General features: G+C 48.4%; 2 protein-coding genes and 2 long non-coding RNA genes across 4 annotated transcripts; 2 read left to right on the top strand and 2 right to left on the bottom strand.

Annotated features, from left to right (window-relative positions):
• Positions 1–22,225: 22,225 nt before the first annotated feature.
• Positions 22,226–30,937, bottom strand: LOC115648649. The gene is made up of 3 exons (XR_003999636.1): positions 30,797–30,937; positions 22,432–22,435; positions 22,226–22,237 (listed from the first exon to the last, which is right to left on the bottom strand). It is a non-coding gene; the product is annotated as an uncharacterized LOC115648649 (long non-coding RNA).
• Positions 30,938–33,590: 2,653 nt separating this feature from the next.
• Positions 33,591–87,236, bottom strand: STARD10 (StAR related lipid transfer domain containing 10). The gene is made up of 6 exons (XM_030556444.1): positions 85,913–87,236; positions 39,994–40,141; positions 39,164–39,267; positions 37,720–37,837; positions 36,374–36,426; positions 33,591–34,922 (listed from the first exon to the last, which is right to left on the bottom strand). Exons 1-6 carry the CDS (start codon positions 86,072–86,074, stop codon positions 34,695–34,697), a joined length of 813 nt encoding a protein of 270 aa, XP_030412304.1. The 5' UTR covers positions 86,075–87,236; the 3' UTR covers positions 33,591–34,694.
• LOC115648610 lies at positions 86,802–88,534 on the top strand. The gene is made up of 2 exons (XR_003999618.1): positions 86,802–86,879; positions 88,243–88,534. It is a non-coding gene; the product is annotated as an uncharacterized LOC115648610 (long non-coding RNA).
• A 16,325-nt stretch (positions 88,535–104,859) lies between these two features.
• On the top strand, positions 104,860–236,581 carry CLPB (ClpB homolog, mitochondrial AAA ATPase chaperonin). Its single transcript, XM_030556433.1, is given in 17 exon segments — positions 104,860–105,694; positions 110,040–110,091; positions 124,932–125,018; positions 138,793–138,896; positions 154,697–154,825; positions 182,330–182,427; positions 198,184–198,298; positions 210,541–210,618; positions 213,026–213,081; positions 216,831–216,875; positions 221,679–221,757; positions 221,760–221,842; positions 225,426–225,582; positions 231,551–231,624; positions 234,254–234,373; positions 234,961–235,065; positions 235,665–236,581. Coding segments are annotated over 17 exon segments (2,454 nt in total). The 5' UTR covers positions 104,860–104,874; the 3' UTR covers positions 235,917–236,581.
• The last annotated feature ends 35,897 nt before the right edge of the window (positions 236,582–272,478 follow it).

The raw sequence follows: 272,478 nt of genomic DNA, 5'->3' as shown, positions 1-272,478 counted from the left end.
GTACTTGAGTGACAACTCCCTTGATGTTCCTCCAAGACAACTAAGGTCAGCCAGACGGTCCTTTCTCTTTGTCCCTATCACAGGGTTCTCGAGTCACCACTGGGGCGCCTCCTTGTGGAGACGTCTGGGGAACAGCGCCACATGCTCTGACGCCCCCTTCTGTCTCTCGTTCGTACTACAACCCTTCTTGTGACTCGGATACTCCCTCTTCATGGCGTGGCCATCCGGCCAGGTCACAACAGTTTTCCCCTTCCAGGATATCGAAGTCACTGGATTGGCTGACTAGGCATCGTTCCCAGCAGTCCTCCAATTCTCCTCCTGCACACCCACCTCCTGCCCCAGCCGAGCCGAGCCCCCTCCCATACCCAAACTCCCTCCCAGAGCCTGCACCCCAAACCTCCTCCTGCACACCCACCTCCTGCTCCAGCCCTGAGCTCCCTCCCACACCCAAACTCCCTCCCAGAGCCCGCATCCTCTCCTGCACTCCGAACCCTCGGGTCCACCCCCAAGCCCTGAGCCCCCCACCCCCACCCCAAATGCCTGCCCCAGCCCTGAGCGCCCTCCTGCACCCAAACTCCCTCCCATACCTCCACCCCCTGCTCCTGCCTCGAGCCCCCTCCTGCACTCCAAATCCTTCATCCCCGGCCCCACAACCCACATCCCCAGCTGGAGGCCTCACTCCCTCTCACACACCAGCCCTAGACCAGAGCCCCCTCCCATACCCTGAACCCCTAATTTCTGGCTCCACTCTGGAGCCCGCACCCCCAGTCGGAGCCCTCACCCCCTCCCACACCTCAACCCCATGCCCTAGCCTGGGGAAAGTGAGTGAGGGTGGGCGGGGGAGAACGAGCGACAGAGTGAGCAGGGCACAGGGCCTCGGAGAAGGGGCGGGGCTGCAGGGAAGGGGGCGGGACAAGGATGTTTGGGTTTGTGCAATTAGAAAATTGGCAACTCTAACTCTAACTCCATCGTTATCAGGCTTCTTTATCCACCACACTTCTGGGTTCACCGTTCCCTCGGGGCCAGGATCCCAGGGCTTCTGCTCTCCCCTGGGTCTCCTCCTTTCCCTCACTAGGCCCAGAGAGCGACTCCAGGCTTCTATCCTGCAGCTCTGTTCTGTTGCAGGCTTCCTGGCTTTTTCCTGGCTTTCACCTGCTCCTGCTCAGCTGGGCGCCATCCTCAATTAGAGACTGTTTATCAAACCTGATTCACCCTCAGGTGCAGCCTGTTAGGTTAACTGGCCCCTTCGAAGCCTCATTAACCCTGTCCAGGCCAGATTGAGGTGAACACCTCAGCACAGTCATAAAATCAGGGCGAGCTCAGGCCCGTGTTAGTTCAGGTACCCCTTGTATGTAACTCCCTCCCTGAAACGTTAGTCCATCTATGGCCATCGTTAGACCTCCTTGTGTTATTCTTTGTTGGCCCAATTTGTATTTGGCAAAGATCGATCTAGGTCTCCCGGGGCCACTGCACCCAGCTGTAGATTTCCAGTGTTGTTTGATCTTAGGAACATAGGAACTGCCAGTCTGAATCACCTCTGCAGCTCATCTCCCCCAGTATCCCGGTCATGCCAGATATGTTAGAAGGTGTCAGAACCTCACAATAACAGGTGGGGGATTATCTGCCCCCCCACCCTGCCCCCGCACACACACACATTAGGTCTCATACTGAACTCTAAGAGTTAAGAGATTGTCTTAAACCCTGAAGCTTGAGGTTTAATATACGATTTCTTCAGTAACATACCCAGCTGTTTTTGACGGGAAATGCCAGAAACACAACAGCAAATCTCCATTCTGTGTCCACAGATCCTAGAGATACAAGGTGCGGGAGGGAGGACTTTTCTGTCCTGAACAAGAGCTTGGTGTAAACTCAAACGCTTCTCTCTCTCACCAACAGAAGTTGGTCTAATAAAAGATATTAACCTCCCCCACCTTGTCTCTCTAATATCCTGGGACCGACACAGCAATAACACTACCGCTTATCACCGGTAGATCCTGTAAGATTGAGAGGCTCAGCAAATAAACACATAAGCTCAGGAACGTTCTGACTGCAAACACCACACAGTAAGGAACCTAACCCCCCCAAGGGCGGAAAGTCCTGCCAAGAAAAGCGAGGCTAAGAGAAGGCACACACGACGAGATCGGCGTCTTCTACATATGCAGGGAAGGCATAGTTATTAACCCACAGCGCAGAGGAAATGAACAGGAGCACCTCACGCAGAGGTGCCAGTTGACCTCTGAGCTCCTCTATGGTGCTACTTCTGCATAACACAGTAGCACCTAAAGGTCCCAACCAAGATCAAGCACTCCCCATGCTAGGCTCTGCACAGACACAGTCACTGCAGCAAAAAACTTAGAGTTTAAACAGACAAGACAGGGTGGTGGAAAAAGGAATTTGGGAAAAGAGCTATCAGAATGATTTCAGACGTGGAAAACCTGCCCCACAGTGAAAGTCTTAAGAAGCTCCATTTATTTAGCTTCCCCAAGAGAAATTAAGAGGTGACTTGATCAGAGTCTAAATGGAGACAATTCCAGGGGTTCCAGCATCTGCAGTTCCAGGGCAGCCAGCCAGGCAGACTGCCTAGGAGTTGCCGACCCCAAGAATTCCCTCTCCCAGAAAATTTCAAAATTTGGGGGTTTCATTCCAAGTCGGAACAAACCCAAATTTCAAACTATCCAAATCCTCCACGAAACAGAACGTCTTTTCTCTGCACAGCTCCAGCTCTTGAAGCTAACAGAAAAAAGGCACGACAAGATCCAGTGAGCAGTCGCTGAAGCTAGTTACATTCTGGCTAGAATAAGGAGCACATTTGTAACAGGATATAATCATTGGAACAACGTGGGATGGGGTGGATTCTTAGGGCTTGAAGCTTTTAAAATCCAGGCTGGATGTCTTTCTAAACATGCTCTCGCTAAAGAGCAAGAAACAATGGGCTTCGTGTGCAGCAAGGGGAGGTTTTGGTTAGATATTAGGAAAAACTTTCTAATTCTAAAGGCAACTCTAAAGCTCTGCAATAGGCTTCCAAGGGAGGTTGTAGAGTCCCCTTCATTGGAGGTTTTTAAGAACAGTTGGACAAACCCCTGTCAGGGCAGGTCTAGGTTCACTTGGTCCTGCTTCAGCCTTGGAAGATGGACTACACGACCTCTCGAGGCCCCTTCCAGCCCCACATTTTTATGATTCTGTGAGTCAACCATAAGACATGGGCTATTACTTGGTCAAATTCTACAGCCTGTGTTTGAGCAGGCAGTCCAGCTGGATGATTCCAATAGTCCTCACCAGCTTTACAACCTATCAATTATTATACCCATTGTACAGATGGGGAACTGAGGCACAGACAGGTTAAGTGACTGGCCCATAGGCACAGCAGAGTCTGTAGTAGAGCCAGGAGCTGAGTTCCAGTCCAGTGCCTTAATCCAAAGACTCTCCTCCCTCTCTAGTGTTAAAGGAGCCCATCGCTGAACACAGCTGATAAGACTTGGACCAGATTCCAGCCTGCACCTAGCAGGAAGACTCATCTGGCATGGAGGGGCAACAGGGCAATTCTGATTCCATTCAATACAAGGCAAGGAATGGCCACTGTCAGGGTCCACTCCCCCAGCTCTGAACTCTGGGGTACAGATGTGGGGACTCACATGAAAGACCCCCTAAGCTTATATTCCACCAGCTTAGGTTAAAAACTTCCCCAAGGCACAAATTCCGTTCCTTGTCCTAGGATGGTATTGCTGCCACCACTAAGTGATTTACATACAAATTCAGGGGAAGGTCACTTGGAATCCCTATGCCCCCAAAATATCCCCCCAAGCCCCTTCACCCCCTTTTCTGGGGAGGCTTGAGAATAATATATCAACTAATTGCCTTAACAATGTGAGTATAGACCAGATCCTTTATCTTTAGGACACTGCAATCAATCAGGTTCTTAAAAGAAGAACTTTATAATAAAGAAAAAAGTAAAAGAATCACACATGCAAAATCAGGATGGAAGGTAACTTTACAGGGTAATAAAAAGATTTAAAACACAGAGGACTCCCCTCTGGACTCAGCTTCACAGTTACAAAAACAGGAATAAAACTACCTTTGTAGCATAGGAAAATTCACAAGCCAAAACAAAAGATAACCTAATGCCTTTCCTTGCCTTCTTACAATTTCTCTGGTTTTAGATGGATCATTCCAGGTATGTTTTCAGGAGATGTTGTACCTGCCTGGTGTCTCTCTCTCTGTCCGGAGAGCGAACAAATAAAGAGAGCCACAAATAAATTCTCCCCCACACACACAGATTTGAAAGTATCTTCTTTCCTCATTGGTCCTTTTGGTCAGCTGCCAACTAGGTGATTTGAGCTACTTAACCCCTTACAGGTAAAGCGACTCAATACAGCTGCCAAGGATGGATTTTATGCTACCCTTCTCTTTATATTTATGACAGCCACCATTCACATTCAGAACTTTCAGGAAGTTTTAAATAGAGAGAAAGTGTGAAAACGCCATCCTGTGTTTTGTTTCCTCTGCAACATCTTTTCATCTAGTCCAGTTTTCAGCCAATGCATGTGTCACGGTTCAGGGCAACTGCACCTGCGTTCCCATGCTGTGGTCCACCAAGAACACCCACTCGTAGGCTTCTGGCTCCCAGCCATTCCCTCTCTTGGGCAGAGACTTGAATCTCTCTCTCTCTTTTAACTGTTTTTTTTCCAACTTGCACAGTTCCCTGCGTATGTTGTGAAAGCCCCAGTAAGCCAGATTGCTGGCATCTGCAATTTGCTTTCTTTGCAGAGGCTAGGAACTGTGTAATTGCCAGCAGCAAATACCAGTTCCCACGCAGTTCCTTCTGAGCAAGCACCTTTATTCTTGAGATAAAAGCATTACAGAGAAAACATATTAAAAACAATAAAATAACCAACACGCCTGCTAACAACCTTACCAAGGTCACCCCAACTCCAACTTCGAGCTTTGGGAGGGGTCAGTCCTTCAAAACCCCAAACTGGGCTTTTTCCAGGGTTACATGTTCATAACTGTCTCAGATTCAGAACACTCAAGAATAGCTCAGTCTTTCTTTTTAAAAGCTTGGGCCTTTGATCTCGGCCTCAAGTCAGAAGTGACCAGCAGCCAATGACTCCCTCTGGAGGGTGCAGTTTCAAAAAGCTGGGTTCTCGCCTAACCAGAGGTGGGAAAATTGCATTCCCCTCCCCCTAGATATGCCCCAGGAAAGCTACTTAACACTTTTGTTCCCAGAGTCCATGCTCATCTGGTACATGAAACAGTATGAACAGTAAGGTTGCTCCCAACAGTGTTTTCAGGCTAAGTACTTATGCTACAAGAAATCATGTTGAACAATAAGAGGGAGATTATGCATGTTTATATATGAGAGACCTAGAACATTAGATTCAAATGACTAATGTAAAAGATCTCCTTTGTAATTTACACAACATATGAGTCACCGGTGGAATTCCCTGCTGCCTGATATTATTGGAGCACAGCACTTGTAAATCTGGGATGTCCTTTTTATGGCAAGTATAACACTGAATGTATTGAAGTGAGTCTTTATTTGCCCAGAGGCTTAGACAATGGGGACACTCCTTTTACATGATTTGTAAAGAGTAAAAACAGACCTGAATATACCAAACAGATTCTGCCACTCTCACCTGTGGCAAGTCAGACATTACTCTGTTCACATTTTTCACAAGACATCAGTAGATTATTGCAGTCTCAGGGCCTGATTTTAATCTCATGCCCCCCACTATCCATCAGGATACTAATCAACAGGGTTACAACAGTGTAAATGCAATGCAAGTGAGATCAGAATCAGGCCCAGTAGGCCAAATTGTGCTTTTCCACTAATGTAAACAGGAGTCATTTCCGTGACATCCCCGGAGTTACTCCTGATTTACACCGGTGCGCCCGAGAGCAGAATTTGACCTGGGGTAACGAGACACATGACGATAATGACAAACACACCCCTAGCCCAGAGTGCAATTAGATCACGTTTGCATACAGCTCTACCTAGCAGCTCTCTAACGTGGCGGCTTCCTTTACTCCACATGTTACATTGATGTGAGCTGTTCTCCCCCTCTCCCCCCCCGCCTGACAGATGTTAACATAAATTAACTCACAATTACAGCCAATGTCAGAGATTGGTCAGCCGAGCTCACTGGCAATCTCCATAAATAATAGGGATTATTCATAGCTCTGCACACTATGTGCAGGCTTGGACTCCAGACAGGGTACAACAGTTTCCCAGTCTTGCGTCCTCTCCTGAAGAAACCTTCTACGGACAAGGCCGGTGCAACCATTTAGGCGACCTAGGCAGTCGCCTAGGGTGCTAGGATTTGGGGGGGGCGGCATTTTCTTCAGCAGTGACTGCGGCAGCCGGATCTTCGGCTGCCCCGGTCGCCGCAGGCATTTAGGCGGATCTGGGGCAGGGGAGTGTGGGGAGGGCCGCCTACAGCAAATGAGGGGGGGCAGCACACAGGGGAACTCCCCGCCGCAGCTCACCCCTGCCCCGCCTCCTCCCTGAGCACGCCGTGCCTGCTTCACTTCTCCCGCCTCCCAGGCTTGCAGCGTCTAAGCTCAGGGCGGGGGGGGCACCTCAGGGCAGAGGGGGGAGCTGCCGCAGGGGGGTGCCTCAGGGTGGGGGCTCGGAGATAGGGGAGGATGCAATGTGGAAGTTTCGCATAGGGTGCGAAACATCCTTGCACCAGCCCTGTCTACGGACAAGCCCCCCTGCCCCTGCCTGATACCAATCTGTGGGTTTCTTATACTGTTACTGTGAACAAGCTGCTTACAGCGGGGAGGAAACTCCTCATTTGCTATAAATAAGCCAGGCTCTGACGTTCTGGCAGCTTTTCGTAACTGCTTGACTCTCAGCCAGTTCTATTTAAATATCACTGACTCTCCAGCTTCCTGCTGCGGAGTGCGTATACAGAGCCAGATAATGATGGGCTTGTTTCAGAGGGCCTTTCCCTATACCCAGAAATGTTCCCTTCCTCCATGAGGAGATTAGCAGCCACTGGAACAAACATCAATAGCATTCCCTCTCAGATCTGAACCTTAGAGTTCTGAAATTGAGATACTAGCACTTGAATCCTCTAAGCTTAACTACCAGCTTAGATCTGATAGCACTGCCACCACCCAAAAATATAGTGTTTTGGGGCACTCTGACCTCCCCAACCTTCCATGTGGACCACAAGAACCCAGATCCCTTGGGTTCTTAAAACAAGGAGAAATAAACCATTCCCCCACCTTTCCCCCTCCCAGAATTTCCCTCCCTGGGCTATCCGGAGAGATACTAATCCAACCTCTTAAATCATCATATAGAGAAGCATCTCCCTTCCCTTCCACAAAGAGGCAAACAGATTCAAGGAAAACAGAGAGAGATTCTCTCTCTTCCCCCTCCCGCCTCCCCCACCCGTCCTGGTGAGTTATCCCAATCCCCTGGAATAAAACAAGGGAAACAAGAAAAAAAAAATCAGTCAGGTTCTCTAAAAAGAAATCTTTAATAAAAGAAAGGAAAAAGCAAAGAATTATCTTTGTAACTTCAAGATGTAAATATTACAGGGTCCTATAGCTTACAGACACCAGAAAGAGACTTTCCCCCCAGTACCAATACAAATCAAAATATTCCCAGCAACTACACATATAAAAGTTAACCAGCCAGATCCACAATTGCAAATAGAGTAAAACAATCAAAAAGCCTAAACTGCCTGTTTTACTTACTATTTGAAAGGAAATTTAGAGAGCCTGTAGTAATGTCTGGTCTCTCTCAGACCCTCCGAGAGAAGAACACACAACGGACAAAGAACACACACACAAGCTTCCCTCCACCCAAATTTAAAAGTATCTTGTCTTCTGATTGGTCTTCTGGTCAGGTGTCCAGTTCCCTGCTTGTAACCCTTTACAGGTAGAAGAGACATTAACCCTTAACAATCCGTTTATGACAGGAACAAAACAGCATCACTTGCTCCAATAGCAATACTTCTTCCTTCTCTGTTCCCTTCTGTCACACTGTCTGCAGCAGCTCGTGACCGGGACTGCCGACCTCAGGGCAGACTGTCAGAACCCAGGGCAGGCACCCCTAACTGGCGGTGTGCTCTGTAATTAGACTTCACCAAGCCAGTAACAAATGTGAACTCCTGGGTCACTCTACCAGGCTTACCAGGGAGTCACAGACAGTCCTCTTAGACCCAAGGCGGGCAAACTATGGCTCGTGGGCCACATCCGGGCAGCGAAACCTTCCTGCCCGGCCCTTGAGCTCCCAGACGGGGCCCAGCCCCCTTCCCTCCTGCCCCTCTTCCCCGGCAGCCTCAGCTCGCCATGCCGGCAGCGCTCTGGGAAGCAGGGCTGAGAGCTCCTGCCGGGCAGCGCTGTGGCATGGCTGGCTCTGGCTGGGCGGGGAGCGGGGACATTGGATAAGGGACAGAAGGCCCTGGGGGGCAGTCAAGGGACAGGGAGCGGTTGGAGGGGGCGGAGGTTCTAGGGAGGGAGGGCAGTCAAGGAACAGGGAACAGGAGGGTTAGATAGGCATGGGAGTCCCAGGGGGGAAGGTTGGGACAGGGGGTCCCAGGAGGGGGCGGTCAGGGAGTGGGAAGGGGTGGATAGGGGGCAGGGGCCAGGCTGTTTGGGGAGGCACAGCCTTCCCTACCCAGCCCTCCATACAGTTTTAGAACCCTGATGTGGCCCTCAGGCCAAAAAGTTTGCCTACCCCTGTCTTAGACTCTCCAGTCTCTCTTGCCACCCAGACACATTGGACTTAGGCCGTGTCTACACTGCTACTTTATAGCGCTGAAACCTTCTCGCTCAGGGGTGTGAAAAAACACACTCACCCCGGCCCCCAAGCACTGCAAGTTTCAGCGCTGTAAAGTGGCAGTGTAGAAAATGCACCTACTCCCCCCCCGGAGATCGCTGGCTTCAGCTTCAGCCCTGTCAGAGTTCAAACAGCCAAAATAGATCGAACATTTCCACGTGGCTTTGTTTTACTTCCTTCATTCACTTCCAAGCCCACAGGACAAGCTTCCTGGCAATAGCATTTCCCAGGTGCCAGAGAGCCATTAACCAACCCTTTGTATTGCCATGTTCCTTGATGGCCCATCTGATTTTGATAGTGGTGCGGGTGGGGAGACAAAGGATCCCCCTGCCTGAGTTCATAAGTTCCAAGCAAACATTTTCAAAGTCATAAAGCAAAACTTACATATCTCGTATAGCCTGGAATGCAGAGATTGCAAGTGAGATTAATTAATGCATGCGGCTCCAACATACTAAATACATTCTAATAAAACTAGTGCCTATCCTCGGCAAAACTGCCTTACAGGCGAACCGGTCTGGTCTCCAGCTAGGAGTCTGTCAGTCCTTAGCGAATGCCTGCAGCCTGGGCAAGCGCGGGCATCTGGCCTGCCAGCGTCACAGCTTCCATCATCTGAAAGCAAGCCTTTCAGTGCCAATTGCTTCATCATGCAAACAGTCCAATTCTGTGTGCAACAGACCGGGCACTGGTGCCGCGGCACAGCGTGGCTCACCTGAGTGCTGGAGTGGCAGGAACAGTTTGTGCACTTTAGACCATTCGAAGCTTCACTAAGTCAGGTCAATGGCTTTTTTGGCACCTTTCTTGAAGATGGAAACTGCTTCCATCATCTATGCCTGGGCAACATCCTCCCAGGGCTTTGGCGGGAGCTCATTTTTGCATTCAATCTCAGAGCATCTAGAGAAACCTTCCATCATCATGGGGTCAGCCCCGGAGCAATGCAACAGCAGGACACAATGACTCAGCAAAGCCCCGCTCCTCAGTAACCTCACACTAAGCAACCTGAATGGCATTTAACAATCTCAGCTGAGCGGCGATGCTGGACGACAAAGGCTACCCTGGCAAGTGCATGATCCCGCAGCGCTCGGGAAAGGCAGAAACTGCTACTTGGGCACGCAGCGCCCTTAATTAGCTACACGCCGGACGTTTTTCTGGTGCGTGCAGCAGTTTTAAATGCCAACAAAAAGGTCAAACGACTACCCTGAGTGACAAGTGATTAAAAAGGGGAACTGCAAATCCGCTGCAGAAGGCTTGGTTACTTTGGAGCCCCGCGCAGTCCCCTGGGGGCACGTCATCGATATTTTTGGTGACCCCAGGGAGAAAACCTGTGTTTGTATTAGGCCAGAGATTCTTCTTGGTTTAATCTGTATCATAATCTTGGCAGTACCAGACTGAATCAAAACAACCGGCCCGTCTAACCCAGTCTCCTGTCTCTGGACTGTGGTTGGCACCAGGTGCTTTAGAAGAAGGTGCAAAAAAACACTGCAGTAGACAGGCATCAGGACTAGGGAGGCGGTTTTCATCACTGATTTCCTTAGGGTGAAATACTCCCACGGCAGCCGGTGCCAAAATTCCTGTGTACTCCAAGGAAAGCAGTGGCTACCTGTTTCCTGTGTCAGATGGGTCAAAATCCTTCCCTCAGTCCCCACTGAAATCCATCGGAATCGTACAGTTGTAACCAGGGGCAGAATAGAAAAATGAATGGCAGCAAGACAGTCATATCACTGCACATTCATTCCACAGGACCAACGTGTCCGAGCCAGATGATTAAGCAACAGAAGCGCAGGTTTTATAGCAAAAGGCTGTTAGGAATCTCTGGCACAAAAGGCGGATGGGAAACATGCTCTCTTCCGACCTCCTCCCGTTCTGGCCAGGGGACCAGACTCTGATTCATCATGATTCATAAGACAACAGATCATCACATTACAAGGGGCAGAGAGGAAGAGCAAGAACAGTTGGTGGGGGAGGAAGGGCCAGTCTGAGCTTGTCGTCAGCCTCTTTCCTTCAGATTCAAGCAGCTCTCAGGCCTAGCCCGGGCGTTTGTGTGTTATCAAGAGCAACCAGTGCTACCCGAGTACCAGGAGAAACAGCTTTTACAGCCCATTCGGAGCCGCAGCAACCTGCTTTTGTTTTCTCAAGCGCTTCAGAAAGCGCTGAGTGACTTGCAGCGAGAAAACAAATTTACTTCCATATCACTTAAGGTCTGTCAGCCAGGAAGCACACAGGGCTAATCCCCCTCAACGAGACCTGATCCTTGGAGCAAGATGAGCCGGCAGTTAGGGCTCTAGTCTAGGACTTGAAAGATCTGGGTTAAATTCCCTGCTCTGCTACTGATTTCCTGTGTGTGACCCTGGGCAAGTCCCTTAGCCTCTCTGTCCCTCAGGTCCCCATCTGTACAATGGGGATAACTCCACTGCTCTGTCTCTGAGGGGCGTGTGAGGATACTGTACATACATTAGAGACTGTAAGGTGCTCAGATACTACAATGACGGGGACCATGTACGTATCTAGGATAGGTTGCCTCTGGAGTCAATTCTCTACTTACAACATCTCTGTAGAGAGGATTCTTTACAAAAATGTTTCCACCTCAACCCTCTTTGGACACAGGGACAAGTGATTTCATAAATAAACCGAGCCTGTTAAACCAGCTCAATAGACTTCACCCTGCAGATCAGACATTACTGATGTAATCCACTTCCCTTGCAATGTACACAAAACATAATTCATCTGTGGAACTCACTGCTGCAGGATATCATTAGGCTAAATGAAACCCAATATCCCTAGACCCTATCAGAAGAAACCCCAGGTCACCAGGTGGACTTCACACCAAGTGCTAAAGGACAGTTCATGTCAGATCAAATAGGGGAAAAAATTCCAGAGACTCCTTTGCTGAGGATGTTTGGGTTCCCAGATGTTTAAGATTAAGGGAGTGGTAGATGGAGTGTACCAGCTGATGTGACAGGCCATGTCTCTCTCAGAAGTCTAGTACTCAAAAACCACGGCACTCACAGGTGAGCTGGAAGTCAACCATTGCCTTCTGGAGCATGGAGATGCTGCATTTATCTCCCAAGAGCTGTTCCAGGGCAACGCCATGTAGGTGAGTTTGCAGTGACTCAGTGGGTGGTGGCAGAGACAGTAACCACAGTGGCAGGGTGCCACAACTAAGAGACACAGACAATCTCTGCACCAGGTGCGAACGGCACCACTGCCTCCTAGGAGGCCAGGAGCAGTCAGGAACAGGGGCTAGCTTCCTCCAGCCAAAAAGCAACACTCAGTCTTCTCTGGACCGAACCCCACCCCAGCCAGCAGGTTCTCCTCTAGTAAGAGCAGACACTGATGAGCCAAAAGGAGCTGAGAACTCTTCAAAAACCAAGGATCTAGTTTCAGGCAAGCGTCCTTCACTACAGAGAGCTGCATAGCCCAGGCCAGGTCTTCAGGAGGCAAGTCACCACAAGCTGTGTTCACACGGTCTGGGAGCCAGGGAGAACCGAAGGGGCTGTCTGCCTCCAGAAGCCTCACTAAAAATGAGTTTTCTCTTCTCTACTATGATGGACAACACAGATACCAAAGCACCAGGCTACTCCAGGGATGAGTGACACCAGTACCTTCGGTTTCAGTAGTAGCCGTGTTGGTCTGTATCAGCAAAAAAAACGAGGAGCCCTCGTGACACCTTAGAGACTAACAAATTTATCTGGGCATAAGCTTTCATGGGCTAGAACCCGCTTCATCAGATGTATGAAGTAAAAAATACAGCAGCACGTATAAATACATGAAAGGCTGGAGGTGCTTTACCAAGTGTTAGGGCAGTCTAATGAGATAGGTAACGGAGTATCATTAGATCCATTAAATAATATGGAAGAGGGAAGGAGAAATACAGACACCACCATGTTTACAGGGAACACTTTCCTGGACAAACTGGTTTCCTCGTAGTTTCCCCACATCAGCTTTTTAAAGAGAAGCATGTGGGAGTCTGTGCTGCCCGTGCAGTGCTAAGAGCAGCTGAGGTAGTGTGAACTAGTGAGTGGAGCAAACAGAAGCGTCAGTGAGGAGCTGAATGCAAGTTTTGTTCACCTGGGGGAATGACATCATGCAGCCATTTCCACACCCGGCCTGCAAGGCTCTGTCTAGTTCACTGTTCCTTCTCTAGGCTCTCTGCAGCATTCACCTCCCTAGTCTACCTTAGCGATATGGGTTCTCCTGCAATGGTTAGTGCCCCTGCAGAGCTGCTAGCCAAAGGTGAACCTCTAGGTACATCTGCAGCAAGAAAGGAGGGCATCAAAATCCATCCAACCACTAGGGTGATCATCTTTTCAAAGGAAAAGCAGGACACATGGAGGAGCCTCGCCTTCCCTGTGGCCACGCCTCCTACTCCTCCTCTTCCCTCTGAGGCCCCGCCCCCTGACCAAGCCAGAGCCAGGCCATGCTGAGAGCCACCCAAGGAGTCCGAGCCACTGTGGGAAGCCCCGGACCCTCCACCTGCCATGGGTGGCATGCCCCAGAGGACAGGGACACAGGCCAGGGGTTGCCCTTGGGCACCCTGGTATCCCTCCCAGGGCAGGTGGAGGGTCTGGAGCTCCCCATAGTGGGCCAGACTCCCTGGCAGCTCTTACCACAACCCAGCTCTGGCTTCCAGCCTGGCCAGGGGATGAATCGAGGGAAATAGGAGAACATAACATAAGAATGACCAGGCTGGGTCAGAACAAAGGTCCATCTAGCCCAGTATCCTGTCTTCTGACAGTGGCCAGTGCCGGATGCCCCAGAGGGAATGAACAGAACAGGGAATCCTCAAGTGATCCATTCCCAGCTTGTGGCAAACAGAGGCTGGGGACACCATCCCTGCCCGTCCTGGCCAATAGCCATTGATGGGCCTATCCTCCCTGAACTTATCTAGTTCTTTTTTGAACCCTGTTACAGTCTTGGCCTTCACAACATCCTCTGGCAAAGAGTTCTGCTGGTCGACTGTGTGTTGTGTGAAGAAATACTTCCTTTGGTTTGCGTTAAACCTGCTGCCTATTCATTTCATTTGGTGACTCCTAGTTCTTGTGTTATGAGGATTAAATCACACTTCCCTATTCACGTTCTCCACACCAGTCGTGATTTTATCGACCTCTATCGTATCCCCCCTCAGCCGTCTCTTTTCCAAGCTGAAAAGCCCCCCGTCTCATTAATCTCTCCTCATATAGCAGTCTTCCAGACCCCTCATCATTTCTGTTGCCCTTTTCTGAACCTTTTCCAAGTCCTTTTTTGAGATAGAGCGACCACATCTGCACACAGTATTCAAGGTGTGGGTGTACTATGGATTTATATAGAGGCAACATGATATTTTCTGTCTTATTATCTATCCCTTTCTTAATGATTCCCAACATTCTGTTTGCTTTTTTGACTGTCACCGCACACGGAGTGGGTATTTTCAGCGAACTATCCACAAGGACTCCAAGATCTCTCTCTTGAGTGGTAACCGCTAAGTTAGACCCCATCATTTTATATGGGACAAGCAGAGGCAGGACCTTGTGGCGAGAGGGGGCTAAGGCCACCTGCTCAGCCCCCCCACATTGGGAAGAGGCTGGCGCCTCCCCGAGCAGACACAGAGCGGTGTCACAGGGAATCCAGTGCAAATGTTGTACGGGAATCATTCAGGCGGTACTGGGACTTGAACTCTGTATTTTGGGACTGTCCTGCCCAATTCAGGATGGGTGGTCACCCTAGCAACCACCCACACTAACCAACTATGCAACTGATAAATGAAGGAACCATCGGATCAGAGGCTCACAGAGGGGAAAACCTTATCAGGTCCTATCTACTCATTATAAAAACTACATAAAATACATAGGGTGAAATCTCCTGGCCCCACTGCAGTCAATGGGCATTTTGTCATCGACTTCCACAGAGCCAGAAGTCCTCCTATAGTGTCTCCAGCAAACAAGAAGGAGAATCCAACAGGCCAGCCAGAAAAGGCAGGTCCAAACAGCTGATGAAGTCAAAGGCAGGCAGCCCACAGGACGGGGTAAATGCAGCAGGACCATTCGAAGGGCTCTGCAATCCCAGCAAAGGAGGCGCTGGTCCAACCCACTCTCCAGTGAACAGGATCTGGAGGCCCTAAACAGAAACAAGCCTCCCCCCAAAACAAACCCACCATAAGCTGTTGCTCTCAAAGACGTCTCCACGTGACCTCTCTGCCTGCAAAATGACATTCCAGGGATACTTCAGCCTAGTCTTACTGTTTCCAGGAGGAAGCTCAGCTCCCCAAAGACAACCCAGAATTAATATGCAATACTTGAAATAGCAGACTCTATAATGTGCATCATGGTGCCCCCTGCAAACAGCCTGGCAATGACTTTGCCATAAAGCACGCAGGGGGATCACGCTAAGGACCCCGGAGTGTGCCTTGCCATTAGATCCCTCGCCTTCCACCTTGCGAGAGGACTTGCCCCTCCTTCTCCCCAATGCCAATGGTTGCTAGGTTTGAAAGGTGCAAACAAGGGACTTTCCAAAGGTGGTGGTAATGGCTATGCACCAGACAATGCTTCATTGATCCTTACTGCCCTGCAGAGCCAGTTTGGGACCATCGACAGATATGGTAGAAATGGAAGCTCTAACTTCCCATAAAGAAAGCCACCAGTTACTCCTTTATTTACAGGAGACCATGCCATTCTGGATTCTTAGCAATACTTATTATTAGATTATTGCCTGAGACCAGAGCCCCACTGTGCCAGGTGCAGTACAAAACCCTAGAATAAGTGACAGATGCTTTAAGAAACAACAGCCACACCCTCCCCAGCCCCATCTGTGGAAAATGAACAAAAAAAATACAAGCAAGAAAGCACCAAATCTCCTAAGACACACCAAGCTCCTAGGCGGGCAGTAAGTGATACTTCCTGTCACTCTTCCTACCAGCGACAAACAAAAGATTAAACCGTTGTAATGCTCATTGGTGATACACATCAGATGACCAGGTAGATATGTAACAAATACATTGCAACCCCTCCCAAGGAGAAGTAAAACACCCACAACCCAGCTGAGATCTCTCTCCATAGGGCCTCATGAAGGCAAATTTCACTTCTGCAGTGGGGAAAACCAGTTCACGGGAGCTGCCCATCTGTGGACATCAGCTACAGCCAGCTGATGTCTTTCCATTGCATGCAGCACGCCTCGAGCTGCGTGCAGCTCACAACTGAGAGTTAAGCTGCTCCATCATCCTCTCCGCTCACCTAGTGCGGCATTTCTGATTATAAACACCCCCCTAATAATCACTTCCACACAAACCATACATAAAAATCTCCCAGCGTTTGCAACAAGACAAAGGATTTTGCGAACCCCAGCAGGGTGTTTTCCATGAGACGCTGGCGGTTTTGGAACCTACTCCCTCTACTTGCTCTGAAATAGCCTCAGTGTGTTGACCTGCCGGGCACCTGCAAGAGTGCAAGTCCTATCTATTTACCCAGGCCCTTGGGGAGAGAGGAGCTGATGCTTGAGCAGGAAAGAGGAGTGTTTGCTAGGCTTGATCTTTACTTGGCTGTGGTTGTGGTGTAGCTGCCAGTTTTCGGTTGAATTTGGTTCTATTTTTAGTTGTGGTAAAAGCACCTAGAACAGGGAAGAGGGGGACTATTTTGGTACAGTATACATCCAAACTATTTAATTCAGTACCAATTAACAGCCAGAGCTAGGCCTCAATTCTATGTGGGCAGACCCCTTTGGGGCTCCATGCCGGGGGATCGGTCCATGTGTTGCTCATTACAGGAGCTGCAGTTTAGCTTTGCTTCAGAGTAGTGTGGCCTCCTGGATCAAGCACGGGACTAGAACTAAAACAACTTGGGTTCTATCCCTAACTCTGCCACTAGCCTGCTGGATGACCACAGGCAAGTCACCTTATTGCCCTGTACCTCAGTTTCCCCATCTGTAAACTGGAGATAATGAGATCCACCTTCAGGAATTAAACTGTTGAAAGTAAATTTAGCGTTTTTTTTTAATTGAAAACTGTGTCTATCACCACTGTCCCTGGAACAGGGAGCATTCTGCTGGCGAAGGGACATTATTTTATGAGTGAATTCTATTCCATGAGATTATATATTAATTCACCGGACACAGCTTGTGCAAGATACAGGAGATCCCCGAGCGGTGCAGTGGCTTCAGTGGGGTTCCGGATAATTTAAGGGGTTCCATGTGCATGCTTCTCATTGCAGGGTCAGTGCCTCTACTTCTAGAGACAGATCCAAAGCATTTGCCCAAACCCCCTCCAAACCCAAGGTGCTCAGCGCAGGAAAAGAACAGGAGTGGATGGGCGAGGTTCTGTGACCTGCAATGTGCAGGAGGTCAGACTAGATGACCATGATGGTCCCTTCTGGCCTTAAAATCTATGAGTCTATCCTACACAGACCAGAAGAGAACCCAGACTCAACCCATCCTCAAGCCCCGATTCTGCCATTGGATTCATGATGGCAGAGCCACCTTGCACCCATTTCAGTAGGGCTCTGTGCTCAGGTGAATCCAGTTTAGGACAGTCCATACCTAGACCTCTTTACCTAGGATGAATTAATGCCCTAAGAAAGCCCCAGATGACACAGAACACGGCAACCCATTTGCTAAAGAATGCAGGTCATTCTGATCATATCACCCCTGAGCAAACAAACCTCATCTCTCCACCTGGGATCCCCATTCACTACATGACCCCGTCCTATGCAAAGCCCTGACCAGCTGAGATCAGCTCTCCCTCTTCAACGGTGCCCTCCCAGGACAGCAACAGTCCCCAGAACGTAGAAACCAGGAGGGGCAGGCGCATGAGAGCGGGGCATGGAACCTTCACAGGAGCCGGACCCAGACTGCGGAACTCACAGCCACAGGGGCCAAGAATGACCCCTTGTGACGAACTGGGAATGTTCTTAATGTTTTCTCTAAATACTGTGTTGGTGCCTCAGTGTCCCCATGGCAGTTCTTAAGTATCTGGCAGAGCAAGGGCCAGTGCACCTAAATGCCTGGCACTCTGTCTCCTAGCAACTGATGGCCTGGGCCCCTCCTCTGCAAAGGTGCCAGCTGAAGGTGTTGGAGACAAAGGGATCAGGTGACCTCCTGGCCCGGGAAAGGGGCTGAGGAGAGAGGAGGGGCTGGGAGCGGTTGTTAGTCTGGAGCTGGCTGGGGTCAAGGGTGGAGGGCAGACCTGGGGGTCTGGCTCACTGCTCCCCAGACTGGACCCAGCCGAGGGGTCCGGTTTGCTGTACCTACAAGCTCTGTTTTAGACCCTGTTCCTGTCATCGAATAAACCTCTATGTTACTGGCTGGCTGAGAGTCACGGCTGACTGCAAAGTGGGGGTGCAGAACCCAATGGCTTCCCCAGGACCCCGCTGAGGTGGACTCGCTGTGGGAAGCGCACGGAGGGGCAGAGGATGCTGAATGCTCCAAGGAGAGACCCAGGAGGTGAAGCTGTGTGAGCTTCTTGCCCTAAACAAGTCTGCTCCAAGGGAGAGGAGGCTCCCCAGAGTCCTGACTGGCTTGGTGGGGAGCAGTTCCAGAGCATCGCCCGGTGACTCCGTGACACCCCTCTATAAACAGCCTCTCCTTTTTTATAACTGACTCGAAAGCTCAACCCCTTGCCTTGGCATCCCCACCTTACACACATTCACAAACTAGACCCGTGAGCAGGGGCTGCTTTACCCCCCGCAGGCTGGGAAGGAAGAGCAAGTGCACCTGTGTTTATTTCTATTCTGAAATATTTGTGGGAGGGGGGGGCACTCAGATGCTGGGGTGGGGATGGCTGGGGATCTCTACAAGCCGACACACAGGCCAGCGTATGTCCTTTCTTAACCCTTGGAAGGTAATACCGCTGCCCAGACTGCCGGCGCAGAACCTGTATTTGTTAGCCTAGAAATGGAATTAAATAACCATAGGCTGGGGCCAAATTCCATTCTGCATGACACAGGGTAACCTGGAAGGCCTCCATCCGTCTCCCTGGCTTCAGTCCAGAATCACAGCATGGGAAGTGAGATCCGAAGCTGGGCACGAACCCTTTCTGCAGGGAGCCCCTTTCCACTTCCAAACTGCTGAGCAAACAACTCCTGCCCAGCCATATATTTTTTAAGCCCTGTTGCGAAACCTGGCTGGAAAGAAAGAAATTGACAAGGGGGGGATCAGGAAAAAAGGAATAATGCCTGCTTTGTTCTTGGGTCTCTCACATCCCAAGGCTGCTGCTGCTGCTGCTTCTGTCCAGGCAGCCCTCCATGGCTGCTGTTTACTCTGTCCTCATTTCTAGCCTGCCTGGCAGGCTTGTACGTTTCTGAAACAAAGTTTTAGCCGAGCTGAAGAGCGTGACGGAGCCATACCCCCCATGGCACGTGGGGAGGGGGCGGAAGGAGGCCTGGGATGGGCTGCAGGAGGGGGTCAACCCACTGCAAAGCCACTGTTTGTGCTCTGCAAACAAGTGCTGCCTTTGCAGATTCATCTCCCCGCCTCTCTCTCTCTCATGCAAACCAAAGGCGGCTCGGCCCCCCGCCCCCAGACAATGCACATCCTCCAGGGCCAGAGAGGAGGTGTTGGGGAAAGCTTTTGGGGGGGAGGGCAGAGGGGTAGAGAAAAGCAGAGCGTAAGGCAGAGAATGGAGAGAGACTGACCTTCCTCGGCAGGCTGCTGCCTCCTTCTCCTCACTGAGGGAGGCTCCGTGCAGGGCACCCCGGAGGAGGAGGAGGTGGAGAAAGCCCTTCCCAGAATTAAATAAATAACCATATTTGCATACGCGCACCAGCAGCCCTTCCCCTCCCCTTGGGAGCTGCTGCAGTAAAGGGCCCTTTGCTCTGCAGTTCCCCCATCTGCCCCATGGCTTTGGGCTCCTGGAGCCGGCTCTGTTCCCGGAACTGCCCCTTTCGCAAACCTGCCCCTCTCCCGCTCGCCTGCTTTCTGGGATGCTCCATGTCTCTGTCCCTCTGCTTGGCCTTATTCCTGTCTTGGTGCCCGCTTTCCCCGCCGCTCCCTCGCGCTAGGGCACTCCTCCAGTCCTGGCTTCCACGCTGCGCGCCTCCTTCCCCCTTTTCTCTAGCGCCTGCTTCCCATCCTGCGCCGTCCCTCTCCTTCACCTCGGGGGACCAGACAGCAAGTGTGAAAAATCAGGACGGAGGTGGGCAGTAATCAGAAAATAGCCTATATAAGTCCCCAAATATCGAGACTGTCCCTATCACATCTGGACATCTGGTCACCCTACCTCCACCCCATCTCTCACGCCGGTCTCTCTCCATTCTGCGTTGTCTGTACAGCATGTCGTCGTGCCATGAGGCCATCTGTCCGGTTCTAAGCCGGATGGGCCTGGGTCTGCAAGGTATGTGCCCCCCTGGGTCCGGCTTGATATAAAACCGGGCCTGGTTCTGTCTGGATTCATCATCCAGAGGCCCTTGTTTTGAGGAGCAAGTGTCCCCGTCCCCGCCAGCATGATCTCGCACGCATTGCAAGGCCACGCCGGCAGGGATGGAAGGGAGCGCTCTCTAAATGGGGGTCCTTTCCGTGCATCACACCCACAGGGACGGGGTCATAAGGGAGGAGGATGTACTATGTTCTGGGGATGCACCCCTGCTCACCCTGCAATACTGTTTAGAAGTCTCCAGCCTGGGCCATTGTGCAAGGTGCTGCCCCCAAGGAGCTTACAATCCAAGTATAAGACAAGAGAGACAGACAGATACGGTCAGAGTGACGCTGGGGAAGTACAAGGAAACAATGTGACAATGGTGGTCAGCATGATTGTCAGTGGACTTATTTCTCTCTCCTGTCCAGGCACTCCACCTATTGTCGCTGCCTTTTTTTTCCTGCAGAATGGGGGGGGAGCGGGTTGTCCCTTTTATTTTCTTTTTACCGGTTGAATTTACATGCCATGTTATTTCTTTCCCTTGTGAATGTGGCATGGTGGGAGCTGCAGCCTGGAATTCACTAGCCCCAGGGGGCACTGCAGGGTTGGCAACTCTTACAACCGTTCTTAAAACCCTGAGTCCTGGATTCATGTGATTATAGTAGAATCTTAGCTTTCTTTTTTAAAAAATAAGTGCCTGGCCCTTCTGGTGGTGGAGAAAAGCTTGAAAATATGACCCCAGATCGACCTAGAGGCTCAGAAGCCAATGGGCAAATAAAACAACCCGAACTTTATTACTTTTTAAAAATCTCATGATTTCTTTTAGGCCTGACTCCAGATTTTTGCCTGATTGGGATGGGTAGTACAGGGCAAGGTTGGGTCTGGACAGAGGTTGAAATCTATTCGGCTCACATATAGAGAAACGCACCCAGGCATACATCTACGAGTGAGGCATGCATTTCCCCTGCTCATGCGCACGGACTTGTGCTAGCTCGAGGAAAGCTAGCACAAGTATAAATAGCAGCGTAGCCACAGCACAGCTGAGCAGTGCCACTGGTTTCAGGTGGGTTTGAACCTGGCCCAGCTCAGCCAGGCCTCCAACAAGGATATCATGACTACACTTCTATTTATAGTCACGCTACCACGGATCTGTGCACGCAAGCAGGGGAATCACAACCCCAGATCGTGATGGAGACATAATGTTATAATGATTTAGTTACTTGAAACCGTGTGTCCATCCAGACCAGTGTAGAGATGTGCCATATGTCCACACAGCTGCCTTCCAACCAATGCATTATGGGTAATGACAATAACACCTCGCTCTTACACAGCTTGACCATTCACAGAGCTCGAACTGCTGGACAAGTATCATTGTTCCAATTGTACAGCTAGGAAACTGAGGCACAGAAAGGTGAAGTGACTTGCCCAAGGTCACCCAACGGGCCAGTGGCAGAGCCAGAAACAAAGCACTGATCTCCAGAGTCCCACTCCAGTGCTCTAGTCCCCTGCTTCTCTGCGCCGGGGTTTGCTGGAGCAGCATTCACACTCAGAGTGAAGGTGTACCAATTTGTTTCCAGTGTGAACTGGACAAATTAGCATTTTTAATGTACAAACTAACAGGTATTTAGCACCCATTCTGTGGCACTGGGTATGGCATTACATAAGCTCTTAAAATTGCACACATTGCCTCTCAGCAAACAGGTGCTTCCTATGCAACAAATTACAGACACTCAAACAAGGCCCTAGGAATTTTTGAAGGGTTCTGCAGTGGAGACATGACCTGAGCCTTTCCTGGATCTCCAGGGTTTGAGGCTGCAGCTTTGGAAAGGTGCAGGAAGCAAACTGCTCTGTTGGAAACCAGCAGCTTCAACTGGCCCTTAACAAAGCTTCTTTGTGGAAATTCCCTTTTATTGTTCAAATGCAGGCTGGTGAGGTTATGCTGCCCTGGCAGCTCCTCCCGAGGGGTGGCGGGAGCAGGGAGTTCTCGCTCCGGGCTCCCTGGCTGTTCTTGGGGCAGGGCGTACGGAGGGTGATTTAGGCTTTTCAAGGTGCTTTACGGGGGGGTACATATCCCAGCCCCTCCTGCCCAGCTCCAGTGTCTCACTTCCCCCAGACCCATAGCTCTGCCCCCCACACTCCCTCCAGCCTCCCACAGATACATACCCACATTCCCCTCCCCTCCTGGTTCCCTTACATAGTTTCCAGTCGTCCCACCTGCCAGCTCCAGCCTTCACAACTCCCAGGCCTCTCACACACAGCTCCAGTCCCCCCACTCCCATCCCCTCAGGCCTCTTCTCCCTCACAGCCCCAGCCCCCACAATGGCTCCACACCTCTGCCTCCCCTCAGGCCCTTCCCCCATCCCTACAGCCAGAAGTTCCCACCACTGGATAGCATGGCTTCCCTGGGCCTTGCCGAGGAAAGGCAGAGCTGGGGCCCAAGCTACCTTAGTGCGCTGGCCAAGTGGGGAAAGGGCAGCGGCCCTCTCCCAGAAGGCTGCAGTCTGCAGGGCCTGACCTAGGGTTGAGAGGTCCATGGTCCTGGCCCCTCAACGATGCCTTGAACAGTAGCACCTACAGAGATTCAGAGACGCCTGCTGGGTGGGGTTATTGGCTAAGCATTCGTCTACACTGCAACATAAGCCCAGGGTTAGGAGAAGTGGAGGTAGCAGACCCCAGGTTTCTTGACGCTCAAACCCTAGGTTTACACACACACGGAACCCCCGATTAGGACTTGTTGCACCTAACCTGGGGCTCCAGCGTCTACATTGCATTATGTGGGCCCAAGTCCAACCACCGATACCCCAGACTTCCTAGGGCCCACCCCCAGTGTGGCCGCTCTCACCCTTTGTTCATGGGGCCGTATGGGAAAACTTGACTTCCCAGGGGACAAAGAAATTCAGTCCATGGGATACTTTTGGCGGATTCCCAGAGCACAAGTCCAAGGGGGCTACATCTACACAGCAAAGCAATAGGGCTTGAAGCCCAGGTCCCAGCTGGACTTAAACACGGACCCTCCAGCCCTGTGGGGTGCCGAAACCCTAGGTTAGCGCGTGTGTGTAGACAGGGGGTTAGGCTTGAGCCTGAGTTTGAACGCTGAGGGGACAGTGCATGGTAGACATTCCCTCAGAGACTTAGAGGAGCTGGGAGGAGAAACGAGCCATGTGAGGAGAAGAGGGACACTGGGAGGGCAGAGCTGCACATGGGACTGGGGGAAGGGAGGGAGCTGTGCTGGGGAGTGTGTGTGGGGCGAGGAATAAAAGGCAGCTCCTTCTTTCAGAACAGGGAGAGGCCAGGGAAGGCCTGTAGTGGGTCCCTCTACAGAGCCAGAGGAGGAAAGTGGCTGGAGCTAAGGGCAGGGCTTGGCAAAGGAGCCAGACAGAGCCAAGGCCCAAGAGGGGGAACCATGGATTGGGCCAAGCAGAGGAGGTGAGGGAAGAGAAGCAGGGAGTGTATGTGGTGGAGCGGGGGGCTGAGGCCTACTTCATGACATAGGGCTCCGAGGCTGGAGCGGAAGGAGGACGTGAGCTCCCACTTGACTCTGAAGGGCGAGCAGGGGGCATTGCTGCTGTACTCCAGAGGGGGAAGATTAATGGGCACACGCATCTCCTGTTGCCCAGGGGCAGAGGCTGTTATACCCCCACTAGGGGAGAAGACTGACCCAGGGAAAAGACTAGGCAACAGTTTGGATTTGTGTTACCCCCGGAGGGGATGAACTTTTGGCTGAGGTGGACAGCTATGCTATCCAACCAGCGAGAGGGAAACTGAGGCAGCAACACCCTGACCACAACACGAGAGAAACCTCTGCCACGAAACAGCTTGTACCAAGCTCACGCGTGCAGCCCTGTGGGGTAGCAGAGGGACCGTTGCATCTGGCCGATGATCCAGTTGCACACGTACTGGGTGCTGGGGGTGCTGCAGGTACTAGATCGACAGCCCCAGACGCTATCGTTGCTCCTACGGGAGCCAGTTTCCTCATGCCAGCCTGCCACATACCTGATCCAGAGTGCCCACCTCTCAGGCTCACTCGTTTTTATCCTGCCTTCAGGCTCCTGCCTGGGACCCCCAGCATGGGGGCCAGGTAGTAGCAAGGAAGTCTGAGACTCTATGCTAGGGCCTGCTGGGAACTAGGTAGAGACACGTGCCCCTTAATGAAAAACAACAAAACTCATTAATATTTCTAGATTAACAACTGCTTATGTTTGAGACTCCTGGGCGCCCTCTGGTGACTAATGCAGCCTCTGACCATCGCTGGCATCCGCTTTGCCCTGCACCTGTAGGTGGATAGAGTGACCCGCTTGCTGGAGAGGGCCACTACTGGGGTCACCTTTGCACACCCATGTAAGATGCCTGCTGCGTTCCCTTTGCCCAGTGCTGCCGCAATCCTCTCCAGAAAGCCGCCAAGCAGGTCCAGCTGGATTTACTTGGCGTCGCTATGGGGAGAAGGGTGAGGTTTCGGTGACGGAAACACGGGCAGGCAGGGAGGTTTGGTTTGGCAGGCAGTGCCAGCTGTGGAACAGGACCAAGGCACCTGGTAGGCTGATGGGGAACAGGGGACACAGGAGGAAGGTTTGGGGCTAGAGCGGGTGGGAGTGGGGGGAAGGGGACAACAAACTTTTTGGCCTAAGGGCTGCATCTGGGTATGAAAATTGTGTGGCAGGTCATGAATGCCAGGTGGGGAAGGGGGACTCTATGGGGCATAGCATGGGGGGCTCTATAAGGCATGTTACTGAGGTAGAGGGAGGGAGGATGCACGAGATGTGGCACAGGGAGGCTATACAGGGCGGTGATGGGGACTCCTAGGGACCCTGCCAGCAGTGACCCCAAGGCAGCCAGACCAGGCATCGCCCCTGGGAGAGGTACCCTAGCTGGAATGGGTGCAGCCCCTGGGTGGTTTCGAGGCAGCCAGGCTGGGGCCAGATTTAAAGGGCTCTGGGCTGCTGCAGCTGTGGTCAGCCCAGAGCCCTTTAAACCCCTTGCCCATGGCTCCAGCAGCCTGGCTGGGGCTGGATTTAAAGGGCTCTGGGCTGCCGCAACTGCGGCAGCCCAAAGCCCTTTGTCTCCAGTGGCCGGGCTGGGGCCGGAGTTAAACAGATGTATTGGAGCATAAGCTTTCGGGGGTGAATACCCACTTTGTCAGACGAATGCATCAGATGTATTCACCCCCGAAAGCTTATGCTCCAATACAGCTGTTAGTCTGTAAGGTGCCACCGGACTCTTTGTTGCTTTTTAAAATCAAAATATATCACACACCTGCTTTTCTCCTATCCACCAGGCCAATAACCCTGTCAAAGAAAAATTAGATGGATTTGGCGTGATTTGTTATTTTCAAATCCATGCTGGCTACTCCTTATAACTGACAGAACAAGGAGTAATGGTCTCAAGTTGTAGTGAGGGAGGTTTAGGTTGGATATTAGGAAACACTATTCCACTAGGAGGGTGGTGAAGCACTGGAATAGGTTCCCTAGGGAGGTGGTGGAATCTCCTTCCTTAGAGACTTTTAAGGTGAGGCTTGGCAAAGCCCTGGCTGGGATGATTTAGTTGGGGATTGGTCCTGCTTTGAGCAGGGGGTTGGATTAGATACCTCCTGAGGTCTCTTCCAATCCTGATATTCTGTTATCTTTTAGATGCTTACAAATTGCTTGTTTAATAATTAGTTCCAGTATCTTTCCAGGTATCAAAGTTAGGCTGACTGTCTATAATTCCAGGAGTCCTTTTTAAAGATGGGCAAACCTAATACCTTTTTCCAACCCTTTGGGACCTCACCCATCCTCCAGGAGTTCTCAAGGATAAATCGCTAACAGTTTTGAGATTGCTTCCACTAGTTCCATAACTACACTAGGATGAATTTCATCAGGTCCTGCTGCCATGAATACATCTAGTGTATCTAAATATTCTTTGATCTGGTCCTTTCCTATTTTGGGTTGGTTCCTTCGTCCTTTTTGTTAATATTAACTGTGCTGAGCATCTGGTCACCATTAACCTAATTGGTGAAAACTGAAGCAAAATATACATTGAACACCAGAGCCATCTTGCGGTCACCAATTATTAGCTCTCCTTCCCTGCTAAGTAGAGGACCTGCACTTTCCTTCATCTTCCTCATGCTCCTAATGTATTTTTAAAAAAGCTCTAATTGCCTTTTACGTCCCTTGCTAAGTATCACTCATTTTTTCCATTACATGCTTGTTCTATTCTGTACTCCTCCTTAGCAATTCATCCACGATTTTATCTTACTAGGAACAAATACCACTTAACCCCCAGCCCTCACTGCTGCCCTATGGGTTCAGGTTGTGCTTTCAATAGCTATCTCGCCTTGTCTTTAGGGTGAAATTCTCCCTCCTTTATGGAGTCCATGACATGGTGTCAATGTCAAAAAATTGTAGGGACCAGAGAGTATTTCCCTATAACTGCTCTAGGACCAGGGAACCCTCTTCAGCCCTACAAGACTCCAAAGCCACGTGTCCAGCTGCCCCTAAGAATGATGTACAGACCTGGTTGAGGAGATGGGGTGAGTCCAGTAGCTTTCAAACCTCTTTGTCATGAGACCCCACTTGGATCAAAGCAGAGAAGCTCAGACCCCACCTTCCTGTGTGTTACAGGTGATATCCATATGTTAGCTACTAATGAAATACGGGTACTTTCAGTGAGAATGGCCAGTACCTGCGCATGGTTCAGCATGGTGGATGAGCTTGGCTCGGTGCATGGTCCTAAACCAGATGGGGAAAGTGAGTCCAGTTTAAATTTGGACAAGTGACAAGGGGAACAGGGCTCATGGGAGAGCACTGGAGGAATGGGGCTCCAAGAGACAACATTTTGGGGTGGGGGATAATAGCAGGACAGGGAGACCCAGTTGGTTATAAGTAGGTGGAACAGATCTCTCACTGTCAGGATGAAATTAAGCTATTTCAGTGTGTGGAATAAACTTCCAAAGAGAAACAACAACAGTACCAGTCCCTGGACATTGAAATCTGGACAGGACAGAGCTTTGGCCTGCCAATTTCCCTAAGGGCACCAGAAACCTTCCCTGTAACTCAGCGCCCCGAGATTTCTCAACACCCTTGGGGCTGCTTCAATGACTTTTCTATCGCCAGGGCTCACGGCCAAGCCAGGCTGCGCTCTGAGAGTCACTGTATCAAAACACTTTACTCCAGTCATCCCGTTGCCTCTCCTGAAAGTCCTCCAGACACTACCTCTCAGGCTCTTGCTTCCTACCTTCATTCCAAACCTTTCTAGGGCCTGCTGGATAATGTCTCATTCTTTGCTGGTGTCTGAGCCACTTCCTTGTTGGTAGGGAAAGGTCTAAAAACAAGAACGATATAGTTACAGAGGGCTAGGTAATAGTAAAGAGGAAAGACACAAATCTGCTCCTAGTACGGTGCATGAAGTATGACACAATGAGCAGAAGGCAATGGCTGTCAGTGAGCTCTAACTGGGTAGGGAATAGTATCTCAAGGGAAAGAATAGAAGCCTCATTATCTGGGACATTTGAAACCAACCTGCAGACATCACAGGACCTAATCACATCAGCCACGCCATCAGGGGCTCGTTCACCTGCACATCTACCAACGTGATATATGCCATCATGTGCCAGCAATGCCCCTCTGCCATGTACATTGGCCAAACCGGACAGTCTCTACGCAAAAGAATAAATGGACACAAATCTGACATCAGGAATTTTAACATTCAAAAACCAGTGGGTGAACACTTCAACCTCTCTAGCCACTCAGTGACAGACTTGACGGTGGCAATTTTATAACAAAAAAAAAAAACTTCAAAAACAGACTTCAAAGAGAGACTTCTGACCTTGAATCTGCAAATTAGATACAATTAACTTAGGTTTGAGAAGAGACTGGGAATGGTTGGGCCATTACACTAATTGAATCTATTTCCCCATGTTAAGTTCTCCTCACACCTTCTATGGGTCATCTCGATTAATCACTTCAAAAGTTTTTTTTCTCCTGCTGATGATAGCTCATCTCAATTGATTGGCCTCTTACAGTTGGCATGGCTACTTCCACCTCTTCATGTTCTCTGTATGTATAAATATCTCCTGTCTGTGTGTTCCAGTCTATGCATCCAATGAAGTGAGCTGTAGCCCACGAAAGCTTATGCTGAAATAAATTTGTTAGTCTCTAAGGTGCCACAAGTGCGCCTGTTCTTTTTGCAGACACAGACTAACACGGCTGCTACTCTAGTACCTAGGGAAGCAATTCTTCTGGGACAGAGGGAAAACAATCCCCTAGTAAAATGAAGCGATTCAGTAGTTAAGAGTCATCAGGGAAGTCCATATTCACGCCTATACCTCATGCACATACGCACATCCACAGTTGGTGGGGTGTTGTTCCAGGGTGGGTGGCCAGACTTGCAGCTGTTCGGGTCGGTGGTGAGAAGTAGGGTCTGCACTAGAGCATTAAGGGATTCTGGGAAAGGGCTGCCCCATTCCAAAATGCTGGGGAGAGAGAGAGAGAGAGTGTCTCTCTCTCTCCCCCTTATGTTGGGCCAGGGAACTCCGACCTATAGGCAGGAGACACTCCCTTGGGCTAAGTTCCCAGCATAGCCTAGCCCAGGTGCGAGCATCCCCTTCGCAAAACCCTGCCACCCATCTGACTGTCTTTACTACATGGCCCATGGCGCTGAGATTCTTTCCCAGGCTGGTGTGGAACCAGTCTCTCCTTGGGGAGGGAATTGTGGGGCGGCATCGGAGGACTGTTGGCACTGAAATGATTTTGCCCACGTCCTTCCTGCAAAGCAGGCAAGTTCCAGCCTGAGTGAAAGCAGCGTCCGGAATCCCCACTCCCACTTGGGTCAGGGCTTCACACACCTCCACGCCCAGCTCAGAGATGCACACATGTGCATGGCAGGGGAAGGCTAAAACCCAGTTCACACGTGAATTGTGCTGTGAATTCAGCCCCCAACAGGGCTAAGGCTTATAGACTAAACTCTCACCACAAGATGGCAGGACTGGAAGGGATCTGCTGGCTCAGAGTCCAGGCCCTACTCTCACAGGTGCCTCTGTCCTATCATCCCCTCCCCAACACACACCCTGCTTCTGTTGGGCGGCTGGTCCCAAACCTCCTTCTCCCTTCCAACCTCCATTCCCTAATGCCCTGTTCATTCTCGGTTATTCTTGTGCCAGCACTGTCCTTTGACTTCAACCGTTTTCCCTCCTGGGTGGAGCCATTAAATCCCCTCTCAGCCTTTGTAGGGCCAGGCTCAGCCAGTCTCCTCTCCCAAGCCAGGCCTGCATGCCCATGATCATCCTCATGACTCTTCTCTGCCCCCGTTCCACTTTGAATTCCTCTCCCTCGAACCCGGTGCCCAGAACTGAACTCTATCCTGGGTGAGGCTTGGCCAGCAGCCTTGCGAAGGGCCTGAAATCCCTTCAATCATCCCACTAAGAGGAGCCTGGTGCACGCTGGGAACCTCATTTGGGCACGTGGGTGCCAGTGATGGGCTTTCAGATCATTCCCGGCTGGTTTGGTAAGCTCCCAGTTTTCCTGCACCTCCTTTGCTTCCCTGTCCAGCTTCTGTTCTAATGGACATGAGGCCTGTTGAACTTCAGCCTCTCTCGGCTCTTATGCAGTGCACCCCGCTGGCTCGTAGGACTGCTCTTTTCTGCCCCACGGAGAGAGAAAGGAGGTTTATCTGGTAACTGGAGCTCACCAGCTGTGTCCTGGAGCTCACCCAGGGCAGCAATGCTGACCGGGCTGAGGAAAGACGGGTTCTTAGCCCCCGCCACCCAGCAGTATCAGCGTGCTGACGCCAGCCTGAAACAGCAGACATCACAAACCCCCAAGCGCCAGCCCATAGATAGGAGCAGCAAGTCTCCCTTCTCCCATTTCCTCCTAGCATTGACTGGGAACCAGCGAGCAGCCTGGAGAGGTGAGAGCTGACTGAGCTGCTTCCAGCCTTTAGGGAGAGCCTTCTACAGAGACAAAACAGGCTCTTCTGACTTGCAAGTTTCCTGTGTGCTCAAGTGAACAGATGTGATGGCTTTACAACAGCGGAGACGGAGGAGTTCCAGCATTAGCCCATTAGTTTCACCGCTTGCCACTGAATGCTCTAGAAGTAGCAATCCGTAACCACGACTGCTCAGTTGTGGGTCAGAGGGCCTCTCCTATGAGCATAACAGCCAGACTGGGTCAGACCAAAGGTCCATCCAGCCCAGCATCCTGTCTGCCGACAGTGTCCAATGCCAGGTGCCCCAGAGGGAATGAACAGAACAGGGAATCATCAAGTGATCCATCCCCTGTCACCCATTCCCAGCTTCTGGCAAACAAACAAAGGGTAGGGACACGATCCCTGCCCATCCTGGCCAATAGCCATTGATAGACCTATCCTCCATGAACTTATCAAGTTGTTTTTTGAACACCGTTATAGTCTTGGCCATCACAACCTCCTCTGGCAACGAATTTCACAGGTTAACTCTGCGTTATGTGAAGAAATAAAAAGAAGTATTTGTTTTAAAGCTGCTGCCGATTAATTTCATTTGGTGACCCCTAGTTCTTGTGTTCTGAGGAGTAAATAACACTTCCTTATTCACTTTCTCTGCACCAGTCATGATTTTATAGACTTTTGCCATAGGTTTCACCCCCACTCTGGACTTTAGAGTACAGATAAGAGGACCTGCATGTGAACCCCTAACCTGAATTACCAGCTTAGATCTGGTTTTGCTGCTACCACTCCCGAGTACTAACTCCCTTCCCTGGGTAGTCTTGAGAGACTTTTTCCACCAATTTCCTGATGAACACCGATCCAACTCCTTGGAGCTTAACACAAGGAGAATTTAACCATCCGCCCTCCTTTCCCCCACCAGTTCCTGGTGAGTCCAGCTCCAATCCCCTTAGATTCTAACACAAGGAAAAAAATTAAGACTTTTTATTAAAAGAAAAGAAAGGTAAAAGAAAAAAAAACCCTCTGGGAGAGATTAGCAGACCAGCTACTCTCTCAGACAGCAGATTCAAAACGCACAGGATGTTCCCCTGGGCAAAAACTTTGTACACAAAAGAATTCCCAATTTGATTATTCCTCTAATTGCACAAAGACAAAGTCACAAAGGAAAATAACCATAAACCTATTTATCCCTTTCTAAAACTTACTACTCTGATAAGAGGCTGCTTCCTTGATCTTTTTCCATTCCGGCTGAAACTGAAAAACAGACTAAACAAAGAAAACTTCCCTCCTTCCTTTTGAAGCATCTTGTTCCCCCCATTGGTTCCTCTGGTCAGGTGTCAGCTAGGCTAGGTGAACTTCTTAACCCTTTACAGGTGAAAGAGGCATTAACCCTTAACTATCTGTTTATGACAATCTCAATCATATTACCCCTTAGTTATCTCCTTTCCAAGCTGGAAAGTCTTATTAACCAGTCTTCATACAGCAGCTGTTCCAAACCCCTCATCATTTTTGTTGCCCTTTTCTGAACCTTTCCCAATTCCAACAGATCTTTTTTGAGATGGGGCGACCACATCTGCACGCAGTATTCAAGATGTGGGCGTATCATGGATTTATATAGAGGCAATATGATATTTTCGGTCTTACTATCTATCCCTTTCTTAATGATTCCCAACATTCTGTTCGCTTTTTTGACTGTCACTGCACGGTGAGTGGATATTTTCAGATAATTATTCACAATGACTCCAAGATCTTTCTTGAGTGGTAACAGCTAATTTAGACCCCATCATTTTGTATGTATAGTGGGAATTATGTTTTCCAGTGTGCATTACTTTGCACTTATCAACATTCAATTTCATCTGCCATTTTGTTGCCCAGTCACCCAGTTTTTAGAGATCCTTTCTAGCTCCTCGCAGTCTGCCTGGGACTTAACTATCCTGAGCAATTGTGTATCATCTTCAAATTTTACCACCTCGCTGTTTACCCCTTTTTCCAGATCATTTATGACTATGTTGAACAGCACCCAGAACAGACCCCTGGGGGACACTGCTATTTACCTCTCTGAGTCTGAAAACTGACCATTTATTCCTACCCTTCGTTTCCCGCCTTTTAACCAGTTACTGATCCACGAGAGGACCTTCTCTCTTATCCCGTGACAGCTTACTTTACGCCTTACTCCTCCTCTCCCTTTGCCTCCCGCTGCTAGGGACCTGCGCATTCAGAGCTGGACAGGTACAGCGGTTGATCACAGGAATACTTCAGTGCACTGAAAAAAAAAAATTTTTGCTTCAAACAACATAGCAGAGTTAGCTGCACTCTAGGTCTGGCTAGATTAGATCACAGCTTCCCCCCTTCCTGGGCATCTGTCCCAGTTGACCAGAGACTTGGCTTTAGCTCCCTACTCCTATCTCCCAAAGAATAATGCCATCCCCCCATGTGTCTAATTACTCACCGATGTTTACCAGCCAGTGCCTGCTGCCTCCTGTTCATTTATGCTTGGTCTGATGCACAGCTGGGGCGTCAGCTGTGACTACAAAGCTGAGATCGGGAACAGCCAAAGCGCCAGGGCAGGTGAAGGTGTTTGCAGTGGAAGAGGGGGCAGGGAACGGGGGGCCCAGCAGACCTCAGTCTGGATTAGCTCTGCGCCGTGTGACTCAGGTTGTAACCACAGCAGGGGAAGGTTTGAATCCCAATGAAACTCAGCAGGGTGGGTGATCTTAGCATCCCCATTTCCAAAGCCAGAACTCTGGGCCAGAGGCAAGTGGATGGGAACCTGGCACCTGTAGGGAACGTGCAACCAAGGGCAGGGAAAGCCTTCAGGTGAGTCATAGCTAATAAAATCCACAGCCAAGGGTGGCACAATCCAGCCTGAGACCAGGAGCAGCGCCAGGGTTTTTGGTGCCCTAGGCGCAGGGCCGGCTCTAGCCATTTTGCCATCCCAAGCACGGCGCTCTGCCGCTCGCCGGTCCCGCGGCTCCGGTGGACTTGCTGCAGGCGTGCCTGCAGATGCTCCACCGGAGCTGCGGGACCAGCGGACTCTCCACAGGAACGCCTGCGGGAGGTCCACCGAAGCTGCCTACCGCCCTCCTGGTCGGAGCCGGCCCTACCTAGGCAGGGGTCCTTCCCGCACTCCCGGTGGGCGGCAATTCTGCGGCACGGGGTCCTTCCGTGCTCCCGGTCTTTGGGTCACTTTGGCAGCAGGTCCCGGAGCGAGTGAAGGACCCGCCACAGAATTGCCGCCGAAGACCCAGAGCGCGGAAAGACCCCCTGCCGCGGAATTGCCGCCGAAGGTGGCAAAATGCCCCCCCCCCCCAAATCCTAGTGCCCTAGGCGACTGCCTAGGTCGCCTAAATGGAAGCGCCGGCCCTGCCTGAGAACTCATTGGAGAGCAGAGTGAAGTCAAGCAGAGGCAGGCAGCTAGAGACTCCCCTTCCATGAGCTTCTTGACCCAGCTGGACAATAATCTGAGCACATCGCCATCCACCGTCACCTCTACCTGGGGCTAGTTGCCAGGTCGGCTGGAGAAGGCAGCGGGTCTGATGATGCAAGGGGCCCGACGGGTGGCAACCAAGCCATAAGGAAAACGCCGAGCCAGCCTGCTTGCCTGATTTATTCATTTTATTCCTAAATAAACTGCTCCAGTACAAGGTACAAAATCTCCTTTTCTCCCCCATGAAACAGAACATGGGGTTTTCAAGGAGTTCTTTCAAGAAACTGGCTTCAAAATCCAGATCCAAGGCCTCTAATTCTAGCGCAGAGAAAATATTCAGATGTCAAGACCTCTGGGTCCCCTCTCACAGGAGAGCCCAGGGGCCCCTAGGGGTCCCACCCTCTCTGGAGAGTCCCAAAGCAGCAGGGGACACCCCTAGGGAGATGGGTCCGTAAACTGGTCCCAATCAGAAAAAGGCAGTTCTAACCGTTACAGGAGAACAAAGAAAACAGAGACGACAGCCATTTAACGACATGGGGAGCATGCGACTTTCCGGGAGAGCCAGTCCCGCTTCAGACATCTTTTTCACCAAAAGATGTTTCCCCAAGCCCTCCTCCCTTGGGGGAACTATGCCTGACAGCCTCCCCTGCCACAGGCTCCATTCCCCGCTCCCTGCAGGGAGTGACTCTCCCTGAATGCTGACGGCGTTGGCACCCGTTGAAAGTCCCCTGCCCTCTGAGAAGGCAGCGCCCAGCCTACAGTGCCAGGCAGACCAGGGAAGGTGGCTCATGCTCCCAGAAGGCCCCACGAGGTTGATTTTGAATATCGCTTGGCCCATGGGGACTTCTGCAGTGCCGCAGATTCCCCCCGCACCCTGCTCTCCTCAGGCAGAAGAGAGAGACAAGCTTCCCCTCAAGCTATGGGGCCATCCATCCTGCTCGGTGCTAGAGCGCTGGTGTTCCCACTGAACCCTGACCCTGAAAGGTATTCGACACCTAAGTCCCAGTGGGAGTTATACCTTTCAGTGTCCAGGCCTAAGGTACTAGCAGGGCTTGACCTTGGGGAAATCCAGATTTCTGGCATCCAAGGCGGGACAGTCCCTCTCCAATCCCTGGCCTGCTTGAGAAATGTCCTAACAGCAGCCGTTAGCCACTGTGGGGAGCAATGGGGTGGGGGAGCGTGTTACACGACCTGCACTGGATACACAGACAAAATAAACCCTGTTGGGCGGGTGCGGAGGGGTGAGGGGCTGGGGTGGGGGAAGCGAGGGCGGCTCAGTTGACGCTGTCCTCGTCGCTGCCCTCGCCCCTGTCGTCTTTGGTCTCGGACAGGCTGCTCTCGTCAATGTTCTCCAGCGAGTCGGCGTGCTGGATGGAGAGCTCCGAGAGCGCCACGGTGGGGAGGGCGCTCTGCTCGGGGAACAGCCAGGGCTTGAAGTGAGGGTTGTGCTTCTGCTTCCAGTCAGGGTACTTCAGGCAGGCTTTGTACATCTTCTTCATGGCCTGGGGGAGCGGGCAGAGAAGGCGGGAGACAGGTCAGAGATCCTTGAGCCATCACCGAATGAGACATCTGCACCTAGGGTGGCAGACTGGGCCACTGGATGCTACTCAAGTGTGGGGTGGCTGCCCCTCCACTGTGATGGAGGGTCTTCCGGGTCCAATCAGCCAGCCTAGGCCTATGGGGAGTGCACTCAAGCTTTGCTGAGGGCTGCGGATTGTCTAGAGTGGCCTCTGGTCAGAGCCAAGGCTAAGAAACAACTAGGGACCAGCACAGGGTCAAGAAGGCTACATCACGGCTGCATCTTCCCAGCTGGATGCTTTCTGCAGCCAGCGTGGGCCTCAACCCTGACTTAGGAGGGGCAGCGTGGCTGACTAAAATCGACCCTGTCGCCTCGAGCCCATCCGCGAGGCACCGCTCTGACCAGCGAGCCTGACGCAGTCCATGACAGACCGCAGGAGGCCCACGCCTGCCTCCGGAGGCCCGTAAGCAACACCGAATGCACCAATACAACTCAAGGGATTTGCAGTCTGTCGCTGGCACGTCAGCGACTCCTCCCCAGCCCAAGTGGGCGGGGATTGAAGCCCATTGGGTGACCTATGTGAACTGGGCAGTGGGGTCTCATCCTAGTTTAGGGAGAAGCATAACCGGACTCTGAAGGCAGCCCTGTCCCATGGGTGTCTATGGCTGGAACTCTGATCAAGTTCCCTTAACCCCCCGCAATCTGCCTTCTACCCCACCCATGTCACCAGAACTGCCCTTACCAAGAACCTGTGGTTGAACTAGACCCTCTTTTAGAAAGTCACCCCACCCCATCGCCACACGATGACTTCACCACTGCCCCAGAGCAGCACTTCCAGTGGTCCGTGACCCTCACTCTTAGAGATCTCCAATTTCCCTCTGGGATTTTTTCTAATCTCAGCTGCCAGCCTCTGGATCTTATCGTGCCTTGGTCTGCTGGGATAAAGACACCCTGACACCTGGCATCTTCTCCCTGGGCTGCTACTTATAGACTATGATGGAATGGCCTCTTCATCTGCTCTTTGGAGAAATGATGGATGGCAGCTACCGCAAAAGGTAGCAAAGTCAGTGAGCCAAGAGGCAGAAATCACTGGGGCTCTAATGAAACTGTGCGTCAGTAGCAGGTATCTCCATTTGCCACCATCCATCACTCTCTGACAACGTTCCAGGCAGAGGCTGGAGGTGACAGATTCCCAAACAGCCGCACCACCTGAGCTAATGCATTAAGTGCTGGGCTGATGGCAAACCAAAGCAACCATGTGATAGCGAAAACCTGAGAGCGTCTTACAGCTGGCCACATTTGCTAGGTCTGTGGATGTGACAACTACAATCCAGAGCCAGAAACTCAGATTATCCCAGGAAAGTGCCCGCTGCCTACAGCGAGAGACGTGAACATGGGCTAGAATCGACAGCCAGGCCAGAGTGGGACGCTTACCTTTGGAGCTAGAAACTGAGATGATTTGTTCACCACCCACTTGGGCAAAGAACCTACAAAACAGAGACAAGAAGAATGAGGCAGAGACCTGGTACCGCAGCTAGTCCTCACAGCACATCCCCAAATGACTTGGAGGAGACCGCCAGTTTGGCCAACACACCGGGGATCGAACCACGAACCTCCGAAGCTAGAAGCATAAGCTGCTACTGCTTGAGCTAATGAACTGAAGCTCTGTAACTGGGGCTGTAGAAGACTCATTTCCTCTGTGGATCAGCACCAAGGGGCACCTGTAACACACCTCACCAGGTAGTGGCAGTGAGCTGCTTCCAGCCCTTAATGCTACTGGGGTCTGAAGAAAGCCATTCTGGGAGAAGTCATTCATAGGAAAGTCTGCTTGAGGGATGGCACAGGTCAAGACCACCTTGAGAGCAAGCAGCAGTGGAGGAAGCATATGGGGAGGTGGACGAGGTCAGGAGACGAAGAGGTCGTAGATGGCAGAGTAAGTCCGAGACGGAGTGAGCATTCCAGAGCATGCAGGAGAGGGGCAGGGGGCTGGGGTCTGCCGATCTCCCTGAGCACTGCTGTAAAGGGAGCCCCTCGCTCTAAACAGAGCCGCAGTCTGCACCTGGCAGGGCCCTGGGATCTCCCACCCACGGCATTTCCTTGACGCTGCTCAAAATCCATTTTTTCCTTGAAAAGATGGCACCGCGCAAGTGATCCACTGGAGGGTGCTACAGCAGGGCCTCAGCGATGCAGTTTATTCCGCAGCTTCCCACAGATAAAGGCCTCTCCTCCCAAAGAGGCGAGACTGCTAAGGAGGGAGCAGAGTCTTCTCAGCTAGCGGCAATTCTACGTACAGCTGAGATTTCTGTCTGAGATCTGCGACCTGGCAGGGTTCTGCTCTCAGCTTCCCTGCACATGTCCCCTAGGCCTTGCAAGGCTTTAGGGTTATTAGGCTGAGTGCAATAGAAGTGTATATTCTGCAGAGCATCTCTCGGCCGCACGGCACCCTGAAAGGGTTGGAGGGAAGTAATCCTAAGAGACCAGGGAAGATTTTCTGACAAGAGGGAGAATTGATTAGAGATACAGGGAGACTTCTGCAGAGGGTGGGAGCTGCACGAGAGATGGCACGACTCCCCCACACACACTGGCGAGGTGTGTGTGAGGGTGTTAGTGACAGACGGAGATCCTGAAATGAATGGGGAGCTCATGGGACGAGGTGATGTGGTTACAGCTCTTTGGACCCACGAGCAATGGAAAGTGATGGGGAAAGGGCTCTGATAGTGTCCCTAGAGAAACAGCCTTGCAGCCCTCGGAGCCTGGAAGGCCCCAGGCCGCGTGATTACCTTTGGGGTCAACCTGGGCCAGGTAGGTAATGGAGCAGCTCTTGACTCCTCTCCCCTGGATCAAGTAGCCCGTCTGGATGGACACTGCTCTCACCAGGTCTTTCCTTGGAGGGTATTTCTGCAGAGAGTGGGGAAGGGGAACAGAAACAGGCTGTTTGTGACAAGGAAGGGACTGGATAACCCACCCTCAGCTGGTTAGCCAGAAGGTCCATTGGTCAGCAGCCCACGCCTAGCCCCCCCACCCCCAGAGCTAGGGGGAGCTGCCTCCCAGTGGGGTCAACTCAAAACAGGGGTGTTCATTCACCACGTGTTGCCCATACTCGAGGGGCCTTAGCTCAACCAGAACCCAAACACTCCAGGCCTAGCAGGTGGTCCTGGGTGTAGTGGAAGAGGACGGGAGCTCTACCACTGAAATCAGGGGGTGCAGGATTAGATCCTGTGTCTTTATAGCATGGGCTGGAGCAAAAGCCCAGAACTCCCAACTTTGGGGTACTCCAGAGACAAATTCCAGTTTTGTGGCTTGACTCCATGTAGAACTCAGAGCGTTGGCTAGCAAGGAAGAGATAGCGCTGCTGGATAGCTGAGCCATGGGGCCTCCGTTTTTACCCACAGCTGCACCGGCTTGGCCTCTCCAAAGCAGTTAGGATCAAGGGGGGCAGATTTCCTGCTGGCTTTATGATCTACAGTAAGATCATAAAGGGCAGTAAGCCGAGAGCAGACCATTAAATCCAGACACGCAGAGATCAAAGCCTACTGCACGACTTAACCCCGTGCCCCACCACAGAGCCTCTCTCTACAGAACAATGGTGCACTGCAAGGCACTGTGGGTAGTGCAAGCACCGCTGCTTACACCTGCATTGTTGTTATGCTAATAGTGAGGTGAACTGATGCGGTGTGTGCATGCCTGTGCAATACTGCCCTCTACTGGACAGGGTAAGAGCACCCAGTTGTGTGTCAGAGGCCATATATATAGGAGCTAACGGAGATTCTCCCTTAAGCCTGTCACTTGAGCCATCCTTTCGTGCAGGAGGACCCGAGCTCTAGCTCTGTTGTGAGGTTCCACATGACCCTAGTGAGTAAGACTTCTTGGCTATGAGAGTCCTGGGTGACCACAGTGTTGCTAGGACAGCTGATGTTTCTGGGATTCCTTTCAGCCCCATATGCAGCCATCTCTAGTGTGCTAAGGCCCCGGCAGCGCTTGGCCTGCTGCACAACAGCAAGGAGGGGACAGGGCACTGTGGGGCAACCCCCTGGCCTTATGGGATCTTTAATGTCTGTGCAGAGTCGCCCTGCCAGGGTTTCAGCCTGTGGTTCTGGGGCACATGTGGAGTTGTGGCCTCCTGTGTCCTACTGAGCCAGTGCTGCAGGTAAGTTACAGTCAGAGCTGATCCCTTCCGATCCCCCAGCTCAGTCTATCCCGCCCCCTGGCGGGCAGGGCACTCACGGGGTGTTTGACTGAGTAGTTCATGATGATGTAATCGGCCCCCATGGGCAGCCAGGACCGCAGGGTGATGACGTCTCTGTTCTTCAGGGGCTTGGGGCACTTCCCTGGGAAGGGAGATGGGGAAGAAGAAAGGGGATTTGGCTCTTGAGTTGGAATAAAAAAAAAAAAAAAAAGACAGACTTCCCCTCCCCACTCCCCAGGAGTGAGGGGAGAGAGCAGGGTGTCCTCTGCATCAGTAAACAGTCCCAGAGCCCCCTCCCCATCAGCCCCATACTAGTATCCATTCCCAGGACCCAGCCCCCCGCCCCATCAGCCTCCCCAGTATCCATTCCCCACCCCCCGCCCCGTCAGCCCCACGCTAGTATCCATTCCCTGCCCCCCTCCCATCACCCCCACTCTAATACATTCCCCAGACCTTCTCTTTATCTAAGCATTTATGCTGGGCTTCTCCTCACGATGCTCGGGTCCCACATCCCCACACCACTAACCCCCCCACATCGTCTGAGATCCCTTGCCGCCACCTCCAGCCTTTCAGCAGAGGACAATGCTGCCCCTTCAGTGTCCCTGGCCCCGCTCCCTCCTTGCTGTGGGCTCTGTTCACACTAAATGCAGTGGATCAGGCCCACTAGAGAGAGAACTGACCCGACGCTGTCCGAACCCTGTGCCCAGCCTGGTGCTCCAGTGCTAGCGCCCACTTCAAGCCCCTCCAGAGCACCCCGCTAACCAGCCCCATCCTCTACAGCAGCCGCTGAGTACAACTGCTGCACCGATTGGGGGGTGGGGCGGCTCTATTCCCCTGGGACTCAGCCCTGCTCCCCCCAGCTCCTCACAGGCGTAGTAGCCCACGTCCGAGTTGACCGTCAGCTTCCCAATGTCGAAGGTCTCGATGACGTTCGTGTCCCACTTTTTCCGGTACTCGATGTCGTGCAGCACGTCATAGAGCGTCTCCGCGGCAATGTCCTTGCACTCCATCCTGCACTGCAGAGACAGACCAAGTGAGAACCTGAAACATGCGAGAAGGGCCACTGGTTGGCGCCTGGAATCCTACAGGATCAGCTTGGCCTGGCCCATGGACCACAAGCTGTTCGGGGCACAGACCTGCGAAGGCAGGGAAATATTAGCAGATCAGAGAGGAAGGACGACCCAGGGGTTAGGCACTAAACGAGGACTCGAACCCAGGTCTCCTATGTCCCCGCCTTGCTCTCCCTCTGTGACAGGGGCAAGTCACTTAGACGCTGCGTGCCTCAGTTTCCCCATCTGTACAGTGCTCTGCCCCATGCACTGAAGATTGTGAAGTGCTCCAGTACAGTGGCAATGGGTGTCGTATACGCACGGCAGATAAACGGCATGAGGAGAGCTGATTTAACCCCCGTTACTCCTTCCAGAAGCTTTCGGAGAGGCACATACATCTCACCCAATGGGTGCTACACAGGGGTGAGCCATCTCATGGGACGGGGGCTGGGAGGCACCTCCAGGCATAGCACCCACTTGCAGAGTACAACTGTCGTTAAGGTAGGTCACTGGCTTAATCAACGTTTTGAATCGAGAACACACTGCACCGCCAAGCGGGCTACCTCAAGGTAAGTGGTTATTTAAACCAGTCTCCCCCACAGATGTCCTGTGTCGATTAGCCCCCTTGAAGCCCAGCCTCCCTTTCCAGGGGTTTTACCAATTTAAATCCCGCCCCCCCTTACAACACTGCAAGATTCAGTCAATCAAGCCAGCAGCAGAACCATTATGTCTCTTGCAGGCACTGACCAGGGCCTCCTGGTTTCAGGCACTGCACAAACGAATAACTGGGTTCGAGGCAACTGTGCGTCTCTCCCGCTGCCTGTAGCTCCCTCTGTGTCATGAGGTTTGTATTGCACTGCCTCCCTCAGGCCCTATTCAACTGCCGTCAGATGCAGCAAAGTCTCTGGCAAAGGAACCGGGAGCTGTTTCGTCCCGAGTCTCACCATAAATGAGAAACATCAACAGGGTCTGACAGGATGAGATTAGATTAAAGAGGTTTGAAGATGGACAGCTGGCTACGGAGCAGCACTACCTCCCAAAGGATGCCCTCCCCCAATCCCCACAGATCAGTGATGTAGCAGCTATGATCAGAGGATATTAAAATGGGCTTCAACGTGGAAACCAATGCCACACGATAACATATAGCTGGAGTCTTTGATTTAAGAGCTGACAGAGAGCGCCATTTCTCAGCATACTAACTGACGGATATAGAACGCCTGTGCCTCACAGCGCTTCATAGGCTGTGCACAGGCAGAGATCTCCTCCTTCACCACTGAAATGCAGCCAGCTCTGGGGAGGAAGGTGACAGCTGTTTAGCAACACAGCGCAGAAGCTACGGAGCCGTTTAGGACAGGAAGCGAAGAATGCTGTACCGCACTGAAGGTGGGGCAAGGGGTAGTTATTGCGAGGTGGGATGCAGTCCCATATCACTAGATAAGATATTCGCCAGGACACTGGAGCCAACATCTCTACTCTTGGAAAAACAACATGAAGTGGGATATTTGAGTCCTTAAGAAGGTCAGCAGGACAGCACCCCCTGCGACAATGCTGGGCCACTATTTTTTACAGATTCTAGTGAAAGAGTGCCACCTACTGAATCCCCAACACTGCACCCTGCAGCACCTGGATTTTCCTGCCCATCTGTTGATCCTGCCTGACTACTTAGTTCGTGAGATCTGATGAAAACCCAGCCTATGGCTGCAGCATCTTAGAAGCCAAGATCCCCGGACAAGTCACATGGTCCGTCAATGGCTCTTCGGCTCAGAGCAATAAAAACATCCTTACCATAGGGTGCCTGGAGTTAAATTTCCTTCACCTTCTCTCTGTCCATCCCATCAGGGGCGGAGGGAGGCAAAAATGCCTTCTAAATCCTCTCCCACTGAACTGCAAAGCTCAATTGCCTGAAGTCAGCAGCCTCTGAGCTGGATGATCAAAGCTGGGATGTGATCCAGACCCAGAGGGGGCACAATGGGATCAGAGGCAGGTTTAATTGATCAAAATACAAAAGCGTCAGCTCCTCTCCGCCTCCCCTTCGCTGTCTGCAGTAACAATCATGCAGACAGTTGCCAGCAGATCCTTGGAACAGGCAGATCTAATTATTCCCATTTCACGGGCAGAGAAGTGGAGACCCTGGGAGGTTCAGTAACATCGCGGACCAGAGGTCAAGGGACAGGGATCAGGACGTGACCTCCCGGCACGATTATGGGAATGTCTACGCTGCAGCTGGAGTGAGCAGTCCAGCTCAGCTTGACAGACTTGTGCTAGGGCACTAAGAATAACTGTGACGTTCCCATACCGGCGGAGGCCCGGGCTGGCCACCTCACCTTGGACCTGGCGAGCAGAGTGGGTCCAACCCTTTGGCCACAGCCCCACCGTTATTTTCAGTGCACTAGCACGAGCCCTGCTAGCTCAAGTCTGCTGGCCCGGGCTGAGAGGCTCAGGCCCAGCTGCGGCGCAGCCATGCCGTAAGAGGGTGAACACGGCCCCGGGGCATATAATCAGAGGAACAGCAAGCCAGAGCACGGCGAAGGTGTCACCTCTGCATACAGCATTAGCATTCTTGGAGTGCTGGGTATGGTTCTGGGGTCTGCGTTTCAAAAAGGAGGTGGAAAAATCAGAAAGGCTTCAGAGAAGAGCTACGAGAATGATTTGAGGTCAGGAAAATCCATCTGCCTGGTATTGAGAGAGTCAAGCAGCTCGAATTAATCATTCAACAGAAGGATCAGAGGTCATGATCACAGAGTCTACGGGCCTACTAGTGGAGATTTGATAGCAGTGGGCTCTTTGATCTAGCAGAAAGAGCCAGTGAGAGCCAATGGCTAGGAGCTGAAGCTAAGTAAAAGTTGTGCCTTATTTCTCATCTGAATTTAACAGAGAGGGGAATTAACAATTGGAACAATTTAGGAAGGGACAGGGTGGATCCTCCATCACCTGGTGTCTTTACATCAAGACAGGTGGTCTAAGAGCTCTGCTCTAGCTCCACCAGAAGCCATGGGCTTGATGTAGGAATTATGGTGGCAAAGTTCTCTTGCCTATGCTATGCAGGAGGTCAGACTAGTTGACCATAATGGTATCTTCTAGCCTTCAAAAATAAATAAATAATATATCAACTCGGGAATCCCTGGCCCCAGGCCTATGTTCTGACCACTCGACCGACCTCCAAGCCGCTCTCCAACTGGTATCCAGAAATGCCCTGCCCTCCTTCCAGCTCCTCACACCACGGGACATGGGTTAGTTCACGTCACACAGGATGTCACAGGGACAGGCAGGGTGCTTTAATTATAGGGTCTGTTTCAGTGACTCTCACTCAAGCAGCTGGGGGAAGTGGACAGGATGCTCTCAGGAAACCCCCATCTCCCCACTGCATTAGCAGTGTCCAATATCAGACACCCCGACAGATTCCTCAGTGCAGAATCCCAGCCAGGCCTCCTCCTCCGAGCCCCCCACCCACTCGCTCCCAACTCAGAGTGCCCAGCCTTCCCTTGCACAGACGCCCCTTTCTGTGCTGAGGCCCTGACCCCACTGCCATTGACAGCAGCAGCAAAACTCTCTCTCGGTGCCCGAGAACAGGCTGTCAGAGGATCAGCCCATTTCTGCAGCACGTTTTCCAGGCTGCGGAGCTCCAGGCATGCAAGTGTGCGCTAGAGGACTCTGCTCCTTGGGGGGCCTGCGCTGAGCGAAGCCACCTGCTCCAGGAACACCGACTGCACAGAATTGCTTTGCCGCTGTGCTTGTCCCCGAGGGAGGCCGGGCAGCAAGGCTGCCTTTGCCAGAACTGCCCAGGCACGTCCACGGGCAACACTCCCCCTTACAGCCATGAGACCCTTCAGCCTCATCTAACCCAGCCTCCAGCGTTACCCCACCACCGAACCCTGCTCAGAGCATGGTGGTTGGAGCACTCGCACCCTGGCTGGCCAATCGGGACCAAACCTGTGACTCTGGGTTCTGAGCACACACTGCTCTACGTAAACTAAGAGAGCTCGGTTAGCTAACGCTGTAGCTCGCTCTATGGCCCAGCCACCACCACAGGGAGACAGTACTGGGTGGGGCAGGTTACTCCAAACATTGACGCCGCAGTGGCGGAAGATCAAGAAAACGCCTGTGTAGACACAGCCAAGTTGTAGCGTCACCCGGCCTGAGGAGATCCCCAGCAGCTGCAGGCAGCAAGGGGAGAGGCTTTCCTAAGAATGAAGAGAACCACACAGGTCTGAACTAGGAGCACCCAACAACTGCACCTGCTCCATTAGCAGACGGATGGGCTCCTATGTAGGACCAGGACATCACTGAGAATGGGTGAACCAAGCCCTGGCTTTACCCCCAAGGATGGTGCAGAGTGGGGAGGCAGAGAGGGTCAGTAGTTAAACACTTTTACATCCGTGGTAAGGCACAGCTTGGGACCCGAGCAGCAGATGATTGCAAAGGAGGCACCCCTCATCAGAGGTTCCTCGTGGGAGGGCTGGGGTAATTACCAGCACTAAGAGGAAGTCTTGCCTAGTGGCTACAGCACTAGAGTGGGACGCAGGAGACCTGGGTTCATTCACGGCTCTGGCAATGGCCTACCAGGTGATGGCCCCTCGGTGCCTCAGTTCCCTATCTGTAAAAAAAGGAGGATGACTTTCTGACTTTCTTTGGAAAACTCTTTGAGGTCTGCTGATGAAAAAAAGCTCTACATAAGAGCCAGATATTACAATTATTATGAATAAAACGCAGGTGAGAACTGGGGTGCCTGGTACGATTGAAGTCTGGTTATCACAATGTGCTGCTCTTGTTTGTATTAATCCTGTTCACTGTTTTCACAAAACTCTCCAGAACACACCATGAAGGGAGGGACAGACAGACGGACTTCCACGGGATAGACATCCTGTGCCATACACAGGCTTATGTCTGGAGCTAGTCACTCAGATTCCCTGGCCCTCCATTGCCAGGGTAACAGATTAGATTAGAGGGCTGGAAATAAAAAGGATGCTCCTAATGAAGTGTGTCCCCTCCTTGCACAGTCAACGAACGCCAAAACCTTTCACCTTCCAGCCCCAGCCGCTATGAAGAGCGGATCCCTGCTGGTGCTCAGGGAGAGGGCGAAGAAGCAAGGTGTGAAATTGCCCCAGGATTACCACCACTGCTATGACTTGCAGTCGGGCTTCGACACTCTGATAAACCTGGGGCAATCCTTTGTGGTCACTCGCTTTGACCCCGCAGGTGATGGCTTCAAACTCATACAGATCAGGAGAAACCCACTGAAATGGGGGCGCGACAGTGACACAGAAAACGGAGCGCTGCATCACTTGATGCACAGCGGTCAGCATGGGAGAGGTGGCGTGGAACTCATGAGATCGGTGAGCTAAGGCAAGGGGGATTTGCTTGGGTCAATACAGAGAGTCACAGTCACACATTCTTCCCATGGAGCTGCCCCATTTATCACACCTGTTCTTTCCCAACTTAATTGCTGCAAAAGAATAGCCAGTGTCTTGAGACAATCCCATGCCGCGTGGGACTGACAACTGCACAGCAAAGCAGAGATAAACATAGCCACCATTGAGAGATGCTCGAGAGGATAAGAGACTCCAGAACACAGACTGAAGGAGCAGAGCACCAAAGGAACGCGGGAGCAAGGTGATTTTACAACCCAGCAGAAACTAACATGCTTTGTGCCAGGATGTGGAATGAAAGCTTTCACATGAGAGGATTAGAACAGCAGGGCCGCATGTGAGCAGAGGCGATTCAGAACTAGGAGTCACATGTCTTTCCTCTGCCTAGACAACAGCCAACATAACCTGCCCCCAGGTCGGTATCTGGAAAGCAAAGAAAACCTAGGACGGAGCAACAGGAGATGGGCAAAATATCAGCTCACAGTGTGGTGCTGCTATGGGAAAGCTGATGGTATTCACACAGGTACAGCACTGGAACAAATCTGCAGTCGGCTAGAACTGCACATGCATCAGGATGCTGCGCACCCCCCTCAGAGCTTCACAGCCACAGAGGGAACGATGTCAGGTCCTCCTGCTTCAGAAGTCATGGGCCCTCACCAGTGATGAGCTGCCAAAATCTTAACCACCGGTTCCCTATAAAAAGTTCCGATTTAAGGGATGTGCCACAGTATGTATCTTTTGTACCAAACAGGGCTACCATACCTCCGTATTTTCCCAGGAGGATCCTCCACCTGCCCTGGGCAGTGGTGCTGGGGGGAAGGAACACTGGGTGGGGGGCTGCTTAGGGAAGGTCCGCCGCAGCTACACACAGCTGCCTGCCCGGCTCTTACTGTGCCTGGGCTGCAGCTCCGAGCCACCATCCTCGTTGGGGGGAGCCGCGCAGGCAGCTGTGGCGTACCCTCCTCCTGCCCTCAGCAGGGGGCCTGAGCAGATCCACAGGTCTCCTCCCCTCTCCCAGCCAGATCAGCATGGAGCCCAGCCAAAGAGCCGTGGCGGTTTGGAAGGTCTGTGACTTCATGCGGCTCCCCACAGCTGCTCACGTAGCTCTCCTCGACCAGGCTCTGGCAGGGGAAGATGCCTCCGCACCTCAGCCCGGCCCCCAGCGTAGAGCCCTGCAACTCTGGGGAGATCTGCATCCATGGATGTGGAGAGGTGTAGATGATTTTTGCGGACAGCACATCAAATGTGAATACTGTCACGGAGTGTGGGGGGACACAAGGCCCTGCACCCCCAGCTTCCTGCGATTCACCAGGACTCTCAGCCAGCTAGTAAAGCAGAAGGTTTATTTAGACGCCAGGAACAGTCCCAGACAGGTCTTGCAGGCACAGAAAACAAGATCCTCCCCAGTTAGGTCCATCTTGGGGTCCCAGGAGCACCACAGCCCCCTTGGGGGGGGGGGGGGAAGGTCAGAGCCCTGTCTGTCCTTCCCTCCATTCCACAGTCACCTCCTGAAAAACTTTTCACTCTCCAGCCTTTTGTCCAGCTTCCCGGGCAGAGGTGTCACCTCACCTCTCCTGCTTCCTGGGTTCTCACATTACATGCTCAGGTATCCTCTCTACAGCCAGTCTCCCATCCCCCAATGCAGATCATCCTCCCTCAGCATTCACAGACCACAGTAAGAACAGTCCCAGTTCGTTACAGATACACATTTGTGTATCCGCACAGGGCTCTGCACATACACACAGAGACTTCAGAGTCTCTCAGGTTCTTAGCAGTATTAGTGCGTTTGCTGGTTTAAAAGTCCCTCTGGATCACACCCACAGCTTGGATGGGGCATTCAGTCCTTTGTTCAGAGCTTCGGCTGTAGTGAAGTCACACCAGAAGCGGGAATGAAGAGAAAATGGAGAAGATGCAGCTGCCCTTTATATTCCTTTTGCCATGTGGCTGGTACTTCCTGTGTCCCAAACACAAGTCCCACAGTGCCGGAAAAGCCTTAGAGCTCCATTCACAGCCAGGCCTCTTACACATCCTGCTGACTCATGGTGCAGTCCCTGGTCTCTCAATGGGTTTATTGTACAGCTGATGGGCCATCAAACAGGCCAAGCAGTGCTGATGCCAGTCGATATGGGGTGTCACCCCAACACAGCACACATTTAGAAACACAGAGATACTGTGTCTACGTATCTATAGCCCACAATACAAAAAGGTGATACAAGACATATCAACAAGATGGTCCTTGTTAGGGAATTATAACTTAGCCGCTGATTGCTGACCCACTAGATGTGGCAAGATTCAGTGCACTTTTACAATATCATGAAGTATCTCCCATATTCCACGCAGCGTGTCACTGCCCCGGCTGTACCAAGTCCTACTCCCCACCGCAGAGCAAGATATTAGACAGGCAAGCTAAGAAGCCACAAGCTGGAGATAAGGAAGGCAAAGATTCGGCTCCATGCACAGAGAAGAGTTCTTCACGGCAAGAGCAGCTGGGAAATGGGACACCGAGTCCCCAGGGAGACCAATAATAGCAAAGACTTGGGAGCAGGTTAGAGGGGAAGTTAAGGCCACATCCTATGGAGTCCACAGTGGCCCAGTGGCTTGTTATTGTCCTCGATTTTGGCTGCGGATCCCTAGCCCGAGTGTCCTGTCTCGAAAGTAGCCACTTCTTCCAGCTCAGCACTGTGTCCCCAGACTCCATCTTCACCCTGCGTCACTTTGGGGCACATGGCTGGTCTAGTCTATGCCCCCAGCACTCATGCCCCCTGTCATAAACAGATAGCTAAGGGTTAATGTCTCTTTCACCTGAAGCACCTGACCAGAGGACCAATCAGGAAACCGGATTTTTTCAACTTTGGGTGGAGGGAATTTTGTGTCTGAGGTCTTTGTTGTCTGTCTGCCTGCTTTCTCTGAGCTTTGGAGAAGTAGTTTCTACTTTTAATCTTCTGTTTCTAAGTGTAAGGACAAAGAGATCAGATAGTAAGTTATATGGTTTCTTTTCTTTGGTATTTGCATGAATATAAGTGCTGGAGTGCTTTGATTTGTATTCTTTTTGAATAAGGCTGTTTATTCAATATTCTTTTAAGCAATTGACCCTGTATTTCGTCACCTTAATACAGAGAGACCATTTGTATGTATTTGTCTTTCTTTTTATATAAAGCTTTCTTTTAAGACCTGTTGGAGTTTTTCTTTACTTCAGGGAAATTGAGTCTGTACTCATCAGGGAATTGGTGGGAGGAAGAAATCAGGGGAGATCTGTGTGTGTTGAATTTGCTAGCCTGATTTTGCATTTCCTCTGGGTAAAGAGGAAAGTGCTTTTTGTTTCCAGGACTGGGAACGGAGAAGGGGAGTCACTCTGTTTGGATTCACAGAGCTTGTGTCTGTGTATCTCTCCAGGAGCACCTGGAGGGGGGAAGGGAAAAAGGATTATTTCCCTTTGTTGTGAGACTCAAGGGATTTGGGTCTTGGGGTCCCCAGGGAAGGTTTTTCAGGGGGACCAGAGTGCCCCAAAACACTCTAATTTTTTGGGTGGTGGCAGCAAGTACCAGGTCCAAGCTGGTAACTAAGCTTGGAGGTTTTCATGCTAACCCCCATATTTTGGACGCTAAGGCCCAAATCTGGGACTAAGGTTATGACACCCCCTCCCACCTCCTGATGTCAGGTGGCACTTTCAGAAAAAGAAAGTCACACTGATTTCATAAGCAGTCAGGCTGCAGGGTCCTGCAGAGCTGCACCAAACCAGGGCCCTTCCTTTGGAGAGCTGCTTTGATGTGAGCGCCTGCTGTCCTCCTCCCGGGCTCCCGCTAATTAAGGAGCCCAGCTCCCCGGAATACATTTCCAGCGATTTCCATTCCGCTATTTGATCTTTCCTGAAGACGACCAGCTTTGATCTGAGCTAAATCAGCTGTCTCCATCTCCACTGCGGCTTCCACTAAACAGACACAAACACGGAGAGCTTTGTTCCTGTTATTAACACCACAAACTATGACTATTAAGTATGCCAGAGAGAGCCGCATTTATTTTTACTGGGGCGACTAGCATTTGGATGAGACGGAAAATGGAGATCAGAGACACCAGTGACAATGCTCCCCTGGCACCTTTTGCCAGATGTTAACCCCAGGGCCCTGGCCAAGTTTCAAATCTGACAATTACATCCCCTGCCTAAATTCCCCTGTCATTTCAATTAGGCACGCTACGTTCACCTCCTCACCCAAGTTAGACTGCAAGTGCCTTGAGGCATAGACCTGGCCTTCTCGGTATTTGGAATGCACCGAGGGCTACAGCACTCAAGAGATCAGTTTCCGACTCTAAAACGTAGTGTGGTGTAGCTGAACAGCTGCTGCGTTCCACCCCAGAAGCAGCTGCATTTCAGTGATCCTTATGGCAAAGGTTTGCAAAGCACTCTGAGATCTTTGTCTACACAGGTTTCAGTCTGAATATTTGCCATTACCTCCTCCCATACCACTGCTTCGATACAGTGAGTTACCCCACAGAGGGTGACCCCCAGGTGAAGAACACCAGGGCTAGTCTAGGTCCCTGGGTTTCTCCACTAACACCGCCCTAACCCACCTCCTTTGGGGTGCCAGCCGATTCTGTTCAAACTGGCCAGAGGGTCACTGTTGAGCACTGCAGAGTACTGAGAACTGAGCATATCACTAACTCTGCACCCATCGCAGGCTTTGCTGGTCCAGGGAGCGAGAGCCTGGGGCACTCTCTCACTCACATCTCCCAGGCCACCACGCACTGATCACCTCATCAGACCTTCCTCCACCGATTACTCCTAGGTCGACCTTCTGAAGAGCCCTCCGGCAGGACGGCTCTGTGAGGTCGCTTTTGTTTGCTTGTCACCCTTTATAGACTAACACACCGTCAGATGCAGAGCAGATAGAAAGCAAGTGACGGCCTCACAGCCCCGAGTATCATCCTGGATCACATGTCAGGCAAAGAAAGGGTTAAAAGGAAAATGGATCCAACATTATCCCCTGCCTGCCACAGGGGACATCAGCCAAGTCTCTGCCTGGGATACCGGATTCTTGTACCAACGGCAAACTAGAGAGGGCAGCTGGCACAGGCAGAGACTGTAGCTGTAGTTGTCTGGCACAACACGCTGGGTTAGCAGAGAAGCACAGATCTCTGTAGGGTGCATCATTCCACTGAAAGAACACAGTGCCGCAGACAAAGGTTTATCCAGCAACAGGCAATGCTAGTGATTGGACTAAAGCAAGAGAAAGGGGCATGTTTTAACCCACTGGGAGCTCTTTTTGGGTGTGCTGGAGTTTCTAACCCATTAACAGAATGCAATGAACTGGTGAGGGTGTATAGACATGGCTGCCCACTGAAAGGAGTTTGACCTGTGTGTCACAGATCCTATACAGATGACTGATACTGGAGATTCTCCATTTACTCAAGTGGCAGAGGGCTGGGCTTTTAGGGCGGGGGGGGGGGTCTGATTTCAATCCCTGCTCTTGCTGGGAAGTTCCCAGTGGCTGCACAACTGTCAGTCTGTTGGTGGTCGTGGATTGTAACCTGTAAACCTAGACAGGAGATTTAACCTGCTGCTAATACAGAGTTCAGATCCCAGAGCTGGTCCCTGGAAGTCCCAGTTCCTGCCCTGCTGGGGCACAGCAGAGGGGCTCACTCCCCAGGAGAGCAGAGAAATGCCCACTCCTGTCATACCAATCTCTTCCCCAAGGGCAGCAAGGCAGCCTGAATGGCCTGGAAAGCCCAGGCGTCTTTGGAGCAGGGGATACAGTGCTCAGACACCCCAGCATGGGACAGATCAACTGGGTAGGAAAGAATCAGCCTGTCACCTCTGAGACGGGAGGCCTCTTTTCACAGCGCAGGGCCAGGCCAGGGCAGTGGCACAGCCAGCTTCCCCCGCCCTGTTCCAGCACGACTGTCTCCAGGACCTTGGCTGCTGCTGCTGCTGCTAGCAAGGAGCTCACGTAGTGGCCAACGGGTTTGTGATTAGACACCCCCTGACTCCTAGGAACGGGGCTGAGAGAATTCACCAGCCTGGTTCACACAGGGGCTGCAAAACAGCTGTTAGTAGACAGTGGCAGCTTGCAGGCAGAGCTAGCCGGAGCTGGATTGAAACTGGCAAGCGACAGGTAAAAAGGCTCCATATCTCATTACCAGCCTGTGCTCTGAAGAGAAGGTTCTCGAGTGCCATTGTCAGGTTTCTAGACATTTTGTATGGAGAGCCTTTGTTTCCAGGTGAGGCCAGGCCCGGTGCCAGCTCTCCACATGGGACCTGGCTTTGTTCGGGTAGAGCTGTTCAAACAGCCTCGTTTCTCCTTCCAAGAACTGGCTTTGCAGAGATTCAGGGCAAGCCATGCAGACCACAGCGATGTACGGATTCCTTCCTCTCAGTGCAGAGGGACTACAAAAGCAGCTTGCAAACACATATCCGAGTATGTTATATTACTCTACATATTCCACACAAATGCAGCCACCTCTGCGGTGGAACGTGGCAGCTGTTTAGCAGGACGTCACCACTCAACAGGTTAGGGCAGGAAGTAGAGTGCCATATGTGGCTGGTGTTGCAAGGGGGTGAGGGAAGGAGAGAATATCACTTGTTAACAAGTTTTGCAAACAAGGACCCACTAAAAATTGTGATGATGTACCTAAAACATGGACATCATTGCAACGGACCAGGGCACAGTCCAACTAGTCCCCTGTCCTGGCTTGGACAGTGGCCAAGGTAGATGGTTCAGAGGAGGATCTAAAACTTTGATAATGCACTTAATTTGGCAGTGAGTCTTGGGCAGAATTCCTTCCTGAGCCCAGCCGGAGTGCAGATCTGACCAAGCCTGGAGCAGTAGCCCTGGCCATTGTCTCCTGGCTAGCACACTCGAGATAATCAAACTACACTACCTAAAAATGAGCAGAGAAGACATCCTTCTCCCATAGGCTGGAGCGAAGAGCCTGGCATTGGCTGGCATGACAGGGCACGAGCGGGCTGACCTGTGATCAGAGCAGGAGTCAGCCTGGGTCAGATACCAGGAGGTCAGAGTCCAAGACAGGCCAGAGGGCAAAACAGAGAGAGTCAGGTGTCAGGAAGCAGTTTAATCAGGAAATCAGCCGGAGCAGGTGTCCCAGGGAAAGGAGTCCTGAGCAGGGAGAACCCAGTTGCATAGACAACATCCTGTTTCTGTACTTTGATTAAATAGAGAGTGGGGACTAATCAGATCCCAGGACGGGAGTCCTCAGAGTTCAGCTGCTATCTGGCAGCTGTTAACATCTTGGGACCAGGTAGCTCCTAAGAGCCCACGGTCCCTGACATCACCCTCTCCCCAAAGGGTGCCCTCAAGGTGACGGGGGCACCAGGCTTTTCGGGGTAATTTCTATGGAATGTTTGCACAAGTGCAGGAGCGGGTGTAACCCGCACACCTCCTGGGCAGATCTCACGCACAGGTGCTGGAACTTGGGGGCCACCACATCCCCTGGCTAGAAATGGTTTCCATCATATCCAGGGTTTACTGTTTGGTTCAATGGTTCTCAGCACCCCCGCTATACAAAATTGTTTCCATGCCCCTGCTCCCACGCAATCCAGCAACTCAGGAATCGGGGTAGCGGGTAACAATTCCTGATCGCTATCTGGTTCAATGCACAGTAATCAACGCAGAGTTGGAGACTGCCATCTTTCTTCTCGATGGAAAGGACTGGTGCACCAGCCAGCGAGGTTGACTTGCAGATAAACCCCCGGGACAGTTTCTTCTGGAAGTTCTCTCGGGAGCGCTGTCAGCTTGGGATCTGACATGGCACAAATGTGCCCAAATGGTATTTTTGCACTAGGCTGCAGCTCCATTGGGCAGGTTAGAGTCCCAGTGTGGAGGTAGTAGTTCTGCATTCTTCTTTTCAAAAACATTGGCATAGTCTTGGTCACCCGAGGGTAGTTCAGAGGTGACGTCCCTGGAAGGCTCTGGGAGTGGGTTGAGTAGGGTCAGCCAGGAAATAGCAAGGATCAGGGGAAAGGAGAGAATGGATCACACCAAATGGTAACATTTCTCCATGCTCCTGAATCACGGCCTCCAGGGGAGCTGTGTCCTCCGTTACTTGACAAGAAGAGAAAGGAGAACTATCAGTAGCCCACGTAAGGTCAGAAGTGGCCTTGTGTCGTAGGGGAATCTGCAGGAACTGGGAGGCCACAGAGTCTATGAAGCAGTCAGCTATGCCGGAGTCAATGAAGGCTGGTAGATGGGATTTTGCAGGGGCACCCCTGGTACATGCAAGCGGGCTGACCCCTGCAAGCGGGGAGATTTCAGGCAGGGATCTGGATGTGTTCCAGTCCAGAGATGACTTTTCCCTGATGCGCTGGAGTTCCTATGAGGCAGGCAGAGATGAAGCGCCCTGACTCGCTGCAGTACAAGCAGAGAAGATGCTGGCGGCGGAGTGGGGGTGAGCCTTCGATGGCCCACATCTGCCTGCATCCACTCAGCAGGAGGCAGAAGAGAAAAGGCCACAGTAGCTGGATGGGAAGGTTGCAAGACCACCCTGGTTTCCACCCTTTGTTCCCATAACCAACTGTCTCTACAAACCCAACCGCTCAGAGTCTTCCACTCTCCTGGAGAGCTCCTCCATACCCTCCTGTTTCCTTTGCTATTCTGCGGATGCTGGGACCGGCTTCCCAGGTTCCTGCTGTGTCATGCACACCCTTGGTCGGACTCTGCTGCAGCCAGTTCACGCTCTCTGTGGGCAGGAGCTGGTCTGTCTCTGATCCAGAGGACGTTTCTCTTCCCCCAGACAGTTAGGGTGACCAGACAGCAGATGTAAAAAGTCGGGACTGGGGATGGGGGGGCAACAGGAGCCTATATAAGAAAAAGGCCCAAAAATCAGGACTGTCCCTATAAAAATCAGGACATCTGGTCACTCTACAGACAGACAGTCTTCCTGAAAGGGTAGCCCCTGGCTGTTGCTGGAGAACCCATGGTACCAGGTCTCACTTGTATCCCGATGTTAGGGATTGTGGGTTTTGAACCCTGGTCCACAGGGCTCTTCAGAGCCAGGAATCAAACCCACGTCGCCCATACCCCAAGCCAGTGCCCTACTCAGTGTACGTCCTGCCTCCCACACTGGGACTGGGTGGTGGGCATTGAAGAGTTCCAAGCACGCCTTGGCACAGACTCTTCCCCACTTGGTGTGCTTACAGCCAGGAAAGGGGCCACAAGGACGCCCCGTTGAGCTGCTGTGTTCAGTGTGGCCAATTCTCACGATTGTCTCTGGAGCTGTGAGATATTTGGTGGCTTTGCTAAAGCCCCAGCTCCCAAAGCCAGGGGTGTAGGCCAGAATCTCACACTACTGTCCAACAAAAGCTAAAGCCCTCCCTGGCCCTTAGGGCTGCAGAGAAGAGCTTAGAAATGTTCGGTTTGGTTTAAAGTCCCATGATTTTAAAGCCACCCTCACAACTTTGGGGGGCCCAACTCATGAATCTGGAGAGCTGGCGTTGGCAGCACCAGGCATTGCATCTCACAGCAACCCCAGGGCCCGCACTCCTTTTCCCCCAACTAAAGAAGTGATTTTTCTAACCGCTAGCACCAATCCTCAACCATCTCTAGGACCTTTCTACATGAACGCCAGCAATGGAAACCTTTCCAGCACAGCTCTGCTGCATGATGCACGACAGACTCCAGCTCGTCATCCCAATAGCAGCCCTGCAGAGCCAGCACTGGGAACAGAAGTGATGAGTCAGCAGACAGAAACCCAAGACCCCCAGGGAGCAGGGGATGCTGAGCCAGAACGGGGCCATTTTTAGAGTCGCTTATCAGATCAGAAATGCACCTTACAGGCCATTATGTGGCTTAAAAATTTCACACGTTTATGCTACTCCTTCCAACCAGCAGAGGGCGATAGTGCTACAGGTAAATCTCCCAGACCAGCTGATCAGACAAACCTCTGCACTCAGGCTACCTCAGCAACCCGCAATCTGCCAGTTGCCAGCCCCCGCAATGGAATATCTGGCTCCTCTAGTCATGGTCCGAGGCTCCCAGATCGTGCTGGGAAGCCGTTTTCAAAGATTGAATCACAGGATATGACTGCTCTTTACTGCTCTCCCCTCAGAGTATCCTGGGTGAATGGAAACAGACCCATGCAGAGCTTTTAGAGTGATTACTAGGCCTGGCAAGATAAGTGGACAGAGGAGGGTATCTTAACATCCCTGTTCCCACCCTGGCCAAACCCTCCCAGCTTGACTCGGAACTACGCAAAAAACAGATTGGGTGGAAAAAAAAATCATAAATACCACCCCACAAACAAAACAAACCCACCCAAACCAACCAACCCACCCAGCATCTCGTTTCATACAGTTTCCTCCCCCTGTGACATCTTGGAGGGTTTCTGGGAAGTTTCAGGAGCTGGGATATTTTCTGTAGTGAAGAAAGTGGGGCAAGAAAGACAAGAATTAAAACAGCCACGTTTGCTCAAAAATTTGCCTTTAGAATTTCTCTCTCTCTCACACACACACAGTATGGGGGAGTTCAGCCCTGCACCCCTCTTCCTGGGACTCCAGAGACTCTCAGCCAGCCAGCAAAACAGAAGGTTTATTGGACAACAGGAATGCAGGTTACAGCAGAGCTTGGAGGCACAACCAGGATCCCTCAATCAAGTCCTTCTGGGGGTTCAGGAAGCTTAGTCCCCAGCTAGGGATTCCCTGAATTCCAACCATCCAGCCCAAAACCAAAACTGAACTAACTGCCTCCAGCAGGCCCCTTCGTTTTGTCCGGCTTCCCGGGCAAAGGTGCTGACCCCCCTCCCCCACTACCTGGCTCAGGTTACAGGCTTAGGTCCTGTCCCTCATCTAAAGTCATCCCCGGCTCTTCCATCCCCCACACAGACAGTCCCTACTGCATCACATCTCTCCCCCCCTTCGAGACTGAACTGAGCGGGGTCACTCTGCCCAGTGACCTGGGGAAGTTCAAGGCCCCCTCTCCGGGACAACGCGTCCGCTATCAGGTTGGCACTTCCCTTCACATGGACCACGTCCATGTCGTAGTCCTGCAGGAGCAGGCTCCACCTCAGGAGCTTGGCGTTGGCTCCTTTCATCTGGTGCAGCCAGGTCAGGGGAGAGTGGTCAGTGTACACGGTGAAGTGTCGCCCAAAGAGATATGGCTCTAGCTTCTTAAGGGCCCACACCATGGCCAGGCATTCCTTCTCAATGGCTGCGTAGTTCTGCTCCCGGGATAGCAGCTTCTTGCTCAGGTACACGATGGGGTGTCTCTCCCCCTTTTCACCCTCCTGCATTAAACACCGCCCCCCCGTCCCGTGTCTGAGGCATCTGTGAACACCATAAAGAGCTTGTTAAAGTCTGGGTTTGCCAGAACTGGGCCACTAACCAGAGCCTCCTTCGGCGCCCGGAGAGCATCCTGGCACTGCTCGGTCCAGACCACCTTGTCCAGCTTCCCCTTCTTGCACAGCTCAGTGATGGGGGCAGCTATGGTGCTAAAGTGGGGCACGAACCTTCGATAGTACCCCGCCATCCCAATAAAGGCCTGGATTGGCTTTTTGATTTGGGGAGCGGGCCAGTCTCTGATCACCTCCACGGCAGCCAGTCCCCACCCGATGGCCCCGGTAAGATACTTCAGCCATCCCCACCTTGCACTTCTCAGCCTTTACGGTTAACCCAGCCTCCTGGAGTCGGTCCAGCACTTGTTTAACCTGGGACACGTGGTCCTCCTAGGTCTGGCTGAAGACGCAGATATCGTCAATATACGCCATGGCAAAACTCTCCATCCCCCGCAGTAGCTGATCCACCAGGCGCTGGAAGGTGGCCGGTGCTCCCTTGAGGCCGAAGGGCAGGGTCAGAAACTCATAGAGCCCCAGAGGGGTGATAAAGGCTGATTTCAGCCTGGCATCTGCGTCCAGCAGCACTTGCCAGTAGCCTTTGGTAAGATCCATAGTGGTGAGGTACCGAGCACCTCCCAGCTTGTCTAGGAGCTCATCAGGCCTGGGCATAGGGTAGGCATCAGATACGGTGATGGCATTGAGCTTTCGATAGTCCACACAGAACCGGATTGTCCCATCCCTTTTGGGGACCAGCACCACTGGCGAGGCCCAAGGGCCGGAAGATGGCTGGATCACCCCCAAAGCCAGCATGTCCCTGACCTCTCTTTCTAGGTCCTGGGCAGTTTTTCTGGCGACTCGAAAAGGGGAGCATCTTATAGGGGGATGTGACCCGGTCTCCACCCCGTGGACAGTCAAATTAGTGCGTCCAGGCTGGTTGGAAAACAGCTGTTGGTATAGATGCAGCACCCCTCTGATCTCAGCGTGCTGGGCCAGGGTCAGCTGATCAGAGAGGGGAATCACCTCCAGGGGGGAACCAGCATTTGTCCCAGGGAATAGATCCACTAAAGGTTCCTCTCCCTGCTCCTCTCCATGTCCACACACGGCCAACACCACATTCCCCCTGTCATAGTATGGCTTCATCATATTCACATGGTACACCCGGCGGTGATGTGTCTGGTTCGACAGCTCCACCACATAGTTTACCTCATTTAGTTGCTTGATAACCTTGAAAGGCCCTTCCTAGGCAGCCTGGAGTTTGTTTCTCCTCACGGGGATGAGAACCATCACCTAATCCCCAGTGGCGAAGGCACGGGCCCGCGCCGTGCGGTCATACCAGACCTTCTGCTTCCTCTGGGCTCAGGCTAGATTTTCCCTGGCCAGGCCCATGAGCTAGGCAAGTCTTTCCAGGAAGGTCAGGACATACTCCACCACTGACTCTCCCTCGGGAGCAGCCTTCCCCTCCCATTCGTCTCTCATCAGGTCTAGGGGCCCCCTCACCCGCCTTCCATACAACAGTTCGAAAGGCAAAAACCCAGTAGATTCCTGCGGTACCTCCCTGTATGTGAACAGCAGGTAAGGTAAGTACTTGTCCCAGTCCTGCGGGTGCTGGTTCATAAACTTTTTAGCATCATCTTTACCGTCCCGTTGAACCTTTCCACCAGCCGTTGGACCAGGGGTGACACATTGAGGCCCAGTTGTGCCAGACCCCACGTTTCTGCCACAAGGACTGGAGCAGGGTCGACATGAAGTTGGATCCCTGGTCTGTTAAGACCCTTAGGGAACCCCATCCGGCTGAAAATGGTCAGCAGCACATCTGCCACGGTGTTTGCTTCGATAGAGGACAAGGCCACAGCCTCGGGGTAGCGAGTGGTGAAATCTACCACCACCAGGATGTATTTCTTCCTTGACCGGGTTGTCTTGCTGAGAGGTCCCACTATGTCCATGGCCACCTTCTGGAAAGGTTCTTCTATTATGGGTAAAGGCCTTAAAGCCGCTTTCTCCTTGTTCCGGGCCTTCCCCACCCTCTGGCAGAGGTCACAGGATTGGCAGTACTGTCGGACACGGGTAAAGACCCCAGGCCAGTACAAGTTCTGTAGCAGCCACTGCCTGGTGTGCCAGATCCCTTGGTGCCCCGCGAGAGGGATGTCATGGGCCAGGTACAGTAGCTTGTATCGCAAAACTTTTGGGGAACCACCAGCTGCCTCCTGATCACCCATGCCTCTGCTTCCCCTGGGGGAGCCCATTCTCGGTACAGGAACCCGTTCTCCCACAGGAACCTCTCCTTGCAACCTCTCCTCATGGTCTGTACCACACTGAGGTCAGCCCGGTCCCTGGGCTTCCGCAAGGAGGGATCTTTCTGCAAATTGGCCTGGAACTCAGCAGCTGGGACAGGGATGGGGACCTGCTCTCTCTCGCTGGCTGGGTCTGAGGCCGCAGCCTCTCTGAGCCGTGTCCCTGGGCGTTCCCTCTCCACCAGGTTAGGGTCCTACGCCTTGGGCAAAGTACCTTCCCCATTGTTGGGGCGCAGTGCTCCTCACCGACTGACTATGGGTCACGACCAAGGCACCCCGGATGTTACTTGGCCAGTCCTCGAGGTCCCCCCCCATTAATACCTCCGTGGGCAAATGTGGGTGTACCCCCACATCCTTGGGGCCCTCCTTGGCCCCCCATTTCAGGTGTAGCCTTGCCACGGACACCTTGAATGGGGTCCTGCCCACGCCCATCAGGGTCAGGTAGGTGTTGAGCACCATCCGATCTGAGGCCACCACCTCAGGCTGGGCCAGCGTCACCTCTACGCCCGTGTCCCAGTACCAGTGACCTTCCTCCCATCTACCTCCAGGGGAACAAGGCACACTCTCTGGAGGGGCAGCCCCACGCCCACCCTGTAAACCAAAAATCCAGAGCCTGGAGCATCCAGCCCCCCAGAGGAGCTGACCTGGGGACCTCTTCCCTCCTTCACAAGTGGTATGCTGCCAGCCCCCCTTTCCTGGGAATGTTGCCCCTCATCTGACTGGGTCTTTACCCAGTCAACCCTCTGCGGATTGGGTCTGCTTGGTCTGTTCCTGAGCTTGGGGCACTGGGCCCGTACATGGCCTCGTTGGCCACAGTGATACCAGCCCATGTCTCGTGGGTCCCCTTGAGTGGGTCGGATGGACCTGACGCTGGATGTTCCCCTTTGGTGGGGGTTCTCCATAGGCCCCTGCTGGGAGGTCCCATGGTGACTTTCTCTCTGCATTGAGGCAGGCCTGCTCTTTCGAGACTCCTCCTTGTTATCCCCTGCCCGACTGTTCAGAAATGGGTCAGCCAGCTGGGCTGTGTGCTGCGGGTTCTCCGGCTTCTGGTCCATCAACCACAGCCTCAGGTTGGATGGGCACTGCTCGTACAGGTGCTCCAGTATGAATAGATCAAGCATGTCCTCTTTAGTTTGGGCCCCAGCTGTCCACTTGCAAGCATTTCCCTTTGCCCGGTTGACCAGTTGTAGGTATGTGACCTCACAGGTTTTACGCTGGCTCCGGAACGTTTTCCGGTACATCTCAGGAGTCAGCCCAAACTCGCGGAGCAGAGCCTGTTTGAACAGTTCGTAGTCCCTTTCCTCCACCCCTTTCATTCGGCTGTACACCTCCATGGCTGTGGAGTTCAGTAAGGGGGTGAGAAACAGGATCCTGTCTGCAAGGTCAACCCTGGGCAGCTCGCAGGCACTCTCAAAGGCCGTCAGGAAGGTATCTATGTCCTCCCCCTCCTTTTGCCGGGCCAGGAAGTACTTATCAAAGCTCTTTGTAGGCTTGGGTCCCCCCTCACTCACCGCAGCCTGGGCCCCGCTGCTTCTCAGCCAGGCCAGTTCCAGCGCATGCTTACGCTGGTTCTCCCGCTCCTTCAGTTCTTGCCTCTTTAACTTGAGCTCTTCCTGTCTCAGCTCCCTGTGATGTTCCATCCGCATCCGTTCCAGGGATGGGGTGTCCTCGGCAGCAGTCTGGCCCCTCCCAGCCATGTCAGGCCCCGGGGCCCACGCTGCGTCCGCTGAGCGGCTTCCCTCAGGGACCAAGCTCAGTTCACCCAAGCAATCCTTCTCCTCCAGCTGGGCAATTAGCTGTTCTTTGGTGGAGCTCCCAGTGCGCAGCCCCCTCTGCTTGCACAGCTCCACCAAGTCTTTCTTAAGGCGCTTAGCACACATCTTCCTGCTGGCCACTCGCCGGCCTGTGCTCTCAGCTTCCCACCGGTTCCAGGGAGACCCCTCGTGCACCAGCCCTTTTTCAGGTCACCCCCTTTCTGCCAGGGTCAAGCTGCAGACTCCTCCGACCCTGGGACTGCTCCTGCAATCTCCCCGGGGGACCCTGTTACTGCAAAGTCCTTTGCTCTGGTCACACACTCCCAGGGGTTAATTGCCTCCTGAAACCGCCACTCTCTGTCTCTTCAGCCCACCTGGTCCCCGTCAATCCCCCTTCGTTTTGCTGCTCCCTTGTCACTTACTGCAGGAAGCGCTGTCCACGGGGTGCAGTAGATCCCGACGCTGCCACCAATTGTCACGGAATATGGGGGAGTCCAGCCCTGCACCCCTCTTCCTGGGACTCATAGTAACTCTCAGCCAGCCAGTAAAACAGAAGGTTTATTGGACAACAGGAATGCAGGTTACAGCAGAGCTTGGAGGCACAGTCAGGACCCCTCAATCAAGTCCTTCTGGGGGTTCAGGAAGCTTAGTCCCCAGCCAGGGATTCCCTGAATTCCAACCACCCAGCCCAAAACTGAAACTGAACTAACTGCCTCCAGCCGGCCCCTTCCTTTTGTCCGGCTTCCTGGGCAAAGGTGCTGACCCCCTCCCCCCCACCTGGCTCAGGTTACAGGCTTAGGTCCTGTCCCTCACCTAAAGACATCCCCGGCTCTCACATCCCCCCCCAGACAGTCCCTACTCCATCACACACACAATAAACTCCCCTAAAGGCAGCCTGTGCTAACAGACTGAGCAGAGGGCTGGCAGGAACAGCTCCACCAACAGGCTACTCTCACTGGGTCTACTCTGAAAAGGGCTTTGTAAAAAGGGCTTGGGGGGGCTCCATTTTACCATCTCCCAAAACAAATCCAATCAGCTCACGAGTCAAGAGATGCAGTTTTCCGTACTGCAATCGCTGCAAACACCTTGGCATCTCTGAGTTAAGTTGGCCTCAGGCCTCCCGGACAACAAAGATGCAGCCACTGGCACTTAGCGCAGGCTTTCCGTTACTAGTGATTAGCGTTCACACAGGTGCAGTTTGCAAAGTCATGTGAGTAAGGAAGCCAGCAATGTCCGAGCACTGAAAACACTGGACGGTAATGGATTGCAAATCCCAGTGATGATTGAACCTGGTCACGTTCTAAATAAAAAGAGCTCTCAACCGCAGTTGGAGCAGTTTCCATTGCTTCACACTGCCTCGGACATTCCTGGCTTCAGAGTGATGTTTGGGGTTATGGTGTGGGGGGGTCATTTGGATTTGTATGGGTAGCAAGTGAAGAGTGAACATTGCAGCGAGGGGCTGTGTGTGTCTGGGGTTATGGTGTGGGCTGGTTGTGTTGATTTGCATCTGAGGGGGTTGTGCACCTCTCCTTGTGTTAATTTGGTCAGGTGGCAGTTGGGCAGTCTCATAACCAATGAAATGGTTGCATTCAAATTAGCTGTAGAGTAAGGGTGAGGATTGGCTGAGTTACATGTGATATCACAACCAGCTCGGTCTCTCAGCCTGGCATAGAGACGTAGCTCACTGGAGCCGCACACCACACGGGGTTAATCCATGAAGTCAAAATGGCAGAGGATGTAAAAACTGGGTGGTAATAGACCATGAGTCCCAGTGACGGGTCAGCCCAGAGATATCCTGAACTGAAGGAGCTCTCAGCCACGCCTGTAGCCGGATCCCTCCTCTCACACCGACTCAGATGTTTCAGGCTTCAGAGCAACACACCGAGCAACATTCCTAGACCCCTCTTACCCAGGTGGGAGCCGCTCCCTCCTCTGGGGCTGCATTGGCTCTGCGGGTGAATACCTTTTTGTCACCACGGCCGTCGCACATGGGACAGCAGGTCTGCCGAGCCAGAAGGTGCCGCTTTCCCCGCAGCAGCACTGGGGCCTTCCAGCAGCCCTCTGTAAGCTGTAGGCAGACTTCTATCGGCAGCTAGCCCAGGCTCACAACAGAAATAAACCGAGGGGTTGGGAAGAGAACCCAGAGCTCAGCGCCCAGGCCAGTGCTGAGTCCAGTGCTCAAGTCAGCTCCTTCCTCTCTGTAGGTCCCAGATCCTGTCTTTCAAATGCAGAGAATGACCCCTGCCCACTGCCTTCCTGACAGGGGCCAGCTGGCTTGGCTTGATGAGTCTCACTGGGCTCCTGGCATTCAGCGTGTCGGGGTATATCAACGATTGCCTTGCAAGGCAACATTACAGTCCTAATGATCTGAGGGATGGAGGCGAGCATCCTCCAGGATCCCCCCCACACCCCCGTTCCTCTTTCCTCTTCCGGCATCATGAGGCAGTTTCACTGGGCCACTTACTCACCAGCTTTGGCACGATAAGAAGAAAGCCTCAAAAGGTCGGGAACTAAGGAAAGGAAATCCAGGCCAGGCCCCTGCTCTGCTCTTAGTCCCCTGCCATTTGCTTTTTCTGACTAGGGTGACTGGGGATCATGCTGGCCGGCCGCAGCTCTTCTCCCAGTGGCTCAGCGAATCCACTGCCCACAGGAGTCCAGAAGGGCTGGCACTGGCCATAAGAAGCTCCACCCCATCTTCCCCTCTCCGCATCAGCATTCACCAGTATCCCCTGCAATCGCCACATGCTGGATCGACACCCTCCACCAAGATGGCTGCAGAGAAACGATTTTTTCATCATGGCCGTACAGCACCGAGCGTAACGGGGCCGCGGTCCGGATCGGGATTCGTGTGATCACAACAGTGCTCACCACCAGCATGAGCACACAGCCAGAAATCGGTTCCTGTCCCCTCCCAAAGCCGGTGCGCGTTTTGACAGCGAATGCTGCACCGGTGTCAGTGAGTTACTGCCCGTTCCTACAGCAGGAATCTCTGGGAGATACACCCACCACAGGGGGTTCAGAGAAACTCACAGTAACCATGACAGCAAAAATATCATCCAAAGAGATTCTGAGGAGGAAAAACCCCCCACCATCTTACCCAAAACAGAGGCTGGCAGCGGTACGCTGCATTAGGGAACTGGCCTTTCTACTGTACAGGCCAGAACTCAAAATTCCAGCTCTGCTCACATGGCAAGAGAACAAGCGGCCTGAGGGTGCCAGGTTTGTATAATTTTTGGTGGTGCCCAGAACGGGTCCAAGCCGAGCCATTGCCCCACAGGATGGACTGGGGCAACTGCCCTGGGGCCCACGCTTCAGGTGGACACAGGGTCCAGGGCGGCCTGGGGGATTGGCAGGGGGCCTGGTGCTGGCAGCAGCAAATGACCTGATGCCAGCCTGCCCCATCGGCTCCTGACGTCTCTTGGGGGAGGGGGTGAAATCCACAAAGAGGTGGTGCCGGGGTACAGCAGGGCGGGGGCAGGGCGAAGCAGGGTGAGAAAGAGGTGGGGCAGAGTGGAGTCACTTGCTGCTGCCACTGCCAGGCCCCCCCACTAACCCCCTAGGCTGCCCTAGGCCCCGTGTCCCCCTGAAGCACAGAGCCCCCTGAAGCACGGGGCCTGAGGCGATTGCCCCGGTCTGTCCTATGGATGGGACGGCTCTGAAAATATAACCCCAAACATTGGTGGAGCCGGGCCCACCTTCCTGAATATTGGTGGAGCACCGGCATCATGGGCCCATATAACTCGCCGCCTATGGTGGCTTCCTCTTAATCCCCAACAGATACTGGTCTTCTGGACAAAGCTGTTTTGCATGATTAGGGCTAGAGTAGCAGGTGTGGGGTGGGCAGGACTACACCAGCCAGGGGGCTGCAAGTCAAGCGCGAGGTGCATCAGCAGAGCATCCGAGAACTGGGCTAGCAGGGACTTTTGCAGAATAGAGTTGAAATACACTGGGAGAACTGGACTGGAGTCATGCCGAGGGGCTTGGATTGTGATAGCAGGGTGGGGAAGTTTGCATGAAGTGGCAAGGAGCAGAGTGGGAAGGAAGCTGTGCACATGCTGGAGACTGGAGAGCAGCAAGATGAAATTCAGAAACAGGAATAGTACGCGATCATGCCACATGCTGTTCTTACACACCGAGGAAACATTTGCATCTTGGGCGCATTCCAACACAGGTAATTGCAGCCTGACTCAACGTGGCACTCTAATGCAGAGACATCTTCCCTTCCTGTTCTTAACTTCCTTGTGCAGTGATGCTGAGTGCTGTTAAAAAAAACAGCTGCTGTGTTCCAGCCCAGAAGTGGCTGCATTTCAGCACGGCTGAAGCAATCCCTGGAACGGTATATAGTTTGCATGAAATGCTTTGTGGGCAGTTACTTTAGGGCATCCATGGTGACATTTTAACACATCTCGAAGGGGGCACACCAGGGAGAGAAACAGTGTGGTATGGGGGAGAGACCCCCTGTGGCCTGAAAGACAGGAGACTGGAGGGAGAGAACGCTGATGAACCGAGATGGCCAAGGGTCGCACTACGCCTAGAATCCTCCTTCCCTGCAGGTGGTGGTAAGTTTCTGAGTCTAAGTAGCCCAGGCTGATCAGAACAGGGACCCTTGTCCCCAAAGGGTCTGCAATCAGTTTCCCCTGAAAATGGGGGTTCAGGTGGACCCCGTTGCACCCCCAAAAGAGGAACCCTAAGGCCTAATCCAACCCACCTCTGCTTTGCATGGACTCCCAGAGAATTTCAGTGCTGCCTGAAGGGCTACTTGGCTCCACTGACATCCATAGGAGCTGGGATTAGGCCCTGAATCAACGGGACACGTAGAACTCCCTCCAGAAGAGGCCAAGAGCGCTGCCAGCCTGACCCTCCAGGGCCGACAGACTCTAGCGCCACTCTTCTGCGCGGCCGTCTGGAGCGCTAACCACTAGGACTTACTGCAGCCCTGGAAATAAATGGGGTTCAGTACAAAGTGCACACAACCCTAACGGAGCAGCCCGGACTGCACCAATGAAGTGGAAAGAGGAGCCAGACTCTGGCCCGGGGCAGGGAGCTGCTCTCAGCTCAGCTCGGCAGCGGGAGCCCAGCCAGCCATTCAAGGGGAGGTGACTCTGGGCCAGGGCAAGCGAAACCAGGGACCATCCAAATCCACTGCTGCTCGCACAGGATGCAACAAGCTAGCAGGGATCTCAGAGTCAGGGCAGTTATTTCCCCACTCAGAGGAGCCTCACAGGCAGCACTCGGGGGGAGGCAAATATTCGGGCAGCATCCCACAGCCCCCAGTATGTGAAAATGGGGCCCTGATCCAGCACATGGTGAGAGAGACTCTGTCCCTACAGCTTACAGCCTGAATAGGCTGGACAGACAGAGAAGTGGCTAACCCCGGGTCAGACACCATGTCAGGGATCCCCTGGCTCCCCGTCCAGGGTCCACTACAGCCCACTAAAGCAGAATTCATTGTTGGGTGTTTGCGCAGCTCCTAGCACAGTGTGCGTGCGAGAGAAAGAGCTGCTGCAATACACAAATGCTAAACCCAAAGTCGTAACAGCCACTTCTGCCTGGAGCGTCACCTACCAATGGGTGCAAAGCAAAGTGACAAGGTCTGCAGCATCGTCAGGCTGGGAGAGGGAAGCGCCAGTCTCCTGGCACACCCGGAACTAGAAGAGGGGGGCTACGTTTCAGGCAGACACACAGGTGATGACGCCCGTTCCCATCTCAGTCCAAGTCTAACAGGTATCAGCTGGCACTCATGGGCTATGCAGCATGTCTGCCAGCCCTGAATTAAACACAGAGCACAGGCTTCAACTGAGCTGCGTGAGCTTTGCTAGGGCAAGGATCCTCGCCTGAAACCCAGCCAGAAGTCAGCAGCAACAACATTTGGCATTTACATCACACGGGGTCAGCCAGTCCACGGGCAGGCGGCATTACCGGCTCTATTTTACAGAGGGAGTAACGAAGGCAAGAAGGATGCTCAGGACACTAGCTGAGTGAGACCTGAGTTCAAGTCCCCGATCTGCCAGACTTGTGTCAGACACTTGGCCGCTCTGTGCCTCAGTTTCCCCATCCCTATAACAGGGATAACAGCCCTGCCCCATAGGGGTGTTGTGACAAGGAATAGAATCAGAGAAGCGTAGAGCTGGAAGAGGTCTTTTACTCCAGCCTCCCCACCGAGGCAGATTCTGAAGAGATCAGATACGACGGTGAGAGGCCAGAGAGGTGAGGTGCCCCAGGACACTCGGAGTCAGCATAAGGAGCAGGACTGGAACACAGGTTGCCTGGCCCAGCGCTGTACGTACGAAATCACACTTGCCTCAGGCTTGTTACCTCAGACTGGCCAAACCAGCTGGGACCCTTGACTTACAAGAGACACGGCGAACCAGGTTCTGCACCGGAACAGAGCACTCCTGGATCGACAGCGTACGGCCCGCGCCAGAACCAAACACGGACGCTGCTGCTGTGAGCGATGAAGCAGCGTTAGTGAGGCAGGAGAAGCCAGCATCACTGAGTACTTATAACGCACTTCCTGGGTCGCTGAGCGAACTCGGTTCCCTTTGGAAGGCTCTTCACTGACTCAGGCCAGTGCTGAGCACTTCCAAAATCTGGCCCCCCCCCCACCACACACACACACACACACACACACACACACACCCCTAGGGTGACCAGATGTCCCGATTTTATAGGGACAGTCCTGGTTTTTGGGTCTTTTTCTTATATAGGCTCGTATCACTGTTAGGCCTGAATAAAGATATAGCAGACAAAACCAGGTATGCCAACCTGACCAAAGTCAGGCTAACAGAGGTTTGTGGATAATCCCTGAGTGGAAAACACTGAGAAGCAGCAGCATGTCTCACAAGCGCTGGGAAAAAGTGAGATAAAAGAGAAGCTGCATTCCTGGCATAGTACCAGATGTGCTGTGTTCGGGCAGCTCCTTCGAAGAACTGATAAGAGCCCTAGTTTCCCAGCCTCCTTGTTTTCACTCCCTGGTTTTGTTCTTTGTTTGTTTTTAACTGCCCTACATTTCTAACTTTAGGCATGCATGTATACTAAAGGTGTCTAGTTTCTAGTTGTTAGAAGAAGGGGGTGGGTTGCTCCAGTGAATAATTTATGACGCGACGGAACTGTCTATATAGGCTTATACTAAGATGTAAAGAGGGGGCTGGTTCTCTCTGGAGACGAGCTGCTCTCTATTGATGCGTGCACTTGTCAATAAAGAGCTTTTGATTGGACCTTGCTGGTGTTGCCTGTCTCTCTTGCGGTCAGACAACGAACTTTGCCGTCGGGGTTAGAGTCCCTGACATCTTCCTCCCCCACCCCCGTCCCAGTTTTTCAGATTTGCTGTCTGGTCACCCCACTGCCACCCCCGGCAGGTTCAGAGTGCCAGCAAATCAGTGGTGTAATGGGAGGAGGGAAGTGTGTGGAACTAACCTGAACTCCACATTCCCCAAAGGAGAAGAGGGTACAAGCTGTTTCATGGGATTGTACATGGGGAACAGCGTGTACAGCTCGCCGCTGGGATGAGCTACACACATGGGAAGGAGGGGCCAATCCTTCAGAAGAAAGCAAGATTCACCCAGTCTGGGGTGTCAGGCTGAGTTTGGGGTTTGGGCCCAGCAGCGTCCTCTCTCTCTCTCTCTCTCCTTTTTCCCGGGGCTCAGCATCCGTTTTCCTTCTGGCTTCCAAGGACAATAACCCTCACACCCCATTCTTCTCTGGGGAGCCAAGAGGAGCTATTAAACCCATTTCACAGACAGGGACACTGAGGCACAACTTGACTGACTAACAGTGGCTTTGGGTAAGTCACTTAGTGTCAGAGCCAGGAACCAGAGCCAGGAACCAAAGCCAGACCTGCCTGACTCCAACCCGCATGTTCGTTCTCCCAGACTGCACTGCCCCCTGGACTTGGGGTTTCATTCACAGGCAGATGCATAGCTCAGGAGGCGTCCAACCTGTGCTCCTTGGGGAAGCTCAGTTGTGCCCTCGAGGGTGACTGTGCCGGAGAGAAGACGTGCATCTGTATTTGATGAGGAACGGAAAAGGCATTTCACCTAGAACGTTACTCAGTAGTGAGCTAGGGACAGAGCTGGGGCCGGGACACGGAGAGAGCAGAGCCCTGGAGCTTTCACAGGCTGGGGAGGGGAGCCTGGGAACAGCACAGCAGCTGGTGCAGGAGGAGCCGGGGTCCCCAGGACAGAGAACAGGAGGAGACAAGCAGCAGCAATTGGGATGTGTGCGTGTGTGGGGGGGGGGAGCAGGGAGGGGAGCTGAATTTGAGCATGGAGCAGGGGAAATAGTTTGAGAAAGGGCCAGCTCAAATGTTCCCTCCCATTTTTTACATCTATATGCAGAATGAATTTTGTTATGCGCACCAATATGGAGGGGATGTGTGTGGGGCCGAGAGGTTCAGAGTGGGGAAGGGGGATCAGGGCTGGGGCAGAGGGTTGGAGTGCAGGGGGTCAGGGCTCTGGCTGGGAGTATGGACTCTGGGGTATAGGCTGCCCCATGGCTGCGGCGGGGAGAGAGGACTCCCCCCAGCCCTCTCTCACTGCAGCAGCACGGGACTGGGGGAGAGGCGCCTCTCCAGTCCAGACCCTGTGGCTGTGTGCCTGTGCGGCCCTTGATAGCCTGCTGTGTGGCCATGCAGCCTAGAGGGAACTTAGGTCAGCTCTGGGGCAAAATGGGTGGGGGGGAGGTCATGGAGGGATACACGGGAAAGCAGGCAGATTTGGAAGCCGCTCCTGGGAATATGGCCTGAGCTCCCAGGGCTGGCTAGGAGGTAGAGGAGCAGGCCAGGCATCCCACGGGATAGAGGAATGTGTGCTCAGTCTTAAGTTGGCATTTCCCCATCTGCAGCTGATCTAACTGCCCAGGACGAGCACAAGGAGAAAATTAAGCAAAAGGCCAGTTTGAGTTAACGATCAGGGACTAGCAGATCTGGCCGCTCTCAGAATCACCTACCCAGCGGGAAAGGCGGAAACCCCATTCCACCAAGTCCTATCAGTCATTCATTACTGGTATCACCATCGTGCCTATTAGCCCCGCTGTCCCAGGCGCTGCACAAACACAGAACAAAGAGGGTCCCTGCCCCAAGCAGCTCGCAGTTGAAGACAATGGCTGGACACAGACAAATCAACAGTGGAGCATTGAGCCTGTACTGCCTGAGCCTGTACTGGTCAGAGGATGGGCAGTTGTGTCAGTGCAACACCTGCAAGTTACGTTGTAGGCTGGAGAACCCAATCCTGTGCTGTCCCGAGGGATAGACAAGCTGGAGCCTCCCCTAATAATGTGATTTTGTACATCTACAGCAGCTCTCATCGGAGGATCTCGGAGCACCTCACTATGCTTATTAGTTACCTGTATTAAGAGAGCACCTGGAGACCCCACTGAGATCAGTGCTGGATGCTTCACAGACGCATGCTCAGACAGACTGTCCCTGCCTTGAAGAGTTTCCAAGCTCAGCAGGCAAGACAAAGGGTTGTGGGGAAACTGAGGCAGGGAATGGGAACATGACTTGCCCAAGTTCACACACAGTCAGGGGCAGAGACAGGTAGAGAACTCAGTTCCCCTGACTCCCAATGCAGCGGTCTAGCCACTAGACCATGTTGCTTTCCATAAACTCCCTCGGAGGTGAATGCTGACAGATTGGTAAACTGAGGCACAGGTTGGCACAGCAAGTTGCCCAAGCTCACACAAGGAGTCTGTGGCAGAGCAGGGGCTAGCACCCAGGATCGATAGCTCCCAGCCCACAGCTCTAGCCACTAGGTAGCACTCCCTCCCAATGATGCACATTAGAGTCCTAGCGTGTAGTGTACTTGGCACAAAGGGATTGGCTGACTCGAAGCGCCTGTGGCTATGCCTACGTGTCACATGCTGGCCAGAACCAGTCCAACTGGAACGGTGGCAGCGAGTGAGTCAGCTCCCTCCAGCGAGAGGGGAGGAAGGAGACTGCCTGGTGAGGACTGTCAGTATCTCCACACCATCAGGCGACCAAGCCGACCAAGCCGGCACCTTGATCCTCAGAAATAGCTGGGCCAGTCCCACATCACCAGGTGGGGACGGCATATGGATCTGGGCTGGGCAGGGGCTGCAATGTCAGCAGGTCCAGGAAGTCTCTCCGTCTTGCTGCATTCTGCAGCCTTGAATCAATATTGACTCTTGGGCTGTGACAGCAGGCAGAGGAGGAGGGGAGAAGGGCAGAGGAGAAGAGCCAGTGAGGTAGGGCAAATTGCCATTGTTATTCTATGTATTACAGTAGCACCCAACAGAGATCAGGGCCTGGGCGTGCTGGGTGCTGTACACCCTGGGTATCTCCACACTGCAGTTGGAGGGGCCGTTGCAGCACATGTCAGCGCACAGAGCTGGCTGTCACCTAGGTAGTGTGAATACCAAGAGTGGTGAGATGATGGCAGCACGGATGGTCCAAGCCCACCCAGCCCTGGGGTACTTAGTTATCGCCCAGCTTTGCTGCTGTTGGTACCTGTGCCAGCTAGATTAAAGCTAGCGCCGGTACTTCTACATGTGCTGCAGTCTCACTTCTGACCACCACTCCGAGGGTACATCTATCCAGCAGTGAGCCCCTGCCCCACAGAGCTCATGTTATAAAGGGATGAGGGTGGTAGGAGGAAACCGAGGCACACAGAAGGGACATGACTGGCCTGATGTCGCCAGCAGCTGAACTGGGAACAGACCCCAGGTCTCCCAATCCCAGGCCAGTAGCCTGACCACTGGAGCATGCCACCCCCTCCCCCCACCACCAGGGACAAAAGTCACAGGCTCTGTTCTCGTGGGTGCAACCAGAACCCTGCAAGACTCCAATTCGTTCCCAGCTCAATAAGCAGTAGATGAAAGGACACGAGGAAGATCTTGGGGTTAAGACAAAGAGCTGGGAGATGAAACAGCTTGGTTCAGTCCCCCAGCTCTGCCACAGACTCCCTGTAGAACCTTGGAAAAGTCATGGGTGCCTTCTGCCTCAGTTTCCCCAGCTGTAAACTGAGGGCACCAAGAGCAGCCGTATCACAGGGTGGTCGCAAGTCTTCAGTTGCTAACATCTGAGATTCTCACATGACTGTGCTAGCGCAGGGCAGAGTCTGAGCGATATTAATGCCACGCCAGCATCGGAATAGCAGCGTGCCACCACTGAAATGTCCAGGGGCCACCGTGCCCCAGTACCACCTCCTGATGCAGTGACCCAGCAGGGATGTTAAGACGAAGCGGGCTCTTCCAGGCAGTTTACACCCGCTGATGAATTAGCCCTCCCAGAAGGAAGGCCTTATTGCCTCGATCTTACAGCTAGAGAAACTGAGGAATGGGGTCGTTAAGTGACTTGCCCAGAGTCACATGGCAACTCAATAACCAGGAACAGAACCTAGGAATCCTGACACCTAGTTTCCCTCTCCAACCACTAAACCTCATTTCCTCCCAGATCTGAAGACAGCCTCCAGGATGGTTTGAGCATTGGCCTGCTAAACCCAGGGCTGTGAGTTCAATCCTTGAGGGGGCCACTTAGGGATCTGGGGCAAAATCAGTACGTGGTCCTGCTAGTGAAGGCAGGGGGCTGGACTCGATGATCCTTTGGGGTCCCTTCCAGTTCTAGGAGATAGGACTCTGGTTTATAAATATAAATAAAATGGAGATATACCTAAGTCTACTTTGACCCACAGCACGTGCTGTCTCCCTATTTTACCCCAAACGGTCAGCCTAGACTGTTAACAGCTGGACTTGGGCCAGGCTGCAGTGGCTAAAGAGCATGTAGGCAACCATGGGCACGGAGAGCAGCTGCCGCCGTGGGTCTGGAAGGAATGAGAGGATTTCCCGACCACATGGAGACATGGGTCAAACACGCAGCCAAGCCACAAGCTTTGGCTGACTCCAGTGAGATGCTCCCGAGCGTGCGTCTACCGTTGTTGCAGCAGCCTAGTGCCCATCAACATCTCCCACTGCCCAGAGCCCACCTAGGCACCTGCAGAGCTTCTGGGAAGCAGCTGGCCAGCTTTCCTGGAGCGAAGTCTCCTGCTGGTTAAGGAGTGACCCAAATATTGGTCCTGCTGCACATTGCCATGGAGCGGTGAGGGACTGGGGGGCGTTTGGGTGATTTAAACCATATCTCAGAGTCTCTCTCTCTCCTCATTGCCTAGATAGATACAGCTAGTAAAATACCTGGCATTGTCTAGTTCAAGGTACCCTGCAAAGGCTAGTGAACTCATTTGCTTTCTTTGAGATGAAGCAGCAAGCGCCTGGAAGCCTTTTCACGTCAATACCATCAGAAACATCCAATCTGCTCTTCCCTGGGGGACCCACCAATGGGCTCGGTCACAGGGTGGCCTTCTGCCTTTAACCAAATCCAGCAATTGCCAGACTGACCCGATCAGAGCATGTGATGAACTGGGAAAGTTCTTAATGTTTTCTCTGAATACTGTATTGGTGCCTCAGTGTCCCCATGGCAGTTCTTAAGTATCTGGCAGAGCAAGGGCCAGTGCACCTAAATGCCTGGCACTCTGTCTCCTAGCAACTGATGGCCTGGGCCCCTCCTCTGCAAAGGTGCCAACTGAAGGTGTTGGAGACAAAGGGATCAGGTGACCTCCTGGCCCGGGGAAAGGAGTGAGGAGAGAGGAAGGGCTGGGAGAGGTTTTTAGTCTGGAGCTGGCTGGGGTCAAGGGTGGAGGGCAGACCTGGGGGTCTGGCTCACTGCCCCCCAGAATGGACCCAGCCGAGGGGTCCGGTTCTCTGTACCTACAAGCTCTGTTTTAGACCCTGTTCCTGTCATCGAATAAACCTCTGTTTACTGGCTGGCTGAGAGTCACGTCTGACTGCAAAGTGGGGGTGCAGGACCCGGTGGCTTCCCCAGGACCCCGCTGGGGTGGACTCGCTGTGGGAAGCGCACGGAGGGGCAGAGGATGCTGAATGCTCCAAGGAGAGACTCAGGAGGTGAAGCTGTGTGAGCTTCTTGCCCTGAACAAGTCTGCTCCAAGGGAAAGGAGGCTCCCCAAAGTCCTGACTGGCTTGGTGGGGAGCAGTTCCAGAGCATCGCCCGGGGACTCCGTGACAGAGCACAGGTCCCAGCAGCCCATCTTGGACAGCGACCAGCACTGGCTGTTCCAGAGAAAGGTGCCAGAAATGCCTCAGTGACCCATTTTGGAATCATCTGTTCCTGGAGGAAGTTTCTTCCTGACAGTGGGTGGCTTGTGCCCTGAAGCATGGAAGTTTATAACCCCAATGTTTATATTTTTAGCCTCTCCTGTAATTCTAGATTAAGACACAAACCACTAATCCTTCCCCACCACCAAGGGGTGGGGGAAAGCTGAAATGTCCATCCCCCAAATGTTTCCCAGGCATTTGAGTTAAAGGTAGAGGATTTTAAAACAGTCTAAGTTCACCATGCAAGGGAAAGCTAGTTGCTCAGATATCATAAGTCTGTCAGGTTCCCAACCAGAGGCAGATTGAGGAAGAAACAGATTAGACAAGACCTGAATTTCTAATGCAAAAACAAATCAGGAAAATGGCTTTAAGAGAGGCTGTTTCTCCTTTAATCACCCTAAAGAACCAAAGAAATGAGGCACAATCCCTTTCCTCAGCCCCGTCCTTCGGCTGGCCACCTTTACGCTGCTAGCCCCGGATGGCTGGACATGGTCATTTCCCCACATCTTTCACCCCACATCACTGCATGCTCGGTGAGAGCTGAACATGCCCCTGCCTTCACCCTCAGGAGCTTTCGGCTTTCCCACAGTGCCGAGCGCGCCAGAGGAGATTCGCATCCTGGAGTGAGGGTGGTGAGTTTGCTTTTGGAGGAGCTGGGGGAAAGGCAGCCAAGTCAGAGGAAAGAGAAAGGAAGCAGCCAAGAAGCAAAAGGAGCAGGGAGTGTGGACACATACACCCCCACCCCCGTGCAGAGCGGATCCTCCAGTGACAGGACACATCCTGCAGCCAACGAGTCAGTAAGGTTTTATAACAGGGCCAACGCTCCCACACGGTGTCCCCACCCTCTAGGCATTTGGCAGGCACAAGGCACCCAAAGCTGCACCCAGCATGCACTGGAACGCCAACCCCTCACAGTTTCTGGCCTCCCCCCGGCCTGGCTGGCCTGCCACCTGCTAGTGCTGAGCAGGCTATGGATGCCAGTTCAGGAGCGGGATCCGTTTCCAGTAAGGTGTGCGGCAGAACCTGTGACAGGAAACTCAGACACACGGGATGTCAACTGTCACCCCGCCATGGAGAGCACCAGGGCTGGATTAGAGATCACGGCCTGCCATGGGCTGCCCCTGGCTGGGAGCTGGTGAAGAGGCCTGGAGAGATTCTCAGCCGGGCTGGAGGGAACTGGGGATGTCACTGGGGCTTGCAGTGGCTGCAGGATGCCCCTCTGCTCCACCCCAATTCCATTCTCCCTTGTTCCTGCTGCAGGGGAGGGGCCATCTCTGAGCGAGCACAGTCCTGGGCCAGAAGGCCCAAGGTCCCTCCCACTCTCCTCCTGCTCTGGCCACCCGAGGGGACCCGTTGAGCTGGAAAGCTGAAAGGTGCTGGCTGGTCAACCTTGGAGCCCATCAGGATAGCGATGGAGCAACCTCTGCCTCCATCGTGACCCGGAGGGGCAGGGAGCTGGGTGACTTTAGCCCGGTCAGCCGATGTAAGGGCCAGTGAGTGCCACCTGCCTGGAGTGCACAAGCACCTAATGGTCCCACTGTCCTAGGCGCTGTCCAGACAGAACATAAAGCCTGTCCCTGCCCCGAAGAGCTAGGCACAGTCTGGCTGTCTTACCATTCCTATCCCCCAATACATACGCGGCCTTTCCCTCCAGGTCACTGCCCCATCCTTGCCCACACGCCAGCCGTTCTGGGAACCAGACTAGACCCCTCTATCAGAGGCCAGGTTTCTAGTCCGCTGCATTCTGGTGCCAGCCCCAGACAGACCCAGCAACAGTCCAAGCCACAAGCACAGGGTTGCCCAGCCCCTCGGTGCAAACACCCTGTGCTCCCCACAAAAGGTGCCACCTTTTCCCCCCTCCCCCCAAAGTTTATTCTGTGTTAGCTCAGCCCCTTTGGAAGTCTCTGTCTCTCTCTCACACACATCCCCCAGCCTCCTCGGAAGTAACCTTTCACGGCTTTTATCACAGATCAGTTTGGCCCAGTGGTTTGCATCCCTCCTGCAGACTGGGCAGCAGAGTCAAGCGAATTGAATTCCCAAGTAGGTTACAAAGGGGTTTAATTATTAACCATGAGGTGCCATTCATATGTTCCAAACGTGTCATTTGAGCCCAAGTCAGCACATCCTATTGTACGATCTCAGGCTGTTTTTCTGCCGGATGGCTAATCATTACAGGCGACAATGCTCCATGACGCAACCAGAATACAAGCAGAGCTCTTCTACCTCCCTCTCATTACACCACAAAACCTTCCGTGCTTGGCACCATTCAGCTCAGCCCCTTGGATAAACAGTCATTTCCATATCGCCCTCGATCCTCCAAGGAGCCGAGAGTGCTTTCCACCTGTGATGAACTAGAAATGTTCTTAATGTTTTCTCTGAATACTGTGTTGGTGCCTCAGTGTCCCCATGGCAGTTCTTAAGTATCTGGCAGAGCAAAGGGCCAGTGCACCTAAATGCCTAACACTCTGTCTCTTAGCAACTGATGGCCTGGGCCCTTCTGCAAAGGTGCCAACTGAAGGTGTTGGAGACAAAGATCTGGTGACCTCATGTCCCGGGAAAGGGGCTGAGCAGAGAGGAGGGGCTGGGGGGGGGTTATTAGTCTGGAGCTGGCTGGGGTCGAGGACTGAAGTGCAGACATGTGGGGTCTGGCTCACTGCCCCCCAGAATGGACCCGGCCGAGGGGTCCGGTTCTCTGTACCTACAAGCTCTGTTTTAGACCCTGTTCCTGTCATCGAATCAACCTCTGTTTTACTGGCTGGCTGAGAGTCATGTCTGACTGCAAAGTGGGGGTGCAGGACCCCGTGGCTTCCCCAGGACCCCAATGAGGCAGGCTCACTGTGGGGAGCACACGGAGGGGCAGAGGATTCTGAATGCTCCAAGGAGAGACCCAGGAGGTGAAACCGTGTGAGCTTCTTGCCCTGAACAAGTCTGCTCCAAGGGAGAGGAGGCTCCCCAAAGTCCTGACTGGCTTTGTGGGTAGCAGTTCCAGAGCATCGCCTGGTGACTCCGTGACACCACGCCCCACAGCCATGGCTTCACTCACTGCTGGAATGTCAGACAGCCCCCTGCTCCATGACCCCAGAGTCCGGGGCACAAAAGGAAGCAGAATGCCATACTGAAATCGCAGACCACCTCATAGGCAGTGGCACTGTTTCACTCCTGGAGATGGGGGTCACTGGGGCATCCTGCAGAGACCTGTGGCCAGCAGCAAGTCCGTTAGCAGTTAAAGCACAGGAATGCAGCTCTCTCAGCTTCCACACAAGTCCTGTCTCAGCCACCGCTTGGCGAGGCGCTTATACAGCTCCCATCTCCAGTGTCCTCGCGCCTGACAAACCTCGGTTCCAGCGAGGGCTCCGCTACATGAAACAAGAGCCATTTCCCATCACAGACCGAGCATCTGCCCATCAGGAAGGTGTCTCTAGAAAAAGGTGGCAACTCTGACCTCTTCCAGGCCGCTGGAGGGCAGGTGGGTGCCAGCAAGACCAGCCCCACCCACTCAGACCTGCTGTGGCACCCAACGCCACAAGCCACTCGCTCAGCGAGTTTCTTTTGATGCACAGGCCTAATCTGGGAAGCTCCTTGTTTTGTGAATCCACGCTCAGGGTCAGAGGTAAGTGATTCCTATTGATCTGAGTGGGAGCTACCCTGTCATAAGACCAGGGGCCTCCCATCCCTCCTGCCCTACAGTCTCCACTGCACGCAGGATCTCAGTGCACTCAAGGGAATGCACTCTTCAGGCCAGGAAGTGGCCGGATGCTCCAGAGCTGCTGTTACTATTCAGCTATAATGAAGGTCTTGAGACTTACAGAAGAAGGATGACTGTGTGGTTAAGGCACTGAGCTGGAACTCAGGAGCCCTCAGGCTCCCAGCGTGAGCTGGGGTAAATCATTAGTCCTTCCGGCCCCCCTGTTGCTGGTCCAGTTAAGCTGTCAGCTCTTTGGGGCAGGGACTGGTTCTCACCATTTGTGTATCTGTACAGCACCCTGCACAATGGAACTCCAATCTCAGCTGGGGCCTCTAAGTGCTCCTGTACCCAACAAGGAAAGCAGGGGTCTACTGTAAGTGTTATTAACACAGCTTAGCAGCAGGCGTCATCACCTCTGCTGGTCTCTCAATCCGTTAGTGCTACGGAAGGGTCGTGAGACAGCTGCCTCCAGCAAAGCTCAGAGACCTCCATTAGGACTGAGAGCTTTTAGAGGCACGTTTCTACCATCATAGATGTGTCAGACTGGAAGGGACTTTGAGAGGTTGTCAAGTGCAGCCCCCTGTGCTGATTCCAGGCCAAGTAAACCTAGACCAGCCCTGGCAGGTGTTCATCCAGCCTGGTCTTACAGCCTCTAGTGACGGGGATTCCTCCCTCAGAAGCCTAGTCCAGAGCTCAACTCCTCCATCATCAGACAGATTTTCCTAATATTGAACCTAAATCTCCCTTGGTGCACATTGAGCCCAGTGCTTCTTGTCCTAGCTTCAGTGGCCATGGAGAATTGATCGATCCTGTTGATAACACACCTTAACAGATTTGAAGGCTGGTATTGGGTCCCCTCTCAGCCTCCTTTTCTTGAGACTAAACAAGCCCAGTGTTTCTAATCTTTCCTCACAGGTCAGTTTCCTAAACCTTTGATCATTTCTCTTCTCTGGACTCTCTTCAATTTGTCCCCATCTTTCCCAAAGTGTGGTGCCCAGAACTGGACACAGTTCTCCACCTGGGCCCTCACCGATGCCAAGCAGAGCAGGACAATGACCTGTCGGGACTTACATACAATGCTCTGCTAATACAGCCCAGAATAGTTGCCTTTTTAGCAGCTGCATCACATTGACGACTGATATTCAACTTGGGAACCACTAGGACCTCGCAGATCCTTTTCAGCCCCCGAGTGTAGCTGTCCATTTGATTTTCCTTCCCATGTGAAGTACTTTGCCCTTGTTGCAATTTAATTTCATTTTGCTGATTTCAGACCAGTTCTGATTTGTCATGGTCATTTTGAACTCTAATCCTATTCTCCAAAGTGCTTGCAACCCCTCCCAGGTTGTCACCTATAAATGTTATAAGCATCCTCGTCACTCCATTATCCAGCTCATTCATGAAAATATTGAATAGTACCAGACCCATGACTGACCCCTGCAGGACCCCACTAGATATGCCCCCTCCCCAGTTTGAGAACAAACCACTGATAACTATTCTTCATGTAGGGTCTTTCAACCAGTTGTGCACCCACCCTATAGTCATTTCATCTAGACCGTATGTCCCTAGTTTGCCCATGTCACATGGGACTGTCTCAAAAGCCTTATTAAAAATCAAATTCTAGCATGTCTACTGCTTCCTTGCCCTTCTCTTCTTTGACAGGGAGTGACTGGCCTAGCGGTTTATAGGGAATGTGCTACCAGCCTCCTGAATCACGGCGCTCTCATACGGCGATGCCTCCAGGGCATGACAGGGATCAGGCTAGTTTCACTGTTACAGCCCCTGGGGCATGCTCAACCGGACATTATGTCCTGGGCTCTCCAGGCCAGAATTTAAGGAGACCTTGAGTGATGAAACTAGGTAGCCCAGCCTCAGTCAGTCTGGGAACCAAAAAGCCACAGGGCCTGTGTGCATCCAGTACCCTCAGTGGCAAAACACAGTCCTGCCCCATCATGATGGTATCTGAATGGGCTAGTGTGTGTGGTTACAGGGACCCCAAAGCAGCGCACAAAGGCAAGAGGCAGAGATGTGCTGACAAACGGGGGCAGGCCCCCAGCCAGCCAGCCAGTCTTGCTAGCTTGCTGGGGTAGCCAGGAGATTGTGCAGTGCACAGAGTGGGCGTAGGCATCGGAAGGCTGCAGCACCCGATGCAATGCACGCTAAATCTCAGCAATGATGAGCATGCCAACCTCTGCGCTTTCGCTACTGCAAGGCCCCAGGCTGGGACATCGCAGAAATTTACCAAGAAGGGAAGCCTGGGAGAATGGGGGCACCCTAAGGCCCTGCCTCCCCAGGTCCCGAGCGCTGCTGTGTAGGTGATTTGCAAGAGTTCTGTGTGCAGACTGCATGGGAGAGGGCCAGGGAAAGAAGGGTCCTTAACTCTTGGGGAGGCAAGGACGGCTGACCTACAAAGCCTACTGCCACAGGATGCCAGAGCGCACACAGATCTGTTTTCCTTTACGTGACTGAGCTGTCCAGACCTCCAGCCAACAGGGAGACTCTCTCCCACTCCTAGCCAGCAGCAGTCTTAGGAGGTAGGTTGCTCAGAGCCGCCAACTCTGTTTGTTTGCTCTGCATCTGCAGTGCAATGTGCTGCCGGGCACACATTGCTCCAAGCATGCTGCCAAGGACAGGCCAGAGCTTTCAGGTTTGTGTTGCAGCCAAGCAAGGTTGCAGTCAGTGCTGGGAGCCGCTGCTTTGCAGGCTCGGGCCTAATGGAGGCAATCCCTGTGCTTCAGGGTAAAACAAAACAAAAAAAACAAAAAAACCCCCTAACACTCTGAGCTAGAGGCCAGATAAAACAGACCCACTAGTAACAAAGCACTCCAAGCTTGACGGGGCAACTACAGACCCAGAGGAGAGACGTATGGTCAACAGGAGCAGCAGCCCTATGGAAGGATGTGGGCTAGTGGCCCGAACACAGGACCAGCAGACAGGATCCCTGCATTCTAGTCCCGACCCTAACAATGACTCTCCCCAGGGCATATCACTCAGGCAGAGACTTTCAATTTTTGAGTGCCCAACATGAGCCCCCTAGGGCCTGCTTCCCGAGAACCCACATCAATGGATGCTGTGGGCGCCTCTGCACAGCCAAGCCTGGAGCATCTCAGGTTGTGGAATCATAGGGTCAGAAGAGATCACAAGGGTCATCTAGTCTAACCCCTGCCAAGATGCAGGCTTTGTGGTGTCTAAATCAGCCAAGAGATGGCTCGAGCCTCCTTCTGAAAACCTCCTGGAAGCAGTTTCCTTGACACCCTGAGGCATATGTTCCATTGTCCTGCTGTTCTTACAGTTAGGAAGTTTTTCCTGAGATTTGTATCTGGTTCGGCACCTAAAAATCAGGGGCCCCTTTGGAAAGCTGTAGCTATATTCTCTTGGTGTGTCAACCCACTGATGAGACGCTGCTTCCATCTCTGACCAGGGCCGCCGGGGGAGGGGGTGGGGCACGAATTGGGCAATTTGCCCCGGGCCCCCCATGCAAGTTTTTTGGGGCCCCTGGAGCAGGGTCCTTCACTCGCTACTGGGGCCCCGGAAAACTCTAGTGGGGCTGGGGTCCCTGGAGCTTCTTCCACTCCGGGTCTTTGGCGGCAGGGGGTCCCTTCCACACTGGAGCAGAAGGACCCCCCGCTGCCGAATTACTGCAGAAGTGGGACCTGCCACCGAAGTGCTGGGTCTTCGGCAGTAATTCCGTGGCGGGGGGGCCCCCGACGCAGGTCTTCGGGGCACTTCGGCAGCAGGTCCCGGAGCGGAAGGACCCTCCACTGCCGAATTACCTCCGAAGCAGGGGCCCCCTGAATCCTCTGGGCGGCCTTGTTCCTGACAGGGGAAGGGGTTGTCAGGTGAATTCATGCTTCATGTGTTAAGGAAAAACTAGATGTTACAGAATTGCACCACTCAGCCAGTGCATTATGAATCTTTCACCTTCTCCTGAAGCATCAGATACTGGCCATTAAGGGACACAGGCAATGTTTTACATACAGACACTCAAGACTGTGAGAGAGTTTTTGTGGATTTCAAGGCCTGCCAGGACCATCACAAGTAATGATGATCTCCTAGTCTGACCTGCTGCATAGCACAGACCAGAGAATTTCAGCCAATCATTCCTGCATGGAACCCAATTACTTCTAAATGTGGAGTGGGTGTTAAATGTCATTTTGACAGCCCAGACTGGCTGAAGTCTTCAATTTTCCCATGGTGAATTTTTCAAGTTCATCTCACCCACTGAAAACCTGGAGAGTGGGAAGCTTTCTATTCAGCATAGCAGACTAAGCCAGTAATTTGTGCAAAATCTGCGCTTTCGGTTTAAAAACAAACAAACATTCAGTTTCTAGGCCTTACCACTGCAAAGAAAACCTTCCAATGTCGCCTTCCTGGCTCTGCCTGCAGGCAGCGCCAGTGCCTCTGTGGCTGATCAGCGTTTGTCAAACAGCAGCCTAGTGAAAGTAATGACATTCTGCTGGAGCATCCACAGGGAAAAATTGGTGGGTGCTCTGCACTGGCAGCTCCCTGCCCTGCCCCCACCACCCCAGCTCACCTCCACTTCCGCTCCACCTCCTCCCCTGAGTGTGCCGAGTCCCGCTTCTCCCCTCTCCTTCCAAGCACTTGGCACAGCAAAAAGCCTGTTTTGCATGGCAAGTCTGGGAGGGAGGGGGAATGCAGCGTGCTTTGGGGAGGAAGCAGGGCCAGGATTTGAGGAGGGATCCAACAGGGGCAGGGAGGGGCAGAGTTGAGGTGGGGACTTTGGGGCAGGGGCATGAGCACCAGCACCCACCAGAGCCAAAAAAAATGTGGCACTTATACTCTGCTGCTGCCTTTCATAACCCGGAAGGCAGCTGAGAAATGGTCAAGAAAGCAGGTGAGTTTGGGGGAAGCGCTGAGCAGCAGCTGCAGAGGCAGGCACAGGAACTGACTGAGGAGGATGAGTATCCAAGGATGAAGGGGAGAAGGGTGAGAGAGATTGCTCCTTCCTTGCCCTGTGCCACTGGGGCCAGGAGGCTCAAAGGGAGAGACAGAAAGCAAAAAGGTGAAGATCCATCTCTGTCTTAGGCCATGTCTACATCTAAAATTTTGCAGCGCTGGTTGTTACAGCTGTATTAGTACAGCTGTATAGGGCCAGCGCTGCAGAGTGGCCACACTTACAGCAACCAGCGCTGCAAGTGGTGTTAGATGTGGCCACACTGCAGCGCTGTTGGGCGGCTTCAAGGGGGGTTCGGGGAACGCGAGAGCAAACCGGGAAAGGAGACCAGCTTCGCCGCGGTTTGCTCTCGCGTTCCCCAAACCACCCTGCAAACCGCAGGGAAGGAGACCTGCTTGCTCGGGGGTTCGGGGAACGCGAGAGCAAACCGGGAAAGGAGACCAGCTTCGCCGCGGTTTGCTCTCGCGTTCCCCGAACCACCCAGCAAACCTCAGGGAAGGAGACCCGCTTGCTCGGGGTTCAGGGAACGCGAGAGCAAGCTGGGGAAGGAGACCAGTTTGATTACCAGAGGCTTCCTCAGGTATGCTGGGATACCTGCTTATTCCACGGAGGTCAAGAAAAGCGCTGGTAAGTGTCTATACTTGATTACCAGCGCTGGATCCTCTACACCCGAGACAAAACGGGAGTACGGCCAGCGCTGCAAACAGGGAGTTGCAGCGCTGGTGGTGCCCTGCAGATGTGTACACCTCCTAAGTTGCAGCGCTGTAACCCCCTCACCAGCGCTGCAACTTTCTGATGTAGACAAGCCCTTAGTTGCTGGTTGGTGGAAGCCGACAGGAGAGGGAGCCCTCCCTTCCACCCACTCAAGCAGAAATCCCAGGATCCTCTTCCTTCCCAAGAGTGGCTTCCTCATTCAGGTGCTGCCTCTGGAACTTGAAAGCTGGAGCTCCCCACCACCTCCTCTACCCCCGGCTACTAGGAGTCAGGCAAGTTTTTCCAAGCCCGGAGCCACATAACAGACCCAGTACAGGTAGCGTTAACGCAGACAGTGCCTCGGTCCTGTCTCAGTGGGGCGTTCAGCCCCCGAGCCCCTTTCAATCTACGGCCACTCTGCTGAGGCTACCAATAAAGGAGCCAACTAGTGCACGTTGGGGCGGAAGGTCTGCAGAAGGGACACTTGTCTGCTTCTGAACTGAGGCCCACAAATGCACCTCACGTCAGGGACACCGGAACAGGGGGCCTTGAGCTAGGAGGGTCTTTCAGATGCTCCTGACGCCTGCTGTGAGCTGGAGTGGCAGGATCAGGAGCCCATTCTCAGCTCCCAGAGCTGGCCAGTCCCACCCTCTCTCGCTCTGTGTTTGTACAACACCTTGCTCTGGTCCTGATCGGGCCCGGGGTGTGCCTGTAACACAGACGATTGCTACCAAAAGCCAGAGTCCTACTCTATTCTAGACAGGCTCTTATATATCCTCTGGTATCTGAGCACCCAGGAAACTCCAGGTAGTAATGGATCCGGGTAGTAATCTATCACACACACTCCCCAAACCCCTCCTTGTGCAAACACTTTTCAGACCTGGCCACGCCAACCTCCCTGAAAATCTTTACAAGACACGGGAGATGGGCAGACCTTGCCCGCAAAGTGAGTCTATGGTACCACGCAGGGATCCCAGCCTGCTCTGGTCCTAACTACCCACACCCAGCAGGGGCTCTGGGGACACGGAGCCTCGGCAGCGGATTCCAAGAGGATCCAAGACGGATCCGGCTACTCCACCTTGTGTTGAGCTTCTAGAGCTTTGCTGAAGCTCCCGCAGGCTGAGAGGGGAGGCCTGTACAGCAGGCGCTCGTGGAGGAGATAGAATGGCATCATGCGTTTGTGGGCACGGGCTGGGTGTGGGACAAGCAGAAGAAGCCCCGCTAATAGGCACGGAGTCCATAATGTTCTAGCCAAAGGCATCTACACGAGAAATGGAGTCACAGCTGCAAGTTCTAGGCACCAAAGGCCCCCAGCGCACACTGCACTGGACTAAGGTGACTGCTGCTTGGGTGCAGAAGACAGAGTAGCTTCTCTCTGCAATTTGGGATCCAGGGCTCAGGCCTATCCTAGATTTTCTCTCTGCTGCTTGAGGTGCTCCAGTTCCCAGTTCATCCCAATCCACTGGTGGAAACGGCCCTGAGAACGGAGGGGTCAGCTCCTGGTCAGGCAACTCTGCTGATCCCTACTTTCTGCCAAGCTACCAAGCAGAGAGCTCCCAGGGTGAGGTGAGCTGGCTGTCCTGCCCCCTGCTGGCTCCGCGGAGCCAGATGTCACCACTAGTAAGGAAGCAGGATGGGAAGGAAGAGACACAAGCCAATTGCAGATCAGCATCATGCACTACAGGCCTTGGAAAGGTACATTTGGGCACTGCCTGTTCACTCCGGCACATTGTCCAAGGAGGAGAAGCCCATGCAAAATTCAAAAGCAACATATTTCAAATGGAGACAAAATGCTGTGTTAAAGAAAGTCATTAACCTGTGGAACTCACTGCCACCAGATATTTAGGCAAATAGCTGAGCAAGATTAAGAGCAGGATTAGTAACATGACGTGCCAGAGCACTGGCTAAAACAGAAGAGTTGTAAGAGATACCCAACAAGAACAGGAGTATGTGTGGCACCTTAGAGACTAACAAATTTGTTTGAGCATAAGTTTTCACCGGCTACAGCTGAAGAAGTGGGCTGTAGCCCGTGAAAGCTTATGCTCAAATAAATTTGTTAGGTCTCTAAGGTGCCACACATACTGCTGTTTGGTTTTTTTTGCAGATACAGATTTTTCACAGCTGCCACTGTGAAAAGAGATACCAAGTCCTTCCGCTCCAGGTAAAAAGCCTAATCTGGGGGGGAGGAAGAAATCTTTCTCTCACACACACACCCTTGTGGTTCAGTATGGCACCATTAGGGGTGTGTGTGTGTGTGTGTATACATCTATATATAGATATAGATAAAATGGGGATTTTATGCCAACATCCTGCCACTGGGAAACAGGATACCAGGCCAGCTAAGCTATCTGTTCCACTAATGTAAGGAGAGAGTACATCATAAATCATTGATCTGATCAGGTGCATGCAGCGGTCCCTGGAAACACTCCCACACAAAGCTCTAGAGTCCCACCAGCTTCCTGCCCTGCACAAGGCACCTAGAAAATGAAGAAATACAGAAGCAGCAAATACACAAGGAGTCTATTGCAGCCCACTTCTGCCGTGTTTTGCAAACAGCCGGCTTAACTCCACAGGGTTCGGGCACAGACAACACCGAGGGCACGTCTAACATTCCCACAGATCCCAACCGGTTTCTTACCTTGATTTTATGCAGGGATCTCTCCACCTCCAAGATCTGAATCCACACAACAATTCCCGATTTGTTATAAGTTTGACTCCAGCCTGCGTCCGAGTTGCATTCTGTCCGGAAATTATTAAAATCCCGATCGTCTGGGATCTGTACGCTCTCCCGGGTGGACATAGTCTTGGAAGGGACACTGACAAATACGAATTTTAAGTTTCCTTAACAGTAGGCTCCGTGGGCCTTCGACGGTGTCTGTCTCTCCCCCCACTCCAAAAAAATGGAAATACTGGTTTTACCCCAGTTAAGAGATTCTGAAACCAGAACAGCTGTTTTTTAAAGGGGGGGGGGAGGAAGATGGTTTCAGAACAGGCAGGAAAAGCAGATTTCAAAATTAAGTTCTCTACAGAGAGAACCAGAAGCTGTCTCCTAAGGATTCCTGGTGGGGAGGGCTCACCAGATAGCTCTCATGCAAACAAACAAAAAAAGCAAAAGAAAATAAATATTTCAGCCCAGGCTGGAGGAAACCCCTTGAAATATCACCGAGCTGCGCTGGAGAAGTGTGTGTGTAGATGGAATCTCTTCTCTCTGGGGGGGAGGCTTCTGCCTTTTCTCTCTGCCTTCTAAACGTTTAATGCCAAGTTGTGCGGCTCCCCGCTGCCTCGAAACAGGCCCCTCCTGCCCAGGTGTGCCACCAATGGAGAACAGGTGAGTGTTATTACCGCGGGGGGCGGGGCGCTTCCTCCTCTAAGGATCTGTCTCCGTGAGCTCCCGCAAGCAACGCAATCTGCCTCCCCGGGAGGTGACGATGGCAGTGACCGAATCCAGACACAGAAAACCGCCCCACCTCGGGGGAAGGGCTCGATTTCCCACGGAAAGCTGCAGCAGCAGGTCGTCCCCTCTCTGGCTCAGCCCAGGCTGGAGCAGCAGCAGCTGGGGCTCTGCAGCAGATGAGCTCGCGGAGGAGACGGAGAGCAGGTCCCTGGTGCGCAGCAGAATCGCGGCTCCCAGGGGAGAGGTTCCACCCAGGTCTCCCCCTACCTTGCGCCGGCTGATCCTGCCCCTCCCCGCAGGCCTGGGGGGCCCCGCTGGGTGCTGAGGGCCGCAGGTGGAAGCCGCCCCCTCCCTCTGCCTTTGGCTGCGCCGGGGTGTCGGTCCAGGAGGTGAAACTGACAAGCCGAAGCAAACCCCAGACACAGCTGCACCTCCCAGGGCGCTGCCGGAGGATCCCGCCGGGTCCTAGTTTCCCTCTCGCGCGGCGCAGCAAAAAAAAAAGATGGGACGAGATAGTGTCGTAATCGGGCCTTGCAGAGCCGCGCCGGTCGGGCAGCCGGGCGCTGGTCCGGGGGGATCCTTCCCAGGGGAGAGGGAGGAGGGCAAGGCGCTGGCCTGGCGTCCAGCAGCTTGGGGTCTAGGTCCTGTCTCCGCGTGCTTGGCCTTGGGCAAGGGAACTCAACGGTCCTGGGGATGTTTTCTTTCTGTTTACAGTGTAAACCCACCCGGGCAAAGCCCAGGGCTCTGATCGTAGTCGGGGTGCTCCTGGGATTTAAATAAATAATGATAATAGCTCTCGGAATCCTGCCCTCCTTCCCCCATGCAGCTGGTAGAAGGTGATTTACACCCTCCCATTAAAGGCAGTAAAGATGCCAATACAGAGCTGTCACGCTGCTTTGCAGTTTACCGTCAATAACTTATCAAGCTCCATGGCTGTAGTGTACACGCACCACTACCTCCTCCTGGAGGGAAATGGAACTGCTTAACTGTGTGTCATAGGTGCCATACTGCCAACCTCTAATGGAGATTCTCCTTTAGCATCAGTGTGGTTTTGGAGCAAGAGAATCTGAGTTCTGTAGTGGTCATTGCCAATAACTGCCATGTATAGTAGCCACCATGGATTTCTAGGGGCCACAGATTTGTTGCAACATTACCTTCCTGTTTTACCAATGGGGAAACTGAGGCACAGAGTAAGAAAGTGACTTGTCTGGGGCCATACACTGAATCAGAGACAATATGAAAACTTGGGTGTTCCCTGTAGTGACCACTAACCAGTGTTGTCTTTAAAATCCTTCCCCATCAGGTGCCACCTGAATCCAGATTAGGGTCTAGTAACACAGTTTCTAAGAGAGACCCATTGACTATATGGATTTTAATTGCTGTCTTAATCCTGTATGATTTTAATTCATTAGTTCCTGTTCCTGCAATCACATCAAGGCAGATGGACCCTTGCTCCCACTGAGAACTAAAGGCTTGCCCACCTAAAGCCAGCTGCAAGTTCAGGATTTTAATCTGTATTTGTTTGATCTGTGGGATCTCGGATTCTAGATGGCCAGTTATGATTTTTATTACAGAAACACCTAGAGCTCCAGCTGCATCGGGCCCTCGTTGTGCTGAGGGATATACAGATGCATAGTTCCTGCCCTGAAGAGCGTGCAATCAAGCAGACACATCAGCAAGAAGGACTGTTACAATTTGACAGATGAGGGAAGTGAAACCAAAGCAAAGTGATTTTTTCCAAGCTCACAAAGCAAATCCATGTCAAAGTTGGGGATCAAACATAGGTCCAATTCAGGCCCTGAAACATAAGACCGTCCCTTGATATGTTATATCAATATTAAAGCTTGATGGTCCTTTCGCACCCACCACTGAACGTGCCTTTGGAAATGATCGAGGCCAGTGGAGATGACCAAAAATGGGGCTGACTATGGCGTGGTGGCGAGTGAAGCAGAGCTGCAGAGGGGATTCCTCTGTATCTGTGCAGAGCAGACAAGCTGGGCTTGCACAGATAAAGGCGCAGCTGTTGCAATATTTATATAGATAGAACAAATAGATCAGCTTGCTTTGCCAGAAAAGGGGAAGAAATTGCCCGTGTCAAGCGGCTGACGGGCGGGAGGTTGTTCAGAAGGTTGGCTCTCATTTCAAAGTGCTGCTGCTTCAGGATTTCTCTCTCAATTAACAGATGACAAAGATGCCCATTTCCAGCCCGAGATGCCCTCCGCTTGCAAAAACAGAACAAGTTGGTTAATGGGAGTGGAGGAAACCCCCAAAAAGCTCAGTTAAGACCTGGCCTTGCCAATCAATCTGGGCAGCAGCGGTGCCTAGACGAGGAGAGAGGCCAAGGGCGGGCACGTAAATACTCTCCTTGTATAAACCGCTGCTCCAAGGTCTCAGAGCAAACCGGGGGGCCAAGCCTCAGCACCTCTGTGAACTGGCTGGTTGGCACTAAGGATGTTTCCAGCATGGTGCCTAATCTGTAACCTCTATGAGGGCCTGCTCCTGCTCCCGCTGAAGTCTGTGGATATTTTGCCTGCAATTTCAATGGAAACAGAATCGGGCCCTGAGGATCTATCCTCAGAAGGGGGGGAAATAAAATTCTGAACAATTTAAACAAAAAAAACCACCCACACAAGCACATCAAGACTGGTTTGTCCAGGGGAGGATGGTGCTGTGGTTAGAGCAGCAGCTGTGAGGCTCCGAAAACCCCACCTCAATTCCCTGCTTTGCTACAACCTCCCTGTAGGCCCTTGATCCAGTAATTTAGCCTCTCTGGGCCTCAGTTCCCCTTCTGTACAATGGGGATAGCAACACTGCCTTGCCACACAGGGGGCTGGGGAATTCATAGACCTGGAAGGGATCTTGAGAGGTCATCTAGTCCTGTCCCCTGCATGAGAGACTGTGAGGTGCTGAGGCACATGTTAGTCTTTTAAATAAATAGATAAAATGCCTTGGTTTTAAACAACCAGTTGCCTACCTGTGTCTTTCTTCAATTAAAACCGACCCAGGGCCAGCCCCATAGCTAGTGTGCAGCAGTGTCACGCCCGTTATACCAGCTAAGGAGCTCTCCCTTCATTTCTGAAAATCCCAATTTATTTTTCAGTTTTGATGCTCCTTGGGGCCAGAGTGGGAGGCCTTACCAATTCCCCTGCACAGTTTGGGGTCCAGAGGGTGCCAGGGGGAGGGGTGGCCCCAGCTGGGCCCCCTTCTTAACAGAAAGTTGGGCATGGAGTTTAAAGATCTGTCTAGATACCTATATCCAACAGACCAAGACCCTCAAATGGTTTTTAGGCTCCTAACTTCTATTGCAATGGTTCCGAAACTTTTGAAGTCATGCCCCCTTTACCCCTATGTAATCTGCCCACGCCTCCTGGGAGCTATGGTCGGGGGCTGGGAGCAGGGCTGCAGTCGGAGCTCAGGGCCGGGGCTGGAGCTGTGGTTAGAACCAGGGAGCAGAACCGTGGCCAGGGCCAGAGGTGTGACTGCAGCTGGGGTCAAGTCACATCCGGGGGACATGGCCAACCTGGGGGCCAGGAGCTGGGGGCAGAGTGGGGCTGGGTGGAACTTCCCCCCCATGGTCTGGCTTTGCCGCCCCCTGAACGTTTCTGCACACTATCCTGGGAGAGGCGTGCCATGCCGTTTGGGGGGCTCTGTTCTATTGAAATGAGCAGTAGGGAGGAGCTGAAATCCCGCTGAGGGCTGAGCTATGAGACCTCCACAAAAAAACCCTCCACGTTACACCAATGACACTGTCACATGGCTAAGCCTTCCAGTGTCAAGCGATGCCCAGTGATGGTAACTTGGTTAACTTTAGCTCTCTCTCTTTGTCTTCCATAGGCAGGACGGTCTGGAATTGCTTGGCAGGTGTTTCAGGTCCAGACCCTAAAAGGGTTTAGGTTCCTAATGTTCATTGATTTCAATGGACTCTAGGTGCCTAAACCCCTTGGAGGATTGGGTCTTAGTTTGTAGCTAAACTAGCTGTGAAAACACATCCACACTCTCAACTTTAGCTGCATATTTTGCAAGATTTCTTCTAGGTCTTTCTGTGACGTAATCGGCTGATTTGCGGCTGGAGGAAGCATTCAAGTGGCTGTCGGTTTCTTAGCCTTTTGCTAAGGGTGACAAGCCAGGCTCGCAGAGCCCTCTCTGTCCTGCTGGGGGCAGCGTGTCTGTCTGTCTGTCTGACTCTTCCCGGATGCTGGGTGCGTGAACGTGGCTGTATCTGGATGCGTTGCAGGTTCCATCAGCATCGGAAAACAGATGGGGAGGGGGAGGGGGAGCACCTCCAGGTTCTTCCTTTGCCTTCCCTTTGGAGCTGTGGCACTCAGCCAGCCCTCTCATGCATCCAGCTCTGCCCTGCTCTGTACTGAAGGGGCCTGTAGTCCCTCAGGGAAAGGGCAGGAACTCAAAGACATCCTCGGGAGCTGAGGGCTGTTGCCATCCTGTTTCATGCAGAGTTAGCCCGGTGGAGGCTGTATGCAGAGTAATCTCTGCTGGCTGCATCTTGATGGTAGTAGTCCAGGCAGCCACGGTGCACACCCCTATATTAAACCGGGGGCCCCCCTCACAGTGAGGAGTGGAGGAGGCCCCCGGACACTGAGCAAGTGCGTATGGCACAGGGCCGGGCTCCTTGCCTGCAGCGTGAGGCGGCCAGCTGGCTGCGTAGGTGTGTGCTCTGCTGATTGTGGTTCTGGTATGGCTGCACCTTCCTTCTGTTCCGCGGGTAGCTCCCTGCGAAGGGTGGAGGGTGCAGGCCCAGCCTTTTCCCTTTTGTCTTGGCTCGCCAGTCCGTTCCAAGCAGCCGAGGTGCCGATCAGCTGTAAGTGGCCCAGAACAGCACCCTAGAAGTAACCCTCTCCTCCAGACTGCCACGGATGCATCACAGAAAAGTGAAAATGGCTTTAAACCCTGATCAGTGGCTCTGCTGGCTGGCAAATATGAACTGAGTCCCATAGTGTGAATGAAGTGTCCTGCTTCCCACAGCCTTGCTGATTCCCTGTCTCAGATAACTTATGAAATGCACCTGTCTGACCCCAGGAAACCTTTGTTCTGAGCTAGACTCTGACCACTGCTCCTTTGTCTGTTTCCTAAACTCCGGCCGCTTAGAAGGAAGGCTCTGGCTGCAGAGAATAGTCCTCTGGGGAAGAGGAAGTGTGTCTTTAAGGGAGAGGAGAGGAATCCCTGCCAGGTTAGGTGTCCATTTGGGCTTAGGAGCAGGTAGGTTAATCACAAGTTGCCTCTTCACCCTGTGCCCTTCTTGGGGGAGGGAGGAAGCCTAGTTTTCAATCTGAGATAAGAATCATGATGCTCTTGAATGATGGATGAATGTATTAAATGGGTCCAAAGGGGTGGCAGAGATTCAGGGTGCCAGCTGGAGGCAGGTGAGTCCAATGCCCCCTTGGACAGGGTGTGCCAGGATCATACAGGGGCTTGGAGCTTTAGAATGACTGTGAGTGTGTCCCTAAGAACTGCATTGCGAGTGTGGATCGTGCTGTGTCCTACAACCAGCTCTCTCCTCCAGGTGGCTAGTCTTAGTGGAGGTGATCGCTGCATCTCATTTGCTGCTTGTACAAGGGGATAGCGTATTACTGGGTCCTTCTCTTTCAGCTAAGCAGCTTCTCCAGCTCAGAGCCAGGGAGACTCAGCAGTGATCTCCACTTTGTCTCCTGGCTTGTTGCCGGGCTCATTTTAAGCTGCGCCTTTCCCCTGCCTGCTGGTGCACCTGCACTGGGTCTCTGTGTGGCTGAACTCTCGCTGGACGTGCCTTTCCAGTGAATCCAATCGATGTAGCTGCAGGCTCCTTGCAGTGCTGCGGTTTCGAGTGGCATGGAAGCAATGCTGCTAGCTTTGGGGCATGGCTGCGTCGGCTCCTATGTGCAACTTTGGATCGAGCATCTCCTAGCAGCAGTGGCTTGCCCCGAGCCAGAGACTCCTAAAAGGTGCTGAGAGAATTCCCATGGCTCCTGGGCTTGTCAGAAGTAGGGACAATAGAGGGCGCAGGCCTGGACTGCTCTCCTGCAGAGAGAGGCTAAGTGCTCCTCTAGAGCTTTCTGTGAAGGAGGTGGGCAGCAGCTGTCCACTCTGATGGGGTCTGGAACAGGATGAAGCGGGTTTTGCCCTCTAGGCTTAAACTGCTGGTTGCTGACAGCTGGTTTGGGGTATTGCGGGTCACTGCAGCACAGTGCGGGCAAGGCAAATGAATATTGGGGGTTTAGTATCTGTCCTGCACAGAACATTAAAATAACCTGCTTAACTAGGTGAATTGGTGCAACTAAAATCCCTTGTGCATAGAAGGACCATAGTAGTTCTAAGCATGGCTGGCCGGCCACCTCCTCAAAGTCTGAAGGTTAACAAGACGGCACTTGCAAATCTTACTCTATATGCAAATCATGTGATTTCCAAAGGCTCATTTTGACTCCATTGAATAAGAATCCATTTCTTCTCCAATGCTCCAGAGCTCTTGCCCTCAGAAAGGAACGTTTTCCTGCTAAATTTCAGCATCCCACCACCAACCATTTCCATGCTACAGCTGTTTAAAAACCCCCAAAGTCATGATATTTTCCTTTTAACTGTGAGGAAATTGTCATTTTCCCCCACTTCCCTCCAACTCAAAAAAGGCCAAATGGATTTTGCTTTTGGGTCGGGACTAAGCCTGGAGAATTTTAGCCAGAAAAGTAGAAGTCTTAGTCCAAGCAATTTAAAACGGGGTTAGAATGGAAAAGCTTATGCACCTCAATTCTAGTTAATCCTTAACTGCACTGGAGTAGTGATTGTGGAAGAACTCGGAATAGAACTCAGGGCAGTAGATGGGGGACTCAAGAGTCTTTTCAGTAAAGCATCCTGAATAGATTGTCATTATAGTCAGGCACTACATTGCCTCTTTAAAACTTTCAGGGAACTGCTCAGGTTCACACTGTGTAGTTGCTGCATTAGCTAGGCTTGGAAGGATTACATTTTTAGTGATAAATGTTGGTAAGCGTCAATTTCACCATACACACAAACCAACCAAAAATATTTGCACAGATAATAATCGACCTTTACAGACAGGTGAAATAAGAAAAATGCTCCTTGAGAACTCATTAGAATCCAAAATCCAGTGATTTAGTCTTTTGAAGTAGGCTTGTTACAAATGGACTAATGAAGGAATAGTAAAAAACAGGTGGGATATATAAAGCTTTAACTTTTTGAATCTTAGTGGCTACAATTGTCTGATGCCCCATAATTTCCTGCAACTGTGAAAATATAAATGGATCAAAATCTTTAAAAGTGCTTAAAAATGAACATTGACATTATCTACCAAAAGAATAGTGCTCACTTTGCAAGGATTAACATCTTATTACAATCCGGGTAGCCTCCCAAAAGGCAGTTAATATGGTTAATACAGCAACACATTTGGTGTTTTGAATCGTAGCTAGACGTATGTGTCAGAGAGACATGAATCTTAAATCAAATCTTCTGTGTATATCTGTTTGTATATTTATTTGCTATTCAGATGTCAGTTCAACTAATAACAGTGTTTATAGGCATAATTGGTTTATCTGATACTCCCGACAATTTTCCCTCTGTCTCATCAACATGCAAAATTGAATCAGTGTGTAAGTGTCATTTCTGAGCTGAATGGGAGGTTGGGGGATGATTCATGCAATGCAAAACGGCTTATACACCAATGATTTTCTACAAATCCCCTGCAGGCACTGAGCTGATTGCAGTTTGTAGGGAATTTCCTGGGCATTTATGATCCTGTATAACCGAAGCTCCACCCCTCTGGTCGTCATTCCCTAGGAAACGCCAGGAGCCAAAGGTTGCTATTACTGCATAAAGCACACATCTGAGAAGAGGCTGTGAAAATTGTCCCCTCCTTCTGCTCCCTGCTGGACGTATTGGAGTCAGAGCGGCTGACTTCAGCCAAGCAGAGCCACCATCTAGTGGTCACCATTAAAGAGTCAGCGTGGAGGAAAGAGCTGGATTCTACTGCGGTTCACGCATCATCAATATCATTGTTAACTAAGGCCCAGAACCTCAAAGAAACCAATGGGAGTTAGGCACCTAAATACATTTGAGGAGCTGGGCCTAGTTTCCAATTGCAGGGCCTGATCCTGTTTACATTACACCCGTGCAGCCAGGGCCGGCTTTAGCAAGTGCAGGGCCCGATTCGTACTCACCTGGTGGCGCTCCGGGTCTTCAGCAGCAGGTCCTTCACTTGCTCCTGGTCTCCAGGTCACCCGCCACCAAAATGCCCCCGAAGACCCGGAGCGCCGCCGGGTGAGTAAAAATTAAAAAGGCACCGGCACGGGGCCCGATTCCGGGGAATCAGGCGAATTGGCCTAAAGCCGGCCCTGCGCACAGCCCCAGTTCAGAGGCAGTAAGGCTCCCTCGGTGTAACGAAGGGCAGATCTGAAGGCCACAGGTGCTGCACTGTTGCCACTAAGGGTACCATTTGCACCACAGAATCTTTATTTCTCAAGCCAGAAAGAGGCCAGCTTGACTCTCAGATCCCAGAGGGAGTTCACAGTGCTGGCACTCTGGAAAAAAAAAGTCTTTCTGCTTGCAATTTGAGCACATTTGATCTGGAGTCTTTGATGGATGATAAATATGGAGCCCCCCCTAAACATGGAACATTAAAGATCCTGAGGCTTGACCCTCTATCTTTGGCTAAAATGTGCCCCTCCTGCCCTATTGGATGCTAGCTGGTTGCTGGCCTCCTCCCCAGAGGTGGGTGCATTTCAGTGATGTTAACTGTTCTGTATTTATTGCTTTCCCTTGCATCTATTTTGCTGGACAGGTCTCCTATCAGGTATGTCCTGCTGCCCATGGAATTACTTTAGGCTCCTTCTGTAAACACAATCACGGTTAGCGTTCCGCACAGCTGCTGCTTGAGGTGGGGCGATACAGAGAAGCAGCATGGACCAGTGAGTAGAGCACTGGCTTGGGATTGAGGAGACCTGGTTCTAGCTTCTGTCCCTGGCGCCGCTAATAACTCTGGGCCAGTCATTTCACCTCTGGTTCTCCTCCCGTCATTTGTCAGCCTGGTGTGTTTCATTTGTGAGCTCTTTAGGGCAGGGAGTGCCTCTTGCTGTGTTTGTACAGCACCTAACACAATAGGACCCTGGTCTCAGGTGAAGTCTCTAGTGTTACTGTCACACACATAGTAACAGGGTTTGCTCCTAAGTCAATGGAAAGTCTCTCTGGATCCCAGCATGAGTGGGAGCGGACACTGGAGTGAGTGTGAGATTCCCCCTCTACCCACTAAGTGGAGCTTGCTGGAGCTGGGGTGAAGGCAACTGCTAAGGAGAACAACCTAGCAAGCAGCCTTGCTCTTTGGATGGGGGTAACCACAACAGGGCCAGAGCCCCAGGCACAGTGGAGCCGTGGGCCAGGCCCTGGTGACAGGTTCTGCAGGAGGGAGTGTTATTTGTTATTCTGTGTATTCCGAGGGTTCTCAGAGACCCCATGTAAATTGGATCCCGCTGCGCCAGGGGCTGCACATGCACAGCGAGAGCCCCAGCCCGGAACTGCTACGCTCCGAATAGACAAGACAGAAAGGCCAGGCAGTTATCCCCATGTTACAAGGTGGGGAAACTGAGGCACAGACCGAACCCTGCGCTGGCCCAGATACCAGTGTGAGGGCAGTTTGCACCTCCCCTGTGCAGAGACTGTGGGGGCCTTTCAACACTGCTCTAATCTCCCCTCCACCCCAAGGTTTTACAGGGGGGGAAACAGGCACCGAGAGCTGGCTTAGCAGCAGATCCAGGGGTTCTCTGTACTGAGGGGATTCCCTAGAGTCTGTACACCTGCCCTGCAATTCCTGTACGCCAGCCCAGCTGGGGGAGGTGAGGTGATGCATGCCATTGCTAAACCGTAGCCCCATGGCAGGGCTGTTGGCCAGCTGCAAGCTACAGCTCTTATCTGCCATGGTGAGAGGCAGACCTAGGTGCCAGGAAAGCCCTGCCACCCCGCCATCCCCCACACACGTGCCGAGTGGCAGCTGTCAGCAGTTGCCCTGATGGGCAGCACTCATGCAGGGTGTATCTGGCCCCCTCTGCTCATGCTGACATGCTGACTCTTTCAGTGGCAGGGCTCAGAATAGGGTGACCAGATGTCCTGATTTTATAGGGACAGTCCTGATATTTGGTGCTTTTTCTTATATAGGCTCCTATTACTCCCCAGCCTCTGTCCCGATTTTTCACACTTGCTGTCTGGTCACCGTAGCTCAGAACCACGCAGGTTTGGGGGCCATGCTGTGCACGGGAGGCAGATGCACTGACCTCTCTACAAGCTCCCTGCGGGCAGAGGTTGGGGCACGGGGGCTGTCAGGCAGACCCAGCTGCTGTCAAGGCAGCTCCTCCACTGCCTGCAGGACCAGAGCCACAGACCATGCCAAGCTTGACTTGAAAGGAGGTGCACTGTCTGACAGACTGGTAGCACTGTCTCCATTTCACAGGGGAGGAAACTGAGGCACAAAGAGGTCGAGTGACTTGCCAAAAGTTCAAGGCCAGAGGGGACCATCAGATTATCTAGTCTGGCCGCCTGTCTAACACAGGCCCTTACATCTCACAGGTTACCCCTGTACTGAGCCCAGTGTCTAGTGTGTTTGCCTATAGCCAGTTGCATAGAACCCACATTCATGCTCCACTTTTCGCTTCACCTAAATTCCCTCTGAAATGTAGTTTCACATTGGATACAGTTTTCTTCCCTTCCTGTTGGGTAGTGTTGCCCTGCGCTGTTAAAGCAGGTGCCGTGTTCCACCTCAGAGGTAGCTGCAGTTCAGTGGCGAGACGGCGATCTTTGGGGCAAAAGATCTTAATAAAATTGCAAGACATTATGAGGCTCTTCATTGCCGGACACATTATCTTTTGGTCCAGTTTGTTTGACGTTGTCCTGCCATCTAGTGGCCAGTTAGTTGAATCAGAGTGCGTGCTATTCTGAGGCCGGGGTGTCTGAACTGGCCCCCATCTACTTCTGACCCTACAGGTACATGAGCAGTGTGCCTGGGGTGGAATCCTGGCCCCACTGAAATCAATGGGAATTTTGTCACTAATAGGGCCAAGATTTCACATCCAAGGAGACGGATAAATAGAAAAGACAAAATAATTCTTGCCAATTTATTTGACGCTCAGGTTCCCCCACTGGAGCCCATTGTAGTTTATATTATCATAAGCTGGCTAAATATGTGTGTGTCACTTCTGCCCTCTCCTGGATGGAATCAGAACTGCTCACATCTGTGTCCTAGGCCCTATACTGCTAACATTTAATGAAGATTCTCCTTTAGTTCAAGTGACAGCTGTCAGGCTTTAAGGCAGGAGGATGTGCATCCAGTCATGAATGGCACTGGTATCTCTGTACAGCGGCAGGCTGTTCCTGGGTTTCAGCTCAGTTAAAACATTTCAATTAAAAATAAATAAATAAATAAACCCTTGTTTGCTGGACAGTCGGGCTGGGAGAGGGGAGTTGATAGTGAGTGTCTATTGCTTCCCTACTGCTTATCATATCTGTTGCCGTGGCAACACAGATGCCCCAGTCAAGATCAGGGCTCCACTACACACACGGAGAGAGATGCCCTGCTCTGCCCCTGACAGCTCACAGGTAAACAGACAGGGACAAAGAACGGGAAGGGAAGCAGAGGGGAAGTGACTTGCCCAAGGTCACACAGCAAGTCAGTAGCAGAGCCAGGTCTGCCGAGTCCCAGTTCTGTGCCCTACTCACTAGATCACACTGCCTTAAGTCAGGGCTCGGCTCCATCTCCCCTTACATTGCTTTGGACAGGTCCGGGGTAATAAGGCTCTTCCGCTCTGCCTCGCGACCAGGCTGCACAGGAGGTCCAGAAGTTAGGGCATTCCAGCACTCTCTCCTCTTTGCCCCTTCATCGGGTCCCCCACCGCACGATCCCTCCGGCCTGTGCCCAAAGCAGCTATTGTGCCACTTCTGAAGGGATGCTAGGGACGCAGGCAGGCCGGCCTTTCTGGGTCGCGGGGCAATGAGGTTACTCAATACCAGCACAGACGCTGCGGAGGCATCGAGCAGCGGGCACGTTGTTGTACATTATTTGTTTAGCTAGCGCGGCCGGGGGTGGGGAAGGCAGAAACAGTCTCTGGATTGTCACACATTCCTGTAAACATAGACAGATGGAGAAAGAAATACCAGACTCGCTCTCCAAGGACTGACTCCCACAGGGAGACGTCTGCCAGAGCGAAAGCTCCTTCGCTAATATCCCCCCTCGCCGGGCAGTGAGCGCAGACATGGAAGTGCAGCTACTGGAAAGTGACCAGCATCGTTCTTGCTTGGTAGACACCTGGCCCGTGTGCCTCTGAGTTGCTTTTAGAGCTGCTGACCTTACGGAGCCCAGGTGGCTATGGGAGAGCTCTCCTGGCTCGCTGAGCGGGGCTAAGTTCCCAGGGCAGGGTCTGTATTACTGCAGTGGTTGGAGAGACAGGGAGAACAGGTTGATTTTCACGTCCCTGAAAAATTGAATCCAGTTTTGCCTTGAATGGATTGAGCAGGGCCCCGCAATGGCTTTGTTGGAGTCACTCTGAGACCTGCTGCAGGCTGTGATAGCTGCAATGAACCTGGCTTGCTGAAATCTTATCACTCCAGGGCAGCGTTGTCTTAATAGCATCCTCTAGTGTGGATTTTTTAAAGGCTGGGGGGTGGAGGGGGCTGTGTATGGACCAGCTTTGCAGCAGATGCACAGCACCTGGGGCCTGTGTGACCACTGTCCAGAACACAGCAGCTCATTCCACCATGCTGAGGATAAGCCAGCACCGTCCCTTTACGGACTGGGGCCCAGGAGGTCGCAGCACTAGATTTCAGAGTCTAACCCACCTTGCAATGGGGAGTGCAGTTTGCAGAGCAGCATCTAGTTATTTGGTGTAACTGCAACCTATACTCTGAAAGGAAAATGAGAGTCACTGGAAAACCAAGCAAATGGCCTGTGGGAGGCATCTCCCTAACCAAATCTGATATCCAGCAAGTTTCAGGATTCATGACAGGTGGGTTCTTCCAGCCCAGGTTTTACCCAGAGCCCGGTGCATGCTGGGACAAGGGAGATGGGAGTCTGATTAGACATGTGGATGCCCCTGCAGTGTAAACGTGATCAATACAGTTCCCAGTTATGGATCTCACTCTCCAGCATCCAAGCCTTGATTTAAGAAGCTCCTGGTGACAGAGGATACAACAAGTGCCAATCCCATTCTCTGCCTGCCTTGCCCAGGTTGGGGAGCAGTGCAGCTTTCACAATACAGCCACACAAATGATTAGCACAGGCACCCCTGTAACCCTGGCATCTGTGTACAGAACTGGTGTGGGTGAGGATCTTCCTTCTCCTGCTGAAGCAGCTGGAGTTACCGAACCCTGATGCAAATTCAATGGGAACACCTTGTTGGCAGGACAGCGGAGGGGTATCCTGACCTATGCCAAGCAGTAGTTTCCTACTGTTAATGAGGTTTTATGGAGTGTCTGCGGCCTCTTGATTGCCGTTTACCATCAAGTTGTTGATCAGAGGGTTGCAAGGGATGTATAAACAGATACTGCATCCTTTTTGCGAGAGGGCTGCAAGGGGTGCTTGCATCTAAGAGGTTTACAAAGGCTGCACTTTTGCAAGAAATAGGACGGTTTTGTAAGCAAAACATTTCTTTCCCCAGGAGATGCAGTTTTCAGGCAGCTCCAATGACTGACACCTGTCAGCTCAAAGAAACTGCCTTCAAGCTGGCAGGCGGCCTGTCCCTTCCATGTAGCTGCTCTGCTCTGACAGATCATTATTATTACACCCACCACATGCAGAATGGTGTGAGCAGCTGAATGACAGCAGCTCCTCCAGCAGGCAGGCAGCTCCTTACCATGTTATGTCACTTCTGAAGATCAGTTACATGGGAAACCCCTGTAAGATGTAATGGGGCACAGAGCAGAAGCTCTCGTGGGTGGATAAGAAACAAGGGACAGCGTCTGAGGGTCTGTAGCACAGGAGAGACACGTTGGCTTGTTCTTTCTGGGAGAGATGCAGGACTGGAGGGCTGTATCTCCTAAACCTAGGAGCTAACTTGGTTGAGGTTAAAAACTATTTCACTAGGAGGGTGGTGAAGCACTGGAATGGGTTACCAAGGGAGGTGGTGGAATCTCCATCCTTAGAGGTTTTTAAGGTCCATCCGGACAAAGCCCTGGCTGGGATGATTTAGTTGGGGTTGGTCCTGCTTTGAGCAGAGAGTTGGACTAGATACCTCCTGAGATCCCTTCCAACCCTGATCTTCTCTGGTTCTATGAAAAGCAATTGACAAATTTAGTAAATTTCAGTAAAGTTTCCTCACTGGATTATTCACATCAGAGAATCTGAGACAATTAGTGGTTACCTCTCAGGAGAAGATGCAGGGCTGGAGGTCTGAATAACCACTACACTCTGAGAGTAGAAGGGGATGGGAATAGCAGAGGGCAATAGAATCATAGACTCATAGGATTGGAAGGGACCTTGAGAGGTCTAATCCAGTCCCTGGCACTCGTGGCAGGACTAAGGATTATCTATTCTAGACCATCCCTGACAGCTGTTTGTCCAACCTGCTCTTAAAAATCTCCAATGATGGAGATTCCACCACCTCCCTAGACAATTTATTCCAGTGCTTAACCACCCTGACAGTTAGGAAGTTTTTCCTAATGTCCAATCTAAACCTCCCTTGCTGCCATTTAAGCCCATTACTTCTTGTCCTATCCTCAGAGGTTAAGAAGAACAATTTTCTCCCTCCTCCTTGTAACAACCTTTTATGTACTTAAAAACTGTTATCATGTCCCCTCTCAGTCTTCTCTTCTCCAGACAGAACAAACCCAATTTTGTCAATCTTCCCTCCTAGGTCATGTTTTCTAGACCTTGAATCATTTTTGTTGCTCTTCTCTGGAGTTTCTGCAGTTTGTCCACATCTTTCCTGAAACGTGGTGCCCAGAACTGGACACAGGATTCCAGCTGAGGCCTAATCAGTGCAGAGCAGAGCGGAAGAATTACTTCTCGTGTCTTGCTTACAACACTCCTGTTAATACATCCTAGAATGATGTTTGCTTTCTTGCAGCAGTGTTCCACTGTTGACTTATATTTAGCTTGTGATCCACTATGACCCCCAGATCTCTTTCCGCAGAACTCCTTCCTAGGCAGTCATTTCCCAGTTTGTATGTGTGCAACTGACTGTTCCTTCCTGAGGGAGTGATAAACCAGGACGGAGGTGCTGTGGCAGAGCTGAGGGGGAGCGGGGGTCAGGACTGGAAAAGCAGGGGGCTGAAGATCAGCATTAAGTTGCATGGGGGGAGGGTTGGACGGCAATTGCAGGGCCTGGCGTCAGCAAGCTGCTGGGGTGCATTTACCCTGCTGAGTGGTGCCCAATGCCCAGCACTGGCTTTGTATTATCACCGTTCAGCGCTCCATGGACAGAGCCTGCCACCCCACACAGCAGCCCAGGGGGGAGATAGTTACCCCCCCGAACACCCCACCCTATGCCCCTCACCCCCCAGGACTTGCTCTATGCTCCCAGGATCCCCCCCCACTTAGTGCCCCTGAGGCCTCCCCAAGCAGTTCACCATCTGGAAGGCACTGGATCTCGCCCCTGCACCAAGCTGCTCTCACAGACACCCACCAGGGAACTGCACATGCTAATGAGAAGTGGGGATAATTATAAACGGGCAGAGGAGGGGAAGGGGGGACCCGACGCAAAACAACATGAAGCGCTGTTGCTGAGGCGCTGGCTGGAACAAGGGGGGGAAGGGGCGGTTAGCTAACAGCTGCCCTTGTTTAAGATTCAGGTGATTCCTCGCTGTCTCCCAACGCCCTGGTTGTCTGGGCTGAGTCACTGCCAGCCTGCGCTGTACATTGCTGGTTGCTCACGACACAGCCCTCAGCATGCAGAGCTCAGCCCCTGTGCTAGGTGGGGGAAATCATAGATGCGTAGGACTGGAAAGGCCCTCGAGAGGTCGTCTAGTTCAGCCCCCTGCACTCAAGGCAGGACTAAGTATTGCCTAGATCAGCGGCTCTCAACCTTTCCAGACAACTATCCTCCTTTCAGGAGTCTGATTTGTCCTGCGTACCCCCAAGTTTCACCTCACTTAAAAATGACTTGCTTACAAAATCAGACATAACAACAGATGCGTCACAGCACAATATTAATGAAAAGTTGCTGACTTTCTCATCATATAACTATAAAATAAATCAATTGGAATGTAAATAATGTACTTACATTTCCGTGTACAGTCTACAGAGCAGCATAAACAAGGCATTGTCTGAAATTTTAGTTTGTACTGACTTCACTAGGGCTTTTTCTGTAGCCTGTTGTAAAACTGGGCAAATATCTAGATGAGTTGATGTACTCCCCAGAAGACTTCTGCATACCTGCAAGGGGAACACCATACCCCTGGTTGTGAGCCACTAGTCTAGACCAGTGGTTCTCAAACAGGGGTGCGTGAACCCCTGGGGGTTCACAAAATGTTATAGGAGGTTCTCGGGAAAAAATTCCCTAATGGCAGACAGAGCTGTCCCTAGGAACTCTGGGCACCACGGGGCCAGCAGCCTGGAGCCCTTAGACTTCCAAAAGCTTAGCAGATCAAAGCAAGCAAATCTATCACACTGAGGAGTAGGGTGACCAGATGTCCCAATTTTATAGGGACGGTCCCGATTTGGGGGGCTTTTTCTTACATAGACACCTATTACCCCCCACCCCCATCCTGATTTTTTATACTTGCTGTCTGGTCACCCTACTGAGGAGATTTAAACTTCAAGACTCCTTATAAAAAATGAAAAGGGAGGTGGATATTTTTTGCTGTTTTTAAAATTAAATAGACAGCTAGGATTGTTTTTTAAATTATTATGAAGAACAAGTTTAAGCTTTGTTGTAACCTGCATTGTTTGCCTGGACTGCTGAAGAGCTGAATGCTTGTGTAGGAGGAACTCTCTGAGTTGGCTTTTTAAATACTTTCATGTTGGTTTCACATGATACTCCTTGATGAAACATAGGAGCCTTGTCTTATAACAGGCTTACTCAAAGCGATACAAGCTATGAAAGTGAGAACTTGGAAGAGAGTTGCCCTTTTCATAATGTAATAAAAATACTGTAATGATAAATAATAAGTGTGTAATAAGCATGTCATAAAAACAAATTTTATATTCCCAAGATCACTGCTTTTATAATTTATACTCTGATAAAGGAGAAAATCCCTGGAAATATTCATTTTTAGGAGGGGGTTTGTGAGACTTGACAGTTTAGTGAAAGGGGTTCACAGGTTGTTAAAGTTTGGAAACCACTGGTCTAGACCATCCCTGACAGGTGAAAGGGATTAGGGGTGTCTGGCAGCAGCTTGGTCTCAGCTAGGGGTAGGGAATCTCACCCCACTCCCTGCTCAGCTCAACTAGTCACCTCAAGAGAAGCAGAAATGTGCCTCCCCACCACTTCTGGCCTGGTGTAGACAATGCTGTGAACATAGGGTGACCAGACAGCAAATGTGTAAAATCAGGACAGGGTGGGCAGTAATAGGAGCCTATATTAAAAAAAAGACCCAAAAATCAGGACTGTCCCTATAAAATCAGGACATCTAGTCACCCTAAGAGAACCCCCTACAACCCTGAGGCACTGCATGGGAATTCAATGGGGTTATTAAACCACAGCAACTAGTGTGGGGTGGGAATTGTTTCACAGACTTAGTTCTTGGCCTACTGGGGGGGGGGGAAATCACAGCCGGGGGGAGGTGGCCAGCCCTGGTCCCACTGAGAGTCAGACTGCACAGCACGCGGGTGTTCTCCAAGTCCCCTTGGGTGGGGGGCTGCACTCAGCTCTAGGTGCCCACCACCCTCATCCCATTGTTGGAGCTCCTGAGACTCCCTGGCTGGATCCTGACCCCAACTCTGTCCATGCCCCGCTCTGGCCCCAGAGCCCCCTTCCTCCCAAGAGGCGGGAGTCCTGCGGGCCAGCCCCATCCCCGGCCTGTGAACGGACCACATGCGTCCTGGCTGCAGCTGAGCGTCACGTGTCAGGAGGGCGGGGACTATTGTTGCGTAGACCCAGGGGCCTCATGGGAGTTGTAGTCCTCAGCCGGACATCCGCGGGGCTCTGCCTACGAGTAGATTACGACTCCCACCAGGCAGTTCGCGCAGACGCAGCGTCTCCGCTGAAGCATTTTCTCGGGGGCCGCCATCTTTGTTGTCCTCCTCCGCCGGCGCCGCGGAGGGGCTCGAGCGAGGCCGGGCCGGGGCAACGATGCTGGTCTCCCTGCTGCGCAGACCTCCGCCTCCGGGCCTCGTCCGGCTCCTGAGGGCCCGGCCGCCGCCCTCCCGCGGCGCCTCGGCGCGGACAGACCGGGCGGGCGAAGGCGGGGCCGCTGGGGGGCGCAGGGAGCCGCAGGACCGGGGAGCGGCCGCTAGGGGGCGCGAGGCGGCACAGCTGCAGTACCAGCGCGCGGCCGGCAGAGCACAGGGGCTGCAGTGCCTGGGGGCAGCCGCGAGGGGGCGCAGGGAGCTGGAGCGGCTGCTAGAGCTGGGCACGGGTACCGGAGGGGGGAGGGTGCCAGGGCTGCAGGAGCTGGGCATGGACATGGGTGAGTTCAGGGTGCCAGGGCTGCAGGAGCTGGGCATGGACATGGGTGAGTTCAGGACGCCAGGGCTGCAGGAGCTGGTCGTGGACATGGGTGAGTTCAGGGTGCCAGGGCTGCAGGAGCTGGGCGTGGACATGGGTGAGTTCAGGACGCCAGGGCTGCAGGAGCTGGGCATGGACATGGGTGAGTTCAGGACGCCAGGGCTGCAGGAGCTGGGCATGGACATGGGTGAGTTCAGGACGCCATGGCTGCAGGAGCTGGGCCCATGCTCCACATTGGCCAGGGCACCAGAGCTGCCGTTCTTAGTTGCACCCGGCCGGGAGCTGGAGCTGCAGTACCCAGGACCGGCTGTGGAGTGGCGCGTTCGTCTCAGACCAGACCCCACGGGGCATCAGAAGAAGAGGGAGAGCTGGACTCGCCGGGCCGTGCTTCCTGCGTTTGCTGCTGCGCTGGTGTATTGCTACAGCAAGAGCCATGCATCCAAGGGTGACTATTGCTGACCCCTCTCTTTGCACTTGTGCTGGGTTAAAGCTCAACACTCCCAATGGAGGATGGTCTTCAAATAGCACAGAGGCATCTGTGTGCCTTCAGTAGAGTCCAGGCTTCATCTGATCTCTGGGGGCAACTCCTCAAATGCAGCTGTCCTAATCTTTTCATAGAGGGGAGCGGCCCTGGGAGCTAGCAGGACCACATGAGCTCTTTGAGTTAGAGCCTGCCCTGTGTTTCTATAGCTGTTAGCACGAAGGGGTGCTGATCTCTGTTGTGGCTCCAGATGATACCATAAAACAAAGAAGAATGAGCCAACCGTCTTCTGTAGAGATACAAATTCCCAGAATGCAACCGTCCATGGTTTGCCTGCCTCAAGGTGGAGCACTGCATAGCTGGCTGTTGTGTGTCTGTGGGCCACCCACCCATGTTAGAGCAGAATGCATCTACAGGCTGTGGTTGGCGGGCTGTGCTGTCCTGGGGGATGTGCCAGTCTTAGCTCTGTATTTATCCATTGTTTTAGTCTGTATGTTGGAAGAATCTATGTTTTCAGATTAGTTTAGGGGCAGTTTTCTGCTAGGGAGGTTTGTCCAAGCTTAGACGAGGGGGTGAAATGGTTCTCCAAGAAGTAAGCCTACTTTGTACAGTGCATGCAAGTACAGTGCTAGAGTTGCACTCATATTTTAACTCAGGGCAGTTCGCTGCTGCAGACAAGTTTTAAGACGTGTGTGCAGTGGAAGAGTTATATACACACCTTGTTAAGGCCAAGAGGCAGAATATTCTGAGCAATCTGTGTCTTCCACAATAATTAACTGGTGGCAGCCTCTCAGCCATTGCTTCTCAAATTCCCCAAACACTTATTTATGCACTTGACTTTACTCCCGGTCCCTTTACTCACATATTCAAAGTGCCGTGTGTGTGTGTGTATGTGTCTGTGTATGAATGTTTGCAGGATTGGGGCTTTAGTGGTTCTCATGCTTGGCACTTCATAGCGTTTTGTGTTTCAAAGCACTTGGCAAACATTAACGAATTAGATCTCCCAACCCCTGGCAAAGCAAATCAGTATTATTGTCTCTGTGATGGGGAAACTGAGGCACGGATTGGTTGTGATCTCCCTAAAGTCACTGAGTGGAGCTGAGAGTGAAAGCTCAGCTCTGTTGTCTAGCCTGCTTGCTGCTCTGCTATCTTATAGACAAACAGAGCCTATGATAGCTTTCAAACCATCAGCTGTCTGATAAGTACATGCTTTACAAAAATTGGGGGTTGAGATGCAGGATTATTCAGGGGCTTGGAATGAGCTCCAGTTGTTGGGGTAGAAAGCGCATCCCTGTTGTGTACTCCTATATAAATTAACACATGTTGTCATTAATGACTTTTATGTAAATGACTGCGTTGTTTGGAATGAGCGTGGGACTGGGAAATGAAAGGTCCTGAGTTTTCTTCCCCTGACTCATTCTGTGACTTTGGGTAAGACATGCCCTGTGCCTCAGTTTCCCCACTTGTAGCATGGGCTTAACACTGTGATGACTGTAGAGGGTGAAACGCCCTATATACATGCTGCATTTGTTTGTAAGTCACCTGAGAGATGGTTGAACTTCCCAGTCTTGCTTCATGGGAGCTAAAGAATCTCTGAGCACTTTCTAACCTCATTAGAATGCAACACATCTGGCGCCACCTAGGACTGTGCAGTGGTCACAGTGCTGCACGGCATAGTTGTTAATAGCGCCGGTGGGGATAGACTGCAGATCCTCCTCCAAAACCTCAGGCCCCCAAACACAGCAACCTCTCCTCTAGCTGCAGGCAGTATAAAGCACGGAGTAGAGCGGTTCTGATTCTGTCCCGGAAACAGCAGGGAGGCATAGGCACACGAGCCTGCTCATTACAATCAAAAAAAATTCTGTGTAGCTGACATGTCACTGCTGTTCGCACATCAGCAACTATTGCTGTGCTAGATGGATTTCCCGGGGAGCCTGTCACCTGCTAAAAGAACAGTGGAAATGATTGAACGTCCGCTTTATTGTGGAGCTCTCTGAGCTGTGCCGCTGAGCCAGGGCTTTCAAGTGTCTTTCCCCAGCCCTCGCTCTGAGTATGGAATTTGTTTGCTAGTTTATACCCACTGCCGGCTGCTTGCTGGCTGCACGCTGCTTGCTGAGCATTAACTGGCTGAGATATAGCAGCACTGTTACACCCCAGGCCTGGGTAAGCTCTGTTTGATGGGACATTGTCAAGATAAATTCACAATTTAAAAAAAAGTCCCAGCCATCTCTGCAATGCTAACAATACCAGTGATGAGTGGAACTGAAAGATTTTTTAAACTCTGCAGTATTTGCCTCTATTAATGCTGCTTGTGCTTGGCTAAGGCATCTAAACTGCTGTATGCCGGTCAGTTTCACTTTCTGAGGTTGGTCACTTTAACTTTCTGGTTCTTGTGCTCCAGCCCAGTGCTGTTATGCTAGCACTGCAGGTGAATCTGTACATGAAAAACAACCCCCCAGATCTCCATTTTAAACGATAATCATGCAAACGTTTCTCTCTCAGATTTTGTAACATACCTGTCTCTCCTAAAATCCCAGTTTCAGATTTAGACTAACCAGCCGCAAAAAAAAACAGCCACACATAGCAGCTCTGAATATGGAGGCAGCAGAGAGTCTGATTTTCAGATGCACTGGGCATCCACAACTTCTGCTGAAGTCATTGGGGGCTACTGGGTGCCCTGAATCTCTGGGAATCTTGCCATAGAAGGCAAGAGGGATATTTACTGGTGTGGGAACAGCGGCCTGTTGCTTTTAAGATTAGAGGCTAGCTTTTGTACTTTGCAAATGAAAACTGTCTATGGCAGGTGGAGAGTTCTCACACCAGAGATTCGCCAGAGTGAGAACCTTTGAATCTAAAGCTCTTTGCGTTTTGTGGAGGGGAGTCAGTTCAGGGTTGAATCTAAGACTGGAAGGAGCCTGTGTACCAGATCTAGTTCATTGTCATGAGATTTTGCTTCTGATGTCTTGTCTTCCGGATGGGACTCTTGAAATCCTGAGTACAGCGTGGTAGAGCTGCTCTGGTCATCCACCAGGAGGCAGAGAGTCACCTGTTATTGGTGGGACTTGCACACATGCAGCTATGCAGTACTGTTCCTCCTTCCATTTCATTTCCAAAGGACATCTGGCTTTGCACTCAGAATAGCTCCTTTCCCTCCCAGACACTAAACTACTTCCTCTGGTTAAATCTCCCCTAAAAGCCTCTCTATTTTCAGTCTAGGGGTGACATTCTCTGTAACGTGCATGTGCTTTGTGATGCTCAGCGTGACAGATGATCTGTGTGCATTAAAACTAAGAGCAGTGTAGTTACTCCATTGAGCCAGAAAGTGGTGCTCTTAATCTATGGGGGAACGTTCACTCTCATGTTTGGCTCTTGCTGTCATGTTTGGCTCTAAAAGGGAATGGCTTTGGAGCCCAGTGCTAGTGAGCCCCGTAATGCATGCTGGGCACAGTAGCCCCAGGTGTCAATTTGCTTTTCAGTGCTGTACACATGAAAAGTCCTTGCTTCCTCTCTCACCGAAACGAGCTCCCTGCTTTCTGCAATACCATGAGAGGTGCAGCATCTGGAGTGACTCATTCCCAGCTCCCAGAATAGCTCCTGGGCCCTCTCTCTTCTACTCCCTCTGCTGCCATCCTAGTCCTCTTCCCTTCTCTGCAGAACAGTGTCAGCCTCCAGAACTCAGATGGCTGGTGCAGCCAGCTGGAGCAATCATCATTTGTATTTGTGTGTCATGCCACCCACAATGTGCTAGGTGCTGTCCCAACGTTCAGGGAGTGCTGGTCCCTGTCCTGAGGATGTGCACATCATATTGCTGCAAACTCCACATTACATCAAGGGTGGCTGGACACAGCACACCATGTTGTCTGATATGCCAGCAGCCCCCCTCCCTTAGCATCCAGACCTGCAGAGCTACATGCTCCAGCCAGCAGTGTTCCACCCAGAGTCAAATGGCGGTGGCTAATGTGAAGCTTTGCATCCTGGGAGCTGTAATCCACAGGCCAACCCGATGTTTTTAAAATGAGGTGATATAGGAATTTCTGCATTTGTCAGACCAGGTTATCCTGCGTCCAGCAGGGACCAACACCAGCTGCTTCAGAGAAAGTTTCCATAAATCCCCTAGGGGACAGGTCTGGAATAACCTGCCCATAAGGAAGTTTCTGCCTACCCAGTGTTGTGTAGTAATGCCTCTGGAGCACCAGGGTTCACATCCCTTATAGAAATAAACCGTACCATGTGCAGGTTATGTGTGTGCATTTGGTGTGGGCATCTTGCCAGCTGCTTTACTAGGGTTTCTCCTCTTTATCTCTCTTAGAAGATGCCCTGTTGGAAGCCGCAAGGATCAACAACGTTTCAGAAGTCGACAGGTGAGTTACTGTTCGGATACTTAGGCTGTGTGTTAACATCATTTCCTGGGTGGGAGTCTGTCCTGAACCCTTTGTTGTCACATGGGTCCTGCTTTCCTCCAAGATGCTTGCTTTGATTTCACAGGTATGTCTAGTAATGTGACTGCTTGGTAGGGTGCGGAGAAAGGAGACCAGCAGTAATGGGAGCTGCGGGTCCTTAGCTTACTGCTTCAGATCTATCCGAGGCCAGTAGTGACTGAGAGTTGCTCCTGTCTGGGGGACTTTGGCAAGCTAGCCAGTGGCCTCAGTCTACTTCCTAGTGAGCAGACGTCTCCATCTCTCAAACACCCTTGGGCCTGGCGCTCCTATTGACAGTCCCAACGGGGAAACCAGGGACTAATGGGCTGTGCAAACTGAGCACCTGCTCACTCCTGCAGGCAAGGTCTCCTGGGTGGGCCAAGACAGGCTGACAGTGCCTCTGCTGTACTGTTCTGTGCACACTTGGGGACGTGAGTCTGGCCCCATAAGTTCCCTGGAAGATTAACAGATGAATGCATTTCCTGTGCCCAGAGCTCCCCTGCCGGGGACTGTGCATGGAAAGAAAGGGGGGTGTCACAACTAAAAACTATTTAACGCTCAAGAGGAGCAATCTGCATCCCCCACCTGGCCACAGCCTACCGGCCTCATCCTCTGTCAGAGGAACCTTCCACTCAGCCTCTTCCGTCCAGTCTGCTGGCTTCCCGGGAGCTCTCTGCTGTAGGCAGCTGCTTCTGTTTCCTCTTTCTGGGGCCCATCTGGCTCTTAGTCACTGCCGCAGCCTAGAGTAGCCCCCTTCCATTCTTCCCGGGATCTCAGAGGAAGCAACCTTGTTCTGGAGCACCCGAGGACCGAGATCTGGCCTAAATCAAGGTTCTTGTAGGATGTTGGTGTGCGGCTAATTGGCACATGTGTTCTGCTGTTGGTAATTGCAGGAAGCTGTTCCTTAGTGATGTCTGGGTGATTTGTGAGTCTTGTCAGGGCGATGAGTGGCAGGGTCATGCACCGTATTCTCTCTGTGCTTCCCGTGTTTACACTAGTGTCTGTACAGACTGCTGCTGTGCATTATGCAGCTGTGTAATGCACATTCACTGCCCCGCCAGTGCTCTCGTTCCCTCTGACTGCCCCTCCATTTCTATTGCTTGTGCTCCTCCCAAGCTGCTCTGTTCTCTGCTCCTCTTTTCTCCCGCACTCATCTTCCTTCCACAATGTCCCCTATGCACCAAGCAACCCGCCTCACCATGTCCAGATCACTGCTCCCCCAGCCCTTTCGGGGGGTGCCCATGCTGTAGCCTTAGCCCATGTTTCTACTTGTGTTTTTGCCCAACCCTCTCCGATGCTCCACACACGATCCTCAAGGGCGTATTTTTGCTTTGTAGCTGTGCTTGCTTGTATGGCTGGGGATATGTGTTAAAGCCCGAGCTGTGTTTTAGCTCCAGCTGGAACCGGCCCACTCTGCAGTGAGGATGCAGGCAAGATCATTCAAGTTGGCAGTCCTGCAGTGCCCTTCCCACAATTCCCCACAGTTGACTGGGAAAGAATCTTAGAGCATCTCACCACAAAGAACCATGGTACATGCCCCCCGTACACAGGCGAGTGCAGAACAATGAGGACATAGTTACATGGGTAGGGATGATCATACTCAGGCTAACAGTGCACAATCCTGGGTGCCAATCCCCAGGCGAACTGAGCAGTGTAGTTATACCCTCAGTGAAAGCCATGGGGCACAAATTACAGATCATAAATGTAAAAACAGCCACCACCCCCTCTAGCCAACCTGCAGCCATCCAAGGCCTTGATGGCTTTTGCTGTGCTGCTTGTTATGGTGAAGACACAAGCAAACCTCCAAAAGCACAGGGCCATTTCCCTGGAGCAAAGGAGAATTGTCTTTAGTTAGTAATAGTATAGGGCTCATGACACATGGCTGAGCAGTTCTAATTCCGCACAGTAGAGGGCAGTGCCATTCATAGACACAATCCAATTCATTACAGTATTGTGTATGTGTATATATACGTAGGGATATAGGTATATGTGGATTCTTGCCCCTGTTCAGCGGTGTGTACTTCATTTTGCAAGAGAACTCGAGCTGCTCTGAGCCCCAGGCTCTGTGGCAAAGTAAACAACAGAGAGGCAGACTGCTTTAGGGTTTTAAAATTTAGTTTCAGACTTGATTAAACCGTAATTTATCCCCTGGCCTCAGATCACTGTATTATAATTATTGAAACACACTGAAAACCCAATCAGTGCACTAGGCTAAGCCATTGCAGGCTGTGCCTTGCATATCCATGCAGTTGACATCACAGTAAGAATCAGGACATACGTTCTGTATCGTATCATAACCTGTCTCATTAAGCAGCGCCAGTAAAACTGAACAGAGACCGGTCATTGCCTGGATTGTAGAACGGCTACTGGTATTATTCAAACCTCGGTCGTTTCAGCTAACAGGCTGGGGGAGAAGGCTCCAGATGTTTGTGAGAGACTGGACCACGCTCTCTCTCAAACACTGTCTTCATCTATTGCTTGCGTTTTTGTTCATTGCTTGAATGGGGCTGACCAGTTTTCTTGCTTTTGCAAGTCAGTAATGCAGGACAACCTTTTTTGTATACTGTTTTCCGTGCAAACGGTACCTCAGAGCATTTTACAGGGTTAAACAATGCAACTACCAACATGACTAGCAAGGAGAGAGAAATTAAGGGGAATTGGCGAGGGAGAGATGCAGTTTTTCAGTTGTTATTTGACATGAGATGGAGAGTGAATGAGGCAGAGAGATACAGATGAGCTGTTCTAGATTCATAAGTTGCAGAGAAGGCAGTTGTGAGGATGTGAGTTGTTTCTTTAAAACTGCTGGGAGAAGCCACGCACAGGGAACGGGGGCCGAGGAGGACCTAGGCGGACCTGTACAATGAAGCAGAGAGAGAGGATCAGAGGAGCTTTAGGGATAATACTGTGTTTTTTATTCCGACAGAGTTCCTTGCTCAGTGTTAGAAGAAAACTGCTCTCTCTCTCTCTCTGATTCTTTACCATTGTCACGTGATAGTGCTAGCACCAACTGTGGCCAGAGGGAAAGAGCAGCCTAGTGATAGGGAGCCCCCAGTGGCAGGGCAGTGAGTTTTAGAAAATCCACAGGGGGGTTCATAGACATAGAGGGTAGTTTTGGACTGGATCCTAAAAGGAACGAAGAACCAGTGGGACATTTGAGGCCTGCACTTCTGTATGTGCAAGGAGGCAGGCAGCAGCACTCTGTGTGCGCTGCAGTTTGAAGAGCTGGCGATTCGGGCAGCCGTAGGGAAATGAGCTGCTGTATTGTAGGGGGTGAGGATTTCAGTGAAGGCGGAGAATAGGCAGCAGCGTACAAGCTCTGCTGGCAACGGTCGGTTCTTCAAACATAGGAGATACGAGAGGAGAGGGCAGGGATATGGATGTTGGAATCCAATGGGAGACTTGAGTCCAGGGAGTCCTGTCTTGACTCTCAGTTAGGTTCTTACCTGTGTGTCAGCTGGTCCCAACGAAGCAAATGTAGGCTGATTTTTGCATTAAAAATAAAAAGAAATTTCCCTTTGAGGAGTGGTCCGACTCCCATTGAAGCGGATGGGCAAACTCCCGTTAACTTCAGGCCCTGTATGTATTTAGCCATAACTGCAGACAATACCTATTATTCTGGATAGTTTAGTTTCCGCACTCTCCGTTGAGCTGTCTGTGTTGAGGAGGAGAGGCAAGGGGAAGCAGGAAGCAAAAGCTTGGAAGAAATACTGCTTCCATCCTCTTTGCCTTTATATACAGTATTAATATTGATTCTCAGTGGTTCACTCTTATTTTTTAATAAACCACCTACAAAAATATGGGCTTGCAGCAGAGTTCCTTAGCCAGATAAATATGATGGAGCAGTATTCTAATAAGCGCTGTGTGATATTGGCTCACAGAAACAAAGTACATGTGTCAACGCACTGTTATCAGGGCAATTTGTAACAGCGGGCAGTAGCCAGCATCTGCATGTTTAATGTTCAGCAGGCCAGGAGATTGGCATGGAGCTATTCTTCCTTCAGAGCAAGGAGGTGTCAAGAAACTTGACCTGCCCTTTTAAAAGGTGTCATTTTGAGCAATTGAGATTGTCCTGCTCTCTGGATTGATTTTAACTGGGCTCAGTAAAACTCACTGAAAAATTGAAACTGGTTGGGCGACTGGCCATCCCTACCTTGTGTCAAGCAATTCAGCATGTTTCAGTTGTTCTTTGCATGCCCGGGTAGTCTCGTCGTTTCATGGTCCTCTCCCATCTGGCTGTATCCACCTGCTGACTCTCGTCTTCTAGATTGTCAGCTGCTTGGGGCAGGGGCCACCTCTGTGCAGCTCCGAGAACTACGGGGGCCTGCTCCGGGACTGGAGATTTTGGACAATAGCACAAGACAAACAATACATCATAATTCCAAAACAGACACACAATGGGCCTTGGTGCCCCCGTCCACCTATGGCACATAATAGCTGAGTTTCCTGAGTGCTGTGATACTTATTTCAATTCAGGTGGTTGTGTTCAGTGCAGGGGTAACCAGGTAGGGTTTGGTGGCCTGTGGAGCACAGGAGATCAGACTAAATGGTCTGGTGGGTCCCTTCTAGCCTTATAATCTATGACTGTGTGAAAATCAGGTAAGGCAAGTACATCCGGCTCTGCCCAGTCACGGGGAAATGCTGGCAGCTCTCAAAGACCCACAGGGCTCCACCTAATATATAATAAAGGAAAGAGATTGCAGACACCATCCTCTCTGATACCATGGTGGCCCTTATTGCCCACAGATCTCAGCATGCAATGCCTCCCATCAGATGCAGGTGGAGCGCTTTGCACTGGGATGTGTAGTCTCCAAAGGCAGTATTGCCGTCAGAAAGATGAATATATTTGAGTGCTGACACTGTGCTGAGCAGTGTACAGACTCAGGGAGTCCCTGCCCCAAAGAGTTGAGAGTCTAAAGCAGACACTGAAATGCTGGTCAAATCTATACAAAACACAGAAAGACCAGCCTTGGAGCAGTGGTTTTACTTTTTTCTTGTAGAAATCTCTTCTGGACTTTGTGTGTTTTGCCACATTTGGCCATCCTTGATTGAAATAACCAGGAAGAGCCAAGCTAACCTTTTAAAGACTCCTCTGACACCACAAGAAACCCTTGGACTGTTTCTACTTAGAAATAATTCTGCTGCTATTTCCTGCATTTCTCACCCCTTTGCTTTTTACAGTCAAGGAGCTTTGCATGAAAATTGCATCGAAGTTGCTTAGGAATTCATCCGTTCCATCTCAAGTTATAATCCTGTGCTTGTGGATCAGGGTGATCCAGTCAATATAATGTACTTGGACTTTCAGAAAGCCTTTGACAAGATCCCTCACCAAAGGCTCTTAAGCAAACTCAGCAATCATGAGATAAGAAGGAAGGTCTTCTCATGGGTCAGTAAGTGGTTAAAATACAGGAAACAAAGGGTAGGAATAAATGGTCAGTTTTCACAGTGGAGAGAGGGAAATAGCAGGGTATATACCAAGGATCTGTACTGGGCCCAGGGAGTGAGCAGCGAGGTGGCCAAATTTGCAGATGTTACAAAATTTGCAGATGTTACAAAATTAGTTAAGTCTAAAGCAGACTGCTGAGAGTTACAAAGGGATCTCACTGAACTGGGTGACTGGGCGAAGAAATTGCAGATCAAATTCAGTGTTGAAAAATGCAAAGTAATACACACTGGAAAACAGAATCCCAACTATGCATGCAAAATGATGGGATATAAAGCAGCTGTCACCACTCAATGTGCAGCGGCTGCCAAAAAAGCGAACAGAATGTTAGACACCATTGGGAAAGGGCTAGATGATGTAACAAAATATGATGTCATTAAATGTATCCATGATATGCCCACACCTTGAATACTGCATACAGTTCTGATTGCCTCATCTCAAAAATTATATATTAGAATTGGAAAAGGTGCAGAGAAGGGCAAGAAAATTATTAGGGGAATGGACCAGCTTTTGTATGAGAGATTAAAAAGACTGGTACTGTTCATCTTGAAAAGACAAGTAAGGGAGGTTATGATAGAGATAAAATCATGCATGGTTGGAGAAAGTGAATAGGAAAGGGTTATTTACCCCATCACACAACACAAGAACTAGTAGTCACCTAATGAAATTAATAGGCAACAGGTTTAAAACAAACGTAAGAAAGTGCTTGTTCACACAACACACAGTCAGCCTGTGGAACTCATTGCCAAGGGATGTTGTGATGGTCAAAAGATGGTCAGGGCGCGGTTCTAACCTCTAAAGCTGTATGTGTATGTGATGATGTTTGACTCATAACAACTTCTGCATTTGCACAGCACCACTGGTAACGAACAGATGGCGCTAGGTGAGATGTGCACAGTTTCATTTTGAAGGGGTTCAGTGGCATGAGAGTATGTGGCAGGGCCGCTCAGAGGATTCAGGGGGGCGCCCGCTGCCGAATTGCCGCTGAAGACCTGGCACTTCGGTGGTGGGTCCCGGGGCAGAAGGACCTCCCGCCGCGGGTCTTCGGGGCACTTCGGCAGCGGGTCCCAGAGCAGAAGGACCCCCCGCCGCCAAATTGCTGCCAAAGACCTGGAGCGGAAGAAGCTCCAGTGGCCCGGGTCCCGCAAGAGTTTTCGGGGGCCCCTGGAGCTAGTGAAGGACCCTGCTCCAGGGGCCCCAAAAAACTCGGGGGGGGCCCATGCGGGGCCCAGGGCCTGGGGCAAATTGCCCCACTTGCCCCCTACCCCGGGGGGGCCTGGTATTTGGCTCCGTTAGCCTGCCCAGTGCTGTAGCATTTGAACCTCTTCCAGCAGTGACATTATTTGTATGACTATAGCGTCTAGGTCAGAGCCCCGCCATGAACAATCACCCCATTGCACTAGGCTCCAGCTTATCGTGTGTGGTTTTTTACTTCCTCTCACCTGAGGGGAAATTGGCCATGTCACCATGTCCTGGTGTTTTCATACCATGTGTATTAAGACATGGAAAGTAAAATTGAGGTTTCTGTGACTCCTGATTGTCTCTCTCCATTCAGCAGTGGCTTACTACTTAGGTATCACTCACCTCCTTAAACAACGCCACTAACTTCCTGTTCATTCTGGGTACAGTTCTTTCCCTTTCCCCCAAAGCCCTCTGAACTTACTCCAGAATGCTTCCCTGACCACCTCTCTCTCTACTCCCTGCTCACCATCTCTGCCTACACAGGAATGGCCTCCTCTTTGTCCCTTCAGACCATCTCACTACACTTCGTGTAAGAGCCTTCTTCTCTGCAACTCCTCCAGCTAGAGCAGCTTATCTGTCTTCCTCCATCTCATTTCAGACCTCAGTTGAAAATATCTGTCTTCTGCCTTGCCTATACGTCTTTCATTCTCTTTCCCTGTGCTGTGGTTTAACTGTCTGTCTTGATTCCTTATAATGTTTTGGATTGATTTCTATATACAGAATAGTTGTACTGTACCAAGGCAGTAATTATTGGCCATTAGATGATAACTAAAGGATTCAGAAGCAACTGTAGTCTTTAGGCAGCCTGCCTCTTGGATGACAAGAGCATGATCAGAGGTTTTTGCAGTGGCTTAAGTAGTCCTCCTGGATGGACAGACCCTTTCACTAGAGTTTAGAAGAGGTGCTTATGCTGTAATGTTAAAATATACTGTTTTTTCTTGCAGTTAAAGTTGCAGAGCTGAGGGCATGTCCCAGGAGAGTGAGCCACCCCTGCAGTTAAACGTCGGGGTTCTCAAACTGGGGGTTGGGACCCTTCGGGGGTCACAAGGTTATTACATGGGGGGTCGCGAGCTGTCAGCTTCTACCCCAAACCCTGCTTTGCCTCCAGCATTTATAATGGTGTTAAATTAAAGACACTTGTTTATATATTTATAAGGGGAATCACACTCAGAGGTTTGCTATGTGAAAAGGGTAACCAGTAAAAAAGTTGGAGAGCCACTTAGTTAAACAGTAACATATTGGGGTGGGCGGAGAAATGTGTAAGCAACCAACCGAGAGAAACAGAAGCTATTGTTGTTGCAAAAGTTCAAGTTTCCTCTTCCTCCACCTGTCAGGAGGGTGAGCTGGGCATGCTCCCAGGCGCTGAGCACAAACTCAAACATGCCCTCTGGGCTCTGGCTTTAAGCAGCAGTGTCACTGAGTTACTCACCCAGAACTCATGGGATAGGAGGGATGAATAGAAGCCACATCTGTCTAGGGACAGCCTGGAGGGAGAAGAAAAGTTGCTGCATTGCAACAGGAGATACTCGGCGACCGGGAAGTTGGGTCATTTATCTCTTTTCTGGGTAGATCAAAGTGTCAGAGTTTTAGGTCCTGTTTACTTCAAGGCAAAATAGTATCTACTCCAAAAGCAATGTGTGTCACTCTCCCCTCGCACCCATCTTGAGCCCTGTCGGAAAATTCCAAAGCACCTCAAGATACTTTGCTGATCAGCTCATTGAGTCGTATCAAACCCTCTTCTTATTTAAAAGGAGATGTTGCCCTGCACGGAGTTACTGGTGGATCTTTGCATTGTTACCAACTAGGCAAAGGGCGGTTTTCATATAGAACTGGAACCAGACGTGCCCAAATACCATGAGAGAAACTGTTCTCAAGAAAGCAACTGTACTGGAAATTTCACAAGAAAATCCATCCTTGTGAACTGTCCAGCTTGGCTTAGAGGAACATCCAAACTCTTTGACACCAAAGCAAACTGAGTCCGAACTTTGATAATCCTGAGATTCTTTCGAAACTGTTTGAGAAGCTCAGCCTTTCATCAGTTCACATCCCAGATGTTTACTTATTGACACTGATTTCCGTGTACCCAACAGCTGAGGATGTGTTTGTCTCATAAAAAAATGTGGTGATGGTATTCATATTGTTGGAAGTGCATGTATGTGTTAAATTGTTAACAGTGAGCCCCCTGGATCTTGTTTGGTTAAAATGTCGATAGACATCCTAAGCATTGATCAGAGGATTTTATTTAATTAAAAAATATGTCCCGGCTGGTAAATACATTTGGCTGTCTAGGATCTGAACAGTGGTCGTCACTTTATCGATTGTCATATCATTAAATCAGGCTGGGAAAATATCAATGATAGACTCACGCACACTGAACATAAAGTTCAGTTGTCTAGCAAATCTGTTAAGTTGCTCGGCATCTTGCAGTGTTTTAAAAAAATACTCCTAAATGAAATGTCAATGTGTATTACACCACATGATGTGACTCTAGTAATTTTTCGTACTAGGTTTGATCATTTGGCGTTCCACATGCTTCAGATTACTTAAGATGGGTTCCTAAATGGAAAACTGCTTGATTACTTCCAATACCTTAGGCCTTGACCCTGTATCAGCTTCTCTAGCGAGTACTCTGGCACCCTTTGTGTGGGTGTGAGGTCTTCTGTGGGAGGTTTAATTGGGGTATCAGGGCCATCAACAGTTGAATGATCATGAAAGAAGAACACATATGGCATATATTGATAAATGAATTTCCAGAGCAGTTTTTAGGAAAAGCCTGTCACTGTTTCACAATCTCCATAATTGTGAATGCTTTCTAAAAGGAAGCAATGCCTTTGCACCAGTCCTTCCCAGTACGAGGTGCACCTTCCTGGTGATGAGGAGTAGGGCTGAGAGAGTCCCAATGGAATTCAAGTGCAGGCACTTACAAAGCTGTTGTGTAGCAGGTTGCATGAGATGTAAAAGCAAATACTTGGGTGTTTTTCAGGGAGTCACAGTGCTCTTGTTGCTAGTATAGGGGAACTGAGAAATCTTGTTCATGGCTCTGTCACTGACTGGGAAAGCCAATTAACTTTCCTGGATCTCAGTTAACTTAAATGGGGCAATTCTTTGTGAACTATTATGAATCCCTCTGATGAAAGATGCTAGATAAAAACCAGGCACTATTATTTATTAGTTAAAAAAACAAGTTTCACAAGCCAGACCTGCCCACCCCTGAATTCTGCCAGTTTTGTAGTGTTAAAGGGTTTTATTGCCCTGTTACTGTGTGAATGACCCACCCAAACAGGGGAAATTGACTAACTGACTGTACAGGGGAAATGGTGAAACTGACTATGTACAAAGTGCTTTCAAATGGTCAAAGTAAACCAAGTGAAAATGTGAGATCATTTGGTTGCACTCTTTCCTCTGAGTCATTACTGAACTATGGCCTCAGAGCCCTAGAATTTCAGGCCAGATGAAACCAGCAGGTCAGCTGGTCTGACCTTCTGTATCTCACAGGCCACCAGCCTCACTCAGCACCTGCACACTAAACCCAACAACTGAAATGAGACCATAGTAAAGGAGACCCAGAGGAGACCAGATTCTTGTGTGCAACAGGCAGAGAATAGGAGGGACTGCCGTGCACCAGTACTTGATGTCTCTGCAATGGTAGGGAAATGATTTAATGCAATACACCCAGATAATCCTGGCAAGTGACCCGCACCCACATGTTGCAGAGAAAGGTGGAAAACTCCAGGGTCACTGCCAATCTGACTTGGGGGAAAATTCCTTCCCTACCCATGTATGGCTATCAGTTAGACCCTGAGCACGCAAGCAAGAACCAGCCAACCCGGCACCTCTGAGGGAGAGAGTGCTTGGTACCACCTCAGAGCCCTCGCCCTCCCTGTCCAGCGCAGTGTTAGGATGTCAGGAAGGCTGTGTACCGTGGTGGGTGAAAGAATTCGGTATTAACATAAAGGACGTTGGGCTGGAGTCAGATGGTAAAGATCAGACATGAAATGATACCATTCTCCGCCTCTGCCTCCTGTTGATTTGGGGCCAAATTCAGCTCTGTTTTGAGTGGATGCATTAACTTCATTGGAAGACAGGGTTGAATTTGGTCCATGGGGCTACAGTAAGCTGGGACTGTCTGAAGTGGACAGTTTGGCATTGAAACTCTGTGAGGAGACAGTGCCACACAAAGATCCTCCCAAGGAAGCCTTTGTTGGGGTTATTGGCACTCCATTTCTATCCAAAGGGACTGTGTAAAGTGAAGTTGGCAGATGGAGCAGCAGTGTAGATTCATGCTGCAGGCAATGCCACGTCGAGCGAGACGCTTAACCGCCGTGTCCAGCAGTGGCCATGAGTCTGAGACGGACTAGCCCAGCATGTCTCTGTTATTACTGTAAACACAGCCCTTATGCACTGCTGCTCGCTAAAGATAACAATCTGCACTGCACACAGGCTGCCATGCCATGTGCTCCAGCACTTACTGTGCCTTACACAGGGTCAGGAGAGAATTCTGAACAGGCAGGGATGTTTTTTTTCTTTCTGCCAACCTGTATCTAAGGGCTTATCTACACCATGCAGCTTTTAAAAGACTTTTAAAGTCAGTATGCGTAAACGCTCTTTTTTGGTACTTTATTGGCACTTTTGCTGACAAAATACTTCCAGCTCCACAAGTGGCATTAGCTTTGTTAGCAGGAGAGCGCTCCTGCCGGCAAAACTGCATTCACACTGCCACTTATGTCGGCAAAACTTTTGTCTTTCATTTAAGTACCTATGAAAGACAAAAGTTTTGTCGACAACTTCACAGTGTAGACAATCCCCAAGAGAGCTCTTCAGATTGCAAGGGCATGCTTAAAGTTCTGTTGCCTCTTTTCAGTGATTAGACTCAAGAATGGAAGGAGGTGCAGGGGGAGGTGGAAGACTTATCTCAAGGATGAACAAAGACAGATTGCTTGGAACACATCAGGGTTATATGGTGGTAGCACCATTTTTTCATGCAGTGACTAAAATCGTCTGGATTAGTGACCTTACTGTGAGTGTGATAGAAATCTGGTAAATGTTTACTTGGAAGTCTGTTCATCTGATAAATATGTGGCCTCCCAAATGTTTGTTCCTGCCACTGGCCCATTGAACTATGAACCCATCTAAGATGTCCTTAGTGCTGACTGTATCCCTGTAGTGATCTTGGTCAATTTCAACATCACTAACTCTTGAATATAACTATCCAAGAAGTCAATAGCCAAAAGATTTAGCCTGCTGACTGTCCGTGCTCACCATGTGCACTAAGGATGTAAAAGGTTAAACAGTTAACTGATTAACCAATAAGCATTAAGCTTACCATAAACCGGCCTGAACTGTTAACCCCGGCGGCCCGTGGCAGTCAAAATTACCCCAGTCTCAGCCATGCCACACCGTTTGGTTTAACTTCATTGGTCAGTAGTGTGAAAAATCCACACCCCTAAATGGCATTGTTAAGCTTATCTAAGTTCTTGTGTAGACAGTGCTAGGTGAATGGAAGAATTCTTCTGTCCACCTAGCTACTACTTCTTGGGAAGGTGGATTACCTGCGCTTATGGGAGAACCCCTCTCATCGGCATACAAGACCTAAGAGATTCAGAGTTAAAATTCCACAAAGATGAAGGGAGATAGAGTCAATACCTTTCTTAAGGGCAGATCTGTCCCTTTTCCATGGCTATGCGGGGCCCCTTGCAGTGGAATCGGTGTGCCTTGGTGGTTTGGGGAACTCCTGTGAGAGATGCACACAACAGACTCAGCCTCCAAGGGGGACGCCGCTATTTACCTCTCTCCATTCTGAAAGTTGACCATTTATTCCTACCCTTTGTTTCCTGTCTTTTAACCAGTTACTGATCCATGAGAGGACCTTTTATCCCATGATTGCTTACTTTGCTTAAGAGCCTGTGGTGATGGACTTTGTCAAAGGTTTTCTGAAAGTCCAGTACACTATATCCACTGGATCACGCTTGTCCACATGTTTCTTGACCTCCTTCAAAGAATTCTAATAGATTGGTGAGGCATAATTTCCCTTTACAAAAGCCATATTGACTCCTCCCCAACAAATCGTGTTCCTCTATGTGTCTGATAATTCTGTTCTTTACTCTAGTTTCAGCCAGTTTGCCTGATTCTGAAGTTAGGCTTACTGGCCTGTAATTGCCAGGATCACCTCTGGAGCCTTTTTTAAAAACTGGTGTCACATTAGCTATCCTCCAGTCATTTGGTACAGAAGCGGATTTAAGTGATAGGTTACATACCACAGTTAGTAGTTCTGCAATTTCATAACTGAGTTCCTTCAAAACTCTTGGGTGAATAGCATCTGGTCCTGGTGACTTATTACCACTTAATTTATCAATTTGTTCCAAAACTTCCTCTACTGACATCTCAATCTGAGACAGTTCCTCTGATTTGTCACCTAAAAAGAATGGCTCCAGTGCAAGAATCTCTGTCACATCCTCTGCAGTGAAAGCAGGTGCAAAGAATTAATTTAGCTTTTCTGTAACAGCCCCATCTTTCTTTAGTGTCCCTTTAGCCCCTCAGTCATCCAGTGGTCCCACTTTGTTTGGCAGGCTTCCTGCTTGTGATGTACTTAGAAAGTTTTTGCTGTTAATTACTGAGTCTTTTGCTGAGTTGAGTTGCTGAGTCAAGTTACTCTTCAGATTCTTTTTTGGTCCGCCAACTAACAACATAAGAATGGTCCAGTGATCCATCTAGGCCAATATCTTGTTTTCCGACAGTGGCTAATGGCAGATGTTTCAGAGGGAATGTACAGAACAGCAATCCTTGAGTGATCTGCCCCCTGTTGTCCACTCCCAGCTTCTGGCCATAAGAAACTAGGGACACTCAGAGCACCAGGTTGCATCCCTGACCATCTTGGCTAATAGCCATTGATGGACCGATCCTCCATGAGCGTATTGAGTTATTTTTTGAACCCCTGGCAACAAGTTTCACAGGTTGACTGTGTATTGCATGAAGATGTGCTTCCTTTTGGTTTGGGCTGACTCCTGGTTCTTGTATTACGTTAAAGAGTAAATAACACTTCCTTATTCACTTTCTCTGCACCAGTCATGATTTTACAGACTTCTATCATATCCCCCCTTTAGTTGTCTCTTTTCTAAGCTGAAAAGTCCCAGTCTTATTAACCTCTCCTCAGATGGAAACTGTTCCGTACCCTTGATCCTTTTTGTTGCCCTTCTCTGTCCCTTTTCCAATTCTAATATATCTTTGAGAAGGGGCGACCCATCTGAACTCGGTGTTCAATATGTGGATGTACCATGGATTTAAAATATAAAAGTCTTGGCCATTAACAAAGAAATCAAACTTACTCAGTACTATAACAAAGAATAAGAATAACAAAGAAAAACACCTTTCTAGCATACTGCTTGGGATCAGTTGCAAATAGGGTTTAAGCTAATAATACTGGGGGTATAGGATTAGCGGCAGGGGCAGAGGACCATAACCGTGAGGAGAGTCAGAATGTGGAGGAGATTAAGAAATAAAGCTGGCAATAGCCAAGTAAGGACTAGTTTTGTAGTGGACGCTAGGAGTCTGTTAGGAATGTGGTCCAAAACGAGTGGAAAGATCTTTATTGAAAGAGCACAAAGGTTTGTTTGATGCCTCTATAAGACTTTTACTGCCATGCAAGAATGCTCCAAAATAGTGCCATGTTAGTATGTGGCACTTCAAGAGCTGCTGGCCTTCCCATGATACCCAGCCTTGAATCCTTTATGGCTATTACTCAGTGCAAAAATTCTAGTCGTCCATGAGTATGTGTGTCAACCAGCTTCCCCTCCTCCAGCATATTGGTAAATTGTTAAGATCCATGTGAGCAACCTTAAAAGGATTCAAGCCTGTTAGTTATGATGTTACCTGTCTACTAGGAATTGGATTGAGACCCACCAATTCATTTCTTATCGGCTGCTGAAGAGCTCTTAGACCATAACAACTTTCAGTCACTATTGGCCGGGGCTCCACTGAAACCAGTGACCTTGAGATGAAAGATTCTGTATTCTGTTACCAGGCCCTTGATCCATTCAGCACCCTTGCCTATGTCTGTAGGGGAAAAACAAAATCTTATGAAGCCGTCTCACTCTGTTTTGTATAGGTTGTTGTTGGAAGGCACCGATGTGAATGCTAGGCACAAGCTTGGCTGGACAGCCCTCATGGTAGCAGCTATAAACAGAAATTCTAGGTAAGTTGTTTTACAGCATTGTTTGTGACCTTCCTGGGTAAGTTGCTATGCTGCTTTTTCCTTTTGATAAACCCACATGGATTCCATCTAAACAACCTGCATTCGGAGTCTCCCTCTTGTGCAGTTCTGGGATGTGGTTGCTGGTTAAACCTGAAACCGTATATTTATACTCTTCATTTACCTATGTACAGCGTGACAACCAAGAACCCCAACTGGTTTACTGGCTGAAAGGGGAGAGCACTATGCATTGAATCACCAGCGCCGTTTCTTTGCAGCATTCTTGTTTTCTTGGGAGGACACCCATCCGAGTACTGATCAGACCTCGCCTGTTTATCTTGAGATTTGAGGAGATTGTAGCCTTGCGGTGGTACTGGTGCAGGCCGCACTGTGTCAGTAACTGAGCTAAAGTCTCAAGTTGCTGCAGTAGGATTTGCTACTAGTTTGTGGGGCGAGTGCTGTGGCTTTCATGCTGTGCCTTCATGAACCAAAAGGGCTGACTCTGTGTCCGACCTCTTTAGTTCCCAGGATGATCACTGTGGCTTCTGGTAACCTTTAAAGGCACTCTTAAATATATTCAGTCTACAACTAAATTCAATTAGTTTTTCTTTAAAAAAAAAAGAGAGAAAGAGAAATCCAATTTTAGAAAATGTGGGACAGACGGTAGAATGAGCTTTGATGTTACAACCTCTCAGAGATGCTTTACTTAGTCACAAGTTCATAAGCAAAAAAGGCTTAATTACTTGGGAAAACACAGGATTAAAGCGGGGCACAAAAGCTGAATATCCGCTCTCGGGCGACACGATTCCAATCCGTGTGCCGAGTTCGTGTGTGGTGCAAACTTTGATGTGTGCGATGACAAGCTGAAAGTCGTGACCTCCTTGGGGAGCTCCTTAGGATGGGCAGAGAGGCGGGGGTTTGGGTCTGTTTGTTTAACTTTGATGTCCGAGCAGCAACGGGCCTCGTTGTTTGCATGTCCGCAGAGGGATGGATTTGGAGCTTCCCACCTCTGCTGATGGACAATGGTCAGCGATGGACTGTGACGATTGTTGACCATTCCGAGTGACTAGTGGACCAGAACAGGGCTTGGGGAGGTGCAAAGGCTCGAAGGGAGACAAGGAGAAAGGCTGTTCATGGTATAATAATTACCCCAGATGGATCACCCTTCTTACTATTTAAGATACATAGCATAAAATCAGGTAGAACTGGTAACAAAAACCTCTAAGCACTAAAAGGCCTTCAGGACATAGTCTAGTCTTGTTCTGCATTGGCACAAGACTAACAGCGGGGTTTCTTATTTGGGTGTCTGGCAAAAAGACTGAAACTTTGAGCTGTGTTGGGTGAATCAGGTTTATTTGCCGCACGCACATTGTGGATGATTATTGCATATAATTTTAAGCAAAGGCCTTGACTATCTGAAATTCACTATGACTCATCTGTAAACGTAATGAACGGTTATTTAGATATTTCACTTACTTCTGGAAACAAGCATACGCTACGGCCAAACTCATCCCTAGCATAACTACTCCATTGGCATCACAGGGGTAACACCAGGAGCATATTTGACCTCTGCTGCTATTTCTAGCCTTACAGTGTACCCAGTAGGGTTTCGCCATTGGCCAGGAAATGTACTGAGCTGGAAAATGACACAAAGAATGTCTGAAATTCCCTCCAAGTTGTCCACTCGCAGATGCAGTACAAATACTGGCCTGTTTAAGCTGACTCCTAAAGAGCCTGGCCCTGGTATTAGATATGTAGTTTGGGGCTGAGGTACTATGTAAATGGAGCTAAAAGAGCACTAGGAGTTGGTGGCTTTGATTCAGTGACACAGGTTTAGCCATAGAGTTCGAGATAGCTATACATCTCCTTTCCAGTGCAAGGTGCCTCTTGGGTTTCTGGACATATTGTAATTATTTTCTTTTTCTCTCATGTAAAGCTCCATTTGCGGTGGGGTGAGAACAACATTACCTGAACAGGTTAAAGATGTCAGTCCCCTCCATGCTGGCCTATCAAACTGTACACCTGCTTAATAGTGATCTGGGCAACATGCTTTCTGGCACTTATAGGCCTAAGTTAATTGCATTGTCTGACTTATGCTAACAGTTGTAGGATGCTGAATTTTTTGAAGTGTCTCTCTACTCTGACAAGTGACAATGTAGAAACGAGTCCTCCTTACTTAATAGACCTGCCTCCGTGTATATCCAGCCATAGCAGCAGATGTTATTGACCAAAGTAAGTTTTTACTCTGTGGTCCTTCATAGCTCAGCAGAGCCAACATCAGTATGGGAAATCACGCATCAGCAAAACTGTAAACTAAGTTCCGATGGCACGTGTTTTAGGTGTTGCTGGTACTTGAGCAAAGGTTTCAGGTTGGCATTCAGATGCCACGGGAATTTACGGTGCTGGCAGTCTGACTGAGCATATTCAGTCTGGAGTCACTGAGAGAAAATAAACATAAGTCCCATAATGCCATCTTTACAAAGTCCCTTTTTGGAGTGCACTGCACTTCGAGTCCTCACTGCACTATTGATGCTGTTCGTGACATCTCAGTCGATATAAAACAACCCCATAGATCAATACTTTGCAGCTGTCCCAGCCAGTGCCCGCTCCCTTCTATTCCATTGTGACCCTGAATCACAGTGGAGACCTTCCTGCTTTAGGAGCAGAGGTTTGGGCTGCCCTTTGAAGCTCTGTTGAAGGTTAGCATGTGAACTGCTTATGAGGAGGCAGGGAGTGGGGTGCCTCAGAGCCCATCACAAGACTCATTGGGAAGGAAGGGAGGAGTCTAATATTCTGGTCACAATACTCTGGGCCCCTTTATCAGTGTTTGGGAAACACTGCGAAGCCAGTGAACTCAGATCCTATTGGGGGACGGCCAGTTCTTGCATCCCTCGCCTGTGACCCCTGCAGCTGTTGCTGTCCAGTCCTTCTCAGCTGGAAAGATGATGGTTTCAAGGGGGTGATGGAAGGAGAAAACAGGGCTAAGGTATTTGTAGGGATCTGGCAAGGCTAGTAGACGACAGGGAAGATGGAAGTAATGTTAGGAATAGGAAGGGAAAAGCTTTCATTTCCCTCTCCTGCCGGTTGCTGCAGATAAAGAACCGGACAGATTCAATGGAAAACCTGTTTAATGGGAAATAAAATCACTTGAGTTTCAAAACCTTGAGCCCCCTGCTCATCTTACACTAAGGTCTTGCTTCTGCGGGATATTTGTCACACAGAGATACATGCTTTTGTAGCATCCTGTTACGGCTCTGTTAATTTCAGTGCCAAGGTTCCTTTCACTTTGACTGTGGCCCAGCTGATTGTTCTCTGTAACCAGGACTTGTTTCTAATCATACTTGGAATCCTTTTGCTGAGGTAAAATAGTAGTATTCCAGTGTGAGGTGTGTTTCCAGTTCAGCATATACACCTCTCAGCCTTGCCTAGCTAGGGAGTTTTGGATTAGAAAGAAGTGGCTTATTTACCTAATGCAGAATAGCAAAGTTTAGCGTTATTTAATAGGGTGCATTCCTGTGTATTTTAACGAAGTGTGAATAGTATCAAGTTGTAATCTTTCTCATCTCTGGATCAGAAGCTTGTGGATTCAGCTGATGCATATGGTTGGACTCAGTCGTTGTTGACAGCACTGTTATATTAGAAATGGATATTTCCTCGCTGAGTGGAATGAAGGTAGTGCGGTCCAGACGCTGGACTGGGTTCTTGGAGACCAGGGTTCTGTGTCCGGCTTTGCCATGACCTACAGTGTGACCTTGGGTGCGTCACATCCTCTCTTATCGTTTGTCCTAGAATCATTGAAATGTAGCGTTAGAAGGGATCTCGAAAGTTCTCTAGTCCAGTTTCTTGCACTGAGGCTAGACCATTCCTAACAGGAGGTTGGCCAAACTGTTTGTAAAATCCTCCCATGATAAGAATTCCACAAACCCCTTTGGAAGCGTATTCCAGAGCCTAACTACTCTTGTACTTAGAAAGGTAGTTCCAGTCCCTAACCTTGCTGCAGATTAAGCCCTTTATTTTTTGTCCTACCTTCAGTGGCCAAGGAGAACAGTTGATCCCCATCCTTTTTATAACAGCCCTTAACATATTTGGAACCTCTCTTCTCAAAACTAAACATACATCCAGTTTATTTACATCTGTCCCCGTCGGTTAGGTGTGCTTGGCTATTTAGACTGTAAGCTCTGAGGCAGAGGCTGTCTCTTACTCTGTGTGTGTACAGTGTCTAGCTCAGAAGGGCCCTGACCTCAGCTTGGGCCTCTGGACACTACTGGAATACCAACAATAATAACAACAACAAAGGGAAACCACTAGGTAGTTCAGGTTTGGTCTGGAGTTCTTAGGTTGTCTGTAAAACACACAACCAGCATCATTTACGTTTTTAAAAAACGGATGTTGAGAGAAATGTATTTTTGATTTTTATCTAAGGTTCTTGTATTCAAACCTGCCCTGTAGCACGGGCATCTTAAACTGTGCAGCATTGCCCTGTAAGTATAACCCTGAAGAGAACATTTTAGTTCCGCTGTCCCAAAGTGAATAACATGAATGGCTTAAAAGCTTCAGTTAACTTCCTCATAGCCAGCTGTGAGGGAGGTAAATGTTATTAACTCAAATAGACATGTGGGGAACCTGAGGCACGGGGCAGTGAAGAGACTTTACCCAGGCAAGGCTGTCCTAAGCATTCTGGGGTAGGTCTTCAAACTGGTTTGCCTCCATAAATTTCCAGCTCCTGTCCACTGTAATCACAACATTATGTGCAGGGCTAGTTGGAGGGTTGTGGGGAGCACTAGGAAGATGATTCTTGAATTTAGCAAGTTGTTTGCATTCAAGTGTGTTGTAGGGGAAGAGATCTTTTGTGCTCACCCAGCTAGACTGCCTCCTGATGCCTACTTGAACCAGGCCCTCTGCACAGTAAATAACATTTTAACTAGTAGGTATGCTGTTTGTGTTTTATGGATGAGGTGAAACTAAAGACACAAAGATTAAATAACTTGACCAAGGCTGCAGAGGGGTTCTGTGTCAGAGGCAAAGTCCTTTCCCTGGATAGTGTACAACAGTGAGCCTCAAACTTTTTTACTGCTGATCCTTTTCACACAGCAAGTCTCTGAGTGCGACCCCCCCCAATAAATTAAGCACAGTTCTTAATATATTTAGCACCATTATAAATGCTGGAGGCAAGCGGGGTTTGGGGTGGAGGTTGACAGTTCATGACCCCTCCATGTAATAACCTGATTACCCCCTGAGGGGTCCCGAACCCCAGTTTGAGAACCCCTGGTGTACAACCTAAGAGGACAAAGCTACACAGAGCCTTTGGGAAAGGGACGCAACATATAAGCAACATGATCAGGGTGATGATAGGCACGTGACTTATTTTTATGTGAATCTATAATTCTTTTAGTTCCCCATGTGAATTTATAGCTTCATTTCCATTGTCCATCCCCCTCCCTCTCAACACTCGATTCCCCCCTCTGCACTGAAATGAGCAGTTCACACCTAACACCAATAAATGACACAGCTGAGCAGAGGCCCTTGTCAGCTTATCCCCTGTAGGTGCTGTGAAGAAGTGGCTCTCCAAAAAGAGTTTCAGTAAGAAGGAAGGGATCTCTACATGTGCGTGTCCCACTGTGAAACTTTCCCTTTTAAAGATCCCATAATGCTCTCTTAAAGGAGCAGGGACTAGTCCTAGTTTTTATTGGTACTTGTGTTCTTTCTCACCTAATGCGTCCCTGACCACACCTTTTAATGCTTTTAACTGAGTCCCTCCCTTGGCTCCCTATCTCTTAATGGGATGTTCCGCATCCTTGCTCACAAGGCCATGTGTGATCTTGCTGCATCTGTGGTAGTCACTGCTGCTCTCACTTCTTACTTTTTCCAATCCTCTCACTTTATCCCCTTCCCCAATTCCATCTCCTTCTCCCATTCTCAGCTTCATGCCCTCTCTGCTGCAATCCCACACGTCTGGATCACCTTCCCTTTGCTTATCCACCAAGCACCTGGTCTTTCGTCTTTCAGATCCCTCCAAAACACCCTACCTCTCTGTGCAATTTTTCCCTGCTTCTCCTGCTCGCTAATCCCCTGGCCCTCCTTCTCCTGTGTGTCGCCAGGTTTCACTTGTTAGCTCTTTGTGCCTGGGGAATATGTCTCTTCTTTGAGTGAAAAGCACTTTGTACATCTAATGCGCTGTATATGTGTTTTTTATTAATAATAATAGTGCATCATGCACAGTATAGATCAGTGGGTATGTTCTAAGGCATATAATGAGTATGACTTGTCTGGAGCTATTCTCTCAGTGTCTATAGGCAGTGATGTGATTAACTGGCACAGTCTAATACCTATATTAGGTACATATGTCTGCTTCATATCCTCTCTTTCAGTCTTTCCACTTCAGGCATATAATTCGGAGGTCTCTGAAGCAGAGCTGGGCAACTGGGATAAATATCCTGAAGCTTCTAGAGTCAAGAGCTTCATTGGCATGTAGACTTGCATGCATAATGTGCTAGCTATGCAGGTGTGAGCTGTGCTGCCTTTGCACAGAGCCAGTTGGAGAGGAGGCTCTGATGACATCCCTTGGGTGTTGCGTCAGTTGTTGCAGTATTGTTTTCTTTCAGTACATGCCCGTGGGGATCCTGTGTAAGGACTCATGCACCCCATGCGGGCAAGATTGAAATCTTTTGAATAGCAGTGTCTGTAGGGCCACTCATGTATCAGTTATATCCTTGTTCCCTCACCTTAAGGCATAAAGGTTGGAGCGGCCACAAGCATCCTTCAGTTCTCCCAAAAGGTATTCTCTCTCTGCATGCTTCAGGAGCATCCCCATAGCTGAAATTTGTGAGGCAGCTAAATGGAGTAACTCCCTGACTCTAGTTAAACACTGAACCCTTGATGTAGCTGCAAGGTCAGATGCCAAACCTGGTAGGGCAATTTTACAATCGCTGTTTAGTTAGTGGCAGTCACGACTCCTCAGTCCCACTGTCCAGTTGGGACACAGCTTATCAGTGACCTGGAGTGGGATCCCCCCCCCCACAGACTCAAAGAACAGGGAACGGTTACGTACCTTGTAGTCATAGGTTTTAAAGCCCCAAGGGACCACCCGATCATCTAGTCTGCCTTCCTGTGTATCACAGGCCACCCACACTACCTAACAGCTGCCCCCTAATCCCAGCAACTGAAATTAAACCAAAGTATTACAGCCCTCTGGAGACTAAGCTCTTGTGTGCCACGGGTACAGTAACCTCAATTCTATGAGATGTCATCCATGTGGATCCCCGACCCAATCTCCATCCCTGCTTTTTTGCAGTTCTTCTTTTTCTGGGATCCTGCATTAGCAAGGGAACTGAAGGATGGTTGCAGCTGCTGTGCCACTTATGCTCTACGGTGTGTGTGGTAGGGGTAGAAAGGCATACATGGCGCAGATGGAGCCCAGTGGAATTTGCTATTCAAAAAAATTCTGCTCTTGCATGCATAGGGTGCGTGCGCATCTAGTTTGAGGTTCACACGGATGACAACGTCTTAAAGAATCACAGTTACGGGAAGGTAAGTAACTGTTCTTTCCTTACAACCACCCCTCTATTCCCACGCTGAATTCTACAGAAAGTTAAGATATAGCTATTCTAGGGATCCTCTTTGTGTCCAGCAGGACTTGCAGCTTCCACTAAAGCCCAGCACTGCCCCTCATCAAAATCCCTTGAAGGCCTTGCATTGTGTTTTGTAACTCCTGGTCACTAGGATCACTGCCCTTCTTGGTTCACCAACTCCAGCTGCCTGAGTGTTGGTAGGTTTGCAGGGCAGTCCCAGCCAAGGCCAGCTCTCTCCCCCCAGGTGCCTTGCTTTTTTTTTGTCTTAACAATATGCTGGCCCAGCCTCTAAAAGCAGAAAGCACTTACTGCAATCGATTGAACTGCCCAGTGATCTTCAGTTAAGCATTGCCCTCTGAGTCATCACCAGGGTCAATTTAGATTTATATTTGCACAGATGAACAGCCTCTGTCTCTGATCAAATTAAAACTCGATCAGCAAATTAAACCCAGGGCTTGATGAGGCTATTGAGCACAGGTGAGTTATCGAGGAAAGCCTGCCTTTACAGCTCAGACATACTGCAGGTCTCTTCCAAGCGCACCACCTCACTGAGGGGAGAGTAGTACTCTGCCAGAGCCACCCAGTAGCCTGACGGAGGGAATGAACAGGAGATACATCATAAACAAGGTGAGGGGAATCCTGGATTTAAATCACAGCCTTTGCGCTGACTCACTTACCAGTAATAATTGTGAGCTGGTACAGAAGAAAGAACAGGGCACAAATAATGAGGGAATGTACTTTCCCCTCTGCCATTCCACACGGCACTGTCATCAGTGGATCTCATAATGGTTCATAAAGCTTAATTAAGCCTCACAACTCTCCTCAGAGGTAGGAATGAATTACCCCCATTTTACAGATGTTGAAACTGAGGGCCAGAGAGGTGGTGGTTTGCTCATTGTCACCCAGTGACTCAGTGACAGCAGACAATAGAACTCAGGACTCCTGGCCCTGTTCCCTTCCTCTGACCACTAGCCCATACTGCATCCTTGTTATATGTATATAAAAAACTATATACAATTTTATATACATTTTCAAGTTGCCTTATTTCCTCTGATTATGTTCACATGCTTTGTTGATGAGTATGACGACTTCTGTATTTCCATTGCACTATCACTGCACTATTAGCAAAGGCTACTTTGCTTGAATGGCTTATTACCTGCAAATTGGACAGGTGCAATCAATACTTGTGATTCCAGAAATGTCTGGCTGGCTCTGTGAAGGAAAATTCGGTGACATTAGTTGCCTAGAAGGGACCGCATGTCACAGAAGAAGGAGGTTAGATTGAAGGATGATTGGATAGAGAGGCTAATCTTACAACAGACAATTGTCCTTTTGAGTTGAGACCAGCGAGCTCTTTTCACTTCCTTTTTACAGCAGTCGGATGGGAATTGATTTGGAATGTGTGACATGCTGTATCAGAGCTGTCATCTTGGGACAGGGTTCTGTACTACCAAATTTTAGAGTTAAGGTTAGACTCCCAGTAGTGACTCATGCTGCTATATTATGAACCATTCAGCCTCCCAGCAGCCTTATGAGGTAGAGAAGTATGGCTACATACTTACAGATGGGGAAAATGAAACAGACAGTTGTACAGAACAGAACCCAGGAGTACTGCGTCCATGTCCTCCTGCTTTCACATTTCAGCACTGCCTCTCTGCAACTCTTTAACATTTTTATGAAAACAAACATTACCAAGAGAACTCTCATGGTCTGAGTTAAGAATGAAGAGAAAGAGCCTTCCTAAGAGTTGCTGAGAACATAGAGGTTGATGGTGGATAAAGAGCCTAGGAAGAACACTCAACAAACACGGCCAGGGAGAAGGGAAAAGCTGATGGAGGGAGTTGCCAAGGAAGTTGAGAGTCATTGTTTATGTGTTAGCCGTATGACTCATTCAGTGGCTGTCTCCACGCTGGGCTAGAAAGTTGTGGATTCAAGTCCCATACTGGAACTTGGGCTCATTCTTCTTAAAATGGGTTTTTTTTTATTCTTAAGATGGAGAGGATGGACCCTATGATATGTCATAGCCTGTCAATTTTAACTACAGTAGTGGGGACCCTTAAAAACCAGGCAGTCTTTGAGTGCAGATACCCTTCAGGACAAGGCTGAAGAGGAGGACTTGAATGTAGCCAAAACCTTCATTGCTGAGGGCTTTAAATTGCAACAATACCAGCTTGGAGCACTCTGGACAAGCTGCAAATGTCAGAGAGGCACTGCTGGGAAGCCTGCTGAGAGAGAGAGTTGCAGTAATTGATCTGGTGTGCGTGGCTATGACAGAATAGTAGTGCAAATTGCACAAATGACCCCCCCATCACAGATTTTGCACCTTTGTCGCAGACTTGGGGTTTTCCATGGTAAAGATGTAGTTGAAGATAATACCGGTATCTTTAAACTGGCTCTCTACCTTTGAACATGGGATCCAAAAGAGGAAGGAACCCCCTGGTATCCATGACTTCTGTCTGGCACTTCTTTACTGAAGACTGAGAACAAGGTGGCAGTGACACATCCAAATGGACATATCCTCCAAACAGTCCTTCAAATATAGGATCCACAGAACAAAAAAGACACTTGTATATCATCAGTGTGCTGAAGGCAATCTGCTCTGCATTTAGAAATGATTCCTGAGTTCATATATTAAGGGCCAGAAGGGGCCACTGTGATCATCTGATCCAACCACATGCGTGATACTACAGATGACAGTTTCCTAACTCAAAAAGTGTTGCATCCAACCTCAGGGAGTTGCATATTAGACCTCATCTTGACAGAGAAGAAACTGAGCACATCATTAAAATTGGTAACTTTGGTACAAGTGAACATGACTTCTTGGTCACATTTACAATGTGCCAATAGAATAAAGTCCAAATCAATAATATATATACTTGGTGCTTTAAAGGTGCCAGTTTCACAAAGCTCAAAACAATTATGAGCCAGATCAGCTGGGAAGAAGGATCTAATCAGAAAAATGTGATTGATATTGGGAATTATTTAAGAACACTTTAGTAGATGCCCAAAAAGCCACAGTCCCACAGCTGAGGAAGAAGCTGTGATATTTAAACAAATGGAAGAAAAGGGAAGTTGATAGTAATGAATATAAATCAGAAGCTAGGAATTGTAGGAAATTGAAGCGGGAAGTAAAGGGACGCAAGAAGAAATCTATGACTAGCAGAGTTAAGGACAATGAGAAGGAGTTTTTAAAGTATATTAAGAACAAAAAGAATCCTAACAAAGGAATTGGTCTGTTACTAGATGGAAATGGTAGAGTTATCAGTAATAATACTGAAAAGCCAAAAGTGTTCAATAAATATTACGGCTCTGGAGTTGGGAAAAAGATCAAATATCGTCTTATCTGATGATGATGATGACAACACTCTTTCCATTCCAATAGTATCTCAGGAGCATGTTTAACAGCAGCTCCTAAAGACAGACCTTTTTAAATCAGTGGTCTAGATGACCTGCATCCAAGAGTTTTAAAAGAGCTGGCCTATGAGCTGATTGGACTGTTAAAGTTGATTTTATACAAGTCTTGGAACACTGAAGAATTTCCAGAACATGGAAGAAGGCTAATATTGTGCCTATATTTAAAAAGGGAAAACAGGATAACCCTTAGGCTTGTCAGTTGGACATTGACCCTAGGCAAGATAATGGGTCGGTTGATAAGGGATTAAATTAATAAAGAATTAAAAGAGGATTATGTAATTCATGCCAATCAACATGGATTTATGGAAAATAGATTCTGTCAAACTAACTTGATTTTTTTTATGAGATTACGAGTTTGGTTGATAAAGGTAATAGTGTTGGTGTAATTTACAGAGACTTCTATAAGATGTTTGTCTTGATACTGCACATCTTGATTAAAAATTAGAACGACACACAATAAATGCATTAAAAGCTGGCTAACTGATAGGACTCAAAATATTACTGTAAATGGGGAATCATCGTAGAATAGATGTTTCCAGTGGAATCCCGCAGGGATCGGTTCTTAGCTGTTTAACATTTTTATCAATGAACTGGAAGAAAATATAAAATCATCACTGTTAAAGTTTACAGATGACACAAAAATTAGGAGAAGTGATAAATAATGCAGAGGACAGGTCACTGATTCAGGAGACCATTTTGATCTTGAATGCTCCTGTGCAGCAACATGGGGGCAAACACCCACAGCTTCATTTGAAATCTGGGAGATGCAGATGTTAGGCACCTCTTGAAAAAACACTCAGAAATGAAGCCAGGTCTGAAAATGTGAACATAGTGAAGTCCCTACAGTCTCACAAGAAATCGGTGATATATTTGAGAACACAAGTCTCCTGACTCGCAACTTTGTGCTCAGTCCACTAAATTGGACTTTATACACAATTCAAGTGTCAATTGCGGAAGGCAAGAAATACACCTCTGCTAATGTATCTTATTGAGAGTACAGAACAACTGCCTTCCATTCTGCTAATTGTATTTACTGTAAAGGACTAAATGGGGGAGGAACTTAAGGTAAATTTTAAATGTGACTTGACAAAAAGCAGCCTGCAGATGCATGTCAGTCAATCTGTGGTGTGCATAGTGAAGAACCTCTGCCAGCCTGTAAGCTATCTCGCCTGTGATGAATACTGTATAACATTTTACTGGCTAGTTGCCATGGAAGGCCTGAACCCAGGAAAAAGAATAACTGGCTTCAAGCTGCTTTCAGAAATGGTAAAAAATCTAATTCTTGCCTGATGGTTGTTTGGTTCAGAGGCCTTCTGCACCAAATCTAGCCCGTCTCTTTTTCTGTGTGCTGAATAGTCCTGCTGGGGAATGGTGACAATTTGGACAACTCTGGAGACTACAGTCCAATGTCTCCAGACAAGCATGAGCAGAAGCAGTGAGAGATTCCGCAACCCTCTTCACTCTTCTATCAATATGCCTCACCACTACCTTTAGGGACAATAAGAATCTGATTATTTCTCTTCCTCAACCTCTGTCCTGGGACTGCCACCAAAGGTGACAAGTATTGTCAATTATAACTGTGTTTTTTTGTGATGGGGCAGGCACTGGCCTATTGTGATCACCCAATTCAGTTCATTGAGGATCTGCAAACAAAACCATACCTCATAGTCTCACCCTGTGCTTTCATCATCGTTGTTTTTCTCTTCTCTCTCTCTCGCCTCCTGGAGTCTTCTCCCCAAATTCTTTATTGGTGTTCGTGTTAAAACAGCAACTAGTTATCTCCTGAACCTCAAAAAATAAAATCACTTTTTAAAAGTCCTTCCAGCTACTGAGCTGCATCCCATACACTGGACTCTTTCCACTGATAATTTCACACCAGTTGTTGGGTCCCCAGGAAAACGTTCATATGGCATAGTGTCACTTAGAAGTTACATGTTTCACTTTCAATGCACAATAAAATGAAAGCAATTGAAATCTATTGTTGGGATACTCAGGTGGGTCCTTCCCTTGTGATGGCAGAAAAGGGGCTAAGGACTGAGCCATGCTTTTCATATCCAACCTTGGATGCAGGAGAGTTCCCATTTCAAGGACCAACTCATTTAGTTGTGTCCAGGCAAAGTACAAGTCTCAAGTGAAAGCGCCATATCAGAAGGTGGGAGTCTAGATATCTATAGGCCACCTTGCCACCCCACAGCTTCCTTACTGAGCTTCTGTGGTGCCAGGTACTGGAGTCCCATGCATTTGTTGTCTTAGATGTAAAAGAAGCCCAGCTGCTATTGTGACTAGTGCCTTAAAAATATGTAACAACCTCATAACTGAATTTTGCTTTCCTTAGGCTGCCATTAGAATCCATCCTTTACAGGGGTCTGACGTCAAATGTTTGGCTGCTGGGTGTGTCTTGGTTGCATTTTCAACTATGAAGAGTGACTTATGGGATGGCAGTCCAGTCCAGTGCCTGGAAATGTAGTGCATGGCACTTAGTCACTTCTGTGCAGATGTTTTGGACTTGGCCTCTGTTGAACATATCTGTGTTGCACAACGCATGTGGATCTACAGAGTAGCCCACTTCTCCGAATGCCTCCTCAGTCCAGTCGTCTTATGATTGTTAATATTAAGCAGTGTCGTTTTTTTTTAACTCTCCTTTGCTGGCAGCAAATTTTTTGCTGAATTCTCTTCCCATCTTATGTGCCTTGAGATTTTTTCCCTTTGCAAACTCTGAAGGTGTCTAGTTCCTGATGTTCCTTCTGATCGAGAAACTTTCCTGATGATCCTGTTCTCATTATATTTTATAACAGTGTGGTAAAGATCCTGCTTGCAGCTGGTGCTGACCCAAACCTCGGAGATGAATTCAACAGCGTGTATGAGACTGCCAAAGAAAAGGGCCTCCATTCATTGGAAGGTAATAAAAGAGTTAAACTTTTTGTTGATGTTACCTTATCGGGACAGTATGTCTCTCTCTGTGCCCAGAGTTTGGTTAGGCCTTTGGATAATTCTGATCCACTTGTGCTTCTTACTTTCCCTTAGACAGATGCTATCTGTTATAATCTTTAGGCATAGGTCATCCGTTACATGCCATGCCCTCCAAAATACAGACTTGAAACAGCCGACTCCAACGTCTAGAAGAGTACCTGAGCCTTGGGAACATCCTGGTGCAATAACTCCTCTGAGATGCACCACTGCATCTCCTGCATTGCTTTGAACTCCGCCACTGGAGGAGCTCTCTCTCACTGGAACAATTTACTGTGGGGTGGAGTGGATTCTCCAGTGCTTGAAGTCTTTGGACTGAATGTTTTTCTAAAAGTTATGCTCTAGCTCCAACAGAAGTTATTGGACTAGATGCAGAATTCACTGGGGGAGGTTCTCTGGCCTGTGTCTTCCAGGACGTCAGATCAAAATGATCCCTTCTGGCCTTAAGTCCTGTGACTCTATGAAATCTGAGGCAAAGGATGTGGTGCCAAGTTAAATATAAGGTGTTTTATCTCATCCAGCGCCCCCAGGCCATTTCCATTAAAATTACTAGCAAAAACTCTGGCTCACATCCCTTTTGTAGAGCAGGATAATTGTTTACTCTAAGTTTCTATAGTTGCTGAAGGTCCCGGGGCCTGGATACCTCCTCCAGTTCTTCGTGGCCAGACTTTCTTACAGTGGCCCCACTTATTCACATTAAATGGATTAAGAACTGGCAGATCTCAAAGTATTGATCAGTAGGGACTTCTCACCGGCAGGAGATGTTTCCAGGGGGTTTCTGCAGGGACTGGTACTAGGCCCAACGCTATTCAACGTTTTCATCGATGATGTGGAAGTAAATATAAAATCACTGCTGATGAAGTTTGCAGATGACACCAAGATTGGCGGAGTGTTAAATAATGATGATGACAGGGCGGTCGTACCGAGTGATCTGGATGGCTTGGTAAGGTGGGCCCATGCAAACAAAATGCGTATTAATACAGCCAAATGCAAAGTGATACATCTAGGGACAAGGAATGCAGACCGTACTTGCAGAATGGGGGACTATATCCTAGAAAGTAGTGACTCTGAAAGGGATCTAGGGGTAATGGCAGACAAGCAACTGACCATGAGCTTACATTGTGATGCTGTGGCGAAAAGGGCTAGTATCCTTTCAGGATGTAAACAGGAGATCATAGAATCATAGAATTATATCAGGGTTGGAGAGGACCTCAGGAGGTATCTAGTCCAACCCCCTGCCCAAAGCAGGACCAATCCCCAGACAGATTTTTACCCCAGATCCCTATATGGCCCCCTCAAGGATTGAACTCACAACTCTGAGTTTAGCAGGTTATTTTACCTCTTTATATGGCATTGTTGAGACTGATACTGAAATAGTCCATCCAGTTCTGGCATCCACATTTGTAAAAGGATATTTAAAATTGGAGGGGGTGCAGAAAAGAACCACAAAAACGATTGGAGGGCTTGCGAGCTCAGTGTGTTTAGTTTATCAAAAAGAAGATTGAGCAGAGACTAGATTAAAGCGAGTAAGTACCCTTATGGGGAGAAAATACTAGGTCCTAAAGAGCTCTTTAATCTATCACAGAAAGGCAGAGCAAGAACCAGTGGCTGGAACCTGAAGCTGGACAAATTCAGATTATGAATAAGACACCGATTTTTAACAGTGAGGATGATTAATCACTGAAACTACCAAGGGAAATGGTGGATTCTCCGGGTCTTGATGTCTTCAGATAAAGACTAGATGCCTTTTTGGAAGATGTTCTTTAGCCAAAGATAAGTTTTGCTTTATTGAACCACAAGTTATTGAGCTCAATAACTCAGGGTGAAATTTTATGGCTTGTGATAGACAGGAGGTCAGACTAGAATATATAACGGTCACGTTTGTCCTTAAACTCTGTGACTCTATCAACATTTTCCAATATAAGACCCTGTTTCCAGTTGCTTATAATTTTATGATATTTTAACCATTTGGACTGAAATTTTTCATTTTGGGTGTCTGCCTTGGGCTGATTTTTTTTAAATTTCAGCAAACTGGTTCAACCATCTCTGAGAATGAGGCTATGGAAAATATTGTTTTGCCCATATTTAAAAAAAAAAAATCTTCAGACCTTTTCTTTGAACAGCTCTAGTGTCTCCATATTTTGGAACGTGGACTTGAAATTTAGCAGGGGCTGGCCTTTGAGTCAGAGGTATGCTTGTGCTGTATCTGTGGGAATCTAACCAAATGCAGGCAAGTTATAAACCGTGGAAAAATCTCAGTTCACACATGCTCAGTAGAGACTTCTCTAATTTTAGTAGTTAAATCACTGAAGATTCTGTCCTCACTGAGCATGCTCCATCCTCTCGCTGCTCCTAGTGTTGACCAGACTGCATGTGCACCATGCACCATCCTCACAGAGCAACTGAGCGTGCTCCAGTCCAGGGATATAGGAGTAAAACCAGGTTTTCCCTGTAATTGCTGCTTCCGGCTGCTACAAGTCACGGTGGGACCTGGTACGGGGAGCAAGGAACCTGACTTGCCTATGCTGTGAATGAAGCCCTTGCTGCTAACCAGACAGCGTGGAGGAGGAAGCAGTTTCATAGAATCGTACGACTGGAAAGGACCTCAGGAGTCATCTAGTCCAGTCCCCTGCACTCATGGCAGGACTAAATATTATCTCCGTCATCCCTGACAGGTGTTTGTTTAACGTGCTCTTAAAAATCTCCAGTGATGGAGATTCTACAGCCTCCGTAGGCAATTTATTCCAGTGCTTAACTGCCCTGAAAAGAAATTTTTCCTAACATCCAACCTAAACCACCCTTGCTGAAATTTAAGCCCATTACTTCTTGTCCTGTCCTCAGAGGTTAGCAAGAACAATTTTTTTCCTTCCTCCTTGTAACAACCTTTTATGTACTTGAAAACTATTATCATGATTCGTCCTCCCCTCCCCCAGTCTGTTCTTCTCCAGACTAGACAAACTTGGGTTTGTCAATCTTCCCTCATAGGTCATGTTTTCTAGACTTTTTATCATTTTTGTTGCTCTTCTCTGGACTTTCTCCAATTTGTCCACATCTTTCCTGAAATGCGAGGCCCAGAACTGGACACAATACTCCAGTTGAGACCTTATCAGTGTGGATAAAGCGGAAGAATGATTTCTCATGTCTTGCTTACAACACACTGGCTAATACATCTCAGAATGATGTTTGCTTTCTTTGCAACAGTGTTACACTGTTGACTCATATTTAGCTTGTGTTCCACTATGATCCCCAAATCCCTTTTTGCAGCACTCCTTCCTAGGCAATCATTTCCCATTTTATATGTGTGCAACTGATTGTTCCTTCCTAAGAGGAGTACTTTGCATTAGTCTTTGTTGAATTTCATCCTGTTTCCTTCAGACTATTTCTCTAGTTTGTCCAGATTGTTTTGAATTTTAATCCTGTTCTGGAGAGCACTTGCAACCCTTCCTAGTTTGGTATTATCCGTAAACTTTATCAGTGTCCTCTCTATATCATTATCTAGATCACTGATGAAGATATTCAATAGAACCAGACCCATAACTGATCCCTGCGGGACCCCACTGGTTATGCCCTTCCAGCATGACTGTGAACCACTGATAACTACTCTCTAGGAACGGTATTCCAACCAGTTATGCACCCACCTTCTAGTATAGCTCTATCTAGGTTGCATTTCCCTAGTTTGTTTGAGTAGGTCAGTTGATTGGGCAAGGAATACTGGGATTGGCCGAAGAGCTGTTGGAGGAAGAGAGAGAGACAGACTGTATAAACCAGGAGACTGGGGCTTACAATGGTGGGTTGGGGGTGTGTTCAGACAAGGAGCTAAGGTCTTGGGGGAGAACTCGGACTTGCTGGGAAAAGAGACTTGGACAAGGAGCTGGGGTGCACTGGGAGCCAGTGGAAGGGAGATGGGACAGACAGATCAGACAAAATGCTGGGAGAGCAGAACTGGAACAGGCTGGGCAAGGATACTGAGACCATAGACTCATTGACTTCAAGGCCAGAAGGGACCATTGTAGTACCTCCCTACGTTGTGTCATCTGCAAATTTTATTAGCACGTTCCCACTTTCTGTGCCAAGGTCATGAATGAAAATATTAAATAAGATTGGTCCCTAGACCAGTCCCTGAAAAACTCCACTAGTGACCTCCCTCCAGCCTAACGGTTCACCTTCCAGTATGACCCATTATAGTTTCCCCTTTAACCATTTCCGTATTCACCTTTCAGTTCTCATACTGATCCCCATGTTCTCCAATTGAACTAATAATCTCCCATGTGGAGCTGTATCAAATGCCTTACTGATACCCGGGCAGATTAGATTTACTGCATTTCCTTTGTCTACAAAAGCAATTATCCTCTTAAAGAAATCAGGTTGGTCTGGCATGATCTACCTTTTGCAAAACCATATTGTATTTTGTCCTAATTACTGTTTACCTATATTTCCTTAACTGCTTTCTCTTAGCGGTAAGTTTAACAGGACTGCTTGGAAATAGTGACCATAATATAATAACATTTAACATTCCTGTAGTGGGAAGAACATCTCAACAGCCCAACACTGTGGCATTTAATTTCAGAAAGGGGAACTATGCAAAAATGAGGGGGTTAGTTAAACAGAAATTAAAAGGTACAGTGACTAGAGTGAAATCCCTGCAAGCTGCATGGACAGTTTTTAAAGATACCATAATAAAGGGCCATCTTAAATGTATACCCCAAATTAAAAAACACAGTAAAAGAACTAAAAAAGAGCCACCATGGCTTAACAACCATGTAAAAGAAGCAGTGAGAGATAAAAAGGCATCTTTTAAAAAATAGAAGTCATCTCCTAGTGAGGTAAATAGAAAGGAGCATAAACACTGCCAAATTAAGTATAAAAATGTAATAAGAAAAGCCAAAAAGGAGTTTGAAGAACAGCTAGTCAAAAACTCAAAAGGTAATAACAAAATGATTTTTTATGTACCTCAGAAGCAGGAAGCCTTCTAAACAACCAGTGGGGTTCCTGGATGATCGAGTTACAAAAGGAGCACAAAAGTAATTGCGGAGAAACGCAAGGAATTATTTGTTTCAGTCTTCATGGCTGAGGATGTTAGGGAGATTCCCAAACCTGAGCCAGCTTTTGTAGGTGACAAATCTGAGGAATTGTCACAGATTGAAGTGTCACTACAGGAGGTTTTTGAATTAATTGATACGTTTAATAGTAACAAGTCACCAGGACCAGATGGCATTCACCCAAGAGTTCAGAAAGAACTCAAATGTGAAATTGCAGAGTATTAACTATGGTTTGTAACCTCTCCTTTAAATTGGCTTCTGTACCCAATGACTGGAAGATAGCTAATGTAATGCCAATATTTAAAAAGGGCTCTAGAGGTGATCCTGACAATTACAGACTGGTAAGTCTAACATCAGTACCGGACAAATTAGTTGAAACAATAGCGAAGAATAAAATTGTCAGATACATAGAAGAACATAAATTGTTGGACAAAAGTCAACATGGTTTCTGTAAAGAGAAATCATATCTTACTAATCTATTAGAGTTCTTAAAGGGGTCAACAAACGTGGACAAGGGGGATCCCGTGGACATAATGTACTTAGATTTCCAGAAAGCCTGTGACTGGGTCCCTCACTAAAGGCTCTTACATAAATTAAGTTGTCATGGGATAAGAGGGAAGATCGTTACATGGATTGAGAACTGGTTAAAAGACAGGGAACAAAGGTAGGAATAAATGGTAAATTTTCAGAATGCGGAGGAGTAACTAGTGTTGTTCCCAAAGGGTCAGTCCTGGGACCAATCCTATTCAACTTATTCATAAATGATCTGGAGAAAGGGGTAAACAGTGAGGTGGCAAAGTTTTCAGATGATACTAAACTGCTCAAGATAGTTAAGACCAAAGCAGACTGTGACAAACTTCAAAAAGATCTCACAAAACTAAGTGATTGGGCAATAGAATGGCAAATGAAATTTAATGTGGTTAAATATAAGGTAACGCACATTGGAAAAAATGACCCCAACTATACATACAATATGATGGGGGCTTAATTTAGCTACAGCTAATCAGGAAAGAGATCTTGGAGTCATGGTGGATAGTTCTCTGAAGACGTCCACGCAGTGTGCAGCGGCTGTCAAAAAAGCAAACAGGATGTTAGGAATCATTAAAAAAGGGATAGAGAATAAGATGGAGAATATCTTATTGTCATTATATAAATCCATGGTACACCCACATCTTGAATACTGTGTAGAGATGTGGTCTCATCTCAGAAAAGATATACTGGCATTAGAAAAGGTTCACAGAAGGGCAACTAAAATGATTAGGGTTTGGAACAGGTCCCATATGAGGAAAGAGTAAAGAGGCGAGGTCTTTTCAGTTTGGAAAAGAGGAGACTAAGGAGGGATATGATAGAGGTATATAAAATCATGAGTGGTGTGGAGAAAGAGAATAAGGAAAAGTTATTTACTTGTTTCCATAATATAAGAACTAGGGGCCACCAGATGAAATTAATGGACAGCAGGTTTAAAACAAATAAAAAGAAGTTCTTCTTCATACAGCGCACAGTCAACCTGTGGAACTCTTTGCCTGAGGAGGTTGTGAAGGCTGGGACTATAACAGGGTTTAAAAGAGAACTGGATAAATTGATGGAAGCTAAGTCCATTAATGGCTATTAGCCAGGATGGGTAAGGAATGGTGTCCCTAGCCTCTGTTTGTCAGAGAGTGGAGATGGATGGCAGGAGAGAGATCACTTGGTTATTACCTGTTAGGTTCACTCCCTCTGGGACACCTATCATTGGTCACCGTTGGTAGACAGGATACTGGGCTGGATGGACCTTTAGTCTGACCCTGTACGGCCGTTCTTATGTTCATTATCATTAGAGAGACAGGGCACAAAACTTATGTTCTTATGTTCAAAATTTGTTCCAAGGGACCTTGCATATAATCGAGGTCAAACTAACAGGCCTGTAGTTTCCTGGACCCTTTTTTTCCCCTTTCTTAAAAATAGGTACTGTGTTAGCAATTCTCCAATCATAAGGTATGCCCCCTGAGTTTATGGATTCATTAAAAATCCTTGGTATTGGTCTTGCAATGTGATGTGCCAGTTCCTTTAATATTCTTGGATGCAGATTATCTTCCCCCTCCCTGAGTGAATCCCATTAAGCTGTTTGAGTTTGACTTCCATCTCAGATGTGGTTATTGGTACTTCTGTAAGCTCATTTCCATTAGTCACCCTGTCACTACACCTAAACTCATTGTTACCCTTATTAAAAACTGAGGCAAAGTATTCGTTTAGGTGTTGGGCCATGCCTAGATCTTTAATCTCCGTTCCATTCTCAGTGCTTAGCAGTCCCCTTTCTTCTTTCCTTGTTTCATTTTTATTTATATGGCTAAAGAACCTTTTACTATTGGTTTTAATTTCCTTTGCAAGGTCTAACCTGCTTGGCTTTCTCACTTTTTCCCTACACGCTCTGACCTCCAAGGGGTAGCTTTCCTTGCTGATTCTTCCTATCTTCCATTCCTTGTAGGCTTTCGGCTCTCTCTTAATCACCTGTTTGAGAAGCTTGCTCATCCAATTTGATCTGCAACTCTCCCCTGTGAATGTTTCCCCTTGCTTGGGATGCAGGCTCGAGATAGGTTCTGCAACTTTGACTTAAGGTAATTCCAAGCCTCCTCCACATTCAGAGCCTTGACTTGAGTTCTTCAGTCCAATCTACTTCCCTAACTAATTCCCTTAATTTTGTTAGGTTTGCCGTTTTGCAATCAAGGACTCTAGTTGCAATTAGCTGAATTAGCTGTCCTCAACAGCCAGTTCTATGAGGTCCTTGCTACTTACCAACACTAAACCTAAAATGGCATCACCTCTTGTAGGTTCAGAGACTATTTGGTGAAGAAATCTGTCAGCTGTCAAATCCAGTAATATCCGGGTCCTACCCTTCTTCATAACACTTGTCCCCCAATTGTGTCTGGGAAATTAAAGTCTCCCATAATCACACAATTCCCAGTAGCATTTATTTCATTAAGAATATTAGAGAGATCTCTGTCCATATCCAAATTGGATCACAGGGGTCTCTAGCAGATCCCAAGCACTATCCCAAGGGAGCCTTTGTTACCTTTCTTCCCCAAAGTGATTTTGACCCAAGCAGGTTCTGTTTTATCCATCCCATCACTTCTAATTTCTTTACAGTGTACCTCCTTATTAATATGCAATTCTATTCCACCACCTTTACCTTTATTTCTGTCTTTCCTGAACAGCACCTACCCTTCAATAGCTGTGCTACAGACATCATTACTATTCCACCATGTTTCTGTTGTTCCTATATTATCTGGTTTCACTTCCTGCATCAATAGTACTAGTTTCTCTATTTTGATACTAAGGCTTCTTGAATTGGTGTCCAGGCATCTCAGTTGTTTTTGCTCAGCTTCATCTAGATTCCTCACCCGATTAGGTATAGTCATTCTACTGCCAGTATCACCTACCTGACTGTTAGTTCCAATACCAGTGACGCTATCTTTCCTCTTGATGTCCATTCTCTGACCTCTGTTGTTCCTTTCGCTGTTACTGTAAACCCCTCTTACTTGATTTTCCTATCACTCAGTGTTAGAATCAGGCATGGAGATTACATGAGCATCTCCCAACCATCTCCCCTGAATTCCTAGTTTAAAGCTCTTTTAATCAGTTATGCCAGCCCCAGAAGTCTTTCCCTTCCCATTCAGATGGAGTCCATCCCATGAGAACTGTCCTCTGTCCATGACTGCCTCACGATGGTCGAACATCCCAGAGTCTGCCTTATAGCACCATGGCCTGAGCCATCTGTTGCTCATCATAATCGTGTCTCGCCTTCGCTCTCCTCCTCTAGGGGCAGGCAGAATCCCATGGAACTTCATCCGAGCTTCCATTTCTTTAAGAGTCTTCCCCAGCCTGGCATAGTCTACCCTAATGTGTGCCAGCAAGAATTTAGCTGTATCATTTGCTCCCATGTGAAGGGTAATCAGTGGATTCTTTATAGCTGCCACTATAATCCTCTTAAGCCTCAGGTCCACATCCCATATCTTGGCTCCTGGCAGACAGCACACCCTTCTGTTCTCTGGATCAGCTCTGGTGACAGGCCTGTGTCGTTTTCTTAGTAGGGAGTCCCTAGTCACGTACACTGTCTCTTCCTGGTGTTGGTGCGATTTTCCAGCCTTCCCTCCTTCTGTTCTTTCTGGTTGCAAGTCCTCCTGTCTTTTGTTCTCACTTGCCATCTTCTGTGAGTCATCCTGTATCCTCCTGGGGCTCAGAACTCTGGCTGTCTCCATTGACTCTTCCCCTCTTGTAGGACATGTTGCTCTTCTCTTCTCCCTTGTTCTCCCATTTTCTGTTACTGCTGCTGTGCCCTTTTTTCATTTTCCAACTCAGCAAAGGTGTTCCTGAGCTCTGTTTCTCCTTCACTATCTGGTCTTTTCCTCTGCCTGGTTCTCATCGTCACATGCTTCCACTGGCCACTTTCCTCACAGTCTACCCGCAGAGTTCTTCAGTCCAGCTTGCATCTGCAAGTCTTGACGTTTCCCTTCAGCCTCCTCCCTCCTTCCTTCCTCCATCATCTGCTTGAATCCCTTTCAAAACTCAACCACAGTTTCTATCTGCATCTCCAGACCTCAGATCTTCTCCTCCATCAGCTCTGTCTGGTGGCACTTCATACAAAAGAAGCTCTTTTCAGGTACTCGCTCCAGGGTAACGTACATTGCCACTGTTTTCACATCCAGTCATCTTCTTTGCCTCTTCCATTCCTTGGGTCACTGCCACTGCTGCCTCGGTAGCTGTCATAGATTCCCTCCTAAGCTCCTGTCCCGGAGAACAGCAGAAAACACAAACACACACAAAAAACAAAATCAGAACACCACACACTCCCTTCCCCGAAACTCCCACTCAGACTCCCCTGTTTCCAGCTCTGTTTGCTGGCTCCTATGTCGCTGACTGGTTGCCTGGCTGTCTTTATAGGCCCCCCTAATCATGGAAGTCCTTCCCCTAATCAGGGCTCTGCTGTGATCAAAGGCTCTGCTTCTCTCACAACACACTGCTCCCTACCAGCTCCTGCAAACTTTAAAAAAAAAACAAAAAAAAGTGGGAGGGAAGAAACTGATATTAACTGGGAAAGGAGCCAGGCCCTCGGGTGCAGGAAGAAGATTGGGACTGGACAGTGAACCTGGAGGAGGAGACGAGGATTGGTTGGGTGAGGAGTAGGAGCTTGAGAAGTGGAGATTGGGGCTGGGTACTTAAGGAGAATAGGACTGGGACAAGAACCGAAGAGTGAGTCACAGACTCTAGGGCTGCAAGGGACCTTGAGAGGTCATCGAGTCCAGTCCCCTGCCCTCATGGCAGGACCAAATACTTTCTAGACCATGCCTGCTAGACATTTATCTAACCTACTCTTAAATATCTCCAGAGATGGAGATTCCACAACCTCCATAGGCAATTTATTCCAGTGTTTAACCACCCTGACAGTTAGGAACTTTTTCCTAATGTCCAACCTAAACCTCCCTTGCTGCAGTTTAAGCCCATTGCTTCTTGTTCTGTCCTTAGAGGCTAAGGTGAACAAGTTTTCTCCCTCCTCCTGATGACACCCTTTTAGATACATGAAAATTGCTATCACGTCCCCTCTCAGTCTTCTCTTTTCCAAACTAAATAAACTCAATTCTTTCAGTCTTCCTTCATGGGTCATGTTCTCAAGACCTTTAATCATTCTTGTTGCTCTTCTCTGGACCCTCTCCAATTTCTCCACATCTTTCTTGAAATGCAGTGCCCAGAACTGGACACAGTACTCCAGTTGAGGCCTAACCAGTGCAGAATAGAGGGGAAGAATGACTTCTCGTGTCTTTCTCACAACACACCTGTTAATGCATCCCACAATCCTGTTTGCTTTTTTTGCAACAGCATCACACTGTTGACTCATATTTAGCTTGTGATCCACTATAACCCCTAGATCCCTTTCTGCCATACTCCTAAATGAATATAAGTGTATCATTTTGTAAGACAAACTATTATATTTGTGTCCCTTTGTGCCTGGTAGTTGGATTGCCCATTACCAGCCACAAACAAAAATGTGGTGCGGTGGAGACCTGCTTGTGATTCTAACATCCTAAAATCTTGTTTACTGGGATCAAAATGGAAATGTCACCTCACTTCAGGAAACTGCTTCATGTTCAGTTAAATGCAGTCTAATTGAAGGGGGGAGGGTTTGTGTGTATGTCAAGATTAGAGAAACGATCATGAGCCGACATCCTTCAGTATCCTGGAGGTGACGTGGAGATGCTGCCGCCCTGCTGACTAACATTTATAAAGCCACTTTTATCTGGAGGGACGCCAAAGCACTATGCAAAATTATAGTTAGACGGTTTACATCATCCACTCAAATGCAGCCACCTCTGGGGTGAAGTAAGACTGCTCTTGCACCAGCAACACTCCGCAAGTTTTTAGAAGTGGATGTAAAACCATGAATAACTGCTCCAATTGAAACTGCAGAAGAATGTTCTGTGGACAGACTGATTGCATCTTTTTGGCCTTTGGCAAGGTATTGGCGCTAACCTCCGTGTTCTGAATGCAGTTGGATCTTTTATCATCTTTCATGGTCAGTATCTCAGTTTCACATCTGATCTGAAACAGGCTCCAGCACAGCAGTGCTCCCAAAATTGGGATGTTGATTTAGTCTGACCCAGGTAAAAGGGCATCGCCTACTGAGTCACCAGAACCACTTCCTGTGCCATCTGACTCTCCTTAGAGGTGTCTCATCCATCTAAGTAGCGAGAAAACCTTAGCTTGTGACAGCCGATGAGTCCAAGATGCCAAACATTCTGCATGGTTTCCCTGAGGAAGACAAGTCTAAGCAGTATCTTTCTGGTCCCATTCCATATCACCTCACCATAACTCATGCAGCTACCAGAACTCCAGCCTTTCCTGACACTTGTAACTAAATTAACTATTGACCTTTGGCTCAGAAAATAAACATTTCCTGCTTATTGTGTGGAGCAAATTTAGGAAACCCGATTACATTATCAAAGGCAGATAGTGCTTCTCCTGCATTATTTGCAGAATAAAATACTGCTGATTAGTCTGATAGAAAAGACAGAACTGTGTAGTGAGATTGTCCATTGGTTTAGCACAGCATTTTGGCCTCATTGCTGGGAGCTTAAAGTGAGATAAAGTCAAATGAAGGTGTAATCTTTCAACCTTTGCCTTTGATAAAATACACGTTCAGAAGATGGATCAACTCTAGAGCAATTTTGATAGGCCGTTATTTTTTTTTAAATGCTCCTTGCTCTCATCCCTCATTGTAACGTATTAGTTCTACCGACCCTCTCGTTGATGGGAGCTGCGAACACACATGCATCAGGCTGCTGTAGCGGCAAATGCAAAATGCATGAAACAACATTAAAAAAATGAACAATGGAGTGCCAATACATAATGCATGTGCCTAGACTTTATTTAAGACAAAGTATATCAACCAATAAAGTTAATTGTTTTTGTCTGCATACAGTTCTCTAAACTAATATATTTTATTTTGGGGGGATGGGGAGAAATAAGTCCACTCAGTTAGAAGTTGCATTAATTCTTTGGTTGACATGTTTTATTAAAAAGAATAAATTCAGTTGCATTTTTAAAAAGAGAAAGAGAGAGGGAGAGAGTGAAACTGCCTCTTTTTAAAACCGATTTGCATATTTCATGTATAAATATTTTTTCATAAAAACTTCCAAATCAGAGGGATACACGCCACACGCACTGCACAAAATATATTGCAGACATTTATATGGATGGCAGGAAGGGAGACAGAGGCCTGAAAATTTCCAGGCACCCAGTGATTGATGGCAGACGAGGCTTCCCCTGACGCTTTATTGAGTTTCCGATGATTATCTCTTGCTGAGACATTTTTTACAGATGACGGCCGAGCTGTCACAACGGACCATGGGGGAAAAAACCCAACAATAATAACACTTTAATCTTTTTACTGCACTGCTCCCTAGTATCTCAGATTCATCTTCCCTGACGCACGCAGTTCATTATCTTGCCCCTCCCTGGATAGGAAATGAAGAAAAATAAATAAATATACATACACCCTATGTATGCTTATAGAAAATGCCTGCAGATGGAAGGAAGCGTCACGTTAATTGCTCTCTTTGCAGGTGCTGGGTTTTAGTAGCAGAGGTGCCTGGCTGGAATGGGCTTGGCTATTAGTTACAGTATTGTATTTAGGTTTTATTGCAACTTTTAGGTGGTGGACTCAAGCAGTAGTTATGGGAAGGTAATGTAGGCACATTGCATTGTGGATGGTCCAAGTTCTCTGTCTGTTATTCCTGTCACCAATTGTTCTGTGCTCGGAGCTGTACAAGATCCTCACTGTAAAGTCCTTGCCTGCAGGAGCTTACAGTCAAAGGCCCTGTTCTGCCATTGGCTATGCACACGTACTCCCGCTGAAGTCAATAAGAGTTAAGCACGCACATCCAAGAGCGAAAAGTGGCCTACCATGTCAGAGACATTCATTCAGAGACAGCATGTGCAGGGCCTTTCCTGTCACTTATGCCTTATGGTAGGGATGTACCTTCCCCCACCCCCGGCAGGCTCTGTGCTTCCAAATAACTCCAGCTAGGTTAGAGCAAGCCAAGAGAGAGGCTGCTGGATCCACACTTCTGAAGATTGATTGCCTGGGGGAGAGGAGAGTATAACAAAAGAGTGACTGATCTTTATTTTCTGGGCACAGTCATATGACATGGGTCAGGGTTATAAAAGGTACGTGGCAGAGGTCACATGTCACATGGCAGGGTTCAGTGACTCCAGTGGCTGGTATTATAGCATCCCTTTCTTTGAAAATCAAAGGTAAGTAAAACACAATATCAACCAAAACCAACAACCACTGAGTAAAACAGCCAGTCAAGAGAACAGCAAATGGTGTTGTCTAGGGTGAGGGAAGCCTGAATCCCCTGACAGATGAGAGGATTGCGCTGTGTGTTATTGGACGTTGGTCACTCAATGCTATCTCTAAATCTTCTGGCTTTCTGTTCACATGGCCTGGTTTTGGTCTTAGAAGAGTTTCTTCAGTGGGGTGTCTGGCCTCTGAGATGGCTTCTTATGCAGTTCCTGGTGTCATCCTTTGTCTGTGACTCGGACGATGCAGGTTGTTTCTGTCAGCCATGACCACTCTCAGAGTATGTCTATGCCACGGTGAGACACCTGCGGTGCTGTACCTGTGCCACTATAGTAGGAAGAGAGCCTGAAACATATGGCCTTGTATCAGCAGCCTGGTGTGAGGCCTGAGGCCTTAACCAAAGTAGTGGTCAAACTTTGCTGATATAAAGCAAAGCTAGCAGAAGTCAGGCTCTGCCTGCTTGCAATACCAGCCCTGTTCTTGCCAGGTTCTGAGAGCTTGCAAGCAGGCAGAGGCTGACTTCTGCTAGCTTTGCTTCCTTACTTTATATTACACTATTGGAAAAAGGGATTCCAGGCATCCTTAAGGGGTCATGGAATGGTATTTTTCTGTTATGGTAGCACTAGGAGCCCCACTCATGGCTCTGGACCTCACTGTGCTAGGATCTGTACAAACCCAGAACAAACAGACAGTCCCTGCCTCAAAGAGTTTACAGTCCAAGTGTATGACAAGGGATAAGTGGTGGATACAGAGAACAAGGGAGCACAAGGAAACAGTGAGAATATATATGTAAAATAAAACTTTAATCTGAATGTTGTGCTTCCTGGACCTCAGGCCAGGATAATTGTTATTTATCTTTGAGGGGAGAAGGTATTTCTGGTGGGTTGGTTTGTTTTTGTTTTTTTATGGTAGCCGTTTGAAGGTTCTGAGAGGTGTGGGATATTCGAGGCAGCCCCAACAGAGCTGGATTAGTGGGCAGAGGGCAGGTAGGCAAATAAAGCTGCATGATAAATGCAGTGTACTGTTACTGTGGGGAGTGTGTGTGTCCAGTATGCAGGTGCACACAAAACTGGTGGTGGTGTAGCTGTGCTGAGGCTTGTCCGTGGGTGCCCTTTCCTAGCCCTGATTTGCCATAGGAGACAGAGACGGACCATAAAGCAAAAGTCTCCATATTGCTTACTTGTATTTAAAAGTAATTTCAGTTAAATGAAAGAGGCAGTTAAAGTTGCGGGGTTGGGAGAGTGGAGGGGTCTGTGAGGAGAAAGGGTCTTGCTTCCACTCTGGTGTCCCTGCTGCTTCCAGCGAAGGGGAAGATAATTGACCACTAGTAGCACCTCTGAGACCTCTTCTGCTTGGCAGAGAAGAGGCCCGGGCTTCCAGCAAACTTGCCCTCCTCCTTGTTACAGTTGTGAGGGCATGGAGTGAGACCCTCTGAAACTCAGCCACCCTGGCTCCTGCCCACTGGGGTGGGGGTACCGGCCTACCAGCAGCCTCCCCTGGGGCTCTGGACTGTTCCCAGAGACGGTAAGCAGGCCTCCAGCACCTTTCTCATCTCCAAATGCCAAGTGATGGCTGCCTCGTAAACCTGGTTGGATGGAGAGTGGGGCAGCCTGCCTCCAGCAGCCCTTTCTTCCCAGTGTCCCTCTGCTGAAGGGTTAGTGTGGGGGGTAGGACTGGGTGACCAGGGGCCTCCCCCATTCATCCTTTGGGAATTATACCTGGGGGCATAAACTGCTTCCTGGATATTTTGACAGTTTGCATTGTTTCACCCTGTGAAAATCCAGCTGCATTTTTAACCCAACTGGATCTTTACTTTTCCCCACTTTATTGAGCTACATGTTCACTCTTCTCCTTCTGCAGTTCTGGTAACCCGGGAGGATGATTTCAACAACCGCCTGAACAACCGAGCCAGTTTCAAGGGATGCACGGCTCTGCATTACGCTGTGCTCGCTGACGACTACATGACTGTCAAATTGCTGCTAGACGGAGGTAAGGTCCGTGGCTTGTAGAGGTTCCTGGGTCAGGATCACAGCTGCGGACTGTGACCTCGCTCCTTATTGATTTACAGTATGAATTATGATTTACTGCTATTTTGGATTTATTTATCCACTCTTCTTGATGTTCCCTTTTGCGTCTCCGGGCCTGTCTTTCATACCACTTCCGATGCCTGGAATAGCCTCCCTCTTCCTATACGTTATGTGTCCTCTCTTTTCTCCTGAAAATCGGCACAAAAAGATAGAACAAAAACCAATGGCTGAAAGCTGAACCCAGACAAATTCAAATTAGAGTAAGGCACAAATATTTAACAGTGAGAGTGATTAACCATGGGAACAAACTACCAAGGAAAGGGGAGGACTGGATTGTCCATCTCTTGATGTCTTCAAGTCGAGACTGGATGCCTTTCTGAAAGACAGTATTTTAGCCAAACGCAAGTTATTGGACTCGATGCAGGGATGAATGGGAGAGATTCTCTGCCCTGTGTTATACAGGAGGTCAGATTAGATGATCTCATGATCCCTTCTGGCCTTGAAATCTGTGAATCTCTCCTGACAACTCGTTATTTTCCAGCTTGCTCTTCATAGCAAATCTTTGCTCAGCTGTTGCCAATGCCTTGGCTATGCCTGTCCATGTAATGTAGGTTACAAGACAACTCAAGGCGAGAAACTCCTTAATAAAAGATGAGAGAGGAGGAAGATTGTTCCTCTGATGTGTCCCCACCCTTCCCTTTTTGGGTAACTCTCTTCCTCCTCATCCCCCCCTGCCTTGTCATGGCTTATTTGTACTGCAGTCAGACCTAGAGGCTTCAGCTGAGTTGTGGGTCTCTGTGCTGGGTGCTGTAAATATGTATATTAAGTTACAGTCTCTGCCCTGAAGAGCTTACAGTCTATGCAAACAAGACAGGCAGAGCAAATACCATTGTGCCCTTTTGCAGAGGGAGAACTGAGGGCCAAGGTCACATAGACGGTCTCTTTGAGAGCCAGGAATGGTGTCCTGATCGCTGAGTCCCAGTCCAGTGGAGAAAGTACAGGACCATCCTTCCTTGCTAATGTGCAGTATTTAACTCATGCAGTAGGAGCACAAAGCATGCTTTATTATATTTTGGGTCATGTGCCAGCCACACCTATGGTGATAGAGCAATATTTTAATAATAAAAAATAAAGTACCTTTACCTTTATTTATTTCCACTACTTTTAAAAATTCCCTTCTAGTAGGATAGACTGACGCTATCATGACACCAGTTCTATATCTTTCCCCTTTTCCATCCTAATTATATTTATTTGGGCTTTTCCCCCCATATAATTCATAATCAACACATTTCTATAATTATTTAACTTTTCTATTGAGGTAGCGTCTACAAGGGGGGCATTTGTGCAAGGTGCAGCACAAACATGGGGTGCAGATGAAAAATTAAGAAAGATGGAGGAATGTGGCAACAGAGAAGGCTAAAAGCACTAGGAGTAGCTGGGAGAAGACTGATAGAACCCTGATATTCCAGTGAGTAATGTACTCTACCATTGACAAGGCAGAGAAGGAAAATACCAAGGATGAGATCCTGGGCCTCCTGAATGGCGTAGCTCTCATTGATTTAAGTAAGTTAGAATTTCACTCAGCCCACAACTCATCCAGAGCCAGACTGTTGAGCATGAGAGAAGCACTGACAGGAAGCCACCAAAAGAAAAGTTGATGCAAATAAGCCTATCTAGCATCTCCCAAATGAGGAGCTTGGGCTGAGACCTCAGTAGCCCAGATAAAGGAAACGGAAGGGTATGTGCCGCCTTCCGGGTGCCATGATAAGTGATGCCACAACAAGGGTACCAGACATCTCAGAGGATGCTGAGAATTACTACTGATTGGGAAAACCCAAAAGGTCTCCATAAGTACAGTAGAACAGGCTGCAGTGCTTGCAGGGAACCATAAAGAGTACAAGGAAACAGAAACAGTTAATGTAGCTTTGCAAGGGGCTTCTCAAAGGTATGGCCAATGGATTTTGAGATACGGATTATAACATGGGAGAATGGGGAGGAGTAGTTGTGATTATTTTGTTATATTTATTTGTATTACTGTAGCACCCAGGAGCCACAGTCGTACTAGGCACTGTACAGACACAAAACTAAAAGTTCCTGCTCCGAAGAGTGTGCAGTTCTGAGAGTCAGAGATTCCAAGGCCAGAAGGGACCATTGTGATGATCCAGACTGGCCTCCTGTATAGCACAGGCCAGAGAATTTTCCCCAAAATAATTCCCAGAGCAGATCTTTTGGAAAGAAATCCTATCTTGATTTTAAAATTGTCAGTGACGGAGAATCAACAGTGATCCTTGTATATAGTTTCAACACAGTCTAAGTATAAGACAAGAAATGGAGACAGACAGACAAATGATGAGACACTGTCGGTCAGCAGGGTGGGCAGTGGGCTCAGCACGCCAGCAGCCTGGCCATTGTCAAGTTTTCTATAGGTATCCCAGCAAAGAAGAGTTTTGGAAGGGATTTGAAGGAAGCTTGTGAAATAACATGGAAGAGAGCACGAAGGTGCTTGTTTGAACATTTAACAAGTGGACAATGAATGAGAGGTGATAGATGGGGTGGAGTTAGGCAGTGAAGGTCCTTGAAAGTGAATATAAGCCATTTATGTTTGATGCATTAAAGAAGGAAAAGCCATTGGAGGGATAGGGAGCCCAGGGAAGAGAAGGTGATGTTGTCAAAGTGACAGACTAGGAAAATGATCTTTGTAGCAGCCTTCTGAATGGATACAAGCAGGGCAAGATCGCTTTTATCCAGGCCAGAGATAAAGATGTTGCAGTAATTGAGACAAGGTGATGAGAGATTGGATGAGAGTTTTAGCTGGATGGATGGACAGGAAAAGCTGTATCTTAAGGTACCGGTACACTTGTGGTGGTGTGTATGGTACAGACGCTGCACACTCAGCTGTCACAGATATAAACAGTGAGGCACGGCTTAAGTGAGTAAAATGCTCTACACTCCTGATCCCTCAGGCTCTCCACATACCCACGCGGTGCTTCCTATGTCTATACTGCTACTTTTAGTAATGTCGTGTCGTGCTGCTGTCTGCTACCAGAGCCTTTCACTGCGGCACGTAGCTGCACACCTCTGTGACCAGTGTGAACACAATCTACCTTTCACTGTGACATGTAGCTGCATCTATAAAGCCTGTAGTCTGCACGCTGCTGTAAGTGTGCACATCTAAAGATGTAGCTTTAGAGAAATTTTTCAGAAAGAATCTGCAAGATTTAGACATAGCCTGGAGGTGAGGACCTAGAGAGAGGTGCATGTCGAAGATGGTGTCCAGGTTACAGGCCTGAGTGACCGGCAGGATGATGGTGTTCACAGTAATTGAGACAGGAGGTGACCGGGTGATCTTGGGGCGGGAGGAGATTAGGAGCTCTGTTTTAGTTTTGTTGAGCTTGAGTTGGCAACTAGACATCCACGAGGAGATGTCAGAGAAACAGAGTCAGGCCAAGATTTCAGTTAGGTGCCTAATTGCCATGTATGCTTTGAAAAGCTCCCCCAACATGTGCAAGGTGCTGGAATGCCCATGCAGGAGTTAGAATTCTGCAGCATGAGCTCAGATATATTTGTACCTGCAAAGCGCAGTTGTAAGTATCAGAGGGGTTGCCGTGTTAGTCTGGATCTGTTAAAACAGCAAAGAGTCCTGTGGCACCTTGTAGACTAACAGACGTATTGGAGCATGAGGTTTCGTGGGTGAATACCCACTTCATCGGATGCATGTAGTCCGACATGCATCCGACAGAATGGGTATTCACCCATGAAAACTCATGCTCCAACACATCTGTTAGTCTATAAGGTGCCACAGGACGCTGTCCAGTTGTAAGTATGTGTGTATGCAGAAGGGAAGTCAGCCTTTGAGAATTTAGGTCATACTGTGTCATATATTTTCCAGGGCTGCCCAGAGGATTGAGGGGGCCTGGGGCAAAGCAATTTAAGGGGCCCCTTCCATAAAAAAAAGTTGCAATACTATAGAATACTATATTCTCATGGGGGCCCTTGCAGGCCTGGGGCAAATTGCCCCACTTGCGCCCCCACCCCTCCCCGGACAGCCTTGATATTTTCAAATATCTCTGTATTATCTTATCTATGTATCTGGACACTGTTATAGGACTATATGAGTGCTGTTATCAAATCCGGTTCCAGGCCAAAGAGGATTTAATGTTTTCTGTTTTGTTCTAAATCTGTTCCTGCTGGACATTTGTTTTGGAGCTGATGATATCTCTGTGAATGAACTCCTCCAAATTCAGGTCTGATCACAGACTTCTGCTCGTGTCAGATTGGCTCAGCGCTGAAGGATTCACTCTGATCATAGAGAAAATCCCTTAATACAAAGGGGGGTTGTTTCACTTTTTGATTTTTTACACAATATCTTAAAGTAATTACACTAAGTCAGAATAAAAGATCTAAATTTAAGCTGCCAAAGCACTGGAATTCAAAGGCCCGATTGACATTCTGCCCTTTTTAATATGACCTATTGGAATCTTTCCAAATACAAACTCAAGTCAGGATGTGCTAAGAATGTGTTTCCAAAAGAAGGCTCTGATCCTGCAAAGATGTGAGCACATGCCTAAATTTATAGTCCCACTGAAGGGCCACGGTGAGAGTACTCCCAGTGTGTAAAGCTAAAGCACATACATGTCTTTGCAGGATCTGGGACTAGATTTGCAGTGTATCTCAGATCTACCTGTCTTTACCAGTCCAGGTACTATATCCATTCACCCTCCCTTTGCCATCATGATTATGAGAAAAACTAATGGTATTTTACTCACCAGTTAAAATAAAAATTATGCCTCCCTTGGCAAGCAGAATTCTGCCAGACTGATATTGTTATAAAGTCTCTCCAAACTCTTTCCTTTGATCTTCCACTTTTTGTGCCTTGAAGTTAGATTTCTCATTGTATTGGTTCATGATTAGTGTGGGCCATGAGGTTTTCATTGCATTGACTCCGCGTTCCCCCTCCCCCTCTGTGCATTAACAAAGCAGCGGCTTGGACATTCTTGTTAGTGTTATCCGAGATGAATACGTAGCTGTGAGTCTGAAGGTCTCAGAAGTAGGGATCGAACACCTTTAAAAGTGTGCCTGCCGCAGGCCCATTGTGAGGAGAATTTCCCCATGTGGTCTGCCTTTGACATCTGAGAGAGGGATGTTTCCTGTTTGCTGACATGGAACAGACTCTCTTCACGCCCTCCTTTATACTTCCCTACACCTGCCATTTTACTGAGTGTCCATTTAATCTCTCCTCCACTTCCTCCACTTGCCGTCCTGCCCTCGGGGCCAGAGCCATTAACCACCAAGGCTTCTCTCCCTTCTCTGTGCTTAAACAACTACCCCTTCTTCAGGGCTTTTTATGGGGAGCTTCCACGTGCTTGGCTACAGGCAACCTCCCCCTCACCCCACCTCTTTGGCCTTTTGTGGCCTATTCACTGGCTCACTTGACCCTTCCGGGACCTTATCCCCTTGTGGTCAGCGTGTGTGCGTGCCCAGCAGACCGCGAGACTAAGTCACTGCTCTGTTGTATTTTTGGGCAGTTGTTGGTGACATCTGGCAGTCTCCTGATCCGAGCTGACATAAACGGTGCTTATCTGAAGGAGAGGGTGGGAGCCTCCGAGCCGCACAAGAACCTTTCAGCTCGCTCGATGCAGGATCAGTTCGGACGGGTTTGATTGGTAGGAAGGAAGGCCGGGCCTATAACTAGTAGCATATATAGGTCACTGGCTTTTAGGGATGATTTAATAAATTTATATTTTGATATACTGTATTATTATACTATGGCCATATTCAAAGGTCTTACCCTTATGGAGTTTTTTAGGCCATCCTTAGTATAACAAACTTTGCCCTTTTTTAGCACTTTCCATTTCAAAGTGAGTTACAAGCCTGCTCAAGCCTCACAGCCTGCCCCTGAGGTAGGTAGTAGCCCTTTTTTTACAGATGGAGCAGCTGAGTGGCGGAAAACTTGAGTGACTTGCCCAAGTGCATGCAATGAGTTGGTGGCAGTGCTGGGAATCGGAACTCAGAGCTTCTGACTCCCAGCATGGTGCCTTATCCCCAGTGCCGCATTTGTTTATGCTTCAAGACTCCTTGCTGTAAACGCTAAATCTTTGCCTGCATGATTATTTATATAGTGCCACAGGAGAACATGTGGTTTGCAAATTCATAAGAAGATGGGGTCCCTGACCCAATAATATCACAATCTTCTTCAGACAAGCCCAGTAAATGAGAGCTAGTAATGGAGGCTATGATAGGAAATACATGTTATTTTGTTTAATTTTTTACTTTTTGGTATTCTGATTTTTTTTCTTTAATTTAAGCGCCATTTGACCAATACGGAGCAGGGGATTTATGACAAAAGAATAAATACAAGCCCAAGATTCAGGCACAAGTTGTGACTGTACCTTGGAGTCGTGTTATTAGGCTGATGTGTGGTGAGGACTTCAGTTAAAAGCTACCTGCTAAAAGATGGGGGAATTAATAGGAGGAGGCTGTATGCTGGAAGAGATCAATTTTGGGAGGCGATTTTGAAGGAGGCTAGAGAGGGCGCTCAGACTGCAGTGATGAGAGTCAGGTAAGTACCTAGATAGATTGAGAGCTGTAGTTCACGTCAGAGTGCTGAGGTTTTACATGGCTAATTTGAATTCCTAGGACAGTCGAGCAGGGTAGGTTTTTGTTGACTGTAATCCCAGAGGAAGTGCTCCCTTTTTAACAATGTGATGAGAAAATCTGGGTCCTTGAGGTGCTGTTTCCGCCCCTTCACCCCCCCTGCTTTTTATCCTGGGTTCTAGAGAAGACTTTCCCCCCATCCATTTCCCTTGTAAAACAGAAACACACATCCCAGCCTGGCCTCTCTTCAATCCCTTGTTGTCTTAACCATCATCAAAGTGTAGCCGTCTAGGCAACGGGCACAGGGATACAGGGCTGCACGTATAACGCTCAGCCCGTTCTTCAACCTGTGCATGAGGACGTAGAACAAATGAGACTTGCGGGATCAAATGCTGTCTTGATTTCTACCTGCACAGCTCCACCAACATCAGTCAGGTTCTTACTCCTGAGTGACTTCGCTTCTCTGTGCTTCAAATTGCCCAGCTGTGCAATATGTATCATAATACCTACCTAGCCGGGGTGCTGGGGCTTACCTATCAGCATGTGTGCAAAGGGCTTTGAGCTACTTAGCTGAAAGGTGCTGCAGAAATTCAGTGTATTTATTTATTACCCATCCCCTGTTTTGATCCAATTTGAATATGCCCTTCAAGATTTAAAGTGACCTTCTGTGTGAGTAGCCAGTTTCCTGGAAGGCCTTTTCTGAATGCTCTTCTATGGCATCCTTCATGACCTTTCTGCTGCCCATTATAGCAGCTGTGCTAGGCCATTGCCCTGAGGGCCGGCTTGGGGTCACCATGCTGCAGAGCATGCTCTTTTAGCTACTATTTTCTCTTCACAGGCTTTTAATTGTGAGGAATTTTTCCTGGCTGTGATATGCTTATAGTAATTTAAAACAGAACTGGACAAAGCAGGGGAGACTATATTGCAGGGATGATCCCGCACTGGCCTGAAGGGATGGATTAGTTAGGACCTGATAGGTCTTCTCCGTCTCTAATTCCTTTGTTTCTGTGCTTGAACACATTAAATGCAAAATAACAAAACACATGCCAACCGGCCCCCTCCACCCCATGCACACTAAGTTAAGACTGAGAATGTAAATGCACAGAAGTCAAGAAATCTAGAAGCTAAAGTTCCCACAACAAAGTTAGCTCAGCTGCGTGGCACATATGACATCTGTAGTAGATTGGATTACGCTTCAGGCTGCTAAATGTATGTTTTTATTTAATAAATATGTGCACTTTGGCTGCATTGTTTACAGCTTTCGTGGGTCTAAGTGCATCACTCTAACAGTGCACTAAAAAAGGTGGGAGTTTGTATTTAATGTCTTTGTTTAAAAGTAACAAGTGTCCCCTCTTCCCCAAACTGATCACCTTCCAGCTGCTGACCCCCCTCACTCTCCATTCCCATCCGAGTGACAAACTTCCAGCTGCCAGACCCAGACCATCTCCTCCCTGTGTCTATCAACTGCTCCTATCAAATTCTCTCTAAATCTGCTTAACTCATTGACAAACTTACTACCTCCTTCCTAGCTTTAAAAACACACTTGCCCCCTGCTGCTTCCTGTGGCCAAGTGCCCTAATATGTCAGTGTGCAGTCTGTTTAGAGTCTAGGAAGTATGGCAACAGACCATCCTGTCTTAACTAGGAGATCTTCAATTATCTAAAAATCAAAAAAGAGTCCTACAAAAAGTGGGAACTGGGTCAAATTACAAAGGATGAATAAAAACAAATAACACAACTATGTAGGGATAAAATTAGAAAGGCCAAGGCACAGAATGAGATTCAGCTAGCTAGAGATATAGAGGGTAACAAGAAAAAACATTCTACAAATACATTAGAAGCAAGAGGAAGACAAAGGACAGGGTAGGACCATTACTCAGTGAGGAGAAAAAACAATAACAGAAAATGTGAAAATGACAGAAGTGCTAAATGACTTTTTGGTTTCAGTTTTCATCAAAGGTTAGTAGCAACTGGATGTCTAACATAGTGAATGCCAGTGAAAATGAGGTAGGATCAGAGGCTAAAATAGGGAAAGAACAAGTTAAAAAAATACTTACGCAAGTTAGATGTCTTCAAGTCACCAGAGCCTGATGAAATACATCCTAGAATACTTAAGGTGCTGGCTAAGGAGATATCTGAGCCTTTAACAATTATCTTTGAAAAGTCATGAAAGATGCGAGAGATTCCAGAGAAAAGGGCAAATATACTGCACATCTATAAAAAGGGAAATAAGGACAGCCCAGGGAATTACAGACCAGTCAGTTTAACGGAAAAATATTGGAGCAAATAATTAAGCAATCAATTTGCAAACACCTAGAAGATAATAAGATAAGTAATAGTCAACATGGATTTGTCAAGAACAAATCATGCCAAAGCAATCTAATAGCTTTCTTTAACAGGGTAACAAACCTTGTAGATAGGAGGAAGTGGTAGATGTAGTATATCTTGACTTTAGTAAGGCTGTCTCATATTACCTTCTTATAAACAAACTAGGGAAATACAACCTAGATGGAGCTACTATAGGGTGACCAGATAGAAAGTGTGAAAAATTGGGATAGCAGTGGGAGGTCATAGGCACCTATATAAGAAAAAGCCCAAAATATTCAGGATTGTCCCTATAAAATAGAGACATCTGGTCACCCCAAACTCTATACAGTGGGTGCATAACTGATTGGAAAACTATTCTCAGAGATTAGTTATCAGTGGTTCGCAAATCAAGCTGGAAGGGTATATTAAGGGGGTCCTACTGGGATCGGTTCTGGTCCCGGTTCTGTTCAATATCTTGATCAATGATTTAGATAATGGTGTAGAAAGTACACTTATAAAGTTTGCGGACCATACCAAGCTGGGAGGGGTTGCAAGTGCTTTAAAGGATAGGGTTAAAATTCAAAATCACCTGGACAAACTGGAGAAATGATCTGAAGGAAATAGAATGAAATTCAATAGGGAGAAATGCCAAGTGCTCCACTTAGGAAGGAACAATCAGTTGCACGCATACAAAATGGGAAATAACTGCTTAGGAAGGAGTACTGTGGAAAGGGATCTGGGGATCATAGTGGATCACAAGTTAAATATGAGTCAACAGTGTAACATTGTTGCAAAAAAAGCAAACATCCTTCTGGGATGTCTTAGCTGGTGTGTTGTAAGCAAGACATAAGAATTAATTTTTCCACTCTATTCTGCACTGATTAGGCCTCAGCTGGACTATTGTGTCCAGTTCTGGGCACCACATTTCAGGAAAGATGTGGGCAAATTAGAGAAAGTCCAGAAAAGAGCAACAAAAATTATTAAAGATCTAGAAAACATGACCTACGAGGGAAGATTGAAAGCATTGGATTTGTTTAGTCTGGAGAAGAGAAGACTTGAGAGTATGTTCTTATGACATAACAGTTTTCAAGTACATAAAAGGTTGTTACAAGGAGGAGAGAGAAAAATTGTTCTCTTTAACCTCTGAGGATAGGACAAGAAGCAATGGGCTTAAATTCCAGCAAGGAAGGTTTAGGTTGGACATTAGGAAAAACTTCCTAACTGTCAGCATGGTTAAGCGCTGGAATCAGTTGCCTAGAGAGGTTGTGGATCTCTGTCACTGGAGATTTTGAAGAGCAGTTTAGACAAACACCTATTAGGGATGGTCTAGATTAGGGATAGGCAACCTATGGCACACGTGTCAAAGGTGGCACGCGAGCTGATTTTCAGTGGCACTCATGCTACACGGGTCCTGGCCACCGGTCCAGGAGGATCTGCATTTTAATTTAATTTTAAATGAAGCTTCTTAAACATTTTAAAAATCTTATTTACTTTACATATAACAATAATTTAGTTATATACTATAGACTTATAGATAGAGACCTTCTAAAAACGTTAAAATGTATTACGGCACACGAAACCTTAAATTAGAATGAATAAATAAAGACTCGGCACACCACTTATGAAAGGTTGCCTGGTCTGGATAATACTTAGACCTACCACGAGTGCAGGGGACTGGACTAGAGGTCCCTTCCAGTCCTACGATTCTATGATTCTCACATAGGAGATATTTGACAGTAAATGGCAATTTACACCAGTTCTCTGCATACTATTCACAATAATTAACACCTGCCATGGCATTTATGTGGCTTCTTATCTCCTGTTCAGAATCACTGATGTGTGCATTGCACTGAATCTGATCCTTGGCACTAGTCCCCATTTCAGACCAATATTAAAATCAGTTAGACTGGGATTTAAAATCTCAGAGGCACAGAGAATCCGAATAACCGGCCTCAGGCCGATATGTGACGTCACTGGCAGAGATGGGAATAGGACTCAGGTTTCCTATCTCAATCCTTTGCTGTAACCAGAGTGTTGCTCTAACCACACTCCCTCTGACATGTTACCTCTTTGAATTACTATTGGCAGTATCAGTCACACTCATGCAGATTTGGTGCCCGATTCCGCTCACACCATGCTTAAGCTGTAACCATCTCAATACACACACATCTGTAATTCAAAAAATATAGGAAAGGCCATTTATAGTGGCACAAGAACCTAGACCACAGAACTCCATATGCAGTAAATTTAGCATCATACATTTGTTGGTAGTACTTGGCATTTACTTGTTTGGTACATTATAATTACTAATATCGGATATAGAATAAATGATAGGTAAGTGAATTACAGGGCTACAGTTACATGGTATGGTTCTTTTGACATCATGAAGCCAGAATGGCTTGTGGTATGATCAGAAAAATTCCAGGATATAATTATAGCTGTTTTCCTACATCTGAAGTCAGCTTAATAAGAAGATTCCTAGATTTTAAGACCAGAAGGGACTGTTGTGATCATCTAGTCTGACCTCCTATATAACACAGGGTAAAGAACATCCCCAAAATAATTCTCCTTTGAACTACAGCATATCTTTTTAGAAAAACAACCAATCTTTATTTAAAAATTTCCAGCATGGAGAATCCACCACAACCCTTGGTAAGTTGGCCCAATGATTAATTACTCTCACTGTTAAAAATTGGTGTTTTATTTCCATTCTGAATTTGTCTAGCTTCAACTTCCAGCCATTGGATCGTGTTCTGCCTTTGTTTGTTTGTTTGATTGAAGAGCCCATTATCAGATATTTGTTCCCCATGTAGATACTTATACACTGCAATCAAATCATCTTAAACTTCTGTTTGACCAAGAATTTTTTCCAGGAGTTGTATCCTAGATGGGGCACTGTTTAGGCAATAGCTGACAGCAGTAGACTGTTGCTGGAGGGGACGAGCATATCCTCAGAAATAATTGTCTCGCAGCCACAAGTTTCAGATCGTAGTATTCTGTTGTAAATCAGCATGGGTCTTGTAATCAGTGGAGTTACACCAGGATAAGAAAGAGCCAAACTAGGCCCGTGGTTTTAAAATATTTTAAGTGGGGAGTTAAAAGGTGGGAAAGCCACAGAAATTCAAGTTGGTGAGCGGTTTGTTTCAAGAACTCCCACACCAGCTATAGAAATTATTTGTGGGATTTCTCTATAGCTGCTATGGCAGCTTTTTCCACCTCTCCTCTTAACCCAGTCACAGGGGAAGAGAGGTGACGTTTGTGTGTACAATAACAGCAATGGGCGGCAAGCCATCTATGAGCCAGGTTAGATTCTTCCGTGGCTTTCATTTTAGAAATGCCTGCCACGAATGAGTATATGTCTGTGATCTCCTGAAGGGAGCCAGACGTGATTGGACCTTGTCTTCAGCTCACCCATAGTCTTTAACTTGACCTGCTAGTTGTGTGAAAACTACAAGCTGCCTTGTTTTCACTAGGGTTTTACCTCATGTTAGCTAAGTCGAGGTATGAACACACCTTTTTTTCCCTAAAAGCGGCAAAGAGTCCTGTGGCACCTTATAGACTAACAAATGTATTGAAGCATGAGCTTTGGTGCATGAATACCCACTACGTCGGATGCATATTTTTTCCTAGTGACACAAGACCATATTCTGCTTACAGTGTGCAAGAAATCTAAACATAGCTTAAAAATTATTATTATTATTAGTTTGTATTAGAGTAGCACTTAGAGGCCTCCAGCACATCTGGACCCCGTTATGCCAGTTGCTCTGCGCACGCGCACACACACTTGAGGAAATGTTCCCAGACGCAAAGAGCTTACAATCTAAATAAGAGCTCCTTCAGGGAAGAACCTCTCCATTCCTTATACAGCTCTGAAAGCTTCCCTTTCTCCCCTCACTACTCTCAAAACCCTTTGTCCCAGGCACCCTCCTCCCAGCTAAGGAGGCATAAACAAATCATATTCATAAATGAGCTAGAAAAAGGGGTAAACAGGGAAGTGGCAAAATTTGCAGATGATACAAAACTGCTCAAGATAGTTAAGACTCGGGCAGACTGTGAAGAGCTACAAAAGGATCTCTCAAAACTGGGTGACTAGGCAACAAAATGGCAGATGAAATTGAATGTTGATAAATGCAAAGTAATGTACATTGGAAAACATAATCCCAACTATACATATAAAATAATGGGGTCTAAATTAGCTGTTACCACTCAAGAGAGAGATTGTGGAGTCACTGTGGATAGTTCTCTGAAAACATCCACTCAATGTGCAGTGGCAGTCAAAAAAGCAAACAGAATGTTGAGAATCATTAAAAAGGGATAGATAATAAGACAGAAAATATCATATTGCCTCTATAAATCCATGATATGCCCACACCTTGAATACTGCGTGCAGATGTGGTCTCCCCATCTCAAAAAAGATATATTGGAATTGGAAAAGGTTCAGAAAAGGGCAACAAAAATGAGTAGCTTATGTACGAGGAGAGATTAATAAGACTGGGACTGTTCAGCTTGAAAAAGAAACGACCAAGGGGAGGATATGACAGAGGTCTATAAAATCATAACAGGTGTGGAGAAAGTAAATAAGGAAATGTTCTTTGGGTGCTTGCTCATATCTATTCCAGTTAGGTGTGAGTACGCCATGTGCACAGTTCACCGGAATGTTTTTCCCCTAGCAGCACCTGTCAGATCAGCTCTGGAGCCGCACCTTCATAGCGCAACATATAGGGCCCTGCCGCCTCTCCAGTTCCTTCTTACTGTCAGTGGTAGTCGTCGGAGCATTGCGTCTCTCATCTTCAATAAGCGATCCTAGTGTATTTTCTGTAAATAGTTAAGGATAGTTTCAAAAACTGTTGTAGTTAGTTAGTTAGATATCTGGACTTGGGGTACTGGAGGGTGTTTCCCTCCCCCATTTCCCCATCCCTCTCCTAGGCCATGTCTCGAACCCAGGGATTTAAGCCATGTGGGGTTTGCAAGAAGCCTATGCCCAAGGGTAACCCGCACTCAGCTTGTCTGAAGTGCTTGGGGGAGTCCCATCAGGCGGACAGGTGCAGGATTTGTTGGCGCTTTCACCCCCGCACAAAGAAGGAGAGGGATCACAGACTAAAGTTGTTGCTAATGGAAGCAGCTCTCCGCCCTCAGTCTGAGTTGAGCCCCATGGACGCTGCACCAGGCTCCTCACCGTTGATGCGCAGCATGCCTGCTTCAGTCTGGGAGGTGCTGAGGAAGGACTTTGGGGTCAGAGACCCTTGGCACTGTCATTCCCTGGCACCAAACACGGCGCAGGATCAATCTCGGCACCTCTCACAGTCTGCTGTCCTGAAAAAGCAGCACAGGAAGACCGATAGAGGGCGCTCCCCTTCCCATGCACGGGAACGTGAACTGAAAGGAGGGAGACCAGTGGGAGACTGCACCTCCCCTTCAGCTCAATAGCCGACACCATCAACTCCGGGCACACGGGAGGGACCGTTGAGTCCGGTGCCACCGGAGGAGATCCAGATGGAGGATTTGGACCTCCCTTCCACACCCGAAACTTATGAGACAGCGCGGGACCTGATAACACTGACAGGCCCACAATCCCCCGACCACAGTGTCACCGCACCAATCCCGAGTTCCCAAATGACTCCGAGGCGACCGGTGAAGTCCAGGAGCAAGCTGGCTATGACTTGGAACGATCTATATCACCCTGGCATCGATCCCTGGCACGGCACCACCATGGTCCCCAAGCACAGACTCATCGGAGTCCACATCAGACACTGACTCATATGTGTCCCGGAGAAGCTGACACCGTAGTCGCTGGCATTCCCAGTCAGCAAGGATGAGCCAAACTTTTCCCCCGGTACCGTGACCACCACAGTGGCAGGTACTGGCTTACATGTCGACCCAATGGCCCTTCTCAATCCTATGGGCTTACCACCAGACCCAGGGGTCTGCCTCGGTACGCTTTTCAGTCATGTCTGAGAGAAGGACTGTGTGTACGGCTAGGGATTTTTCCCAGGCATCAGAGCTGATCCGACGAGTGCTGCTAGGGGAAAAACCTTCCAGTGAACTGTGCGCGCGGCACACTCATACCTAATTGGAATGTACATGAGCAACATATCTTGAAGAACAACTGTCACAAGAAGGTGAGTAACCATTTTTATTTATTCCTTCTTATAAAACAAGAACTAGGAGTCACCAAATGAAATTAATAGGCAGCAGGTTTAAAACAAACAAAAGGAAGTATTTCTTCACACAGCGCATAGTCGACCAGCAGAACTCTTTACCAGAGGATGTTGTGAAGGCCAAGACTGTAACAGGGTTCAAAAAAGTACTAGATAAATTCATGGAAGGTAGGTCCATCAATGTCTATTAGCCAGGACGAGCAGTGATGATGTCCCTAGCCTCTGTTTGCCAGAAGCTGGGAATGGGTGACGGGATGGATCACTTGATGATTACCTGTTCTGTTCATTCTCTCTATGGCACCTGGCACTGGCCACTGTCGGAAGACAGGATACTGGGCTAGATGGACCTGTGGTCTGACCCAGTCTGGCCATTCTTATGTTCTTATCACCGTTACAGTTCCTTGAGCCCCAACCCATCATTGTCAGAAGGGGATGTTATTGAGCAGTTCTAGGTACATTCACCCAACCCCTCCCCAAGAATGAGTGCACTGCCTCTACAGCCTTCCGAGCCCTTGCCAGACTCCAGGGTGGCAGCGGGAGGACAAAGACCAGGGGTTCCTGAGAGCCCCCCACATGCCATGCTAGGTTGCCCAGCTCTTTATGTTGCTCCACACATGGCTTACACTTAACAAACAGGGATGTCATTGCGCTGCTAAGGCACATTTGTCCCAGGCCTTTTGCTGTGTTAAGAGTGTCTTAAACTCTCTGCTCATATTTACAAGAGAATGTGATAAATTCAGTATTGATTCCTTATGTTACACTGTAAATTTTGCAAAAGATGATTAAATAGCACAATAGTGTCTGCAGGCGTCATGGCTCAATATGTTGTGGGCCAGCGTATCGACCCCCTCTGTCCAAAGGCAGTGAGTTCCACTCCCAGCAGCCCCAGACCAGTAATTAAAATCCTCGGAGACTGGGATTTAAAATCCAATCATATCATTGCACTGAGGCTTCTAATGTCCCACCATGGCGAGTGTAATAAGTGTATGAGCACAAGCACATTTATGTCCACGTCAAAGCTTTTAAGAATAGTTTCCCCACAGGGTGGGGGACAAATAGATCCCTTCTGAAGTCTTTCTGGACACAAAGCCTTGCACTGACATAACCATTTGTAAGGCATTTAATAGTTATATATATTTATGGAGAGAGAGAATATATGAAGAGAGAGAGTATTATTCTTTAGTTTCCCTTTTCACGTTGGTACCTTAAGATCAAGGTTAAAAGTGGTTTTGTTCCCTCTAGAAATGAGGCACTTATAAAACAATATGAATAGAGATGTTCTAATGGAATTATACCAGCGCGAGAAATGTGACTGAGCAAACACTCCTGAAACACCAGAACACAAGCAGCAAAGACTTTTCCAAGCCAAAAGTACAAAGCCAGGATTATAATGGTCCGTCAAGGGGTAACTACAACTCTCCCATCTGATACATCCTGGGGAGCGAATGTATCTGATGGCAGTCCCAAATCAGTCAAATGTTTAAGAAGTGGGTAATGCTGAGGCACATGTACTGTGTCTTGAGGAGTTTTCCTTCTGTGCCCACATAATATCTAGTATCAACTATGTGCGTGCTTCATATTTGACAGGTGTGTTCTGCAATGAGCTGCATGCATGCTTTATATTTGATAGGTGTGTGTAAAGTGCCAGTTTGCTTAACTATTATAATACTGGCACCATTTGAATACGATCTGTCTTCAGTTGTACGAGACCAAAGGTTCCAAAATATTGCACTGTGATTAGAAGGTTGGTTTTTTTCTTACATGCTTACCCGTTTACAGAATATGTCCTTTGTTTGGGATAGTTCAAGAGAGAATTCTTGTCAAATAATCCAGTGGAATAGTTTTCTCTTAACAGTTAGGGCCAAATTCCAATCTGAGTTACAATGCTGTAAACCAAGAGTAACTCCATCGAAGGCAAGTTAGTCCCTCAATTTACACCAGCATAACTGAGAGCAGAACCTGGTACTTAATTGTATATTTTGGTAAAAACGTTTTATGCGGTAGTGAAAATATATAGGCAGGTGTCCAGCATATATTATGTCTGAAAAAATCAAATGAAAAAAACAAGTGCAGGACTAGCTTGAGATGCAAAGCCGGTCTCTGAGCAGGCTGGCCTATGGTAATGGAGACACAGAAAGGCTTTGCAATAGCTAAGACAGTCATCAATAAGGAGCATAGTAGCAAACTAAGAATGGAGTGGAAAGATTTAATTCTTTTTCTGGCAGAATTGATGCAAAATTATGGCTATGGGACCAAATTTTTCTCCGAGGAACATCTGAGAAACGCTTATGCAGGAGACCAGCACAAGGCTCATGCAATAGTTAGGTGCTACTTATGCACTCAAAACAGCATAGGGTGGAATTTCACCCTTAATGAAGCATACTGAGATACTGTAGCCATTGGTGCAGTAGGAGGAATTTTTTAAAAGATGAAAGAATTTTTGTTAATTTTTTAAATTTAAAACAATCTCCTGTAGTTTAGAACTTTAACACTGCAGTACTGTGTAACTAATCAACCAGTGTATAACTGGCGTCCAGCCCTCTCTAGTTTCAGTGGCCAAGGTAAATTAAATACAATAAGCATGTGGACAGAGCAAGGAAGGGACTGGGACTCGGAAGACCTGGAAGCCTCTGTTCCCAGTTCTGATATAGACCTGCTATGTGACCTTGAACAATTAATTTCTCCTCCCTGTTCCCTTTTCCACACCTTTGTCTGTCTTGTCTATGTACAGTGCAAGCTCTTCTGAGCAGGGATGATTTCTGACTATGGGTGAGTTTGTGCCTAGCACAATGGGGTTGAGCACTACCATAGCACAAATGATGTAAAAATCAGATTTGTTTCAGTTTTAATAACCTGAGGAGGTGGAAGTCAAAGGTTAGAATGATTTTTAAATTATTTCTAAACAGAGCCTTTCATAATGCTACTCTTCTCCTGCAATTGAATAAAGTGCTACCTTAATCAGACTCTGTACTAAATACGGCTTTTAACCTGATAGTATCTATTTAAAAAATGAAAGGTGTTCCTAAAAACATTGGGGAAGAATAATCACACATGCATGTGATGATCACAGTAAAAACCCTAAGCAGTCCCAGGTTTAGCCCCAAAGATTCTCTTCCTGCTTTCATAAATTCGGTGTTTAAACCCAGAAAGGAACTGGTAGATCATCCAGTCTAACGTCCGTTATATCACAGGCCATTAAATTTCACCCTGTTAGCTCTGCAATGAGCCCAACAACTTGTTTTGCTAAAGTAAAACTTTTGTTTGGCTAAAGCATGTCATCCAGAGAGGCATCTGGTCCTCATCTGAAGACATCAAGAGATGGTGAATGCACCACGTCCATTAAAAATGTGTGCGTAATATCTAATCTGGATTTGGCTGGCTTCAGGTTTTTGTTTTGTCCTTCTTTGCTAGGTTAAATAGCCCTTTCAAACCAGGTATTTTCTCCCCATAAAGGTACTTGCAGACTGTAATCAAGTCACCTCTTAAGCCTTTTGATAAACCCTACAGATTGAGATCTTTGACAAAAATTAGGAAGCTAGTTAGATGGAAATTAAAAGGAACATCACAAGAGTGAAATGCCTGCAAGCTGCATGGAAATTTTTTAAAACAGCATAATAGGAGCTCAAACTATATGCATCCCCTTAATAAAAATTTAAAAAAAACAGTAAGAGGACCATGAAAACTCCACCATGGCCAAACAACAGAATGAAAAAGGCAGTTAGAGTCAAAAAGGTGTCCTTTAAAAATTGGAAGTCAAATCCTACTGAGAAAAATAGAAAACAACGTAAACTCTGGCAGGTCAAATGTAAAAGTATAATTAGGTAGGCCAAAAAGAATTTGAAGACCAAATAGGAGGAATCTCAAAAATTAACAACAATTTTTTAAAGTATGTCAGAAGCAAGAAGCCTACCAAACAATCGGTGGGGCCACAGGACAATCAAGGTGCTAAAAGAGCACTCAAGGAAGATGAGGCTATTGCACAGAAGCTACATGAATTCTTTGCACTGGTTTTCACTGCAGAGGATGTGAGGGAGATTCCCAAAACTGAGCCATTCTTTTTAGGTGATAAATCTGAGGAATGGTCCCAGATTGAGGTGTTGTTAGAAGAGCTTTTGGAACAAATTGATAAATTAAACAGTAATAAGTCACCAAGACCAGATGGCAGTCACCTGAGAGTTCTAAAGGAACTCAGATATGAAACTGCAGAACTACTAACTGTGGCATGTAAACTATTGCTTAGTCAGCCTCTGTATCAGATGACTGGAGGATAGTACATGTGATGCTGACTTTTAAAAAATGCTTTGGAGGTGATCCTCGCAATTGCAAGCTAGTAACCCTAACTTCAGTGCTAGTCAAATTGGTTGAAATTATAGTAAAGAACAGAATTATCAGATATGTAGATGAACATGATATGCTGGGGAAGAGTGAATATAGCTTTTGTAAAGGGAAAACATGCCTCACCACATTATTAAAATTCTTTAAGGGGCTCAGCAAACATGGGTGATCCAGTGGATATAATGTAATTGAATTTTCAGAAAGCCTTTGATAAGGTTCCTCACCAAAGGCTTTTAAGAAAAGTAGAGAATCATAAGATAAAAGTGAAGATCCTCTTATGGATCGGTTAAAAGATGGGAAACAAAGGGTAGGAATAAATGGTCAGTTTTCACAACAGAGAGGTAAATATTGATGTCCCCCAGGGATCTGTGCTGGGACCAGTGCTGTTCAACATATTCATACGTGATCTGGAAAAGGGGGTAAACGGTAAGGTGTCAAAATTTGCAGACAATACAGAATTACTCAAGATAGTTAAGTCCAAAGCTGACTGCAGAGATTTACAAAGGGATGTCACAAAACTGTGTGACTGTATAACAAAATGACAGTTAAAATTCAGTGCTGATAAATGCAAAGAATTGCACATTGAAAAACATAATCCCATCTATACGTAGAAACTGATGGGGTTGAAACTAGCTAGGGCCACTCAAGAAAGAGATCTTGGAGTCATCATGAATCATTCTTGGAAAACCTCTGTTGAATGTGTGGCAGCAGTCAAAAAAGCTGATTGTTAGAAACCATTAGGAAAGGAATAGACAATAAGACATAAAATATCATAATGCCACTATATAAATCTGTGATATGTCCACGTCTTGAATACTACTTGCTGTTCTGGTCGCCCCATCTCAAAAAAGTATTTTAGAATTGGAAAAGGGACAGGGAACTGCAACAAAAATGATCAAGAGTATGGAACAGCTTCCATGTGAGGAGATATTAAAAAGATTGGGACTGTTCATCTTGGAGAAGAGACGATGGGGAGGGGGGGGATGATATTATCGAGGTGTATAAAATAATGAATGGCGTGGAGAAAGTGAAGAAGGAAGGGTTATTTACCCCTTCACATGACACAAGAATAAGGGGTTACCCAGTGAAATTAATAGGCAGCAGATTTAAAACAAACATAAGGAAGTGCTTCTTCACACAATGCACAGTTAACCTGTGGAACTCATTGCCAGGGGATGTTGTGAAGGCCAGAAGTATGTCAGCATTCAGAAAAGAACTAGATAAGTTCATGGAGGATAGGGCCTTCAATGGCTATTAGGCAAAATGTACATAATCTACTTAAAGAAAACTTCTTTCTATTTTCCTTAGCCCTGCCAGCTGTGGATTTTTCCCTGATGGCTTGAGCTTCCTTTATCAATTTTCTGCTCTTCTTAACTTCTAATTTGTATCACTTGCTATCTGTTTCCCCCGTTTTGCATTTGTTATATGTTGCTTTTGTGTTTCTAACTGCTGTTTTTTCTTCACCAATGAACCAGGATGAGCTTTTAGGCAAAGTTGTCTTCTTTCTTGATTGTGGAATCTTGGCTTTTTGGTCATTTAACATTTCTTCTTAAAGAACTCCCAAATTTCATTTTAATTTTTCTGTCTAATTTTTTCCTTCCAAACAATTTTGCTCATGAATTTCCTCAGCGTTTTTAATTGCAAGAAATTAGCCCTTTGGAAACACAAAGTGTACATGTATTGCTGGTTGGACCTGTCTTCTGTTAACCCATATGGAATGTAATCTGATCATGATCACTTGTCACTAGGCAACCACTAATTTCCAGTCCAATGATTAATTCATCTATATCCATCATAATAAGGTCTAAAACAGAGTTATATTGTGTTTGGTGCAATACCTTTTTGCATTAGAAGATTATCATCTATAATTCCTAGAAGCTGTAATGATGTGTTACGAGTGGCTGCATGAGACCTCCAGCATATGTCTCCCAAATTCAAGTCCCTCATAACTACACAGTTTGGTTTTCCACACAAAACAGAGAGGTATAGAAGGAATAACTCATCCTGGTTTGATTCATTACTTCTGTATAGACCCCCAGCAGTACTCCCTTCCTTCTTAGCTCATTGATCCATGTGCATTCAGCACACTGCACTTCTGAATTATCAATAACTCCAAAACAGGTATTAATGTCTTTAATGTTGAGTGCCACTATTCCCCTCATCCTCCCTGAACAGATTATAACCCGTGATCGTAACATTTGGATCAAGCAGATTGTCCCACCAGATTTTAGAATGGCCAATTGTATCAAATTTCTTCCCATCAATGAGAATTTCTAATTCCTCTTACTCGCTACCCAGACTCCTGGCACTGGTATATAAATCATTGGGAAAAAAAAGTCATCTTTTTGGATTCTTTGTTGCATTGATTTAATTTGTTCATAACATGGCTGAGTTTGAGTTTGTACCACATTTGCCTTCTTAGCATCTTTCCCTTGCATTTCTAGTTTGACGCCTTCCTGACTGCTCTAGCTAGTCTCCAGAAGAGAAATTCAGTCCTCTACCCGTGAGATTCAGGCCTTCCTGTTTATATAGCACCCTCTCTGACTGAAATGTGGCCCAATGTGCCACAAAACCAAAACATTTAGCTAGTCTTGCAGCCAATGGTTCACCTCCAGTATTTCTTCCTTCTGCGGTTCATGCTTCCTTGGAAGGGTCTTTGGAAAGATGGTTTAAGAGAAATGTCAGGGTTTCTCTCATGCCCTGACATGAGGACTTGTATAAATCATGTCAGAGCCTTGGGGCTTTCTCCTTCATCCCTTACTCGATGAGCTCCCACTGACTTCAGTGGGAGATTTATCCTTGAGTAACGGCTGAGGGTCAAGCCCTTATTGTCAAATCAAAATGTGGGGTTGGAACTGGTTTATGAAGAAACAGCCAAAACGAGGTGTAGGGGAGAGAAGACACTGGTCTTTGGTTCACATTCTGCCCTCATTGACATTTGTGTGTAATCCTATGGAAGTTGGTATTTTCCTGGGTGCAGCTGAGGGCAGAATTTGCCTTGATATGTAAATACACTGAGAGGGGTCAATCCCGTGAATCCTAAGTGTGGAAAAATACCCATGGACATCTACAGGAGTTTTGCCTAAGTGAAAGACAAGCAGGGATGGATTCTAAAAGATCTAGAGTGTAATATTCAAATGTTCCTACGGGTCCTAAATCACTCTGGCACTCTTGAAAATTTTACCCCATATCTTCCCTTGATGGGATATGAACATCTCCTGGGGTGTGTGTGTGTACCCAGTTTTCAGAGTAGCAGCCATGTTAGTCTGTATCCGCAAAAAGAACAGGAGTACTTGTGGCACCTTAGAGACTAACAAATTTATTTCAGCATGAGCTTTCGTGGGCTACAGCTCACTTTTTCGGATGCATAGAATGGAACACACAGATAGGAGATATTTATGCATACAGAGAACACGAAAAGGTGGAAGTACCCATACCAACTGTAAGAGGCCAATCAATTGAGATGAGCTATCATCAGCAGGAGAAAAAAACCTTTGAAGTGAAGTGTACCCAGTGAAATCCAAGCTGCTGGAAGCATCACATGAAGAAAGAAGGCCAGACTCTTAGCAGGAATAAATAAATGGAGCTACAGCAGTTTACTCCAGCTGAGGATCTGGCCATGATGTGTTCCTTTTATCTTTCAAAAAAAGCCAAAACACCTCAAATTTGATAGGATTACGGGTCTGCAGTGGCTACTTTAGGGCAGCAAGAGCTGTTTAATGTTAATACTGTGTTAAAAGCTACCCGTGAAATATTTGTGCCTTATTGATTTAAAACCAGGTTTATTTTACTGGAAAAAAGGGTGAGCATGCTAATTCAATCACTGAGGACTCAGGAGGACAGAAGTCTTTGTATATTACTTTAACTAGCCATGTAGAGCAATAATAATGTCACTGCTTGTCAAAGCTGATGGCTGATGACATTGTGTAATCCCCAGCAAGTAATACGGGCTGCTATCTCCTGGCAAATTCTGGGCTATTTTGGTGCTCAAAACAAGGCCTTGGAGAGAAGTAACTGTAGTGGCAAATTGGTTTTAGCACACCTGAGTGTGTGGGCAGTGCATGTAATTAGTTTCAGTGTCTGTCAGGTCTGAGGAGCTGGCATTCAGTGTGTCTTTCTTGGGCATCCCCAACAGCATACATCTTTATAGGTTTAGGTTTCCCCAGTTCTGTGTGGAATAAGAGAACTGTGTTTGCCCAAAAGAAACCGTGGACCTGACCCTGCAAAACCTTGCTCTCTAAGAACAGAATTCTGCCCTGAATTGCATCAAGCGAGCTGAGATGCAGTGCCTGCAAGCTGTGCTGTGGGTTGGATCCGTAGGAGAAAGACACCCGGCAGCACACACCAGACTGTGAGCTGCACCAGCCGTGCAGAGAGGGAGCAGTGTGCACCCTGCTGTATGCCTAGCCATTCATGGTGAAGCTACCTCTCCCTTCCCGATTTCAGACAGCTAATGCTCTGGGCAATCGTCAGGAGTAGGGACTTCCCTCCCCAAGGAGAATCTGGCTAAATAGCCCTGGAGAAGTGGCACCTGGGTGGGCGGGGGCAGAGCTCCTTGTACTTTCAACTCACCTGCACAGTAGCAGGAAGTCCTGACTGTGAAATGAGTGACTCTGCTTCTGTCAGTCTGGTTTTTACCTTGGAGTTTACATTATACAAATGAAAATTAAAAGCCTTTGCCAGCTGGTGAAGATGGTTGTTCTGTTTGTACCACAGCGGCTCTGCTGACAGTTGTGTGGGTTTCAGTAGTTATCATGATCGTCCTGTGATGCCTTCAGTCAGTGCATGAACAAAGGAAAGGAGGATTAGTAGGTGTCTCATTTGGGTGGCTCCCCTGAATTTCAATTATTCTACTCAGGCTTCTTTGCAAACAGCAGCTCTCACTGACAGCACCAGGACAGTGATGGTCTCGTGATGATTCCCAACAGACACTTCGTCTATGTCACGGACACCAAAGAATGGTCATCTATGAAAGAGAGGGTCAGGACTAGAACAGGGAGAGGAGGTCTGGACTAGGTCCATTGGTAGAACTGCAGTCTGTATGATGGTTTGCAGAACATCCGATTATACTGTGTGCCAGGTTCCAACTAATGCAATTTATTCTCCTCTGTCCACCTCTGGCAGAAAAGTAATTACCTACTGATGTACATATACCCCATCAGTGTTGTTTGAGCCCCTCATAACACCACTCTGAGGTGCTGAAGTATTGTCCCCATTGTACAGAAGAAACTGAGGTATTGAGAGAGAAACAGAAATGACTTGCCCCAAGGTCTTACCTGGAGTCTGGCAGAGCTGGTAATGGACCCTAGGCATTGGTACCTATGCTCAGGCATGTTGCTGGGGTCCCATCTCAGCAGCTTGAGACTTAGACAAGAAAGTAACGATAAAATCACCACTAAGGATCTTTATCTGCCCCAACCCCTGCCCACCCCTATCTTTGCAGGAAGCTTGGGAAAGCTTCAGTCTCTCCTACATTCTGTGTATAGGATTGTCCTTTTCATGTGGCATTTTCCCCCCACTAGGAGTTATTGAAAACTTGCCACTGAATAAAACAGCATAATTATGTGCAGTGCCAGTACTCACCCATCCTGGGCCCTATTGACAGTTATCTGGAATCTGAAGGAATTCAAGACAAATTGTTAAGAGGATGGAGTTAATAAAATTTGAAAAATTGAGACCTGTCACTCCACTAAACTTTTTTCAATACCACTGACAGAAACATATTTCCCCAATGAGTGACCTTATGCAGCTGCTCCAGTGCCTCGTTGCTGCACTGATGCTAGGAGTGAACTAGCATGCTATTTATCAAATATTATAAGCTTGAGCCTACTAATATGAACAGGGGAAGGGGGAGGTGGGTGCCTTGCACAGCCTGGGGTGTTGCCCAGGTGTTGATCCCCAGCTAGAGACAGCTAGTGGGAGGTGACAAATTGCCTACTATTCAGGATCTAAAGGTTGGAGCCCTCTCAGGGTGCACACAATAGATTGCCAAGACTGCTCTGTCCAAAAGCTCTGCTCTCTGGACCAGCTGCTTGGCTTGTAGGGAGAGAGGGGGGCAGAAGGGGGGAAGGCGAAGGAAGGTCAGGCCAGGGCCCTTATGAACTAGTAGCCACTTTTGTGTTCTATTAGCAAATGGAGTGACACTGTTATTTATTAAAGCGTAATATTTTATTGAGGTGAAATCGACCAGTTGTATGAGTCAGGTTCTATCAATTATTGCGGCAATTAGTCAAGTCATCAAAGCCATTAACAGGGGGATTAGGCCAATATTGGATAGCCATTATTGATAGATCCAGGGCAAAAAGAAACCCTCAGCCTTCCTGAAATGAAAGCAGACCTGGCCTCCAGGATGTCTTCATTTGGAGAGCCCATAAAACTTTTCCCGACTCCCTATCCAGACTAGCACAAACTGAAGGCGTTTTTAAAAACATCAGGGCTGCAGGTGCATTTTGGGGCCACTGTCTCTTTAAAAGATATTGAGTGGCCAGCCCAGGCAGTATACAATCTCACCTGTCCTAGTCATATTCTTTATGTGCAATGACAAGGCTTGCAATAGAAATTACTCTGTGTCGAATGTTTATGGAGCACATTTTTCATTCTGTAAGCAAATATAGATCCCCGATGCCAGCGCTTAAAAATGGCTAATCTCTCCAGCTCGTGATAGCAAAGAGCCCTCTCAGTGACAGCTCTTCAGTTTAATATGATTGCTGCTCACTGTTCCTGAGTGCGGATAGTGTGCTTTGTGCAGCAGACTACATTGTAGAGGCAAAAATAGAGCCTCATCAGTATATGTTAATTGAAGCAACCGAGTGATCGTTTCTGAGTTTGCTCTTCCAAATAACCCATGTAAACTAGTGGGAGGGAAAGAAGGGCAATGTTTATAAAAGCTTGGTCTGGTTAAGAGGATGGCATAATACTGCTTTGATGCTTTGGATTTTTTCTTAGCACTGTACAGATATTTACGGTCCACCCCTCCCAGGTACCCCTGTAAATGTTATCCCCATTTTACAGATGGGCGAACAGACAGTGAGTCGTCGTCAGAGCCACTGAGTAGAACTCTGGGATCCCTTGCTCCAGGCCCTCCGTGTTTTATCCACACAACGCCTCTGCTTGTCAGGGTTTCACAGGCCACTCTCATTTCAGAAGATATTGACTGGCTAGTTCATTCAAGCTTGCTGGGTAGAGCCTCAGAACTTTGAGTTACAGGCAAATTGGATATTTTCGTAGCCCTTGTTCTCTGGTTGGAGACAGCAGGCTGCAATACATGTGGTATGTGGCCTTGAGATGTATCTCTGCCTTTGCAAGTATATCGTGAAATGCTAGGATACGCTGAGGTCTCTGATACTTGTGTCGTTGACTACTTCCCTAGACATCCTTATTACATCTGCTGATTCTAACTTGGACCACCATAGCTAGTGGCCCATATTTTGCCCTCCATGCCACCAAGGCCCTGGGGATCAGTTGATCTGACCTTTTTGCTATCCCTAGTTCAGTCTGGTTCAGATGGTGATGGGGCGGTGGGAAGCTTTCTCAGTGTTAGGACATTGTATGTAGAGCTTTTCTCATGAGGGTGCCTATCGGAGTCTCTCTGACTGTTTTTGTAACTCACAAAGAGATTAGTTGCCCCGATGAAGAAGAACCACTGCTGAAATGCAGTCACTTCTGTGGCAGAAAGCAGCAGCTGTTAAACAGGCCACAGCAATCCTAGACAACAGTTCAGACCAGGAAGTGAGGAAGAATACCGTATCCAATTGAAGTTGCAGTGGTTCCATGGAGCTGCCATAGGCCCAGTAGCTGGTGCTTTTATGAAGCTGTGTTTTGTTTCAGGCACTCCATGTGCTTTCATCATCACAACAGCTTTTCCCTGCCAAGCTGATACAGTGACACTCTCCTTTTGTTGTTCCCATGACATCCTTATGTGTGCTGGTTGTACATTGTCCCTTTCTGATCTGAATACCCCTCAGAGAAAAGGTTAGAAGAGGACACTGGGGAGCGTGGGGGTCACAAGTTGTGCTTCATGTTTATTCTGCCCGATGTTTGAACTCTGATCCCTCCTTTTCCCCCTGCGATCAGGTGCCAGCCCTCTGCAGAGGAATGAAATGGGGCACACACCACTGGATTATGCCCGTGACGGGGAAGTCATGAAACTTCTGAAAGCATCGGAAACAAAGGTGAGTCTGATTCAGGTGACTTACTATTTCCTCTTCAGGCTTCAACAGAGGGGGCCTGTTCCAGCCTGTCCTACGCGCCTTCTGGAAGGATATCTTAGCATGGTTACATCTCTAATCCTTTCAGTGTCTCTGGAATGACATGCAGAGTATCTTCAGAATGACTTAAAGTTATATGATGTATAACTCAAAAGTGTTAGAATTATCTTCAGATATATCTGTTGCCACCTGTTCTGCCCCTTGTGTTGCTTTTCGTGGCTTATGGTTGAGCTGCACACCACAAATAAGATCACCTGTTGTCTGCTTACCCCAGTAGCCTCCAGGCAGAGTATGGTAAAATCAGATTGCTGTCTCCGTCTTCTCTTCTGAAATGTCTGGGATTTGTGAGTTCAAGACAGATCCTTGTATGTGATCTCACCTAGCGGTGGAGTCTCAGAACTGGGATCTGGGAACTCCTGCATCGGTCTTAACTTCTGGAATGGCCTTGGGCCATTCACCTAACCTCTTCCAGAGTCATTTTCTCCCTTGATACAGTAGAGTCATACATACTGCACAAGGATGTGTTTGTAAAGGGGAGGAGAAAAACCCACAATTGCAGTAATTGATATCAGCAGTTGCAGTAAAGGGTCCAGGAAGTGAATAGGCCTGAAGTGGGGGATGCTTGCAGTGCCATTATGTCCATTTTATATATGGGGAATGGAGACACAGAGAGGCTAAGTGACTTACCCAAGGTCATACAGATGAGTCTGGCAGAGCAGAGAATTGAACTTGGATCTCCTCCATCCTCCTTCTCTTCCTTGTAATGATAAAGCTCCTGGTCATTAGATAGGGAGAGCTGACGCCAGTATTAAACAGCATTTAAAGTTATTAGGTACACATATTTATTAAAATAGTAATGACATCATTATGAAGTAGTAATAATGATTTGCCCTTCTGGAGTGCTGTTCTTCCCAGAATCTCAAGTCACCCAGTGCATTAAGCCTAACAACCCCCCTGTGCAGTGGGTAAGTATCAGTGTCCCCATTTTACAGATGGGGAAGCTAAGGTCGATACAGGTTAAGGCCCATATTTTCAAAAGTGGTCTTTAATTTGGGATGCCTCCATTTTTGGTTACCCAGCTTTAGACATTGAATTTGCCATCTTGAAGATGTGGGCCTAAAAACTTGTCTAATCCGGGAAAATGAGAGGTGTATTAAACTGTGTTAACTGCCCTGCTATTTACATGGTTTTAAGCAAAGTCTAGCATCTAGTGTTGACAAAGTAAAACCACATTCACAGTCCATGGTCAAACCTAGAGCCAAGGTCACAGAGGAAGTCTTTGGTGGAGCTAAGAGTAGAAGCCAGGTTTCCTGGCCACTAGTCTCCTGCTCTAACTACTAGACTAATGCCACGTCCTCTAACTCTGTGCACTGCTGTTACAAGAAAGAAGAGCTTGAATGTGGCATTTTTCCATAGAACCGGTGCTTCTCCTATTAGCCCAGGGCATTGCTCGGAGTGAGCTGTAACAGTCAGGGCTGCTCTTTAGAAGTTTTAAAACAGAAATGTTGAGAACAAAATTCTTAAATCATTGAGAGGAGAAAAAAAATCATCTCTTGGTTAAATGGCCTCTGGAGTCCAATGTCAGCGAGTGAGTAGATGGAGGAGAGAGAGGAGATAAATATAAGTGGAGGTTGCTGATGAAAATGATTCAGGGTGTATATAAAACATAAGTCTGTGCAGCTGGTTTGTGATGAATATTCTGCTGAGGGGGATGTAGTGGTAGCAGGGTTGCATTCCCACTCCTGAATCTGCATTCCACTGAGAGTCTTTGAGAATTTATTTCTCATTTTAATCACAGTTGGAGAATGAATTGACAGGACTATTCACCAGATAGACACATCACATATATTTTATTTACATATCCTGGTGACAGAGTAACAAGGAGTTTTCATATGTATTTTTAAATCTGTTTTTAAAAAGAGTGCTATACATGCTTCTACTGTGTTATAAGAATCTTGTTTTGTGTATAGACCAGCTGATTCATGTTGCTAAACAAGCTAATGAAACTTGAATATATTGCCAGACAGACAGGGCTAAGAGCAGAGGGATAGGCCAAAGTAGGTAAAGAGGTGGTAAAGAGGCCAGGTTCTTGTGTGACTTTTACTGCTGGTGAAAGCTGGCAGATTAACAGCCCTGAAGACTGAAGTCCTTATATTTATCCCCAGGATAGGGGAAATGAAGGCATCTTTCCCAACGTTAGCTTGATGGTGTGCCTCAACTCAGTTAGTCGCTGTGCCAGTTCTGTTCTTCACCTCTCTGCTGAGACTGCCAGTAGGAAAGCCACTACTGACCAGTGTTTGGTGACTTCAGACTTGTCTAAAGCTGCACATCCCTGTCACAGCCAGAGCTAGAACGTAGATCTCCTGTATCCCAGACATCTTCTTAAAACACTAAGCCCCCATGTTCCTGATGGCTTCTTCTCAGGCCATGCCCTTTCTGTTTTGGACATCCCTATGCAGAGCATCCATCCCTGGAGTCGCACAGTCATAGATAGAGCAGAATCCTAATAACCTCATAAGAAGCAATGATCTTGAGCCAAATTAATCCTTGCTGTAACAAACAGAGTTACTCCAGGGATAGATTTGGCCCATGATGTGAATGAACTGCCGCCCAAAATCTCCAAAGACTGCCATTACTTAAATAGCTTAGTTCGTATCCCTGACACGTTATCCAGCTGAAAACAAATATATAATCCTAGTTTATTTAATCTTTTAAATTCCTTTTCCTGTAATGTAAAAGAGGTTGTGTCCTACACATGCCCAGGTTCTCTGCAGACATTCAGCCTCACTAGCAGCTGTGCTTTTGAACCTCTGTTCTTTGAATTTTTTCCCGTAAATGAAATCATGGCTGGGAGGGGTGCCATACTGGATAAAGAATAATAAAAGCCAGTGATCACAATTACCAGGCTTGTATTAGCAACTGGGAGCCAGGGATTGTCAGACCTCACCTTGAGATAGCAAAGCTAATAGAATGCGTCTGTTATTAAAAAGATGGGTTCTCCTCCTTTACATTTGGCACTATGTTGCAAGAACCTCTTAGCCCAGGTGAACCTAGGAACTTTGTTGCCTCCTGTCTAGCACGAGAAAAGCAGAGTATCAGTCCCTGCATCTCTTTCAGAGCACGTAACACTGGTATGTAATCCACTTACATGGCAATGATGTTCCATAAAAGTTTAATCAGAAGAACTAGAGATCAGTTATCAGAGGAGGAAAACAGTCCCCATTCATAGCACTTCACGTCATGTAATGGGGTGTCACTTTCACTGGTGTCTAGTTACCTGCCCAGAGAACATTTGACTAAAGTCACATGGAAACAAGGTCAGGCTCTCTTTGTGATTTCCTCTCTGGTCGTGCCCGTGTAGCAGTAACACGATGTGTGGCTGTGCGTGAGCCCTGGCTTTCACTGATCATGGGCGTTCATTGGTCTCAGGGTGACAGGAAGGAGGCAAGCAGTGCAGATTAAGGAACAATTGTGACTTGCTTTATATGGAGCCTTGTTCAGTCGTGCACAGGGAGAAAAATGGTTGGTGTCAAAAATCTTGCTACTAAACAGAGAGTGATATCCTGACCCCCCACTCCAGCCCCTCTGTGGGTAAAAGGGCTGGAGCAGTGTGAAGGGGCTCTAAAATCCCCAGTTCAGATTGGAGGAGGAGTCCTCTGGCACAGACATGATGAGACAGACGTAAGGCTGCCTCCAGAGGACTGGTGCTGGTGTAGGTAGCGTGCCAGGGATGGGGGTGTGTTGCAGGTCTGGTTGCAGCCCACAGCCCTGCAGACATTCAGAGCTGTGCTGCAGCCCATAGAGAAGTCCAGGGCTGAGTTACACCAGGGGCCTCTCCAGCCCTGGAACAGCCAAAAATTAGTAGTGCAGAAAGTTGTCTTAAAGCCCCTAGAGCCCTACACCTTGCTGGGCTGCAAGGTCTTTGTGGTGCCTCTTAGTATCACAGCACAGTGTCACACCAAAAGAACTAATGAAGGCAGGTCCCAGCACTTCAGTCTTTCCTCCCAAACTTCGGCAGGTTGCTGTCATCAGCTATATCGGTGTTTCCGTGACCCTCTACAGTCCTTGCCCTGTCATCACCCTTGTGGCTAAGAGTCGTTTTCTAAGGCAGAAGAGGTGCTGTACTTCATCCAACTAGTCTGGGGTGCAGGAGACTGGCACAAGCCCAGTCCTCTCTTGGAACATCAGCCCCACCACACTGCAGGGCTTTGGAGCAAGAGTTTTGCCTCTGCCCCCAAATTTGAGACTTCAGTGTGTTAAATTAAAAACAAAACAAACAATTAATAGATTCTAAGGCCAGAAGGGACTGTTGTTATCATCTAGTCTGACCTCCTGAATGACACAGAGAACTTCCCTAAAATAATTCCTAGAGCAGAAGAACATCCAATCTTGATTTTAAAATTGTCAGAATGCACAGTGACTCTTGGTAAATTGTTCCAATGGCTAACTATTCTCACTGTTAAATATATATGCCTTATTTCCCATCTGAATTTGTCTAGCTTCAACTTCCAGCCATTGGATCGTGTTATACCTTTCTCTGCTAAATTAAAGAGCCCATTATGAAATATTTGTTTCCCATGTAGGTATTTCTAGACTATACCCAGTTCCCCTTAACCTTCTCTTTGTTAATCTAAACAGACTGAGCTCCTTGAATCTATCACCATAAGGCAGGTTGTCTTATCCTTTAATCATTCCTGTGGCTCTTCTCTGAACCCTCTCTAATTTATCAACTTCCTTCTTGAATTGTGGGCACCAGAACTAGACACAGGATTCCAACAGTGGTTACACCAGCGCCAAATACAGAGGTAAAATAACCTCTCTGCTCCTTCTTGAGATTCCTATTTATATGCCCCAGGATCACAGTAGCTCTTTGGCAACAGCATCACATTTGGGAGCTCATATTCAGCTGATTATCCACCACAACCTCCACATCTTTTTCAGTCATTACTTCTCGGGATAGAGTCCCCTATCCTGTAACTATGGCTGACATTCTTTGTTCCTGGATATAGGCATTTACATTTAGCCATATTGAAACCCACATTCTTTGCACCCAGTTTACCGGGCAATCTAAATCTCTGTGAATCAGTGATATGTCCTCTTCATTATTTACCATTCCCCCAATTTTGTGTCATCTGCAAACTTTATCAGTAATGTTTTAATGTTTTTTTCCAGGTCCTTGATAAACATGTTAAATAGCATAGGGCCAAGAACCAATCCCTGTGAGACCCTTCTGGGACCACTTGATGATGATTCCCAATTAGTTACATTATGAGACCTATCAGTTAGCCAGTTTTTAATCCATTTAATGTGTGCCATGTTAATTTTATGTCATTCTTGTTTTTGAATCAATATGTTGTGCAATACCAAATCAAATACCTTACAGAAGTCTTAAGTATGTTGTGAACCTAGTGAGCAGCGAAGAGAGGAGACCCAAACAGAGTGAGTTTGTGTGGGCGTTTGCCTAGGGGGAGAGCCCACAGAGTTTCTGCATTTCAGGCTTGTACAAGCAGTAAATACATTATCCAAGGATGCTCTTGATACATTACAAGGTAGAAAAAATGGATAGTGAGGGATCTGCTGTTATGACCTGCACAGGATATGCCATGTGTGTCTTTCTCTTAGAGGAGAGAAGTGACTTGGTCTGTGCAAAGTGTCAGCTGGTCTCCATACTGGAAGCAAAGGTCAAAGGACTGGGGTCCAAGTATTGATCCTGCATTGCGTCAGAGAAAATGAAGACTTTCTGGATAGATGTCAGGATTTGGTACTGCGGGCAGTGCGGCTCCAGGCACCAGCACGCCAAGCGCGTGCTTGGGGCGGCAAGCCACTGGGGGCGCTCTCGCCACGAGGTCGGCAGGCAGGCTGCCTTCGGCAGCATGCCTGCGGAGGGTCCGCTGGTCCCACAGCTTCGGTGGATCTCCCGCAGGCGTGCCGCCAAACGCAGCGTGCCTGCTGTGTTTGGGGCGGCGAAATGCCTAGAGCCACCCCTGACTGTGGGCACAGCATGCCAAAGAATCAGGGAGGTTAGTGAAGGCGGGACTGAAGAACAGTGAAGAAAGTTGGAAAGGAGTCGAAGGGGGCTGGCAGTTCCTAAAAGATGTAATACTGGAGGCTCAACATCAAGCTATTCCGCTGCAGAGGAAGGAAAAGAAGAGCCAGAAAAGGTCAGTGTGTCTGCAAAAGGAGCTTTTAAGCTATTTAAAAACCAAAAGGGATACGTATAGGAAATGGAAAGAGGGGCATGTCACCGAGGAAGTATATGTGGGAATAGCATGAGTGTGTAGGGACAGAATCGGGAAAGCCAGGACAAAGAATGAGTTCCAGCTGACAAAGAATGTAAAGGACAACCAGAAGGAGTTAGTCAAATATGTCAGACAAAAAAGAAAGTTCAAGGACAGTGTGGGTCTGCTGCCCAGTGTTGAAGGTGAGCTGGTAATGGAAGATGATAGGAAAGCAGAGCTGCTCACTACCTACTTTGCTTCAGTCTTCACACAAAAAAATAACATGTGACTGGATGACTAGTGAAGTTACCACCGAAAATAAAGAAGGGATGCAAATCGGGATAAAGAACGCATCAGAGATCTTCTGACCAATTTGAATGAATTCAGATCAGCGGGGCCAGATGCCATTCACCCAAGAGTATTGAAGGAATTAGCTGAAGAAATCTAGGAGCCACTGATGATACTATTTACAAACTCACTGATGATTGGAGAGGTCCCAGAGGATTGGAGAAGGGCTAACCATCTTTAAAAAGGAGGAGCTGTGGAACAATAGGCCTGTCAGCCTGACTGTGATACCTAGGAAGCTACTAGAGTAATGTATAAAACATTCAGTTTCCAAATACCTAGAAGATGAAGAGGTAATTACTAGCAGCCAGCATGGATTTACTAAGAACAAATCATGCCAAACCAGGTTGATTTCCTTCTTCGACAGGGTAACTGCTTTTGTGGATGGGGGAATGTAGTGGACATAATATACCTGGACTTTAGCAAGGCTTTTGATGCAGTCCTACATGACATTCTGAAAAGAAAACTGGAGAAATGTGGACTTGGTGGAATTACCATGAAGTGGATACATACTTGATTAAACAACCACAAACAAAGGGTAACTCTTAATGTAATGATGTCAGATTGGAGGGACATCTCAAGTGGGGTTCCACAGGGATCTCTTCAGGGTCCCATCTTGTTTAACATTTTTATTAATGACCTGGGTGTAGGAATAGAGAGCATACTGATCGAATTTGCAGATGATGCAAAGCTGGGGGTGGGGGTATGCCAACACTTTGAAGGGTAGAACTAAAATCCTGAGGGATCTTGATAAATTGGAGAACTAGGCTAGGGACAAAAAAATGAAATTCAGCAAAAACAAAGGTGCTACATGTAGGGAAGAAAAAATGCACAAATACAGAATGGGGGATAACTGGCTTGGCAGCAGCCCTGCTGAGAAGGATCTGGGAGTGGTGGTGAATCACAATCTCAACATGAGTCAGCAGTGCAATGCTGTTGCAAAAAAAGCAAATACAGTTTTAGGTTGCATTAACAGAGTCATGGCATGCAAATCATGGGAGGTGATAGTACCACTCTGCTTGGCTCCAATTAGGCCTCAACTGGAGTACAGTGTCCAGTAGTGGTCAGCAGTGTATAGGAAGGATGTAGAGAAACTGGAAAAGGATCCCGAGTTGAGCGACAAAGATGGTCCAAGGGATGGAATGCAAACCATAAAACAAAGGCTGAAGGAACTGGGTATATTTTGTTTGGAAAAGAGGAGATTAAGCAGGATCAGTCTTCAAATACTTGAAAAGCTGCCATAAAAAAGATGGAGAAAAGTTTTTCTCTCTTGCCACGGAAGGCAGGAAAGAGGCAGTGGGTTCAAACTACAGCATAGCAGATTTAGATTAAATCTTGGGGAAAAACTGAAAGAACACTAGGACAATGGACCAGATTGCCTAGGGAGGTTGTGGAAGCTCCTTCACTGGAAGTTTTTAAAAGAAGGCTGGAGCCATCCTGTCTTGGATGGTTTAGACACAACAAATCCTTCATCTTGGCAGGGGGTTAGACTAGATGACCCTTGCGGTCCCTTCTAGCCCTATGATTCTATATTATGTCAACACTATTACCTTTATCAGACAAACTTGTAATCTCATCAACTAAAGATATCAAGTTATTTTGACGAGATCTAGTTTCCATAACCCATGTTGATTTGCATTAATTAGATTACCGTTCTCGTGTTCTTTATTAATCGAGTCCCACGTCAGCTGTTCCATTATCTTGTCTGGAATTGATGACTGACAGGCCAAAAATTACCTGGGTCATCCCATTTACCCTTTTTAAATATTGGCATAACATTAGCTTTATTTCAGTCCTTTGGAACTTCCCCAGTTTTCCAAGACTTATTGAAAATCAGCATTAACAGTCCAGTGAGCTTCTCAGACAGCTCTTTTAAAGGTCCTGAATGCGAGTTATCTGGACCTCCTGATTCAAAATATCTGACTTTAGGAGCTGCTGATAAACATATCCTCCCAAAATACTACTGGAATGGAAAGAGTGTTATCATCATTGTATAATATGACTAGAACCATAGTTATGAAGCTTTTCTTGAGATTAAATCTGCCACAGACGACATCATCTGTTTCCCCTCAAATACAACAGAAATATTTATTGAACACCTCTGCCTTTTCAGCATTAATGTTGATAATTCTACCATTTCCATTTAGTAATGGACCAATATAACTGTTAGGATTCCTTTTGTTCCTAATATAGTTAAAGAACTCCTTATTTCCTTAACTACTGGCCATGGCTTTCTCCTTGTGTTCCTTGGCTTCCCTTACCATTTTTCTACAATTATTAACTTCTGATTTATATTCATTACTATCAGCTTCACCTTTTTTCCATTTGTTAAGTATTATTTTTTTATTTTTTACATCTGCCTTCACCTCCCTTCTCAACCAGATTGATTTTGTAATTTTCCTCAATTGTGGGATTGTGGCTTTTGGTGCATCTAGTAAGGTGTCCTTAAATGATTCCCAATTGTCATTCACAGTTTCCTGATTAAATTCTTCCTCCCAGCTTTTTTGGCTCATGATTATTTTCAGCTTTATGAAATTTGCTCTATTAAAGCACCAAGTATATATGTTACTACTCTGGACTTTATTCTGCTTACACCTTATAAATGTGATCAAGTCATGATCATGTGTACCTAAGCTATTTCTGTGGTCAGGTATTTCTGTGGTCAGTTCCTCTTTATCGTTTAGGACAAAGTCTAATACAGAATTCCCTTATGTTGACTAAAACACTTTTTGAATTAGGAAATTGTTATCTGTAATATTTAGAAATTCCAAGTAGCATGAGACCTCCAGCATATGCCACTTGAAGTCTCTGATGATCGCACAGGTTTTTTTCCCCCCTGCACATTATAGATAGTTGCATAAGGAGCCGGTCATCCTGTTCCCTTGTATGATTTGGTGTATGTAGCAGACACCAACTAATACCCCATCTTGTGCTTGATCTGTTAGGATATGATCCATAAGCATTCAAGATCATTTTCTTCTGCGTTATCAGTGACTCAGAAACAGGTACTGCCATTTTTGAGGTAGAGTGCCCCTCCCCATCCCATTTTGGCTGCTCAATCCTTCCTAAATAGGTTAGAACCATTGATTTTAACATTCCTATTGTGTGACTCATCCCACCAAGTTTCAGTAACACCAACTAGATTGAATTTATGTTCATAAATGAGCAATTCCAATGGCTGTTGTTTGTTACCCAGGATCCTAGCATTAAGGTAGAGGCAATTTAATTTTTGTTTTCTTTTCATGTCATTTGGTTTCTTATTAAGTTTATTCACAACATCTTGATTTTTGTGCTGAGTGCTCATATCTTCCCACTTTTACCTCTCCTTCTGCTATTAGTTTAACCCCGTCCTGACTACTCTGGCCAACTGTTCCTGTGGAGGTTGGTCCTCTTTCTACTGAGGTGGAGGCCATGCAAACCATAGAGCCCCCTCTCCCTGTAGAAGGTGGGCCAATGTTCCACAAAACCAAAGCCCTCTACCCTACATCACTTACCTAGGCAGCGATTCACTTACAGCATCTTTTGCCTTCTGTTTTTCTGTGCTTGTGCAACAAGAAGGATCTCAGAGAAGATTGCTTGGACATTATTCTTCTTCAGCACGCTTCCAAGTCCCTTGAAGTCATCTACTATCTGCAAGATATCCTGAGACGCAGTGTCATTAGTGCCAGTATGAACCATTACCAATGGTTCCTTGCCCATAGACTTCAGAAGCCTATCCAGGCTTAGAGCAGCATCTCATCTCTTGGCTCCAGGAAGTCAGGACACCATCTTGTCCACCTGTCCCTTGCAGAATGTTCTTTTTATTCTTCTGAGTATTGAATCTCCAGCAAGGACTGTATGTCTTCTTTGCACAGCTGGAGAAATCTTTGTGGGTAAGCTTGATTTTCTTTTAGGCTAGGCCAAGCTTCCATACATATCTGTCCCATACAGCTATGCATTCTCTTGGACCACCTGGATCTAGAGAGGTATCTTTTGTAATTTCCATGTTGAGAACCCAATATTGATAAGAAACTTCTAGCTGTGTGGAATTCCACCTGCTTCTCTTCTCTCTGTGGCCATAGTCTGCCTATGCTCATCTGTCTGCAACCATGGACAATGCTGCCATGACCTCCTGCAATTATGAACTTCCAAGCCTCCTCTCTGAGTCCCTCTCTCACTGATTCCTTTGTGACCTGCTCTATTCTGCTTGGAACCTGGGGTATTGGTATTTCCTGAATCTGGTTGTCTAGAAACTCCTCGGCTTCTCTGATTCTTAGTAGCGTCTCAACTTGCCCCCTGCCCTCCCAGTTCAAGAATCTTTTCCTCCCAGTATGGCCACCAAATTCCACTTCATGCCCAGGAAATCACTTATGTCGTCAGGCAGGAAAGAGAACGTTGCACACTGCCAGTCACTGCCGCTGTTCCATCAGTGGCCATCTTGAGATCATAGACAGTGCTGAACCTGGAAGGAAAGGCACTCACAGACCCTTTCATAACTCCCCTGTTCGCGGTCTGTGTTCACAGCTCTCGAGTTCGCCTAGCAAGTGACCACGTCTTCCCTGTTTAGCTCAGCTGAGCTCCGGGGGCAGAGACTTCAAACAGCTGGGCTGATCAAAGGTCCAAGGACTTACTCAGGGGCCCACAGCCCAGCTATGCTGCCGGTACACAGAGAGTGAACAAACAACAGTCAAATAAACAATCCACAAAGGGACCAAATACAGCACTCACTAAGTCCTGCTGCCTCCAAGCACAGAAGTCTGTAGCTGAGCCTGGCGCTTCTCCCGCCGAAACTCCCCTGTTAACAGCCTCTGTTCGAACAAACTTCTTCCAGGTAGGGTTAGAATTAAAATCCTGTTTGTCAAAAACTTGAAGGGGCTCTAGATATCACTGTGATGAATGCAGTATAAAACCAAGATAGATGGGCAAGAATACTGGCCTGACCGTGGATTCTGTTTTTTTATAAAATGGTGGGTTTTCCTCTTGTATTTTGTTCTCTGCTGTCTCCATTTTGTGAAAAGTGTCGAGGTTTTAAAATGTATTATCTTTCTGGTGCAGAATGAAAACGAGACCTTGGGGAACTGGGAGGTGAGAGACCCAGGGTCAAGTCCCTGTCCCAAATCAGGCAGAGTGAGGGCTTGAGCCAAAGGACTCTCCTGTCTTACTGGGCTGTTGGCTATTCCAGAGGTGTCTCCCTCTGTCTCTCAGAAATTCCGTCCTGGACCTGAGAAATCTTCCCCACAAAACCTTTGCGAAATATGAAATAAAAAAAAACCAAGTCACAGGAAGATGATGGTGCTGGCTTTGCCCTCACATAGGCCTTGTCTACACACATAAGTTGTGCTGTTTTTAACTACGCTAGTATAATTAAAGCAGTCCATATACACACACACAGTGTGAATGCAGTTATACTGGTATAAAAGAGTTTATATTGGTATTGGTTATTCCCATACGGGGAATTATGCCTTCTTTTACTGCATAGGCACTGTAATAATAATCTGTATGTGTCTAATAGGTCATATCTGGGGCCCTACCAAATTAACGGTCCATTTTGGTAAATTTCACAGTCACAACATTTTAAAAATCTTGAATTTCATGATTTCAAATATTTAAATCTTAAATTTCACAATATTGTAACCGAGAGGATCCCAGCTCAAAACAGGGTCACCGAGGAGGGGGGAAGGGAAGCACATAGCTATTGTAGGGGGGTCGTTGTATTGCCACCCTTACTTCTGCACTGTCTTCAGAGCTAGGTGGCCAAAGAACGACGGCTGGTGGCCAGGAACCCAGCTCTGAAGGCAGTGCTGACTCCACCAGCAGCGGAAAAGTAAGGGTGGCAGTACCACATCATGCCGCCCTTACTTCTGTGTTGCTGCTAGTGGTGGCACTGCCTTTAAAGCTGGCATCCAGAGAGCTTTGGCTTCCGGCCAGGTGCCCAGCTCTGAAGGCAGCAACGCCACCTACAATAGCCAGATTTCACAGGGGAGACCAGATTTCAAGTCCATGACATGTTTTTCATGGCTGTGAATTTGGTAGGACCCTTCTCACATCCATTTCCCAATAGGCTCATCAGCACTGCATTAAACATTGTAGCTGTGGGGAGCCTGAGGGACCTGTTTATCCAATCACAGTGTAACTTAAGCATTTTCCTGTTTCAAACGCAACTGCAGTCATAGGACAGGGGGGTGAAACACAATAACGCAAGACAGAATTCAGTTCAGAAGAGAGAAGCGGGTGTGCTCTCACTTAACACGGTGGTGCCTCTTTTGAGGGCCTGCCCTGGAAATACGCTCAGGCAGAGGCAACGAGAGGGATTCTGCAAAGCACTGGCTTGTCTTTGCTCATAGTGACATTAAAGTGCAGACTCTCTTCGTGATCTGAATAGTCTTGCTTCCTTCCCCGAATCTCTTGTGTGCTCATGTTTTAAATTCTAACACCATGTGTCACAGGTCTTGGTCTTCCAGAGGGAGACGGTTCCCAAAGAGACGAGTGCCACAGTCCATTCCATTACTTCTCCTGTTGTGCACTCCCTTCCTTTTACATCTAAACCAGAACGGATCGTATGGATTCCACCAGCACAGCTTGTATTCCTCACACTGCTTTAAAAAAAAAATTAACGATTTGTCCTGATATATAGAAAGACATAGATATATAGAAGGAGCTGCAGTAGTTTGAGCCTGGTGATATATGCGAAGCCTGCGGGCGATACACAGTTGACACACTGGATTCTATCCTCCATGTGTCATTCCACTGGGATCAGCAGTGAAGTTATTGCTCCATATGAAACATCAGGACTGATGGGATCTCTCAGTTATACAGTAGACTGATAGCAGCAGCCAAAATTGGATTGTTTGCTATTTATTTTTTTTAACTTCTGTCAGGGTCACTACCATAACAGGGAAACACTGGCAAACTGGCTGATGTGTTTTATCCACTCTGGCTGCTGCAGCTTTCACAGCAGAGTTCGGCTTTTGTTGTGAGAGTGTCCCCTTCAGAAGACAGTTTAAATGCTTAGATTGTACACCAGTCAGAATCCCAGGTGTTCCCTTAGAAAGACCTCCTTTTAGCTAAATCTCTGCATTGCATCAAAGTCCATTATCAGGGTGCTGTGTTTTCAGTGTACCAACAAGGCATAATTGTCTAGTGGTTAGAGCACAGGAGTGTTAGCCAGGAGTCCCTCTGACTCACTTGTTGACCTTGAGTAAGTCACATGCAGAGGGAGGGGCAGACAACCACCTTTGGTGCTCTGCTGAGGAACTGGATGGTCAGACAATAAGCAGGATTTCTAAAGCAGAAAACTGGCCTTGTTTGTCCTTTGGAAAACTGCTATCAGTACTGAATGTCAAAGCTACCGGGATACCCAGTCACAACTGGGTGCCCCGTCACTGGGATTTTCAAAGCATCACTGCTATGTTCTTTAGGCCTTTCTGTTCTCCTTGTTTCTAATTGTCACAGCTTCCCCCAGTGCAAGCTCACTGGAAAGGCAGATTTTTTCCTATTAAGTTCCAGGGGAATTCAGAGAGCCACAGTGTACTCCAGGTTCTTGACCAGGAAACCAGAGCTAAAAACCCTACACTTATGGATTGTAACATGGGAATTTTAAAAGGGAAATGTCTGCTCAAATTATTCAGAGTTGACCAATTCAAGTCTCCTGACAGAACCCCCTTTAAATAGGACATCCCTCCTGACACCTTTGCAGAACACCTTTTAAAACATTTCTCTAAGGTTTGTCTTCTGCTCCTATGTAGATGTTTGTCAGCTTCTTTCATGATGAAAAGACCCTATCAATTGTTCCATCGTAGGTTTTTTGCGCTGTCGCCCATCACCAGTTTCTGGGCACTTTCCATGTAAAATTTGACTGGCAATAGCAAAATCCCTAGTGGACTTCATGTGGTCTCTGGTTCTTCTCTTTTTGCCAAGTTATAGAAGTCTCTGCTCAGAGTTGGATTTTTTTCAGTTTCAAGTTGAGTAGGGGACAGGTGCAGCTGTGAATGTCATTCTGGTCACGGTGGGAAAGGCTTTCTCAGCATTCACAGCATTTCCTAAAGATGGTTAGAGCCTGGATTCAGCTAATCTCCTGAAAGTTCATTCCACGTCTCGCTCTGGGCTTTGTGCTCTGCCTTGTTCCAGAGGAGTATTGCTGGCTTGGTGGTTCAGAGATGGAGGCACAGTGTCTAATGTAGCTGGGACTGGATCAGTTAATGATTTTAAGGCCTTAAACTGTCAGGCGAAGGGAACTGGGAGCCAGTGGAAGAACTGAAGCACAGGCCTGATGGGCTCATGGGGGAGGAGGAGGTGGGAAGCTGCAAATTGCACCAGCTGGACATTTGACATTGTGTTCAGCACATTTCAGTAAGAGCGCAGAGAGGACAAATGCATGAATCTTGGCCCAGCTCCTCATGCGAGAGGAGCAGGACTGATTTCCTTGTGAACTGGAGCTGAAAGAAGGCAAATACTCAAAGTAAACGAACTTCTGTCCGTGACCCCTTTGTACGTTATGTGTATGCAAAGCCCTTTGGGATCTTTGGAGTTTAGCTGCTCTGTGCCTCGTTTTTCCAGTCCACGAAACAGGATAATAATGGTTCCTCCGTACTTCACAGGTTGTTGTAAGGCTTAATTCATTAATGAGTGTAGTGTGTTGAGACCCTGGAGTAGAAGATGCTAAGGAAGATCCAGATATTATTATTAATTAGTATTTTTATTTATTGAGATAAGCAAGCTCACTCTTGTTATTACATGGCTGGGCGATTCAGTGGGAAGTGCTCTTTCCACTCAATGCTACATCACTGGCCTAGCAAAGTGCCATCTATTGGTGCCATCTTTCAAGTGAGATGCACAATCAAGTTTTTGATCACTCCTTGTCATTAAAGACCACCCATTAAAATCCAGCTTGACTAATTACATTCTGCCACCTAAATTCCCCCCTTCATTTTCTCCCAGATGCAATATTTTTCATTTTCTTTCCTAAATGTGTACAGTGTTGCACTGGGTGCTGTTAACAACAGCCATGTCTCACCCCACATATAGCTACTTTTCAGTGATTAGAAGTGATCCCTGTGTATAATTCATATACATGTTTGCAAAGCATTTTAGGGGCCTTTGCATGAAAGGCACTATATAGACATTAGTTGTTGTTGGATGAAAAAATATTTCGCTCATAGTATTTGTTTCCTGTCCACAGTTCCAGGAGGAGCAACGTAAAAGAGAGTTAGAGGAACGACGCAGATTTCCACTGGAGCAGCGGCTAAAAGAGCATATCATTGGGCAAGAGAATGCCATAGCAACAGTGGGAGCTGGTAAGATCAGTTACTGTTAATTGTTCTACATCCCACAAAAAAGAGAGCATGTAGTATTTGCTAAACCTGTGATCCTGGACTAATTCCTACCAGATTACTGCGGTGAACTGATGTGCAGAGGTGGGATGGGTGCCTAATGCACAGTGAGGCCCAGTAGGTTTTTCATTGCTGCAGAGGGCTCATGTGCATTGCTTGAAGAGACTGGGATTCATGTAACACATTAGAGATTCACATAACACAAGAACTAGGGATCACCTGATTAAACTAATAGGCAGCAGGTTTAAAACAAACACAAGTAAGTACTTTTTTACACAACACACAGTCAACCTGTGGAACTCCTTGCCAGGGGATGTTGCAAAGGCCAGAAGTATAACTGGCTTAAAAAAAGAATTAGATAAGTTCATGTAGGATAGGTCCATCAATGGCTATTAGCTAAGGTGGTCAAACGCGCAATCTCATGCTCCGGCTCCACCTCCAATTGCCAGAAGCTGAGACTGGACGACAGGGGATGGATCTCTCGAAGTTATCCTGTTCTGTTCATTCCTTCTGAAGCATCTGGCGCTGGTCACTATGAGAAGACAGGATACCAGGCTAGATGGATCATTGAGTCTTATCCAGCATGGCCATTCTCATGTTCTTGTGGGGGGCTTGATAGAGACATTGATTCATCTGCCCAATGTAGGAGTGACATTGACTGTCATTGAAATGTGGACTAATATCTAGTCTTTCTGGAGCTGAAGTATCGTGATTCCAATATGGGACCTCAAGGAGGCGTTTTTACACAGGAATAGATTTGAGAGAGAAATTGTCAGGGCTCTCATCTGTTGAATAGAGATCTTCTCAACTCTCCATGCAAAAAGACAGAGCAGGATTTTCTGTGCGCTCTTGTTGGCTGGTTTGTTAGTAGGGCTTCCAGATTAACTGCTCCACTGCTTACCCTCAGCACTAGATCTTGTCTCCTCCAGCATGTAGTGGTGCTCTTTAAACACGCCATCATTTCATTTCAGTCTCAGTGAGGCATCATGATGTACCTAGAACATGGGAGAGTCACAAGGAGGACTGTTTTGCACAGTCCTGCTGGAATGGTAGGCAGCAGAAAAGCGGGGAGAGTGCCAACTCTTGCTAATTTTCCAGGCACCTTATCCCTCGGTGGGGAATTGACTGAATACCAATAGAAAGAGGAATAATATCAGAAACCTCATTTCCTACAGTACTGCCTACAGATATCTAAGGCTAACACCAAGTATTTAGTTCATTTATTTTGCATTGCAAAATGTTGAGGATTGGAGGGTTGCTGGGAAACCCCCCGCCCCAAGAGTACTTAAGAAAAGGAGAATGTAGGCTGAGCATCAGAAAAGGGTCTGATGATAATATTTTTAAAGCTGTGGCATAGTCTCCCAAAGCAAGTCTTGGAAACCTCACTATGTGGAATACTTTAAATCTAAATTGGACAAAGCATCAGGAAACACACTTCAGGGAACAGTCCTGCACAGACCAGGACTGGACAAAGTGACTTAATAAGTTTATACCAGCTCTAGTGTCTGTAGTGCCGTGAATGCCTCCCATCATATGCAGTGGTGTTGTAGCTGTGTTGGTCCCAGGCTATTAGAGAAACAAGGTGGATGAGGTAATAGCTTTTTGGGGGCTAACTTCTGTTTGTGAGAAAGACAAGCTTTCAAGGTACGCAGAGCTCTTCTTCAGGACTGGGAAACTTAATCAGAGTGTCACAACTAAATACAAGGTTGAACAGATTGTTTAGCCTAAGCAGTTAACAAATATTGCAAGGGACCATTCAGGGTTGACTCTATTAAATTTGTTAGATCTGACAAGATCTCAGGCTGAGGTGGAAACTGTTTACAAATGTTGCCAAGCTGTGAATACCAAGTAGGGAGATGAATTGTTTAGGGAATGAACTGTGGAGTGGAACCCCCCAAGAGCCATCACCAACCTCACCACCTTCCACTCCAAGGCCAAGATATATTTCTTTGACCTTGCCGTCTCTAACATTAATGCTTAGCAATGTGTACATTTATTTTTAAAAATTAAATAAAAGCCTACCCAAACAAGACTTTCCCCCGGAGAGAGGATGAAAAAACAGACAACACTTGACCGATGCGTTGGCTTAACACACGAGTGGAAGTTGCTCAGATGTTACAGTGATGAGCGCAGTATATGAACGTGTACAGAATAGAAGGGAAAGGAAGGGTATATAACTAGCTGTCATAGAACAGCACTGGACAGTTGCCGTTACCGAACTTATTTTTTGAATAGGGTGTTGCAAATTCTCTTACCCTCTAAAGCTTCACTTATTTTGGGTGATCACTTCATTTGTTTTGCCATTTCTGTAAATAATGGATGTTCATTTACCTGTTTCATTTACCAAAAAGAAAAATAAAATTGTGCACCGTGTTCACTGATTCCCACAGGCTCCTAGAGATGGTCCTGGAGTCTTTTTAATGTTGATGAGAGGCAATCCATTAGGAAGGATGTCTTCAGAGAGCAGGTCATTGATGTCCTGTGACGATGGTTCTCTGAAGATGTACATTTTAGTGGATTACCCATCTCCTTTACTGCATAGTTCATATTATTAATTGTTTGTGTGTTTTATTTTCACGTCCCTCTTCTAACAAACTCTGCAGCTGTGTGAGATGCCTCTAGGTGAGCCCAGCGGTTTATAGTTCTGGAGCTACAAGGGTTCCATATGTAGGTGCAGAGACTCTCAAGTGACATGCATTGAAAAGTTTTACCTATGTGTGTAACTGTTTTCATACCTTTTATTGATCACACTCAGAGCAGGACTGAGCCCCTCAGTCCCCAGGGGATCGAATTAGGCCAGTTTGTGGCAACTCAGAGAGCTGTTACTTTCCTCTTGCGGCGATGTCTTGTGCTCCAGAGTCTAAGCTTTTATTGTTTTAAAAGAGAGGAAAAAAAGTAGGATTCTAGCCCTTATGGTTGTGAAAAACATCTTTAAAATGTGAGCCAGTGTGATCTTCCTGAGTCTGCAGACAGCAGAAACAGTAGCTCTGAGAGGTGTGAAGTGCCCATATTTGTTTGAAGGAGTGGTAACTCTGAAGTCTAGCCAGGAGAATTTGAATGTGTAGTGTTAGTTATTTCACTGCTGATCAAAGCACATAAGAAACAATCACACTGCAAGTGGCCTCTCATTTGGCACCCCAAGTGGGTGAAGTTGCATTAGTACCATTCAGTGTGTTTTAACAGTTTGATCACAAGCAATTCATTTCACACAGGCTGCCTGAAAAGCCGTGAGGCAATAATGACTTTCAGTTACTAGCAACCTGGGCTGGATTTGATACGTTGACCCAGACCCGAAAGCCTCCATATCCTGTTAATAGTTCCCTGAACAATTCCGTCACCCAGATTCAGTGTCTGGAAATAGGACAATAAGGTGAGACAGAGCTAAGGTCAGAACACAGGCGCGTGCAGCTGATGATCATAAATACAAAACCATACCAATATCGTTAACAAAGACAGGCCCTCGCAGCCCATGGAAGAGCTGCCTCTCCCACTGCTAACACAGCAGACACCGTCCCTGTTTTGAGAAGGGTTACGGCTGTGCCTGGAGGCAGCCGGACGGGCTAATTGGGAAGCTTTGATTAATGGGTAGTGCCTGTTTCTGACACAGGTGGTGTTTGTGCACATTAAAGCCGTTGCCTTTATGGAGGCTTCTCTTATTGAATTATAGGGAAAGCGCTAGGTACCCCAGCAGCCTCGGGATATTAGACTGAGATCCCCGCTGCCCCGGTTTTGTTGTTTTGTTTCAATAATGTTGAATTTAGCCAGCAATTAGCCTTCTGAGTGCTCACCGTTCAGTTATTTCTGCCGCCACTTTACGGAATCAGTGCGCCCTTCTGCTTTCCACCGCGGATACAGTACATGTTATTTCTTTGGCTAGGAGACAGACTATACAATGTCTCTTAAGATTTACCAAATTTAGCTGATATGTTTAGGTTTTAATTTATAACCTCCTCCTTAATGTAATCATCTGATTTGATTCAGTGCCTCTTGTATGATCCCAACAGTCTCCAGAGACTCCCATCCCAGAGTGAAAAGGAGAATGGGGTTTAGAGCACCGATCTAGGAGCCGGTTTCAGAAGCAGTGGTGCCCAGATTCTGAGGAGAGCAGTGAAGCTAAAACACTGAATCTTGCACCTTCTGCTGCTGCGCTAAGCATGCAAGTTACATTAATTTGTGTGTTCAGAAGCTTCCCCTGAACTGACTAAATGTTTTAATTCACACCTCTTGTTCTTTCAGTGCCAGTCTATGTGAGGGGACATTCTCATTTGGAATAAAAGACTCCAGTAAACTCAAGTGCTCTCTCTTCAGACTCACACCCACTTGCTGACATGCAACTTCCATCACCTAATAGAGCAGTTCTGAAATTAGGGGCTAAAGGAGGCTGAGTTTGAGGGTTGGTGCAGTTTGCACACTGAGAAGCTGGAAGAGACGAGTAGAGCAGGAAAAACAATGTGAGAGTAAAGGAAGTTGGTTTGGTTTGCTCTTTGCAACTGCATGATTTTCTCTTATATAGTATTTGAGCCTCCTGTAGTAGAACTAAGATGAGTACAGTACCTGATTCACCATGTCATCATGAATGAGGAAGCAGTATTCCTCTTTGATTTTCCATAGAATTATATCTCAGTCCTACATCTCCACTGTCTCTGCTGCTCTAGAAGAAGGGAAGGACCAGGGCAGGACTGTGATAGTGTGGGATTACACCTAGAAGATCCTGACAGATGATCTCTGCTCACTGCTCCAGGGGAAGGAGGGAAACCCTAACTGTCCACTGTTCCTGCCAGTACTCTGAGTGGGGAAATTCCTTCCTGTCTTCCAATCTGCTGATCAGTTTAGCCCTGTGGAAGGGAGGAAGCATAAATGTATTTAAGTGATGCTCTACACTGTACAGATGTGGATGCTCCCTACTTTTCTATGATGTATTTTAATGCAATCAAACTAGAGTATTTCAGGTAGCACTGCAACATCCAAGAAAAAAACAAGCAGGTCTCTTCTGTAATGTTAGAAACTGACAAAGGCCTAGATGCTGCAAGTGCTCATGCAAATGAACAGCTAAATGGTTTATGATGATGTTTCCAAGGCACTTTAATAAATCACTGCACTCCTTCTGGTTATCATCAAATCTTGTTTGTCCTTGCACACAAACATAAAGACACGGTAAATTCACTGCATGCTCTGGTGATTCCCCAGGAAGGGATCCCTTCTCAGATTATATCAAAGGGTGAGAGCTCTTTAAAAAATGTGTATTTTCTGTTTCATGTCCTCACATCCTCCCGATAGACAATATGTAATTGTTTGTGTGTGTCTATATAATATTAATAGTATTACATTGGGTGCCTGGTAGCAATCATTTATAGTTAAGGTTGCCACGGTTTTCAGTTGTTGATTTTCTGAACCTTCGGGACTAAAATTTCCCGTCTTTGGGTTCTGCCCAAAGGAGATTTGCCTCTTTTGTTTGGGTTTTTTCAAGTTTGAGCAAATACTCTTCAGCCATTTTGAATGAAAGGGAAGTGACAGAAAATCCAGTGTTCATGTTACAAAATTACACAATGACCTTTCTGAACAGTCCTACAGCTGAGATATCTGAGGGTTGAAAGTTGCCATCCGATAAAGGAAAGAATTGGAGCAGCACCTGGCCTTGATCCCAAGGAAAATGGCTTTGATGGGGACAAATTGCAAATCCCATACCTGAGCATGCTTAGTACCTGTCTTGTTAAGGGTTTGACTGTGGGGGAATTGATTGCACATGCACAACTATCTTAAGTGTGCCCTGAGCTCTCTAGTCCTCAGAACAACTCCCAACCAATCAAGACAAGTGGGAGACTCAGGATCCAGTAAAGGGGATTCTCTTCCTCCATATCTCACAATCTCCATACAGCTTGGCACAGTTAGCAGTGTTGTGCTCACCCAGTGACTCAGTTCAGATAGATCCTGCAGTAAACTTCTAACCTGGCAAAATCTGAGGGCTCCTGAATACCCTTGTTAGTAGATTCAGAAGCTCACCAGATGGAGGGTGACCCTGCAGTTGGCACACACCTGAAAAGAGTCACCCTGGTGGTCCCATGAATGTGGGCAGCCTGAGAAGCACCACTGAATGAATTGATTTGATAAATGGACATTTATTACGCTCACAAATTGGCTGAAACCAATTTCGGTCACATCAACCCCTGATAACTGCTGGGGTATTGATCTGTGTAAAGTAATACAGTGAATTTATCAGTTCAATAGCGAGCTGAAGGGCCTCTCAGAGACACAGCAGCACGGTTACACTGTTACAGATGTACGAAATTAAGTAAGAGCTCTGCAGTGATGCTGGAAATGGCTCCAGAAAGAAGGCTCAGATATCATCATCCTTTCCTATTGCAATGGGTTTGGATTTCTTCGTGAGATTTCAGTAAAGCAGCAGTACCTGAATTTTCTTCACATCTTCAGCACTGAAGGAGGCATCACCACCCAAAATATGGATTTCCTGCATGAATGTTGATGAAAAATTCATAACGTGACGGGCAAATACATCGTGTGGCATGAACACCTGGAACACCATGTCAGCCAGGATGCTGCTCTCTGAGCCTTCCACTGAAGTTGTAATCTTCCCAACCCTGCATTGATGGGTTGCTTGAGGATCACTCTGTCCTGAGATGACCTCTTTGTTTCTTTTGTTATAGCCAAGCAGTGCAGCAGCCAGCACCAACTAGAGGATAGATGGACAGCTGCTTAGAGTCATGGCTTCCTTGTTGCAATCTCTCTTTCTAGTTGACCTGAATCTTTCGTGTTAGCTAGGTTACTTAGTTGGACTATGATCATTATTTTAAGGCTATATACAAAACCACTTTGACACATGCGACTCTAGTTATTCTAAATAACCTACAGGAGCTGAGTTTCTTCACTGCAATGACTGAGAACTCTTTCTAGCGTTCTAACAAGAACTTCAGTCTAAAGTCATCATCCCTCATTTTATGATAGGCAATATTCTCCAAACAGTAACACAACCAGATCTGTGGCTATATCAGATACCCATGGGATTTGCCATACGGGAGCTGACCATTTGTCCATGTAGTCTAGGAACTTGCTCCAGAGAGAAGTGAAAACATGACCACAGTGAACCCAATTGTCTGTGCAGTGTTGTATGTGCTGACCCCTGCAGGTAATCATTTTGTGCTCTGAAGCAAGAGTTTATACACTTATTATCTTAACTGGCATAGTTCCCAATGGTGGTGGTGGCCGTAATAGTCTCCATCCGATTTTTTGTTTTTGTTTCTTTTAAATCCACCCACATTATTTGACCTCTCGTGTGCATATTCATAAACGATCTGGAAAAAGAGATAAATAATGAGGTGGCAAAATTTGCAGATGATACAAAACTACTCAAAATAGGTAAGTCCAAAGCAGACTGCAAAGAGTTACAAATTGGATGACTGAGCAACAAAATGGCAAATGAAATTCTGTGTTGATAAATGCAAAGTAACGAACATTGGAAAATATAATCCCAACTATGCATATAAAATGATGGGATCTAAATTTGCTGTTACCACTCAAGAAAGAGACTTTGGAGTCATTGTAAATAGTTTTCTGAAAACATCCACTCAGTGTGCAGTGGCAGTCAAAAAGGCAAACAGAATGTTAGGAACCGTTAGGAAAGGGATAGATAAGACAGAAGATGTCATATTGCGGCTGTATAAATCCATGGTACGCCCACACCTTGAATACTGCTTGCAGTTCTGGTCACCCCATCTCAAAAAAAGATATATTGGAATTGGAAAAACTACAGAAAATGGCAAAAAAAATGATTAGCGGTATAGAACAGTTTCCATATGAGGAGAGATTAATAAAACTGAGACTTTTCAGCTTGGAGAAGAGACGACTAAAGGGGGGGATATGATTGAGGTCTATAAAATCATGACTGGTGCAGAGAAAGTAAATAAGGAAGTGTTATTTACCCCTTCTCATAACACCAGGACTAGGGGTCACCCAATGAAATTAAGAGGCAGCAGGTTTAAAATAAGCAAAAGTAAGTATTTCTCAATTAAAAAAAGAACTAGATAAGTTCCTGGAGGATAGGTCCATCCATGGCTATTAGCCAGGATGTGCTGGGATACAAAACCATGCTCTAAAGTGTCCCTAGCCTCTGTTTGCCAGAAGCTGGGAATGGGTAACAGGATGTGTCATTTGTTGATTCCCTGTTCTGTTCATTCATTCTGGGGCAGTTGGCATTGGCCACTGTCCAAAGACAGGATACTGATCTAGGTGGACTAGGTCTGACCCAGTATGGCCTTGTTATGTTCTTATGTGAACGATAAAGACCAAAGGCAGACCTAGTACATTCAGTTACCTGGGAAGTATGAGTGTTTAATAACACTCTCAAAAGAGCCTGTTGTAGTTGTGATCTCAATCACGCTATAAATCTGACCTCTCCTTATCATTATTTTACCACTACATCAATTTTTGTGTCACCTATAAACTTAACTAGTGATTATTTTGTTTTCTTCCAGATAATTGATAAAGATACTAAATAGCATTATGCCAAGAACAGAATCCTGAAGGACCCCACTAGAAACACCCCTTATTGGATGATAATTCCCCATGTACAATTACTTCTTTAAATCGATCAGCTAGATAGTTTTTAACTGATTTCATATGTGCTGCCTTGTTTCTGTATAGCGGTAATATTGTAAATCAGAATGTCATGTGGTACTAAGTTAAATGCCTTACAGAAGTCTCTCTCTTATGTCAACACAGTTACCTTTATCAACAAAACTTGTAATCTCATCAAAAAACAATCAGATTCATTTGATAAGACCTATTTTCCATAAATCCATGTTTGTTGGCATTAATTATGCTGCATCTTTTAAGGCTTTACTGATTGCATCTCACGTTGGCATTTCCATGATTTTGCCCAGGGTCAGTGTAAGGCTAACCAGCCAGTAGTTATCTGGGTTGTCCCGTCTTTAAATATTGGCACAACATTTGTTTTTTTCCTGTCCTCTAGGAGTTTCCCCAGTGTGAAGAGATTTGTTAAATATCAACATCAATGGCTCAGAATGCTTCTCAGCCAAATCTTTTAAAGATCTTTGGTGCAAATGATCCACTCCTGCAGATCTAAAATGTTTAACTTTATCAGTTGCTTTTTACACTCTTCCTAGTTACTGTTGGAATAGAAATGCTTTCATTAGTGCTATAAGCTAAAAATTAATCATCCAACTTCTTTTCAAATATAGAATAGAAATATTTATTGAACATTCTGCCTTTTCTGTATCAAGATTAAAAATTTTCTACCCTTATCCTCTAGAAAGTTGTCCTTATCTGAACTACTGCTAGGATGGCTATTTTTCCTGATACATTTTAAAAATTCCTTCTTATTGTCCTTAACTATACTGGCCCTAAATTTTTCACTGATACCTTTAGCTTCCTTTATCAGTTATCTGTATTTCATAACTGCTTATTTATAGTGATTGCTATCCACTACCTCCTGCTAGCACTGTGGAGACAATCAAGTTCTAAGAAAGGGAGCTGGAGTCACTTCTTTCTTGTGCATCAGCAATAGCATTGTTTACTAAGTTCCTGTCAGTTATACCTGAAGGCAAAGGTGCTGCATTGGGATTGCTGGGAGCAGAATTTGACCTGCAGAACTTTTATTAAGACCCTAAGAGAGATGGGCAGATGAGGAAGAAAGAGCCCAGCTTGACTCTCAGATCCCAGATTGTATTTGCTGGGGTGGCAGTCAGAAATAATAAAACGGAATGTATTTGATATGGAAATCACTGAAGGACAATAAACATGGCCCCTCACAGTGCCACTTGTACAGTGAAGTTCTACTCTGAAAGCAAGAATTTCACTTTAAAAGCACAGTACAGCCCCAAAACTCTAGATAGGGGTCCCCAAAGTGACGTCATCGAGAGGCATCACTGCCGAAATTCAGCGGCATTTTGGCGGATGCTCGACCACCGCCACGGTCCTTCGTCTGGCACCCGCCAGACTAGAAGGTTGAGGACCACTGCTCTAGATCATTCATTTTCTCTCCATTTTTCATCCTGCCTGCCTTTACCTCTGCTACCGTTATTCTCCCTTGCGATCTTAAAAGTATTTTAGGCTGTAATTCCTGAAAGCTTGGCGTTTAGCATGTTTATGCAGTTCTTATATCAAACATGATATGCTGCATCTCTGGTCTCATTGACCTCTGGCAACTGCTGAGACAGGTCTGTGTAGAATTTTAAAAAGCACACTACAGGTAAATTCTTAGGAGCACAATTTACAATACAATGCCATTTATTTTTATGTAGCTTACTTCTTACAAAATGTCACAAAATGCTTTCCAGCACCCACCAATCAATACGGCAAGAATAACTCCTTATAAGAGCTGTAATAGAGGAGGCTTTGTTTTAAACAATGCAAATAACTCAGGAAGGCCTCAGTGGTCTGAGACATGATTCTGTCTCTTTTCTTCTGAACTACTAGACACCCCCCACCCCACCAGTAAGCTGAATATTCAGTATCCTTTCACTACCTTTATGCTTCAACCATGATGGTGAGAACCCTCTGAGCTGATAAGATTTGCTCTTTGCTGTTGAGTGGTGTATGCTTTGTTTCTATAAAGCAGGGTGCCCAAGTTTTTCCCAACCAGGGCCCCATCCTAGATCATTAGCCGGTCATATTTAATGCAGAAGGGTGGTCTCCTGAGACCTCAAGTCCCAGCTGCAACACCTCATCTTGGTCTGAGGGACCTTCCGATTGGACCAAGTTGTCTGTTGCCTGCTAGGAAATGTACTTCCTATGGGATGCGCCTACATATACAATAATCCTTGTTTTTCTCTCAGAGAACTCAAAGCCGTTTACAAAGCTGGATAAACATTACTCTGCTCATTCAGAGATTCCAGTTCTGAGCTGGGGGTTGGGTTTGATTGACGCCCATTTCTAGTTAACACCAATTCTATACTTAAACTAGAGCTGGAAGACATCCCTTGGTTCAGGCTTTGTGTATATTCCAAAGATGCTTAGCCCAGTCCCATTGCAAACCAGTCAGGGGATCCAGGCCAATTTAGGATTCCAGTGCAAAATCTGGACAGATTTGACTGAGCTTTGCTTTGAATTTTTGAAGTGGTTAGAATCTGCAACTTTGTGAAACTCCAGGGAGTTCAAAGCTCATGCAGACCAAAACCCAGAAATGGCTGTCTGAGGCCCCAAACTCCCACATGAACTAAAGCAGCTTTATGACCATAGGAATGACCGTGTTGGAACAGTCCAGTATCCCAACTAGTCCTGTATTTTGCATATAGTAGTGGCTGCTGTCAGATGGATCAAAGGCCAAAACCGCTAGGGTCCCAGTGTACCACCCTAGCTCACATAGTATCATGCTTTACTTTCCCTCCCCCCACGTAGTTCCAATGATTTCATTGTTTCAGGGATGCTGCTGGAGGAGGCAGGTACTCCTCAGTTTGACTGAGGGTGGCACAATCGAACCCTTAGCAATTGCACAAGCCCACTTTGGATGAGAGGACTCAGTCCCGACCCCTGCAGGCAAACCAGTCAATGCCCTGAAGCAGGAAGGTGGTTTGACCTTCAGTATTTTGTAAATGAACATTGGACTTTGCTTTCTAACCAACCCCTGCCTTTGAGGTAGAGGTTTCCGTTTATATCACTGAACCGTAATGCACATCCATATCCCTTTGCAGACATTCATTGCTATCTCCAGACCATCCCCTTTTCCAGTGTTTTTAAACAAAACTTATGGCGGTATGTACATCAGTTCAAGGCTGCCATGACCTTGAATCCAAACATCCCTCCCCCTTTCAATTTGCATAAGGGAAAGAAGTGACAAACTTCTCCAAACCAGCCCTTTACATAAAGGTTGCACTTACAAGCTGGAAAGCTAACACGCCTCTTGAATTCTCTCTCTACCACCCTTTCTTCGGTCATTCGGTGTCCATCCTCCTTTCTGTTTCCCTGGCAACGTTGAGTGCACATCCTGGAAAACTTTATCCGAAATCTGCTCTGGGCAGCTTTCCAAATCCATGCTAACCTGATTAGGTGTCTCTGGGGGCCTTGCTGGCTAATCAAATTAGGTAGCACTAATGGTAGTGAAGACTTTGAGTGGGCAGAGAGCAGTAAAACATAGTGTATACTTAGTGATAATTATACTTGCTTTTGTGTCATTGATTTATATGCCTCTTTTTTTTCCTCTCTTCCTCCTTTGTTTTCGTTGTGTTTAAACTCAGCAATTCGGAGAAAGGAAAATGGCTGGTACGACGAAGAACATCCCCTGGTTTTTCTGTTCTTGGGATCATCAGGAATAGGTAACATATGTGTTGTCATTTGTCACAGGAGAGAGCACAGCTGATGAGAGCTGATGTAGGCATCATCTTGTGGCATGTTCTGGACATACATGTGTGTGGAGAAGGGGGAAAGAGGAAGTGGTTACGGTAACTTACCCTGTTACCCAGTTATATTCCAGGGTGTGTCACCACACACACTAAACCTTGTTTTCAAGGACTTATCACTCACTTGTCAAACACGTCATCAACTCCTGTGGCTGGGAAGGGATCTCCAGTGGATCCTCTAGCCCATCCTCCTGTGTTTTGTCCAGGTAAACGAAATAGCTTCAGTCTTAAATTCATCTGTAGGGCCAGATCCCCAGCTTGTGCAAGTGGAGCTAAACTGATTTACAGCAGCTGGCAATCGGGGCTTTCAAGTCTCAACTGAAGAGGGACACTTTTAATAATAAAAACGTTGTTTTTAACAGATTGGACCTTAAAAAGAAAAACCTGTGCATAGGTGTGCAAAATAACCAGTTCAGAGATGACTTTTACATCGTCAGCACTCTAGAGCAAGGACCATATTTGTCTGCAAAGCACCTAGCACACTATTGGCACTAATATTTTTCCTGACCACTCAAAATGTGGCCTTTGAAAGACAACGGACATTGGCTTGGCTGGCTGGAAGATGCTCTAGTTGTACAGGTTAAGGCTACTGAGTATATGCAACCATTATTGTCTGTCCAGAGTCCTGCCTCAGGGCCGTACTAGGCAAAGCATTTACTCTCAATAAGTTGCTATGTAACTATATGAAAGCAGTAAGCAATGTTAACTCTGAATTTTCTTGCTTTTGAATGTTTCTGTTGGACATTTAGAGCTAAAGTCTTCATTGACTGACACCTCCATTGACTTCTGTGGGATTAGACCTGCTGTAAATCAGGGCAGAACTTGGCCTTTTGTGGGGAGAGGATAAATTGTGATGTATTTTTGTGTGTATGCCATATGCATGAATGCATGTATATGAGTGTAGATAGGTGTATATTTAATATATAATGGATATAAATAGAGTATTGGGGACGTAAGTACAGATGTCGTACCTGGCTTCAGATTTATTTCCAGGCATGACATAAGCTGTTAGTTTTAACCCATGAAGCCTCTTCTGGTTTGGGTCCTATGTATCTCAAAGGCTGCCTGTCTCCTCTTGTGGTACTCAGGCAGTCGAGGTGAACTGGGGTGCTCAGAGTGAAAGCCGCTGCGGTTGGCAGGGGGCATTCTCCCTGAGGGCCTTTGGACTATTCTGACACCCAGGGCATGTTGCAAAGCCTGTCTGTTTACCCAGGCTCTTTCTGAATAGATAGAGTGAGAGGACAGGGTCTCAGTTTTCTTGAGCCGGTGTGTTTGTTGATACAATGTCAACATAGATTTATCCTGTAATATATGTTTTGAATTATTGATTGTTCATGTGCCTAGAGTTTTATGATAGACTCCTTGGATAAATCAAACAAATAAAGAATATCACATTTCCCAGCAAATTCACTTCTCATCGGGAAAGTAAAGGCATAGCACATGAAACCTGGGATGTCTGCCACAAATATAGCAAAAATCTGATCCAACTGTGCAGCTTTTGGTGAAAAGAATTAGAATCTCTCTGGATCTCCATTCAAGAATAAACCTGTTAAAGGTCAAGCACAAGATCCTCTGCTCAGCCCATGGTGAAGCCTTCATCGTCCACTTGTTAAATTTTCAACTTGCACCTTTGTGTTTTCTCCCCTGTTGCCCGTCATGCTTGGGAGGAGCTCCCTGTAGACATCAGCAAAGCTATCTGTTTGTCCTCCTTCAAATCCCTCCTTAAAACTCTCCTTTGCCTTGATGTCTTCCAGAAACTTTTGACAACTGTCAGGCTGCTGGTGTGCTGAGACCAGTGCCGACCATGCTGACCAATATTGTCTCATTGTTTCCTGGTGCTCCGCCCTCTTTCTTTGTGTAGGCACCTGTTGTGTCTGGTCTTATATTTAGATTGTCAACTTTTTAGGGCAGGGACTCTCTTTTTGTTCAGTACAGCACCGACCATAGTGGGAGTCTGGTCCATGACTGGGCTCCTAGGTGCTGTTGCAATACAAATAATAAAGAATAGTTGCTATTAATAGGTGCATTAAAATTATTTGTACTAAATGGAGATCAAGTTTTTAAAAACTAATTGTTCATTTTGGATACTCAATTTTGGCATTTCTGCCTTAATATTAATACATCCGCTTAACATGAGATACTGTTGCAGAGAAAATCTCCATACACGGACAGCTCCTAGTCCTGTCTGAACTGGGCTCAAGTCCTGTATTGAGCACATGGGTTGTAGAGAGTTAGACATGTGACTCTTGCAATCATTCAGTGTAAATGGAACATGCATTCTGATTGTTTTAACGCAAATCTTTTCTTACTATTTTCTGAATAGGTAAAACAGAGTTGGCCAAACAGACAGCCAAGTACATGCACAAAGATGCCAAGAAGGTAAACCCTGTTATATTTGTATTCTACCTATCAGCTGGGCTTTAGATACCAGCATGGTTTTGTCCATCCCTGATGTACTACTGCATGCATCACTGCATGGTCCTTCTGTGCGGGGGAGCCAAACTCACATTGTTGTCCCTTTTGGATCACGGCCGCACTTTATTCAGCAGCTGAAAGGAAGCATCAGATTTATCTTTGTGCATCAGTGAGGGATGCTATTGCTTTAAAGCAAACTTTTTTTAAAAAACAGTGTCACTGTCTTTGTTTTTCATAACACTTTAGTAAATTCAAAGAATTTAGCAAAAGCTTGTTTAGCTTGTTTCCTCGTTTATGAGAATACTGTTAATTTGAACATCCTTTGTTGTGGACAAATACATTTCTTTGCTTATGTCACTAATAAAACCTTAGATTATTAGAAGTGAAGGAATTCTAAAAGTCCAATTTACTTGTCACTGTATGTGCTATTTATTTGGTTTTTGCATTTCATTCAGCTTGGACAATGAAAATAAGTGACATCACATTCAGGGTCTTAGTGCCGGAGTGTTCGGGTTGCAAGCACTGTTGCAGATTATCTGTTTAAAAACAGCTATTTTCATTGGATTTTTTTAAAAAGCCATATTATAGAAACATTTGTAGGTAGTATTAGGCTTTAGAACATCTTTGGTTTTCCTTTAACAAAATTGGGCCAAGATTTTAAAAACTAGGAGCCTAAAGTTAGGCTCCTAAATCCATGTTTAAGCATCTATTAAATTTCAGAATTCCCAGCTGCTCCCATTGAGGTCAGTGGAGATACACTAGTATAAAACTGGTGTGAGAGTCAGAAACAGGCCCTTTGCCTGTCACAGAGGAAAATGCAGAGATGCAGCACCGAGGTGTCCTGCAAACTGGTGTTAGATCAGGTCTGCCTCTCCTAGAAGTTCTCCAGTGTAGGAAAGACAAGATGAAATTACATACATTGAAAGAAGATCAAAAGTAAAACAAAGCCATAAAACAGCCTGTTCTGGTTTCTTTTCCTCATCCATCTATAATTGCCTTTTAAATGTAATAAATTCCACTTCCTGGAGCTCAGGCACCTTAATTCAGAGCTGCTGCACCTGGAATTGGTCAGTGCTTTAGCTAAACATCAGATGGAAAAATCAGCCAAACATTGAATGTTGTGTTAATTCAATAGCATGCACAAATCAGGGTTTTACTGTTTGGCAGTCATTGCAGTAATTAGCCCTCTGAAGAGAGGTCATAAACTATATGGCTAGTTATAGGGGATGTAGCTATTAGCAGGAACGGACTGATTAAGAAAGAAGAATTCATAATGGTCTCATTTTCATACTGACAGAAAGGTTAATATTTAATTACAAATGCTAATATCCTTACATGGCCTGCCTTAATCTGTGCTGTACGTACAATGAACTCTCTGATGATTTGCTGACACGAGGGGTTAGATCACAAATGGGTCGATTCATAAAAGGGAATTTAGAAATGTCTTAGGGCCTGGTGCGGATCTTGCTCTCACCAGGGTATTTCCCTTGACTCTGGAGGGGACACTCCTGGTTTACACCATTGTAAATGAGATCAGGATCAGGCCCGGAAAACCACCTTTAGAACAATGGCACTGATTTTGCTTGTCTCTACTTTTGATGCTCAGTCTGAGACTGGCAACAATCCACAGCTCCCATTGACCATCCGTAGAGTTGTGGGTACTCAGGCCTTGTGACGATCAGGTCCTGTGTGTCTCAAGTTGGGCACTCCAAAGTCAGTGACACAGTCTGACTGGCCTGGCAATGTTAATTTAGAGCAGGTTGAAAAAAAAATTTCCAGAACAGTTTTCCATTAAAAATTGCAATTTTATTGAAATACATTTTTTTTTGTGGCACTGTGTCAGTTTTGACAACTTTTTTCAAAAAGAAAAAGTCTAAACATTGTTTCAATAGTGTCAAAATGTTTGGGTCTGATGCAACTTCAAAACTGCATACTTGTTTTGATAGTGTCTTTTTGATTCATTTTGTTTTGACTTTATAGTGTAATCGAAACAAAATGAATTAAGATGACACTATTGACAGAAAATGTTTTGATGGTCCCATATCAGAAATTTGTAGATTTCCCCCTCGTGGGAAATTTTGAAATTTCAGCCTTTTGTTTCAAATTGGAACAAGTTATTTTTGACGTGTCAGCATTTTCCACAAAATTGAAATTCTCATAGACTCTAGGACTGGAAGGGACCTCGAGAGGTCATCGAGTCCAAAATTCTGGTTCTTAACCATCTGTAACACTGGCACCTTTGTTCATATACAACTCCAGTTGTGTTCTAGACTTACATTAAAAGCAGATCCTCTGGGGAGATGCTGAGCCACCTCCGCTCTCCATACCTTGCGAACTAAATCTAGCATCTTTTAGTGTTGGGTCCCTGGAGGAGGCAAACTGCTGCTGGGATTGGAAAGCCAATGGGAATTCCCATTGACAGCCAGCATTCAGTAGCTATGTTTTTATACTTTTACCCTTTTTCAACTATTAGGGAACTATTTACAGTCCCAGACTGTTTCTTCCCTACTCTTCTGTGTTTCTATATACATGATTGTGTCTCAGTGAATAGAGGGTGTTTAGAAGCGTGTAGGGAGATGTGCTCCTACTTCATTTGATTTCTTTATTTTTGTTACCATATCACTATTCTGAGGTGGATTTTCGTACATACTGTCTTTCCACAAAACAATACCCAACTTCACATCCATCTCTATCCACTCTTCTGTTCCACCTTCAGCTACTGTTCCTCCACACAAACGAATGTGTCACAAATAAGATGGCTGATACAGATGAGTAGAAGATATAGTCAGCTAGCTTCTTATCGGCCTAGTGAAACAAGTTTCAGGAGGGGGAGTAAATGCTACTGAATTGCCAGCAGGTAACATTTACTATGCATTAAGCACAAAGCCTTGGTCTAAGCTAGCATCCAAGGGTCTCTAGCACCCACAGAACACTTGCCATGGTTCTCCAACTGATACAATTATGGGATGAGTCATGTATGTCACACAGCATGTGAGTCACAGAGGTACAAGCTGCAACTAGAAGAAATGCCTTTGGGGACCTGGCTAGTTGTCAGGTACTCCCATCCCTGCTATCACTGCTAGGAAAGTTCAAGCTTGCCTTTTCATAGCAATATGAGCTAAGTTATAGCTGCGAGCATGAGAAATTCATTTTCTGCAATGAACCACCAGCCCTTTCAAACATAAAAGGAGCTTTGTGTATCAACCTATAAATTCTGTGACAATATTATCTCAATGCTGTGATCATCCAAGTACTTAACTTACCTCGACTTTATGATTTTTTGTATTTTTTTTTTACAGGGTAGGCATTATGTTCTCCTGCTGATTTATTTCTAAACAGTTGAACAGTAATAATGGCCATTTTATGTAGCAAATTTCAAGTCCCATTTTCATCCCCAGCACTGTAGTGATGAGAGCAGATCACCTTAATTGAACTCATTCAGAACAAGGGTAGCCAGATTTGGGATCATTCTTACGTACCCTTGAGAAACCTTGGATTTACTGCCACCCTTTTCTTTCAAAATCAATCTCAGCCTTTTGCAGTAGATTTATCTAAGCATTTCATTGACAGACATCCTTGGGAACAAACACACTCACACTTCAGCATGTCAGTCCCCTTCAGCAGCTGCGCTGGATCCAAAGATGCTATTTAAATGTAATAAAATTTGTAGAGCATTAATCAAAAATAATGTTCCTTACTTATTTCTGTTGCAGGGTTTCATTAGACTGGACATGTCAGAGTTCCAGGAAAGGCATGAGGTTAGTCAATGGCCTGTCTGTATTCCCAGGGATTGAAATTCTAGTTTAATCAGTAATTTAAACAGATCATGTCAATTGCATTTCTCTCTCTCCCCTCCACCTGCCATCACTGCCCTCTATGGTGCTGAGCACCTCCTCAACTCCCATTGAAAGCAACAAGCACCGAATAGGTCTTGTGCCTTAGCATGGGATCTAATCCTGAGAGCGAAATCAGTGGGAGCTGTGAGTGCTCAGCATCTTTCAGGATGAGGCCCCTGGTCTCCAGGAACTGAGAAGTGAAATGTTGCAAACAGGAATGCAAGGAGAATAGCAAAGGCTGCGGTCCCAGCCGCGACTCCGCTGCCAGCTGTGGCTCTGGCCACCTGCCACGGCTCAGCCTGCAGCCCCGGCCTCCAGCCACAACTCCGCTCCTGGCAGGGGGCCCACAGCTCAGCCTGTGGCCCCAGCCACAACTCCGCTTCTGGCAGCAGATGGGTGTGTGGACACATTCCATTGCAAGTAAGCGGGAGGACCATGAGAGGAAAAGTTTGGGCAGCACTGCACTAGAGTGTAAAGTGCCAAGGCAGACTAGGAGCAGAGGCCAAGTCAAAGGAAATGCTTGATAACAATATAAATCCTGTATTGTGGCCTCTGCACATGATGCCAGTGGTTTCAATAGCAATGGTATCAGACGGGAGTAGTGTTCAGGAATGAATGCTGTCCGAATGTACATGATCAGCCATATTGTAATAACCCCCCACTAAAGCCATGTAAAGTCATGTTAATGGGGACTACAGAGGCAGAAATCAAACTGAAGAAGAGAAACTGGAGAATGTGGACAGTTTTATGTCTCTTGGAAGTACCATCAGTCAAGATGGTTGCCAGTTCTGAGGAAATAAGAAGAAGAATCGGGAAGGCAAGCGCTGCATTTGGAAGACTCAAAATCATCTGGCAACTCAAAAAACATTCTCCCTTGAGATAAGACTGTGAACGTGTACAAAGCAATTGTTATCGCCACCACAACATATAGCAGGAGACATGGGCAACTTACCAAGAAAGATAGGCAAAAGCTGGATGCATTCATCACAAATGGCTGAGAAGAATATTGGGAATAACAGAGGAAAGCTGGGAAGATGAATGAAGAAGTCAGAAAAATGACTGTCAAGGCCCCTCTCACAAATAATCTACAAAAGAAGACCTCAGTGGTGGGGACATATGCTAAGAATGGAGAACGAATGCTTACCAAATACTGCCCTTCAGTGGAGGCAGAAAATGAAGAAGAAAAAGAGAGAGACCGTGAATAACTGGAAATGAACAGTTCTGAATGACATCAAACACCTCAACATGAAATGGGAAGATTTGGAGAGAAGGGCAGTTGACAGGCAAGGATGGCAAATGTGAGTAGCCCAATGTGCAGCAAAGCACGGCGTGGACTAAGGTCTAAGGTAAGGTACGTTGGAAGAGTTGTTGGTGATACTGTGCGTCCTCTGAAAGGTTCATGCATCCATAGCCAAGAGAAGGAATTGAAAGGATGAAGAGGCATTAATAGATTTTACAGATGATGCAGTATTCCTAGCAAACCTGTGTAGCATCCTGGACGAATACTACCTCCACCACTGGAAGAGAAGCAGAACAGCTGGACTAATGACAGAAGCAGGGAACAGCAGAGACTCAGGGTATGTCTACACAGCAAAATCTGTGCACAAGCTAGTTTGAACCCAGCTAGTGGGAGAACAATAACTGAAAACAGAGCATCATGAGCTTCACAGCAGACTTGCGAGCCAAGTTAAATACTCAGGGTCCATGCTGAGCTTGTACTATCCTCACTGAAGCCAGAACTGTCTTCACTGCTGTTGTTAGCCCTGTTGCTGGATTCAAGCTAGCTTGGGCAGCCTCCATGCACAGCCATTGCGTGTGGACATACTGTGTGTGTCCCAGGCAGGCTTTTAGTCATGAAAATGCATGGAGTTGAATGTGTAGGATGTCTCTCTCTGTGAGAAGCTGTGCCACAAAGGTATTTAAAGCTGTAGCAAATAGAACAGGAAATTCTGATGGCACTAAAGATTTCAGACTGGAAGAGGTAATCTATAAAGAGTGTACAGAGTTTATACCGGGTCTTTTCTCCTCTCGACAGCTGAAGATGGCTGCAGATCTTTATAGACAGCAAATCAAACAAGGTACATGGAGATCCTGCAGAGTGCGAGTTAGGAAGTAAGTTAAAGAAGAGACCCATAACAGAAGCAGCTACTTCCTTAAACAGTATGCGAGAAGGAAGGAAAATGGGAGCGTCTCGTTAGCTCAAACTTCAGAGGACAGTCTGTGAGTCGAGAGGACTAGAGTGTTTGAGAGACGATCTTTCAGGGGAAAAGTCTAGAAACAGCCCATTAAAGCTAAGATCTCTGTTGATTGTTCCAAAATATAAAGGAAAAGCTCCAGGTTGGGAGTGTCAATTTTGGACACTAATAGGATGTGTCTGCATGTGCATGCACTTACATGTTATGCTCTAGAGTGGAGAAAGGACTCCACTGGTTCAGCGACCTTCGTCAAATCACTTAAATCCTTCTGTGCCTCTGTTTACTAGACTGTGACAAGGGATAATAATAATAACACTGATGTATCATAGAGGGCAATTGTGAATCTCAGTGTGCTTGCCCAGCACATTGGATTCTTAGAAGGAAGGGGCTAAAAAGAGCTAGCCCAGAATACTATTATTTACCACAAAGCATTGGAGAGGAAGGGGTACAGAGAGGGAAAATAGAAGAATGCTCAGAGACCCAATTAATAGATGATTTCCAAAGGGTCGTCTATGATAGATGTGCTCTATACAGTAGCAATAAATCCATAAATGACAGTGTTGATGATAGAGACAAAAGAAAAAAGAATTCCAAAGTCAGAAACAGCAATATGCAAAGTATCAATACCATACACTGGCGAGGGTGACAGAGATGACAGCATGTAAGGAAGAGAATGGAAGAATAAGGAAAGCAAAGGCAGAGAATTGCAAAGGAAGATAGAATATGTTTTTCATGCAAGCCAGGATCAAGAGGTCAGTGCTGGGAGACAACGTACTAAAGAACGGCATGAGGAATCTGACACTGCTGAGGGGCATTGCCTAAAACCGTTGGAACGAATGAACTTCAGCCAAATTTTTGTCTAATGAGTAGGAGCTTCTTGCCTATGCAGTAGAATGTAGCACTCTCAAAAGAGGATGGGGCCAAATGCACAAGCAGATGTGCATTTCTCAGGAAGAGGAGAAGGAAGTAAAGATCCCAGTTCTCCTGAGGCAGACGAATCTGTGCAAATACTCTACAAGTGGCAAAAAGCAGGCACCAGCCTTTGTGTGAGGAAGTACTGTGGTTCATTCGAAGGATGGACCTAGGTTGGTTTTTTCCTCCCTCAGATTCCTGTATTGCGCTGGAGAGGTAAGAATACTGAAAGGGAACTGCAACTGGGAAATGCAGTTATATCAGGTGGCAACATGGGCAAATGGCCGTAAAGACTCAACTGTTATTCTCCAGCACAAAGTTAGTTTGCAACGGATTCTTCATAATGCTGGGCCATGTCATTGTTCCAGAACAAGAAGTGTGAATTCTCTCTTCTCAAGCTAAATATTGAAAGATTTGTTTTTCTGTTCCAAATGTTCCATCTTGGCCCCTATTAACTGACTGCAGCCAACCTTATTAGGACTTCATATGTTATAAGGCCAAGATTTCCAGAAGTGACTGGTGATTTGGAGGGCCCAGTTTCTGACACCTTAAAGGATCCGCATTTTCAGGAATTGCTGAGCATCCGCCATCTGAAAATCAAGCTCCTTTATGTGTCTTAAGTGCGCACCCAACTCATTAGGTACTTTAAAAATCTGGCCAAGATATCTGTATTGTGGTGAGCAGCCACCACTTTTGGTTGCTCCACCACAATACAGCTATCTTCACCAAGATTTAAGTTGAAAGGGCAAATATTTTTGTTACAGTTTTTTCAGTTTATTTTATTCACAGAATTCCTTTGCGTTTTTCCTGTGCTCTGACTTCCAGATGGTTCCCCCAATTGAAAGAGAGAGAGGCTCCATCTTTTCATCATCTGCCTGAGACCTCTTCACATTCTAGCCAATCTGAAGTCCCTATTGCCTCTCCACACTTTAGATCTTCCACTGAATGAGCTAGCTGTCCACATTTCTCAGCTGTCCTGCTCTTGAAGTGTTTTAACAGATCCTAAAGGAGACCAGGAAGATGGCCATTAAAGATCCCCTGGGCTTTTCGAGAAAGAGGAATTAATTGTGTCATCTGGCCACAATTTCTCTGTTTGACTTTAAGGCCATTTAGTTCTCAGCAAACTGAGGTGTAAATCTACAATGCATCAGCACTAACTTGCCGTGTAGACTCTGCTAATGCACATTAAAAGTTCTGTAGTGCACTTTGTTCTACTGTGGTTTCAAAGAGAATAGGTCCAAAATGCACTATTAAAGTTTTAGTGTGCGGTAGCAAGGTCCACACAGCCAGGGAGTGCATGGCAAGCTAGAGCACTCTAGAGTTACATCCCAACTTGCTGCACGCTAACTGACACATGTAGACATTTCTTCAGGTTCAAATGTCCAAGGCTGTGAGTGAGCTGTTACTGAGTGTTTAATGTCAGCAGTCACTGTGTTAGTGTACTAACTCATTGCTTGTCCAGATGCTTTTGAGGCACTTGGCGAATAAAAGATGTCCCAGTGTGTATATATAACTTAATTCTTATGTAAAAAAAAAAATTAGTGGTCATTAGCTCCTCTATAGAGAGGAGCTCCTTCCATCGTCTCTTGCATGTCTTGTTTTCAATCACTTCCTCTAGGTTGCCAAATTTATTGGCTCTCCGCCAGGCTACGTTGGCCATGAAGAAGGTGGGCAGCTGACCAAGAAGCTAAAGCAGTGCCACATGCTGTGGTTCTCTTTGATGAGGTGGACAAAGCCCATCCAGATGTTCTCACCATTATGCTGCAGCTCTTGATGAAGTAAGTGTTGGGTCTCCGTGTCAGAGTGTGAGCATATGCAATACGGACAGTGATTGATACAAGGGGCTGACTGGTACAGCTGGCATCTGGGTGTCTTAGTCTAGGCACCCCAAATCACTAGTCAATTTGGAAAATTTGGGCTAGCAAATAACCCCCATCTTCCATTGAAGAACATAAGAATAGCCATACGGGGTCAGACCAGTGGCCCCACTAGTCCAGAATCCTGTCTTCTGACAGTGGCCAACACCAGGTTCATCAAAGGGCATGAACGGAACAGGTCATCATCAGTGATCATCCCTTGTCATCCAGTCCCAGCACCTGGTAGTCAGAGGCGTAGGCCCTAGGGACTCCTAGAGCAGTGGTTCTCAACCAGGGTCCAAAACCCCCTTGGGGGCCGCGAGCACGTTTCAGGGGGGCTGCCAAACAGAACCAGCGTTAGACTTGCTGGGGCCCAGAGCAGAAAGCTGAAGCCCCACAGCATGGGGCTGAAGACCAGAGCCCTGCCACCTGGGGCTGAAGCAGAAGCCTGAGAAACTTAGCTTCTAAGTGCCCCCTGTGGTTTGGGGCCCCGGGCAATTGTCCTGCTTCCTATCCCTTAATGCCAGCCCTGACTTTTATACACAGAAAACCAGATGTTGTGGCACAGGTGGGCTGTGGAGTTTTTACAGCATGTCAGGGGGCCTCAGAAAGAAAAAGGTTGAGAACTCCTGACCTAGAGCATGGGGTTGCATCCCTGACCATTTTGGCTAATAGCCACCTGTGACCTATCATTGGGGACTTGTTCTCAGATGAGGCAACCAGCAGTGCACTCAGTATTACAGGTCTGGGCGTACCATGGATTTATATAATGGCATGATATACTATCTTATTACTGTCCCCTTCCTAATGATTCCCAACATTCTGCCGCTGCACATTGAGCGGATGTTTTCAGAGTGCTATCCACAATGACTCCACAATCTCTTTCTTGAGTGGTGGTAGCTCATTTAGACCCCAGCATTTTGTATGTATAGTTGGGATTATGTTTTCCAATGTGCATTAATTTGCATTTATCAACATTGAAATTCATCTGCCATTTTGTTGCCCAGTCACCCAATTTACTGAGATCCCTTTGTAACTCTCCTCAGTCCGCTTTGGATTTACCTGTCTGGAGTAATTTTGTATCTCTGCAAACTGCTTACCTCACTGTCTACCCCTTTTCCCAGATCATTTAAGAGACAAATTAGGAACGAGCTTGTTACAAGATCACTGTAGGCCCAGAACGCAGCTGTCTAGTACAGCTAACCCCTGTCTTATCCACCGTACCAAACTGCCTTTCCTGTACCACAGTGCCTTTCCAAGGACTTAACCCTGGGAAACAGCATAGTGCAGAGGTCTGGTGGGCTAGATCAGTGGCTCTCAAGCTTTCCAGACTACTGTACCCCTTTCAGGAGTCTGATTTGTCTTGCGTACCCTAAGTTTCACCTCACTTAAAAACGACTTGCTGACAAAATCAGTCATAAACAGACAAAAGTGTCACATCTCACTAGTACTGAAAAACTGCTTATTTTCTCATTTTTACCATATAATTATAGAATAAATCAATTGGAATATAAATATTGCATTTACATTTCAGTGTATAGTCTATAAGCAGTATAAACAAGTCATTGTCTGTATGAAATTTAGTTTGTACTGACTTCGCTAGTGCTTTTTATGTAGCCTATTTCAAAACTAGGTAAATATCTGAATGAGTTGATGTAACCCCTGGAAGACCTGTTTACCCGCAGGGGTACACATACCCCTAGTTGAGAACAACTGGTCTAGCTTACACCTCCAGTTAAAGGAAGAGATTATTTTGATGGGTAATCAGAAATGAAGAGGTGGAACTACACAGATTATACTGAGCAGTTGAGAAGGATAATGAATATAATAATCTGGGTAAATGGTGCCAAGAAAAGGTACACAGTCTCCTGTCCATTGCAGAAAACACAAAGAGTGAAATAACAGCATTCTTCCTGTTTCACTGTGCAGACTCTGAGCGGTTAGGCTGTACCCCTTTAACATAAATAACGCTCTCTTTAGCAGGCACATATTGATATATCACTGCACCATACAGAGAAACACTATGGACTGAAAGGAGACCCAGGAGCCTGTTGAATCTGACCTAGCTACTCATAGTAGAAAACTCCATCAATATCTTATTTCTTATTAAGTACTTGTCTACTTTCTAAGTCAGCCTGATTGTGGTTATGATTTCTCTGCCAGGCTGTGATAGCATGTCCTACGGCTTTACTCCCCTACCCATGCACACTAATCTAGCCCTAGCAATAATGTTAGAAAGGGTATTGGCAGGAATCACAGACTCAGGAATCCCTGATTGCCTGGCATGTGTACTGTTTGCTCTTCAAGGGAAAGCTCTCCTCATTCTCTGTCTTTGGAAGCTATGGCTGCACCTGTATAAGCTGATGGGAAGACAGAGGCAAATGCCCTGTGTCTCAACGAGTCAGCTTAGCCTAGAAATGGAGCTGGACAAACGTTATAGGTACTCCTGCATGGTAGATTGAGTGTACAACCTATTATGGGAGGGTTTTGAAGCCTCAATCTGTCCTCAGAGGGAAAAACTCCAAACCCCTTTTTTTCTTTGAAGGATTAATAACACCATTTTTCTTGCATAGATCATCACAGCAGCAGCTAAATGTGAAATCAATTCCTGCACCACATGCTTGACAGGCAATAACCTAAATGTTAATATCAAGCACCCAACATGGATTTGTGTCATTGTGCTGAGTATCTGCTGTTGTGTATGTGGCTGGGGGGGGGACTGCCTTGGGACTTGTTCTTTTTTGTCATTACTAAAGAAAATTAGTGTTTTTGAAAGGTTCCTATTTTAGTATTATAGGAGGAACAATGATACAGAGGAGATCGGTGTTCACAACAGAGACAATCACTCCCCTGTGCAGGACACAAGCACCTGCTGCTATCCCCTCCAGTTAATACACTGCATGTGATATTGGACAGTAGTTGCAGTTATGAGCCCTGGTTTGATCTGGCTGCGTGATCCCGCCGTACCATAGATTGCTCTGTATTGCTCAGTGCAGTTGCACTGTTAGTCTAACAACTCATCCCCTTAGTGTCCTTAGACAGCACAGAGTAACTTAGAGCAGCCTAGCTCCCCTCTCAAGCCCATTGCCTCCACCACCCACCCTTAGTCTATAATGATGATGTCCCCATTATCAGTTTTCTGTTGATGATTTCCTAACCCTGTGGCTCGTCCCCTGTTCCCCCCCACAAGGATAATTGTGCCTCCTCAGTGATCTGAAAGCACTTTGCGAACACTCATTCCACTAACATTCCCTCCCTGCCCCCATGAAGGGTGCAAGGGTACCTGTGTTACCACCATAGCACAGAGAGTTATTTAAATGACGTGCCCACAGTCACACAAGACGCTCGCCCAGGCTTCCTTTCAGCACTTTTAGAAATATCTCCTCTTGGGAGGAAGGGTTTGACACTCACATATTTGAAATCTCCCCCGTGCTTTTTGGCTCTCTCATGCAGTGTCATAGCACAACATCCCTGTTAATGCAGATTTTTGTTGTTTGTTCTTGTTGAAGGGCAGGCTGACAGATGGGAAGGGAAAGACCATTGACTGCAAGGATGCCATCTTCATCATGACCTCCAACGTGGCAAGTGATGAGATAGCCCAGCATGCCCTGCAGCTCAGACAGGAGGCCCTGGAAATGAGCAGGAACAGGATTGCCGAAAACCTAGGTAACAACCTCTGCTATATACTATAAGTCCTCAAAGGAGCCTTCTTCATAAATTACCTCTGCACGTCCCCAAGGTGTGGAATCACATGCTTCGTCTCATAAGCCAGAGAGCCTTTATTGGCAGGAACCTTCCAATGCTGGTCAATCGTGCATCACTAGCTTCTTGTACCTTAGCCACTTGGACCTTCAGGCTAGTTCTTCTTCCTCTAAGCCAGCCAAAAAATTCTAGCAGGAGCTGCAATTGGATCCTGGTGAATGTTGTGACCTCATCTCTACTTTAGCTAGATGGCAGGCACCATATCCAGAGCCTCTAATAGGCTTTTGATCAAATATATGCTATGCTTTCTGCATCCTATCCTCCCTCAGGCCTTGCTGGGTTGACACATTTGAGACCCCCAATTCCAAAGCCCTGTGCCGTGGGATGACTTGTCATACGGACAAAGCCTTTGAGCTACTGGTACCCATGAGATCAAGTTGTTAGGGGAAAGTAATTTTCCTGGTGCAGCAGCTTGAGCTCATTGAGTGAATGTGCTTCAAACTGATCCCCCTTACACCAGATTCTGCAAAGGTTTGGGGTTGTGGACTCCTCCCACCATCCTGCCTAAGATGGTGATGGAATTCTACCTTCATGAACCAATCTTCCTGCCAGTATTTGTTCCACAGCCACATACTCATCCCACTGAGGTCCTTCTGCCCTAGCTCAGTGTTAAAAACTCCTGGAGCTTCTACCTGGAGCATTAAAGGTCTTAGAAAGTCCATCCAGTTGTTTGTTTCCTTTAACACCAACTCAGTAAGCACTTCTAAACAGGTGCCTAGTTCTCTCCTGAGGTGAGCTGGTGGACCTCCGGGCAGCGTGATCATGTGATCTGAGACAGCAGCTTTAGTTGCAGACCCAGACAGTTACAGGACATGCAAAGCATCATGTGACCTTCTTATGTACGTTTGTGAAGTTAGGAATGTAAAACTGGAAGGAACCTCCTATATCACTGAGACCAGGACCCTGTTCTGTTGCTTAGATTTGGCTTCTGGAGAAGCGTCCTGGCTCATGGTCTCATTGACCCTGTTATTGAGTAGAGTTGGCTACACACTCACAACAACTTGACTCTTTTTCTCTTATTGTATCTGTTATTGGAATTGGCTAGTTTTGTAAAGTCTGCTTAGTGAAGGGGAGTTCCTTGAGGCTTTGACCATCTATGCCTCTTAGTCATCTTTGGGGGGAGGTATTTTACCCTTCCTTCCAACTTTCCTGTTCATCTGTTGGGCATTTGCCTTTCTTCTCAACGCTGCCTGTTGCCGTGACTTACTGTTGTTCCTTTATGTTGAGACCTCTTCAGAGATTCCAAGGCCAGAAGGGATCGTCCAGTCTGACCGCCTGTTTAACATAGATCACAGAACTTCCCCAAAATAATTCCCAGGGCAGATCTTTTAGAAAAACAGCCAGTCTTGATTTAAAAATTGTCTGTGATGGAAAATCCACCACGACCCTTGGTAAATTGTTCCAGTGGTTAATTACTCTCACCATTAACAATTTATGCCTTATTTCCCGTCTGAATTCTCGTACTTCAGCGTCCAGCCGTTGGATCATGTTACACTTTCTCTGCTAAATTGCTAATAACTATTGTTCCCCATGTAGACTATAATCAAGTCATCCCTTAACCTTCTCTTGTTGAGCCAAATAGATTGAGCTCCTTGAGTCCGTCACCATAAAGCATATTTTCTAAACCTTAATCTTTCTCGTGGCTCCTCTCTGACCCCTCTCCGATGTATCAACATCCATCTTGAATGTGGGCACCAGAACCGGACCCAGGATTCCCTCAAATTCCTTCCACTCCAAGAGTGACGCTCTTGTACAGATGGTAGCTGTATTGACCTATAATTCTGCCACATGGAGGATCTCATCTCAGAGGATTCCCCTTCGGCTGCTTACCATCTCCCTCCAAGGCTGAGGACCAGCTCTTGAGGGCCATACTGTATTAGAATGTTTCTTACATTACCGAAATTGTATTTTGTTTGTCCATTTTTATGGTACAGTTTCCAGTTGGCTTAGTTCTGAGGTGCACTTGCTTCCACCACAATTCTTGAACTGGCTGGGATGGTTCTAGGGTCTGTGATGGGGATGGGTGTCTAATGAGCGCAGAGCAGGGACTTTGCATTATCCCTTTTCTTGCTTCGACCTCCAAAAACTTCTGAGCTAGAGAAGTTTTTACCTTGATTCATGCCGAAGTGTCAGACCCAAGAGTGAGGATCCTGTGAGATGATCTTCAAAGAAGCAGAATTATAAGTAAGTAGTTTTCTCTTATTGAACATCAGCCTAGGGTGGTGGATAGGGTGTGTCTTTAAAATTCAAATGAACCGTATTTGTAAGTTAATGGCAGTGACTGAGAATTCAAATGTACACCTTAGTCCTCTGCTGCTCCTGGTCTTGTGTTTATAATCATAGCACCTAGGAATGCCGTCACATGATCCAGGCTTCCCTTGTGCCAGGCACCGTACAAACACCAGAACAAAAGAACGGGTCCCTGCCCTAAAGATCTGACAATCTGAACATAAGACAAGAGACACTGGCTGCTACAGACGACCAATGGGGGGAGTACAATGGAACACTATTGGTCAGCATGATAGGTAGTAGTTACAGCATGCCAGCTGTAATGACTGTCATCTTTATAGTGGGCTGGTAATTAGGGGGAGCAGTTGTTTATTCTTGGTGCTTAAACCATCTATGTGAGAAGAGTTTAGTTTCTTTTGGGTTGTCTTAAGCTTTCCGGAGAAGTGACTGCTCTTATCACACATATACAGCATCATCGCAGATGGTCCTTCCAATGAGAACTGAACCTAACTAGGAAATCTATGGAATGGCTGAGAATTTGTTCTGAGTGATCTGCTAAATCTTTGGCGTGGAACTAACAACCCCACAACTCTCAACTTTCATTGAAACCAAAAACTTTAATTCTTAGTGCTGGCCACATACGTTCTCAGCTTCTCTTGCTCTCTCTCATGTATTTTTTATCTTGAGTGGTAGGTGGCAGAACTCACTTTATACAGACCTTTGATATTCAGTCAAAATAGTAAAGAACAAGGCACATTTGCAACTGAACTTTCAAGAACAACATTTTAAAATGCCAAGTACCACCTTCTAATGAGGAAAGAATTAATTTTAATTTCTGGGAGATTAGTACAATTTACTGAGATAGTGACAATGAATACAAGCTGCAGTAGATTTTCATCTGCCGCCCTGTAATTTGCTGAGTTCTCAGCTTTGAGAGCTGCTGAATGTTATGGGGACGAGCTCAGTATAATAGATAGATAGAACCAGATAATAGAAGAAAGAGCTGCTTCTGCAGTATCTTTACATCCGTCTGTGAAAGCAGCGAGGTGTACATGTGAAGAAGCTGTGCGTGGAGGTTACTGCTTTTGCTCTGTTTGTTCAACCATCAGCCTACAAAGGGCCTGCACCAGTGGAACAATACCATGCCAAATTCATTGTTGTGTATTTAAAATCCCCCTTTTATCGCCAGCTCCAGGCTTAGGTACCACATTTACTACAGAATGCATAAAGTACAAAGTGGTCCTGGGTCTGTACCTAAAGACCCTCCCATCCCACTCAACTGATTCTCTCCACAACCCTGCTCACCCCACTCCTACCCAATGAGCCCTCCACCAGGAAAACTCCATGCATCAACACGTGTGGGCTCTGTCATAGTAGTGGAGGGAAGCAAATTCCAGAATTCAGGGGCCATCACATAGAACACCTCCATTTAACTTAGAATTCGGTTAGCTCTAGCATCTCAGCTGCCCTGGTATCACATGGGGAAAGAGGTGACCGCAAAGAGCCTGCACCATTTGGAGATTTGCATCTAAAAACCAAACCCTTTAGTTGTCCCCAGACATCTACAGCAGAACAATGCCACTTTAGGGCCCTGCCTGCCATAGCTTTACGTGACTAATGGATGCCAGTGGTACTAGCCAGGTGGGTAAGGCTTTCAGGATCCAGTCCTTAGCACGTATAAGATGGGACTTTCAAAGAGCTGACCGTTGGCATGCTTTCAAAAACTCTCCCCATAGTGTCTTTCACGCAGCAAATAGCTCAACAAAACTGCTGCATTAAATAATGTCCCTCACTAATTGCAGAGAGAGAGAGAAATGAAGAGAGATTTTTGAGCCATAAACAGCTAATTGCTAAGTGCACGTTCTACTGTTTGCTAAAGAGATTTAAAAATGCAGAGCTCAGAAACTAGTGGAGAGCCTGTGCCTGTATGTCTGACTGATCAGGTGTGACAGCCATAAGCATAACAACAGTAGACGGCGGGGTACTTTGTGTGTAATGTAATCAGCATCGGTCATGACATTTGATCCACAGTCCATAGATAATCTATGAAGGCCAGGCCAGGTCCTTTGTTATCAAAGAGGTCTCCTTATGGAGATGAATTGAGAGCTCTCTGGGATTATGAGAGCGAGGTTGTCATGGTATAAACCCCCACTCTGAACCTTAGCATCCAAAAGATGGGGTACCAGCATGAATTCCTCTAAGCTCAATTACCAGCTTAGAACCTGTAGCGCTGCCACCAACCAGGAATTCCAGTGCCTGGTACACTCCGGTCCCCCCCAAAACCTTGCCCGGGGACCCCCAAGACCCAGACCCTCTGGATCTTAACACAAGGAAAATAAACCCTTTTCCCCCACTGTGCCTCTCCCAGGCTTCCCCTCCCTGAGTTACCCTGGAAGATCACTGTGATTCAGACTCCTTGAATCTTAAAACAGAGAGAAAATCCACCTTCCCTCCTCCTTCTCTCTCCCCCTCCCAGACTCTCCCTGAGAGAGAAAATAATCCTAACACAGAGCAAAAATTAACCTCTCTGTCCCCCTTCCCTCCTTTCTCCCCTGGGGTCTCACCAGAATAAAAAAAAACAATCAGGTTCTTAAACAAGAAAAGCTTTTAATTAAAGAAATTAAAAACAGTAAAAATATCTTTGTAAATTTAAGATGGAATATGTTACAGGGTCTTTCAGCTATAGACACTGGGAATATCCTCCCAGCCTAAGTATACAAGTACAAATTAAAATCCTTCCAGCCAAATACACATTTGAACTCCTTCCAGCCAAATACACATTTGAACTCCTCCCAGCCAAATACACATTTGCAAATAAAGAAAACAAACATAAGCCTAACTCGCCTTATCCCCTAGTACTTACTATTTTGAATCTATAAGAACCTGTATCAGGGAGATCGGAGAGAAACCTGGTGCACATCTGGTCCACTCTCAGAACCCAGAGTGAACAGCAACCAAGAACTAACAGCACACACACAGACTTCCCTCCCTCAAGATTTGAAGTATCCTGTCCCCTGATTGGTTCTCTGGTCAGGTGACAGCCAGCCTCACTGAACTTGTTAGCCCTTTACAGTCAAAAGAGACATGAAGTACTCCTGTTCTATTAACCCTTAACTATCTGTTTATGACAAAGCTACAGAGGGTCCCAGGCACAGTAAGTATCATCAGTGAGCTGTGTCCCCTCTGGTATATGCAGTTGGCACAGGGTGGGTCCATGGGCTCTGAGATCTCCATGCGCCCCAGGCGTAGTGAGATCATTTGCTCTCGTATATATGACAGGCACGGTGGATCCCATGGAGTAAAAGGTCAGTGGGGGTACAAAGAACAAGCTTCCTCCCAGGCGTGCTAATTCTTTAACCTGCTTTTTCTGAGAAGCCAGTGGGCAAGTGACAGTCCTGGCATGCACAAAGGCTGGTAGTACCTGTGCGGCTCTTGTGGCAGTGCGTGCCCATGCCTGTATGAGGACTTCCTGGGGCTCTTTTCCAGAGTCCTCCCGTAAGCGTCAGTCCTTCTGTTCCTGCCCATTTCCTCACTCCTGTGCAAAGTGCCATGTCCATTCGCTCTTCCTGGGGTCAGTGAGACACGAGGCGCATCCTGTGCCCTGCCTTAGACATTTATACTCTATGACTTTGTCTCCCTTCAGATGATGTCCAGCTAACTGACAAGATAACCATCTCGAAGCAATTCAAGGAGAATGTTATTCGCCCAATCTTAAAGGTACAGAGGGTTTTATTTATTGCCTATTTCAGATATCCTAGATTTTCATCCCTGGGCCTTTGTCACTATTTATTTTCCATCACCCAGAAATGTGCTGGGTGTGCAGTCTCTGCCTTGACAACTTACAGTCCAGCAGGCGGCCTGGCAGGGGAAGGCCTAACTTGGGATTCTCCCCCATCCCAATCCTGGCCTGGCCTCTGTGCTGCTGCAGCAGAGTGAGGGGACCAGAAAAGCGTATAATGCCATGGAGATTCTGGGTGGTGCTGCTGCCCATAGGCAGCTGAGACTGGGCTGGGCTGCCTAAGTTACGCCATGGCTACACCGGTTCCAGAACAGCCCAGAGTCGCGCTCCTTGTAACAACACAGCGGGAGTGAGCTTTAGGGAGGGCTTTGGACTGAAGCGGGATCTAGGGTGCGGAGTGGACCATAGTGAGGCAGGAACCCTCGAAGCAGCCAGGCCTGAGGCGATGATCTTATCATCCACTCCCATTTCAATACAGCCAGGCCTCAGGGAGAGGGTGAGCTTGGGCTTTATGTGGCGTGCAGGAGCCGGTCAGGGAAGGCATGTGCTCACAATGGCCTCCTCCAAAGATGGCTTCAGTGTTGCTGCTGGGTTGGCCAGAAGAAAGCCACTGGCAGGTTCCCCCGGGTTCTCTGACTTGTCTCATTTCCACCAGTCTATGGAGCAGGAACACAAAAGCTTCTTCCTCTCCCCAAGCCTTCATGGCCCGCTGTGAAAGGCCCCAAGGAGTGAGTGGCAAGGAGCTCTGATTATTTGTAGCGCCCTTGACTCAATTCTTGTGGGCGCTGCAGGTGCGGGTCTGAGTCTGGAGGGGTGTGAGTGAAGGGAGACGGGAGGCTTTGCCTGCTGGTACAGAGAAGGTGTTCCAGGCATGGAGGGAGGCATGGGGAAGGCACTGAGATGATTATGGAAGGAGAGGACAAATGGGGGCATGTGGCATCACTGGCAAAAGGGGAGAAGTGATAAGAGACCAGATCAGTGATGTAAGCCAGGGTAGCCTTTAAATTTAAGCTTGATGCAGTGGATAATGGGCACCCCGCCCCAATCCAACTAACCAACATTGTGTGGTTTTATATACAGGACTACGGCAAATAACCCCCATCCCTCACTCATCAGGAAAGCCTGTTAGAGCCCTGCTACCAACAACTGTCTTTAAGCCAGTGTGGGTCTGTTCTCAGTATGGACAAGGCCAAATTGGGGAGCTGAGTCTCACGCCCAATGCCACGAAAACATAGCAGTAATGTTACCCTCCATGCGGTGTCACACCCACATGTTCAGACACAGTGTCTCTCTCTCACACACACGCGTGCACACCGCTCCTGGTACTGAGGGGTTAACTTGTCGGTGGAGGAGGTTCTGCTGCTGCTGCCACAAGCAGTGAGTGTATGTGAGCCGGTTAATGGATGGCAGCAGAACTCCCAATTGAATTACAGCCCAGTATTCAATCACCAATGTAACGGCCGTGCACAGAATTGACATGTTCCAATATATATATATATAAAAAACACATGTAATGTGTCAGAATGACAAATCCTGGAGCTTAGCTTCTGTTCTTTTGCTCTTACGCTTCTTTAAGAAGTTTCTAAGGCAGCTCTGCCTGCTGCCGGACTTGCCCTTCCAACACAAACAAGGAGCTTTGCCTTCACTGCAGATGGCACATTCCTGTGTAGAGGTGGAATCAAATCACCTCTTGCTGACCAGAGTATCATAGAAGTTAGAGATGATAGATGAGTCCATTTCATATTCCCAGACAGCACAGGATCGTTCCAAGAGCAGATTCTTCAGTGCTTCTGTCTAGTTTTAAAGATGAGACCATTTTCCACAGCACCTCGCAGGCACTGGAAGTTTCACTGACCCAGCTCTGTGCCACATAAATCTGCTATTAATAACAACACTTAACGATGGCATGGGTGTTACATCTTCAGAGAACTGTACAAACCGGAAGGCACCTTCACAACCCACACGTCAGGTAGAGCAATATTTGTTTAAAGCTGGAGGGGAAAATGAGATCAAAGCCGCCTCTAATCTTGAGTGCCTGCAATTTTTAGGCACCCGTCTTGAGACGCTCAGAGCTTGAGGTTCAAAGCACCCACAGTTTTCATAGAATCATAGAATATCAGGGTTGGAAGGGACCGGAAGGAGGTATCTAGTCCAACCACCTGCGCAAAGCATTAGCAGGAGCTGTGGTGCAGGAGTCTCAGATCAGACTCTCAGAACCACAGGCACCCAAATCAGTGGGCACTTAGGAAAAATTGGGCCTAAGTGGCTTGCACAATGATACAAGTGAGTGTCAGAGCGAACTTAGAAACATGGAGATTTTCAGTCCCTTCCTGTGCTGCTTCTAGACCTATGAATTCCTCACCTTAGCACCCAAGCATCAGTGCGTGAGAGGCTCTCAATGGTGGGGATCTGGCATTTCTGGTGCATGCACTTGACGCAATGGTTACTAGCCACATGTTGTGTCGTGGGATGCAGTGTAAAGAGCAGTCTGTAGGCAGGCGTGATTTCCTAGGGATCTCCTCTTCTAGTGCCAGTGGCTATCCAGAGTGTCCTGCAGCTTGGATTTCCTGCCTGCTGCTCCTGATCTTTGCCCTTTCTCCTCGGCAGGCTCACTTCCGAAGAGATGAGTTTCTGGGAAGGATCAACGAGATTGTTTATTTTCTCCCCTTCTGTCACTCGGAGCTGATCCAGCTCGTCAGCAAGGAGCTGAGCTTTTGGGCCAAGAGGGTAAACCAGACCATTGCTGAATGTGTTGCTTTGGGGTTCACCTTCCCCTTAATCCCTACTCAGCGGGGGCCCTGACCAGACTTTTGTCCTATAACCTTCATGTGCCAGTGTGGACTAGTTCACAGGCATGACCCCTCTCTCCTCCTTGCCACGCTGCAGCAGAGCAGCGTGGGTTCCCTAAAGCATCATGCGCTTCCTGGATCTTATCAGAGTAACTTGCTGCTCTGCTTGCACACGGAGCTGAGTTGCAAGAGCTTGTGGGTGGTGGATTCTGGGGGTGTGGGTGCGGAGTATGTGTTACGCATCATTAGCTCTATCATCAAATGAGAGCGGGGTACCTGGGTAGTTACATTATATGCCTGTGCGGCTCAGGACCCTCCAGGCCAGGCAGACACCCATGACCCACAACCCATGTTACACAGTTTCAGTTTTGTCTCAACCAGAGGCTCTGACTGGGTGGTAACCTCAGCATCCCTCCATGCCAATGCTCAGTGTGGCCTTGGCCTCCAGATAATCATGTCCTGGAGCAGGAGAGTACCTGGAGCCAACTGGGCAGTTTAACATGCTCTCCCTTTCTCATCCTGCAGGCCAAAGTAAGACACAACATCACTTTGGTGTGGGACAGGGAGGTGATGGATGTGCTGGCAGACGGCTACAATCTGCACTATGGCGCCCGGTCTATTAAACATGAGGTAAGGCATGATGTGCTACCTTGCCCTGTCCATCTGCATTCTGCACCCAGCAGCACAGGTTTCCTCTTGCACACCAGCCTGCGTTCTGGACAGGCCACGTGTGTTACACACGATCTGCTTGGGAAAGGCCGGAGAGAGGCAGGAAACTCTTCATTGGGATTATTGTTTGTATCTTTCCTGTGAAGAGAAGCTCCTTCAGTGACCATGAGTCTGAGGGAGAGAAAATAATGACTGATAGTTTTGAAAACACACAGATACACACCTCTCTCTTGGTCTTGCATTTGTTTTTACTCTGACACCCGTTAAAGTCACAAAGAGATTACTCGATTGAAGGGTTCCAGGCGTAAGGGGTTCAGAAGCAGCTGGAGCCATTTGGCATTCAGGGTGCATACTGCATTCACCCAACAAAGCAGTTCTTGTTCACTTCCCCCAACTCTCAGCCCAGTGAGTGGTGGTTTGCTCTGATCCTAGGAGTTAGAGATGAAAGAGAACCATTTGAGGTAATCCGCTGTGTCCCCTGCAGATGCCAGGTTGTTCCCTACCAGGCCAATCTAAGAGGGCAGAAGTTTTGCTAATGGGGGGTGTTTTCCTTCCCGCAGGTAGAGCGTCGTGTTGTGAACCAATTAGCTGCCGCTTATGAGCAGGACCTTCTGCCAAGAGGCTGCACCTTGCGAATCACAGTGGACGATTCGGACAAACAGCTGCTGAAAACCAAGGACAGCTCCTCCCCTGAGGAGGAGGAGAAGAAGGCCCCGACGCTGCGGCTGGAGATAGTTGAGAAGGACAGCAAAAGCCGAAAACTGGACATCCAGGCTCCAGTGAGCCCTGATGAAATCTCCTTTATGTTATAGCCACAGGGAACGTCTCGCACACCACACTCAGCCAAAGCAGCCCACGGCGGCACACTTCCAGTTGTACTGGTCATGAATAAAATAACCACGAGACACGGAATTTGCAAAATGGCCCATCAGTGAGTAAGGACAATGGTGATGGATCCCAGCCCCCGGAACCGGAGGGTGGGGTTCTGGAAGGTGACGCTTTCTTTGTTTTGTTATTGACTCTCCTAGGCAGGAGAGACCATAGGCTAACTCTCCTGTGTCTGCACTGAGTCAGGGTCGGACACCTCCATCACAGGCAAGAATCCTATCCACTGTCCTAGTGACATGCCGTGCTGCCATTCGGTTTACCTGAAGGATGTGGAGAGGGGGTAGATATATTGCAGTGTGGAAACTCTTCAAGTCCGAGGAAGTATGTAGGGGTTTTCAAAGAGGAAGTTAAGGCACATCCCAAGTCAGACCAGCTGTAGCGAGTTTGGCTCTGGTAAGGATTTCTGGAGAGAACAGGGGTGTATGCACCGCTAACTGCAGAATGTGCGGGGATGGCTTTGCAGCTGAGAGGAGCCATGTCAGATGGTTAGCTGTGTGACGGCTTGGTTTTCACAGTCCCCGTGTGCTCCCCGGCCCCATGGGCTTCAGACACAACCTTTAATTTATTTCAATAAAATTCAAAATCTTCATATGGCATTCTGCTTCCTAACAAGGGTGGAGGGATTGCAATTGGTAGGAAGGAAATGGGAATTTCCCCTCTCTTATGGACAGGAGAAAGTGGTGTAATGGTGGACTACAGTAACTTACCTGTCTGTGAAACCCCTCCCTTGCCGGCTCTCAGATGGGAACCATGAATAATAGAGACGAGTTTCCATCTTTCAGTCCTGACCTGGTGAGATCATGGTATAAACCCAGTCACTGAATGCTGATGCTGTTCCTCACACTTCTGTCTCTCTGCTGCTGGCTAGGTGGGCTCTGCTCTGCAGCTCTACTTTCTGGCAAATATTCAATATTTCAGGGTTAACCTAAACGTCTTAGCTGTCTGCGATGTCAGAGCTCAGAGCAAAGTTCCCCGGGCCAGACAAATTGAAAGATGCATTGTCTGTTACAAGTAAAAATTGGATTTGTTCCCTGAGCGATTGTAAGGTCCTCCCTCTGCCGGTTTAACTCGTTAGAGATCTCACCATTGCTGCACTCATGAACCATTTATGTGCCGGATGCCCTTGGCTGCAAACCTAACAGTCTCTCACTTCTGTGCATTCAAATCAACGCAGTCATTTTGTTTGGTTTGGTGTCTGAACGGTTCACGAGTACTTACTCCTGGCTTCAGAGAAGGAAAACAGTCGTGTGCTCAAAGATCCTGTTGCACTTTTTGCAAGAATTGGGGGTTAGCTGCAGAATCGAATAGGATACAGAGTTCTGCAGAGCCTCTCCTAAAACCAGCTGCTGTTATAATCGGGCTGTGTGTCAGTGGTGGGTGAATGACCCCTTTCAGGTATTTCCACTGTCTGTAAACTCTGGGATCCTCCCAGGTGAAAGATGCTGTGTAACGGTAGGTCATTATGATGAATATAAAATGAAAGTAAAGCTGAAGAAAAGCCCTTCAGGTAAATGACTTGGAGCCCAAACCTCATCGATTTAAAGAGGAGTCCAAGGAATAACAGATCAGGTGTCACAAACAGACACAGATACCACAGGGATGGGTGCAATATAAGAATCTGAATAGAGAAGGGTGGTCCAGTGGTTAAGGTCTGGGACTTGGGAATGCTGAATGCAATTCCCTGCTCTGCCACAGAACTCTTGCGTGACCTTGGACAAGTTCCTTAATCTCTGTGTGCCTCAATTTCCCATCTGTAGTTCCCCATTTCCTTTCCTTACAGGGGTGTTGCGAGAATAAATACAAGGCACCTGGGTACCACAGTAATGGAGGCCACATAAATTCCTGGAATAAAATAGATCTGGTCCTTAAAAAGCTGAATTTAAAATAAGCCAAAACGTCTGTATATCCAGTGTTAAGAGACGCTGCAGCCCTGGGGTGCAAGATAGGCAGAAGGCAGCACCAAATGATGGGGGTCAAGCTTAGGTTGATTTCAGAAGTGCAGCTGAATCAGAATTCAGGGTGGTCCAGCACTATAGGAAACCAGCCACATCACTGGGTAACTTGGGGAGAGAGCCTGTAATCAATGTATTAGCAGGAGTGTTGTAAGCAGGACACGAGAAGTAATGTCTGCTCCACTCCCATCCTGATTTGGCCTCAGCTGGAGTATTGTGTCCAGATCTGGGCACCACATTACAGGAAAGAGTTGGACAGACTGGAGGAAGGCCAGAGAAGAGCATCAAAAATGATTAAAGGTCTAGAAAACATGATGTAGGAGGGAAAGTCCACGTCAGTCAGTCCCTGCTAGGAGGCTCCCTGCTGCGGGCTGTGCAGTCATACCCACAGGGAGCCAGCAGGAGAGCCAAGGATAAAACACAGGAGTCTTGTCAGCCTTTCCTGGTGAACAGAAATAGCCAAAGTAAGAATACTTAGCGCTTATAAAGTGAGGTTCTACTTTGCAGGGGCATCTCCGAAGCAGCTGTGAAAAACGGGGCTGGGAGACACTGTGACACATCACTGTGCTGAAGCTGATAGATCAGACCTATCATGGTAGAATTCCCCACTCTGAACCTTAGTGTCCAAAAGATGGGGTACCAGCATGAATTCCTCTAAGCTCAATTACCAGCTTAGAACCTGTAGCGCTGCCACCAACCAGGAATTCCAGTGCCTGGTACACTCTGGTCCCCCCAAAACCTGGCCCGGGGACCCCCAAGACCCAGACCCTCTGGATCTTAACACAAGGAAAGTAAACCCTTTCCCTCACCGTTGCCTCTCTCAGGCTTCCCCTCCCTGGGTTACCCTGGAAGATCACTCTGTGATTCAAACTCCCTGAATCACAAAACAGAGAGGACAATTCACCTTCCTCCCTCCTTCTCTTTTCCCCTCCCAGACTCTTCCTGAGAGAGACAGTAATCCTGGCACAGAGAGAAATCAGCCTCTCTCTCCCTCTTCCCTCCTTTCTCCCCACCAATTCCCTGGTGGATCCAGACCCAGTCCCCTGGGGTCTCACCAGAATAAAAAAACAATCAGGTTCTTAAACAAGAAAAAGCTTTTAATAAAAGAAAGAAAAACAGTAAAAATTATCTTTGTAAATTTAAGATGGAATATGTTACAGGGTCTTTCAGCTATAGACACTGGGAATAGCCTCCCAGCCTAAGTATACAAGTACAAATTAAAATCCTTCCAGCCAAATACACATTTGCAAATAAAATAACCATAAGCCTAACTCGCTTTATCTACCTAGTACTCACTAGTCTGAACTTATAAGAGCCTGTATCAGGGAGATTGGAGAGAAACCTGGTTGCACGTCTGGTCCCTCTGAGCCCCCAGAGTGAACAACAACCAAACACTAACAGCACAGCACAAAAACTTCCCTCCCTCAAAATTTGAAAGTATCCTGTCCTCTGATCGGTCCTCTGGTCAGGTGACAGCCAGGCTCACTGTTCTTGTTAACCCTTTCCAGGCAAAGAGATATGAAGCACTTTGTTCTATTAACTCTTACTATCTGTTTATGACAAGACCAATGGGCCACAGTCGCTCATTGTGGTGAACACACAGTATTCACTTAGGGAGTGTGTAATCCTTGAATAATAGAGTCCTGGAACTGGGGTGGGAAAGACCTACTGTTCTTTTCTTCTAATTATCCCCTTTGTATCATAGAATCTCAGGGTTAGAAGGGACCTCAGGAGGTATCTAGTCCAACCCCCTGCTCAAAGCAGGACCAATCACCAGACAGATTTTGCCCCAAATCGCCCCCTCAAGGATTGAATTCACAATCCTGGGTTTAGGAGGCCACTGCTCAAACCCCTGAGCTATCCCCCCTATTCACTGACCAGTTATCCCCATGGCGTTCGGCTGCCCTCAGACTGGTGAAAGACAGTGGGGATCAGACTTGGTGGGGTGGCAGGGGGCACCTGAGAGCAGAATTTGGCCCTTAAATATTTTTGAAGGTGACATGCAAAGGAAAATCACATTGGGACTGTGCCCTTGCTTGCATTTTTCTGACAGCAAAAGGAAAGAGTGCAAAGATCTTGGGGTTTTGTTGGCTCCCCCTCACTTTAAAAAACAAACCGTTCCTAAGCTTAGAAAGTCGAGCCTCGTCTGTGCTGGAAGACTGTCTAGATGGCTGGAGAAGTGGGAGTTTACAATGTTCGATGTTCCACGGAAATGGAGCCTGATGAGCGGGGCTGTGATTTGATTAGGGTTTTGTTATTTCTATTTCTGCTCCTCTTAACACCTGTTTAAACACTTGGAAGCAGAGTTCTCTGTTGTGAAGGATCCCTTCTGCTGGGGTTTGAGAAAGCACCCAAGCGAAGCCACATCTGAGTCCTCCACGGGCGCTTCTAACAGAAACTGAGAAGACAAGACTTGACATTTCTAAGCTACAACGGGGAAAATATACTCTTGGCGGGAGGGGAAGGGCTTCTTTATTCACCACAAAGAAATCTATTTCCCCCTTTGCAAATCACCCTTTGGTGCTGCCCATAAATCTATCCATGGGGGCTTGCTTTACAAAGGTCCCCCTATCAGCTTGTGCTCGCATCCTGTTTCAAATCATAACCAAGGGCTCCTGTCAGGGGGGATTTTTGGTAGCATCTTACCCCACGCTTTGCAGGGCCTGTCTGTGGCGGGGGAGCACTCCCAGGCTATCTGCAGCTGAGGCCGCGCAGGCTGCCTCATGCCACCTGCAATGTTGGACATGTCAGCTGGGGCTAAAGAAGAAAAGACAGTAGTTACAGAAATGTGAAAAATGTGTCCCAAGGGACTGGAGTGAAAAGGAAGGGAGCCACTGTTTGGCTGCTCACATTCCTGGTGAGCTGGGCCATACATATGTATCCCTGGGGTGTGCTGCTAGAGAGACATTACCATTGTAAAAGGGAAAGCCCAGCTAGCCCTCCCACTTAGTCAGGCCAGACCTCCCACTACCCAGCAAAGACGGGAATATCGGCCACCAAGCACCATGCAGGTTAGGGGGGTTATCCTTTTACTCACTGGTTCGTGTCCATGATCGTAATTAAGTGTGTGAGACAAGGTGGGCCAGCTTCTGTTGGTGAGAGAGATAAGCTTTCTTCACCAAGTTCTGTGTAAGCTCGAAAGCTTGTCTCTCTCGCCAACAGAAGTTGATCCAATAAAGAGATACCATCTCATCCACTGTGGGTCTCTAATCTCCTGGCACCAGCCTGGCTGCACCCCCGCTGCATGTATCTATCACTACAATTTTCAAACCTCAGTGCCTAAAGTTAGGCTCCTCAATCTACATTTAAGCCCTAAACATTAGTGGCCTAAACATCAGGTGGGTCGAAGCCAATAAAGTGTGCAGGTTTCACTACTGAAAATCAGGCCATATATTTAGTGGCCAAAATATTGATTTAGGAGGCACCTCAATGTGAAAGTTTTGTGTATATGTGTGTGTGTAGCTAGATACTTATCAAAATGCACTATCTCAGGCAGAAAATCTACTTACCTGCCATTTATTAGGATCAAAATGAAAAAAAACTATTTGAATCACCTGAGTTAATTCTTGCCCTAAGCGAGTGCAGTGGAATAAGAGTGAAGGACCCTACCTACATGCTACTGCACTGGAAGGAGTCTGATTAACTGTACGGCTTGGATGGCACATGAACTGTCAGAATAATCCGAAGTCAGGAGCAAGGAGGCCAGCTGGAGAATGGAGCGCTGGACATTAGGTGGGGTCCGTGGATGGGTGGCTGCAGTATACATTTACATACCCATGCTGGACTGCAGGAGTGTCAGAGAATCATAGAATATCAGGGTTGGAAGGGACCTCAGGAGGTATCTAGTCCAATCCCCTGCTCAAAGCAGGATCAATCCCCAACTCAATCATCCCAGCCAGGGCTGCGTCAAGCCGGGCCTATCCATAGAACAGCTGGATTTGCTTCCTCTGCGTCTCTCAGACGTTCCAGAATAAACGCAACCTCCATCCAGCACTATTTCCCAGGGCCGCCCAGAGGATTCAGGGGACCTGGGGTCTTCAGTGGTGGGGGCCTCCGCTTCGGTGGTAAAATGGCAGTGGAGGGTCCTTCTGCTCCAGGACCCACCGCCGAAGTGCCCTGAAGACCCAGGGTGGAGGCCCCCTGCCACCGAATTACTGCTGAAGACTGGGCACTTCGGCAGCAGGTCCTGCTTTGGCGGTAATTCGGCAGCGGAGGGGTCCTTCTGCCCTGGAGCGAAAGGACCCCCTGCCGCCGAAAACCCAGAGCGGAAGAAGCTCTGGGGGCCCCAGCCCCGTGAGAGTTTTCCGGGGCCCCTGGAGTGAGTGAAGGACCCCGCTCCAGGAGCCCTGAAAAACTCGTGAGGACCCCTATGGGCAAATTGCCCCACTTGCCCCCCCCCAGGTGGCCCTGCTATTTCCCTTCCACTACTAAAGGTTGAAGGTGCCATGTCGATATATGCTGCAGCAGGGATAGCAGATTTTCACATGGTGGATGCCTTTTTTGCATTGCCTCCATGTGGAGGAAGTGTCTGCGAGTTCCAGATTCAACCCCTCTGTGCCATCAGTTGAAGGCTGGGGAATCACTCTGTTCACATCTCTGAGGCATCCAAGGAGACCTCCAACAAACCCAGGAAAGACAATCGGACACTTCTGATGGTTTTTGATAAACCAAGCCGGGGGGAAAACCCTCTCAGAACTTCTCTATCCCTCCTAAAGAAGCAAATAAGGTTACAAACCTGAATGGTTTTTCCTTGGTAGGTCTCCTTTACCAGTACTCTTCTGTCTTTCATCTTTCGCGGGCAGGGGAATATTACTGAGGCTTGTGTGCAGGCAAGACTACTGCCTCAAGTAGACATACAGAGCTCCCTTGATGAATTCACTGTGGGGGCAGATTTGTAAACTGGTCTCCTAATTTGGGGCAGCCCGATAAGGAAGATTTGATCACTTGGGGTTGGCAAGACTGTTGTACGCTCTTTAGAAACAGTCTGGAAGCAGAAGGTGAAAACCCTACGAGCTGAGATAACGGGGTTGGGAAGGAGCACGCTGCCCAGCCTGATCTCTGGCTCCTAACATCTCCCCCCTGAATCTGCAGCGATGGTGCCCTGTGGGCAATCTATCCCACCAGCTGCTTTTCTTTGCTGTCAGGACTCAGGGCCGGCAGCGGAGCCAAGCTCTGAACAACCTAATGGGCACAACTGGCTCATAGTGGGCTGCCTGATTGACTACCTCCCCCCCATCCCCGACTGGTTGGACGGGTCAGCAGACTGGCTCTTAAACCCTGGATCCCAATAGGAGCAGCTGAGTGGCTGATCAAAGCATTTGCTCATAGCTTCTGCCCTATTCCAGCCCTGCTCCTGCCTTGCCTTATGCCAGGTACCTGGCTCTAGGGTGACCAGCTGTCCTGATTTTATAGGGACACTCCCAATTTTGGGGGCTTTTTCTTATATAGCCACCTATTACCCCCCACCCCCATCCTGATTTTTCACACCTGCTGTCTGGTTACCCTACCTGGCCCTGACTCTCAGTTCTGCAAGTTAGGCTCTGACCCTGGCCTCCTATTCCTGGCTACTGACTCCTGCTCTAACCATTAGGCATGACCACCTACATCCCAGTCTCTGACACTTGCTTTTTGCTAATGTCTCAGCCTGATCCTTTCCTCCTTTAACTTCAGCCAGTCATTCCCTCACTGATACCTCCCACGCTGAAGATAGGTGATAGTATCCTCACCCTTGGGCTGGGGTCCTTCTGGACTCTGTATATTTATCTCTCCTTGTGCAGCTCCCCCAAAATATTCTTGGGCGAAAAAAAATTTCTCCTTGCCCCCACTGAGCCTTTCACTCTTTCTCTTTAATCGCCTGCCCTGCTCCCCACAGGTGTCCTGATGGACCCTGTGTGGACGTTCGGATGCTAATGCAGCCTCCATCTTCCCCACCAGCTGGAACTTAGGCAAAGGAGAGAAGGCGCCCTCATGCTCTGCCAATGCCTCTGTGCTCGGACGCTCTGGAAGCCTTTCCACCCTTGAGGGCTCCTGTAGGAAGGAGAAATCCCCCCGTGGTCTCTCTGAAGGGCTAGGGCTCTGCCCCTGTATCATGCATTTGGGTGGCTTGTGTTTCCCCTGTGTTAGTTCACGCCAATGAACTTCTCATTTATGGTCATCATGGGGGAAGAGGGGGGGAGCTGCCTCCCTAAGTATTTCTAAACCTCCCATTATCGTGGTATCTGGGCACTATCCTCTGGACTGCTGGAAGTGCAGGTCCTCTACTCAGTGGGGAAGGAGAACGAATAACATGACATCAAGAAGGTGGAGGTGTTCAATGCCTATTTTGCTTAGGTCTTCACTAAAAAGCTAAATTGTGACCAGATACGTACCGCAAAGTTAACACCCAGGGGCCAAGAACACAAGCCAGAACAGGCTAAAGAATATTTAGAGAAGTCAGATGTGTTCAGATTGGCAGGGCCTGATGAAATGCGTCGTAGGGTACGTAAGGAACTAGCTGAAGTAATCTTGGAATCATTAGCAATTATCTGAGAACTCACGGAAGATGGGTGAGGTCCAAGAGGACTGGAGAAGGGTAAACCTAGTTCTTGTCTTTAAAAGAGGGATAAAGAGGACCCAGGGGATTATAGGCCAGTCAGCCCTAATGTCTGATACCAGGAAAGACACTGGAACAAATTATTAAACAACCAATGTGTACGCATCTAGAGCAGGGGTGGGCAAACTTTTTGGCCTGAGGGCCTGTCAAGGTTTCTTTCCCCCACTTTGAACTTTAGAGTACAAATGTGGGGGACCTGCATGGACCCTTCAAAGCTTAATTACTAGCTTAGATCTGGTAACACTGCCACCACCCAGAAATTTCAGTGTCTGGGGCACTACCTGTCCCCCCAAAACTTTCCCCTCCCTGGGTTGCCTTGAGGGACTTCACCAATTCCCTGGGGAACACAGATCCAAACCCTTTGGATCTTAAAACAAGGAGAAATTAACCATCCCCCCTCCTTTCCCCCCACCAATTCCTGGGGAGTCCAGACCCAATCCCCTTGGATCTTAAAACAAGGAAAAATCAATCAGGTTCTTAAAAAGAAAGCTTTTAATTGAATAAAGAAAGGTAAAAATTATCTCTGTAAAATCAGGATGGAGAATGCTTTACAGAGTACTCAGATTCATATGGCCCAGAGGAAACTCCCTCTAGCCTTAGATTCAAAGGTACAGCAAACAGAGGTAAAAATCCTTCCAGCACAAAGAAACGTTTACAAGTTGAGAAAACAAAAATAAGACTAATCTGCCTTTCCTGGCTATTACTCACAATTTTGAAACATGAAAGACTGATTCAGAAAGATTTGGAGAGCCTGGATGTACGTCTGGTCCCTCTTAGTCTCAAGAGCGAACAACAAAAAACAAAAAACACAGACAAAGACTTCCCTCCACCAAGATTTGAAAGTATCTTGCCCCCCTGTTGGTCCTCTGGTCAGGTGTCAGCCAGGTTTACTGAGCTTCTTTACCCTTTACAGATAAAAGAGACATTAGCCTTTAACTATCTGTTTATGACAGGGCCACATCAGGGTTGTGAAACTGTATTGAGAGCCGGGTAGGGAAGGCTGTGCCTCCTCAAACAGCCTGGACCCCGCCCTGCATCCACCCTATCCCACTTCCCACCACCTGACTGCCCCCCTCAGAACACCCAACTCCCCCTGCTCCTTGCCGCCTGACCACCCCCTCCCAGGACCCCCTCCCACTATCCAAACCCCCTGCTTCCTGTCTCCTGACTGCCCTGACTCCTATCCACACTCCCTCCCCCTGACAACCCCCCCAAACTCCCACCCCCTATCCAACCGCCCTCTGCTCCTCATCCTCTGACCACCCTTTCCCAGGACCCCCGGCCCCTAAATGCCCCCCAGGGTCCCACCCCCTTGTATAACGCACCCTGCTTCCTCTCCCTTGACTGTCCTCCCGACTCCTATCCACATTCCCGCCCCCTGACAGGCCCCTCGGGACTCCCACTCCCAACCCTCCCTGGTCCCCATCCCCTGACCACCCCCCCAGAACCTCTGTTCCCTCCTCCCTGTCTTCCCCCCCCCCAGAACTCGTCTGCTCCCTTACCCAACCCCCCTGCTCCCTGACCCCTTACCAGCAGCAGGAGCTCGCAGCCACGACACCTGGCCAGAACCAGCTGCGCTCCCCAGCTGCCCAGCAGGATTGGCGGGCCAGAGCTCAGCCCATGCTGTGGCATAGCTGTGGGGCAGGAGGGACAGCGGGGGAGTGGCCGGGGACTAGGCTCCCCATCTGGGAGCTCAGGGGCCAGGCAGAACGGTCCCGTGGGCCGTAGTTTGCCCACATCTGATCTAGAGGGTAATAGGGTGATAAGGAAGCCACCATGGACTTGTCAAGAACAAATCATACCAAACCAATCGAATTTTCTTCTTTGACAGATTGACTGGCCTAGGGGATATGGGGGAAGCAGTAGACAGGATATATCTTGATTTTAGCAAGGCTTTTGACACAGTCCCACATGACTTTCTCATAAGCAAACCAGGGAAATGTAGTCTAGATTAAATTATTAGAAAGTGGGTGCATAACTGTTTGAAAGACTGTATTTAAGGAGTAGTCATCAATGGCTTGCTGCCAGACTAGGGGGACATTTTTAGGGGGGTGCTGTAGGGGTCTGTCCTGGGTCTGGTACTTGTCCATATTTTCATTAATGACTTGGATAATGGAGTAGAGAGGATTCTTATAAAATTTGCAGGTGACACCAAGCTGGGAGGGGTTGCCAGCCCTTTGGAGGACAGGGTTCGAATTCAAAAGTACCTTGGCAAATTGGAGAATTGGTCTGAAATCAACAAGATGAAAATTGAATAAAGACAAATGCAAAGTACTACATTAGGAAGGAAAAAGCGAATGCATAACTACACAATGGGGAATCACTGGCTAGGTGGTAGTGCTGTGGCAAAGGATCTGGGGGTTACAGTGGGTCACAAATTGAGTGTAAGTTGTCTGTGAGATGCAGCTGCAGACAAAAGTTAATATCATTCTGGGGTGTCTTAGCAGGAGTGTCAGATGTTAGACGCAGGAAGTAAATGTCCTGCTCTACTCCACACTGGTGAGGCCCCAGCTGGAGAACCGTGTTCAGTTCTGGGTATCACACTTTAGAAAGGGTGGGGACAAACGAGAGAGAGTCCAGAGGAGAGCAACAAAAATGATCAAAGGTTTAGAAAACCTGAGCTGCGCGGAAAGGTTCAAAATACTGAGAATGTTTAGAACTGAGAAAAGATTGAGTGAGGAGGGGATCTGATAACTGTCTTCAAATTTGTTAAGGGCTGTATTAAAGAGAATGATGCTCAATCCCACCTCAAACAAAGAACAAATGAACAAAAATCCTGCAGGAGTAAAAAGAGACTGCCAGTAGAAGTCCAGCAACAGTGTGGGGGTTAGCCAGTCTATTGCACCCAATGCAGCATGTATGATACCTGCTCTATGGGTAGGTTGCGCAGGGGTGCATTCAGTGACAGAAGCTCCTGGCCCTCAGAGACCATGTATGGGCTTTGGAGACCAGAGTGGCTGAGCTGGAGGAGTGAAGGGAGACAGAGAAACACATAGATGGGACTTTCTGGGACACAGTAGAACGGTCCCACCCCCAGTCTGACAGCCTCTGTGCTGTTGAGGAGGATGAAAGTCACGGAGAAGGAGAACATCCAACTGGAGCAGAGGGAAATGATCCCATAGTTGGGACTCTCCTTCCAGAAGATGTCACGAGATCCTCTGGCACTGGGGACACCCCTCCAGAGGAGGATACCCCAGGTGTTAGAAAGTGACAGATAATAGCAGTGGGGGGGGTTGATCACTAGAAACAGAGATAGCTGGATTTGTGATAACTGGGAGAACTGCATGGTGACTTGCCTGCTGGATGCGAAGGTTGTGGATCTCTCGACATCTAGACAGACTTATGTGCAGTGCTGGGGAGGAGCCAGTGGCTGTGGTACATGTAGGTATCAGTGACATAGGAAAGGATAGGAGAGAGGTCCTGGAGGCCAAATGTAGGCTGCTAGGTAAGAGATTGAAGTCCAGGACCTCCATGGTTGCATTCTCTGAAATGCTTCCAGTTCCAGCCACAGAGACAGGCAGCACTGCAGGGTCTCAATGTGTGGATGAGACGACAGCGTAGGGAGGAGGGGTTGAGGTTTGTTAGGAACTGAGGAACTTTTGGGGAAAGGAGAAGCCTGTACAGGAAGGATGGACTCCACTAAGCCAAAATGGAACCAGATTGAAAAGGTTGTAGAGGAGTTTTTAAAATAAGGGCTGGTGAAAAGCTGACAGATCCTGAGAAGTACGTGGTTTGGACACAGACATCCCTGAGGGGAGGATTTATTAAAGAGGATACTCTATAGCCTTGTAAAGAGGAGAGGATAGAAGTTGGTAAAAAAAATGCAGCTAAGAACTTAAACAAAACAGTCAAATGAAAAAGTCCAATTCAATTACATCACATTTAGGCAGACCACTAAATATTGACAAATTTTATACATGCGTGTATACAAATGCTAGTAGTCTCAGTACTAAGATGGGTAAACTTGAGTGCCTAGTAGTAAATCAGGCTATTGATGTAACAGGCATCACAGAAATTTGGTGGAATGATGATAATCAATGGGCCATGGTAATACCAAGGAATAAACTATATTGGAATGACAAAGTAGTCGTGCTTCGGGGAGTGGCACTACATGTGAAAGAAAGCAGAGAGTCAACTGTAATAAAAATCTTAAATGAATCAAACTGTACCATAGAGATTCTGTGGATAGAAATTCCATGCTTGAATAATAAGAGTATAGCAGTAGGAATATTCTACTGACCACCTGACCAGGATGGTGATGGTGATTATGAAATGCTCAGGGAGAGTAGAGAGGCTACGAAAACAGAAACATCAATAATAATGGGGGATTTCAGCTATCCCCATATTGACTGGGTATGTGGCACTTCAAGACAGTATACAGAGATAACATTTCTAAACACCATTAATGGCTGCTTCATGGAGCAGCTACTCCTGGTACCCACGAGGGGAGAAGCAATTTATGATTTAGTCCTAAGTAGCGCACAGGATCTGGTCCAAGAGGGGCATACAGCTGAACAACTCTGTTATAGTGACCATAATGTAATTAAATGTAACATCCTTGTGTGCGGAGAAGGAGGAATGCCTAAAAAGCCCACCACACAAGCATTTAACTTCAAAATTGGGAACCGCAAAAACATGAGAAAGTTAGTTAAATGGAAATTAAAAGGAACAGTCACAATAGTGAAATGCCTGCAAGCTGCCTGGAAGCTATTTAACACACCACAATAGAGGCTCAAACTATATGCAGACCCTAAATAATTAAAAAAAAAAAACAGTAAGAGGACCAAAAAACCACCACCATAGCTAAACATCAAAAGGCAGTGAGAGACAATAAACATCCTTTAAAAATTGTAAGTCAAATCCTATTCAGAAAAATAAAAGCAACATAAACTCTAGCAAGTCAAGTATAAGAGTCTAATTAGGTGGGAAAAGAATTTGAAGAGCAACTAGCAAAAGTCACAAAAACTAACAATTTTTTAAAGTACATTAGAAGCAGGGATCCTGCCAAACAACCAATGGGGCTACAGGACGATCGAGGAACTGAAGGAGCGCTTAAGGAAGACAAGGCCTTTACGGAGAAGCAAAATGAATTCTTTGCATCAGTCTTTGCTGCAGAGGACGTGAGGGAGATTCCCACACCTGAGCCATTCTTTCTAGGTGACTAATCTGAGCAACTGTCCCAAACTGAGGTGCCACTGGAACAAATAGATAAATTAAATGGTAATTCATCACCAGGATCAGATGGGATTCACCCAAGAGTTCTGGAAGAACTCAAATGTGAAATTGCAGAGCTACTAACTGAGGTATGTAACCAATCATTTAGACCAGCCTCTATACAAGATGACTGGAGGACAACTAACGTGAGGCTACTTTTTAAAAAAAGCTCCAGAGGTGATCCCAGCAGTTACAGGCCAGCGAGCCTAACTTCAGTACCAGCAAATTGGTTAAAATGATAGTAAAGAACAGAATTATCAGACAGCTAGATGAATGCAATATGTTGGAGAAGATCAACATGGATTTTGTAAAGGGAAATCATACCTCACCAATCTATTAGAATTCTTTGAAGGAATCAACAAACCTGTGGAGGAGGGTGATCTCATGTCTAGACTGTACTTGTACTTTCAGAAAGCTTTTGATAAGGTCTCTTACTAAAGACTCGTAAGCAAAGTAAGTAGTCCTGGGATAAGAGGGAAGGTCTCTCATGGATCAGCAACTGGATAAAAGAGAAGAAACAAAGGGTAGGAATAAATGGTCAGTTTTCAGAATGGAGAGATATAAATAGTGGTGTGCCCCCGGGATCTGTACAGGGACCTGTGCTTTCCGATATATTCATAAGTGATCTGAAAAAAGGGGTAAACAGTGAGGTGGCAAAATTTGCAGACAATACAAAATTACTCAAGATAATTAAGTCCAAAGCAGACCACGAAGAGTTACAAAGGAATCTCACAGAACTGTGTGACTGGGCAAAAAAATGGAAGATGAAATTCAGTGTTGATAAATGCAAAGTAATGCACACTGGGAAAAATAATCCTAAATACATACAAAATGCTGGGGTCTAAATTAGCTGTTACCACGCAAGAAAGATCTTGGAGTCATTGTGAATAGTTCTCTGAAAACACCCACTCTGGGCAGTGGCAGTCAAAAAAAAAAAGAAAAAAAACGTACAGACTGTTAGGAACCGTTAAGAAAAGGATAGATAATACGATAGAACATATCATGTTGCCTCTATATAAATCCATGGTACACCCATACCGTGAATACTGTGTGCAGATGTGGTCGCCCCAGCTCAAAACAGATCTATTAGGATTGGAAAAGATACAGAGAAGGGCCATAGAAATGATGAGGGGTCTGGAACAGCTTTCACATGAGGAGAGATCAAGAAGAGTGGGACTGTTGTGCTTGGAGAGGCGACGACTAAGGCGGGATATGATAGAGGTCTGTAAAATCATAACTGATGTGGAGAAAGGGCATAAGGGAGTGTTATTTACCTCTTCATGTAATACAAGAAACAGAAGTCACCCGATGAAATGAACAGGCAGCAGATTTAAAACAAACATAAGGAAGTAATTCATCACACAATGCACAGTTAACCTGTGGAACTCCTTGCTAGAAGATGTGAAGGCCAAAAGTATAACTGGATTCAAAAAGAACTAGATTAGTTTAATCAAGGATAGGTCCATCAATAGCTATTAGCTGAAGATGGTCAGAGACGCAACCCCATGCTCCGGATATCCTTAAACTGATTGCCAGAAGCTGGAACTTGACGACAAGGGATGGATCACTCAATAATTGCCCTGTTCTGTTCATTCCCTCTGAAGCACCTGGCATTGGCCGCTGTTGGAAGCCAGGATACTGGGCTAAATGGATGATTGGTCTGACCCAGTATGGCCGTTCTTATGTTATGTGTCAACTGAAAGTAAGTCAAGAATTAATCAGTTTAATCTGCAGCGAGGGAAATGTAGGTAATATGTTAGGAAAAACTTTCTAACTCTCTGGGGAGCTAAGCTCTGGAACAGGCTTGCAAGGGAGGTTGTGGAATCCCCATCACTGGAGGTTTTAAGATGAGGCTGGATGTACACCTGTCAGGGCTGGTCCAGGTTTACTTGGTCCTGCCTCAGCGGAAGGAGCTGGATTTGATGACCTTGTGAGGTCCCTTCCAGCCCTGCCTATCTCTGATTCTCTGATTCAGCCTTGATGAACTAAAGGTCTGATATGCTATGAACGATGCTCTGGTCCTGTCTTACACCTGGGTAGTTGTACCCCTTTACTGCTTAATGGCCCTCATCACAGCAACACCTGTTCATCCCTCCTCTTCGTGGGCTATGGAAATAAGGAAACTCTGCATTGCTCTCAACACGCCCGTAACACTTGACATTAAGACGATGATTATAATCCAATCTCATGGTTCAGGGCTTCAGCCTGTCACCTGCAGGGGTCAGGAAGGACTTCACCCCACCCCTCCCATGCACAACTGGCCAAATGTATTCCAGTTTTATGTTGTTTTTTCTCCCCCGCCACCTTCCTGTTAAGCATTAGGGCTCAGCCACAACTGGAGACAGGATATGGGCTGGGTAGAACTAGTGCTGTAGGGTGGTACAGAGAATGTTCTGCCTTAGAGATGGCTGGCTGGTGAGTCTTGCTCACGTGCACAGGGTTGAACTAGTCACCAGATTTGGATGTGTGTGTGGGGGGGGCAGCTTACCTTTCTCTGCAGCATGGGGTGAGCATTGCCTGCTGGGCTCATCTGGGCGTGGCTCACCTGATCCAGTCCCTGACATCACAGGGGTGTCAGGCATTGGTCCCTCCTGTTCTCTGATGCTATCTCACAGAAATGCTTTAGTCAAACCCAAGCCACTGGGCTCTGCTTAGAGGTAACTGAGTGGAGTTCCCTAGCCTGTGCTGTGCAGGAGGTAAGACTAGATGATCACAGTGGTCCCTTTTGGCCTTAAATCTTTGCTATTAAAACTACCATCCCACCACTCAGTCTACCATCCCACCACTCCCGCTTTTTCACTGGCAGAACCAGGTGCTGCTCCACCACTCCAGCGGGTCAAAGACTGCAAAGGACTTCAAAAGAGTTGAATTCATTTTCAGCTTTCGCAAATGTCCACGAAAACTGTTGGCGTTTGTGCTCAGCAGTTGGTGTTTTCTAGTTTCAAAGTGAGGCCTCATTTTAAAAGTGGGGGGGTTGGCGTCAGGTGAGTGGGATTTAAAAAACAAAAATCACTTCAACTTTTTTTTTAAAGTTCAGATTTCTTATTTTGTGAACCACAAATGACAAGAGATGAGTGGGAAATGGGAACCTTTTATTTGTGAAAATTGCAATAGAAGTTTCATCCCCCACATGGAAAAACAACAATTTTCTCTCTCTCTCTCTCTCTCTCTCTCTCTCTCTCTCTCTCACACACTCACACACGGCATTTTTTTTCATGACAGAAAGTTTATTTGTCTGTTTAAAAAGCCCTGTTGTTCCATTCAGTCCCTGCCTGTCTCTGCTCACAGGCATGTAGCAAACCCCTTCTCGCTGTGCTCTGGGAGTTACGTCTACACGGCCGTGGGAGTGGGATTGCCGCAGGGGTTGCTAGTTTTGATTTCGCTAACTCAGGTCCCAGTAGCAGTGACGCTGCAGCAGTACGGCCTCCAGCGTGGGCTCGCCACCCTGGTAATTATCTAGATCAGAGCCAGCTCAGGTCTGTCTACACAGGCTGCAATCACCCCTCGGAGTGCGGTGGCGACACACGCTGAGTGCCGAGTCTCCACAAAGATCTTCATTGGTGGTGCTGGTATGAGACACCTCTTTACGTGGCCGTAACAAGCTGCACCCTCACCTGGGAAGGACGCTCGCACCTGCTGGTGCTGCTGATACCTGGCCCTGCTGTGGTGTCAGCCATGCAAAGGACATTTTACAAACATCAGTCAAGCCTGGGAGGTTGGTCAGTATCATTGTCCCCACTTTACAGTTGGGGAAACTGAGGCACGGTGCCCCACTAAGGGTATGTCTGTACTGCAGCTGGGAGGTGTGACTGCAGCTCAGGTAGATGTACACATGCTAGCTCACATCGAGGCTGTGACACAGGCAGCAGCAAGGACCAGCCACCCAAAGACGTACCTAGGATCTCTGACCAGATTGTCCTGCCTGAACCACCTTCCACCCCGCTGTGGTCTGGGGCATTCTGCAATCAGCGGGTGGGCAGGCGGGGTGTACCAACAGGATAGAACAGGCAGATCATCAGATTGCCAGGCACCCACATGCCATAAACCTAGGAGAAGGGGTCAGGTTCCCAGGTATCTGCCCTCCAGTCTGCCCCCCCCCCATCCCTGTCCCATGTCAGGGGCTCATCACTGCTGGAGCGAGAGCACTCACCCGGCTATGGAATATTATTCACCTTTCTAGTCCTAAGCAGATCCTAGGACCCCTGCTTGGATAATCTCTTCCCACAGTGAGAGGAAAATGGACACTCCAGCCCCATGCATGTGGTTTTTTCCAACAAAGGGTCTGATTTCTCCTGTGGCCCACGGGCCCATCACTTGCCCTTGGGCTGGATCGATGAGGGGCACATTGCACCAAGGAGTCAGACAGGCTCAGCACGGTCACAGGCCAATCTCTATGGCTGGAGGACCCGTCTCTTGGACACTGAGATTCCTCCTACCTGCATTCCTGGTGGTCCTGCTGGGAGCTGGAGCCCCTGATTCTGTCACTAACCCACCGCCCCTAGCGCTCACCCCAAGGGACAGGATCATAGCTCCCACACTCTGCGGTTTGGAACGGTCGACTCCTGCTTTTCTCCCTTCTCCCTCTTTCCACACTCCAGGCCTGTATTTCCCCTCAACAGTAAAGATGCCATCGGCCGCGCCCTCACGAAAGACGCTGTAAAACCGTAACAAACTGGTGAGTGACCCTACAATAACAAACAGAGTGCATAGCGGTTCTGAGGGGCCCTATGCTAACAACCGTGTGTGCACAGCATTTCTGAGTGACCCTACAATAACAAACCAGAGTGCATAGCAATTCTGAGGGGCCCTATGCTAACAACCGTGTGCACAGCACTTGTGAACAACCCTACAATAACAAACCAGAGTGCATAGCGGTTCTGAGGGGCCCTATGCTAACAACCGTGTGTGCACAGCATTTCTGAGTGACCCTACAGTAACAAACCAGAGTGCATAGCGGTTCTGAGGGGCCCTATGCTAACAACCGTGTGTGCACAGCATTTCTGAGTGACCCTACAGTAACAAACCAGAGTGCATAGCGGTTCTGAGGGGCCCTATGCTAACAACCGTGTGCACAGCACTTGTGAGTGACCCTACAATAACAAACCAGAGTGCATAGCGGTTCTGAGGGGGCCCTATGCTAACAGCTGTGCGCACAGCATTTCTGAGTGACCCTACAATAACAAACCAGAGTGCATAGCGGTTCTGAGGGGGCCCTATGCTAACAGCTGTGCGCACAGCATTTCTGAGTGACCCTACAATAACACACCAGTGCTTATAACCCAGAACTCCACACCCTGCACAGTAACACCACAGTCAGCCCAGCACGCAAAACTCTGCAATAACAACTCAAATACGCCTAGCACAGGGGTTCTCAAACTGGGGGTCGGGACCCCTCAGGGGCTCATGAGGTTATTACATGGGGGGTAGCGAGGTGTCAGCCTCCGCCCCAAACCCCACTTTGCCTCCAGCATTTATAATGGGGTTAAATATATAAAACAAGTGTTTTTCTTTAGGGGAAGGGGGAGGTCGCACTCAGAGGCTTGCTGTGTAAAGGGGTGAGCAGTGCAAAAGTTTGAGAATCACTGGCCTAGCAGCACTGACGACCTTACGGTAACAAACCAGAGGGCATGAGCCCAACCTGGCGGTCACGAGACACCTGCTTCTGTAACAGTGATGTGCAGCCCAGGGCTGCTGACTGGCAGGCTAGAGTGACCCTACAATAACTCAGCTCTGTGTACCACACCCTGGGCCTGGGCAACCCTGCCACAAGAAAGCGGCACGCTCGGCCCAGCTCCTTTTAACAAGGAATCCCAGCCTGGAGATGGGCTCAGATCCGATCAGCTCCCAGCCGTAGCAGCCGTCCATAGCGCTGTTCAGCCACGCTACAGCACCAGGCTGGTGACAAACTGGCTCAGCGGAGCCGATTGGAGAGAGGAATCCACTAGGACGCTGAGGCCTTTCCGCAGGGGACAGCGGGGCGGGGATAAAAAGCCTCCCAGATTGTTTTATTTGTTTTTAATTGTGTTTCAGGGAAAGGAGCCTGTGTGCCTTTAAGCAAACAGCAGCGGGTTAAAGGGCTCCCTGTGACAGATCAAATGAATGTGCCATTGCAGCCTAGCCCAGAAACAATAAAACCCAGGCAGGATCTGGAGGGGAGAAACATCAGGCTGTGACGGGAGAAATTCAATTACTGCCAGCCTTCAGCCCCGTGCAGGGCTGGTAATTTGATTAGAAGCAGGCAAGCTCCTGCTAGTGAAGGGGCTGCAGAGCCGGACCTAAGTCAGAGCTGCTCATCTGTGGTAAAATAAACAATGCAGCAGAAAGGCCGGAGGCCGCTGGGAGCCAGCATCGAAAACAGGGCTCTACGCTGGTGTGTGTGAAGCAGAAAGATCCTGGACATTCAAACAGGGTGACCCTGGCCCAGGCAGGATCGTTCCTGCCGGGGCGTGTCCTACTGCTTTACCTGGGACGGCTGTGTGGGAATAGGGAAGAGGGTCTTGCTATTACAGAGAGCTCATTTAGGCACCCAAACGAGGGCCAGATTTCCCAGACACTCTGCACCCCACAGCTTCCGCCGTGACCCTGAGGGTCAGCAACTTTGGTGAAAACCCAGCCCCATGTGCGAAGGCCATAGGGTGTTGGAGCTCATTGCACTGTTGCAATCCACGTCATCGTGAACCCTTCTGTTGGAGCGGGAGTTTTGTGAAAAGCTGAGTTCAGGCCGGGGCCAATGCTCGCTGTGTGAGGGAGCAGCCTGCTTTGTCTCTCTCTGGTTTGGGCTCTTGTGTGTTACGGTGCTGGACTTTAGGAATAAAAGTCATGTTATGCTGCATCCTTCCAGCCAGAGTATTTATGTTTTTATCTACGTTCCCTGTGTGAATGCTCGGAACATATCAAGCGTTTAACTCTGGGTTCACATAGTTCCCAGTGGTGTGGCACAGAAATGCCCACGGGGAACCTTCTTCTTTCCCTGCTTTTTAATGGTACTTTGTAATGAATGTCATGTTGGTGGGAGGTGCTGGCCTATCAGCGCTGGAGCTGATGGTTTGTATCTAGCCCTGGACAGAGGCACTCTAGGCTTTCCTCAATGATGCGCCTCACGTGGGACAGGTAAGGACCAGTTTAGGGGTGAGGATGGAGATCCGTCCTTCTCCCCTCTGCTGAGCCTGCCAGCCAGGGGGACAACTGGTGCCTACTAGCACTAAGAACTGGATTGAGACTCTCACTCCGGGACCATCCGATGACTGTGGATCACTACAGACCAGGTCTAGCTTCCAGTCAGCAGTCCTGTCTTCCTCATGGGCCTGATTCTGGCCTCATGCTGGTGTCAATCAGCAGTCACTTCCCTGGTGGCCAAGGAGTTCCATGGGGTGAATGAGCGGGGAGCAGGATTGGGCCCACTGATTTCAGTGGGAGCGTTGGGTGTAAACAGAGGAGGCAAGATCTTTCAGAAAGGCCAATGGCTTAGGCTTTGGTCAGAAGGGCTCTCGCCCTAGGGGGTTGACATTACTACAGGGTGGGGGAGAAAGATGCAATAGGAGGAGGGTTTTGCCCACTGGAGTTTGCTTGTTCAGCTCCTGTGGGGAACAGAGTCTCACAACAAGCTAACCCCCCTGATTTATTATAGTAGGGTGGTAGCAGCACAACGGTTATATATTTAGGGACAGACGCATAAAGGTCTTTAAAACCCAGAAGACGGTCATCTTTATAAACCTGGGCCAGTGCTACTGTTACCCAGTACTCCTTGATTTCCTGCTACATGCGAGACGCAGATTTGCAGCTAAGCCCCGGTCTTCTGGAACAGCTTTTAGAGTCTGTTTTTAATCAATCATCTGTTGCTTGAGTGCCCTCACTTTGAACAAACTCACTGGTCTGAAACTGACCACGTGAAAAGGGCCCCAGACGTGCTGCCCGTGCGTAGCGGAGTCAGAGCTGCTGACTTGTGGGAGAGCGTTGAATTTGTTACTAAACAGTGCAGTTAGCCTGAAAACGCGCTGCTAGGATGACGTTTATATCCCGGCCAGCCCTGCAGAGTCCATGTCGCTCTAGGAGAGGGAGCTGGCATCTCATCTGGCTCAGGCGTCACCAACAGAATTATTAATTATGAATTAAGTGCCATGGCAATATCCCGTGAATCAGAACAGGCACCTGATGTCAGGAAGGCAAAGCTTTGGATTAGTCACCAGGATTGCCGGCAGCGGGCATCATTCAAAAATGGTGAGCAGAGCGTCCGCCGAAAGTCAAGGGAAAAACAGATTCTCTAGGATGAACTATACAAAACATGCAATGTACTTAAATGAGGATGAGCCAATTTGCTTTTGATGGGGGGATCGGGATCAGGGGCGGCTCTATGTATTTTGCCTCCCAGAGCACGGCAGGCAGGCAGCTTTCAGTGGCATGCCTGCGGGTAGTCTGCTGGTCACGCGGATTTGGGGCATGTCTGTGGGAGGTCCGCCAGTGCTGCGCCATTGGCGTCCCTGCCGCCAAACTGCCGCCGAAGCCGTGGGACCGGTGGGCCTCCCTCTGGCGCGCCGCTGAAAGCCGCCTGCCTGCCACCCTCACTGCGACCTGCAGGCTGCACCCGGATGCTTGCCGCCACAGGCAGGGGCTTGCTGCGCTGGTGCCTGGAGCTGCCCCTGGTCAGGAAGATGGGTTATAACTTTCTGTGGCAGGCCTACACCGCTGGGTGGCTGGAGGGAATCTCATGTGCAGCCAGATAAAAAGCACTGGTTTAGTGTTCACCATGGTTTCCTTCTCTCACTCAGAGAAATCTTAGGTCTGATTTCTAAAAATATCCCATTTTACAGTGGTGGAAATAACAGGAGAATCAGGCCCATTATTTCATTCAAAAAGCCTCAAGCTTGAGCGCCGGGAATGCTGTATTATGGGTTGCAGTTTTAGGTGCTTGCAGCGATATGTGTGAAGTACGGTGTTTCAGGTATGGGTTGCCCTTGGCAAACAGGGCTGACAAAGTTGGGCTGCGAGCTGTGTGGGAACCTGTTTACCTATGTCTAGTACATTGCTGTTTTGTTTCTTAAATGCCACCCGTTTCAGAGGGTCCCGTGATTTCCTGTGGCATGACCCACGGGAAGGTTGGGGCCAGCTGCTCCAGGCTAGGGACAGTAGGTGCTGGATCTGGACATTTGCCCTTTCAACCCTCAGTTGGGCAGACTTTGGGCCCCTGTTATAAGAAATGGATGGCTTATGTAATGGAGCTGGCTGCTATGCAGAGAGGCACTGGGTCTGGGTTCTTCTGTCTTTGTCTATGAGGGATAAGACTTTAGGGAGAGGAGCAGTAATGTTCCCCACAGCAAACAAGTGGAGGGGAGCTGTGCCCTTGAAAGCTGCAGAGACAATTGTGTAAAAGCAAGATGTGCAGCGGGTTTGCCTCCACGTTCCTAACGGGAGAGGCATGTGGCCCCCGCTTGCCATTCTGCCTGTTGCCAGCACAGTCTGTGCATGCAGCTCCGAAAACATTGTCTCTCAGCAGGCAGAGCCCGCTGTCATTGATAAACTAGATCAGTGCCTTGAGTTCAGCTTTACTGGCATTGACCTGGAGGTGCCGAGGTCAATGGTCACACACACACACGCACGCACGCACGCACGCACGCACACACACACACACGCACGCGCACACACACACACACACACACACACACGCACGCACGCTCCAAATAGCTGCAACACCATATTAGACAGTGAGGTTGTGAGGATTCTGCACCTCAGTTTCCCCAACCAACCCCTTTGGCTCATCTGTGCAGAGGGTGAGCTCTGTGAGGCACCATAACCACCCCTCCCTCCCCCATCATTCTAGGCGTTACTGTAAAGCCAGTCAACAACCAGAGAAACCCAGGCCATGGCTAGGAAGCTTGAGGGAGCTCCCTCTGGCAGGAAAACAACAGGAAACTGAGCAGTGGCTCCCAACCAGCTTTGCTGGGTCTAGCAGTATCTGACCTCGGTAGATCTTTGATGTGTATGCAGGGAGGTGGCAAGGGGTGGTCACAAGACACATCCCAGCGCTTATGGAGAGGCAGGAGAGGAGACACTTCCAGGTACATAAATCCCAACAGGGATAATTAAAACAATTCTGTGACCAAGAGCAACGAAAAATAGCAGAAGCGCAGGGAAGTGGCTGGGGAGAGAGATTCCAGGAGGCGAGAGAGAATGGGTGGCAGCAAGGACTGTGTGTGTCTGATTTCTAGGTTAAAGAGGGCTAATCTTGGGCACTGGCCATTGGTGTTGATTTCAGCCTCTGTGGCCAGCAGTCGATGTGGCTGCATTGCCAGAAGCAGGGAATGAGTGACAGGGGATGGATCACTTGATGATTCCCTGTTCTGTTCATTCCTGCAGCGGGGGCAGCTGGCACCGGCCATTGTTGGAAGACGGGACACTGGGCTGGATGGACCATGGGTCTGACCCAGGACGGCTGTTCTAATGTTCTGTTCCTCTTATGCTAACACTGGGCAAAGCTACTGTAAGCTGATCCGGACCAGTGCAGCTCATCGTACCAGGGCCAGCCCCATGTCTGTGTTTGACCCATGGCAGCCTAGGCAATGGCTGACAAAACCTGAAAATCCCTGGGAAAAACCTCGCTGCCTCTGGCATCCGGTCGTGTCCAGCTGTGGCCCTTCGGAGATGGCTGGGTGGGGCTGAAAGTCCAGTCCCCACATGATAGGGAAGTGTTGGGGGACACTAGTGAAACCAGGCTCACACAGCAGGGTCTCACAATGCCGGAGAGTTGCTCTGCTGTGTGTGTCCACAGGTGCTGGGACGAGCCAGCCCGGACCATGGTTATCACCATCAGGGTTTACACGGCACCAGAACCAGGCCTGGTACCTAACGAGGCAGGCCTGGCCCTGCAGACCTCATACTCGGGCCTATCCCCAAACAGTGGAGTTCCCAGTCGCAGCCATGAGCAAACCCTGGCACCATAGTTCCTCAGCAGGTGCATACTTAGTGCTCGATGCCCCTTGCCTTGCACCTTGTGCCACCATTACGAAGTGAGGGCCGCGCCAGTCCCATGCTGAGTCAAGATGCCCCTAATCCCCACCCTGCTGCCTGACATGTTAGCTGCCTGCAGCTGTACCCCCAAGTCCTTTCCACCAGCTTGTTTTAGCTGCCTTGTTCCTGTCTTTTGTGTAGCCTTGATGTGAGGCCATTCATCCCAGGCAAGCAGACCCTCAGCTAGGTACAAATTTGCCTCATTACAGCAGTAAAGAGCTTTCTCCATCCCCCAGTGTGTGTGTGTAGGGTAACAGCATGCCCCCACAGTGCCCTCGCCTTAGTGCCCCCGGGTGTTTCAAAGTATTTTAACCCCTGGTGGTAGATTGCCCCAATCTTCATAATGTGACTTTCCCAATATGGTCTTGTGTGCTTTGATCAGCAGTCACATAGTTCAAAATATTGAGGTTTCAGAGTTAACATGTCATTGAGATGACTGCGAGCAGTTCACACCTCTCTTTGTGCAGTTGTTTCAGGCTGTATGCAGACTCAGACAGGTATCACTGTGTCAGTCACACTCCATTTTGCTTTGAAGCCACACAGGCTAGAGCCTTAATACATTTTTTTTAAGCGGAAGCTGAGAATCTCATGACCGTACTGGCACTGCTGCCACAAGTTGGACCATTTGGACCCCTGCTGGGTTCGATGGCCCGAACCACAGTAGCCAATCCAGTTGCAGCACTGGATGGTGCACAGCTGGTGGGGAAAGTGAGGTACAGAATGATATGGCCACAGGTTTCAAACCTGGCTATCTAAAGTTAGGCACGTAAACGCACCTAAAAAAGTGGCCTGATTTCAGAGGTGCCAAGTGCCAACAATGTCCATTCACTTCAGAATCACTTATTTATGTTCCTAAATATCTGGCTTTTAGTCACATGGATTTCAACATTGTGGCTAGGATCACACAATGAGTCAGTGGCAGAGTCTAGTATAGCACCCAGGGGTCCAGTTCTCCCTCCTCACCTGAGGCAATGGGCATTACCTTCTGCTCCAGGTGTGTCTATTTCTCTGGGTATTTCTAGAGTGCTCATTTCTGCCATAGTGGCACTCCAGGGAGAGCATCAGAGAGGCCTGCCCACTGGAACACACTGCCCTATCCCACAGCTTGTCTTCTTCCAAGCCGAGGTTTTCCCCCCTTCACTCTCTGGCAGCAGCACCGCTGGTACCAATGGGCCCATCTCCACTGCACACTAAACCCAGGCTCTGACTCAGGTTTGAGCCCAAGCCCCTCTTCTGTCCACACACAACTCAGTCCAGCTCAGGTCAGCGGGTCTTCTGCTAGGAGGGTGGGGCAGAGCATGAGTCCTGCTGAGGCTCAGGTCTGAGCCCTGTCATTGTGCAGTGTGGATGCAGCTCAAGCCCAGTCAGAAGGCTGTATAGCTCAGTGTGGATGCACTAGCACAGCTCTGAGACCTGGGTTTACAATGCAGCGTGGCCGTTCATGGGCAGGCTTGGAAACACCGAGTCCACACGCCCGGATTCCACAGACCCAGGTTTACAATGCAGTGTAGACAGAGCGTGTGTGTCCGATTTCTGCCTGGCTATTTCCTAGCTATTGACCCTTGTGCTTCAGCTAGTCTCTAACTGCTACTGTGAGGTTCTTTCCCCTTCCTCAGCAGCATCTGGTGCTGGCCCTGGTCAGAGACAGGCGCCTGGGCTGACTGGAGCTTGTAGCTAAGCCAGGGTGACTGTTCCCATGGTCTGGGCAGGACTCACTAATCTGCCTGTGCCCCTGGCCTCAGTGGATGTCTCTCGCCATCATTTTTTCCACTCTCTGCACCTCTTTGTCCTTTCATTTTCTCTCTGTCCATCTTTCGCTTTGTCCATTTTTCTTTCGTCCAACCTCCCACCCCCTTCATCCTCCCTCCCCCTCTATTCTGCCCCTGGCTCCGGGTAGCAAGAGCAGCAGCTCCTCGCGTGGCAGCTTGCTGCCTAATTAGTTTAGAGGGAAAACTTAATTGAATTAACTTTTTCACAACTCCGCCAGGCTGACAGTTGGGGCTCTCTGTCACCAGCCAGCTTCCATCTCCTTGATCTAATTAACTTGTTTAGCAACCTGCCTGGGTCCAGAGACAGCAGTTCCAGGCTAGCACCCAGCCGCAGCAGCTGGGCATGGGGTGGGGAGGGAAAGGGGAGGAGGTTACTTTAAAAAAAGAAATCTGTGTGCTGCCCTGAGGGGTCACACAGGTCTGCAGCAGCCCGCTTAGCCCCAGGATACATAAAGGAACTCGTCTGGCTTTGCACAGGTCCTGTCTCCATGCCTGGGCCTATGAGACATGGCTGCACTGGTGCTCTTGGCAAAGGGTGGTTGGGAATGGGATCCCCCGGCAGACTAGATCTAAGGATTCAGGAGGGAATCGCTCTCCCCTTCTACGGCAGAGATCCAAGGGAGAGTAGCCTCCCCCCAGCAGAGTAGAGCCAGGGAAGAGATCCAGGCGGAGGAGTGGAGGAGATGTTTCCTGGCCGAGTGGAGGGTGGGTCCTCTGGCCAGCAGGTTCCCACCTCCCTCTCTCCCTGCAGAAGGGGTCCTGTGAGAGAGCAGCTCTCTCCGGACAGGATCCTGAGGCAGGACAGGCTCCCCCGCGCCCCAGAGCTGATTCTAGGCAAGGTTGATCCTGCGGCTGAGCTAGGATCTTGGCCCATGTGTGACACCAGAGAAGCCTAGTGAGTCCACAGTTCACTACCATTCCCAACCTCCAATCTTCTAGCCCAGAGTGTCCTGGGGTCCATCCTGCCTTGAGGCCGCAGTGCAGCCATGCCTCTGGACTCAGCTTTCGCTCGCTAGAGCCTCCAGTCCTGGCAGAGGGGTTCCTCGCTGCAGGAAGCCGGGGCAGATTCCCCCCCCCCCTCCCCTTAGCTGCATCCCAGGGAGCAACTGGCCCATTGAAAGCTCCCAGCCCAAGCGGTGACAAAGCCATTTGCCCGGCCTGTAATTAGACTTTTAAATCCTCTTTAGGGAAAGTGGTTGTCTTGAAAGTGGCCCTAATCCTCCCTAATGCCTCTTCTGATGTCTCTGAAAGGGGGCCAAGCCTTTAACTTGGACTTTACCATTCAGCGGTGCCCAGCGGGGTATTAACGAGCCAACCTTTTACATGCCTGGGGAGCTGGCGAAAGTCAGTGGGGACAAAAGTCAGCTCAGTCGGCAGGGGACAGAGAGAGAAGGGGGTGGGGGTGGGGGTTGGCACAGTCATGATGCACAGCTGGTAAGGCCAGGAGGAGCCATTAGCGTTCCAGCAGAGCACGGGCCAGAGGATTCCCCCAGCCCTCCTGATTCCTGCAGCGGATGGGATTATTATTCCCTCCCGTGGAAGGGACGTGGCCTGATGGAGAGAGGGGTCGTATCCTGCGTTGATTTTACACTAAAGCCCTGTGTGAAAAGACTAGACTGCTGAGCTCGGAAGGGCCAGTGTGAAGGCTGCTTCTGCCACTCCCATGTGCCCTCCATGTTTGTGGTTTTAATGGAATTCATTTCCCAGGAGCACCTAGAGGGTCCAGCAGCGATCAGGCCCCCACTGTGCCAGGTGCTGCACACAGAGTGACAGCTACTGAGGGTGACCAGGTGTCAGGCTTTCGACCAGGTGGAAATGGGATCCTGGTGGCTCCAGTCAGCACTGCTGACCAGGCCATTGATTGTCCAGTTGGTGGCACCATGTGGATCCTGGAAGCAGTGGCATGTCTCCGCTCCAGCTCCTACACGTGGGACACCCAGGGGGCTCCACACGCTGCCCTCACCCCAAGCACCGCCCCCGCAACCCCCATTGGCCAGGAACCATAATCAATGAGAGCTGCTGGGGTGGCACCTGCAGATGGAGCAGCGCGCAGAGACACCCAGTTGCTGCTATGCATAGGAGCCAGAGCGGGGACATACCACTGTTTCTGGGAGCTGCTTGAGGTAAGCGCTACCCAGAGCCTGCACCCCTGGCCCCCTTCCAGGTCCCACCCCCCTGTCCCAGCCCTGATCCCCCTCCCACCCTCCAAACCCCTCGGTCTCAGCCCGGAGCCATCTCCTGCACCCCAATCCCCTCATGCTCAGCCCCCCTGAGCCCACACCCCCAGCCAGACCCTTCACCCCAACCCTCTGCCCCAGTCCAGATCCCCTTCTCACCCTGTGAATCCCTTGATCCCAGCCCAGAGCACCCTCAATCCCTCATCCCCAGTCCCGCAACAGAACCCATAACCCCAGCTGGAGCCCTCACCCCTCCACACACCCCAACTCCCTGTCCCAGCCCGGAACCTCCTCCCGCACCATGAATCCCCATTTCTGGCCCCACCCCAGAGCCCACACCCTCAGCCCTGAGCCCTCACCCTCTCCTGTACCCCAGCTCCCTGAGCAGCCCAGTGAAAATGAGCAAGGGAGTGAGGGTGGGAAGACCAAGCCACAGAAGGAGGTGGAGTGGGGCGGGGCCTCAGAGAAGGGCTGGGGCAAGGCCAGGGCCTCAGAGGAGGTATGGGACGGTGGGGGGGGGGTAAGGGTGTTCAGTTTTGTGCCAGTAGAAAGTTGACGACCCTACAGTCACCCCCACAAAGAGCTCAGAGTCTGACAGCTGCTGCCCCAGGTTCTGACAGGTCAGGTCGTGCTTCCTTTGCCTTTTCGTCTGTTAGGTGAAGGCTGGTCTTGGAGTTATAGTGCTGGGCTGCCTGGCAAGGGGCTGGGGCAGTTCCCAGCTCTTCCATCAATGCCTTTAGCTTCAATTCCCCCCCTGTAAACGGGGGAGAACGCTCCCTTCTTTTACACTGAGTGTGTCCGCTCTTTGGGCAGGGCCTGGCCTTTGCTATGTATGTACAGCACCTAGCACGCCAGGACCCTGAGCTCAGTTAGAGGCACTGTAATACAGTGAGACATAATAGTAATGGCACCAGAAGGACTGACGCATCCCAGAGACAATGACAACTGTGCCACATCTCTACGGCAGCCTCTGACCCCACAGCACTGTTAGCAAGTGGGTGTTTTCCGTACAGGACACGAGAGTATAAAAAAAAAAGCTAATATTTTTTCAGGGGACATCACTCCAAATCTCTTTAACCCTCATGCTCCAGGACATGAGCCAACCTCTAACTTAATGGGGGTCAGGCCAGAACTTTCCCTGGTGGATGATTATCGAACTGCCAGCTGCAGGGTTTCTTCTGCCGTCCTCCGATACCTTGCGTTGCTGGCCACCATCAGAGCTGGGGCCCTGCCTAGATCGAGGCGGCTCTAGGCACTTTGCCGCCCCAAGCACGGCAGGCGGGCTGCCTCCGGTGGCTTGCCTGCAGAGGGTCCGCTGCCTACGGGAGGTCCGTGGAAGCCGTGGGACCAGCGAACCCTCCGCAGGCAAGCCACCAAAGGCAGCTTGCCTGCCACCCTCCCGGTGACCGGCAGAGCGCCCCCTGTGGCTTGCCGCCCCAAGCATGCGCTTGGTGTGCTGGTGCCTGGAGCCACCCCTGGCCTAGATGGACGGATGGGCTGAGCCAGCCTGGCAGGTCCTATGTTCCTGCCAAGCATCAGGAAAAATAATAATGGTTCTGATCAACGCCATGTGCTGTTCAGCTATTGATCAGCAAAGCTGAGGCAAGCTGGAGCAAGGACACAATGAAGGAAGGGGAGACACGGCCAAGAGGGAGGCTGAGCTGCAGATGTCTTTGCTGACGTGAACCAAGACAGATTTGCCATGGATGCAAGAGAGGCCGTGAATAGACACGGAGGCACTGGAAGATGGATGGATGGACTGATGGATGGATGGAGGGACATAGAGAGGGGGGACAAGTGATTGGAAAAGGATCCTGAATGAAAAGATCTGCTCCCTGCCTGGAGTTTTGTGGCTTGGCCCTTCCTTGGACCAGGGAACACTTTGTTCATTTGCTTCTAGGGGATAATGAAGATGTTGGGGAGGAGCTGAGCTTGTGACTTATTCACTAAACCCCTGAAATCCGCCCTTCCCTCCCACACAAAAGCTCTTTAAGGATGGAAGCGGCCCCCAGGTGCGTCCCACCCACAGGTGAAATGTATGCTCGGCCTTGGCTCTTTCTGGTGTTTAAACCAAGAATTAATGAGGAAGCAGAAGACAAGGCCGGTAAAGAGTCTGGGCCCCAGACTGCAGGGCACTGATTGTAAAGGAATTGAAAAGTCTGGTGAAATTGCATGAGCCCATCCAGCCACACTGCATGTGCCCATACAGCCACACCCCAGATTCCCCTCCATCCCCCAGATTTTCCTGCTCTGTGTTGATTAAGCAGAGGAAACCCCAAGAATCTGCCATTCGGCCAGTTGCACGTTGTTCGTTTCTGTCCAGACTTTGGAGTTCCAAGCCCACCCTGCGGTGACTGACCCCCCAGCGATCTGCTAGAAAGCTGCTACAACTGGGAGAAGAGACTACTCCAGGCTGTGGGCCTGGGCCTGAGGGACAGGGATTACAGGGAAATTTCCCCCAGGGTTAGCCCATAGCTGTTTAGTGCAGGGCTTCATGCCCCGTCCTCTGAAGCAGCTGGGCCTGGCCAATGGGGAGCGGATACTGGATTATCTTGAGCCTGGCTCTGATCTGATCTGTAATTCCTACATTCACACAAAGAAGTCAGGCCGGCTTTGTCAAGGGGGAGAGCTGATGCGTCAGCTCCTCGTCATTTTATTTCTAACAGTTCAGGGGGATGTGAGTCCTGCCAGACTGGCTCAGCGAGGAGCTCCAGCTAGCCCAGTGTCCTGTGTCTGACGGAGTCAGCATCCGCCACCTCTGAGGAAGGAAGGAGAACCTGGCAGTAGCAGCTAGAGCATAATCTGGTTTCATCCTGGCCTCTAAGGGCACGGCTACACTGCAATGAAACCCCCATGACTGGCCTGTGGTGGCTGACTCAGGCTCTCAGGGTAGACATACCTTAATAGTTAAATATGGCCTTAAACACTGAAGTCTGAGCTTTAATTTCCCATTCACAATTTCTGTTGTCTCTTCTTATAACTCCGGATGTTCTTGTTACCCATAGAAATGTCCAGCCCATTTCTGGATCTTGCTGAGTTCTCGGCCTCAACAACCTCATGTGGCCATGAGTTCCAGAGCCTAACTGTGTGCCCTATGAGAAAGCATTTCCTCTTATCACTCTGCATTTGCCACCCCTTAATGTCATGAACTGGCCCCTGGCCCGGAAGGTCCGGCTCTGCCCAAAACATTCGACAGGGCACAAAACTCGTGTTTACTTCCTCCTCCCTGTGGCTGAGCTGGCTCCCAGAGAGCTGAAGTCAGTGATGCAGGGGTGGCCTAGCGAGAGAGGGGGGTGATTGTTATGGTGCTGGAGTGTCCATAACCCTGTGTCAGATGTGGGAACATAAGGTGGTTCAGTCTGATAGCATTGTGGGCTGAGCATGGTGGGCACAATGAGTCATGTGATGGGTCTGACAGACTGGCATGGCTGCATGGGGTTGGGGTGGCCACGCTGCGTGCAGTGGGCACAGGTTGGCTACGTTGGGTGCAATGGGTGCAGGTTAGCCATGCTGGTGCAATGTGTGTGGGGTGGCCATGCTGATGCAATGGGTGCAGGGTGGCCATGCTGGTGCAATGTGTGTGGGGTGGCCATGCTGGGTGCAGGGTGGCCATGCTGGTGCAACGTGTGTGGGGTGGCCATGCTGATGCAATGGGTGCAGGGTGGCCATGCTGGTGCAATGTGTGTGGGGTGGCCATGCTGGGTGCAGGATGGCCATGCTGGGTGCAGTGGGTGCAGGGTGGCCATGCTGGTGCAATGTGTGTGGGGTGGCCATGCTGGGTGCAGTGGGTGCAGGGTGGCCGTGCTGGTGCAACGTGTGTGGGGTGGCCATGCTAGGTGCAATGGGTGCAGGGTGGGTGCAGGGTGGCCAGGCTGGGTGCAGTGGGCATGGAGTGGCCAGGCTCGGTGCAATGGGTGCAAGGTGGCCAGGCTGGGTGCAGTGGGTGCAGGATGGCCAGCCTGGGTGCAGTGGGTGCAGGCTGGCCAGGCTGGGTGCAATGGGCGCAGAGTGGCCGTGCTGGGTGCAGGGTGGCACTGCAATATCTGTACTGTCCTCTCTGGCTGCAGCAGAGCCGCCCACCAGCTCCGCCTGGGCCTCAGGTCAGGTGCAGTCTCCTGGCCCCGTGTCCTCTTGCTCCAGCTCAGCTCGTTCCCTGGCGCTGGAGCCAGCCCGACCCCGCTCCCGCTTGGCGCAGGGGGCACAGCAGCCTGGGGCGCTGGGCTGCGGCGCTGGGCGGAGGGTGCAGGGCGGGAGGGAGGGGTCCATAGCCTCCTGCTGCGCCAGGCGCAGCTCGCCCCTCGCCCCGCCCGGAGCCACCGCCACGCGTGACATGAGACACGCGGGGAGACGGGGGCTGCTGCAAGTGACAAGAGGGCGAGACGCTGCACGGGGCGGGGGGGGGGGCTCTTCCTTCAGCTCCCCGGCCCTTCACCGCCCCCCCCGTCCGGGGCTCCCTCCCCCCACCCGCACGTGGGCCCCTCTCCCTTCGGTAGATGTGTGTCAGTGGAGGCCGGGAGCGCCGGGGGAGGGGGCTGATTGCACTGGGGGCAGAGCAGGGCTGTTTAGCGGGACGATTGAGTGACGGGAGAGGTTTGTCTCTGAAAGGGATTAATGGCCACAGGAACCGGCTCATGCCCCCCTCCCCCCGAATAACCAAATATACCCCCCACCAGATATCAGCCAGCCAGACCCCTCCCCCACGGATCTAGCCCCCTCCCCAATGCTCCATGTAAATAGCCTCTACTCCGGTGCCCAGCGCACCCCAGGGTCCCTGCCCCGCTCCCAAAGGCCCTTTCCTGCCGCCGGGATCCGAACAGGCCAGTGTGTCTGTAGCTATATCCACACCCGCACCCCCCTCCCCACGAGTCCGCTCCCCCCCGTACTCCGCTGGTCCAGTGCCCAAACTCTAACCCCCGCCCAGGCGGTGTCCGGGGGGGGGGGCTCTAACCCCCCGCCCAGCCCAGCCCGCCCGAGTTTGTAGACCAGCCCCTGCCCCCCCCCAACAGCCCCACTTCTCACTCCCGCCCCCAATGGGAAGCGAGCCGGTGTCTCCCGGCGCGGGCCGGCGGGTGGATCTGCCGCCCCCCGGGGCAGGGGTTCGTTGGGGGAACGTGTCTAGGACTGGTCCGTCCCCAAAACCGCTATCCCGGGGCCGGGGGTGGCCAGATTTTGTTTTCATCGCAATTTCCCTGCCCCGATTAGCCCCGGATCTGCGCCAGCGGGAATAGCTGCGGTGTGTCCCGAGCCAAACCCGCTCGGCTCGATCCAGGGACTAAAACACAAGAGCCCCCCGCCCCCCCCAAATAATCAGGAGTCTTGGCGGGGGGGGACTGGTGGGGAAGAGGCTGAATAACCGGAACAGCACAAACGAAACCAAACCCCGGGAAGCCAGAGCAGGGAAATAAACCAAACTGTGGGGGAGGGGGGTGGAGGAGCGGGGGGGGGGGGCTCATTTTCTAGACATCTCGGATTGGGAAGGAGGGAGCCGAGGGTACAGGTGGGGAGAGACGCCTGAGAAAGAGAGAAAGAGGAAGGAAGGAAGGAAAAGAAGGGAAGTAAAGAAGGAAGGAAGCGCTAGAAAAGGAAAAGAAAAGAAAAGAAGGAAGGAAGGAAAGAAAAAAGGAAGGAAGCGCTAGAAAAGAAAATAAAGAAAGGGAAGGAAGCACTAGAAAGGAAGGAGAAAAGAAAGGAAGGAAGGAAGAAAAGGAAAGAAGGAAAGGACAGACGCGCTAGAAAGGAAGGAAGAAAGGAAAGGAAGGATGAAGGAAGGAAGGAAAGGACAGAAGCGCTAGAAAGGAAGGAAGAAAGGAAAGGAAGGATGGAGGAAGGAAGGAAAGGACCGAAGCGCTAGGAAGGAAGGAAAGGACAGACGCGCTAGAAAGGAAGGAAGGAAAGGAAAGGAAGGATGGAGGAAGGAAGGAAAGGACAGAAGCGCTAGGAAGGAAGGAAGAAAGGAAAGGAAGGATGGAGGAAGGAAGGAAAGGACAGAAGCGCTAGGAAGGAAGGAAAGGACAGAAGCGCTAGGAAGGAAGGAAGAAAGGAAAGGAAGGATGAAGGAAAAGAGAAGCGCTAGGAAGGAAGGAAAGGACAGACGCGCTAGAAAGGAAGGAAGAAAGGAAAGGAAGGATGGAGGAAGGAAGGAAAGGACCGAAGCGCTAGGAAGGAAGGAAAGGACAGAGGCGGTAGAAAGGAAGGAAGAAAGGAAAGGAAGGATGGAGGAAGGAAGGAAAGGACAGAAGCGCTAGGAAGGAAGGAAAGGACAGAAGCGCTAGGAAGGAAGGAAGGAAGAAAGGAAAAGAAGGAAGGAAGGAAAGGACAGACGCGCTAGAAAGGAAGGAAAGGAAAGGAAGGACGAAGGAAGGAAGGAAAGGACAGAAGCGCTAGGAAGGAAGGAAAGGACAGAAGCGCTAGGAAGGAAGGAAGGACGAAAGGAAAAGAAGGAAGGAAGGAAAGGACAGACGCGCTAGAAAGGAAGGAAAGGAAAGGAAGGACGAAGGAAGGAAGGAAAGGACAGAAGCGCTAGGAAGGAAGGAAAGGACAGACGCGCTAGAAAGGAAGGAAGGAAAGGAAGGACGAATGAAGGAAGGAAAGGACAGAAGCGCTAGGAAGGAAGGAAAGGACAGAAGCGCTAGGAAGGAAGGAAAGGACAGAGGCGGTAGAAAGGAAGGAAGAAAGGAAAGGAAGGATGAAGGAAGGAATGAAAAGACAGAAGCGCTAGGAAGGAAGGAAAGGACAGAGGCGCTAACCAGCACCTTTCCCAGCCCCGCCGGGCAGGAGCCCCCAGCCCCAGGGAAAGCTGCACTTTGCTTCTAACACTGCGTGGGGCGGGAGGGGCCCCGCGGGTAGCTTCACCCAGCAGAGGGGCGGGGGGGGGGCTCAGGGGCTCCCCACCCGCTGGAGCAGCAGGCAGCGGTTAACTTCGAGCTGGCCGGGGGGTTCCCGCGGCAGGCCCCGATCCTGAACGCCCGAGCTCCTCCCGTCCGAAAACTCCCATTGCCCCGGGGGGTCGAGCCCTGCGTGGAGTGGGGGCGCTGCGGCTCGGGGGGCGATCCGGGGGCCGCTCTCGCTCTCACACACCCTCCGACCCCGCCACGCCGCTCCTGGGTTTCCATGGCTGGTCAGCGGTTCGGGTCTCCACTCCGGCGCAGCCCTGGGCGGCGGGTGGGTCCGAGAGGGGAGAGACCCCCCAGGACCGCAAGGGGAGACCCGGGGGTGCTGCCTCTGGGGCTCGGGCAGGAAATAACGGGCTGTGGAGTGTGTTAGACCCGATGGGGAGGGGAGGCCCCCGTGTGAGCCCCTGGCACCAGCCCCCTTCCTTGGCTCCGTTTTCAGAGGGGTCTGGGCGAGTTGGGGGCTGGCCCCGATCCTCCCGCCTGGTCCCCTAGCCCTGTGCCCTGGGCGAGCCCCCAGTCCGAGCGCCTCTGGGGCTCTTAAAACCCGGGCTAACCCCGCAGGGCCAGCGGCGGGCCTGGATCTTGGCGAGCTCCTTTCGCTGCTCCCATCCCCGCAGGCAGGGCGGACTGGGGCAGGGAAGGGGCTTTGAATCCACTCCGCTGCGCTGCTTGGGCCAGAGGAGGCCCAGCTCAAGCTGGGGTTTCTCGGCTCCAGCAGCAGGACCCCCCCGCCCCGCCCCGCACGCCACAAAGGGTTAAGGGCTGAATTCGTGATGCTCAGGGGTGGGAGGCGCTTCCCCCCGTTCCTACTGCCCCCGATAGACTCCGGAGATATTGTCATGCAAAACCAACCGACGCCTTCCCCATTGTCTCCCCAGCTCCAGCCAC

This window comes from Gopherus evgoodei, chromosome 1, assembly GCF_007399415.2.
Source record: "Gopherus evgoodei ecotype Sinaloan lineage chromosome 1, rGopEvg1_v1.p, whole genome shotgun sequence".
In the NCBI taxonomy this organism is placed as follows: Eukaryota; Metazoa; Chordata; order Testudines; family Testudinidae; genus Gopherus; species Gopherus evgoodei.
Note: the sequence above shows the minus strand (reverse complement) of the source record. Positions and strands in the feature narration are given on the sequence as shown.

Excerpts from the sequence above, each read along its gene's own strand:
- STARD10 (XM_030556444.1), bottom strand. The coding sequence starts at position 86,074 with ATGTCCACCCGGGAGAGCGTACAGATCCCAGACGATCGGGATTTTAAT. Across the intron at positions 37,838-39,163 it reads ACTACTCAGTCAAACACCCC|AAATACCCTCCAAGGAAAGA; the intron begins GTGAGTGCCCTG and ends CACTCTCTGCAG. Across the intron at positions 36,427-37,719 it reads GGCCCAGGTTGACCCCAAAG|GTTCTTTGCCCAAGTGGGTG; the intron begins GTAATCACGCGG and ends TCTGTTTTGTAG.